The 225,650-nt window shown below is 44.5% G+C and overlaps 3 protein-coding genes across 10 annotated transcripts; 1 reads left to right on the top strand and 2 right to left on the bottom strand.

Moving 5' to 3' along the window:
- Positions 1-50,986: 50,986 nt before the first annotated feature.
- On the bottom strand, positions 50,987-65,250 carry LOC134355840 (zinc finger protein 229-like). Of its 6 annotated transcripts, none has more exons than XM_063066340.1 (3): positions 65,213-65,240; positions 64,804-64,986; positions 50,987-57,552 (listed from the first exon to the last, which is right to left on the bottom strand). In XM_063066340.1, exon 3 carries the CDS (start codon positions 54,021-54,023, stop codon positions 52,728-52,730), a length of 1,296 nt encoding a protein of 431 aa, XP_062922410.1. In that variant the 5' UTR covers positions 54,024-57,552; positions 64,804-64,986; positions 65,213-65,240; the 3' UTR covers positions 50,987-52,727. The 6 variants fall into 6 exon arrangements, with proteins under 6 accessions (XP_062922410.1, XP_062922413.1, XP_062922411.1 ...); XM_063066343.1 differs by having other exon boundaries at positions 50,987-54,317; positions 57,433-57,552; positions 64,804-65,226; XM_063066341.1 differs by having other exon boundaries at positions 50,987-54,317; positions 57,454-57,552; positions 64,804-65,226.
- A 44-nt stretch (positions 65,251-65,294) lies between these two features.
- On the top strand, positions 65,295-115,919 carry ints14 (integrator complex subunit 14). Of its 2 annotated transcripts, XM_063066337.1 has the most exons (14): positions 65,295-65,438; positions 67,954-68,057; positions 72,274-72,420; positions 73,057-73,333; positions 77,435-77,542; positions 78,319-78,474; positions 78,616-78,734; positions 79,305-79,447; positions 88,455-88,547; positions 94,851-94,995; positions 96,124-96,257; positions 96,343-96,461; positions 107,245-107,310; positions 111,670-115,919. In XM_063066337.1, exons 4-14 carry the CDS (start codon positions 73,112-73,114, stop codon positions 111,919-111,921), a joined length of 1,557 nt encoding a protein of 518 aa, XP_062922407.1. In that variant the 5' UTR covers positions 65,295-65,438; positions 67,954-68,057; positions 72,274-72,420; positions 73,057-73,111; the 3' UTR covers positions 111,922-115,919. The 2 variants fall into 2 exon arrangements, with proteins under 2 accessions (XP_062922407.1, XP_062922408.1); XM_063066338.1 differs by lacking the exon at positions 67,954-68,057 and having other exon boundaries at positions 65,306-65,438.
- Positions 115,920-115,959: 40 nt separating this feature from the next.
- hacd3 (3-hydroxyacyl-CoA dehydratase 3) lies at positions 115,960-202,636 on the bottom strand. Of its 2 annotated transcripts, none has more exons than XM_063066346.1 (11): positions 202,405-202,636; positions 199,287-199,329; positions 172,483-172,556; positions 166,617-166,781; positions 166,362-166,416; positions 157,795-157,905; positions 139,639-139,766; positions 137,732-137,844; positions 125,466-125,572; positions 125,170-125,301; positions 115,960-118,208 (listed from the first exon to the last, which is right to left on the bottom strand). In XM_063066346.1, exons 1-11 carry the CDS (start codon positions 202,507-202,509, stop codon positions 118,132-118,134), a joined length of 1,110 nt encoding a protein of 369 aa, XP_062922416.1. In that variant the 5' UTR covers positions 202,510-202,636; the 3' UTR covers positions 115,960-118,131. The 2 variants fall into 2 exon arrangements, with proteins under 2 accessions (XP_062922416.1, XP_062922417.1); XM_063066347.1 differs by lacking the exon at positions 202,405-202,636 and adding an exon at positions 202,147-202,281.
- Between the last annotated feature and the right edge of the window lie 23,014 nt (positions 202,637-225,650).

Genomic DNA, 225,650 nt, shown 5'->3' with positions numbered 1-225,650 from the left:
GCATGAGTTTCCGACCAGGAGTTTCAAGGCATGAGATTCAGGGCAGGAAATTCAGGACAGGAGTTTGAGGGCATGATATTCAGGGCAGGAGATTCAGGGCATGAGTTTCAGGGCATGAGATTCAGGGCATGAGTTTCAGGGCAGGAGATTCAGGGCAGGAGTTTCAGGGCATGAGATTCAGGGCATGAGATTCAGGGCATGAGATTCAGGGCAGGAGTTTCAGGGCATGAGATTCAGGGCAGGAGTTTCAGGGCATGAGATTCAGGGCAGGAGTTTCAGGGCATGAGATTCAGGGCATGAGTTTCAGGGCAGGAGATTCAGGGCAGGAGTTTCAGGGCATGAGTTTCAGGGCATGAGATTCAGGGCATGAGATTCAGGGCAGGAGTTTCAGGGCATGAGATTCAGGGCATGAGTTTCAGGGCTTGAGATTCAGGGCAGGAGTTTCAGGGCATGAGATTCAGGGCAGAAGTTTCAGGGCTTGAGATTATGGGCATGAGATTCAGGGCCGTAGTTTCAGGGCTGGAGATTCAGGGCATGAGTTTCATTGCAAGAGATTCAGGGCATGAGATTCAGGGCATGAGATTCAGGGCATGAGTTTCAGGGCAGGAGATTCAGGGCAGGAGTTTCAGGGTATGAGTTTCAGGGCATGAGATTCAGGGCAGGAGTTTCACTGCATGAGATTCTGGGCAGAAGTTTCAGGGCTTGAGATTCAGGGCAGGAGTTTCAGGGCATGAGATTCAGGGCATGAGTTTCAGGGCATGAGATTCAGGGCAGGAGTTTCAGGGCATGAGATTCAGGGCATGAGATTCAGACCAGGAGATTCAAGGCATGAGATTCAGGGCAGTAGTTTCAGGGCTTGAGATTCAGGGCATGAGTTTCAGGGCATGAGATTCAGGGCATAAAATTCAGGGCCGGAGATTCAGGGCATGAGTTTCAGGCATGAGACTCAGGGCATGAGTTTCAGGGCAGGAGATTCAGGGTAGGAGTTAGCGGGCATGAGATTCAGCGCATGAGTTTTAGGGCAGGAGTTTCAGTGCAGGAGATTCAGGGTATGAGTTTCAGGGCATGAGATTCAGCGCATGAGTTTCAGGGCATGAGATTCAGGGCAGGAGTTTCAGGGCATGAGATTCAGGGCATGAGATTCAGCGCATGAGTTTCAGGGCAGGAGATTCAGGGCAGGAGTTTCAGGGCATGAGTTTCAGGGCATGAGATTCAGGGCATGAGATTCAGGGCAGGAGTTTCACTGCATGAGATTCTGGGCAGCAGTTTCAGGGCTTGAGATTCAGGGCAGGAGTTTCAGGGCATGAGAATCAGGGCATGAGTTTCAGGGCATGAGATTCAGGGCAGAAGTTTCAGGGCATGAGATTCAAGGCATGAGTTTCAGACCAGGAGATTCAAGGCATGAGATTCAGGGCAGTAGTTTCAGGGCTTGAGATTCAGGGCATGAGTTTCAGAGCATGAGATTCAGGGCATGAGATTCAGGGCAGGAGATTCAGACAGCAGTTTCAGGGCAGGAGATTCAGGGCATGAGATTCAGGGCATGAGTTTCCGACCAGGAGTTTCAAGGCATGAAATTCAGGGCATGAAATTCAGGACAGGAGTTTGAGGGCATGATATTCAGGGCAGGAGATTCAGGGCATGAGTTTCAGGGATGAGATTCAGGGCATGATTTTCAGGGCAGGAGATTCAGGGCAGGAGTTTCAGGGCATGAGTTTCAGGGCATGAGATTCAGGGCATGAGATTCAGGGCAGGAGTTTCACTGCATGAGATTCTGGGCAGCAGTTTCAGGGCTTGAGATTCAGGGCAGGAGTTTCAGGGCATGAGAATCAGGGCATGAGTTTCAGGGCATGAGATTCAGGGCAGGAGTTTCAGGGCATGAGTTTCAGGGCATGAGATTCAGGGCATGAGATTCAGGGCAGGAGTTTCACTGCATGAGATTCTGGGCAGCAGTTTCAGGGCTTGAGATTCAGGGCAGGAGTTTCACGGCATGAGATTCAGGGCATGAGTTTCAGGGCATGAGATTCAGAGCAGAAGTTTCAGGGCATGAGATTCAGGGCATGAGATTCAGACCAGGAGATTCAAGGCATGAGATTCAGGGCAGTAGTTTCAGGGCTTGAGATTCAGGGCATGAGTTTCAGGGCATGAGATTCAGGGCATGAGATTCAGGGCAGGAGATTCAGGACATGAGTTTCAGGGCAGGAGATTCAGGGCAGGAGATTCAGGGCATGAGATTCAGGGCATGAGTTTCCGACCAGGAGTTTCAAGGCATGATATTCAGGGCAGGAAATTCAGGGCAGGAGTTTGAGGGCATGATATTCAGGGCTGGAGATTCAGGGCATGAGTTTCAGGGATGAGATTCAGTGCATGATTTTCAGGGCAGGAGATTCAGGGTAGGAGTTTCGGGGCATGAGATTCAGGGCATGAGTTTTAGGGCAGGACTTTCAGTGCAGGAGATTCAGGGCATGAGTTTCAGACCAGGAGTTTCAAGGCATGAGATTCAGGGCATGAGCTTCAGACCAAGAGTTTCATGGCATGAGATTCAGGGCATGAGATTCAGGGCAGGAGTTTCAGGGCAGGAGATTCAGGGCATGAGATTTCAGGGCAGGAGATTCAGGGCAGGAGTTTCAAGGCATGAGATTCAGGGCATGAGTTTCAGACCAGGAGTTTCAAGGCATGAGAATCAGGGCCGTCGTTTCAGGGCTTGAGATTCAGGGCATGAGTTTCAGGGCATGAGATTCAGGGCATGAGATTCAGGGCAGAAGTTACAGGGCAGGAGATTCATGGCATGAGATTCAGGGCATGAGTTTCAGGGCAGGTGTTTCAGAGCAGGAGTTTTAAGGCATGAGATTCAGGGCTGTAGTTTCAGGGCTTGAGATTCAGGGCATGAGATTCAGGGCCGTAGTTTCAGGGCTGGAGATTCAGGGCATGAGTTTCATTGCAAGAGATTCAGGGCATGAGATTCAGGGCATGAGATTCAGGGCATGAGTTTCAGGGCAGGAGATTCAGGGCAGGAGTTTCAGGGTATGAGTTTCAGGGCATGAGATTCAGGGCAGGAGTTTCACTGCATGAGATTCTGGGCAGAAGTTTCAGGGCTTGAGATTCAGGGCAGGAGTTTCAGGGCATGAGATTCAGGGCATGAATTTCAGGGCATGAGATTCAGGGCATGAGATTCAGGGCATGAGATTCAGGGCAGAAGTTTCAGGGCATGAGATTCAGGGCATGAGTTTCAGACCAGGAGTTTCAAGGCATGAGATTCAGGGCAGGAGATTCAGGGCAGGAGTTTCAGGGCATGATATTCAGGGCAGGAGATTCAGGGCATGAGTTTCAGGGATGAGATTCAGGGCATGATTTTCAGGGCAGGAGATTCAGGGCAGGAGTTTCAGGGCATGAGTTTCAGGGCATGAGATTCAGGGCATGAGATTCAGGGCAGGAGTTTCACTGCATGAGATTCTGGGCAGCAGTTTCAGGGCTTGAGATTCAGGGCAGGAGTTTCAGGGCATGAGAATCAGGGCATGAGTTTCAGGGCATGAGATTCAGGGCAGGAGTTTCAGGGCATGAGTTTCAGGGCATGAGATTCAGGGCATGAGATTCAGGGCAGGAGTTTCACTGCATGAGATTCTGGGCAGCAGTTTCAGGGCTTGAGATTCAGGGCAGGAGTTTCACGGCATGAGATTCAGGGCATGAGTTTCAGGGCATGAGATTCAGAGCAGAAGTTTCAGGGCATGAGATTCAGGGCATGAGATTCAGGGCATGAGATTCAGACCAGGAGATTCAAGGCATGAGATTCAGGGCAGTAGTTTCAGGGCTTGAGATTCAGGGCATGAGTTTCAGGGCATGAGATTCAGGGCATGAGATTCAGGGCAGGAGATTCGGACAGCAGTTTCAGGGCAGGAGATGTAGGGCAGGAGATTCAGGGCATGAGATTCAGGGCATGAGTTTCCGACCAGGAGTTTCAAGGCATGATATTCAGGGCAGGAAATTCAGGGCAGGAGTTTGAGGGCATGATATTCAGGGCAGGAGATTCAGGGCATGAGTTTCAGGGATGAGATTCAGTGCATGATTTTCAGGGCAGGAGATTCAGGGTAGGAGTTTCGGGGCATGAGATTCAGGGCATGAGTTTCAGGGCAGGACTTTCAGTGCAGGAGATTCAGGGCATGAGTTTCAGACCAGGAGTTTCAAGGCATGAGATTCAGGGCATGAGCTTCAGACCAAGAGTTTCAAGGCATGAGATTCAGGGCATGAGATTCAGGGCAGGAGTTTCAGGGCATGAGATTCAGGGCATGAGTTTCAGGGCAGGAGATTCAGGGCAGGAGTTTCAGGGCATGAGATTCAGGGCATGAGTTTCAGGGCAGGAGTTTCAGGGCATGAGATTCAGGGCATGAGTTTCAGGGCATGAGATTCAGGGCAGGAGTTTCAGGGCATGAGATTCAGGGCATGAGTTTCAGACCAGGAGTTTCAAGGCATGAGATTCAGGGCAGTAGTTTCAGGGCTTGAGATTCAGGGCATGAGTTTCAGGGCATGAGATTCAGGGCATGAGATTCAGGGCAGAAGTTTCAGGGCATGAGATTCAGGGCATGAGTTTCAGGGCAGGAGTTTCAGAGCAGGAGTTTTAAGGCATGAGATTCAGGGCAGTAGTTTCAGGGCTTGAGATTCAGGGCATGAGATTCAGGGCCGTAGTTTCAGGGCTGGAGATTCAGGGCATGAGTTTCATTGCAAGAGATTCAGGGCATGAGATTCAGGGCATGAGTTTCAGGGCATGAGATTCAGGGCAGAAGTTTCAGGGCATGAGATTCAGGGCATGAGTTTCAGACCAGGAGATTCAAGGCATGAGATTCAGGGCAGTAGTTTCAGGGCTTGAGATTCAGGGCATGAGTTTCAGGGCATGAGATTCAGGGCATAAAATTCAGGGCCGGAGATTCAGGGCATGAGTTTCAGGGCATGAGATTCAGGGCATGAGTTTCAGGGCAGGAGATTCAGGGTAGGAGTTAGCGGGCATGAGATTCAGCGCATGAGTTTTAGGGCAGGAGTTTCAGTGCAGGAGATTCAGGGTATGAGTTTCAGGGCATGAGATTCAGGGCATGAGTTTCAGGGCAGGAGATTCAGGGCAGGAGTTTCAGGGCATGAGTTTCAGGGCATGAGATTCAGGGCATGAGTTTCCGACCAGGAGTTTCAAGGCATGAGATTCAGGGCAGGAGATTCAGGGCAGGAGTTTCAGGGCATGATATTCAGGGCAGGAGATTCAGGGCATGATTTTCAGGGCATGAGATTCAGGGCAGTAGTTTCAGGGCTTGAGATTCAGGGCATGAGTTTCAGGGCATGAGATTCAGGGCATAAAATTCAGGGCCGGAGATTCAGGGCATGAGTTTCAGGCATGAGACTCAGGGCATGAGTTTCAGGGCAGGAGATTCAGGGTAGGAGTTAGCGGGCATGAGATTCAGCGCATGAGTTTTAGGGCAGGAGTTTCAGTGCAGGAGATTCAGGGTATGAGTTTCAGGGCATGAGATTCAGCGCATGAGTTTCAGGGCAGGAGATTCAGGGCAGGAGTTTCAGGGCATGAGTTTCAGGGCATGAGTTTCAGGGCATGAGATTCAGGGCATGAGATTCAGGGCAGGAGTTTCACTGCATGAGATTCTGGGCAGCAGTTTCAGGGCTTGAGATTCAGGGCAGGAGTTTCAGGGCATGAGATTCAGGGCATGAGTTTCAGGGCTTGAGATTCAGGGCATGAGATTCAAGGCCGTAGTTTCAGGGCTGGAGATTCAGGGCAGAGAGTTTCAGGGCATGAGATTCAGGGCATGAGTTTCAGGGCAGGAGATTCAGGGCAGGAGTTTCAGGGTATGAGTTTCAGGGCATGAGATTCAGGGCAGGAGTTTCACTGCATGAGATTCTGGGCAGAAGTTTCAGGGCTTGAGATTCAGGGCAGGAGTTTCAGGGCATGAGATTCAGGGCATGAGTTTCAGGGCATGAGATTCAGGGCAGAAGTTTCAGGGCATGAGATTCAGGGCATGAGTTTCAGACCAGGAGATTCAAGGCATGAGATTCAGGGCAGTAGTTTCAGGGCTTGAGATTCAGGGCATGAGTTTCAGGGCATGAGATTCAGGGCATGAGATTCAGGGCATGAGTTTCCGACCAGGAGTTTCAAGGCATGAGATTCAGGGCAGGAGATTCAGGACAGGAGTTTGAGGGCATGATATTCAGGGCAGGAGATTCAGGGCATGATTTTCAGGGCAGGAGATTCAGGGTAGGAGTTTCAGGGCATGAGATTCAGGGCATGAGATTCAGGGCAGGAGTTTCAGGGCAGGAGATTCAGGGCATGAGTTTCAGGGCATGAGATTCAGGGCATGAGATTCAGGGCATGAGATTCAGGGCATGAGTTTCAGGGCAGGAGATTCAGGGCAGGAGTTTCAGGGCATGAGATTCAGGGCTTGAGTTTCAGGGCATGAGATTCAGGGCATAAAATTCAGGGCCGGAGATTCAGGGCATGAGTTTCAGGCATGAGACTCAGGGCATGAGTTTCAGGGCAGGAGATTCAGGGCAGGAGTTAGGGGGCATGAGATTCAGCGCATGAGTTTCAGGGCATGAGATTCAGCGCATGAGTTTCAGGGCAGGAGATTCAGGGCAGGAGTTTCAGGGCATGAGTTTCAGGGCATGAGATTCAGGGCAGGAGTTTCAGGGCATGAGATTCAGGGCAGGAGTTTCAGGGCATGAGATTCAGGGCATGAGTTTCAGGGCATGAGATTCAGGGCAGGAGTTTCAGGGCATGAGTTTCAGGGCATGAGATTCAGGGCATGAGATTCAGGGTAGGAGCTTCGGGGCATGAGATTCAGGGCATGAGTTTTATGGCAGGACTTTCAGTGCAGGAGATTCAGGGCATGAGTTTCAGGGCATGCGTTTCAGACCAGGAGTTTCAAGGCATGAGATTCAGGGCATGAGCTTCAGACCAGGAGTTTCATGGCATGAGATTCAGGGCATGAGATTCAGGGCAGGAGTTTCAGGGCATGAGATTCAGGGCTGTGGTTTCAGGGCAGGAGATTCAGGGCAGGAGTTTCAGGGCATGAGATTCAGGGCATGAGTTTCAGACACGGAGTTTCAAGGCATGAGATTCAGGGCAGTAGTTTCAGTGCTTGAGATTCAGGGCATGAGTTTCAGGGCATGAGATTCAGGGCATAAAATTCAGGGCATGAGATTCAGGGCATGAGTTTTAGGGCAGGAGTTTCAGTGCAGGAGATTCAGGGTATGAGTTTCAGGGCATGAGATTCAGCGCATGAGTTTCAGGGCAGGAGATTCAGGGCAGGAGTTTCAGGGCATGAGTTTCAGGGCATGAGATTCAGGGCATGAGATTCAGGGCAGGAGTTTCACTGCATGAGATTCTGGGCAGCAGTTTCAGGGCTTGAGATTCAGGGCAGGAGTTTCAGGGCATGAGATTCAGGGCATGAGTTTCAGGGCATGAGATTCAGGGCAGAAGTTTCAGGGCATGAGATTCAGGGCATGAGTTTCAGACCAGGAGATTCAAGGCATGAGATTCAGGGCAGTAGTTTCAGGGCTTGAGATTCAGGGCATGAGTTTCAGAGCATGAGATTCAGGGCATGAGATTCAGGGCAGGAGATTCAGACAGCAGTTTCAGGGCAGGAGATTCAGGGCATGAGATTCAGGGCATGAGTTTCCGACCAGGAGTTTCAAGGCATGATATTCAGGGCAGGAGATTCAGGGCAGGAGTTTCAGGGCATGATATTCAGGGCAGGAGATTCAGGGCATGAGTTTCAGGGCATGAGATTCAGGGCATGAGTTTCAGGGCAGGAGATTCAGGGCAGGAGTTTCAGGGCATGAGTTTCAGGGCATGAGATTCAGGGCAGGAGTTTCACTGCATGAGATTCTGGGCAGCAGTTTCAGGGCTTGAGATTCAGGGCAGGAGTTTCAGGGCATGAGATTCAGGGCATGAGTTTCAGGGCATGAGATTCAGGGCAGAAGTTTCAGGGCATGAGATTCAGGGCATGAGATTCAGGGCATGAGATTCAGACCAGGAGATTCAAGGCATGAGATTCAGGGCAGTAGTTTCAGGGCTTGAGATTCAGGGCATGAGTTTCAGGGCATGAGATTCAGGGCATGAGATTCAGGGCAGGAGATTCAGGGCATGAGTTTCAGGGCATGAGATTCAGGGCAGTAGTTTCAGGGCATGAGATTCAGGGCATGAGTTTCAGACCAGGAGTTTCAAGGCATGAGATTCAGGGCAGGAGATTCAGGGCAGGAGTTTCAGGGCATGAGATTCAGGGCATGAGTTTCAGGGCATGAGATTCAGGGCAGGAGTTTCAGGGCATGAGATTCAGGGCATGAGTTTCAGACCAGGAGTTTCAAGGCATGAGATTCAGGGCAGTAGTTTCAGGGCTTGAGATTCAGGGCATGAGTTTCAGGGCATGAGATTCAGGGCATGAGATTCAGGGCAGAAGTTACAGGGCATGAGATTCAGGGCATGAGTTTCAGGGCAGGTGTTTCAGAGCAGGAGTTTTAAGGCATGAGATTCAGGGCAGTAGTTTCAGGGCTTGAGATTCAGGGCATGAGATTCAGGGCCGTAGTTTCAGGGCTGGAGATTCAGGGCATGAGTTTCATTGCAAGAGATTCAGGGCATGAGATTCAGGGCATGAGTTTCAGGGCATGAGATTCAGGGCATGAGATTCAGGGCATGAGTTTCAGGGCAGGAGATTCAGGGCAGGAGTTTCAGGGTATGAGTTTCAGGGCATGAGATTCAGGGCAGGAGTTTCACTGCATGAGATTCTGGGCAGAAGTTTCAGGGCTTGAGATTCAGGGCAGGAGTTTCAGGGCATGAGATTCAGGGCATGAGTTTCAGGGCATGAGATTCAGGGCAGAAGTTTCAGGGCATGAGATTCAGGGCATGAGTTTCAGACCAGGAGATTCAAGGCATGAGATTCAGGGCAGTAGTTTCAGGGCTTGAGATTCAGGGCATGAGTTTCAGGGCATGAGATTCAGGGCATGAGATTCAGGGCATGAGTTTCCGACCAGGAGTTTCAAGGCATGATATTCAGGGCAGGAGATTCAGGGCATGAGTTTCAGGGATGAGATTCAGGGCATGATTTTCAGGGCAGGAGATTCAGGGTAGGAGTTTCAGGGCATGAGTTTCAGGGCATGAGATTCAGGGCAGGAGTTTCAGGGCATGAGATTCAGGGCATGAGTTTCAGGGCAGGAGTTTCAGGGCAGGAGATTCAGGGCATGAGTTTCAGGGCATGAGTTTCAGGGCAGTACTTTCAGGGCATGAGATTCAGGGCATGAGTTTCAGGGCAGTACTTTCAGGGCATGAGATTCAGGGCATGAGATTCAGGGCATGAGATTCAGCGCATGAGTTTCAGGGCAGGAGATTCAGGGCAGGAGTTTCAGGGCATGAGTTTCAGGGCATGAGATTCAGGGCATGAGATTCAGGGCAGTAGTTTCAGGGCATGAGATTCAGGGCATGAGTTTCAGGGCATGAGATTCAGGGCATGAGTTTCAGGGCATGAGATTCAGGGCATGAGTTTCAGGGCAGGTGTTTCAGAGCAGGAGTTTTAAGGCATGAGATTCAGGGCAGTAGTTTCAGGGCTTGAGATTCAGGGCATGAGATTCAGGGCCGTAGTTTCAGGGCTGGAGATTCAGGGCATGAGTTTCATTGCAAGAGATTCAGGGCATGAGATTCAGGGCATGAGATTCAGGGCATGAGTTTCAGGGCAGGAGATTCAGGGCAGGAGTTTCAGGGTATGAGTTTCACTGCATGAGATTCTGGGCAGAAGTTTCAGTGCTTGAGATTCAGGGCAGGAGTTTCAGGGCATGAGATTCAGGGCATGAGTTTCAGGGCATGAGATTCAGGGCAGGAGATTCAGGGCAGCAGTTTCAGGGCAGGAGATTCAGGGCATGAGATTCAGGGCATGAGTTTCAGACCAGGAGTTTCAAGGCATGAGATTCAGGGCAGGAGATTCAGGGCAGGAGTTTCAGGGCATGATATTCAGGGCAGGAGATTCAGGGCATGAGTTTCAGGGCATGAGATTCAGGGCATGAGATTCAGGGCAGGAGATTCAGGGCAGGAGTTTCAGGGCATGAGTTTCAGGGCATGAGATTCAGGGCATGAGATTCAGGGCAGGAGTTTCAGGGCATGAGATTCAGGGCAGCAGTTTCAGGGCTTGAGATTCAGGGCAGGAGTTTCAGGGCATGAGATTCAGGGCATGAGTTTCAGGGCATGAGATTCAGGGCAGGAGTTTCAGGGCATGAGTTTCAGGGCATGAGATTCAGGGCATGAGATTCAGGGCAGGAGTTTCACTGCATGAGATTCAGGGCAGCAGTTTCAGGGCTTGAGATTCAGGGCAGGAGTTTCAGGGCATGAGATTCAGGGCATGAGTTTCAGGGCATGAGATTCAGGGCAGGAGTTTCAGGGCATGAGATTCAGGGCATGAGATTCAGGGCATGAGATTCAGACCAGGAGTTTCAAGGCATGAGATTCAGGGCAGTAGTTTCAGGGCTTGAGATTCAGGGCATGAGTTTCAGGGCATGAGATTCAGGGCATGAGATTCAGGGCAGGAGATTCAGGGCATGAGTTTCAGGGCATGAGATTCAGGGCAGGAGATTCAGGGCATGAGATTCAGGGCATGAGTTTCCGACCAGGAGTTTCAAGGCATGATATTCAGGGCAGGAAATTCAGGGCAGGAGTTTGAGGGCATGATATTCAGGGCAGGAGATTCAGGGCATGAGTTTCAGGGCATGAGATTCAGGGCATGAGTTTCAGGGCAGGAGATTCAGGGTTGGAGTTTCAGGGCATGAGATTCAGGGCATGAGTTTCAGGGCAGGAGTTTCAGTGCAGGAGATTCAGGGCATGAGTTTCAGGGCAGGAGTTTCAAGGCATGAGATTCAGGGCATGAGTTTCAGGGCAGGAGTTTCAGGGCATGAGATTCAGGGCATGAGATTCAGGGCAGGAGTTTCAGGGCATGAGATTCAGGGCTGTGGTTTCAGGGCAGGAGATTCAGGGCAGGAGTTTCAGGGCATGAGATTCAGGGCATGAGTTTCAGACCAGGAGTTTCAAGGCATGAGATTCAGGGCAGGAGTTTCAGGGCTTGAGATTCAGGGCATGAGTTTCAGGGCATGAGATTCAGGGCAGGAGTTTCAGGGCATGAGATTCAGGGCATGAGTTTCAGGGCATGAGTTTCAGACCAGGAGTTTCAAGGCATGAGATTCAGGGCAGGAGTTTCAGGGCTTGAGATTCAGGGCATGAGATTCAGGGCATGAGTTTCAGGGCATGAGATTCAGGGCATGAGTTTCAGGGCATGAGATTCAGGGCATGAGTTTCAGGGCATGAGATTCAGGGCATGAGTTTCAGGGCATGAGATTCAGGGCAGGAGTTTCAGGGCATGAGATTCAGGGCATGAGTTTCAGGGCAGGAGATTCAGGGCATGAGATTCAGGGCAGGAGTTTCAGGGCATGAGATTCAGGGCATGAGATTCAGGGCAGGAGTTTCACTGCATGAGATTCTGGGCAGGAGTTTCAGGGCTTGAGATTCAGGGCAGGAGTTTCAGGGCATGAGATTCAGGGCATGAGTTTCAGGGCATGAGATTCAGGGCAGGAGTTTCAGGGCATGAGATTCAGGGCATGAGATTCAGGGCATGAGATTCAGACCAGGAGATTCAAGGCATGAGATTCAGGGCAGTAGTTTCAGGGCTTGAGATTCAGGGCATGAGTTTCAGGGCATGAGATTCAGGGCATGAGATTCAGGGCAGGAGATTCAGGGCATGAGTTTCAGGGCATGAGATTCAGGGCAGGAGATTCAGGGCATGAGATTCAGGGCATGAGTTTCCGACCAGGAGTTTCAAGGCATGATATTCAGGGCAGGAAATTCAGGACAGGAGTTTGAGGGCATGATATTCAGGGCAGGAGATTCAGGGCATGAGTTTCAGGGATGAGATTCAGGGCATGATTTTCAGGGCAGGAGATTCAGGGTAGGAGTTTCAGGGCATGAGATTCAGGGCATGAGTTTCAGGGCAGGAGTTTCAGTGCAGGAGATTCAGGGCATGAGTTTCAGGGCAGGAGTTTCAGGGCATGAGATTCAGGGCATGAGTTTCAGGGCAGGAGTTTCAGGGCATGAGATTCAGGGCATGAGATTCAGGGCATGAGATTCAGGGCATGAGTTTCAGGGCATGAGATTCAGGGCAGGAGTTTCAGGGCATGAGATTCAGGGCTGTGGTTTCAGGGCAGGAGATTCAGGGCAGGAGTTTCAGGGCATGAGATTCAGGGCATGAGTTTCAGACCAGGAGTTTCAAGGCATGAGATTCAGGGCAGGAGTTTCAGGGCTTGAGATTCAGGGCATGAGTTTCAGGGCATGAGATTCAGGGCAGAAGTTACAGGGCATGAGATTCAGGGCATGAGTTTCAGGGCAGGTGTTTCAGAGCAGGAGTTTTAAGGCATGAGATTCAGGGCAGTAGTTTCAGGGCTTGAGATTCAGGGCATGAGATTCAGGGCCGTAGTTTCAGGGCTGGAGATTCAGGGCATGAGTTTCATTGCAAGAGATTCAGGGCATGAGATTCAGGGCATGAGATTCAGGGCATGAGTTTCAGGGCAGGAGATTCAGGGCAGGAGTTTCAGGGTATGAGTTTCAGGGCATGAGATTCAGGGCAGGAGTTTCACTGCATGAGATTCTGGGCAGAAGTTTCAGGGCTTGAGATTCAGGGCAGGAGTTTCAGGGCATGAGATTCAGGGCATGAGTTTCAGGGCATGAGATTCAGGGCAGAAGTTTCAGGGCATGAGATTCAGGGCATGAGTTTCAGACCAGGAGATTCAAGGCATGAGATTCAGGGCAGTAGTTTCAGGGCTTGAGATTCAGGGCATGAGTTTCAGGGCATGAGATTCAGGGCATGAGTTTCAGGGCATGAGATTCAGGGCATGAGTTTCAGGGCATGAGATTCAGGGCATGAGTTTCAGGGCAGGAGATTCAGGGCATGAGATTCAGGGCAGGAGTTTCAGGGCATGAGATTCAGGGCATGAGTTTCAGGGCATGAGATTCAGGGCAGGAGTTTCACTGCATGAGATTCAGGGCAGGAGTTTCAGGGCTTGAGATTCAGGGCAGGAGTTTCAGGGCATGAGATTCAGGGCATGAGTTTCAGGGCATGAGATTCAGGGCAGTAGTTTCAGGGCATGAGATTCAGGGCATGAGTTTCAGACCAGGAGATTCAAGGCATGAGATTCAGGGCAGTAGTTTCAGGGCTTGAGATTCAGGGCATGAGTTTCAGGGCATGAGATTCAGGGCATGAGATTCAGGGCATGAGTTTCCGACCAGGAGTTTCAAGGCATGAGATTCAGGGCAGGAGATTCAGGACAGGAGTTTGAGGGCATGATATTCAGGGCAGGAGATTCAGGGCATGATTTTCAGGGCAGGAGATTCAGGGTAGGAGTTTCAGGGCATGAGATTCAGGGCATGAGATTGAAGGCCGTAGTTTCAGGGCTGGAGATTCAGGGCATGAGTTTCAGGGCATGAGATTCAGGGCATGAGATTCAGGGCATGAGATTCAGGGCATGAGTTTCAGGGCATGAGATTCAGGGCAGGAGTTTCAGGGCATGAGATTCAGGGCATGAGTTTCAGGGCATGAGATTCAGGGCAGGAGTTTCAGGGCATGAGATTCAGGGCATGAGTTTCAGGGCAGGAGTTTCAGGGCATGAGATTCAGGGCAGGAGTTTCAGGGCATGAGATTCAGGGCATGAGTTTCAGGGCATGAGATTCAGGGCAGAAGTTTCAGGGCATGAGATTCAGGGCATGAGTTTCAGGGCAGGTGTTTCAGAGCAGGAGTTTTAAGGCATGAGATTCAGGGCAGTAGTTTCAGGGCTTGAGATTCAGGGCATGAGATTCAGGGCCGTAGTTTCAGGGCTGGAGATTCAGGGCATGAGTTTCATTGCAAGAGATTCAGGGCATGAGATTCAGGGCATGAGATTCAGGGCATGAGTTTCAGGGCAGGAGATTCAGGGCAGGAGTTTCAGGGTATGAGTTTCAGGGCATGAGATTCAGGGCAGGAGTTTCACTGCATGAGATTCTGGGCAGAAGTTTCAGGGCTTGAGATTCAGGGCAGGAGTTTCAGGGCATGAGATTCAGGGCATGAGTTTCAGGGCATGAGATTCAGGGCAGGAGTTTCAGGGCATGAGATTCAGGGCATGAGTTTCAGACCAGGAGATTCAAGGCATGAGATTCAGGGCAGTAGTTTCAGGGCTTGAGATTCAGGGCATGAGTTTCAGGGCATGAGATTCAGGGCAGGAGTTTCACTGCATGAGATTCTGGGCAGCAGTTTCAGGGCTTGAGATTCAGGGCAGGAGTTTCAGGGCATGAGATTCAGGGCATGAGTTTCAGGGCATGAGATTCAGGGCAGGAGTTTCAGGGCATGAGATTCAGGGCATGAGTTTCAGACCAGGAGATTCAAGGCATGAGATTCAGGGCAGTAGTTTCAGGGCTTGAGATTCAGGGCATGAGTTTCAGGGCATGAGATTCAGGGCATGAGATTCAGGGCATGAGTTTCCGACCAGGAGTTTCAAGGCATGAGATTCAGGGCAGGAGATTCAGGACAGGAGTTTGAGGGCATGATATTCAGGGCAGGAGATTCAGGGCATGATTTTCAGGGCAGGAGATTCAGGGTAGGAGTTTCAGGGCATGAGATTCAGGGCATGAGATTCAAGGCCGTAGTTTCAGGGCTGGAGATTCAGGGCATGAGTTTCATTGCAAGAGATTCAGGGCATGAGATTCAGGGCATGAGATTCAGGGCATGAGTTTCAGGGCAGGAGATTCAGGGCAGGAGTTTCAGGGCATGAGATTCAGGGCATGAGATTCAGTGCAGGAGATTCAGGGCATGAGTTTCAGGGCATGAGATTCAGGGCATGAGTTTCAGGGCAGGAGATTCAGGGCAGGAGTTTCAGGGCATGAGATTCAGGGCATGAGTTTCAGGGCATGAGATTCAGGGCATGAGTTTCAGGGCAGGAGATTCAGGGCAGGAGTTTCAGGGCATGAGTTTCAGGGCATGAGATTCAGGGCATGAGATTCAGGGCAGGAGTTTCACTGCATGAGATTCTGGGCAGCAGTTTCAGGGCTTGAGATTCAGGGCAGGAGTTTCAGGGCATGAGAATCAGGGCATGAGTTTCAGGGCATGAGATTCAGGGCAGGAGTTTCAGGGCATGAGTTTCAGGGCATGAGATTCAGGGCATGAGATTCAGGGTAGGAGCTTCGGGGCATGAGATTCAGGGCATGAGTTTCAGGGCAGGAGTTTCAGTGCAGGAGATTCAGGGCATGAGTTTCAGGGCATGCGTTTCAGACCAGGAGTTTCAAGGCATGAGATTCAGGGCATGAGCTTCAGACCAGGAGTTTCATGGCATGAGATTCAGGGCATGAGATTCAGGGCAGGAGTTTCAGGGCAGGCGATTCAGGGCTGTGATTTCAGGGCAGGAGATTCAGGGCAGGAGTTTCAGGGCATGAGATTCAGGGCATGAGTTTCAGACCAGGAGTTTCAAGGCATGAGATTCAGGGCAGTAGTTTCAGGGCTTGAGATTCAGGGCATGAGTTTCAGGGCATGAGATTCAGGGCATAAAATTCAGGGCAGGAGATTCAGGGCATGAGTTTCAGGCATGAGACTCAGGGCATGAGTTTCAGGGCAGGAGATTCAGGGTAGGAGTTAGCGGGCATGAGATTCAGCGCATGAGTTTTAGGGCAGGAGTTTCAGTGCAGGAGATTCAGGGTATGAGTTTCAGGGCATGAGATTCAGCGCATGAGTTTCAGGGCAGGAGATTCAGGGCAGGAGTTTCAGGGCATGAGTTTCAGGGCATGAGATTCAGGGCATGAGATTCAGGGCAGGAGTTTCACTGCATGAGATTCTGGGCAGCAGTTTCAGGGCTTGAGATTCAGGGCATGAGATTCAGGGCATGAGTTTCAGGGCATGAGATTCAGGGCAGGAGTTTCAGGGCATGAGTTTCAGGGCATGAGATTCAGGGCATGAGATTCAGGGCAGGAGTTTCACTGCATGAGATTCTGGGCAGCAGTTTCAGGGCTTGAGATTCAGGGCAGGAGTTTCAGGGCATGAGATTCAGGGCATGAGTTTCAGGGCATGAGATTCAGGGCAGAAGTTTCAGGGCATGAGATTCAGGGCATGAGTTTCAGACCAGGAGATTCAAGGCATGAGATTCAGGGCAGTAGTTTCAGGGCTTGAGATTCAGGGCATGAGTTTCAGAGCATGAGATTCAGGGCATGAGATTCAGGGCAGGAGATTCAGACAGGAGTTTCAGGGCATGAGATTCAGGGCATGAGATTCAGGGCATGAGTTTCCGACCAGGAGTTTCAAGGCATGAGATTCATGGCAGGAGATTCAGGACAGGAGTTTCAGGGCATGATATTCAGGGCAGGAGATTCAGGGCATGAGTTTCAGGGCATGAGATTCAGGGCATGAGTTTCAGGGCATGAGATTCAGGGCAGGAGTTTCAGGGCATGAGTTTCAGGGCATGAGATTCAGGGCATGAGATTCAGGGCAGGAGTTTCACTGCATGAGATTCTGGGCAGCAGTTTCAGGGCTTGAGATTCAGGGCAGGAGTTTCAGGGCATGAGATTCAGGGCATGAGTTTCAGGGCATGAGATTCAGGGCAGGAGTTTCAGGGCATGAGATTCAGGGCATGAGATTCAGGGCATGAGATTCAGGGCAGGAGATTCAAGGCATGAGATTCAGGGCAGTAGTTTCAGGGCTTGAGATTCAGGGCATGAGTTTCAGGGCATGAGATTCAGGGCATGAGTTTCAGGGCATGAGATTCAGGGCAGGAGATTCAGGGCATGAGTTTCAGGGCATGAGATTCAGGGCATGAGATTCAGGGCATGAGTTTCCGACCAGGAGTTTCAAGGCATGATATTCAGGGCAGGAAATTCAGGGCAGGAGTTTGAGGGCATGATATTCAGGGCAGGAGATTCAGGGCATGAGTTTCAGGGATGAGATTCAGGGCATGATTTTCAGGGCAGGAGATTCAGGGCAGGAGTTTCAGGGCATGAGTTTCAGGGCATGAGATTCAGGGCATGAGATTCAGGGCAGGAGTTTCACTGCATGAGATTCAGGGCAGCAGTTTCAGGGCTTGAGATTCAGGGCAGGAGTTTCAGGGCATGAGATTCAGGGCATGAGTTTCAGGGCATGAGATTCAGGGCAGGAGTTTCAGGGCATGAGTTTCAGGGCATGAGATTCAGGGCATGAGATTCAGGGCAGGAGTTTCACTGCATGAGATTCAGGGCAGCAGTTTCAGGGCTTGAGATTCAGGGCAGGAGTTTCAGGGCATGAGATTCAGGGCATGAGTTTCAGGGCATGAGATTCAGGGCAGGAGTTTCAGGGCATGAGATTCAGGGCATGAGATTCAGGGCATGAGATTCAGACCAGGAGATTCAAGGCATGAGATTCAGGGCAGTAGTTTCAGGGCTTGAGATTCAGGGCATGAGTTTCAGGGCATGAGATTCAGGGCATGAGATTCATGGCAGGAGATTCAGGACAGGAGTTTCAGGGCATGAGATTCAGGGCAGGAGATTCAGGGCATGAGATTCAGGGCATGAGTTTCCGACCAGGAGTTTCAAGGCATGAGATTCAGGGCAGGAAATTCAGGGCAGGAGTTTGAGGGCATGATATTCAGGGCAGGAGATTCAGGGCATGAGTTTCAGGGATGAGATTCAGGGCATGATTTTCAGGGCAGGAGATTCAGGGTAGGAGTTTCAGGGCATGAGATTCAGGGCATGAGATTCAGGGCAGGACTTTCAGTGCAGGAGATTCAGGGCATGAGTTTCAGACCAGGAGTTTCAAGGCATGAGATTCAGGGCATGAGCTTCAGACCAAGAGTTTCAGGGCATGAGATTCAGGGCATGAGATTCAGGGCAGGAGTTTCAGGGCAGGAGATTCAGGGCATGAGTTTCAGGGCAGGAGATTCAGGGCAGGAGTTTCAGGGCATGAGATTCAGGGCATGAGTTTCAGACCAGGAGTTTCAAGGCATGAGATTCAGGGCAGGAGTTTCAGGGCATGAGTTTCAGGGCATGAGTTTCAGGGCATGAGATTCAGGGCAGAAGTTACAGGGCATGAGATTCAGGTCATGAGTTTCAGGGCAGGTGTTTCAGAGCAGGAGTTTTAAGGCATGAGATTCAGGGCAGTAGTTTCAGGGCTTGAGATTCAGGGCATGAGATTCAGGGCCGTAGTTTCAGGGCTGGAGATTCAGGGCATGAGTTTCATTGCAAGAGATTCAGGGCATGAGATTCAGGGCATGAGATTCAGGGCATGAGTTTCAGGGCAGGAGATTCAGGGCAGGAGTTTCAGGGTATGAGTTTCAGGGCATGAGATTCAGGGCATAGGTTTCACTGCATGAGATTCTGGGCAGAAGTTTCAGGGCTTGAGATTCAGGGCAGGAGTTTCAGGGCATGAGATTCAGGGCATGAGTTTCAGGGCATGAGATTCAGGGCAGAAGTTTCAGGGCATGAGATTCAGGGCATGAGTTTCAGACCAGGAGATTCAAGGCATGAGATTCAGGGCAGTAGTTTCAGGGCTTGAGATTCAGGGCATGAGTTTCAGGGCATGAGATTCAGGGCATAAAATTCAGGGCCGGAGATTCAGGGCATGAGTTTCAGGCATGAGACTCAGGGCATGAGTTTCAGGGCAGGAGATTCAGGGTAGGAGTTAGCGGGCATGAGATTCAGCGCATGAGTTTTAGGGCAGGAGTTTCAGTGCAGGAGATTCAGGGTATGAGTTTCAGGGCATGAGATTCAGGGCATGAGTTTCAGGGCAGGAGATTCAGGGCAGGAGTTTCAGGGCATGAGTTTCAGGGCATGAGATTCAGGGCATGAGATTCAGGGCATGAGTTTCCGACCAGGAGTTTCAAGGCATGAGATTCAGGGCAGGAGATTCAGGACAGGAGTTTGAGGGCATGATATTCAGGGCAGGAGATTCAGGGCATGATTTTCAAGGCATGAGATTCAGGGCAGTAGTTTCAGGGCTTGAGATTCAGGGCATGAGTTTCAGGGCATGAGATTCAGGGCATAAAATTCAGGGCCGGAGATTCAGGGCATGAGTTTCAGGCATGAGACTCAGGGCATGAGTTTCAGGGCAGGAGATTCAGGGTAGAAGTTAGCGGGCATGAGATTCAGCGCATGAGTTTTAGGGCAGGAGTTTCAGTGCAGGAGATTCAGGGTATGAGTTTCAGGGCATGAGATTCAGCGCATGAGTTTCAGGGCAGGAGATTCAGGGCAGGAGTTTCAGGGCATGAGTTTCAGGGCATGAGATTCAGGGCATGAGATTCAGGGCAGGAGTTTCACTGCATGAGATTCTGGGCAGCAGTTTCAGGGCTTGAGATTCAGGGCAGGAGTTTCAGGGCATGAGAATCAGGGCATGAGTTTCAGAGCTTGAGATTCAGGGCATGAGATTCAAGGCCGTAGTTTCAGGGCTGGAGATTCAGGGCATGAGTTTCATTGCAAGAGATTCAGGGCATGAGATTCAGGGCATGAGATTCAGGGCATGAGTTTCAGGGCAGGAGATTCAGGGCAGGAGTTTCAGGGTATGAGTTTCAGGGCATGAGATTCAGGGCAGGAGTTTCACTGCATGAGATTCTGGGCAGAAGTTTCAGGGCTTGAGATTCAGGGCAGGAGTTTCAGGGCATGAGATTCAGGGCATGAGTTTCAGGGCATGAGATTCAGGGCAGAAGTTTCAGGGCATGAGATTCAGGGCATGAGTTTCAGACCAGGAGATTCAAGGCATGAGATTCAGGGCAGTAGTTTCAGGGCTTGAGATTCAGGGCATGAGTTTCAGGGCATGAGATTCAGGGCATGAGATTCAGGGCATGAGTTTCCGACCAGGAGTTTCAAGGCATGAGATTCAGGGCAGGAGATTCAGGACAGGAGTTTGAGGGCATGATATTCAGGGCAGGAGATTCAGGGCATGATTTTCAGGGCAGGAGATTCAGGGTAGGAGTTTCAGGGCATGAGATTCAGGGCATGAGATTGAAGGCCGTAGTTTCAGGGCTGGAGATTCAGGGCATGAGTTTCAGGGCATGAGATTCAGGGCATGAGTTTCAGGGCATGAGATTCAGGGCATGAGTTTCAGGGCAGGAGATTCAGGGCAGGAGTTTCAGGGCATGAGATTCAGGGCATGAGTTTCAGGGCAGGAGATTCAGGGCATGAGTTTCAGGGCATGAGATTCAGGGCATGAGTTTCAGGGCAGGAGATTCAGGGCAGGAGTTTCAGGGCATGAGATTCAGGGCATGAGTTTCAGGGCATGAGATTCAGGGCATGAGTTTCAGGGCAGGAGATTCAGGGCAGGAGTTTCAGGGCATGAGTTTCAGGGCATGAGATTCAGGGCATGAGATTCAGGGCAGGAGTTTCATGGCATGAGATTCAGGGCATGAGTTTCAGGGCTTGAGATTCAGGGCAGGAGTTTCAGGGCATGAGATTCAGGGCATGAGTTTCAGGGCATGAGATTCAGGGCAGAAGTTTCAGGGCATGAGTTTCAGGGCATGAGATTCAGGGCATGAGATTCAGGGTAGGAGTTTCAGGGCATGAGATTCAGGGCATGAGATTCAGGGCAGGAGTTTCAGGGCAGGAGATTCAGGGCATGAGTTTCAGGGCATGAGATTCAGGGCAGGAGTTTCAGGGCATGAGATTCAGGGCATGAGTTTCAGACCAGGAGTTTCAGGGCATGAGATTCAGGGCATGAGATTCAGGGCATGAGTTTCAGGGCATGAGATTCAGGGCATGAGTTTCAGGGCAGGAGATTCAGGGCAGGAGTTTCAGGGCATGAGATTCAGGGCATGAGTTTCAGGGCAGGAGTTTCAAGGCATGAGATTCAGGGCAGTAGTTTCAGGGCTTGAGATTCAGGGCATGAGTTTCAGGGCATGAGATTCAGGGCATAAAATTCAGGGCAGGAGATTCAGGGCATGAGTTTCAGGGCATGAGATTCAGGGCATGAGTTTCAGGGCAGGAGATTCAGGGTAGGAGTTTCAGGGCATGAGATTCAGGGCATGAGTTTCAGGGCAGGAGATTCAGGGCAGGAGTTTCAGGGCATGAGATTCAGGGCATGAGATTCAGGGCATGAGTTTCAGGGCAGGAGATTCAGGGCAGGAGTTTCAGGGCATGAGTTTCAGGGCATGAGATTCAGGGCATGAGATTCAGGGCAGGAGTTTCACTGCATGAGATTCTGGGCAGCAGTTTCAGGGCTTGAGATTCAGGGCAGGAGTTTCAGGGCATGAGAATCAGGGCATGAGTTTCAGGGCATGAGATTCAGGGCAGAAGTTTCAGGGCATGAGATTCAAGGCATGAGTTTCAGACCAGGAGATTCAAGGCATGAGATTCAGGGCAGTAGTTTCAGGGCTTGAGATTCAGGGCATGAGTTTCAGGGCATGAGATTCAGGGCATGAGATTCAGGGCAGGAGATTCAGACAGCAGTTTCAGGGCAGGAGATTCAGGGCATGAGATTCAGGGCATGAGTTTCCGACCAGGAGTTTCAAGGCATGATATTCAGGGCAGGAAATTCAGGGCAGGAGTTTGAGGGCATGATATTCAGGGCAGGAGATTCAGGGCATGAGTTTCAGGGATGAGATTCAGGGCATGATTTTCAGGGCAGGAGATTCAGGGCAGGAGTTTCAGGGCATGAGTTTCAGGGCATGAGATTCAGGGCATGAGATTCAGGGCAGGAGTTTCACTGCATGAGATTCTGGGCAGCAGTTTCAGGGCTTGAGATTCAGGGCAGGAGTTTCAGGGCATGAGAATCAGGGCATGAGTTTCAGGGCATGAGATTCAGGGCAGGAGTTTCAGGGCATGAGATTCAGGGCATGAGATTCAGGGCATGAGATTCAGACCAGGAGATTCAAGGCATGAGATTCAGGGCAGTAGTTTCAGGGCTTGAGATTCAGGGCATGAGTTTCAGGGCATGAGATTCAGGGCATGAGTTTCAGGGCATGAGATTCAGGGCAGGAGATTCAGGGCATGAGTTTCAGGGCATGAGATTCAGGGCATGAGATTCAGGGCATGAGTTTCCGACCAGGAGTTTCAAGGCATGAGATTCAGGGCAGGAAATTCAGGGCAGGAGTTTGAGGGCATGATATTCAGGGCAGGAGATTCAGGGCATGAGTTTCAGGGATGAGATTCAGGGCATGATTTTCAGGGCAGGAGATTCAGGGCAGGAGTTTCAGGGCATGAGTTTCAGGGCATGAGATTCAGGGCATGAGATTCAGGGCAGGAGTTTCACTGCATGAGATTCTGGGCAGCAGTTTCAGGGCTTGAGATTCAGGGCAGGAGTTTCAGGGCATGAGAATCAGGGCATGAGTTTCAGGGCATGAGATTCAGGGCAGGAGTTTCAGGGCATGAGTTTCAGGGCATGAGATTCAGGGCATGAGATTCAGGGCAGGAGTTTCACTGCATGAGATTCTGGGCAGCAGTTTCAGGGCTTGAGATTCAGGGCAGGAGTTTCAGGGCATGAGATTCAGGGCATGAGTTTCAGGGCATGAGATTCAGAGCAGAAGTTTCAGGGCATGAGATTCAGGGCATGAGATTCAGGGCATGAGATTCAGACCAGGAGATTCAAGGCATGAGATTCAGGGCAGTAGTTTCAGGGCTTGAGATTCAGGGCATGAGTTTCAGGGCATGAGATTCAGGGCATGAGATTCAGGGCAGGAGATTCAGGACAGGAGTTTCAGGGCATGATATTCAGGGCAGGAGATTCAGGGCATGAGATTCAGGGCATGAGTTTCCGACCAGGAGTTTCAAGGCATGATATTCAGGGCAGGAAATTCAGGGCAGGAGTTTGAGGGCATGATATTCAGGGCTGGAGATTCAGGGCATGAGTTTCAGGGATGAGATTCAGTGCATGATTTTCAGGGCAGGAGATTCAGGGTAGGAGTTTCGGGGCATGAGATTCAGGGCATGAGTTTAAGGGCAGGACTTTCAGTGCAGGAGATTCAGGGCATGAGTTTCAGACCAGGAGTTTCAAGGCATGAGATTCAGGGCATGAGCTTCAGACCAAGAGTTTCATGGCATGAGATTCAGGGCATGAGATTCAGGGCAGGAGTTTCAGGGCAGGCGATTCAGGGCTGTGATTTCAGGGCAGGAGATTCAGGGCAGGAGTTTCAAGGCATGAGATTCAGGGCATGAGTTTCAGACCAGGAGTTTCAAGGCATGAGAATCAGGGCAGTCGTTTCAGGGCTTGAGATTCAGGGCATGAGTTTCAGGGCATGAGATTCAGGGCATGAGATTCAGGGCAGAAGTTACAGGGCTTGAGATTCAGGTCATGAGTTTCAGGGCAGGTGTTTCAGAGCAGGAGTTTTAAGGCATGAGATTCAGGGCAGTAGTTTCAGGGCTTGAGATTCAGGGCATGAGATTCAGGGCCGTAGTTTCAGGGCTGGAGATTCAGGGCATGAGTTTCATTGCAAGAGATTCAGGGCATGAGATTCAGGGCATGAGATTCAGGGCATGAGTTTCAGGGCAGGAGATTCAGGGCAGGAGTTTCAGGGTATGAGTTTCAGGGCATGAGATTCAGGGCAGGAGTTTCACTGCATGAGATTCTGGGCAGAAGTTTCAGGGCTTGAGATTCAGGGCAGGAGTTTCAGGGCATGAGATTCAGGGCATGAGTTTCAGGGCATGAGATTCAGGGCAGAAGTTTCAGGGCATGAGATTCAGGGCATGAGTTTCAGACCAGGAGATTCAAGGCATGAGATTCAGGGCAGTAGTTTCAGGGCTTGAGATTCAGGGCATGAGTTTCAGGGCATGAGATTCAGGGCATAAAATTCAGGGCCGGAGATTCAGGGCATGAGTTTCAGGGCAGGAGATTCAGGGTAGGAGTTAGCGGGCATGAGATTCAGCGCATGAGTTTTAGGGCAGGAGTTTCAGTGCAGGAGATTCAGGGTATGAGTTTCAGGGCATGAGATTCAGCGCATGAGTTTCAGGGCAGGAGATTCAGGGCAGGAGTTTCAGGGCATGAGTTTCAGGGCATGAGATTCAGGGCATGAGATTCAGGGCATGAGTTTCCGACCAGGAGTTTCAAGGCATGAGATTCAGGGCAGGAGATTCAGGACAGGAGTTTGAGGGCATGATATTCAGGGCAGGAGATTCAGGGCATGATTTTCAAGGCATGAGATTCAGGGCAGTAGTTTCAGGGCTTGAGATTCAGGGCATGAGTTTCAGGGCATGAGATTCAGGGCATAAAATTCAGGGCCGGAGATTCAGGGCATGAGTTTCAGGCATGAGACTCAGGGCATGAGTTTCAGGGCAGGAGATTCAGGGTAGGAGTTAGCGGGCATGAGATTCAGCGCATGAGTTTTAGGGCAGGAGTTTCAGTGCAGGAGATTCAGGGTATGAGTTTCAGGGCATGAGATTCAGCGCATGAGTTTCAGGGCAGGAGATTCAGGGCAGGAGTTTCAGGGCATGAGTTTCAGGGCATGAGATTCAGGGCAGGAGTTTCACTGCATGAGATTCTGGGCAGCAGTTTCAGGGCTTGAGATTCAGGGCAGGAGTTTCAGGGCATGAGAATCAGGGCATGAGTTTCAGAGCTTGAGATTCAGGGCAGGAGATTCAAGGCCGTAGTTTCAGGGCTGGAGATTCAGGGCATGAGTTTCATTGCAAGAGATTCAGGGCATGAGATTCAGGGCATGAGATTCAGGGCATGAGTTTCAGGGCAGGAGATTCAGGGCAGGAGTTTCAGGGTATGAGTTTCAGGGCATGAGATTCAGGGCAGGAGTTTCACTGCATGAGATTCTGGGCAGAAGTTTCAGGGCTTGAGATTCAGGGCAGGAGTTTCAGGGCATCAGATTCAGGGCATGAGTTTCAGGGCATGAGATTCAGGGCAGAAGTTTCAGGGCATGAGATTCAGGGCATGAGTTTCAGACCAGGAGATTCAAGGCATGAGATTCAGGGCAGTAGTTTCAGGGCTTGAGATTCAGGGCATGAGTTTCAGGGCATGAGATTCAGGGCATGAGATTCAGGGCATGAGTTTCCGACCAGGAGTTTCAAGGCATGAGATTCAGGGCAGGAGATTCAGGACAGGAGTTTGAGGGCATGATATTCAGGGCAGGAGATTCAGGGCATGATTTTCAGGGCAGGAGATTCAGGGTAGGAGTTTCAGGGCATGAGATTCAGGGCATGAGATTCAAGGCCGTAGTTTCAGGGCTGGAGATTCAGGGCATGAGTTTCAGGGCATGAGATTCAGGGCATGAGATTCAGGGCATGAGATTCAGGGCATGAGTTTCAGGGCAGGAGATTCAGGGCAGGAGTTTCAGGGCATGAGATTCAGGGCATAAAATTCAGGGCAGGAGATTCAGGGCATGAGTTTCAGGCATGAGACTCAGGGCATGAGTTTCAGGGCAGGAGATTCAGGGTAGGAGTTAGGGGGCATGAGATTCAGCGCATGAGTTTCAGGGCATGAGATTCAGCGCATGAGTTTCAGGGCAGGAGATTCAGGGCAGGAGTTTCAGGGCATGAGTTTCAGGGCATGAGATTCAGGGCATGAGATTCAGGGCAGGAGTTTCACTGCATGAGATTCTGGGCAGCAGTTTCAGGGCTTGAGATTCAGGGCAGGAGTTTCAGGGCATGAGAATCAGGGCATGAGTTTCAGGGCATGAGATTCAGGGCAGGAGTTTCAGGGCATGAGTTTCAGGGCATGAGATTCAGGGCATGAGATTCAGGGTAGGAGCTTCGGGGCATGAGATTCAGGGCATGAGTTTTATGGCAGGACTTTCAGTGCAGGAGATTCAGGGCATGAGTTTCAGGGCATGCGTTTCAGACCAGGAGTTTCAAGGCATGAGATTCAGGGCATGAGCTTCAGACCAGGAGTTTCATGGCATGAGATTCAGGGCATGAGATTCAGGGCAGGAGTTTCAGGGCATGAGATTCAGGGCATGAGTTTCAGGGCAGGAGATTCAGGGCAGGAGTTTCAGGGCATGAGATTCAGGGCATGAGTTTCAGACATGGAGTTTCAAGGCATGAGATTCAGGGCAGTAGTTTCAGGGCTTGAGATTCAGGGCATGAGTTTCAGGGCATGAGATTCAGGGCATAAAATTCAGGGCAGGAGATTCAGGGCATGAGTTTCAGGCATGAGACTCAGGGCATGAGTTTCAGGGCAGGAGATTCAGGGTAGGAGTTTCAGGGCATGAGATTCAGCGCATGAGTTTCAGGGCAGGAGATTCAGGGCAGGAGTTTCAGGGCATGAGTTTCAGGGCATGAGATTCAGGGCATGAGATTCAGGGCAGGAGTTTCACTGCATGAGATTCAGGGCATGAGTTTCAGGGCATGAGATTCAGGGCATGAGATTCAGGGCATGAGTTTCAGGGCAGGAGATTCAGGGCAGGAGTTTCAGGGCATGAGTTTCAGGGCATGAGATTCAGGGCATGAGATTCAGGGCAGGAGTTTCACTGCATGAGATTCTGGGCAGCAGTTTCAGGGCTTGAGATTCAGGGCAGGAGTTTCAGGGCATGAGAATCAGGGCATGAGTTTCAGGGCATGAGATTCAGGGCAGAAGTTTCAGGGCATGAGATTCAGGGCATGAGTTTCAGACCAGGAGATTCAAGGCATGAGATTCAGGGCAGTAGTTTCAGGGCTTGAGATTCAGGGCATGAGTTTCAGGGCATGAGATTCAGGGCATGAGATTCAGGGCAGGAGATTCAGGGCAGCAGTTTCAGGGCATGAGATTCAGGGCAGGAGTTTCCGACCAGGAGTTTCAAGGCATGAGATTCAGGGCAGGAGATTCAGGACAGGAGTTTGAGGGCATGATATTCAGGGCAGGAGATTCAGGGCATGAGTTTCAGGGATGAGATTCAGGGCATGATTTTCAGGGCATGAGATTCAGGGCAGGAGTTTCAGGGCATGAGTTTCAGGGCATGAGATTCAGGGCATGAGATTCAGGGCAGGAGTTTCACTGCATGAGATTCTGGGCAGCAGTTTCAGGGCTTGAGATTCAGGGCAGGAGTTTCACGGCATGAGATTCAGGGCATGAGTTTCAGGGCATGAGATTCAGAGCAGAAGTTTCAGGGCATGAGATTCAGGGCATGAGATTCAGGGCATGAGATTCAGACCAGGAGATTCAAGGCATGAGATTCAGGGCAGTAGTTTCAGGGCTTGAGATTCAGGGCATGAGTTTCAGGGCATGAGATTCAGGGCATGAGATTCAGGGCAGGAGATTCGGACAGCAGTTTCAGGGCAGGAGATGTAGGGCAGGAGATTCAGGGCATGAGATTCAGGGCATGAGTTTCCGACCAGGAGTTTCAAGGCATGATATTCAGGGCAGGAAATTCAGGGCAGGAGTTTGAGGGCATGATATTCAGGGCAGGAGATTCAGGGCATGAGTTTCAGGGATGAGATTCAGTGCATGATTTTCAGGGCAGGAGATTCAGGGTAGGAGTTTCGGGGCATGAGATTCAGGGCATGAGTTTTAGGGCAGGACTTTCAGTGCAGGAGATTCAGGGCATGAGTTTCAGACCAGGAGTTTCAAGGCATGAGATTCAGGGCATGAGTTTCAGACCAGGAGTTTCAAGGCATGAGATTCAGGGCAGTAGTTTCAGGGCTTGAGATTCAGGGCAGGAGTTTCAGGGCATGAGATTCAGGGCATGAGATTCAGGGCAGAAGTTTCAGGGCATGAGATTCAGGGCATGAGAATCAGGGCATGAGTTTCAGACCAGGAGTTTCAAGGCATGAGATTCAGGGCAGTAGTTTCAGGGCTTGAGATTCAGGGCATGAGTTTCAGGGCATGAGATTCAGGGCATGAGTTTCAGGGCAGGAGATTCAGGGCAGGAGTTTCAGGGCATGAGTTTCAGGGCATGAGTTTCAGGGCAGGTTTTTCAGAGCAGGAGTTTCAAGGCATGAGATTCAGGGCAGTAGTTTCAGGGCTTGAGATTCAGGGCATGAGTTTCAGGGCATGAGATTCAGGGCAGGAGTTTCAGGGCATGAGATTCAGGGCATGAGTTTCAGACCAGGAGTTTCAAGGCATGAGAATCAGGGCAGTCGTTTCAGGGCTTGAGATTCAGGGCATGAGTTTCAGGGCATGAGATTCAGGGCATGAGATTCAGGGCAGAAGTTTCAGGGCATGAGATTCAGGGCATGAGTTTCAGGGCAGGTGTTTCAGAGCAGGAGTTTTAAGGCATGAGATTCAGGGCAGTAGTTTCAGGGCTTGAGATTCAGGGCATGAGATTCAGGGCCGTAGTTTCAGGGCTGGAGATTCAGGGCATGAGTTTCATTGCAAGAGATTCAGGGCATGAGATTCAGGGCATGAGTTTCAGGGCAGGAGATTCAGGGCAGGAGTTTCAGGGCATGAGTTTCAGGGCATGAGATTCAGGGCATGAGATTCAGGGCATGAGTTTCCGACCAGGAGTTTCAAGGCATGAGATTCAGGGCAGGAGATTCAGGACAGGAGTTTGAGGGCATGATATTCAGGGCAGGAGATTCAGGGCATGATTTTCAGGGCAGGAGATTCAGGGTAGGAGTTTCAGGGCATGAGATTCAGGGCATGAGATTCAGGGCATGAGATTCAGACCAGGAGATTCAAGGCATGAGATTCAGGGCAGTAGTTTCAGGGCTTGAGATTCAGGGCATGAGTTTCAGGGCATGAGATTCAGGGCAGGAGTTTCAGGGCATGAGATTCAGGGCATGAGTTTCAGGGCATGAGTTTCAGGGCAGGAGTTTCAGGGCATGAGATTCAGGGCAGGAGTTTCAGGGCATGAGATTCAGGGCATGAGTTTCAGGGCATGAGATTCAGGGCAGGAGTTTCAGGGCATGAGATTCAGGGCATGAGTTTCAGGGCAGGAGTTTCAGGGCATGAGATTCAGGGCAGGAGTTTCAGGGCTTGAGATTCAGGGCATGAGTTTCAGGGCATGAGATTCAGGGCATGAGATTCAGGGCAGAAGTTACAGGGCATGAGATTCAGGGCATGAGTTTCAGGGCAGGTGTTTCAGAGCAGGAGTTTTAAGGCATGAGATTCAGGGCAGTAGTTTCAGGGCTTGAGATTCAGGGCATGAGATTCAGGGCCGTAGTTTCAGGGCTGGAGATTCAGGGCATGAGTTTCATTGCAAGAGATTCAGGGCATGAGATTCAGGGCATGAGATTCAGGGCATGAGTTTCAGGGCAGGAGATTCAGGGCAGGAGTTTCAGGGTATGAGTTTCAGGGCATGAGATTCAGGGCATGAGTTTCACTGCATGAGATTCAGGGCAGGAGTTTCAGGGCATGAGTTTCAGGGCATGAGATTCAGGGCAGGAGTTTCAGGGCATGAGATTCAGGGCATGAGTTTCAGGGCATGAGATTCAGGGCTGTGGTTATAGGGCTTGAGTTTCAGGGCAGGAGTTTCAGTGCCGGAGTTTCAGTGTTGGAGATTCTGCACAGGAGATTCCTTTAGTTTAGTGTAGTGCTCCGTGTTGTTTAATTGCCTGTGTGCCTCAAATAGATATTGCTGTTTGTCCATGATCACTATGCTGCTCCCTTTATCTGCTGGTTTGATAACAATATCCATATTTTCCCTCAACTCCTTCAGGGCTGCTCTCTCCTTCCTAGTTAGATTGGGTTTATCCTGTACCTCTCTCTCCCTCTCCATTTTCTCATCCAGTGTGCTCTCAAATTGTAGGACCGCTTCTGACCTGTACCTCCTCTTGGGCATCCAGTCTGAGGGTGGGGTGAAAGGGGTCTTTCTACGTTCTGTCTCCCCAAAAAAGTCAACGAATACCACTCTCCTGGAGAACTTATCCATGTCCCCCTCAATCTGCTCCTTATGGAGTTTTGGAGTCGGTACAAAAGTGAGGCCCCCTTTTGCTGGGTTTCTGTAGGGATGAATGTACGGGAGAGGTTTACGACGGTCTCTCCCAGTCGTGGACCCTGCCTCTCTCGGCTTTGTCTCCACTCTAGTTTAAAGACTGCATCCACCTCTTGACTATGGTCAAAGCTGTGTTTTCTGTCCAATGGATGTGGTCTGTGTCTACCTTAAACTGCCTCGCCGGGATTGCAGGGATATAATTCTTAGTTTTAATAACCTCATTTAGTTGGCCCAGGGTTGCTTGTTCTGCCTCTGTCAAACAATGGTTAAAGTTCAGCTCTGGCACCCAGATACTGGCATTGGGAAATTTTATATGGGCCATACTTAAAAATTGCTGAAGCTGTTTAGTCGCTGTTGCTGCTTGATGTGACCTATTGTTTATTCCAAAGGAAAGGATAACCTTCTTAGTTTCCAGTTGTGGTTCTAACTTTGTCAGGATAGCAGTGGCATGGGTGAATTTGGCTCCCGGAAAGCTGTCCAATTGAACATCCTTATTAGGGCATCTTTTGATCCTGGAAATGTTAGAGTCCCCTAGGTTTAAGGGGCCTTAGTTCCCAAGTTACATTTTTCTGTTTAGAGTGAGGATGCCTCGTTATTTGACCCTCCTGGTTGCTGCAAGTAGGGGTTACCTGTCGTCTTGTTTGTCCCATGTCCTCCGACTCTCAGGCTGTGTGGTTCCCTGGGGTGGAAGACTTGCTCGGTCCTCGTGTACTGGCTCCCCTTGTCTGTGTGCCCATCCGCACTGGTGTGGGGTGGGGTGCTGATTACTCGGAGTCTTGGGTCGGGGAGGCCGTTGGGGCGGCGGGCTGGGGCTCCCCTGCTCCTAGGTTGGATTGCGTCTTCTCCGAGGGGCTCATGGGTGGGGAGGGGCTCACCTGGCGTCTTCTCTGTTCCTGTGGCTGGGGCAGTGGTGCCACATCGGCGTCGAGTGGGTTAACTAGTCCCCAGCGCCCTCCCGTGGACGGTGCCGGAACGCCCACTGTAAGTGTCGGCGCTGGGAGGACTAACTAGCTCCAGCGCCCTCTCGTGGACGGTGCCGGAACTCCCACTGCTTGTGTCGGCGATGGGAGGACTAACTAGCTCCAACGCCCTCTCGTGGACGGTGGCGGAACTCCCACTGCGCGTGTCGGCGCTGGGAGGACTAATTAGCTCCAGCGCCCTCCCGTGGACGGTGCCGGAACTCCCACTGCACGTGTTGTTCTCAGGACCTGTTGGTCTGAGATAGTCCCGCAGCGCAAATACCGGACTCAAGTTCGTTTTACTCGTCGCCGACGGACGGGGTGCAGCCTGGGCGGTCTTTTTCCGGGGGTCGGGTGTGATACGGGTCCGGTCACGGTTGACCCAGAAGCCGTCCCTGGAGGTGGAGGGTCTGTTCCCCTCTCCCTCTTGGGATGCGGTTTCCATTGTCCGAGGGTTCATTGTGGCCGCGTCCGAATTGTGGGGCCCCTCGTGGGCCCGGTCTGCCGCGGCCTGCCGTTCTGGCACAGGTCTTGAGACCAGATCAAAAATATGCTTTTGGACGGCCTCCAATTTGATTTGAAATGTTTCCTTTAAATTTCGTTTGTTCCAGATTACGGCTTTGCTGATTGCTTCTGGTAAGCGATCAGTCAGATCTGATTCAATAAATTTTAGTTCCAATTCTTGCAGGCTGTTTTGGTAATGATCAATTAAAATATGACATATTTGTTTAGCCCAAGCGTCCGCATTGGCAGCAATTTTGCGAAGCGTTTCTTGGGAGGGGTGCGCCGGTTTTATGAATTTGGTCAGTCTGTATGCCTGGGTGGTGATCCCCTTCGGTGGCCTGATCATTTGTTCCAAAACTCTTAGGTGGTGCAAAATCTGGATTATTTTATATATTAATCTAACCGTGGTGGAAAAGGAATCCCTGCGAAACCCGAGGTTTCTGCCGTTACCACGGTAGTCTGACGCGCCATGTGCTGGCAGGCCCCCGGTCCTCTCTCTCCAATTTCTCCTCCACATCGTTAAATTAAGACAATAATCACCAAACTACCGATGAAGTCCGCTTAATTAATGTTCTTACCGCTTGTTCTGCGTCTTGCGTTCAGTGATTTCGACTCCATTGAATTCCCTTAATAAAGCATATTGCCTTTAATATTCTCCAATTTCTCATCCACATCGTTAAAGTAAGACAATAATCAGAAAACTACAGATGAAGTCCAGTTAATTAATGTCCTTAGCGCTTGTTCTTCGTCTTGGCTTCCGTGATTTCGACTCCTGCGTATTGCCTTCCATAAAGCGTATTTCCCGACTGGGAGAGTCACCAGTTTCGCCTGTTCTCTTTGGCTTCCTCATGGGGAATTCTGTAAAGACTGAGGTGGTCTTCCTTTAAAATGTTCCACTCCACCCCCCGCAGCCCCCCCCCCACCACCACCACCCCCCACCCAAAACCGCCCACCTCTCACCTCTGTATTGTTTTACCAAACATGTTTGTCCATTCCTGCTGCAGCGCCTGGCTGTTGCCGGCCCGCCCTATTTGTTAAGACTCTTAAAGGTAAATTATCCACTAATCGCGCTGCTCCTTTATGTTATTCGACCCTCCCCATTCTTTTAGCCCCTGATTTTTTATTTCTATTCCTTTAATACCTAGTTAGAGTTGAGATTAAATTTCATCCTATTTCTCCTTTTAGGATTACGTTGTTTAATTGTGACTTAAGTGTTCAAACTGTGAATTTACTGTTCTGTGGGTAAAATGTGGCGGAAGCTTGTGGCTAATGTATGTTGGGGTTGGGGTTTAACCTCAGTAGTCTGTGCCAGTTTTCCTAGCTTCTTGGATTTACTTTAGCTTTTGAGGACTAGGATGATGAGAGACGTGTCACTTCTGGTTAGGATGCGAGTATGCGGGCAGTGGGCAAAATATCCCTCTAGTGTTTGTGGATCTCGTACTGGAGATGCAGTATCACTTTACCCTGCCACTTTGTTTTTGGCCCACGTCATCATCATCTCGGTCCCCAACTTTCCTTTACTGGGATCTTCCTCCTCTTCAACCTCCATTCTGGAGTTTAAGTTACAATAGTGGAGTTATTGCCTATGGATAGTGTTTTGGATTTGGGGTCTTTTTAATAGGGACTGTGTGCTGTGATCTGGGGGTTGTGCGGTTGCTAATTGAGGGGTGTTGTGGGGCGGGACATGCCCAGGGGTAGAGTTAGGGAATGGAGGTTGAGAATTCACGGCGAAGAGAGGTGGGGTGGGGTGGCAATTGGCATTGCGGGGGTGGGGGTGTCCCCTGCAGTAGGGGGGAGGGCTGAAATAGGAGCCTAGCTGCTGATGATATTGGGCGAGTTTGGCCCCTTGATGGGGTAAGGGCTTGGGTTTATGGGGGTGTGTAGCAGGGTTGGAGATGTTAGGTTTAGGGGTAGGATAAAGGACTGTTATATAAGCCCTTTAGTGTGGTGTGGTTTGGGTTATTTGGGGTGCTGTCCGGTTTAGTTGGGGTGCGCGGTCCATTGGAAATTAGGGTTAGGGTCAGGGTCAGGGCTGGGGTTAGGATGCGAGTATGCGGGCAGTGGGAATTTGGCCCCTTGCTGGGGTGAGGGTTTGGGTTTATGGGGGTGTGTAGCAGGGTTGGAGATGTTAGGTTTAGGGGTAGGATAAAGGACTGTTATATAAGCCCTTTAGTGTGGTGTGGTTTGGGTTATTTGGGGTGCTGTCCGGTTTAGTTGGGGTGCGCAGTCCATTGGAAATTAGGGTTAGGGTCAGGGTCAGGGCTGGGGTTAGGATGCGAGTATGCGGGCAGTGGGAATTTGGCCCCTTGCTGGGGTGAGGGTTTGGGTTTATGGGGGTGTGTAGCAGGGTTGGAGGTGTTAGGTTTAGTGGTAGGGCAAAGGATTATTATATAAGCCATTTAGTGTGGTGTGGTTTGGGTTATTTGGGGTGCTGTCCGGTTTAGTTGGGGTGCGCAGTCCCTTGGAAATTAGGGTTAGGGCCAGGGTCAGGGCTGGGGTTAGGATGCGAGTATGCAGGCAGTGGGAATTTGGCCCCTTGCTGGGGTGAGGGCACCGTCCACGGGAGGGCGCAGGAGCTAATTAGTCCTCCCAGCACCGACACAAGCAGTGGGAGTTCCGCCACCGTCCACGAGAGGGCGCTGGAGCTAGTTAGTCCTCCCAGCGCCGACACTTACAGTGGGCGTTCCGGCACCGTCCACGGGAGGGCGCTGGAACTAGTTAACCCACTCGACGCCGATGTGGCACCACTGCCCCAGCCACAGGAACAGAGAAGACGCCAGGTGAGCCCCTCCCCACCTATGAGCCCCTCGGAGAAGACGCAATCCAACCTAGGAGCAGGGGAGCCCCAGCCCGCCGCCCCAACGGCCTCCCCGACCCAAGACTCCGAGTAATCAGCACCCCACCCCACACCAGTGCGGATGGGCACACAGACAAGGGGAGCCAGTACACGAGGACCGAGCAAGTCTTCCACCCCAGGGAACCACACAGCCTGAGAGTCGGAGGACATGGGACAAACAAGACGACAGGTAACCCCTACTTGCAGCAACCAGGAGGGTCAAATAACGAGGCATCCTCACTCTAAACAGAAAAATGTAACTTGGGAACTAAGGCCCCTTAAACCTAGGGGACTCTAACATTTCCAGGATCAAAAGATGCCCTAATAAGGATGTTCAATTGGACAGCTTTCCGGGAGCCAAATCCACCCATGCCACTGCTATCCTGACAAAGTTAGAACCACAACTGGAAACCAAGAGGGTGATCCTTTCCTTTGGAATAAACAATAGGTCACATCAACCAGCAATAGGGACTAAACAGCTTCAGCAATTATTAAGAATGGCCCATATAAAATTTCCCAATGCCAGTATCTGGGTGCCAGAGCTGAACTTTAGCCACTGTTTGACAGAGGCAGAACAAGCAACCCTGGGCCAACTAAATGAGGTTATTAGAACTAAGAATTATATCCCTGCAATCCCGGCGAGGCAGTTTAAGGTAGACACAGACCACATCCATTGGACAGAGAACACAGCCCTGACCATAGTCAAGAGGTGGATGCAGTCTTTAAACTAGAGTGGAGACAAAGCCGAGAGAGGCAGGGTCCACGACTGGGAGAGACCGTCGTGAACCTCTCCCGTACATTCATCCTTACAGAAACCTAGCACAAGATTCTGAACAGGGGCCTCACTTTTGTACCGACTGCAAAGCTCCATAAGGAGCAGATTGAGGGGGACATGGATAAGTTCTATAGGAGATTGCTACTGGCCGACTTCTTTGGGGAGTCAGAATGTAGCAAGACCCCTTTCACCCCACCCTCAGACTGGATGCCCAAGAGGAGGTACAGGTCAGAAGTGGTCTTACAATTTGAGAGCACACTGGATGAGATAATAGAGAGGAAGAGAGAGGTACAGGATAAACCCAATCTAACTAGGAAGGAGAGAGCAGCCCTGAAAGAACTGAGAGAAAATATGGATATTGTTATCAAACCAGCAGATAAAGGGAGCAGCATAGTTATCATGGACAAACAGCAATACCTATTTGAGGCACACAGACAATTAAACAACACGGAACACTACACTAAACTAAGGGAACCCATATACTGGGAAACACACACAGAGATTAGGAACATTTTGTGAGAACTAGCGAGGACAAGATACCTCGAGAAGAAGCAAGTGGAGTACCTGACAGGGATACAGCCACGAGCAAGAAAGTTCTATATCCTCCCCAAAATACACAAGAGCCCAGACTCATGGACCATTCTGGGAGAAATACCACCCGGCAGGCCCATCGTGTCGGACTGCAGCAGTGAGTCATACGGGATAGCAGAGTACATTGATGCCTTCCTTAACCCACTATCGCAGAAACACTCCAGCTACATCAAGGACACATGCCACTTTGTCCGGATAGTCAATTCCATGTCAGTGCCCCCTGAGGCCATACTCTTCACCATGGACATTGAAAGCCTGTACACCAATATAGAAACCGACAGGGGTATAGAAGCAGTGAGGGATATCCTACAGAAGAACCCCCAGCTAGAGAGACCAGACGAGGCCTTGGTGGAACTCCTTCACCTCAGCCTAACTAAAAATGACTTTGAATTCAATAATGAATTCTACTTACAAGTCAAGGGCACAGCGGTGGGAAAGAAGTTTGCTCCAGCCTATGCCAATATATACATTGCAAAGTGGGAGGAAACAGTTTATCCGAAGTGTCTCTATAAAAACCCATGTGTCTCTATAGATACCTGGATGACAGCTGGGGAGTGTGGACACACTCAGAGGTAGAACTAGAGGAATTTATTCAAATCCTAAACACTCATCATCCATCCATTAAGGTTAAGGCCACAACAAATAGGGAGAAAATTGACTTCCTGGACACTACGGTATTTAAACTAGCACCAGAAAACGGCAGCCAGAAACTAGCCACCAAAGTATTCTTTAAAACCACAGACACACACACCCTCCTACACACCGGGAGCCACCATCCCAAACACACCTTCAGAGGCATTGTCAAAGGACAGCTGACCCGGTTTCACCACATTTGCACCAGGGCAGAGGACTTCCACCAAGCCACTACTATCCTCTTCTCTGCACTTAGACACAGGGGCTACAGCAGACGGAGGCTCAGACACATCAAATCTGACTTTTTTAAAAGTATCACAAATCCCCGACCATGGGACAACACAGCACAGAAACTACCCTTGATAACAGGATACAGTGGGAGGGCAGTGAACATCCATAAGGCAGTCAAAACACAGTTTGAAAATCTAAAGGAGGAAGGGGGGACACTGGGACAGTACACCATAGTTTCAGCCTTCAAAAGGGGTAGAAACTTAAAAGACATACTAGTCAGTACCAAAGTACGAACAGCGCCAAACTGCAAGGTTGGAAACTGCAGGGCGTGCATATACATCAGAATTTCAAAAAGCATACACAACAGAGCTACAGGAAAGTGGGCTGAGATAGAGCAGAGGATAACTTGCAAACAAAAGAATGTAGTATATGCATTCCAGTGTAAACAATGCCATATCATATACATAGGGGAGACAGGCAACAGCCTGAGAACCAGACTCACAGGACACCTCAGTAATATCACAAGAGGAAACCAAAACTGACCAGTTAGTAGGAACGTCCTGGAGCATGGAATGTACTCCTTAGCAATCCTGGGCCTGGGAACCAACATAAACTGGTTAAACCTCCAAAGAAAAAGAGCAGAGAGGAGATGGATTGAAAGACTACAGACGCATTCCCCAAACGGCCTAAACGAGGCCTAAAAAACCAGGCCAGCAACATAAAATGTACTCACTGAAGGGCCAACACTGCACCCCGTAATTTTAAAAAAAAGTTGAGAAAATTAGAGTAGGGAAGAAGGGGAAGATCCCCTTCAGTCACCCACCCTGAAACAAATTAAGACAGGGGACCATTAAATAGGAAAGGTTCATCTTACTTTGGAAATAGAGCCTAACAACTAGGCCCCAGAACAGAACCTAATTCCCCAAGTAGAGAGGAGTAAAATTAGAAATTATAACGCTACAAGAGATAACCACTAGGAAGAACAGACGCGTAACGACTGGTTTAATCCAGACACAGCACTTGCCCCAACTTCCCAGCTTCCCATCCATGGGGAAGAATACATCCCCAGAACATGACCCTGCCCTGAAACCTAACATCTTCACACCCCATAAACACAGATCCTCTTCTCGCCAGGGGGGCAAACTCACCCCACATCACCAGTTATACCTCCCGCCGCCCAGCGGGCCCCCCTCAACCCTACCCTCCCAACCTAATCCTAACATCCGGAGGACCACACACCCCAACTAAACCCTAACCCTAATTTCTAAGGGACCGCGCACCCCAACTAAACCGGACAGCACCCCAAATAACCCAAACCACACCACACCAAAGGGCTTATATAACAGTCCTTTACCCTACCCCTAAACCTAACATCTCCAACCCTGCTACACACCCCCATAAACCCAAGCCCTTACCCCATCAAGGGGCCAAATTCGCCCAATATCACCAGCAGCTAGGCTCCTATTTCAGCCCTCCCCCCTACTGCAGGGGACACCCCCACCCCCGCAATGCCAATTGCCACCCTACCCCACCTCCCTTCGCCGTGAATTCTCAACCCCCATTACCTAACTCTACCCCTGGGCATGTCCCTCCCCACAACACCCCTCAATTAGCTACCGCACAACCCCCAGATCACAGCACACAGTCCCTATAAAAAAGACCCCAAATCCAAAACACTATCCATAGGCAATAACTCCACTACTGTAACTTAAACTCCAGAATGGAGGTTGAAGAGGAGGAAGATCCCAGTAAAGTTGGGGACCGAGATGATGATGACGTGGGCCAAAAACAAAGTGGCAGGGTAAGGTGATACTGCATCTCCAGTACAAGATCCACAAACACTAGAGGAATATTTTGCCCACTGCCCGCATACTCACATCCTAACCCTAACGAAATTTTAAAACATAATCAATCACTTTGACTTGTACTGTCGGGCTGGACCATTGCTCTCTCAGTAAGGTCAGAGGTCCTCTGGGCCTATGACCGAAGACAAGCTCGAATGGGTTGAACCCCAATGACTCCTGAACCGTGTCCCTTACGGCAAATAACAAGAGAGGCAAGGCATCATCCCAGCCTCTAGCGTTCCCTTGACAATAAGTTTTAATCATGGTCTTTAACGTCGCATGGAATCTCTCCAACGCCCCTTGAGACTCCGGGTGGTACGCGGAGGCCAAAATCTGCTTTGCTCCCATCTCATCCAACATCCGTCGGAATGTGTGAGATGTGAAGACACTCCCCTGTTCTGACTGAATTTCCCTTAGCGACCCCACCGTAGTGAAAAAATTCACAAGCGCCTTTACCACTGCCAGAGCCTTGACGCTTGCCAGGAGCACAGCCTCCTGAAACCTGGTGGCGGCGCACATCATAGTCATCACATACTCTCGCCCACTCGCAGTTCTGGGCAGGGGACCAACAAAATCCACAATTATTCGGGAGAAAGGTTCCCCGAAAGCGGGTATCGGTTGAAGGGGCGCCTTAGGTAGGACCTGGTTCGGCTTACCTACCACCTGACAGGTGTGACACCGTCTACAATACTCAATAATATCCCTCCTCATGTTCGGCCAGTAAAACTCTTTCATAATTCTATCGACTGTTTTCCTCACCCCAAGATGTCCACCGAGGGGTATCTTGTGGGCCAGGTTAAAAATCACGTCCCTATAAATTTGCGCACTACCACCTGGTGTACCACCCCCCACTCCTCATCTGCGGGCACGGTACTTGGTCTCCACTTCCTCATCAGTACTCCCTCCTTCATATAATAGCCCACTGGCTCCTTTTTTATTTCTGTTTCAGAGAGAGCTGTCTCCGTCGAAACCATCAGCTCCTCGTCTCGTTCCTGTGCCTGTATAAATTCATTCCTTGCTAATGATAAATCTGCCTCAACTCCCTCACTTCCTTCCACTCCACTATGCTCCTTCTTCTCACTTTCTAACCCCTCCTGGTACAAGGCTGGTAAAAACGTCTCAGCTAAATCTACATTCGCTTCGGCAGCCTTTCTGGACATGCGCCAAGTTACTGGGCAAGTGGGATAAACCTGTGAATCCATGGGCGGGTCCTCAGTCCTCGTCAGCTTTACTGCTGGGTACACATCTCCACCTGCAAGGTTGTTACTGAGTAAGACCTCCACATCTTCCAGCGGTAATTCAGACCTCACCCCTATCGTGACCGGTCCGGAGACCAAGTCACTTTTCAGGTATATCTGGTGCAAAGGTACTGTTTCAGTCCCTTTCCCAATGCCTTTTATCACACTGACCTCCCCAATCTCGGTCTCTGCACTGAATTCTAACACCCTCTTTAAGATCAATGATTGACCCCTCCTTCACTGACACCAATCCGGCCAAAGTAAACTTCTCGCGCTCTTCCTGAACTCTATCAGACCTCTTCTTCCCTAGCGGTTTGTTTGCCGGCTCAATACAGCCAGTCGGAGTTGTCGTTTTTCCCTTCCCCGTCTCCTTCTTTGGGGCAAAACACCTGGACGCAATGTGACCGGCTGTCCCATAATTATAGCATACGAAACCAGGAGACTTCCTACCAAACTGCTTCCCGTCTTCCTTATTCTTCTCACTAGTCCCTGGCTTACTTTTTGGCTTAGCCGGCGGACTTTCTCCGCCCTCTTGACTACCCTTCTGGTAGCTCTTACTCGGGGTATACTTTGCTTTGTGTGTTAACGCGTACTCATCCGCTAACTTAGCAGTTGTGGTTAAGGTTTCTGCCTCCTTCTCATCTAGATAGGGCCTCATACCTTCAGGGACACAACCTTTAAATTGCTCCATCAGTATTAGCTGTAGCAGTTTGTCATAATCCCCAGTGACCCCTTTCGAGGCGCACCAACGCTCATCATACATTTGCATCTCACGGGCAAACTTTAAATACATGTGGCCCCACTGCTTCCTCACAATCCGGAATCTTTGCCGGTATGCCTCCGGGACCAACTCATAAATCATGAGTATAGCCTCTTTTATCACATCATACCTCTGGGCATCTTCTGCTGACAACGCTGACTAAGCTTGCTGAGCCTTCCCCTTAAGCAAACTCTGGAGTAGAACAGCCCACTTATCCCTCGGCCAGTCCTGACTTGCAGCAACTTTTTTGAAATGTAGAAAGTACCGATCAACATCGGCCTCCTCAAATGGGGGAACCAACCTAACCTCCTGGGTCGCCCTGAACCCTCCACCTTGGTCCGGCATTTGGCCCCTCTCTCGCGTTATCTTTAACTTCTCCAGCTCAAACACCCTTTCCTTCTCTCTTTCCTCCCTTTCTAGCTGCTTCTCTCTCTCTTCCCATTCTAGCTGCTTTTCTCTCTCTTCCCTTTCTAGCTGCTTTATTCGGAACTCATGCCCGAGCCTTAATCTTTCCATCTGCAGCTGCACCGCCTCCCCACCAGGTTTGCTCATAGACACCACCTCCAGCTCCCCGTGGGGAAACACATCTTTAGATACATAATACTCAACGATGGCATTTCCTCTCTCCTCATTGTCTGCTTCCCCTTCAAAAGATTCAACCGTTTTGCAACAGTCGCCAATTCTGCTTTCTTGGCATCCTCTAATGCCTCCAAGGTTGGCGCCTTTAGTAATTCCTCAATCTCCATTTCTGCTGTTTGCCCTTTTTTTTATTCGGGAATTTAACCCAATCAATTTAATCAGTCCCAATTTTGGCGTTCAAAATCCCGGGACGAGATCCCCACTTATGTTACGTACCCCGTAAATGGGTTGTCAAACCAGCAGAAATGGAACACACGTTGGAGTCTGTGATTACTAGAAACTAATAAAGTTTTATTAACAAAAATAAGTAATACAGTGCACCAACAGCAAGGATATAAATGTAACAGGTTAGCAATGATAGTATACACATATACACAGAAATAGGGTAACAGGAATCAACCAAGCTCTATCGCAGTCTTGGGGTAAAATGATCAGTCTCAAGGTGAAGCAGAGCTCAGTTCAGTCTAGTGTAGTTCAAAGTAATCACTGTTGTTGTACCGTTGGAGAGAGAGAGAGAGAGAGATACAGTTGAGGTTTCAGGCAAACCTTTCGATGCCTTCTGATCCCTCTGTGGTCACCGACTGTGACCCCTCCGTTCCGGATGCAACCGTTTTTCCGTGGTGAAACTGGTACCCAGGCAAGGGCGGACACACAACAGGTCCCCACCGGTCGTACCTTTACACCCTGTGAGCCTCTGACCGACTCCCACGAATCGGTCCTCCAAACTCCCATCAACTTGTGGGGCACAATGCTCTTTCTAGGGTCTCGTGGTGTGAATGTTGTGCCTTAGCAAACCCACTATTTTTATCCCCCCTGATGGGGTATCACCTGTCCATCAAACTTCACACTTCCTATTGTCTCAGCAGGATTGTTAATGAACAGTTCAGGTTCAAGGCAAACTGTCTGTGGCAGATGCCACATACTGAATTATGTGTGTGTGTGTCTCTCTCTCTCTCTCTCTCTCTCTCTCGTTATCTCTCTCTTCTCTCTTATTAGCATTTTGAATGGCTCTCCGTTGTCTCTCGTTATCTCTCTTATTAACATCATCCCTTCCGCAGCTCTGCTTGGCTTCACACATGAGAACATATACATCCACCAGCCCAACACTCAAACCTAATCCTAACGTCCAAGGGGGCACACACCCCCACAAACCCTAGGCACATCCCGATTAACCCTGGCCACACCCCCAAAACCCTAGGCACATCCCGATTAACCCTGGCCACACCCCCACAAACCCGATGACCTTTGTCAAGAGAGGCAAGATCCAAGAAAGGCAAGTGTTGGACCTGGTTAATGAAGGCGTGGGCCAGATGAAAGTGACAGGGTTGCGTGAAATTGAATCTCACGTGACGAGATCAAAAAGCACAAGAGGGCTGATTTGCCCACTGCCCGAATATTCTCAACCCAACCCTAACCCTCTGTCAAATTAACCCGTGCAACATGAGCATACAGATGCCAGGTAATGATGTTTGAAAATATCATTACCCTCAGAATTACATGCCTCTCATTATCGTGGTTCATGGGAAAAACACAACCCGGGCCTGATCAACCCTGGCTGAGTCACCTTGGGGAGGATGTCTAATGATTAAAGACCCAAATCACCCAACGATCCGAGGATGCATTACTGATGATGTGTCCCAGTGCACACCCGGTTCATTGAACCAAGTGGTGTCGGACCACGATAATGAAAGGCATGGGCCAGATTAACCATTCAATTCCGCAGCCTTACCTCTCCCAGCCACACATATATATCCTCCAGCCCAACGCTCAAACCTAATCCTAAGGTCTGGGGGGGGGGGCACATACCGCCACAAATCTTAGGCACAAGCTGATTACCCCTGGCCACATCCCCACAAACCTATTTACCTTTGTCAGGAGGGGCAAGGTCCAAGAAAGGCTAGCGTTGGACCAGGTTAATGAAGTTGTAGGCCAGATCAAAGTGCAGGGTTGCGTGAAATTGAATCTCACGTGAGGAGATCAAAAAGCACAAGAGGGTTGATTTGCCCACTGCCCGAATACTATCAACCTAACCTTACAGTGACACACTCTTCATTCTCCTGGTCCGCGAAATGCCAATAAAAAAAAGCCCAGATACCCAAAAGGCAAGAGAGAAGAAGTAAGTTAAGCCAAGCTGGGTCCACAGAACACAAAGTCACAACTAAACCCAGGTGGACTGATACTGAATACCCTGTAAACGTTGCCAATTTAACCCATGCAATCCCAGGCATACAGATGCCAGGTAATGATGTTTAAAAATATCATTACCCTCAGAATTACATGCCTCTCATTATCCTGGTTCATGGGAAAATCACAAGCCGGGCCTGATCAACCCATGGCTGGGTCACCTCGGGGAGGATGTCTAATGACTAAAGACATGAAACACCCAATGGTCCGAGGATGCATTACTGATGATGTGTCGCAGTGCACACACGGTTCTTTGAACCAAGTGGTGTCGGACCACGATAATGAAAGGCATGGGCCAGATTAACCTGGCTTTACCACACGAGTCTATCCGCCATAGCACCTGATACCTCACCACTCAAAATTCCACAGCATTACCTCTCCCAGCCACATATATACATCCTCCAGCCCAACACTCAAACCTAATCCTAAACTCCAAGGGGGAACACCTCCCCCCAAACCCTGAGCACATCCCGATTAACCTTGACCACACAACAACAAACCCTAGGCACACTCCGATTACCTCTGGCCACACCCACATAAACCCGATTACCTTTGTCAGGCGGGGCAAGATCCAAGAAAGGCAACTGTTGGACCTGGTTAATGATGGCGTGGGCCAGATCAAAGTGGCAGGGTTGCCTAAAATTGAATCTCAAGTGACAAGATCAAAAAGCACAAGAGGGCTGATTTACCCACTGCCCGAATACTCTCAACCTAACCCTAATGCGAGGGCCAGATTAACCTGGCTTCACCACATGAGCCTATCCGCCATAGCAGCTCATAGCTCACCACTCTAAACTCCGCAGCCTTACCTCTCCCAGCCACACAGATATATCCACCAGCCCAACAATCAAACCTAATCCTAAGGTCCAAAGGGGCACACACCCCCACAAACCCAAGGCACATCCCAATTAACCCTGCCACACCCCCACCAACCCGATGACCTTTCTCAGGAGGCGCAAGATCCAAGAAAGGCAAGTGTTGGACCTGGTTAATAAAAGCGTGGGCCAGATCAAAGTGGCAGGGTTGCCTGAAGCTGGATCTCAAGTGACGAGATCAAAAAGCACAAGAGGGCTGATTTGCCCACTGCCCGAATACTCTCAACCTAACTCTAATGCTCTGGCAAATTAACCCATGCAATCCCAAGCATACAGATGCCAGGTAATGATGTTTGAAAATATCATTACCCTCAAAATTACATGCCTCTCATTACCCTGGTTCAGGGAAAAACACAAGCCGGGCCTGATCAACCTTGGCTGGGTCACCTCGGGGAGGATGTCTAATGATGAAAGACCCAAAACACCCAAGGATCCGAGGATGCATTACTGATGATGTGTCCCAGTGCACACCCTGTTCGTTGAACCAAGTGGTGTCGGACCATGATAATGAAAGGCATGGGCCAGATTAACCATTCAAAACTACGCAGCCTTACCAAATAACTTAAATGCAAACTACAACATATAAATAACCCAAAGTGCAATGATACATTATGATTAATAAAACACAGAAAATACAAAAAAGCTCTCAGAATACTGTACCATCGACCCGATGTTGTGACAGAACCCCACGACCTACGGCCGGCACCTGACGGCCCAGGACTAGGTGGATGCAAACAATGAGATTCTGAAATAAGGTTAGTATCCAAACTATCCCTGGAAGGAACCCAACACCAGTCCTGTGGACCATATCTCTCCCAGTCTACCAGGTATTGTAGTTCTCCCCTTATCTGAGGGCCAACGAACTTAATCTATTCTTTAACAGATTTGACATTGTGACCCCTGCCCATCCCCCATAGGAGCCATCTGTTGTCGGCCCCCAACCAACACATATTCCACTCTCCCCTCCTACCCCTCCTCACAGTCCCCCACCCTGCTCTCGTGTCTATACCCTCCCCCACATGAAACCACCACGGTGGGCTTCACGGCTGAACAGGTGAGAAGACAGCTGAAACATCTCAACCCAAGCAAGGCTGCAGGACCAGATGGTGTCAGTACCAGGGTGCTCAAAGCCTGTGCCCCTCAGCTATGTGGAGTACTTCACCATGTATTCAACATGAGCCTGAGGCTCCGGAGGGTTCCTGTACTGTGGAAGACGTCCTGCCTCATCCCTGTGCCGAAGACGCCATGCCCCAGCGGCCTCAATGACTACAGACTTGTGGCATTGACCTCCCACATCATGAAGACCCTGGAGAGACTTGTTCTGGAGCTGCTCCGGCCTATGGTCAGGCCACACTTAGATCCCCTCCAGTTCACCTACCAGCCCTGCCTAGGAGTTGAGGATGCCATCGTCTATCTGCTGAACGGTGTCTATGCCCACCTGGACAAGCCAGCGAGCTCTGTGAGGGTCATGTTTTTTGTCTTCTCCAATGCATTCAACACCATCCGCCCTGCTCTGCTGGGGGAGAAGCTGACAGCGATGCAGGTGGATGCTTCCCTGGTATCACGGATTCTTGATTACCTGACTGGCAGACCACAGTACGTGTGCTTGCAACACTGTGTGTCCGACAAAGTGATCAGCAGTACTGGGGCTCCACAGGGGACTGTCTTGTCTCCCTTTCTCTTCACCATTTACACCTCGGACTTCAACTACTGCACAGAGTCTTGTCATCTTCAGAAGTTTTCAGATGACTCTGCCATAGTTGGATGCATCAGCAAGGGAGATGAGGTTGAGTACAGGGCTGCGGTAGGAAACTTTATCACATGGTGTGAGTAGAATTATCTGCAGCTTAATGTGAAAAAGACTAAGGAGCTGGTGGTAGACCTGAGGAGAGCTAAGGTACTGATGACCCCTGTTTCCATCCAGGGGGTCAGGGTGGAGATGGTGGAGGATTACAAATACCTGGGGATACGAATTGACAATAAACTGGACTGGTCTAAGAACAGTGAGGCTGTCTACAAGAAGGGTCAGAGCCGTCTCTACTTCCTGAGGAGACTGAGGTCCTTTAACATCTGCCGGACGATGCTGAGGATGTTCTACGAGTCTGTGGTGGCCAGTGCTATCATGTTTGCTGTTGTGTGCTGGGGCAGCAGGCTGAGGGTAGCAGACACCAACAGGATCAACAAACTCATTCATAAGGCCATTGATGTTGTGGGGATGGAACTGGACTCTCTCACGGTGGTGTCTGAAAAGAGGATGCCATCTAAGTTGCATGCCATCTTGGTCAATGTCTCCCATCCACTACATAATGTACTGGGTGGGCACAGGAGTACATTCAGCCAGAGACTCATTCCTCCAAGATGCAGCACAGAGCGTCATAGGAAGTCACTCCTGCCTGTGGCCATCAAACTTTACAACTCCTCCCTTGGAGGGTCAGACACCCTGAGCCAATAGGCTGGTCCTGGACATTTCATAATTTACTGGCATAATTTACATATTACTATGTAACTATTTATTACTATTTTCTATTACTATTCTATTACTATTTATTATTTCTATGACTATTACTATTTACTAATAGTAATATTACTATTACTATTTATTATTTATGGTGCAACTGTAACGAAAACCAATTTCCCCCGGGATCAATAAAGTACGACAATGACTATTTTCCGTAAATTGAACAGTTTACCATTTCTGTAGACAGTTTCACCGTCTATGATCCATGCCGGTGGGTAGGGAATTGGTGGCTTGGGAATCGGGGTCAAGGGGTTACAAAGTAAAGGATCCAATTTGGAATCAAGAAAGGTGGGATGAATTCGCATAGAATGGGGAAGTTGTAAATTGTATTTTAACGGGTTGATTGTCCAAATGGCTTTAAAGGGACCAATTAAACGAGCGACCAGTTTCCGCGATTCTCGCTTGAGTGGAAGATCTTTAGTTGAAAGCCAGCCCCGCTGACCAATATAGAAACGGAGACCGAACCGCATCTGAGAAACGCCGCTGTTGAGCTAAAATTTCGGACAAACCTGTAACCTTGCGAACCCCAAACACCTTTGAATTTGATTAAATTTGAAGTAGGTGGAGGCTGGTCCCGCACTACACGTGTTTTCACAGGGTCCAAAAGATGATTTCCTTTTCGAATTTCACAGACAGGCGATTCTTTAACAGACTCTGAAGAACTGGATTCACAGATGTTGCATGCTCCCCATTAGTGTTCAAAAAAATCAAAATGCCATCGAGGCATACAAACAAGAACTTGTTAAGCATTTCCACCAGAACGTCATTAATAACCGTCTGAAAGACAACTGGAGCATTGACCCGACATAATGACCTGTCGGGATATTAAAAGCTGTCTTCCTCTCATCCTCGTCACGAATACGAATTATAAGCGTTCCTCGGGTCCACTTTTGTGAGAATAGTTGCCCCTTGCAACAATCCAAACGCTGTGTTAATTATGGGCAAGGAGTAGCGATTCATATCTGTTATTTTGTTTAAGTCCCCATAATTTGTGCAAAGTCTCAGACCTGTCCACCACATGGTTACCAAAAAAAAACTTGCTCACGCCAGAGATGTGGAGTGTCTGATAAACCCGAAGGCGAGCGCCTCTTGAATATATTTAGCCATGGCCAGCATTCCAGGTCCTGAGAGGGAAAATAGTCTTTCTCATGGTGGACAGGTCCCTGGCAATAACTAGAGTATTCGTGGTTGTCGCAGCATGACCCCATGACAGATTGGTCTAATGACAGTATCGTGGGCTGAGCTTCCAAAAACTTCCCAAGCCCCACGCCCGTGTTTCCGAGTCCGCCTCTGACATTCCCTATTTTGTGACCTTGGATCTCAAAAAGTCCCCACCCCCAAGTATTCCGACCTCCTTTATATTTTCAGTAAACAGATGGCAAGCACACTACCACCCTGTCGGTGCTATGATTTAATCATGGGGAACAAGGATATGGCAGACCAATTGAATAACTACTTTGGTTCTGTCTTCACTAAGGAGGACATAAATAATCTCCCGGAAATAGTAGGGGACCGAGGGTCTAGTGAGATGGAGGAACTGAGGGAAATACCTGTTAGTAGGGAAGTGGTGTTAGGTAAACTGAAAGGATTAAAGACAGATAAATCCCCAGGGCCAGATGGTCTGCATCCCAGAGTGCTTAAGGAAGTAGCCCAAGAAATAGTGGATGCATTAGTGATAATTTTTCAAAACTCTTTAGATTCTGGATTAGTTCCTGACGACTGGAGGGTGGCTAATGCAAGCCTGCTTTTTAAAAAAGGAGTGAGAGAGAAACCGGGGAATTACAGACCGGTTAGCCTGACATCAGTGGTGGGGAAAATGCTAGAGTCAGTTATCAAAGATGTGATAACAGCACATTTGGAAAGCGGTGAAATCATCGGACAAAGTCAGCATGGATTTGTGAAAGGAAAATCAAGTCTGACGAATTTATAGAATTTTTTGAGGATGTAACTAGTAGAGTGGATAGGGGAGAACCAGTGGATGTGGTATATTTGGATTTTCAAAAGGCTTTTGACAAGGTCCCACACAGGAGATTAGTTTGCAAACTTAAAGCACACGGTATTCGGGGTATGGTATTGCTGTAGATAGAGAATTGGTTGGCAGACAGGAAGCAAAGAGTGGGAATAAACGGGACCTTTTCAGAATGGCAGGCAGTGACTAGTGGGGTACCGCAAGGCTCAGTGCTGGGACCCCAGTTGTTTACAATATATATTAATGACTTAGACGAGGGAATTAAATGCAGCATCTCCAAGTTTGTGGATGACACGAAGGTGGGCGGCAGTGTTAGCAGTGAGGAGGATGCTAAGAGGATGCAGGGTGACTTGGATAGGTTGGGTGAGTGGGCAAATTCATGACAGATGCAATTTAATGAGGACAAATGTGAGGTTGTCCACTTTGGTGGCAAGAACAGGAAAACAGATTATTATCTGAATGGTGGCCGATTAGGAAAAGGGGAGGTGCAACGAGACCTGGGTGTCATTGTACACCAGTCATTGAAAGTGGGCATGCAGGTACAGCAGGCAGTGAAAAAGGCGAATGGTATGCTAGCATTCATAGCAAGAGGATTCAAGTACAGGTGCAGGAAGGTTCTACGCAGTTGTACAAGGCCTTGGTGAGACCACACCTGGAGTATTGTGTGCAGTTTTGGTCCCCTAATCTGAGGAAAGACATTCTTGCCATAGAGGGAGTACAAAGAAGGTTCACCAGATTGATTCCTGCGATGGCAGGACTTTCATATGAAGAAAGACTGGATCAACTAGGCTTATACTCACTGGAATTTAGAAGATTGAGGGGGGATCTTATTGAAATGTATAAACTTCTAAAGAGATTGAATGCAGGAAGATTGCTCCAGATGTTGGGGAAGTCCAGAAGAGGAGTCACAGTTTAAGGATCAAGGGGATGCCTTTTAGGACCGAGATGAGGAAAAACGTCTTCACACAGAGAGCGGTGAATCTATGGAACTCTCTGCCACAGGAAACAGTTGAGGCCAGTTCATTGGCTATATTTAAGAGGGAGTTAGATATGGCCCTTGTGACTAAAGGGATTGGGGGTATGGAGAGAAAGCAGGTACAGGGTTCTAAGTTGGATGATCAGCCATCATACTGAATGGCGGTGCAGGCTCAAAGGGCCGAATGGCCTACTCCTGCACCTATTTTCTATGTTTCTATGGTGTATACCTCCTCTGCACTCTCTCTATAGTATCCACATCCTTTCTGTAATGAAGTGACCATAAATAAACAGTACTCCAAGTGGGGTTTAACTAAGGTCTTAGATAGCTGTAATATTACCTCACGGCTCTTGAACTCAATCCGATGGTTGATGAAGGCCATCGCACCATACGCCTTCCTAACACTGTCAACCTGCGCAGCAGTTTTCAGTGTCCTATGAACATGGACTCCAAGATTTCGCTGATCATCCACACTGAAGAGCCTTACCATTAATATTATATTCTGTCTTCAAATTTGACCTACCAAAATGAACCACTTCAGTTATCTGAGTTGCACTCCATCTGCCAGTTCTCAGCCCAGTTCTGCTTCCAACTGATGTTGCGCTGTAGCCTCTGACAACTCTCAACACTCCCAACTTTTGTGTCATCAGCAAACTTACTAACCCACCCTTCTACTTCCTCATCCAGGTCATTTATGGAAATCACAAAGAGGAGGGATCCCAGAACACCACTGGCCACCGTCCTCCATACAGAATATGAATTATCTACAACCACACTTTGCCTCCTCTGGGCAAGCCAATTCTGGATCTACAAAGCAAGGTCTCCTAGGATCCCATGCCTCCTTACTTTCTGAATGAGCATCGCATGGGGAACCTTATCAAGTGCCTTACTGCAGTGGTCCCCAACCACCGGGCCGTGGACCGGTTACGGGTCTCAAAGCATGTGCTACTGGGCCACAAGGAAACGATATGAGTCAGCTCCATCTTTCCTCATTCCCTGTTGAACTTGAACATAGGGTTGCCAACTGTCCCGTATTTGCTGGGACATCCCATATATTGGGCTAAATTGGCTTGTCCCTTACGGGACCGCTCTTATCCCGTATTTCCCCCGCTAAGGTAGAGTGTTCCTATGATATTGGTTCCCCTCCAGTCCAGGTGTATCCCATCCCACCTGTACAAGTCACCCCTTCCGCAGAAACCAATGATCCAAGAACTTGAAACTCTGTCCCCTGGTGTCTCCTGAACTCTCTCCATTACCATGGGCATCATTGGAGCAGTGGGCGTTGAAGTTTTTTATTCCCTCTTCAAAAGATCAATAGGGAGGCGGGCCATTTCTCCAATCATTCTCACTATTGCATTGTGTTGCCTCATACTAAATCACTCCAATGTACACCACTGTCATCATCAGTCCTCGCACCAAATGCACTTATCACTCTTCTCTGAGCTGAGAGTTGACTTTGCAGCTTTTCAATCTGTTTTAAACACTTGTTGCAATTGGCACTGCCTTCTTATCAGCTACCAATTTCTGCACAACATTCATAGCAGTCCGTAAATCCTGCCCTGACTTTTCCATTTCTGTTGTTCTGTATTCGTCTGTTTACACTACTCCTCAGATTTCTACTTTTCTCTTCTTACGAATTCACACTGAACCTGAAACTATGTGGATCAAATTCGCCTGACCCTGCTCCCTCAGGATTTCATTTTCTTTCCCCCTCTCTCAGACTCTTCCCTACACTGACACTATTCCTCTTCTAATTTCTTTCTCTCTTCACTTAAATTACATCTTCCATCATACATCCCATTAGAACATTTTTTTAGATTATGAGAACACTCAGTCCCCTTTTATTGTCATTTAGAAATGGATACATGCATTAAGAAATGATACAATGTTTCTCCGGAGTGATATCACATTTTTTTTTAATCCCTTGTAATTTCTTTAATTTCTTTTCACTATTTTCTACAATGCATCCCCCAGGGTCTCAGACCCTCAACTCACAACCTTTCCTATCCACCCTCAAAGTTGGGCCACTTCCTCAATATATAACTATGAAAGCAATCTCTCTAATCCTCCAAACCCGCTAGGTTCTTCTTGTCCTTTCCTTTTCCTATTTTAATATCCTAACCTAGTGGGTAGTTCAACTCAAAACTAGGGTGCCAGCCCTCTATTCTTCTTTTCAAATGTACCCCGGAATGGCAAAATATGTTGACCAATCATTAACTCAACTAGTTTTAGAAACTTACTATGCAACCCTTTAATTAATCAAAGGACGCCCTTTATTGTCTCTGCACAATCAAAAATGCAACTATTTTAACCCCAGTCCAACAACATAAAACATGAATTTTATACTCAGTCAGACCACCTCTCCAATTTATAACAACACAACAGGGGATCACCCATTGGTCAAATGATTGATCCTTTCTTCTCCCAGTCCCTGGTATGGTGGTACTTCTTGGAATGGTTAGTCTCTGGAGTTATCACCCCTTTGTATTTGAAGCTCCTAACTTTTTGAACACTTCTGATCAGTTCAAACGACACACCTCATTCATGTTGGCTCCAGGTAATCTGACTGACCGATAATAGATTCCCATTGGGTGAAGTCCAAGTGTTAAACAACTTCATGCTTTAGATGACTTCTTATGTTCTCTTCAACTCTGTTTCAAAACAGTCAAACCAGGTCACTCAAACTCTGGACCAAGATAATGTGATTACTTCTGCAAACCTGCCATTGTACATAACACAGAATGATTTCAGGTTCAGATCAATAGCAGAAACTCCATGTGTCTACATTTAATTGCTCTGATTAGGTTATCCCAGAGCAAGAATCAGTTCATCAAACAGTTCACAAATGGAGGTTACAGAGCAGCTTCATAAAAAGACAGTCTCCATTCCTTCAATCTCATGGCATGAACAAAGACAATTGGTTTGTCTACTTCCACCATCCCTGACCCTTCAAGTTTGATGTTTTCTTCCATATTTGCATGTCTTCTTCTTCAGTCTGCAAAAGTCATGCCGGAAATTCAAAGGAAAACTTCAGCCACAGAATGGTAGCAGTTTGGAACCCATCACCACAGGGAGTGCAATAGGTCAACAGCAAGAATGGATTTAAAAGGACTATCCTGGAACAGAAACACTGGCAGGGAGCAGCTGGGCTGAACTGACTCCCAACTGTACACTGGGTGTTTTATAAATTCACTAAGTATCAAACATTGAGTTTAAAATAGAACTGATTTATTTGTCATAGATCCAAATATTAAAATCTAGTCTTATTAAAGGTGAACATCAGCAGAAGAAAATCCTCCCATGTCCAGTGACCAGGGTGCAGAACTGGTTTGATGAACAGCAGCAATAATTGCAGAGCTCAACACCAATAGTCACTTTTGAACTTAATTCTGCATTCAGCAACCATGAAGGTTAAATATCCAGCATGCATCTTATTTAAACTTTATCCCCAGCGTGAATTCGGTAGTGCACCACAAGGTTCGATGACCGATTGAATCTCTTCCCACATTCAGAGCAGGTGAACGGTCTCTCCCCAGTGTGAACTAACTGGTGTCTCTGTAGGTGGGATGAATAAGCGAATCTCTTCCCACATTCGGAGCAAGTGAACGGTCTCTCCCCAGTGTGAATTCGCTGATGTACCTTTAGTTTAGATGACCGAGGAAACCCTTTCCCACAGTCTGAGCAGGTGTATGGGTTCTCCCCTGTGTGAACTGACTGGTGTGTTAGTAGGTGATATGATTGAGTGAATCCTTTCCCACATTCTGAGCAAGTGAATGGCCTCTCCCCAGTGTGAATTCGCTGATGTACCTTCAGTTTAGATGACCGAGAAAACCCTTTCCCACAGTCTGAGCAGGTGTATGGCTTCTCCCCTGTGTGAACTGACTGGTGTGATAGTAGGTGATATGATTGAGTGAATCCTTTCCCACAGTCTGAGCAGGTGAATGGTCTCTCCCCAGTGTGAATTCGCTGATGTACTTTTAGTTCTGATGACTGAGTAAACCCCTTCCCACAGTCTGAGCAGGTGAATGGCCTCTCCCCAGTGTGAATTCGCAGATGTATCTTCAATTTAGATGACTGAGTAAATCCTTTTCCACATTCTGAGCAGGTGAATGGCCTCTCCCCAGTGTGAATTCGTTGATGTACCTTCAGTTCTGATGACTGAGCAAACCCCTTCCCACACTCTGAGCAGGTGAACGGCCTATCCCCAGTGTGAATTCGTTGATGCACCTTCAGTTCTGATGATTGCGTAAACCTCTTCCCACAGTCTGAGCAGGTGAATGGCTTCTCCCCAGTGTGATTTCGCAGATGTATTTTCAGTTTAGAAGACTGAGTGAATCCCTTCCCACATTCTGAACAGGTGAATGGCCTCTCTCCAGTGTGAACTCGCTGGTGTACCAGGAGGTCATATGACAGAATAAATCCCTTCCCACAGTCTGAGCAGGTGAATGGTCTCTCCCCAGTGTGTATTCGTTGATGTATCTTCAGTTTATGTGACTGAGTGAATCCCTTCCCACATTCTGAACAGGTGAATGGTCTCTCCCCAGTGTGAACTCGCTGGTGTACCAGTCGGTGAGATGATAGAGTAAATCCCTTCCCACAGTCTGAGCAGGTGAACGGCCTTTCCCCAGTGTGAATACGTTGATGTATCTTCAGTTTATATGACTGACTGAATCCCTTGCCACAGTCTGAGCAGGTGAATGGCATCTCCCCAGTATGAACCAACTGCTGCATCTCCCTTCCCACAGTCTGAGCAGGTGAACAGCCTCTCCTCGGTGTGAAATCACTGGTGTGTCTGCTTTTTCACAGTTCTCTATCAATTCTTTGTCAGACGCAGTGAATCCTTCATACAATCAATGCATTTGAAGAACTGATCTCCAGTGAACAAATGCTGGTGTGTTCTCAGCTCCCAGATGCAGTGGATTTCACTGAGTTACAACAGAAAACTTCACTTCAGACACACAGCATGTTTCCAGCTGGGTTGAAATACTTCTTCATCTCCAAGAGTCAACAACTGTTATATTGGTGCTACAAAGGAAATATCTGGTCACTCCTTAAATATCTGAACAGAGAGAGCAAAACTGATGTGTCACTGTGTTTGAGATGCCCATACACAATTTTTTTTTCCGTTTCTAATCTGTAAAAAGACATCAATGGGTGAAGGACAGCATTTCGGGAAGTGTATGGTCATGCACTTTGGTAGAAGAAATAAAAGTGTAGATCATTTTCTAAATGGAGTGTGCTTGGAAGTCCTCATGCAGAATTCCCTTAAGGTTAATTTGCAGGTGAGTCGGTGGTGAGGGAGGCAAACGTGGTGTCAGCATTCATTTTGGGGGGAGTAGAATATAAAAGCAAGGATGTGTTGTTGAGGCTTTATAAAGCATTGGTGTCATTTCATTTAGAGCATTGTGAGCAATTTAACGCCCCTTATCTGAAAAAGGATGTGCTGAGATTGGAAAGGATTTAAAGGAGGTTCACCAGAATTATTTCGGGATTGAAAGGCTTGTCACATGAGGAGAGTTTGATGGCCTTGAGCCCTCTACTCACTGGAATTCAGAAGAATGAGGGGGAACATCATTGAAACCTATCAAATGTTGAAAGGTCTCAATAAAGTGGAAGTGGAGAGAATGTTTCCATTGGTGACATAGTCTAACACCAGAGGACACAAATTCAAAATAGAATGGCGTCCTTTCAGAATGGAGTTGTGGAGGAATTTCTTTAACCAGAGAACGGTGAATCTGTGGAATTCATTGCCACAGGCGGCTGTGGAGGCCAAGTGATTTGGCAAATTTAAGGCAGAGGTTGATGGATTCTTGATTAGTCAAGGCATGAAGGGATATGGGCGGAAACCAGCATATTGGGGCTGAGAAGGATGAAATGATGGAGCAGACTCGATGGGCCAAATGGCCCATTTCTGCTTCTATATAGTTCTGAGTTCATCTCAGATGAAAAGTTTATTATGGTAAACTCTTCATCTGAGATGAACTCAGAACTTTATTTCTGTTTCGAGTTCCTAATCTTTGGATTTAGATAGCCAACCACTGCCATTCCCTTAGCCTGTGCTTCCATACACACCCAATGTACTGGCAGGGGAAGCACTGGACATGTAACCCATAGCTACCACTGTAAATCCCCCACAAAGGAATATAGAACATAGTACAGCAAGAAACGGGCCATTTGGTCCACAGTGTTTTGCCAAACCAGCTAAAAAGTAAATCAAAAACAGCCAAACACTAATCCCTCCAACCTACACAATGTTCATATCCTTCCCATCTTCCTTATCTCTTCAAAGCCTCTAATATATTTGCATCTACCACAATACCAGGCAGTACTTTCTAGGAATCCAGGACTCTCACATGCCCCTTGAACATATCCCCTTTCATCTTCAATGCATGCCCTCTGGTATTAGACATTTCAACCCTGGGAAACAGATCCTCTCTGCCCATTCTGTCTATGTCTCTCATAATCTTATAAACCTCTATCAGATCTCCCCTCAGCCTCCGACTCTCCAGAGAAAACAATCAAAGTTTATCCAGTCTCTCATGATAGCACATGCCCTCTAGATCAGGTAGCATCCTGGTGAACCTCTCCTGCATCCTCTCCCAAGCCTCAACATCCTTCCTACAGTGGGATGACCAGAACTTTACAAAGTTGAAACATAATATCCTGACTTTTGAACTCAATGTCTTGACTAATAAAAGCAAGCATTCCATCAGCCTTTGAAACCACCTTATCCAACTGTGTAGTCACTTTCAAGGACTTATGAACCTGGATCCCAACATCTCTCTGCTCAGCAACACTGTTAACAACCTTTCCCTTAACAGTGTACCTTCTCCTTGTATTTGCCCTATCATCTGGGTTAACGTCCATCAGTTATTTCTCATCCTATATCAGCACCTCATATATCCCGTGCTGTATTCTTTGCCAGTTTTCTACTCTATGCATAATTCCACCTATGTTTGTATCATCCACAAATTTACTAACCCAGCTATCTATATTTTCATCCAGCTCATTTATATACTTTGCAAACAGCAGTGGTTCCAGCACAGATCCCTGCAGAACTCCACTAATTCCAGACCTCTAGCCTCCCATGATAACACATGCCCTGTTAACCAGGGGAATGAGACAGGGCAATTGCTAAAAGTTTTTGCAGGAGAAGACTTTGTAACTAGTGACCATATGCCATTAGTTTCAAAGTAAATATGCAAAAAAATAGGTTGGTCCACGGGTTGAGATTCTAGACTGGAGACAGGCCAGTTCTAATGGTTTCAACAATGATTTGGCAAGTGTGTATTGGGACAGGCTGTTTTCTGGCAAAGGTGTACTTGAAAAATGAGAGACCTTCAAAAGTGAAATTTTGAGAGCCTGTCACAATAAAATCTAAAGATAACAAGTGCAGGGAACCTTGGTTTTCAAGAGATATTGAGGCCCTGGTTAAAAGAGAAAAAGGAGGTGCCTCGCAGGTAAAGGCCTACAGGAACAAATGAGGTACTTATGGAGTATAAGAAATACAAGAGAACACTTAAAGAAGAAATCAGGAAGGCTAAAAGAAGGCATGAAGTTACTCTGGCAGACAAGGTAAAGGAGAATCCTCAGGAATTCTACAGGTATGTTAAGAGCAAAACAAATGCAAGGGACAAAATTGGTCCTCTGGAAGACCAGAATGGCAATCCATGACTGGAGCCAAAATATCTGTATTTACTCAGGAGGCAGACATAGAGTCTATAGAAGTGAGGCAAAGTGACATCAACTTCATAGACCCTGTACAGATTACGAAGGAGGTGCTTGCTACCCCAACGCAACTCTAGGTGGATAAATCCCCAGAAGCTGACAAGATGTTCCCTCAGACCCTATGGGAGACAAATGCAAAAATTGCCGGGGTGCTAGCAGAGGTATTTATATCATCCTTTGTGATAGGAGAGTTACCAGAGGATTGGAGCATGGCCAATGCTGTTCTGCTGCTTAAGAAGGGCTCTAAATATAAACCAGGAAGGTACAGGCTGGTGAGTCTGACATCAGCTGTGGAAAAGTTATTGGAAGGTATATTAAGGGACTGGATATATAAGTATTTGGATAAATATGGACTAATTAAAGATAGTCAGCATGGCTTCATGCATGGTAGGTCATGTCTATCCAATCTTACAGTGTTTTTTGAGGAAGTTACCAGGAAAGTGGATGAAGGCAAGGTAGTGGATGTCATCTGGACAGACTTCGGACTTTCACAGGGTCCCGCATGGAAGGCTGATCAAGAAGCTTCTGTCACCTGGCATTCAAGAGAAGGTAGTAAATTGGATTAGACATTTGTTTTGTGGGAGAAGTCGGAGAGTGGTAGTAGATAGTTCCCCCTCTGACTGGAGTCTTGTGACTGGTGATGTGCCACAGGGATCGGTGGTGGGTCCTTTGTTGCTTGTCATCTATGATAATCTGGTTAACTGGATCAACAAATTTGTGGATGACATCAAGATTGAGGATGTAGTGCACAGCGAAGAATATCACGGCTTGCAGAGGGATTTTCATCAGTTGGAAAAATGGCAGATGGAATTTAATGCAGACAAGTGTGAGGTTTCAGTAGGACCAGCCAGGGTAGGTCTTACACAGTGAACAGTAGGGTGCTGAGGAGTGTAAAACAAAGGGATAGAAACATAGAAAACCTACAGCACAATACAGGCCCTTCGGCCCACAAAGCTGTGAAAAACATGTCCCTACCTTAGAAATTACTAGGGTTACCCATAGCCCTCTATTTTTCTAAGCTCCATGTACCTATCCAAAAGTCTCTTAAAAGACCCTATCGTATCCGCCTCCACCACCGTTGCCGGCAGCTCATTCCATGCACTGACCACTCTCTGTGTAAAAAACATACCCCTGACATCTCCTCTGTACCTACTCCCAAGCATCTTAAACCTGTGCTCTCTTGTGGCAGCCATTTCAGCCCTGGGAAAAAGCCTCTTTCATGATAAATGCCTCTCATTATCTTATACACCTCTATCAGGTCACCTCTCACCCTCCGTCACTCCAAGGAGAAAAGTCTGAGTTCACTCAACCTGTTTTCATAAGGCATGCTCCCCAATCCAGGCAACATCCTTGTAAATCTCCTCTGCACCCTTTCTATGGTTTCCACATCCTTCCTGTTGTGAGGCAACCAGAACTGAGAACAGTACTCCAAGTGAGGTCCGACCAGGGTCCTATATAGCTGCAACATTACCTCTCGGCTCCTAAATTCAATTCCACGATTGATCAATGCCAATACACCGTATGCCTTCTTAAACACATAATCAACCTGCGCAGCTGCTTTGAGCATTGTATGGACTCCGACCCCAAGTTTCCTCTGATCTTCCACACTACCAAGAGTCTTACCACTAATACTATATTATGCCATCATATTTGTCCTACCAGAATGAACCGCTCCACACTTATCTGGGTTGAACTCCATCTGCCACTTCTCAGCCCAGTTTTGCATCCTATCAATGACCCGCTGCAACCTCTGACAGCCCTCTACACTATCCACAACACCCCCAACCTTTGTGTCATCAGCAAACTTAATAACCCATCCCTCCACTTCCTCAACCAGGTCATTTATAAAAATCACGAAGAGTAAGGGTCCCAGAACAGATCCGAGGCACATCACTGGTCACCGACCTCCATGCAGAATATGACCCGTCTACAACCATTCTGCCTCCTGTGGGCAAGCCAGTTCTAGATCCACAAAGCAATGTTCCTCTGGATCCCATGCCTCCATGCTTTCTCAATAAGCCTTGCATGGGGTACCTTATCAAATGCCTTGTTGAATTCCATATACACTACATCCACTGCTCTTCCTTCATCAATGTGTTTAGTCACATCCTCAAAAAATTCAATCAGGCTCATAAGGCACAACCTGCCCTTGACAAAGCCATGCTGACTATTCCTAATCATATTATGCCTCTCCAAATGTTTATAAATCCTGCCTCTCAGGATCTTCTCCATCAACTTACCAACCACTGAAGTAAGACTCAATGGTCTATAATTTCCTGGGCTATCTCTACTCCCCTTCTTGAATAAGGGAACAACATCCGCAACCCTCCAGTACTCCGAACCTCTCCCACCCCCATTGATGATGCAAAGATCATCGCCAGAGGCTCAGCAATCTCTTTCCTCACCTTGCACAGTAGCCTGGGGTACACCTCATCTGGTCCCAGAGACTTATCCAACTTAATGCTTTCCAAAAGCTCCAGCACACCCTCTTTCTTAATATCTACATGCTCAAGCTTTTCAATCCGCTATAAGTCATCACTACAATCACCAAGATCCTTTTCCATAGTGAATACTGAAGTAAAGTATTAATTAAGTACCTCTGCCATCTCCTCTGGTTCCATACACACTGTCCCACTGTCACACTTGATAGGTCCTATTCCCGCACGTCTTATCCTCTTGCTCTTCACATACTTGTAGAATGCCTTGGGGTTTTCCTTAATCCTACCCGCCAAGGCCTTCTCATGGCCCCTTCTGGCTCTCCTAATTTCCTTCTTAAGCTCCTTCTTGTTAGCGTTATAATCTTCTAAATCTCTAATATTACCTAGCTTTCTGAACCTTTCATAGTAAGTTTTTCTTTTGTTCTTGAATAGATTTACTACAGCCTTTGTACACCACGGTTCCTGTACCCTACGATAAATTCCCTGTCTCAGTGGAATGTACCTATGCAGAACTCCACACAAATATCCCCTGAACATTTGCCACATTTCTTCTGTACCTTTCCCTGAGAACAGATGTTCCCAATTTAAGCTTCCAAGTTCCTGCCTGATAGCCTCATAATTCCCCTTCCTCCAATTAACCGCTTTTCTAACTTGTCTGTTCCTATCTCTCTCCAAAGCTATTGTAAAGGAGATAGAATTATGATCACTATCTCCAAAATGCTCTCCCACTGAGAGATCTGACACCTGACCAGGTACAGCCTCCCCTCTTGTAGGCTTATCTACATATTGTGTCAAGAAACCTTCCTGAACACACCTAACAAACTCCACCCCATCTAAACCCCTTGCTCTATGGAGATGTCAATTGATATTTGGGAAATTAAAATCTCCCACAACAACTCTGTTATTATCACATTTTTCCAGGATCTGTTTCCCTATCTGCTCCTCGATATCCCTTTTACTATTGGGCGGTCTATAAAAAACACCCAGTAGAGTTATTGACCCCTTCCTGTTCCTAACCTCCACCCACAGAGACTCCATAGACAATCCCTCCATGACGTCAACCTTTTCTGCAGCCGTGACACTATCTCTGATCAACAGTGCCATGCCCCCAACTGTTTTGCCTCCCTCTGTCTTTTCTGAAACATCTAAAATCCGGCACTTGAAGTAACCATTCCTGTCCCTGAGCCATCCAAGTGGTAGTACAGGTCCATAGTTCATTGAAAGTGGCATCACAAGTAGATAGGGTCATAAGGGAAGCTTTTGGAACATTGGTCTTCATAAATCAAAGTACTGAATATCGGAAAAGGGATGTTATTTAGAGGTTGTTTAAGATGTTGGTGAGGTCTAATTTGGAGTATTATTTTGCTCACCTACCCACAGGAAAGGTGTAAACAATGTTGAAAGAGTACAGAGAAAATTTACGAGGTTGTTGCCGGGTCAGGAGGACTTGAGTTATAGGGAAAGATTGAATAGGTTAAGACTGTATCGCTTAAAATGTAGAAGATTGAGGGGAGATTTGATAGAGGCATACAAAATTATGAAGGGTATAGATACGTAGGGTAAATGTAAGCAAGCTTTTTCCACTGAGGTCGTATTAATCAGAGGTCATGGATTAAGGGTGAAAGGTGAAATGTTTAAAGGGAACATGAAGGGAGCATTCTTCACTCGAAGGGTTATTAGAGTATGGAATGAGCAGCCAGCACAAATGGTGCACGTGAACTCAACTTCAATGATCAAGATTTGAAGGGATATGCAAGGCTATGGTCTTGGTGCAGGTCAATGGGAATAGGCGATTCAAATGGTCGGCATGGACTAGATGGGCCGATGGGCCTCTGCGCTGTACTTCTCTAAGAATGTGAATAAGCTCCTTCAACCACTACCCTCTGTCTGCTATGTCCAAGCCAGTTCTGATTCCAAACAGCTAATTCGGCACAGACCCCATGGTTCTTAATCTTCTGGATTCACCTCCTATGAGGGAATTTGTCAAATTCCTTACTAAAATCCGTGTAGACAACATCCGCTACCCTACCTTAATCAATCTCTCTCATCACCTTGTCAAAAAACTCAATCAAGCTTTTAAGGCACAACCTGCCACGTACAAAGCCATGCTGGGTTTCCCCAATTAGGCCATGGGTTTCTAAATGCCCATATATCCAATGGCTCAGAATTTTCTCCAGCAATTTACCTACAACTGAGATGAGATACACTGGTCTATGGTTCCCAGGATTTTCACTTGTTCCCTTCTTAAATAGAGGGACAACATTAGCCACTTGCCACTGCTTCGGGTCCTCACCTGTGGCTAGAGAGAACATTAAGATCCTGGTCAAGGACCCAGCAATCTCATCTCTTGTCTCCTTCAATAATCTGGGGTATATCCCATCAGGCCCTGAGGACATCCACCTTAATACTCGTTAACAGGCCTAACTTTTCCTCCTCCTTGATCTCTAAATGCCCTAATGTATTTATACATTCAGCACTGATCTTCCATATCCTTTTCCTCAGTAAATGCTGAAGCAAAGTACTCATAAAGAGCCTCATGACATTATCGTCACACAAGCAAATGCTCCCCCTTTATCCTTGATGGTCCCACTCTCGCCCTAGTTATCCTCTTACTTTGGATGCATGTATAGAATGCCTTAGGATTCACTCTAACCTTACTTGCCATGGACTTTTCCTGGCTTTCTTAATTCCCTTCTTTCATTCTTTACTGGCTTCTTTATACTCCTCATATGTATTGTTTGATCCTGACTTCCAAAGCTTTACATACTTTTCCTTATTCATCTCGATTAAATTCAGCATCTCTGGACATCCAAGGTTCTCTTGTCTTTCCTTCCCTGTCCTTCCTTGTAACAGGAACACACCTTTCCCGTGTTCTGTGTAATCTGTTTTTAAACACATTCCATGTGTCTGATGTGGACTTGTCAGACAAAAGGTGTTCCCAATTAACCCTTCTTAGGTTCTGCCTAATGTCCTCATAATTTGCCATACTCTAATTTAAAACTCTCTGACAAGAACCGTAATCTATAGCTATCTCAAAAGATAAAAAGCTGTAGTCATTGTTCCCTAACTGTTCATCCACTAAAAGGTCAGTCACCTAACCAGGTTCATTACCAAACACCAGGTCCAGTATGGCCCTCCTCTTGTTGGACCATCCACATACTGATTTAAGAAACCTTCCTGGATACCCCTTACATTAAGAAGATCCCAGTTCATATTTTGGGAAGCTAAAATCCCTGATGAAAATAATTCTATCATTTTTATTCATTTCTCTAATCTGATTAGATATCTGTTCCTCAATGTCCCAGTGGCTATTGGGGGTTCTGTAGTACAATCCCAGCAGTGTAATTGCACCCTTCCTAATCCTGAGTAGAACCCAAATGGATTTGGTGTTTGACCCCTCCATTATGTCTCCTCTGAATGTAATATTTTTCCTGATTGGTGGTGCAACTCCACCCCCCCCCCCGGCCGCCTTTTACCACTCCCTCTATCTTTTCTAAAACTTCAAAAACCTAGTATGTTAATCACCCATTCCTGCCCCTCTCTTAACCAAGTTTCAGTAATGGACACAAAATCCATGCTCTAAGTTCATCACCCTTACCTACAATATTTCTAGCATTAAAATATAACAAACGTCCTAGAGAAATTGTGGAAATCAAAATGCAAACCATCATCATATTTTCTGAGAATGCCCCGTTATCAAAGACTATTGGAGTGGGATACATAATGCCCTACATCTTTAAATGTGAAATACCCTTAGAGAGTAAGACCATATATTTTGGGTACAGTATATACCTCAAGAATGGTTGAAAAGAGATAAATATTTAATGAATATATTGCTGGTGGCTGGTAAAAAGACCCTTACCAGGAAATGGTTATCACAGGACAGCCCTACTTTAAATGCATGGATGGAAATTATAATGGACATTTACAAAATTGAGAAGATAACAGCATCTGTTAATCATAAGTTGGAACAATTTGATTCATACTGGGGAAAAATGGTTTAACTACATAACACCTCATAGGCCTAATTTTATTCTCACAAGTCAATGAATATGTTGTAAAAAAAAATCACTCCCTACTTTGTACATAGTTTTCTTCTTTCGATTGTTCTTTCTTTCCTCTCCTTTCTATAAGTGTATACCTCAGATAATTATGTGGAGATTTGTGACAAATATGATTATACAATATATGTACAGTATCTGAAATACATCTTATGGAAATGTTTGTTTGATGATGAACTTCCAACAAAAAATAAAAATAAATAAAATATAACAAACTTCAAACTATCTGACCCTGACGAAGGGTCTGGGCCCAAAACGTCGATTGTACCTCTTCCTATAGATGCTGCCTGGCCTGCTGCGTTCATCAGCATTTTTTGTGTGTGTTGCTTGAAATTCCAGCATCTGCAGATTTCCTCATGTTGACCCATCATACCTGTTATTTCAATTTGGCCTTTCACTAATTTTCCTGACATCTACCTTCCAGTCCAATCATTTCCTTACTGACCTGGGGCTCCAGTTCCCAGCTCCCCGCAAAACTAGTTTAAACTCTGCCAAGTAGCATCAGCAAACCTCCTGGCCAGGATACTGGTTCCCCTCCAGCTCAGGTGCAACCCATTTCTCTTGTACAGGTCACCCCTTCCCCAGAAAAAGTTCCAATGACCCAAGAACTTGAAACCCTGTCCCCTGCACCAACTCCACAACCACTCATTAATCTGTGCTCTCACCCCATTCCTACCTGCACTAACCCGTGGAATAATGAGTAATCTGGAGATTGCACCTATCTGTTACTTCTCACTGGGTCCCTCCTCCTTCCCTCTCTCCTCTCCTATCAGATTGGTCCTTCTCTTCAGCCTCTCTCCTAACTCTACATACTCATTGCAAATGACCTCTTCCCCTTTTCTACCTATGTCATTGGTGCCAATATGCACCACAAACTACAGCTGTTCCCCTTGAAAATATTCTGCAGCCGCTCCGACACATCATGGACTCTAGATTCAGGGAGGCAACACACCATCCTGATGTCTCTTTTGCTGCCAAAGAATCTCCTTTCTGTCCCCCTAACTATACAACTACCACAAGGCTTGACTATCCCTCCCTGTCAAGGCTCAGAGCCAGCTACGATGCCACCAGCCTGGCTGCTGCTGCCGCCGTAATCTGATAGCTCATTCCCCCCCCCCCCCAACACGCCCCAGCAGCATCCAAAGGAGTATACCTGTTGCTGAGAGAAATAGCACAGGGGAACCCTGCAGTGACTTCCTAATCCCCTTACCTCTCCCCCGGTAGTCACCCAGATACTGTCTAAAGTCTGTATTCTGAATGTGACCACCTCTTCAAAAGTCTCACCTATAATATCTTCAGCCTCCCGAATGATCCGGAGTCCATAAAACTCCAACTCCAACTCCTTGACCCGGTCCAGCAAGCGCTGAAGTTGGGTGCACTTCCCGCAGATGTAGTCATCAGGGAAACCGTCAAGTATCGTGAATTCCACATCAGACAGGATGAGCACTCCGGCCACCCCCCGACTACCTACACCAAAAAAGAAAATGGTTTGTCTCTTCGGCACCGCGCCGCGAGAGATCCGTCTATCCGTCACGGTCTCTGCGACCCTGGGGCCCTGATACGGATCATGGGGCTGACAAAGAGGGAAAGAGCCGGGACTGTGCCGGGGTGCGGAGCTACGGTGTGTCCGAAGCCTGACGGTAATTGTCCCTCAGTTTCGGTTTGGATGCCAGTGCCGACCGCCCGCTCCTACCTGCCGCCGGTTCACCACGAGCTTTTCGTCCATTGAGCGCACGCGCGATTTTCGGGTCCATACGCATGCGCATTTCATCGCCTAGTCACTGAACGAACTTTAGAAAGACTGCATAATCTGGAAATCCAAAGCAACTCACTCAGAATGCTGGAGGAACTCAGCAGCTCAGGCATCATCTACGGAAAAGAATAAACAATCGACGTTTCGGGCCGAGACCCTTCTTCAGGTTGGAGAAGGAAGGGGGAAGATGCTAGAATAAAAAGGTTGGCGGGGGGGGAGTAAAGAAGCCCAGGTGGGTGGGGAAAATCAGGGGCTGGAGAAGGAAAAATCTGATAGGAGAGGAGAGAGGGAAGGAGGACGGACCCAGTGAGAAGTAACAAATAGGTGAAAAGCACTGTAAAATCAGAGCGGGAGATAGAGGAAGTGTGTTTTTTCACCAGAAGGAGACATCGTTACTCATGCTATAGGGCTGGAAGATACCCAGAGGAATATAAGGTGTTTTTCCTCCACCCTGAGGGTGGCCTCATCAGTTGGGTTTACTGCTTTGTTGAGCACATCCGTACCATCTGCCACAGGCTGGACTTCCTGGTGGCCAAACATTTTAATTTTGATTCCCATTCCCATTCCAACATCTTGATACATTGTCATGCTGACAGACCCTAGCAACTGGGAGGCAACATACTACTGGGGAATCTTGTTCTCTCCACAAAAACTCTGAGCGACTGAACCTTCTTGACCAACCTCCATGCAGGATCTTGTAAAATGCTTTGCCAAGGTCCATGTAGACAACACCTACAGCCTTGCATTCATCCACTTTCAGAATCGGAATCAAGTTTAATATCACCAGCATATGTTGTGAAATTTGTTAACTTTATGGCAACAGTACAATGAAATACATGATAAATACAGAGGAAAAAAACCTAAATTACAGTATATAGTTGTTAAAACAAGTAGTGCAAAAACAAGAAATAAAAAATAGTGAGGTAGCATTCATGGGTTCAATGTCCATTTAGGAATCTGATGGCAGAGGGGGAGAAGATGCTCCTGAGTCACTGAGTTTGTGTCTTCAGGCTTATGTACCTCCTTCCCGACGGTAACATTGAGAAGATGGCACATCCTAGGAGGTAGGGATCCTTAATGATGATGCCGCCTTCCTTAGGCACCACTACTTGAAGATGTCTTGGACACTACAGAGGCTTGTAACCATGATGAAGCCGACTAATTTTAGAAAATTCTGTAACTTACTTCAGTCTTGTGCAGTAGCCCCCACAGACAAGAGGGTGAAGCAGCCAGTCAAAATGCCATCCATGGTACATTTGCCAAGGTTTTCAAGTGCTTTAGTTGACAAACCAAATCTCCTCAACTCTTAATGAAATATAACCACTGTTTTGACTCCTTTATAGCTTCATCAATATGTTGTGTCCATTTTAGGTCTTCAGAGATATTGACACCCAGGAACTTGAAATTGCTCACTCTCTTCACTCTGATCCCTCAATGAGGATTGGTTTGTGTTCCCTCACCTTACCCTTCCTGAAGTCAACAATCAACTCTTTGGTCTTGCTGACATTGAGTGCAAGGTTGTTGCTATGACTCCAATCAACTAGCTGTTATATCTCGCTCCTGTATGCCCTTCATCACCATCTGAAATTCTGTCAATAATGGTGTACCATCAGCAAATTTATAAATGGCATTTGGGCTATGCCTAGCTACACAGTCATAGGTGTAGAGAGAATAGAGAAGTGGTTTAAGCACACATCCCAGTGGAGCACCAGTGCTAATTGTCATTAAGAGGGAAATTTATTATGGTCTTCTGGTTAGGAAGTCAAGGATCCAGTGCAGAGATCCAGACATCGAGATCACGTCTTCTGTAGACCTATTGTGGTGATAGGCAAATTGCAGAGGGTCCAGGTCCTTCCAGAGAGAGGTGTTGATTCTTGCCAAGATCAAAGCATTTCATCACCATAGATGTGAGTGCTACTGAGCGATAGTCATTAAGACAGCTAACGATGCTCTTCTTAGGCACTGGTATAATTGTTGCCCTTTTGAAGCAAATGAGAACTTCCAACTGTAGCATTGAGACATTGAAGATGTCTTTGAATACTCTGGCCAGTTGATTGGTACAAGTTTTTAGAGCCTTACCAGGCACTCCATCAGGCCCTGCTGCCTTGTGAGGGTTGATCCTCTTGAAAAACAGGCTTACATCATCTTCCAAGACAGAGGTCACAGGACCACCTGATGCTGCACAGATCCCCATAGCTGTGGTTTTATTGTCCCTTTCAAAGTGAGCCTAAAAGGCATTGAGTTTGTCTGGTAGTGAAGTACGCTGCCATTCATGATGTTGGGTTTTGTTTTGTAGGAAGTAATGGCCTGAAAACCCTGCCAGAGTTGAGGCACATTCTATGTCACCCCCAACCTCACTCAGAATTGTTTCTTTGCTCTTGAAGTAGCCCTCCAAAAATCATACCTGGTTGTCTTATACAGACCTGGGTCGCCAGACTTAAATGCCACAGATCTGAGAAGCTGGCGCAAGGGGAACGGCTTCAGGTTCTTGGATCATTGGGATCTCTCCTGGGGGAGGTATGACCTGTACAAAAGTGATTTCTTGCACCTGAACCCAAGGGGGGTGGGAACAATATTCTCACCGGCAGGTTGGCTAGAGTTGTACAGTACTAGTATTAGTGTTATATCTCAATGCACAGAGTATAAGCAATAAGTTGGATGATCCTGTTGCCCTTTTACAGATTGCCAGGTACATATTGTGGGCATCACTGAATCGCGGCTGAAGGATGGTTGTAATTGGGAGCTGAATATCCAAGGTTACACATTGTATCGGAGGGATAGGAAGGTAAGTAGAGGGGGTGGCATGGCTCTGCTAGTAAAGAATGGCATCAAATCAATAGAAAGGTGTGACATCAGATGGGAAGATGTTGAGTTCTTGTGAGTTGAGTTAAGAAAATGCAAGGGTAAAAGGACCCTGATGGCAGTTAAATACAGGCCTCCAAACAGTAGCTCGGATGTGGACCACAGATTACAATGGGAAATAGAAAAGGCATGTCAAAAGGGCAATGTTATGATAGTCATCTGAGATTTTAACATGCAGGTAAGTTGGGAAAATCAAATTGATAATGGATCTCAAGAGAGTGAATTCATTGAATGCCTATGAGATGTCTTTTTAGAACAGTTTGTTGTTGAGCCTACTAGGCAATCACCTATACTGGATAGGGTATTATGCAAAGAACCGGAAGCGATTAGGGAGCTTAAGGTAAAGGAACCCCTAGGAAGCAGTGATCACAATGTGATTGAGTTCAACTTGAAATTTAATAGGGAGAAAGTAAAGTCTGACATAGCAGTATTTCAGTGGAGTAAAGGAAATTACAGTGGTATGAGAGAGGAGTTGGCCAAGGTAAATTGGAAAGAGATGCTGGCAGGGATGTCACCAGAACAGCAATGGCCTGAGTTTCTGGGGAAAATGAAGAATATGCAGAATATGTGTATTCTGAAATAGTACAATTGTGGCTGATAGGGGAAGTCAAAATTAATGTGAAAGTGAAAGAGGGCACACAAAGGCAAAAATCAGCAGGAACATAGAGGATGTGGAGACTTGTAAAAACCTACAGAAAACAACTAACAAAATCATTAAGAAGGAAAAGATGAAATATGAAAGCAAGCTAGCAAACAACATCAATGTTGATAGAAAAAGAAATGAGAGTGGATATAGAACCACTAGAAAATGATGTCAGAGAAATAATAACAGGGCCAAGGAGATGGCAGATGAACTAAATGAGTATTTTGCATCAGTCTTCCCTGTGGAAGACACAAGCAGTGTGCAAGGCATTGAAGGGCGTGAGGAAGAGATATGAGTGCAGTTACTATTACAAGGGAGAAGGTGCTCAAAAAGCTGAAAGACCTAAAGGTGCATAAGTCACTGGGACCAGATGAACTGCACCCTAGGGTTCTGAGAAAAGGTAGCAGTAGAGATTGTGGAGGTATTAGTAATGATCTTTCAAGAATCATTGGACTCTGGCATGATTCCGGAGGACTGGAAAATCGCAAATGTTTTTCAACTCTTTAAGAAAGGAGGAAGGCAGCAGAAAGGAAATTATAGTTCAGTGAGCCTGACCTCAGTGGTTGGGAAGATGTTAGAGTAAATTGTTAAGGATGAGGTGATAGAGTACTTGGTGACACAGGACAAGGTAGGACAAAGTTAGCATGGTTTCCTTCAGGGAAAATATTGCCTGACGAACCTGTTTGAATTCTTTGAGAAGATTACAAGTAGGAAAGATAAAGGGGATGCAGTGGATGTTGTGTATTTTGATTTTCAGAAGGCCTTTGACAAGGTGATGCACATGAAGCTGCTTACCAAATTAAGAGTCCATGGTATTACAGAAAAGTTACTCGTATGGTTAGGGCATCAGCTAATTGGTAGGATCAGCAAGTGGGAATACAAGGATCCCTGTCTGGTTGGTTGCCAGTGACTAGTGGTGATCCGCAGGGGTCGGTGTTGGGACCACTTCTTTTTATGCTGTATATCAATGATTTAGATGATGGAATAGATGGCTTTGCAGATGATACGAAGATCGGTGGAGGGGCAGGTAGTGTTGCGGAAACAGGTAGGCTGCAGAAGGATTTCGATAGATTAGGACAGTGGGCAAGAAAGTGGCAAATGAAATACAATGTTGGAAAATCATAGTCATGCACTTTGGTAGAAGAAATAAATGTGCAGGCTATTTTCTAAATGGGGAGAATATCCAAAAATCTGAGATGCAAAGGGACTTGGGAGTCCTTGTGCAGAACACCCTAAAGGTTAACTTGCAAGTTGAGTTAGTGGTGAGGAAGGCTAAAGCAATGCTAACATTCATTTCAAGAGGTCTTGAGGACAGTAGAAGAGATGTGATGCTGAGGCTTTATAAGGCACTGGTGAGCCTTCACCTTGAGTATTGTGAACAGTTTTGGGCTGCTTATCCTAGAAGAGATCTTAGAAACCTTTCGAATGTTGAAAGGCCTAGATAAGAGTAGATGTGGAAAGGATGTTTCACATGGTGTGGGAGTCTAGAACAAGAGAGTGCAGCCTCAGGATTGAGGGGCATCCTTTCGAAACAGAGAAGTGGAGAAATTTCTTTAGTCAGAGGGTGGTGAATTTGTGGAATTTGTTGCCACGTATAGCTCTGAAGGCCAGGCAGTTGGGTATATTTAAGGCAGAGATTGTTAGATTCTTCATTGGACATGGCATCAAAGGTTACGGGGAGAAGGTCGGGAAATGGGATTGAGGAGGAGAAAAAAAAGGATCAGCTATGATTGAATGGCAGAGCATACTCAATGGGCCAAATGGCCTAATTCTGTTCCTATGTTTTATGTTCCTATGAGTATACTTGTTGCTGAGGGTAATGGCCACAGGGGAAATCTGCACTGACTTCCTAATCCTCTTACCTCTCCTGGTGCTCACCCACCTCCTGTCTGAAACCTGTATTCTGAGTGTGACCACCTCTTCAAAGGTCTCTTCTGTAACATCGTCAGCCTCCCAAATGATCCTGAGTCCTTACAAGTCCAGCACCAACTCCCTGATCTGTTCAGACAGGAGCTGAAGTTGGGTGCACTCCCGCAGATGTATTCATCAGGGTAATCCGTCAGGAGTGACAAGTTCCGACATGTTACTGGAGGTGAATTCATCCTGACTACTCTGTACTAAAATACACCACGGACTGCAGTTCTTCGGCCACCAAATCTCTGGGCTGAGGAAGAATGACTTTGATAGTTGGGCCCATACTTCCTGCTTATGGGTCATTTTCACTGCTTCTAAAGGGCTCTGTGTCATACTGCTGGGTTGTTAGAATATACCACTGTTGGAAGTATTCATCAAAGAAAACATCAAACTTGAATGGGTCAAGGATGGGGGAAATTGACAAACCAATTGTCTTTGTTCTTGTCATGAGGTGGAAGGACACCTCACCTCACCTTCATGAAGCTGCTCTCTAATCTCCATTTTGTGAACTGTTTGATGAACTGATTCTTGCTCCGGGATAACCTAATCAGAGCAATTGAATGTAGACACAAGGAATTTCTGGTATTGACCTTCTGAACCTAAAATCATTCTCAGATAAGCTGTGTATTATGTATTATTGCAGAAGTAATAATACGTTATACATAATAATGTATTATTGCAGAAGTAATCTCATTAACTCAGTCCAGTGTCTCAGTGATCCAATTTGAGTTGAAGAAAACAGAAGAAGTCATCTGAGGCATGAAGTTGTGAGACCCTTGGACTACATCCAGTGGGAATCTGTTATAGATCAGTCAGATTACTGTACCTTGAAACAACAAGTATGAAGTGAGGTCAACCTAGTTACGCTGTTGTTTGTGCAGAGATAATACTGTGAGTTTTGATTAATTAAAAGTTGCGTAGTGAGTTTCCTAATCTAGTTCAGTTGATGAATTGTCAACATATTTTGACATCCAGGGTGCGCAGGCAAAAAGGAATAGAGATCTGAGACACCAGTTTCAAGCAGAGCCACCCATTAGGTTAGGATGGACAAAGGAGAACATTTACTTGGATTTTCAGAATGCATTTGATAAGGTGCCACACATAAGGCAGCTAAACAAGATACGGGTAGAAGGCTGGTTGGGGCTGAGAGGCAAAGTGGATCAGCCATTATGAAATGGCGAGCAGACTCGATGGGTCAATTGGTCTAATTCTGTTCCTCTAACTTATTGTCTTATGGTTAATGATTCAGGAACAGCTTTTTCCCCCTCCACAGTCAGATTTCTGAATGAAAAATGAATCTATGTACACTACCTCAATATGTTCTCTCTCTTTTTACACTCCTTATTTAATTTTAAATGAACTTTGAACTATGAACTTTTTACGATTCATAGTTTATATTTTAATAGATTGCAATGTACCGCTGCGGCAAACCAATAAAATTCACGACATATGCCGGGGCTTTAAACGGCAAACCCATTAAATTCGTTAAATGGGGTTAAAGAGATGGGGTGAGCAGCAGTAAATTTTACAATGTACTGGCATTTTAGATAGTAAGATTCAACCTGCTGTTATTTAATTGAAGGAAAAGAGGGAGACCGGAACGGACGTTGTCAGTGAGCAGACGAAGCCGGAGCGGAGCTGCGCCGGACTTGGAGGACCGAGCGCGGGGTGGCGCCGGAGGACCTCGGATCGCAATTTACAGTCGAAGGCAGCACTGCCTCGGACTCGGGTAGGTACAGAGCGCGGATTCAAAAATGCAGAATCTTGTCCTCCAGTCATTACATTTGGGAGCTCAGCCACCGTCCTCCACTTCCTCATCCTTTATCAGTAATCTCCTAACTCTTTCCCCTTCCCTTCTTCACTCCCCCGTCCCTTCTACGCTCCTTCCTCCTCCTCCTCCCCACCACTCCTTCCATTCTTTGCTCCTTCCCCCACCACACCCTCCTCCTTCCCCCCGCTGCCCCCTCCTCCTCCCCACCACCCGTTCCTCCCCTTCCCTTCTTCACTCCTTCCCCTCTTCCCCACCTCCTTTGCTCCTTCCCCCCACCACACCCTCCTCCTCCCCACCACCCATTCCTTCCACTTCCCCCTTCTAAAGCTCCTTCCTCCTCCTTCCCCCCCTCGCCGTCCCCCCGCTCCCTTCCCTCCCCAGCGCTGCCCTTCCTCCTACCCCCATCCCACCTCTTTTCCTCCTACCCCCATCTCAGCGCCCCCTCCTCCTTCCCCATCTCACCACCCCTTCCTCCTTCCCCCCCCCGCTGCCCCCTCTGCATCACCCCTGCCCATTCTTCCCCCTTGCCTGTCCTGCTGTTCTTTTACAAAATATTAGCTGTTGCTGAATGCTGTATTTGTCTCTTGTTTGTAGGCAGTCTGTGCCGTGCCTTGTTGAGGTGGAGGAGCGAGCGCTGTGTTCTGAAGCCATGCCGACGGTGGTGCTGTTAGATGTTTCTCTCTCCATGACTCGCCCGGTCTCTCTGGAAGGCACCGAGGAATACCAGCGCAAACATTTGGCTGCTCATGGACTCAGTATGCTGTTTGAACATATGGCGACCAGTTACAAACTGGAGTTCACTTGTCTTGTGGCTTTCTCTTCTCTCTGGGAACTCATGGTTCCCTTCACCAGAGATTATAATGCTCTTCAGGTGCGACTCGACGTGTTTCAGTTGTCCACCCTGATTCCTGGCCAGGTTATTTGTGTGAAATAATCCTGTCTCTAGTTGGCAGGAAATGCTAACTAGTTTTCCCTCATGCCAGACAAAGTTTGGTACAGCACAGTGTCAGGCCCTCCAGCCCATTACTGTAATTACCATTCCTGTTCTGACATGTCAGTTCATGGCCACCTCTGGTGACACACTGAGGCCACCCTCAGGGTGGAGGAGTAAAACGTTGTATTTACTCTGGGTAGCTCCAACCTGATGGCATGAATATTGATTTCTCCTAGTTAAAATAAAATCTGGGGGTACATGTCCACAGATCCCTGAAAGTTGCCTCACAGGTGGATAGGGTAGTTAAGAAAGCTTATGGGGTGTTAGCTTTCAAAAGTCGAGGGATAGGGTTTAAGAGTCGCGACGTAATGATGCAGCTCTATAAAACTCTGGTTAGGCCACACTTGGAGTACTGTGTCCAGTTCTGGTCACCTCACTATAGGAAGGATGTGGAAGCATTGGAAAGGGAACAGAGGAGATTTAACAGAATGCTGCCTGGTTTAGAGAGTATGCATTATGATCAGAGATTAAGGGAGCTAGGACTTTACTCTTTAGAGAGAAGGAGGATGAGAGGAGATATGATAGAGGTGTACAAGATAATAAGAGGAATAGATAGAGTGGATAGCCAGCCATTCTTCCCCTGGGCACCACTGCTCAATACAAGAAGACATGGCTTTAAGGTAAGGGGTGGGAAGTTCAAGGGGGATATTAGAGGAAGGTTTTTTACTCAGAGAGTAGTTGGTGCGTGGAATGCACTGCCTGAGTCAGTGGTGGAGGCAGATACACTAATGAAGTTTAAGAGACTACTAGACAGGTATATGGAGGAATTTAAGGTGGGAGCTTATATGGGAGGCAGGGTTTGAGGGTCGGCACAACATTGTGGGCCGAAGGGCCTGTACTGTGCTGCACTATTCTGTGTTCTATATTCTTTACCTTTCCCATCCATCTGGCTTCACCTATCACCTTCTAGCTAGTCTTCCTTCCCCTCCCCCCACTGTTTTATTCTGGTGTCTTCCCCCTTCCTTTCCAGTAATGAATGAAGGGTCTCAGCCTGAAATGTCAACTGTTTACTTATTTCCATAGATTTTGCCCGACCTGCTGAGTTCCTCCAGAATTTAGTGCGTGTCGCTTCAGCCCATCATGTCTGTGCTGAGCATGATTCCCATTTCAACTGAACATGGTCCAGAGCAACACACACAAAATGCTGGAGGAAATCAGCATGTATGGTAATGAAAAACAGTCAACATTTCGGACCGAGACCCTTCTTCAGGACTAAGATGGAAGGGGTGAGACACCTGAATAGAAAGGTCAGAGTAGGGAATAGAGGTGGGGAGGGAAAGGGAGGGCAGGAAGGAGAAATTGATATTCATGCCTTCAGGTTGGATGGTACCCTGACAGAATATGTGTCCCTCCTCTCCCCTGATGGTGGGCTCATCTTGGCACAAGACGAGGCCGTGGATCAACATGTCAGAATGGGAATTGGAATTAAATGTTTGGCCACTGGGAAGTCCTGCATGTGGCAGATGGTGCAGAGGTGCTCAATGAAGCCGTCCCTCAATTTCCAACAGCTCTCACCAATGTAGAGGAGGACACATCAGGAGCATCATACGTAATAGACGCAAATGTTGGAGGTTATTACGGGACATTGATTGGATGCAGAACTGGGCTGGGAAGTGGCAGATGGAGTTCAACCCAGATAAATGTGAAGCAGTTTATTTTGGTAGGTCAAATTTTAAGACAGAATATGCTCTTGGAAGTGTGGAGGATCAGAGAGATCTTGAGGTCCATGTCGATCGTACCCTCAAAGGTGCTGTGTGTTTTAACAGTGTTGTTAAGAAGGTGTATGATGTGTTGGCCTTCATCAACCATGGGATTAAGTTTAAGAGCCGTAAGGTAACGTTAAAACAATATAAGATCTTAGTTAAACCCACTTGGAGTACTGTGTTCAGTTCTGGTACTATAGAGAGAGTGTAGAGGAATTTACAAGGATGTTGCCTGGATTGGGGAGCATGCCTTATGAAAATAGGTTGAGTGAACTTGGCCTTTTCTCCTTGGAGCAATGGAGGATGAGAGGTGACCTGATAGAGGTGTATGAGATGATGAGAGGCATTGATTGTGTGGATACCCAGAGGCTTTTTTCCACGGCTGAAATGGCTAACATGAGGGGACATAGTTTTAAGGTGCTTAGAAGTAGGTATAGAGGGGATGTCAGGGGTAAGTTTTTCACACCCACAGTAGTGGGTGTGTGGAATGCACTGCCAGCAACGGTGGTAGAGGTGGATATAATAGGGTCTTTTAAGAGACATCTTGGATAGGTACATAGAGCTTAGAAAATAGTGCTATGCAGTGGGGAAATTCTGTGCAGTTTCTAGAGTAGATTACATGGTCGGCACAGCATTGTGGGCCGAAGGGCCTGTAATGTGCTGTAGATTTTCATGTACCATACCCGACCTGTTCATGGTCCATATCTGCTGAAATCTGCTTTTACTACCTCCTCTTCCCCACCCCCCACCCCCCAGCTGCATGTTCCTGGTACCTACCACTCTGCGTAAAAATTAAATGATTTGCTCAGAAATCCCCTATAAACTTCCCCACTCTAATCTATATGGTATAGTTTTTGACAATTTTATCTTGGTGAAATAGACTGTCTATGCCTCTCATAATTGTGTGTATATATATTTATATACTTTTTGATACTCCAGAGAAAACAATCCAAGGTTCTCCAATCTCTCCTTATTGTTAATGCTCTTTAATCCAGGGAAAATCACAGTGTCCATCTTCTGTGCCTTCTGCAAAGCCTTCTCATACTCCTTGCAATGAAGTGACAGAGCACTCCAAATTTTTATATAAGTACTACATGATTTACAAATATCAAGCAGTAGTAAATCAAGGCATCTGGACTTGCTGTGTTGTTTAGAAGACATTTCATCACTCATCCAAGAGGCATCATCAGTTCTAATTCATTGTGAATAGTTTTCCAGCTTATAAACTCTGAGAGTTCTTTAAAAGGGGAGCAATCATATGAGGGTCTTTAGGAGTCAGAGGTTATGGAAGGGTTATTAGTCTTTGCGTGAATGGAGATGTGGACTGTTGTGGAGACGCTGGGATAGAGATGTTTGGACTGCATTGTAAGTAGCTGATAGGTCGAGTCATACCCCACCCCCTCTGTTCAGGGATGGGTCTTCCAGTTTGACAAAGATGGCTTCTTTAGCCCCTCTTTCAAACCACCTGTCCTTCCTGTCCAAAATGTGCACATTGTTGTCATCAAAGGAGTATCCCTTGTCCTTTAGGTGTAGGTATACATCCGAGTCTTGACCTGAGGTGTTAGCCCTCCTATGTTGGGCCATCCCTTTGTGAAGTGGTTGTTTTGTCTCGCCGATATACAGATCTGTGCAGTTCTCATTATATTGGATAGCAAATATAATATTGCTCTGTTTATGTTTGCATTTTCAACAAACAGCAAATCCCTGTTTTTCAAACCTGGAAACATACTCACACTCGTCCAGCTCAAGGATCCCACACCCAAACCATTTCCAATTTCTGACCTTTAACCGGAATTGGGAAGTGTGTAAATGCACCTTTGAACACAGATGAAATGTGGTAGATCCAGCAGTATATGGACCCTGGATTTCATACTCATGTCCAAGGAGTAACTTATCACTTATTGGAAGCATTTACAATTTTAGTGATCTATAGACAACTCTAGTCAAGTCAGGTACATCAATGTTACATTACTTCCAAATGCAACCACTTTGAAATTCTCTATTTTATCAGATCTCTCCATTAGTTTGCCATTTGTAATCTGCTCCAGCCTGTAACCGTCTACCATCTCACTGCTTCAGTTTTGCCCTCTTGATTACTCTCAGTTCTAATGGCTGCAGTGTTCAAGACCTTTACCCCTCTGTCCTTTTTCTCCTTTCATGAGAGGTCATTAAATATTGTTCATGCGTTCTTTTAGCTCAGTGTCTTTCAAACTTCCATGAAGTATCTTTGACAGTTAAAATGTTCAATTTTCTCACCACACTGGATCTCTTACAGGAAGCTCTGACCACCATGGATGACTATGACAAGACCTGCCTGGAGTCTGCTCTTGTGGGGGTCAGTAATATTGTGCAGGATGAGTGGGGTGCCTGCATTCCCTGTCAGGTAACTGCACGTCCACTTCTGAGTTTGACTGTCTACCTGATCCTGAGTTTCTGTCTTGTACATTTGCTGATATGTTTCAGAAGAAGTTTTGACATTGGATGTTCTTGCTGCTGGTAAAGCTATGGAGCCTCTTACTCTCAGATTATGTTGGGAAAAGAGGATTCTGAGGAATGACTTTTCCTGCTATAGCAGTTTCAGGTAGTCCATATTTAGAATGTGTGAATTTGCGGACAGTGTATGCTTGTTTTCTGAAAGTTTATAGAGACCTTCAGTACCCACTCTAAGGTTGATTGCATCTTTTAATGAAATGACTGGTTACCAGAATGTGTTTCATAACAATTCCTGGTTCACTATGAAAATTTCGCCTCTTTGATTTCAACTCATGGTGAGTATTAATTGTGATCTCTGTGGCCTGAGATATGTGAGTGTAATTGACAATCTCTGAGACTATCTTTAAGCCGTTCCTGATTTTGAAATGTATAATTATTCAATAAAACAGAGAAGTTGGATTGTTTCCTCATCATCTGGTCCAGCCTGTTCTAGACGAAATATGCTGTTCAACTGTTCTTGTCTCTGCTGTCCTATGATGACACTGAAGCTAATAGGTTAGAAGCATTTCTAATGGTTGGAGAATGTGGAAAACTAATATGTAACAAAATATTTTATCCTGTAATTAAAAACTGAAATCATTTACATTTTCCTGATTCAGCTCCTTCTCTTACTGAAGCAATTTTCTGATGAAGTATCTGATTGTAAGTTTGTTTTATCTATCTCAGGTGATCCTTGTAACAGATGGGAGCCTGGGAATAGGTCGAGGATCCCTGCGTCATTCACTCTCCATCCTTCATCAGCGTTCCGAGGAGAACAAGTTCCCTCTTCCCTTCCCATTTCCATCAAAACTATATATTATGTGCATTGCCAACTTAGAGGAGGTATGGCATATCTGAGGGGAAATTGGACACTTCAGTAACAAAGTCCTAAAGAAAAGAATGTGTCTGGGATTAATTTGAGATGGTTATTTGATGTGACCCTGTATTCTGTGTACTTCACGAACATCAACTTTGTTTTTCTAGCTTCAGGCCACAGACACACTGGATGTTCTGGAACGTCTGATAGATTTAAACAACAGTGAGGGGCAGATCTTCACTATTGATGGCCCTCTTTGCCTGAAAAATGTACAGTCTATGTTTGGGTATGTTGATTGCTTATGAATCTGATACATGACAAGATAGTGTGGATGTGGCAAGATGTATATTGGCTGAGTCTAAGACCAGAGGGCATAGCCTCAATAGAGGGATGTCCATTTAGAACAAAGATCAGGAGGTATTTACTTTAGTCAGAGGGTGCTGAATTGATTGCTACAGATGGCTGTGGAGGCCAAGTCATTTGGGTATATTTAAAGTGGAGGTTGATAGATTCTTGATTGATCAGGACATAAAAATGTTACGGGGCGAAGGTAAGAGAATGAGTTTGTGAGAGAGAGAGAGATAATAACTCAGCCTTGAGGGAATGGTGGAGCAGACTCCATGAGCTGAATGGCCTAATTCTGCTCCTATGTCTTGTGGTCTTCTGAATATGGATTGATGCTGTGATCTGAGTGACTGCTTTGGCATGAAGTGGGATGGGCTATATTCTGATAATGGGTTGTTTCAGTTATAATTCAAGAGTATTGTTTGTTCCTCTGTAGATTACATATCAGTCCCACTGCTGGTACTTTTTCTGGATTTTGGATCATAATGATGTCTCTCTTTTTGCACTGCAGCAAACTGATTGACCAAGCATACTCTCCTTTCCACGCTGTGCTGAAATGTGGGCATCTCGTTTCTGACATGCAGATGTTTCCAAGACCAGAACCTGTTGTCATTGATGAAGAACTGGAGCCCATTCCAAAAACTATCAACACAGGTAAGATTTAGAGTCTTAGAGCTGTACTGTACAGTATTTCAGCCTAACTTGTCCACACTGATCACGATGCGTAGCTATGTTAATCCCATTTGCTTACACTAGGCCCGTATTTCTCTAATTCTTTCCTATCCAACTACTTCTCCAAATGCCTGTTCTGTACATATATATTTGGCTCAACTGCTTCCTGACCTTTCAGATCTCTTTTAAACTTTTCCTCTCTCGCTTTAAACCGGTGCCCTATAGTTTTAGATTTCCTCACTCTTAGGGAAAAGTCTCCGACTATCTTATTAATCATGATTTTATAAACCTCAGTGAGGTCTCCTCTAAGACTGCTGTGGTCCAGAGAGATAAACCTAATCTATCCAATTATTATGTCCTTATAAGTACAACTCTCCAATTCCCTGATTGGCTGTTTCTACTAGCCATACTGACAGTGAGTTTCAGATTATTCGAATTCTTTGCATTAAAGCAATTCCTCACGCTGCTTATAGATGTTGCCCACCACTTTGAATCTGTGGCATGGTCTTTGAAATATCTTCCCACTGGGTCATCTTCAGTAATAAGTCCAAACCTTCAGCATGATGGATTAATTTCCTCTTAGTTTTCTTTGCTTCAAGGAAAACATCCGTACATTCCCTGGGCCGTTTCATCCGTCCACATTAATCTAATTCTGCAACATGATTCAGAAAATTGATGGAGTCGTGGATAGTGTTGAAGAATTCAGCAGGATATACACCAGTTGATGAAATGGCAGATGGAGGTTAATTGATGCATGTACAAAGAATTACACTTTCAGAGGAAAGTGGAAGAGTATTAGCATATAGTACAAAGCAGGACCCTTAGCGCTAAAACAATGGACTCAGTCCTTTGAGTCATGGCATATTCTTCATGAATATTTTCTACACTCTCTTCATCTTAATTGTGTTTTTCTGACAGCAGGGTGACCAAAACAACACAATGTTCTAAGTGTGGCCTCACTAACATCTTGCACAGGCAGCAGTCCAGAGATTACTACCCTGAAGGTCCTGTTTTTCAGCTTTCTACATAGCTCCCTAAAATTTCTGTTCAGGACCTTTTCACCTGTACCAAGACTTCTGGTTGTTCACCTTCCCCCTTTAGAATGCCGTGGACTTGATCCAAGAAATTCCCAACTTTGGCAGCTGGGAGGCAACATATCATCTGGGTGTCTCCATCACATCCACAGAATTTCGTCTCTGTTCCTTTGACTGTGGAATCCCCTCTCAGCACTGGAGTCCTCTTCACCTCTCCTCTATTCTGAGCCACAGAGCCAGAGACCTGGTCCCCCTCAACAATATCCAAGGTGGTATACTTATTATTGAGGGGAGCGGTCACAGGAGTACTCTGCACTGGCTGCCTACTTCCCTTCTTTCTCTTGACAGTCACCCAGTTACCTGCCTCTTGCAACCTGGGGTTGACTACCTCCCTGTAGCTCCTTCCTCAGTCTCCTGTATGAGCTGAAAGTCATCGAGCAGCAGCTCCAGTTCCTTTAACACGTTCTGTGAGGAGCTGCAGCTTGGTGCACCATAAGACATAGGAGCAGAATTAGGCCATTTGGCCCATCAAGTCTATTCTGCCATTCAATCATGGCTGAGTCTTTTTTCCCCGCCGCAGCCCAGTCTCCCAGAATTCCCATATCTCTCACACAGAACAAGCCACAGCCCCTGGAGCCATTCTCACTGCACTACCTGTAGCCTAACAGCCAAGGAATGAAGAATGAAAAAGAAACTTGCCACATACTTGCCTCACACAAGCCTGATAAGCCAGAGTCACTCCAACACTGGCCCACTCACATAATGACTGCTCCTTTGCCCCTGCCTTATTTTTATTTGTCCTTTCTGATGAATCCTGGTCACTGATCAAGTGCAGTGCAACTCCAAAAATCTGCCGCGAAGTGCTGCCTTTTTTAATCTTCAGCCATGGACCTAAATGAAATCGCCGCTTCTTCTTGTGCTCCAGCTCACTGACTGGGTGCAGTCCAATTCCCAAGCAAGCAATTTAAGAATTTAGAACATTGAACATAAAACAGCGCAGCAAAGGAACAGGCTCTTCAGCTCAGTGTCCATGTTTATCATGACGCCATTGTAAACTAATACCCTCTGCCAGTATGTGGATAGCCGCCACTCCTGACCAGTTTGTGGCCTGTCTAAATGCTTGTTAAATGTTGCTATCACAGTTTCTTTTATGACTTCCACTGGTGGCATGTTCCAGGCATTTATCACTCTCTGTGCAAATAGACTTTACACATAAATATCTGTTAAATTTTCCTTCTTTCACCTTAGAGGTATGTCCTCTGGTATTTGACATTTTTATCCTGGGAAAAAGATGAAAGCTTTCTTCACCACCCTATCCACATTAGATTCCACCTTAAGGGAACTATGCACCATTATTCCTAGATCCCTGTGTTTTTCTGCATTCTTCAGTGCCCTACCATTTACCATGTATGTCCTATTTTGATTAGTCCTACCAAAATGTAGCACCTCACACTTATCAGCATTAAATTCCATTTGCCATCTTTCAGCCCACTCTTCCAACTGGCCTAAATCTCTCTGCAAGCTTTGAAAACCTACTTCATTATCCACAACTCCACCTATCTTAGTATCATCTGCATACTTACTAATCCAATTTACCACCCCATCATCCAGATCATTAATGTACATGACAAACGACACTGGACCCAGTACAGATCCCTGAGGCACACCACTAGTCACCGGCACCATCCCCGTTTCTAATGACATTTGAAATATTTCTGTCAGAGCCCCTGCTATTTCTACACTAACCTCCCTCAGGGTCCTAGGGAATATCCTGTCAGGACCCGGAGACTTATCCACTTTTATATTCCTTAAAAGCACCAATACTTCCTCTTCTTTAATCACCATAGTTTCCATAACTTCCCTACCTGTTTCCCTTACCTTACACAATTCAATATCCTTCTCCTTAGAGAATACCGAAGAAAAGAAATTATTCAAAATCTCCCCTATCTCTTTTGGTTCCACAAATAGCTGTCCACTCTGATTCTCTAAGGGACCAATTTTATCCCGCACTGTCCTTTTGCTATTAATATAACTGTAGAAACCTTTTGGATTTGTTGGTTGCCCCTTTGACACTCCAGACAAAACAATTCAAGTTGGACCAATTTTTCCTTGTAGCTAAAACTCTATACTACAGGCAACGTCATGGTGAATGTTTTCTGCACCCTCTTCAAATCTCCACACTCTTCCTGTAACGAAGCAACCAGGAATAAACGTACTACTTCAGATGAGGCCTGCCCAAAGTTTTATCCAGCTTCAACTGGCTTGCCAACTTTTATACTCAGTACTCAAACTGATAAAGGCAAGTATACCAAATGCTTTCTTTTTTTTCCTTTCTAGTTGAGTTGCCACTTTCAGGGAATTATGAACTTGAACCCCAAGATCCATCTTTACATCAATGCTCCCTAGCATCCTGCCATTACTGTATACTTTCCTCTCACTCTTGACCTCCCAAAGTGCAATAGTTCACACTTGTCTGGATTAAACTCCATCTGCTACATCTCCAATGACATTTCCAACAGGTGTTTATCTTTCTGAATCCCTTAGCATAAGACCATGAGATATAGGAGCAGAATTAGGCCATTTGGCTAATTGAGTCTGCTCTGCCACTTCATCTTGGCTGATCCATTTTTCCTTTTCAGCCCCTATCTACTTACTTGTCCCCCCACCCCCCCATATCCCTTCATGCCTTCCTGACCAATCCAGAATCTATCAACCTCTATAAAGACAGCCTCCACAGCTGCCTGTGGCAAAGAATTCCACAGATTTACCACCCTCTAGCTAAAGAAATTTCTCCTCATCTCCATTCTATTCCTAGGCTTGTCCTTTGGTCTTAGACACTCCCACTATAAGAAATATCCTCTCCACATCCACTCTGTCAAGGCCTTTCACCACTCGATTGGTTTTACTTAGGTCTACCCTCATCCTTCTGAATTCCAGTAAAAACAGGCCCGGAGCCATCAGACACTCTTCATGTTACAAGTTGTTCAATCCTGGAATCATTTTCGTGAACCTCTTTTGAACCCTCTTCAGTTTCAGCACATCCTTTCTAAGATAAGGGGCCCAAAACTGCTCATAATACTCCCAAGTGCAGCCTTACCGGTGCTTTATAAAGTCTCAACATTACATCCTTGCATTTATATTCTTGTCCTCTTGAAATGAATGCTAACATTGCATTTGTCTTCCTCACCACTGACTCAACCTGCAAATTAACCTTTTAGGGAATCCTGCACAAGGACTCCCTTTGTGCCTCAGATTTTTGAATTTTCTTTCCATTTAGAAAACAGTCAACCCTTTCATCTACCAAAGTGCATGACCATACACTTCCTGACACAGTGTTCCATTTGCCACTTCTTTGCCTATTCTCCAAAACCAAAGTCCTTCTGTAGCCTCTCCACTTCCCCAAAACTATCTGCCTCTTCACCTATCTTCAAAATTGTCTATTCAAAAAGCCATCAATTCCATCATCCAAATCATTGACATATAATGTAAAAAGAAGCAGCCCCAACACAGACCCCTGTGAAATAACATTAGCCACTAGCAGCCAACCAGAAAAGGCTCCCTTTATTCCCACTCTTTGACTCCTGCCAAACAACTGCTGCTTCATCTGTGCAAGAATCTTTCCTGTAATACCATGGACTCGTAGCTTGTTAAGCAGCCTCATGTGTGGCACCTTGTCAAAGGGTTTTGTAACTCCAAGTACACATCAGCTGCTTTCCCCTTTGTCTATCCTGGTGACCAGTTCTTCAAAGAATTCCAACAGATTTGTCAGGCAAGATTTTCTCTTAATAAAGTGATGCTGACTATGGCCTGTTTTATCACGTGCCTGTAACTACCCTGAAACCAGATCCTTAACAATTGACTCCAACACCTTCCCAACCACTGAGAGCAGACTAACTGGCCTATAATTTCCTTTTTTTTTTCTGCCTCTCTCCCTTTTTGAAGAATGGAATAACATTTGGAATTTTCTAGTCTTCCAGAACAATTCCTGATTCTAGAAAGATTTTAGAAAATTCTGGAAACGTAGGAGATAGCAGAGGTACTTAATGAATACTTCAGTATTCACTATGGAAAAGGATCTTGGTGATAGTAGGGATGACTTGCAGTGGACTGAAAAGCTTCAGCATGTAGATATTAAGGAAGATGATGTGCTGGAGCTTTTGGAAAGCATCAAGTTGAATAAGTCATCATGACCAGACGGGGTGTACCCCAGGCTACTGTGGAAAACGAGGCAGGAGATTGCTGAGCCTCTGACAATGATCTTTGCATCATCAGTGAGGATGGGAGAGGTTCCGGAGGATTGGAGGGTTGCGGATGTTGCGGACGCACAAAACAGCTGTGCAGGTTGACTCTCTGGTTAAGAAGGCATATGGTGTATTGGCCTTTATTAATCGTGGAATTGAATTTAGGAACGAAGAGGAAATGTTGCAGCTATATAGGACCCTGGTCAGACCCCACTTGGAGTACTGTGCTCAGTTCTGGTTGCCTCACTATTACAGGAAGGATGTGGAAGCCATAGAAAGGGTGCAGAGGAGATTTACAAGGATGTTGATTGGCGAGCATGCCCTGTGAGAATAGGTTGAGTGAACTCAGCCTTTTTACCTTGGAGCGACGGAGGATGAGAAGTGACCTGATAGAAGTGTACAAGATAATGGGAGGCATTGATCGTGTGGATAGTCAGAGGCTTTTCCCCAGGGCTGAAATGGCTAGCACGAGAGGGTTAGTTTTAAGGTGCTTGGAAATACGTACAGAGGAGATGTCTGGGGTAAGTTTTTTATGCAGAATGGTGAGTGCGTGGAATGGGCTGCCGGCAGCGGTGGTGGAGGCGGATACGATAGGGTCTTTTAAGAGACTCCTGGATAGGTACATGGAGCTTAGAAAAATAGAGGGCTATGGGTGAGCCTAGGTAGTTCTCAGGTAAGGACATGTTCGGCACAGCTTTGTGGGCCAAAGGGCCTGTATTGTGCTGTAGGTTTTCCATGTTTCTATCATTACTAATGCCTCCACAATCTCTTCAACCACCTTTTTCAGAACCCTGGGGTAGTTAAGTCCAAGTGAGTTATCTACCATCGGATCTTTCAGTTTCTCAAGAACCATCTCCTTATTGGTAGCGATATGGACCATGACATTGGGCTGCTCACCTTCCCACTTAAGAATGCCACGGACTTGATCCGAGATGTCCCTGACCTTGGTACCCGGGAGGCAACAAACCATATGGGAATCTTGTTCTCATCCACAGAACTTCCTTTCATTTCCCCTCACCAAAGAACCCCCTATCAGTACAGATCATCTCTTCTCCCCCATTCCCTTCTGACCCACAGATCCAGGCTCAGTGCCAGAGACCTGGTCACTATGGCTTCTTCCTCGTACATTGTCTACACTCCTCCCACCCCAGACATGACCTAGAGTGGTGTACTTATTATTGAGGGAACAGCCACAGTTGTACTCTGCACTAGCTGCCTATTCCCTTTTGTTTTCCTGGCAGTCACCCAGGTACCTGACTCCTACAACTTAAAGAGATGAGGATCTCCCTGTAGCTCCTATCTGAAGCTTCCTTATTCCCCTGTATGAACTGGAGGTCATTGAGCTGCAGCTCCAGTTCCTTAACACAGTCTGTAAGGGAGCTGCAGGTCTGCGCTCTTTGCACAAGAGTAATTGACAGGGAGACTGGAGGTCTCTCAAAGTTCCCACATCTGTCACAAAGAACATAGCGCTAATTCTGGACCCATTGTCAACATATTAGCTATGTACTAACAGAAAATAAAATACTGAAAGTTTACTTAGAGCCTGCAACTGTGCTTGTCTAAGCCTGTTGAGCCGAAGCTGGACCACTTTAACTGGTCCTGTCACACAACTATGTTCTATATAAATTGTGTTTGGAAACATGTTAGAGTTATGATTATGTTTTATCAGAACTACTTGTAAAGGATAATCTGTGTCTCCTTTTAGCCCTTTATATTCCTCAGAGACCCTGCTCAATTTCAAAGATTTATCAAAATCTAGAATTGTAATTGCAGTAATTGTGAAAGGGCTGTTGTCCACAACTATTCCTTACTCTGTCTGATTCCATACAGCAATGGATGAATACAGTAAGAGGATAAAGTTGCAGGACTGTGGAAATAAGCACAGCAATAAGGAGTAACACACATACTGGAGGAACTTAGCAGGTCCGGCAGCATCTATGGAGAGGAATAAAAATTAATGTTTCATCCTGAGTTTCTCCAGGATCTTGTATCCAGCATCTGCAGAATCTCTTGTGTTTGCAATAAGAAGGAACATGTGCGATGGCTTCCTGTGTCCCTGATGATACGGAATTTGAAATGGGGGCATAAATCAAGTACCGAGGAGTATATTGGTACTGTTTGTACTCCCTCAATAGGAGGGATACAAAAAGTACAGTCAGTCGTGCCTTACGAGCCTGATTGAATTTTTTGAAGATGTGACTAAACACATTAATGAAGGAAGAGCAGTAGATGTAGTGTATATGGATTTCAGCAAGACATTTGATAAGGTATTCCATGCAAGGCTTATTGAGAAAGTAAGGAGGTATGGGATCCAAGGGGACATTGCTTTGTGGATCTAGAACTGGCTTGCCCACAGAAGGCGAAGAGTGGTTGCAGACGGGTCATATTCTGCATGGAGGCTGGTGATCAGTGGTGTGCCTCAGGGATCTGTTCTGGGACCCCTAATCTTTGTGATTTTTATAAATGACCTGGATGAGGAAGTGGAGGGATGGGTTAGTAAATTTTCTGATGGCACCAAGGTTGGGGGTGTTGTGGATAGTGTGGAGGGCTGTCAGAGGTTACAATGGGACATTGATAGGATGCAAAACTGGGCTGAGAAGTGGCAGATGACGTTCAACCCAGATAAGTGTGAGGCAGTTATTTTTGTAGGTCAAATATGATGGCAGAATATAGCATTAGTGGTAAGACTCTTGGCAGAGTGGAGGATCAGAGGGATCTTGGGGTCCGAGTCCGTAGGACACTCAAAGCTGCTACGCAGGTTGACTGTGTGGTTAAGAAGGCATACGGTGCATTGGCCTTCATCAACTGTGGGATTGAGTTTAAGAGCCGAGAGGTAATGTTGCAGCTATATAGGACCCTGGTCAGACCCCACTTGGAGTACTGTGCTCAATTCTGGTTGCCTCACTTTAGGAAGGACATGGAAACCATGGAAAGGGTGCAGAGGAGATTTACAAGGATGTTCCTAGATTGGGGAGCATCCCCAATCCAGGCAACTCAGCCTTTTCTCCTTGAAGCGACAGAGCATGAGAGGTGACCTGATGGAGGTGTACAAGATAACGAGAGGCACTGATCGTGTGGATAGTTGGAGGCTTTTCCGCAGGGCTGAAATGGCTAGCACGAGAGGGCATAGTTTTAAGGTGCTTGGAAGTAGCTACAGAGGAGATGTCAGGGGTAAGTTTTTTACCCAGAGAGTGTTGAGTGTGTAGTACTGGCGGCGGAAACGATAGAGTCTTTTAAGAGACTCCTGGATGGCTACATGGAGCTTAGAAAAATAGAGGGCTATTGGTAAAGCCTAGGTAGTTCTAAGGTAGGAACGTGTTTGGCACAGCTTTGTGGGCCGAAGGGCCTGTATTGTGCTGTATGTTTTCTATGTTTCTGTGTTTTTGTCGGGAATCAGGCCTCTCAGACCTGCTTTGCCATTCATCAGGATCAACTCTGCCCTTTTACCTTAGTTCCATTCTCCAGCACAAAAATCAATCGACCTCCAGTTCAAATTGCCTCGGTTACTGAGCATCCACAGCCCTCTCGTAATGGCTAGAGACAGGCACTGTCCTGAGTACATCCATTGTAACTCTCAATCTGTACTTTGAACAGTTCAAATATCCTGCAGGAGTTGCTCCTTAGTCACCTCTGGTCAGTCTAAATTCTAGGATTGTATGGAGAGGGGAAAATCTGTTTCTTTTTTTATTTTAAACACTTATTTTTCTTTTCTAGAGTTGGATATAGTGGGATTTATAAAGATTGCTGATATCGCCAGTCCCCCTGTTCTCTCTCGGCATTTGGTCTTACCTGTAGCTCTGAATAAAGGTGAGTTCTCGCACTGAGTTTTGATGGAGACTCCTGTCATTGACTGAGTAGAAAAACAGAAGATGCCAGAAACATTCAGTATTCATGATGAGATGAGCAAAGTGCATGTTTTAGATTGAAGTTCCTTCATTGGAACCGGAAATATGAGAAAACAATTCACACAATTTGCCCAAAGGTTGGGGAAGGATGGGGGCAAAGGGGAATAATTGAGACATGACATCAGAGTTGCCAGGTGATTCCAGTGCTTAATAAGCCATCTAGCCAGTAGGTTAATGAGTGCATTTGGAGAGAAAATAAATGAAGGGATGTGTAAAGGCTGTTAAATGCATATCAGAGTTGATACTGACACTGAACCAAAAGGAGAATTTTAGAAATACCCGCATATTAGCAGTACCTGTGGCATGAGGAAAGTTTTAACCTTCTCTACAAGTAGAAACAGAAACTTAAGATCCTGCAAATGTGAAATAGTTGCCTACCAGGGATGCTGCAGAACATTACTACACTACACAGGGCAGACTCTTGTCCAACCTTGTTGGTTAATTCATACAGAAAACTATGATTCACTATCCTCATGAGCCATTTTTTTCTGGAATGGTTTTTGGCCAATTTGTGAATAGAGTAGTGTGAACCAGAATTTCTTGTTTGGAGATGGCATGATGCCTCCTCCAAACAAAAACAGTCCATATTGACACATCCCAAATAATACTTGGGGATTTTTCACTACAGAAAAGGATCTTGGCAATTGTAGGGATGACTTACAGCGGATTGAAAAGCTTGAGTATATAGACGTTAAGAAAGAGGATGTGCTGAAGCTTTTGGAAAGCATCAAGTTGGATAAGTTTCTGGGACCAGATGAGATGTACCCCAGGCTACTGTGGGAGGTGAGGGAGGAGATTGCTGAGCCTCTGGCGATGGTCTTTGCATCATCAATGGGGACAGAAGAGGTTCTGGAGGATTGAAGGGTTGCAGATGTTATTCCCTTATTCAAGAAAGGGAGTAGAGATAGCCCAGGAAAGCATAGACCAGTGAGTCTTACTTCAGTGGTTAGTAAGTTGATGGAAAAGATCCTGAGAGGCAGGATCTATGAACACTTGGAGAAGCATAATATGATCAGGAATAGTCAGCGCGGCTTTGTCAAAGGCAGCTTGTGCCTTACGAGCCTGATTGAATTTTTTGAGGATGTGACTAAACACATTGATGAAGGTAGAGTAGTAGATGTAGTGTATATGGATTTCAGCAAGGCATTTGATAAGGTACCCCATGCAAGGCTTATTGAGAAATTAAGGAGGCATGGGATCCAAGGGGATCTTGTTTTGTGGATCCAGAATTGTGTTGCTCACAGAAGGCAAAGAGTAGTTGTAGACGGGTCATATTCTGCATGGAAGTCGGTGACCAGTGGTGTGCCTCAGTGATCTGTTCTGGGACCCCTACTCTTCGTGATTTTTATAAATGACTTGGATGAGGAAGTGGAGGGACGGGTTAGTAAATTTGCAAATTTGCTGATGATACAAAGGTTGGGGGTGCTGTGGATAGTGTGGAGAGCTGTCAGAGGTTACAGCAGGACATTGATAGGATGCAGAACTGGGCTGAGGAATGGCAGATGGAGTTCAACCCAGATAAGTATAAGGTGGTTCATTTTGGTAGGTCAAATATGATGGCAAAATATAGTATTAGTAGTAAGACTCTTGGCAGTGTGGAGGATCAGAGGGATCTTGGGGTCCGAGTCCATAGGACACTCAGAGCTGCTGCGCAGGTTGACTGTGTGGTTTAGAAGGCATACGGTGCATTGGCCTTCATCAATCGTGGGATAGAGTTTAAGAGCTGAGAGGTAATGTTGCAGCTATATAGGACCCTGGTCAGACCCCATTTGGAGTACTGTGCCCAGTTCTGGTCACTTCACTACAGGAGGATGTGGAAACTAAAGAAAGGATGCAGAGGAGATTTACAAGGATGTTGACTGGATTGGGGAGCATGCCTTATGAGAATAGGTTGAGTGAACTCTGCCTTTTATCCTTGGAACGGCGGAGGATGAGAGGTGACCTGATAGAGGTGTACAAGATGATGAGTGGCATTTATCGTGTGGATAGTCAGAGGCTTTTTCCCAGGGCTGAAAAGGCTAACACAAGAAGGCACAGTTTTAAGGTGCTTGGAAGTAGGTACAGAGATGTCAAGGGTAAGTTTTTTTTATGTAGAGAGCGGTGAGTGTGTGAAATGGGCTGCTGGCAACGGTGGTGGAGGTGGATACGATAGGGTCTTTTAAGAGACTCCTGGATAGGTACATGGAGCTTAGAAAAATAGAGGGCTATGGGTAACCCTAGGTAATTTCTAAGTAAGTACATGTTTGGCACAGCATTGTAGGCTGAAGGGCCTGTATTGTGCTGTAGGTTTTCTAAGTTTCTATGACTCCAGCCAGGTTCCTTTGAATAAATTCCTGTTCAATTACCATCAGCGTGTAACCTGTAGTACCAGACGTCCCAACACACTCGACCAGTTAAACTAAGATGAGGGATGTGTACCATTCTATGCCCAGACCACATTTCAGGAAATCTGATCACTCAGCTGTCCTTCAGCCTGCGTACGGGCAGAGGTTAAAGAGCAAGGCTTCAGAGGTAAGACAACAAAGAGGTGGTCATGGGAAGCGGGGGAACGGCTACGGGATTCCTTCGAGTCAGTTGACTGGTCCATGTTGAAGGGATTATCTGTGGATCTGAATTAATACACAATGGTTGTTATGGACCTGTAGATGAGTGCGTCCCCACAAAATCATTCAGTCTTACCCAACCAGAAGCCCAGAATGAACCATGAGAACTGCAATCTTGTGAAGATTAGAGGCATTCAAGTTTGGTGACCAAGAAAGTTAAGAGGTCCAGAAAGCCATCTCACAAGCAAAGTGGCAATTCTGGATGAAACTTGAATTGACAGAGGATGCTGGACAATTGTGGCAGGGCTTGAATACTATCACCTCTTATAAAGTAAAATCCAGCGATGTGCGATAACAGTGCTTCGCTTCCAGATGACCTCAATGTCTTCTATGTTTGCTTTGACCGTCAAAACACAAAGGAACCATCATGAGCTCCCACAGCCCCTGATGATATTATGATTTTGGTCTTTGAGGCCAACGTACAAGCAACCTTCAGGAGGGTAAACCCATGCAAAGCATCTGGCCCGGATGGGGTTCCTGGCCAACTACTAAAGACCTGTGCTGATCATCTGGCTGGAGCGTTCACTAAGATTTTTAATTTCTTGCATCAACCCACCTGCTTCAAGCAGACTTCACTTATACTGGTGCCCAAGAAGAATGTGTAACCTACCTCAATGACTATTGTCCAGTAGCACTTGCATCCACAATGATGAAGTGTTTTAGACCGTAAGACATAGGAGCAGAATTAGGCCATCTGACCCTTTGAATCTGCAACGCCATTCAATCATGGCTGATCCTTTTTTTTAACCTCATCCTCAAGCTCCATTCCCGGCCTTCTCACCATAACCTTTGATGCCATGTCCACTCAAGAAGCTATCAATCTCTGTCTTAAATACACCCAACGACCTGGCCTCCACAGCTGCATGTGGCAACAAATTCCACAAATTCACCACCCTTTCGCTGAAGAAATTTCTCTGTATCTCTGTTCTGAAGGGGCGCCCTTTTATCCTGAGGCTGTGCCCTCTTGTCCTAGACGCTCCCACCATGGGAAATATCCTTTCCACATCTACTCTGTCTAATTTTGAGAGGTTTCAATGAGATCCCCCCTCGTCCTTCTGAATTCCAGCGAGTACAGACCCAGAGCCATCAAATCTTCCTCGTATGATAACCCTTTCATTCCTGGAATCATCCTTGTGAACCTCCTCTGGAGCCTCTCTAATGCCAGCACATCTTTTCTAAGATGAGGGGCCGAAAACTGTTCACAGTATTCAAGGTGAGGTCTCACCAGTGCCTGAAAAGCCTTAGCAATACATCCTTGCTCTTGTATTCTAGACCTCTTGAAATGAATGCTAACATGGCATTGCCTTCCTCACTACCGACTCAACCTGCAAGTTAACCTTCAGGGTGTTCTGCACAAGGACTCCCAACTGCCTCTGCTTCTCAGATTCCTGGATTTGCTCCCCGTTTAGAAAATAGTCCACACATTTATTTCTACTGCCAAAGTGCATGACCATACATTTTCCAACATTGTATTTCATTTGCCACTTTCTTAGACTTTCTGTCGAAGTCCTTCTGCATCCTACCTGCCCCTTCATCACTCTGTATCGTCTGCAAACTTGGCAACAAAGCCATGTATTCCATCATCTAAATCATTTATATACAGCATAAAAAGAAGTGGTCGTAACACCAACCCCTGCGGAATACCATTAGTCACTGGCAGCCTCCTACCAATCAGCCAATGCTCTAACCATGTTAGTAACTTTCCTGTAATTCTGTGGACTCTTAACTTGGTGGCACCTGGTCAAAGGCCTTCTGGAAGTCCAAATATACAACATCCACTGCATCCCCTTTATCTATCCTATTTGTAATCTTCTCAAAGAATTCCAACAGGTTCGTCAGGCAGGATTTTCCCTGAAGGAAACCATACTGACTTTCTCCTATCTTGTCCTGTCTCACCAAGTACTCCACCTCATCCTTAACAATTGACTCCAACATCTTCCCAACCACTGAGGTCAGGCTAACTGGTCTGTAATTTCCTTTCTGCTGCCTTCCTCCTTTCGTAAAGAGTGGAGTGACATTTGCAATTTTCTAGTCCTCTGGCACCATGCCAGAGTCCAGAGTTTTGAGAGGTTGGTGATGAAACGTATTAATTCCTGCCTGAGAAGCAACTGAATCCATTCCAATTTGCCTGTCAGTGTAACAGCTCCACAATAGATGCCATTTCATTGGTTCTTCACTAAACCCTGGGACATCTGGACAGCAAAGATGCATAATTCAGGATGCTCTGTATCGACCACAGCTTGGCATTCAATACCATCGTCCACAAAGTGAATCAATAACCTTGGTCTCAATACTACCTTGTGCAATTGGATCCTCAATTTCCTCACTTGCAGACCCCTGTCAATTCAGATTGGCAACAACATCCCCTCCACAATCTCCGTCAAAACAGGTGTACCACAAGGCTGTGTGCTTTATTCACTTTATTCTTATGACTGCACAGCTCCAATATTGTTTGCTGATGACACCACTGTTGCTTGCCTAACCAAATCAGCATATAGGAGGGAGACTGGAAATCTGGCTGAGTGGTGCCACGGCACCAACCTCTCACTCAATGTCAGCAAGACCAAGGAGCTGATTATTGACTTCAGGATGAGAGAACCAGAGGCCCATGAGCCAGTCCTCTTTGGGGGATCAGGTGGAGAGTGTCAGTAATTTTAAATTGCTCAGCATTATCATTTCAGAGGACCTGTCCTGAGCCCAGCACATAAGTGCAATTACTTGTACTTCCTTAGAAGTTTACGAAGAGTTGGCTTGACATCTGAAACTATGACACCTTCTGTAGATGTGTGGTGGAGATGTTGACGGTCTGATATGGAAACCCCAATAGCCTTCATTGGAAAATTCTACAAAAAGTAGTGGATACAGCCCAGTGCATCGTTGGTAAAGCTCTCCCCACCATTGAGAACATTTACATGGAGCATTGTAGCAGGAGAGCAGCATCCATCAGCAGGGATCCCCACCACCCAGGACATGCTCTGTTCTTGCTGCTGACATTGGGAAGGAGGTATAGGCACCTCAGGACTTGCACTACCAGGTTCGGGAAAAGTTAATACCCCTCCATCATAAGGCTTTTAAACCAAAGGGGATAACTTCACTCAACGTCACTTGTCCCATCACCGAAATGTTCCCACAACCAATGGACTCACTTTCAAGGACTCTTCATCTCATGTTCTTTATATTTATTGCTTATTTATTTATTATTATTTCTTCATTTTGTATTTCAGTTTGTTGTTTTTTGTACTCTGTTTGAAAGCCCAGTTGGTGTGGTCTGTCTTTGATTCTATTATAGTTATTCTATTATAGATTTATTGGGTGTGCCTATAAGAAAATGAATGTCAGAGTTGTATATGGTGACATATATGTACTTGGATAATAAATTTGTTCTGAACTGTTTTGGGAATGAAACCAGAGAGTTCTGTGGAAAACATGCCTAACAGGTTCGGGGAATGAACAGAAAATACTGGGACATCCATTAGGTCAGCTAGCAACTGTGGAAATGAAATGAACAATTTTTGCTTGAAGAATTGTGTTGCTTTGTTAATGGGTTGGTGTTTCTGCTGGCAAATAGGTAACTGAGTATTTGTTTTTACCTTGTTTGGTAGAAGGTGACGAGTTGGGGAGTGGATTACCTGAAGAAACTGAAGATGAGAATTCTGCTTCTCAAATAGCTGGGAAGATGCCTTCGTTTTGTGTCTTGCTGCATGGCAGTCTGAAAGTAGAGGGGATGGTGGCTATTGTGCTGCTTGGGTGAGGAACTGTATGCCTGTGAAGTTACTCATTGCTTAAATAAAAATGACTAATGAGCAGATCTTATTCAATATCATGGAAAGATGTTATAATTTTTTGTTTGCAACAACAGATGGAATGGTTGGGATGTGAATGGGGACCTCATGGCGTTCTTTAATAAACTATATTAGACCAATGCTCACCTTTTCAGGAATGTGAGGGAAGCAGAGGAAAGTTAATTGCCTGTGGAGAAACCTGAATTTTAGCTTTATGCATTGGTTCTGTGTGGGAGAAGGATTTCTTCTATCCTCTCCAGTTCTGCTCCATGCTGTTTACTGATCATGTCATTTCTACAAAGCTTGTTTATTTTGTACGTTTTCCAGAACAAGCATTCTTAAGTTATAATTATTCATCTCAGTTTTGGCTTTCTACGTCATTCACTTTTGAGAAGGCGACTGACTGCCTATAATGACTCATTTCTAGGTAACCATTATTAAGACATTATAATATGATATTTGGAAGACTTTGTACTCTTTCTTTCCCCACCCCATACCATTTTTGCCTCAATTTCCACCTCTAATGGTTCATTCATTCCCTCTTGGCCATCAGTCCTGCTGCTCCTCACTGCAATATGATGAATTGTACTTCATAAATATACTATGTATTATACAGTATGTTTTGTGGGTAAACGATGGTCTGGAGGAATATTGTTTCATTGGATTGCATGATGTACAATTAGGTGACAGTAAATTTGAACTTTGGACTTGATGGATGTACTTGGTTAATCAAGCTCTTGAAGTTTTGGGATAATTTCACTCACTCCAACAATGAACTGCTTCTTCTACCTATGGACTCATTTCCAAGGAAGGACTCCTCATCTCGCGTTCTTAATATTTATAGTTCATTTATTTATTACTATTTGTTTGTGTTTTTTTCTCTTGTATTTGCAGTTTGTTGTCTTCTGCACATTGGTTGTTTGTCCAACCTTTTGTATGTTGTTTTCATTGGCTCTGTTGTATTCTTCGTAGTTCCTGTAAATGCCCACAAGAAAATGAATCTCATGGTCGTATATCGTGACATATATGTACTCATAATAACTTTACCTTTAACTTTGTCTAATAGTGATGTATTTGTTTCTCATTTTCCCAGGCCTGATTGGTATGGGATGTTATACTCTCAGGCTGACAGTAAAAAGAAATCCAATCTGATGATGTCCTTGTTTGAGCCTGGTCCAGAGCCTCTTCCTTGGCTTGGGAAGATGACACAGCTGGGGCCCATTTTAGGTGAGTGTGAAGTAGGAATGTCTAAATGGCCTTCTCCGTACTTGATTCATCATTTCATTAAAATCATTATTTTGATTTGTTTTAGATGCTGAAGAAAACCCTTATGGTGAAGATGACAGCAAGAGCCCATTTCCCCTTCAGCCACGGACAAAGCGTAGTTATGCACAGAATGTAACAGTGTGGATTAAACCTAGTGGACTGCAGGTCAGCATTATAACCATATAACAATTACAGCACGGAAACAGGCCATCTCGGCCCTTCTAGTCCGTGCCGAATGCTTACTCTCACCTAGTCCCACCAACCTGCACTCAGCCCATAACCTTCCATTCCTTTCCTGTCCATATAGCTATTCAATTTTACTTTAAATGACAACATCGAACCTGCCTCAACCACTTCTGCTGGAAGCTCATTCCACACAGCTACCACTCTCTGAGTAAAGAAGTTCCCCCTCGTGTTACCCCTAAACTTTTGCTTCCTAACTCTCAACTCATGTCCTCTTGTTTGAATCTCCCCTGCTCTCAATGAAAAAGCGTGTCTACGTCAACTCTATCTATCCCCCTCATAATTTTAAATACCTCTATCAAGTCCCCCCTCAACCTTCTATGCTCCAAAGAATAAAGACCTAACTTGTTCAACCTTTCTCTGTAACTTAGGTGCTGAAACCCAGGTAACATTCCAGTAAATCTCCTCTGTACTCTCTCAATTTTATTGACATCTTTCTTATAATTCGGTGACCAGAACTGTACACAATACTCCAAATTAGGCCTTACCAATGCCTTGTACAATTTTAACATTACATCCCAACTCCTATATTCAATGCTCTGATTTATAAAGGCCAGCATACCAAAAGCTTTCTTCACCACCCTATCCACATGAGATTCCACCTTCAGGGAACTATGCACCATTATTCCTAGATCCCTCTGTTCTACTGCATTCTTCCATGCCCTACCACTTACCATGTATGTCCTATTTTGATTAGTCCTACCAAAATGTAGCACTTCACATTTATCAACATTAAATTCCATTTGCCATCTTTCAGCCCACCCTTCTAACCGGCCTAAATCTCTCTTTAAGCTTTGAAAGCCTACTCATTATCCACAACGCCACCTATCTTAGTATCATCTGCATACTTACTAATCCAATTTACTACCCCATCATCCAAATCATTAACGTATATGACAAACAACATTAGACCCAGTACAGATCCCTGAGGCACACCACTAGTCACCGGCCTCCAACCTGACAAACAGTTATCCACCACTACTCTCTGGCGTCTCCCATCCAGCCACTGTTGAATCCATTTTGCTACTTCAATATTAATACCTAACGATTGACCTTCCTAACTAACGCTCTGTGTGGAACCTTGTCAAAGGCCTTACTGAAGTCCATATAGACAACATCCACTGCTTTACCCTCGTCAACTTTCCTAGTAACCTCTTCAAAATATTCAATCAGATTTGTCAAACATGACCTTCCATGCACAAATCCATGTTGACTGTTCCTAATCAGACCCTGTCTATCCAGATAATTATATATAGCATCTCTAAGAATACTTTCCATTAATTTAACCACCACTGACATCAAACTCACAGGCCGATAATTGCTAGGTTTACTCTTAGAACCCTTTTTAAACAATGGAACAACATGAGCAATATGCCAATCCTCCGGCACCATCCCCCTTTCTAATGACATTTGAAATATTTCTGTCAGAGCCCCTGCTATTTCTATACTAACTTCCCTCAAGGTCCTAGGGAATATCCTGTCAGAACCCAGAGACTTATCCACTTTTATATTCCTTAAAAGCACCAATACTTCCTCTTCTTTAATCATCATAGTTTCCATAACTTCCCTACCTGTTTTCCTTACCTTACACAATTCAATATCCTTCTCCTTAGAGAATAACGAAGAAAAGAAATTGTTCAAAATCTCCCCCATCTCTTTTGGTTCCACACATAGCTGTCCACTCTGATTCTCTAAGGAACCAATTTTATCCTGCACTATCCTTTTGCTATTAATATAACTGTAGAGACCCTTTGGATTTATTTTCACCTTACGTGCCAAAGCAACCTCGTATCTTCTTTTAGCTTTTCTAATTTCCTTCTTAAGATTCTTTTTACATTCTTTATATACCTCGAGCACCTCATTTACTCCATGCTGCCTATATTTATTGTAGCTATCTCTCTTTTTCAGAACCAAGTTTCCAATATCCCTTGAAAACCATGGCTCTCTCAAACTTTTAACCTTTCCTTTCAACCTAACAGGAACATAAAGATTCTGTATCCTCAAAATTTCACCTTTAAATTGCTTCAATTTCTCTATTACATCCTTCCCATAAAACAATTTGTCCCAATCCACTCCTCCTAAATCCTTTTGCATCTCCTTAAAGTTAGCCTTTCTCCAAACAAAAATCTCAACCCTGGGTCCTGACCTATCCTTCTCCATAATTATATTGAAACTAATGGCATTGTGATCACTGGACCCGAAGTGCTCCCCAACACATACCTTCGTCACCTGAAGTATCTCATTCCCTGACAGGAGATCCAACACTGCCCCTTCTCTAGTTGGTACCTCTATGTATTGCTGCAAAAAACTATCCTGCACACATTTTACAAACTCCAAACCATCCAGCCTTTTTACAGTATGGGCTTCCCAGTCTATGTGTGGAAAATTAAAATCTCCCACAATGACAACCTTGTGCTGACTACAAATATCTGCTATCTCCTTACAAATTTGCTCCTCCAATTCTCGCTCCCCATTAGGTGGTCTATAATACACCCCTATAAGTGTTACTACACCTTTCCCATTCCTCAATTCCACCCAAATAGCCTTCTTAGACGAGCCCTCTAATCTATCCTGCCAGAGCACCGCTGTAATATTTTCTCTGACAAGCAATACAACACCTCCCCCTCTTGTCCCTCCGATTCTATCACACCTGAAGCAATGAAATCCAGGAATATTTAATTGCCAATCACACCCCTCCTGCAACCACGTTTCACTAGTAACTACAACATCATACTTCCAGTTATCAATCCATGCTCTAAGTTCATCCACCTTTCTTACAATGTTCCTAGCATTAAAATAGATGCATTTAAGAAATTTTCCACCTCTTACTCTCTGTTTACCACTAACGGTGCAAACAACTTTACTAACTTCTTTTTCTTCATTCTCCCCTACATCTGTTCCTACACTCTGGTTCCCCTCCCCCCTTGTATCTAGTTTAAATCCACTGGAGCCTGTCTAGCAAACCTACCTGCAAGAATATTTGTCCCCCTCCATTTCAGATCTAAACCGTCCCACTGAAACATGTCCCACCTTCCCCGGAAAACTGCTCAATTATCTATAAGTCTGAAGCCCTCCTTCCTGCACCATGCCTTCAGCCACGTGTTGATCTGCGCTATCTTACTATTTCTAAACCCGCCTGCACATGGCACTGGTGGCAATCCTGAGATTGCTATCCTGGAGGTCCTGTCCTTTAACTTGGCGCCTAACTCCCTAAACTCGCCTCTCAGGACCTCCACACTCTTCCTACCCATGTCATTGGTCCCTACATGGACCACGACATTCGGCTGCTCACCCTCCCTCTTGAGAATACCGAGAACTCGATCCGAGATATCGCAGACCTTGGCAACAGGGAGACAACAGACCATGCGGGATTCTCGATTCCTTCCACAGAACCTCTTATCTGTCCCCGTAACTATCGAATCCCCTGTCACTACTGCTCTCCTCTTTTCCCTCCTTCCCTTCTGAGTTGAGGGTCCCATTTCGATGCCAGAGATGTAACCACTGCAACTTGTCCCTGCTAGGTCGTCCCCATCAACAGTATCCAAAACGATGTACTTATTATTGGTGGGAACGGCCACAGGGGTGCTCTGCTCATTCTATCTCTTCCCCTTCCCTCTCCTGACAGTCACCCAGCTTCTCTCTATTTCTGCCTCTGCCTCCCGAATGATCCGAAGTTCATCCAGCTCCAGCTCCAGTTCCCTAACTTGGTTTGTCAGGAGCTGCAGCTGGATGCACCTTTTACAGGTATAGTCGTCAGGGGCAATTGTGCTTGCCCTGACTTCCCACATACTGCAAATGGAGCACTCAACTGCCCTAACTGCTGCCTCCATTACCTACTGTTAAGGTAATTAAATTAATTATGGGTTGTTGTGATACTGGACTGCAGGTTCATGAGTTCCCAATAGTCATTGCACTAGCTAATGGGTACATAGATCTTAAAATTAATAATAAAAGAATAGGATAACTCAGGAAAAGTAAGTCCCCTCAAGGACCAAAGGTGTAATATATATTTTTTTTAATTTTAGAGATCTAGCCCAATTAGACCCGTGTGACCAATTAACCTACTAACCCTTGGCCTTTGGAAACTGGGAGAGAAATTGAAGATTCTGAGGGGCCAGATTTATGATCACTGGGAAAGTCAGGAACTTATTAGTCACAGACTCTTTTGAGCACAGAAGCAGGCCCTTTGGCCTATATTGTCCATGATGGTTATCTGATTTTCTGCCTAGTCTCATCCACCTGCACCTGGACTTTATCCCTCCAAACCACACTTAATAATGTACCTATCCAAACTGAGTGCAGATAGATGGGACTAGGCAGAAAACCAAGCTGTTGCTGTCTAGATGGGCAGAAGGGCCTGTTTCTGTGCTGTAGTGCTCAATGAGTCTATGACAACCATTCCTCTTGCTGCCCTTCCAGTCTGGCTCCCTCTCTACTATAGATCTACAGTTATGTGCAAAAGTCAGCCTCGATTTTTCGTAAGGTTTCAGATGGTATGGCCTTCACAGAGGTCATGGAAATTGTCTGTGATTACTTCGAGAGACAAAAGCAAGCAAGACCAGCCAAAGTCTGCAGAACTATGTCAAGTTCTCCAAGATACTTGGAACAACCTACCAGCTGATTTTCTTAGAGTATACCAAAGAGAATTGATGCAGTTTTAAAGAGTGGTCACACCAAATATTGACTTGATTTATTTTGTTACTAAGTACTGCTCTTTATGGTAAATTTTCTGATATTTACTGTGTAAATACATCTATTGATGCTTCTGGACACATCTTCAGTGATGTTCCTGGAATCATCGGGTGTTTCGGGTCTTTCAACATCATACAGGCTCCTCCAGGTGACCCAGCCGGGGCTGGGTGATATTCTAAATGATATTTAGAAACTTTTCACTATTTTTGAAAGCATCTTTGCTTTTACAGAATTTTTTACATGTCTTAAGACTTTTGCACAGTACTGTAGATCTGAAAATGCACCAGGTCCAGCTCCGGGAATTTATCCACCTTAATGCACTTCAAGGCTTCAAAAACTCCTCCCTGCTAATTTGTATGTGGTTCAAGGTAATATCGTCCATTTCTGCCATTTACTTGGCCTCCATCATTTCCTCCACAGTTAAAATTGAAGGAAAATAATTGTTGAAACTCTGTCTCATTTTCTTTGGTTCTGTGCAACGATAGCCATACTGATCTTTAAGGGGACCTATTCTCTCTCTGTCCACCCTTTTACTATTAATATACCATTAGAATCTCTTGGAATTTGCCTTATTCATCTGCTAAATTCATCTCATATCCACTCTTAGTCATCCACACTCCTCTCTTAAGTATAGTCACTAGTTTCTAATAGTTTATGCACAGAGTAAGCATCACTCTTTCTTAACCAGAGCATCAATATCTCTTATCAGTTAAGTTTCCCAAGCCTTGCACTTCACACTAACAGGAACGTGCGGGTGCTGAACTTTTGACATCACACATTTGAACGTCTCCCTTTAAAGGAGCAGACACAAACAATCTTGCCCAATCAACCACTGCAAGATCCCAACTAATGGCTCTAGAATTTGCTCTGTTCTAGTTCAGGACTTTAACCTTTGAACCGGTTATATCCTCCATAATTTTTAAAAAACTAATAGAATCATGATCACTAGACCCGAACTGCTCTCTGACAGACACTTCCACCACTTGCCCCAACTATTATTCCAGGAGAAAGTCCAGTATTGCATCCTCTCCAGTAGGTCCATCTTTATGTTGATAAGGGAAGCTTCCTTAGACACATTTCACAAATTTCACTCTCTCTGAGCTTTTTATACTATAGTTGGCCCAGTCTATATTAGGAATGTTAAAATCTCTCAGTAATATAATAAATACCATAAGACATAGGAGCAGAATTAAAATCCTTTCTTAGCTGCACCTCTGTCACACCTGTAGCATCTGTATCCAGTCCTGCCATTCCCTTGGCCATACTTCTGTTATGGTGTGATATTCCAGTAGCCAGGGACAATCCACACCCTGAGTTCATCCACCTTGCCTGTCAAGCCTCTGGCAATGAAATAAATGCAGTTTAACTAATGATCTTTTCTCTACTGAGCTTCTGTATGTCCTAACGACTACAAGCTCTCATTAGCTACAGAATTATCCAGATTTCTTTTGAGCCACTCCACTTCTCAGGATCCTGCCACCATGCCACTCTAGTTTAAATCCCAAGTAGCCCTGATTAGGATTCAGATCATGAGTCACTAATTTAATTGAGTTTATTTTGTGGAGGTACCCAAGAAAGAAATGATGAAAGAGTGCTATATGTGGTTTACATGGTTCGTAGTCAAGCTTATGCTAAGTTGATTAGTAACTTTGCAGATTTCTAAAATAAGTACATGTTTGGCATAGCATCGTGGGCCAAAGAGCCTGTATTGTGCTGTAGGTTTTCTACATTTCTATAACACAAAAAGTTGTAGGAATTGAAGTTGTCAAAGAATACAGTGGGATATAGATTAGTCACAGATGTGGACAGAGAAATAGCAGATGGAGTTTAATGTAGACAAGTGTGGGGTATTGCTCTTTGGGAATTAAAATATAAGGTGAAAGTATACAGTAAATGTCAGGACTGTTGAGAGCATTGATATTCTGAAGGATAAGCTCCTTGATGGAGACAACACAAGTAAATAGGTTGGTAAGAAGCAATGCTTGCCTTCATCAGTCAAGAAATTGAGTATGACAGGTAGGAAGTCATGTTGCATCTGTATAAAACGTTACTTTGAACCATTTTTGGAGTATTGTGTGCAGTTCTGGTTGCCATTCCACAGGCTTTGGAGAGAGTGCAGAAGAGATTCACCAGGTTATTAACTGAATTAGAGAGTATTGCCAGTAAAGGGAGTTTGGACAATCATGGATCGTTTCTTCTGGAGAGCCAGAGGCTGAGGGGAGATTAGATAGGATTTTATAAAATTATGAGAGACTTAGATAGGATAGTCATAGATAGGATGGCCTTATCTTAAACAATAACAAGGTGGCCTACAGGGAAGAAGTCATCTCTCTGACACAGTGGTGTCAAGAAAAAAACCTCTCCCTCAATGTCGCAAAATCAAAGGAGTTGGTTGTGGATTATAAGAGGAATGGAGATGGGCTAACCCTATTGACACCAGTGGATCTGGGGCTTTGAGTTGCTTGGCTTCCACATTACCGAAGACCTCACGTGGTCTGTACGCACCAGCTGTGTGGTGAAAAAGGCACAACAGTGCCTCTTTCACCTCAGACGGTTGAAGAAGTTTGGTATGGGCCCCCAAATCCTAAGAACTTTCTACAGGGGCACAATTGAGTCCATCCTGACTGGCTGCATCACTGCCTGGTATGGGAACTGTACCTCCCGTAATCACGGGACTCTGCAGAGAGTGGTGCAGACAGCCCAGCGTATCTAGTTGTGAACTTCCCATGATTCAGGACATTTACAAGGACAGATGGGTAAAAAGGGCCCGTAGGATCATTGGGGACCCGAGTCACCCCAACCATAATCTATTCCAGCTGCTACCATCCTGAAAACGGTACCGCAGCATAAAAGCCAGGACCAACAGGCTCTGGGACAGCTTCTTCCACCAGGCCATCAGACTGATTAACTCATGCTGATTTGTGTATACTCTATATTACATTGACTGTTTTATTTATTATAAATTACTATGATTGCATATTGCACATTAAGACGGAGATGTAACATAGATTTTTAGTCGTCATGTATGTGAGGGATGTAAGAAATAGAGTCAATTCAATTCAGTTTTCCCCAGGGTGGTAACGTCAGATATTAGATGTTATAGTTTAAGAGAGGAAAATATTTAAAAATGTGCAGGGCAAGCTATTTTACACAGAGAGGGGACTGCCATTGTAAGGGTGAGTGGGGTCAGGGTGGAAGCAAATAATGCAATGTTTAAGAGTCATTTAGACAGGCAAATGTACAAGCAAAGAATAGAGGGATCTGGATCATGTGCAGGTAGAAGGATTAGTTTAAACTGGCATCATGGTCAGTACAGACATCGTGGGCTAAAGGGTCTGTTCCTGTGCTGTATCTCCCACCTGGTAGACTGGTCCAGGTTATGGCACAAGGACCTAATGTGATATCAGATTGGATCCAAAATTGGTTTGGTGATAGTAGGGAGCTGTAGTGGTAGTTCTGACTAGACGTCTGTATTAATTGGTGTACTGGGACCTTTGTTGTTAAAATGTGTATAAATGACTTGCAGAGAACATAAGTTTGCTGATAAAAAGCTGGTGTATAAGTAGACAACAAAAGACGTCAGCTGAAGAGGGACAGAGTGTTGGTTGATGGAATTTAATCTGGGGAACCCTAATTCTGGTAGGACGAATAAACAGTAGGGACCTTAAAAGTGATAATGTACCGAGGGACCTTGGGATGCAAGCCCGTTGCTCTCAGAAAATGTTGACTCTTGTGGATGGGATAATGAAGAAGGCATTTAGTATACTTGCATTCATAGGCCAAGGCGTGATTGGGATGTCATGTTACATAAAACAATGTTAGATTGTATTTAGTGTTCCGGTCACCACGGTGCAGGAATAATATGGTGTTATTGGAGAGAGAGTGGAAGATTTACTGGGAGGTTGCCTCAACTGGAGGGCTGTACTTTTAAGACCATAAGACATAGGAGCAGAATTAGCCCATTCAGCCATTCATCGTTTTTAAAGAAAGAAAGGGGCTTCCCTTCCTCCACCATCAACTCTGCTCTCGAACGCATCTCTCCCATTTCACGCACATCTGCTCTCACCGCATACTCCCGCCACCCCACTAGGAATAGAGTTCCCCTTGTCCTCACCTACCAGCCCACCAGCATCCGGGTCCAACATATAATTCTCAGTAACTTCCGCCACCTCCAACGGGATCCCACCACTAAGCACATCTTTCCCTCCACCCCCCCTGCTTTCCGCAGGGATCGCTCCCTACACGACTCCCTTGTCCGTTCGTCCCCCCCATCCCTCCCCACCGATCTCCCTCCCGGCACTTATCCTTGTAAGCAAAACAAGTGCTACACATGCCCTTACACTTCCTCCCTCACTACCATTCAGGGCCCCAGACAGTCCTTCCAGGTGAGGTGACACTTCACCTGTGAGTCCGCTGGAGTGATATACTGCGTCCGGTGCTCCCGATGTGGCCTTCTATATATTGGCGAGACCCGACGCAGACTGGGAGACTTTTTCGCTGAACACCTACGCACTGTCTGCCAGAGAAAGCAGGATCTCCCAATGGCCACACATTTTAATTCCACGTCCCATTCCCATTCTGATATGTCTATCCACAGCCTCCTCTACTGTCAAGATGAAGCCACACTCAGGTTGGAGGAACAACTCCTTATATTCCATCTGGGTAGCCTCCAACCTCATGACATGAACATTGACTTCTCTAACTTCTGTTAATGCCCCAGCTCCCCTTCATATCCCATCTGTTATTTATTTATTATATTTATATATATTTTCTTTTTTCCTCTCTCTCCTTTTTCTCCCTCTCACTATACTCTTTGCCCATCCTCTGGGCTTCCCCCCCTCCCCCTTTCTTTCTCCCTAGGCCTCCCGTCCTATGATTCCCTCATATGCCTTTTGCAATCAACTGTCCAGCTCTTGGCTCCATCCCTCCACCTCCTGTCTTCTCAATTCATTTTGGATCTCCCCCTCCCCTTTCAAATCTCTTACTATTTCTTCTTTCAATTAGTCCTGACGAAGGGTCTCGGCCCGATATGTCGACTGTTCCTCTTCTGACAGAGGCTGCCTGGCCTGCTGCGCTCACCGGCAACTTTTATGTGTGTCAACCTACTGAGTCTGCTTTGCCATTCCATCATGGTTGATCCCAGATCCCACTCAACCCCATACATCTGCCTTATTGCCATACCCTTTGATCCCCTGACCAATTAGGAAACTATCAACTTCTGCTTTAAATATACCCATGGACTTGGCCTCCACCCCAGTCTGTGGCAGAGTATTCCACAAATCCACTACTCTGGCTAAAAAAGTTCCTCCTTACCTCTGTTCTAAATGGCCCACAAGACTAACTTCTACAGTCTCTTGTGGCCTATTCTGTGCTGTAGAGTCAATCACTGTAAATGATGCAGGCTGTTTGGTGACTTTTCTCAGTTTCTGAAGTATGCTGGTTAATTCAGAACTTGTATAAATCCAAATGCAGTTGGTTATGAAACTTGGGTTAAGCCACCTTAGAGCATTGTCACCCTGTTACAGGTAGGATATGGAGGGTTTGGTGAAGCTCCTGAAGTAGTTTAGATATGGATTTAATTTTGGTGTACATAGTTATAGATATGGAAGGCATAAATAGAATCTTTCTCCCAGGGTAGAAATGTTAAATACTAGAGGATGTGCATTTAAAGTGAGAGGAGAAATTTACAGAAATTGTGTGGAGTAAGTTTTTATTTTACACACCCACGCCTACCCACTGACCGGGGCAGATTCGTTAGTTGTGTTTAAGAGGTTGTTAGATAGACACATGAATACACAGGGAACAAAGAAATGTGGATCATGTACTGGAAGAAGATAATTTCATTTTGTCGTTTTCATAGCTTTATGCACAGTATATAGAGCATTGAACCACCTGTATAATCTTTGCAGGGATTCACAGCATCAATAGATATCTTTAGAAACTGAAGCATGTATTAACATGTTGTGAAGGGAACATTGCTGGTCTGTTGATCACATTTTTCTCCTGTTTTCAGACTGATGTTCAGAAGATTTTAAGAAACGCCCGAAAGCTTCCAGAAAAGACACAGACATTCTACAAGGTAACTGGCTGATCTTTGGAAAATTTGCATTAGCTATGTTCAGGCATTCAAATCTAAAGGATATGATGATAAGAAACTGGGAGGGGATAGGTGGAAGAGGTAAAATGCTGAAGAGGGAATCTGATAAGAGAGGACAGTGAACCATAGAAACATAGAAAATAGGTGCAGGAATAGGCCATTCGGCTCTTCGAGCCTGCACCGCCATTCAGTATGATCATGGCTGATCATCCAACTCAGAACCGTGTACCAGCTTCCCTCCATACCCCTGATCCCTTTAGCCACAAGGGCCATATCGAACTCCCTCTTAAATATAGCCAATGAACTGGCCTCAACTGTTTCCTGTGGCAGAGAATTCCACAGATTCACCACTCTCTGTGAAGAAGTTTCTCCTAATCTCGGTCCTAAAAGGCTTCCCCTTTATCCTCAAACTGTGACCCCTCGTTCTGGACTTCCCCAACATCGGGAATAATCTTCCTGCATCTAGCCTGTCCAATCCCTTTAGGATTTTATACGTTTCAATCAGATCCCCCCTCAATCTTCTAAATTCCAACGAGTATAAGCCTAGTTCATCCAGTCTTTCATCATATGAAAGTCCTGCCATCCCAGGAATCAATCTGGTGAACCTTCTTTGTACTCCCTCTATGGCAAGGATGTCTTTCCTCAGATTAGGGGACCAAAACTGCACACAATACTCCAGGTGTGGTCTCCCCAAGGCCTTGTACAACTGCAGTAGTACCTCCCTGCTCCTGTACTCGAATCCTCTTGCTATAAATGCCAGCATACCATTCGCCTTTTTCACTGCCTGCTGTACCTGCATGCCCACTTTCAATGACTGGTGTATAATGACACCCAGGTCTCGTTGACCCTCCCCTTTTCCTAATGGGCCACCATTCAGATAATAATCTGTTTTCCTGTTTTTGCCACCAAAGTGGATAACTTCACATTTATCCACATTAAATTGCATCTGCCATGAATTTGCCCACTCACCTAACCTATCCAAGTCACCCTGCATCCTCTTGGCATCCTCCTCACAGCTAACACTGCCGCCCAGCTTCGTGTCATCCGCAAACTTGGAGATGCTGCGTTTAATTCCTTCATCCAAGTCATTAATATATATTGTAAACAACTGGGGTCCCAGCACTGAGCCTTGCGGTACCCCACTAGTCGCTTGCTGCCTGCCATTCTGAAAAGGTCCTGTTTATTGCCACTCTTTGCTTCCTGTCTGTCAACCAATTCTCTATCCACATCAATACCTTACCCCCAATACCGTGTGCTTTAAGTTTGCACACTAATCTCCTGTGTGGGACCTTGTCAAAAGCCTTTTGAAAATCCAAATATACCACATCCACTGGTTCTCCCCTATCCACTCTGCTAGTTACATCCTCAAAAAATTCTATAAATTCGTCAGACTTGATTTTCCTTTCACAAATCCATGCTGACTTTGTCCGATGATTTCACCACTTTCCAAATGTGCTGTTATCACATCTTTGATAACTGACTCTAGCATTTTCCCCACCACTGATGTCAGGCTAACCGGTCTATAATTCCCCGGTTTCTCTCTCACTCCTTTTTTAAAAAGCGGGCTTGCATTAGCCACCCTCCAGTCGTCAGGAACTAGTCCAGAATCTAAAGAGTTTTGAAAAATTATCACTAATGCATCCACTATTTCTTGGGCTACTTCCTTAAGCACTCTGGGATGCATACCATCTGGCCCTGGGGATTTATCTGCCTTTAATCCCTTCAATTTAACTAACACCACTTCCCTACTAACATGTATTTCCCTCAGTTCCTCCATCTCACTGGACCCTCTGTCCCCTACTATTTCTGGAAGATTATTTATGTCCTCCTTAGTGAAGACAGAACCAAAGTAATTATTCAATCGGTCTGCCATGTCCTTGCTCCCCATAATCAATTCACCTGTTTCTGTCTGTAGGGGACCTACATTTGTCTTAACCAATCTTTTTCTTTTCACATATCTATAAAAGCTTTTACAGTCAGTTTTTATGTTCCCTGCCAGTTTTCTCTCATAATCTTTTTTTCCCTTCCTAATTAAACGCAGCATGTCCTCCTCTGCTGGACTCTGGATTTCTCCCAGTCCTCAGATGAGCCGCTTTTTCTGGCTAATTTGTATGCTCCTTCTTTGGAATTGATACTATCCCTAATTTCCCTTGTCAGCCACGGGTGCACTACCTTCCTTGATTTATTCTTTTGCCAAACTGGGATGAACAATTGTTGTAGTTCATCCATGCGATCTTTAAATGCTTGCCATTGCATATCCACCGTCAACCCTTTAAGTGTCATTTGCCAGTCTATCTTAGCTAATTCACGTCTCATACCTTCAAAGTTTACTCTTCTTTAAGTTCAGAACCTTTGTTTCTGAATTAACTATGTCACTCTCCATCTTAATGAAGAATTCCACCATATTATGGTCACTCTTACCTAAGGGGCCGCTCACGACAAGATTGCTAATTAACTCTTCCTCATTGCTTAATACTCAGTCTAGAAAAGCCTGCTCTCTAGTTGGTTCCTCGACATGTTGGTTCAAAAAACCATCCCGCATACATTCCAAGAAATCCTCTTCCTCAGCACCCTTACCAGTTTGGTTCACCCAATCTACATGTAGATTGAAGTCATCCATTATAACTGCTGTTCCTTTATTGCACACATTTCTAATTGCTTGTTTAATACCATCCCCAACCTCACTATTACTGTTAGGTGGCCTGTACACAACTCTCACCAGCGTTTTCTGCCCCTTAGTGTTATGCAGCTCTGTGCCGGAGGCACGGCCACTGTCGCTTCCCACAGGTAAGCTGTTCCCCCCAACAGTACTCAAACAGGAGTACCTATTGTCAAGGGGCACAGCCACAGGGGTACTCTCTATTACCTGACTCTTCCCCTTCCCCCTCCTAACCGTGACCCACTGGTCTGCCTCCCGTGGCCCTGGTGTGACCACCTGCCTTTAACTCCTCTCTATCAACTCCTCACTCTCCCTGACCAGACGAAGGTCATCGAGCTGGCGCAGATGTGGACGTCCAGGAGGCTTGGAGACTCCAGGGCCTCCCACATCCGGCACAAGAACAACAAACTGCCCTCACACTCATACTGCCCCTTTCCTCAAATAACAAAAAAAAAATGAATACCAAACCTTCCTCGCCTTGCCCGTTTCCGCCTAATCCCAGTGAGCTGAAGCCCTTAAGCCTTCACTCTGCTCCCGGCTCACTCCGCAGCCCGCAAACTACGCTGCCCACTGTATGAGGCTCTGTTCCTTTTAAGTCTTCCACGCTTCACTGCCCGACATCACACGCCTGCGCAGTCTCGCCTCTCTGGACGCCGATGGAAAAAAAACCCGAAAAATTCAAAAATGTCTTCCTCCACACTCCCGCTCCAATTCTCAGACTTCCTTGAGATGGGGAAGAAGAAGGGGCACCAGAGGGAGGTAATGGGCAGGTGAGAAGAGAAAGGCTGAGGAGACAGAATGGGGAAGGGAAGAAATTACCAGGTCAGAGAAATCTACATTCATGCCATCAGTTTGGAAGCTACCCAAACAGAATATGAGATATTGCTCCTCCAACCTGAGAATGGCTTCTTTGTGAGAGTAGGGAAGGCCATGGTCCAACATGTCAGAATGTGAATGGGATGTCAAATTGAAATGAATGACACTGGGAAACTGCACCTTTTGTGGTGGTCTGAGTGAACTGCTCAACAAAGTGGTCCCCCCATCTCCATTGAGTCTCACCAATGTAGAGGAGGCTGCTCTGGATATAGTAGATGGAAAAATTTTCCCCCGATGGAAAATTTCTATCTCAGCAAGGTGTTTTGCATTTTGGCTTTTTTTCTAAGAACAGTACTGGTTAAATACTTTTGCTTGGAATTGGATTGTGGAATCATGAAAGTGCATGAGCTTTCAAACATTCACCTCTTTATCCTGCCTTTCAAGGCAAAGTATTTCTCGGATTATCTCTCGGCCTCTTTCATGTTAGAAATTCTAACGTAGATCATGAACAGATATTTTTTCATTCTAAAATCATTGATTTCTTGGGGCAGGGAATCCATTTTGGGTCCCAGTTGATCTTGTTTACCAATTGAATCCCAACTTCATAGCCCCTTGTACATCTATTCCCATCCCTTGATGGTAACTGGGGTACCAAATCCAGTCTAGACTTGCTGCAATTAACATAGATGATGATAATGGCTGAACAGTTTGAAAGCTGAGGTGAAGCTCATAGTGGGGTGCAGATGCACGTTAGGAAAGAGTATGTATATCAAAGCTGGATAATCTGCTCCTTAGCATCAAATCCTTTACTGAGTAAACACTATTTTAAAAGCATCCAGTCCATTAATCTGTGCTTCCTTCTACAGGAATTGAATCGACTGAGAAAGGCAGCCCTTGCATTTGGATTTTTGGACCTTCTGAAAGGCGTGGCAGATATGTTGGACCGTGAGTGCACACTCCTCCCAGACACTGCTCATCCTGATGCTGCATTTCAGCTCTCTCATGCTGCCCAGCAGCTCAAGTTAGCTGGTACTGGGAACTCTGAGTATGCAGCTTATGAACACAATATCACTCCACTGCAGACAGATTTTTCCAGCAGCAGCACTGACAGAATTTGAGTGGTCTATGTGGTATTTTTGGTTCACTTTTGAGGACCTTTTTTGATGCTCTAGTGCTGTGCACAAGGATACAGCAACAGACATGGGACTACAAGAAAAAATGTTGCCTGATTTCTCTGGGATCTTAGTATACCACCAGAAAGTCTTTATTTTTAAATAAATTTCAGTTTTTGATATTGCTAAAGATGATTAAGATCTTCAAAATGTAATGGCACTCTGTTTATTTCCTCTACAATGCTACGGGTACATGGCCTCTGGAACAAAACTGAATTGCCCAGAGATCTAACACTGATGTGTTTTGTTCTAGCGACACGTGTACTGTACGACATTGGTAGTCACTAACCTAAAACTTCATTGCCCACTGAGATCCAACACTTCACCTTTCCCATCCATCACCTTCTAACTAGATCTCCTTCCTTTCCCCCCACCCCACCCTGAAGAAAGGTTTATTCATTTCCATAGATGCTGCATGACCTGCTGAGTTCCTCCACAATTTTTGTGTGGTGTTTGAGATTTAACACTGATGGGACATTGTTCTAACAACAAGTGTACTGCATTGGTACAGGCCCCCAGCTCAGCAATTATTTGACGAAATAAAATTCAGATGAAGGCAAGCTGCTACCCTTCTGCAGTTTAGCTTTTGTGAATCCAAACTTAAATATTTCAGTGTGAGATTGTGCTAAACAGAAGAAAATTAGACTACATGGATTAAACATAGGTTTGAACACAGCAAATTGTTCCAGTCCAAGAGTCCTCTAGAACTATTTCAGGTGGTTCCTGGGGTCTTAAGAGATATCACTAACTTACACTCTCTCTTTCCTTAATAAGATCCTCTGACTCCAATCATCCTATGTGAATTCCATCCTTCAGTTTGGAACTATTCTGGATCAGGATCAGAAACAGAATCAGATTTAATATCATCAGCGTGTTTAATATCATCATGGATGTGTTCAAGCTACCCAAACCCTATTTGTACAATGAACTCAGATTTTCTTTCTGCTACACTCTGCTATAACTTGCATTACATTTTGATTTGTCTCTTATTGCCCTCATTAATTTACTGATCGAAGAGTTTAATAAATGTTAGGATCATTCAGTAAATTTCCTTTTGAATTCTACCCATTATTACTAATATTTGGGGGTGATAAGATAGCCATCGCTAATCTTTTCTGATCCTTGCTCTTATCTACATTTCACACCATGATTTTCCTAATATTCTTACTCACCATCAGACCGATTCCCTGCTTTACCAACACTTCCTAACTCCAAATGTTCAACTGTAGGATCTGCTTTTATTAAAAGTTATACTGTTGATAAGACAACCAGCTGTTTACCCACTCACTGATGGTCTTGGCTGGATCACTGTGCTGTGTTTTACCCTATGGAGATGTACATTACTTAAACTATGTATCCATTATTTAACAATCAGCCCTTGTTTTACTCTCATACATTTTAAATAGTTTCCCAGCCTACTGAAGCCAACTCATATCATGTCTTTATTTGTATTTTAACACCCTAGATTCAAATTAACCTAAATCACTTAGTGTTAATATAACATTCTATAAGGCATCTCCCAACAAGGAATGACACAAAGATCTTTGTACAAGACTGGTAACAATACCAGGGTGGCCATTTGGTTTATGTGAAACCTAGTTGCCTTTAATTAACCACTATGGTTTAACAGTGGCTTTGTTAATGAGAATATTCAGTATCAAATCCAAAGTCAGTCATAGAATACTACAGTGCAGAAACATGCCCTTCAGCCCACCTAGTCCAGGTGATACTGTCATTCTGCTCAGTCCCATCTACCCTCACTTGGACCTTAGCAGTCTATACCCCTCCCAGCCATGTACTTGAAACGTAAGCAAATTCTGTATCTCTTACAAAGAATGTTGCAGCAAAATAGGAAATGCATCTCATCCTTGCAAGATTATTTTCATAACATTTACATTTTTCATATCTTCATGCAAAGTACAGACAAATATTTCAGCTTACCAAAACATCTGCTGCCTTATCCTCACTAATTCACCCATTGTTCCCTTGCATGCTGATTCACAATTAACAGAGAATCAGATTTCTCTGAGAATTCCACTAATCACGTTTTCAAAGGCCTGCAATGCCTTGTCCATATTCACCTCGAACCTACATAAATATAAGAAATAGGAGCAGGAGTAGGCCATCCGGCCCATTGATCCTGCCCCACCATTCAATAAAATCATGGCTGATCTGTCTGTAAACTCAGCTCCATCTACCTGCCTTTCCCATAACCCTTAATTCCCTAACTATGTAAAAACCTATCTAACTGTATCTTAAATATATTTAGTGAAGAAGCCTCAACTGCTTCCCTGGGCAGAGAATTCCACAGATTCACCACTCTCTGGGAAAAAGTGTTTCTCCCCATCTCCATCCTAAATCTTCTCCCATGAATCTCGAGGTAATGTCCCCTAGTTTTATTCTCACTTACCAACAAAAACAACTTTCCTACTTCTATCTTATCTATCCCTTTCAAAATTTTGTATGTTACTATAAGATCCCCTCTCATTCTTCTGAATACCAGAGAGTATAGTCCCAGGCAATACAATCTTCTCTCATAGTTTAACCCCTTCATCCCTGGAATCAACCTGGTGAACCTCTTCTGCACTGCCTCCAAAGCAAATATATTCTTCCTCAAGTATGGAGACCAGAACTGCACACAGTATTCCAGCTGCGACCTCACCAGTACCCTGTATAGTTGCAGCATGACCTCCCTGCTCTTGAATTCAATCCCTCTAGCAATGAAGGCCAACATTCTGTTTGCCTTAATAATCTGTTGTACCTGCAAGCCAACTTTTTGCGATTCATGAACAAGCACTCCCAAGTCCCTCTGCACAACAGCATGCTGCAATATTTCACCATTTAAATAATAATCTGCTCTTCTATTATTCCTTGCAAAGTGAATGATTTCGCATTTACCAACATTGTATTCCATCTGCCAGAACTTGGCCCACTCACTTAACCTATCTATATCCCTCTGCAGACTCTCCACATCCTCAGTACAATTTGCTTTTCCACTCAGTTTAGTGTCATCAGCAAATTTTGCTACGCTACACTCAGTCCCCTCTTCCAAATCATCAATGTAAATGGTAAACAGCTGCGGGCCCAGCACCAACCCCTGCAGCACCCCACTCACCACTGACTGCCAACCAGAGTAACACCCATTTATACCAACTCTGCCTTCTATTGGTTAACCAATCCACTATCCATGCCAATACACTTCCTCTGACTCCATGCATGAATCTGTATCTTATTTATAAGTCCCTTGTGCTGCACCTTATCGAACGCCTTCTGGAAATCCAAGTATACAACATCCACCTGTTCCCCTCTATCCACTGCACTCATTACATCCTCAAAAAACTCCAGTAAGTTTGTCAAACAGGACCTGCCCTTTCTGAATCCATGCTGCGTCTGTCTAATGGAACCACTCCTTTCTAAATGTTTTGCTATTTCTTCTTAATGACAGCTTCAAGCATTTTCCCAACTACAGATGTTAAGCTAACTGGCCTATCTATAGTTGCCTGTCTTTTGCCTACATCCTTTTTTAAAAAGTGGCGTGACATTTGCTGTCTTCCAGTCCGCTGGGACCTGCCCAGAGTCTAGAGAGTTTTGATAAATGATTACCAACATGTCTACTATAACTCTGCCAATTCCTTCAGCACCCTGGGATGCATCCCATCAGGACCAGGGGACTTATCTACCTTCAGGCCCTCTAGTTTGCTCATCATTAGTGACAGTGATTTTATTGAGGTCCTCACCTCCCATTTTGTCCATAACATCCTTCTTTGGCATCATTCGCATAGCACTCCAAAAACAGTGTTTCTTCATTTCAACATCTGGCGCATCTTTCATCCTCTGTCTCTCCACTACTTAAGAGTCCCAAAATCAAAGCTGCCTTCTCAAGCCTCTTATCTTTGCCTAAAGATTTTTTCAAAGTCTATATTAACCAGTCTTTTAGTCATCATTGTAATTTTTCAGCTGATTTTGCTCTTCTGCCTCGGGAAGAGTCATACAAAAGTGCTGGTTACACTGGTTGGGTAGAGGCTTTTCTGAAGCACAACACTGGCAAAGCCTAAATGTGCTGACTTTTTTTAAGTTTAGAGCTAGAAAGTTTTGTGCAGTAAATGTTATTTTATAAATTCCTTTTTTTATAGATGTCACCCTTAAAGTTTATATCATTATTATTCTGCTACTAGCGATTTCACCTAAGAAATGTTCCTTTTTAAGTGTCATTTACCTTGATCACTTCCCTCCAATTCAATCATAAATGTACACGTGCTGCCCACTTAGTAAAAATCACTAGCAGGAGGGAATGCACAGTCATTAACTCTAGGGTTCAGTGACACTGCAGAAATGTTAACTTTTTGGCCACCTCAGTAACCAATAACAATATTTTAATGTATAAAATAGATTTCAGTGCAGGTCAAATAATGTTATACACAGTTCAATTCACGTGATTGAATGACAGAAACAAAGCATATATATATATAACTTACATTAAATCTGAAGCAGATAGGTTATCTAGGCTGCTATAACACTTGCTTATGTTTAAGACCTGGATTAAAAGTTAGGTGTGTGTCTATACGAGAGACAGAATTTTTTTTAAAGCTGCCAAATTCTGCAGTGATACATGGCCATGGTAATCAAAAGAGCAGAGACTAAACTATATGTAACAAGGCACTTAATGCTCAATATGGAGTTGATGGGCCAAAGCAATTATATCTGCATTGCACGTCCAAAACACAGTAGGAAGTCACAGCCTATCAGTAGTATAGTAATGACACAGTGGTGTCATTACAACAACTTCTCACTAACTATCAGCAAGACTAAGGAACTGATTATAGACTTCAGGAGAAGGAAACCAGGGGTCCATGAGCTAGTCCTCATTGGAGGTAAGAGAGGGTTAGTAACTTTAAATTCCTGGGTGTTAGTATTTCGGAGGATCTGTCCTGGACCCAGCACGCAAGTGCAATTGTGAAGAAAGCACAGCAACACCTTTACTTCCTTGGGAGTCTGCGGAAATGCAGCATGACATCTAAAACGTTGACAAACTTCTATAGATGTGTAGTGGGGAGTGTATTGACTGGCTGCATCATTGACCAGTATGGAAACACCAGTGGCCTTGAATGGAAAATCCTATGCAAGTTAGTGGATTTGGCCCAGCACATCATGGATAAAGAGCCCAACCACTGAGCACATTTACATGAAACAGTGCTGTAGGAAAGCATCATCATCATCATCCACAACCAAGAGGGATCTCACTGCTGCCATCAGGTAGAAGATACAAGAGCCTCAGGACTCCCACCAACAGGTTCAAGAACAGTTACTACCCCTTAACCGTCAGGCTCTTGAACAAAAGAAAATAAGTACACTCACTTGCCCATCTACTGAGATGTTCCCACAACCAATGATCTCACTTGAAGGACTCTATCTCATGTTCTCATTATTTATTGCTATTTATTATATTTGCATTTGCAGTTTGTTGTCTTCTGCACTCTGGTTGATCTTTCATTGATCCTGTTATAGTTACTATTCTATAGATTTGCTGAGTATGTCCACAGGGAAATGAATCTCAGGGTTGTATAGTGACATAATAAAATTTACCTTGAATTTTGAGAAATATTCTAAAGCACGAATCTCAGGTAGCACAGCAGTAGGGTAATTTTGTACCTTTACACTCATTTCAGTGTACAACCTGTAATGGATTTCTTGTTTAAACGATGTAATGAAGATTAAAACCACATACTCAAAATTAATTATTCCAGAAAGAGTGAAGATTAATTTATCTAATAATGCCCACCTAATTATTGGGATACCAGAATTCACACCTTCATTTAAGTCCATCAGCCAGTTAACAAAGTGAAATACAAAAACAAATTGAAAAATTGCAATTTTTTCTAAGTGTAAAATGATAGTCACAAATCAATTTTCCTCACACAAGATATGGATTTCTTCAAACATGTATACAAGGAAAATAATAAAGCTGGAATGAGGTATGAAGGAATGGGTTTGGTTACATTCGCAGCAAAACAACAATGAGGTGAGTGCCTGCACCTGAGGGTGGCAGCCAAAGAGAACATGGTTACTGTGACTTTCTTCATTTTCTACAAAATGATATTTTTAATAGAAAGGGAAGATACACTGAATTGATTGAAGTGTTTCTTTGAGTCAAGCCTTCTAATACATCTTGTACTTCTTTGGTCGGAGACGCTTATAACGTTGTTTGTACAGGTGTCGGCAATTAACAAGTAAACCTGGAAAACAGAAGAATTGGATCATAATGAATACAGCTGCCTGATAAGCAAGTTGCCATATCCAAGCTTGTGCAATTTCATGAAATTCCTTTCAGTACCTAAACTACCTACTGCCTGTTGCCCACACTTCAAAAAGTCCCTTTGAAACATCCTCTGGTGGTCAAGGATATTATACAAGTGCCATGTTTTTAAAAATTTTCCATTTGAAGTAAACAAATTAACTATAAAACACTTAAACAAAGAGCATAAAACAGTACTCATATCCTTTAACCTGCTCCAACATCAATCTAACCTTTTCCACATAGCCCTCCATTTCTTTATCAGCCATGTGCCTATCTAGGAGTTTCTTAAATGTCCCTAACGTATCTGCCTCTATCACCACCCCAGCAACACATTGTATGAACCTGCCACTCAGTTAAAAAAAAAACCTACCTCTGACATACCCCTTATACTTTTCTCCAATCACCTTCAAATTGTGCCCTCTTGTATTAACTACTCTGCGGGAAAAAGTCACTCGCTGTCCACTTTAGATCAAGTCACAGAGCACAGAAACCTGCCCTTCGGCCCAAATAGTCAACATCAAACTTATTCTGCCATCCAAATAACCTGCACCTGGACCATGGCCCTCCATACCCTTCCCATCCATACATATACCTATCCAAATTGTTCTTATATATTGAAATCAAACCTGCATTCACCACTTTTCTATACTTCTATTAAATCTTCCCCCATTCTCTTACATTCCAGGGAATAAATGCACCTTTCCCTATAACTCAGGTCCTTAAGTCCTGACAACATCCTTGTAAATTTTTTCTGCACTCTTTCAATCTTATTGATAGTTTTCCTGTTATGTGATCAGAACTGCGCACAATACTCCAGATTAGGTCTCACAAACGTCTTATACAATTTCAACATAACATCCCACTCCTTTACTCTATATCACCACTTTCAAGGAATTATGGATCTGTATTCCCAGATTTCTCTGTTCTGCACTCCATAGTGCTCTACCACTCACCATGTATGTCCTACCCTGGTTTGTTCTCCCAAAGTGACCTCACACCTGTCTACCATTTTTCCAGCTGGTCCAGTTCCTGCTGCAAGCTTTGATAGATGTACTCACAGTTCACTACATTCCCAATCTTGGTGTCACATGCAAATTTGCTGATCTTTGCCTCATATCATCTTGTACACTTCTATCAAGTCACTTCTCATTATCTTCTGCTCCAAAGAGAAAACTTAGCTCGTTCAACCTATCTTCATAAGACATGGTATCTTATCCAGGCAGCATCCTGGTAAATCTCTACATCTTCTCTAAAGCCTCCCATCAGAATCAGGTTTGATATCATCAGCATATATCGTCAAATTTGTTAACTAAGAGGCAGCAATACAGTGCAATGCATGATAATATGGGGGGGGGGGAGGAATTATATATTTATTAAATAGTTAAGTTAAAAATAGTGCAAAAACAGAAATAATCAATGAGGTAGTGTTCATGGGTTCAATGTCCATATAGAAATCGGATGATAGAGGGGAAGAAACTGTTCCCGAATCGCTGAGTGTGTACCTTCAGACTTCTGTACCTCCTTCCTGACAGTAACAATGAGAAGGGGGTATGTCCTGGGTAATGGGGGGGGCGGGGGTGTCCTTAACAATGGATGCTACCTTTCTGAGGCACTGCTCCTTGAAGATGTCTTGGATACTACACAGGCTGGTACCCAAGATGGAGCTAATTTTACAACTGTCTGTAGCTTCTTTTGATCATAAGACAAAGGAGCAGAAGTAGGCCATTCGGCCCATCGAGTCTGCTCCGCCATTTTATCATGAGCTGATCCATTTTCTCCTATTTAGTCCCACTCCCCTGCCTTCTCACCATAACCTTTGATGCCCTGGCTACTCAGATACCTATCAATCTCTGCCTTAAATACACCCAATGACTTGGCCTCCACTGCTGCCCGTGGCAACAAATTCCATAGATTCACCACCCTCTGACTAAAAAAATGCACTGATCCCGTGCAGTAGCCCTCTCCTATACCAGACAGTGATGCAGCCTCTCAGAATGCTCCCCACAGTACATCTGTAGAGGTTTTCAAGGGTTTTAGGTGACAAACTAAATCTCAAGCTCCTAATGAAATATACATAAGAACATAAGAATATAAAAAATAAGAGGAGTAGGCCATCCGGCCCCTCGAGTCTGCCCCGCCATTCAATAAGATCATGGCTGATCTGTCTGTAAACTCATCTCATCTCTATCTACTTGCCTTTTCCCCATAACTCTTAATTCCCTTACGATGTAAAAACTTATCTAACCGTATCTTAAATATATTTAGTGAGGAAGCCTCAACTGCTTCCCTGGGCAGAGAATTCCACAGATTCACCACTCTCTGGGAAAAACAGTTTCTCCTTATCTCTGTCCCAAATCTTCTCCCCTGAATCTTGAGGCAATGTCCCCAGTTCTAGTCTCACCTACCAATGGAAACAACTTTCCTACTTCTATCTTATCTATCCCTTTCAAAATTTTGTATGTTTCTATAAGATCCCCTCTCATTCTTCTGAATTCCAGAGAGTATAGTCCCAGGCGACTCGATCTCTCCTCATAGGTTAACCCCTTCATCCCTGGAATCAACCTGGTGAACCTCTTCTGCACTGTCTCCAAAGCCAGTATATCCTTCCTCAAGTATGGAGACCAGAACAACACACAGTACTCCAGCTGCGGCCTCACCAGTACCCTGTATAGTTGCCACATGACCTCCCTGCTCTTGAATTCAATCCCTCTAGCAATGAAGGTCAACATTACATTTGCCTTCTTAATAACCTGTTGTACCTGCAAGCTACCTTTGTGCGATTCATGAACAAGCACTCCCAAGTCCCTCTGCACAACAGCATGCTGCAATCTTTCACCATTTAAATAATAAATCTGCTCTTCTATTATTACTTCCAAAGTGGATGATTTCGCATTTACCAACGTTGTATTCCATCTGCCAGACCTTGGCCCACTCACTTAACCTATCTATATCCCTCTGCAGACGCTCCACATCCTCTCTACAATTTGCTTTTCCACTCAGCCACAAATGAGAAATTCTGCAGAATCTGGAAATCCAAGCAACACACAAAATGCTGGAAGAACCCAGCAGGCCAGGCAGCATCTATGGAAAACAGTACAGTCAACATTTCAGCCTGAGACCCTTCAGAAGAATGCTGTCTTGCCTTCTTTATTGCTGCATCGATATGATGGGACCAGGTTAGATCCTCAGAGATCTTGACACCCAGGAGGGAGGTACAGAGGCCCAGGTTCTGTAGCTTACTTGACATTGGTGCCTATAATGAGGTGACCAGAAATGGACACAATATAGAGTTGCAACATTACCTTGTGGCTCTTGAACTCAACCTCCTCTGACTAAGGCAGGCTAATGACTGTTTGTTCCTTTCCATATATGCTGCCTGACCTACTGCATTCCTCCAGCATATTGTATGTGTTACTCTGGATTTCCAGCATCTACAGAATCTCGTGTTTACAATATACCATACACCTTCTTAACAACCATATCAACCTAACAGTACTGTTCAAAAGTCATAGGCATATATATATATATATATATAGCCAAGGTGCTACGACTGTTGCACAGTATTGTAGTAATTTTATTTATTCCACTGCACTGCTGCCGCAAAAAAAATTCATGACATATGTGAGTGATGATAAAACCAATACTGATATGGGTCTCTAATGTGGACTGAGAGTGGCAAAGGAGCAAGGAGAGGGGAATCATGGTTGGGAAAAGGGGAAGGAGAGGGAAGTACTACAGAGATATTCTGTAACAATGAATAAACCAATTGTTTGGAATCAAATGACCTTGCCTGGGGTTTCAGGGCCAGGTAACTCTCTGCCATTCAATCATGGCAGATCCTCTTTTTTTGTATCTCCTCCTCAACTACCATTTCTAGCCTTCTCCCCATAACCTTGAATGCCATGTCAAATCAAGAACTTACCAATCTCTGCCTTAAGTATACCCAATGACCTGGCCTCCACCACTGAATAAATTCCACAAATTCACCACCCTTTGGCTGAAGAAATTTCTCTGCATCTCTATTTTGAAAGGGCACCCTTCTAACCTGAGACTGTGCCCTCTTGTCCTATACTCTCCCACCAGGGGAAACACCCTTTCCACATCTACTCTGTCTAGGCCTTTCAACATTTGAAAGGTTTCAATGAGATCCACTGTCATCCTTCTGAATTCCAGTGAGTACAGACCCAGAGCCATCAAACGTTCCTCGTATGATAACCCTTTCATTCCTGGAATCATCCTTGTGAACCTCCCCTGGACCCTCTCCAATGTCAGCACATCTTTTCTATGATCAGGGGCCCAAAACTGTTCATAATACTCAAGGTGAGGCCTCACCAGTGCCTTATAAAGCCTCAGCAATACATCCTTGCTCTTGCATTCTAGACCTCTTGAAATGAATACTAACATGGCATTTGCCTTTTTACCATACTCAACCTGTAAATTAATCTTCTGTGGGACTCCCAAGTCCCTCTGCACCTCCGATGTTTGAACCTACTCCCCATTTAGATAATAGTACACACTATAGTTCTTTTTACCAAAATGCATTATCATATGTTTTCCAACTCTGTATTACATCTGCCACTTTTTTTTACCCACTCATCCATTTTGTCTGTGGCCTGTTGCAATTGCATTGCTTCCTCAGCGCTACCTACACCTCCACCTATTGTCGTATGATCTGCAAACTTTGCCACAAAGCCATCAATTCCATTATCCAAATCACTGACAAACAATGTGAAAAGTAGTGATTCCAATACTGACCCCCTGAGGAACACCACTAGTCACCAACAGCAAATCTGAAAAGGCCCCTTTTATTCCCACTCACTGCCTCCTGCCTGTCAGCCATTCCTCTATCGATGCCAGTATCTTTCCCACACAATTTTATCTTATTAAGCAGCCTCACGTGTGGCACCTTATCAAATGCCTTCTGAAAATCCAAGTAAATGACATCCACTGCCTCTCCTTCGTCCACCCTGCTTGTTACTTCCTCAAAGAACTCTTAACAGATTTGTCAGGCAAGACTTCCCTTTACATAAACCATGCTGACTTTGACTTATTTTATCATTCGTCTCCAAGTACCCTGAAACTTCATCATTAACCCTGGTCACAGACTGCCAGGCAGAATACACCCCATCTACTACCTGGTCTTCTATGGCCAAGCCAATTCTGTATCTACATACCCAAGTCCCTGGGCCCCATATCTCCTGACTTTCTGAATGAGCCTACCATGGGGAGGCCTTGTCAAACACTTTACTAAAAAAATTTGAATATGCCACATCCACTGCTCTACCTTCAACAATGTCATTTCCTTAAAGAATTCAATCAGGCTCGTGAGGCATGACCTGGCTCTCACAGAGTCTTGCTAGCCATCCCTCATCAGACTATGCTTCTCCAACTGCTCGTAAATCCCATCTCTAAGAACCCTCTCCAATAGTTTGTCCACCATTGATGAAAGACTCACTGGTCTGTAATTCTCAGGAATATCCCTATTACCTTCCCTTCATGGGACAAACATAAGAATAGTGTGCCAAATTGGACAAATATAGCTAGGACAAAGATGGGAAGTACTGCAGTACGTCTAAAAATCACTTTTTTCATAAGTTATTAATATAATTTTCATGCATAGCCACAAAACTGTTGATTGTCACTCATGTTTCTAATAATATAGCCTTACTCTACACAAAAAGAGTCAATAGGAATGATTTCAAAGTATGAACTGATTTGATTCTCAGTGCATTGCAGTCAATGTCTGGTTTTTAGCCATTCCCTACAATACGGATACTGAGTTTCTGTATCTACTTTATATCATAGGGAATGACAAAAAAACAAATGGCATTTCTGCCTAGAAAGCATTGCTGGGAAAGAGGAAGCAGATATAATGGTGGCATTTAATAGGCACATGGCCAGAGACCACAGGGAAATAGACCACACGTAGGTAGATGTTCCACTGAAATTGGCATAAAAATTTGGTCAGCAGAGACAGGATAGGCCAAAAGGCCTCTTCATGTGCTGTAATGTTCTATTTTCTTATCTGTAATTATTCTTAAGATGTCTTACTCAAACCATTTATTGACTGTAGGTATTGTGTATATTATTTTTCTGTATTTTATTATTAGTTACGTCTGCATACTGCTAGGTATGTTTTTAAAACGCTGCTGCTGTAGCAAAAGAATTTCCCACTCAGGATCAATAAAGTACTTATTATTATTAGGTGGAGAGAAGAAAGGTATAAAAAGTCACTGGACCTCATCTCCCATATGTAGAGACCCCATTTACACTTACATCCCAAACTGATTTAGCATTCTATGCATCAACTGCTTGACAACTGAAATACAATCAGTGGTCACTTTATTAGGTACAGTTGCCCGTTAATGCAAATACCTAATCAGCCAATCACTCAGCAGTAACCCAATGCATGTAGACATGGTCAAGAGGTTCAGTTGTTGTTCAGCCAGAACATCATAATGGGGAAGAAATGTGTTCTAAGTGACTTTGATCGTGGAATAATTGTTGATGCCAGGTAGAGTGGTTTGAGTATCTCAGAAACTGTTGATCTCCTGCGATTTTCATACACGTCTCTAGAGTTTACAGAGAATAGTGCAAAAAAACCAAAAGAACATCAAATGAGCAGCAGTTCTGTAGGCAAAAACACCTTGTTAATGAAAGAGGTCAGAGGAGAATGGCCAGACTGGTTCAAGCTGACAGGAAGGTGACAGTAACTCAAATATCCACACATTACAACAGTGGTGTGCAGAGGAGTATCTCTGAACACACAACACACTGAATCTTAAAGTGGATGAGTTACAGCACCAGAAGACCACACCATGTTTCAACTCTTGTACCTAATACTGTGGCCACTGATTGTAATCAAACGTACAAAAATTTCACTAGAAATTGGTACTTACCCAAGAACATCATAATAAGGTAACCTCGTAGGAAATATGAAAAACTGAATGAGATGTTGAGTGGGTTGGGCAGCTGGATAGTAAATCTTCCAGTTTCTTCAAAGTATGGAATAGATTGAACCACACAAACCGCTGTGGAAGAAGTAAACGAAATGCAAGTGAATGTTAACAAGCACAAACCAGCAATTATGTGCAGATTCCAAAAGGAAGAGACAGTCGCCAGGAGCTCATACTCCACTCAGAGCAAGTTATTTCAGAAGTCAGTAATGAGAACATTAAAAAAATTAACAACCAACCTTCTGAAATTACTCCCAGTGGATAAAGAGGGATCCAGATGGTGTATCGGATCCAGGTCAGGATTTTCCATTCTGTTCCTATACATGATAACATGTAGTGGGGATACCTGTTGCATTAAAAGAATGATTCATGTACATAGCCTTGTCTCAGTAGCATACAAAACCTGCACAGAAGGCAGATGTGGCTTTACCTCGATAAGTGTACCTTCTCAGTACAGTTAAGTGTCCATTTGGTAATGTACTGCACCACCAAATCCAGGTAATTTGTAAATAAGCCTGCCGGTTAAGTTAAATTTCACCAACTGTGCACAAAAAGAACATGAGAGATGCTTTCTCCTCTCCCTCATATATGCCTCATAGATAAAAGGCTGCACAATAGCTATCATGCACTGGATCGTCCTAGGCTGTGCTTCTGTGATTGTTAATTAAACAAGTGTGGTGCAACAACAAAGGTGGTAAATGAGTTGCCATTTTCTTGACATTGCTAATGACCCTGTCATTATTCCCTTTGAAGTAAGACTCACTCCCTAACCAAACTACACAGTCCAACTTCACAGAAAATTGACTCAACAAAAACAGTCTGTACCCGAAGCATTCCAGGATGTGCAATATTTAGATTATTGATACAACACAAACATCACCCTCACTTCCTTGTACATGTTCCCAGGATGGGAAGGAACATTGAAGGAATGCTCCCGAACTTACAAATGCCCAACTTGTGTACAAGCAGTACATATGAACAAGCATTTGGGAGACCAGAATGGATATGCTTCTGCTGTATGACTACACGCATCTTATGCGACTTGGGAACTTAGTGCAAAGCTGTATTTCCCACTTTTCACCTTCACCCTCTCCGCTTCTAGCACCATCTTTTCTAATCCGAGAGTCATCTGCTGCTTCAGTTTCTAAACATAGCCTCCCTTCAGCTCATCATAGAAACATAAAAAATAGGTGCAGGAGTAGGCCATTCAGCCCTTCGAGCCTGCACCACCATTCAGTATGATTATGGCTGATCATCCAACTCAGAACCCTGTATCAGCCTTCCCTCCATACCCCCTGATCCCTTTAGCCACAAGGGCCGTATCTACCTCCCTCATCCTACCACTTCCTCAGTGCACCAGTCACCTCTGGCTCCTACCTCACTACTCTCCCCATAGAGTGAGAGTCACGCAGCACGAGATCATTCAGCCTCACCTGTTTATGCCGGCCAAGAAGCCTATCTCAGCTGGACCCATCTGCCTGCATTTGGCCCATAACTTTCTAAACTTTTCCTATCCATGTACCTGTCCAAGCATCTTTTAAATGTTGTTAATGTACCTGACTCAACCACTTCCTCTGGCAGCTCATTCCATATATGCATCACCCTGTCAGCAGAAAATTTGCCCTTCAGGTTCCTATTAAATCTCTCCACTTCCATCGAATTCTTGATGGGAGAAAGACTGTGTACACTGATCCCATCAATAGCCCTCATGATTTAATGCAACTGTACAAGATCACCTTGCAGTCTCCTATGCTCCAATGAATAAAGTCCTAGCCTGCTCAACCACTCTCTATACATTCAAGCAACATACTTTTAAATATTTTCTGTTTTCTTTCCAGCTTGATGCCATTTTTACAACAGCAGGGTGACCAAAACTGAACACAATACTCAAAGTGAGAATACAATAAACCAACCTCTTGTACAACTTCAACTTAACTTCTCAATTTCTATACTCAAGAGTGCTAAGTGATGAAAACCAACGTGCCAAAAGCCATCTTCACTACCCTGTTTACCTGTGACACCACTATCAGGGGAGCACGTACTTGTACTCTGTTTTATAACAATCCCCAGGGCTCTACCATCCACAGTCCTACCCTCATTTGTCTTCCCAAAATGCAACACATCACACTTACTTGAGTTAAACTCCACTTGCCTTTCCTCGGCCACTTACCCAGCTGATCAATATCACTCGATAATTCTTGATAACCATCTTCACTGTACTTAACAGCTGCAATTCTAGTATTATTTGCAAACTTACTAACCATGTCTTGGCGCATCCTCATTCAACTCATTGATACAGACGACGAACAAAAAGCCTCATCTTCAAAGCCCACCAGCATGAAAACAGCCTTCTCTCACACTCTGCTTACTGCCATCAAGCCCGTTGTGGATCCAACTAGCCATTCTCTGCAACCTAACTTTCCATTAGGTGACCTTCAAAAAGAACTCAATCAAATTCATGAAACCATGATCTCCCACAAATTGAACTAGGCTGACTAACCTTAATCAAGTACATCTTATCCCTCAGAATCCCCTCCAGTTTGTTCCACATACCCATTTACACCCCTTCCCACATGTAGGTTTATAAAAATTTTCCTTCAGGTCTCTTTTCAATCTTTCCCATCCGTTCCACTAATTTTCCCACCATTGATGTTAGGCTGATCAGCCTGCAGTTCCCTGACGACCTATGAAATCACGGCATACTAACCATCTTTCAGCCTCTCCTACTTCACCCATGTTAATATTTCTGCCACAGTTCCAGCACCTTGTTTCCCAGCTTCCACAACGTGCTGATTGGAAAGAGAAAAAGAACAAAACAAATGGGCAATGGCAGCTGTGTTTGTTGGGGGAGGGGGGGTCTTGAATCACACAACAGAAGGCCAAATAACTTCAAGTTCCTCGATGTGGTTATCTCAGAGGACCTATCCTGGGTACAACACACTGATGCAATCATGACAAAGACACGCCAGTGTCTCTACTTCATTCGGAGTTTGAGGGGATTTGGAATATCGACAAAGACTCTGACAAATTTCTGCTAATGTACGGCGGAGAACATTCTGCCTGGTGTGGAGTCTCCAATGAGCAGAATCACAAGAGGTTGCAGAGTATTCTAAACTCAGCCAGCTCTCTCAAAGGCACAAATAAGAGAAAATCTGTAGATGCTGGACTCAGCAGGCCAGGCAGCATCTGTGGAAACAAGTAGTTGATGTTTTGGACCGAGACCTTTCAGCAGGTCCAGAGAAAAAATGATGAGTACATTTAAAAGATGGGGGAGGGGAGAGAGAAACACAAGGTGATGGGTGAAAGCTGGAGAAGAGGTACAGTAGTCCAATAGGAGAGAACAGAAGGCAATGGAAGAAAGAAAAGGAGGGGTGAAAGCACCTGAGGGAGGTGATGGGCAGGCAAGGAAATAAGGTGAGAGAGGGAAAACAGGATGGGGAATGGTGACCGGGGATGGGGGGGGGGGGTGTGGATGAGGGGGAGGGTCATTACCGGAAGCTCGAGAAATCAATGTTCACGCCATCAGGTTGGAGGCTACCCAAACGGAATACAAAGTGTCGTTCTTCCAACCTGAGTGTGGCCTCATCACGAAAGTAGAGGAGGCCACGTATTGACATATCATATAACAATTACAGCACGGAAACGGGCCATCTTGGCCCTTCTAGTCCATGCCGAACTCTTACTCTCACCTAGTCCCACCGACCTGCACTCAGCCCATAACCCTCCATTCCTTCCCTGTCCATATAGCTGTCCAGTTTAACTTTAAACGACAACATCGAACCTGCCTCAACCACTTCTGCTGGAAGCTCGTTCCACACAGCTACCACTCTCTGAGTAAAGAAGTTCCCCCTCATGTTACCCCTAAACTTTTGCCCTTTAACTCTCAACTCATGTCCTTTTGTTTGAATCTCCCCCACTCTCAACGGAAAAAGCCTATCCATATCAACTCTATCTATCCCTCTCATAATTTTAAATACCTCTATCAAGACCCCCTCAACCTTCTACGTTCCAAAGAATAAAGACCCAACTTGTTCAACCCTTTCTCTGTAACTTAGGTGATGAAACCCAGGTAACATTCTAGTAAACCTTCTGTGTATTCGCTCTATTTTGTTGACATCTTTCCTATAATTTGGTGACCAAAACTGTACACAATACTCCAAATTTGGCCTCACCAATGCCTTGTACAATTTCAATATTACATCCCAACTCCTATACTCAATGCTCTGGTTTATAAAGGCCAGCATACCAAAAGCCTTCTTCACCACCCTATCCACATGAGATTCCACCTTCAAGGATCTATGCACCATTATTCCTAGATCCCTCTGTTCTACTGCATTCTTCAATGCCCTACCATTTACCATGTATGTCCTATTTTGATTAGTCCTACCGAAGTGTAGCACCTCACATTTATCAGCATTAAACTCCATCTGCCATCTTTCAGCCCACTCTTCTAACTGGCCCAAATCTCTTTGCAAGCTTTGAAAACCTACTTCATTATCCACAACTCCACCTATCTTAGTATCATCTGCATACTTACTCATCCAATTTACCACCCCAACATCCAGATCATTAATGTTTATGACAAATAACATTGGACCCAGTACAGATCCTTGAGGCACACCACTAGTCACTGGCCTCCAATCTGACAAACAGTTTTCTACCACCACTCTCTGGCGTCTCCCATCCAGCCACTGCTGAATCCATTTCACTACTTCAATATTAAAACCCAACGATTGAACCTTCCTAACCAACCTTCTGTGTGGGACCTTGTCAAAGGCCTTACTGAAGTCCATATAGACAACATCCACCGCTTTACCCTCGTCAACATTCCTTAACATGACCTTCCACGCACAAATCTATGTTGACTGTTCCTAATCAGACCCTGTCTATCCAGATAATTATATATACCATCTCTAAGAATACTTTCCATCAATTTAACCACCACTGACGTCAAACTCACAGGCCGATAATTGCTGGTATACTCTTAGAAGCCTTTTTAAACAATGGAACAACATGAGCAATACGCCGATCCTCTGGCACCATCCCTGTTTCTAATGACGTTTGAAATATTTCTGTCAGAGCCCCTGCTATTTCCACAATAACTTCCCTCAATGTCCCAGGGAATATCCTGTCAGGACCCGGAGACTTATCCCTTTTATATTCCTTAAAAGCTCCAGTACTACTACTTCTTTAATCATCATAGTTTCCATAACTTCCCTACCCGTTTCCCTTATCTTACACAATTCAATATCCTTCTCCTTAGTGAATACCGAAGCAAAGAAATTGTTAATAATCTCCCCCATATCTGTTTTGGCTCCACACATAGCCGTCCACTCTGATTCTCTAAGGGACCAATTTTATCCCTCACTATCCTTCTGCTATTTATATAACGTTAGAAACCCTTGGGATTTATTTTCACCTTACTTGCCAAAGCAACCTCATATCTTCTTTTAGCTTTTCTAATTTCTTTCTTAAGATTCTTTTTACATTCTTTATATTCCTTGAGCACCTCATTTACTGCATGCTGTCTATATTTATTGTAGATCTCTCCCTTTTTCCGAACCAAGTTTCCAATATCCCTTGAAAACCATGGCTCTCTCAAACTTTTAACCTTTAAACCTAACAGGAACATATAGATTCTGTACTGTCAAAATTTCACCTTTAAATGACCTCCATTTCTCTATTACATTCTTCCCATAAAACAAATTGTCCCAATCCACTCCTCCTAAATCCTTTCACATCTCCTCAAAGTTTGCCTTTTTCCAATCAAAAATCTAAACCCTGGGTCCAGATCTATCCTTCTCCATAACTACATTGAAACTAATAGCATTGTGATCACTGGACCCGAAGTGCTCCCCAACAAAAACCTTCGTCACCTGACCTATCTCATTCCCTAACAGGAGATCCAACACTGCCCCTTCTCTCGTTGGTACCTCTATGTATTGCTGCAAAAAACTATCCTGCACACATTTTACAAACTCCAAACCATCCAGCCTTTTTACAGTATGGGCTTCCCAGTCTATGTGTGGAAAATTAAAATCTCCCACAATGACAACCTTATGCTTACTACAAATATCTGCTATCTCCTTACAAATTTGCTCCTCCAATTCTCGCTCCCCATTAGGTGGTCTATAATACACCCCTATAAGTGTTACTACATCTTTCCCATTCCTCAATTCCACCCAAATAGCCTCCTTAGACGAGCCCTCTAATCTATCCTGCCAGCGCACCGCTGTAATATTTTCTCTGACAAGCAATACAACACCTCCCCCTCTTGTCCCTCCGATTCTATCACACCTGAAGCAACGAAATCCAGGAATATTTAGTTGCCAATCACACCCCTCCTGCAACCATGTTTCACTAGTAACTACAACATCATACTTCCAGTTATCAATCCATGCTCTAAGTTCATCCACCTTTCTTACAATGTTCCTTAGCATTAAAATAGATGCATTTAAGAAATTTTCTACCTCTTACTCTCTGTTTACCACTAACGGTGCAAACAACTTTACTAACTTCTTTTTCTTCATTCTCCCCTACATCTGTTCCTACACTCTGGTTCCCCTCCCCCCTTGTATCTAGTTTAAATCCACTGGACCCTGTCTAGCAAACCTACCCACAAGAATATTTGTCCCCCTCCAGTTCAGATGTAGACCGTCCTGCCGGAACAGGTCCCACCTTCCCTGGAACTGCCCAATTATCTATAAATCTGAAGACCTCCTTCCTGCACCATGCCTTCAGCCGCGTGTTGATCTGCGCTATCTTACTATTTCTAAACCCGCCTGCACGTGATACTGGTAGCTATCCTGAGATTGCTATCCTGGAGGTCCTGTCCTTTAACTTGGCGCCTAACTCCCTAAACTCACCTTTCAGGACCTCCACACTCTTCCTACCCACGTCATTGGTCCCTACATGGAGCACGACATCCGGCTGTTCACCCCTCCTCTTGAGAATACTGAGAAATCGATCCGAGATATTGCGGACCTTGGCACCAGCGAGCCAACAGACCATCCGGGATTCTCGATCTCTTCCACAGAACCTCTTATCTGTCCCCCTAACTATCAAATCCCCTATCACTACTGCTCTCCTCTTTTCCCTCCTTCCCTTCTGAGTTGAGGGTCCCATCTCGGTGCCAGAGACGCAACCACTGCAACTTGTCCCTGCTAAGTCGTCCCCATCAACAGTATCCAAAACGATGTACTTATTATTGGTGGGAACGGCCACAGGGGTGCTCTTCTCATTCTGTCTCTTCCCCTTCCTTCTCCTGACAGTCACCTGTCTCCTGGCTGTTAGGGGTGACTATCTGCCTGTAACTCCTCTTTATTTCTGCCTCTGCCTCCCGAATGATCCGAAGTTCATCCAGCTCCAGTTCCCTAACTCGGTTTGTCAGGAGCTGCAGCTGGATGCACCTTTTGCAGGTGTAGTAATCAGGGACGATTATGCTTACCCTGACTTCCCACATCCTGCAAATGGAAATCAAAATGGGAATGGGAAGTGGAATTAAAATGGGTGGCCACGATGAGATCCTGCTTCTTATGGTGGACAGAGCATAGTTGCTCAGTGAAATGGTCTCCCAATCTACGTCGGTTCTCACTGATATACAGGAGGCCACACCGGGAGCATCGGACACAGTATATGACCCCAACAGACTCACCGGTGAAACTGGAAGGACTGTTTGATGCCCTGAATACTAGTGCGGGAGGAGGTGTCAGGACAGATGTACCACTTGTTCCGCTTGCAAGGATAAGTGCTAGGAGGGAGATCAGTGGGGAGGGATGAATGAACAAGGGAGTCATGTAGATCCCTGTGAAAAGCAGAAAGCTGGTGGGGGGAGGGAAAGATGTGCTTGGTGGTGGGACCCAGTTGGAGATGACAGAAGTTCCGGGGAGTTATGTGCTAGATGCAGAGGCTGATGGGGTGGTAGGGGAGGTCAAGAGGAACCCTATCTCTGGTAGGGTGGCTGGAGGATGAGGTAAGAGCAGACATGTGTGAAATGGAAGAGATGCAGTTGAGGGCAGCATTGATGGTGGAGGAAGAGAAGCCCCTTTCTTTGAAAAAGGAGGACATTTCCTTTGTTCTAGAATAAAAAGCCTCATCCTGAGAGCAGATGGAGGAATTGAAAGAAAAAGATGGCATTTTTACAAGTAACAGGGTGATAAGAAGTATAGTCCAGGTAGCTGTGAGAGTCCGTAGGCTTATAATAGACATCAGTAGATAAGCTGTCTCCAGAGACAGAGACAGTGAGATCGAGAAAGGGGAGGGAGGTGTTGGAAATAGACCAGGTAAATTCGAGGGCAAGGTGGAAGTTGGAGGCAAAGTTGATGAAGTCGACGAGCTCGGCATGGGTGCAGGAAGCAGCCCCACTGCAGTCATTGACGTAGCATAGGAAAAGTGGGGGACGGACACCAGTGTAGCTTGGAACATAAGACTGTTCCACATGGCCAACAAACAGGCAGGCATAGTTTGGACGCATGTGAGCGTCAATAGCTACACCTTTTGTTTGAACGAAGTGGGAGTAGCCAAAGGAGAAATTATTAAGAATGAAGACAAGTTCCGCTAGACAGAGGAGAGTGGTGGTGGAGAGGAACTGGTTGGGTCTGGTGTCCAGAAAGAAACAGAGCTTTGAGGCCTTCCTGGTGGTGGGGGGAGGGGGGAAGGTGTATAGGGACTGGACATCCATAGTGAAAATAAAATGATGGGGGCCAGGGAACTTGAAATCATTGAAAAGATCCAGAGCATGTGAAGTATCACGGATGTAGGTAGGAAGGGACTAAACTCGGGGATAAGACAGTCGAGGTATACAGATATGAGTTCAGTAGGGCAAGATCAAGCTGAAACAATGAGTCTACCTGGACAAGTGGGTTTGTGGATCTTGGGTAGGAGGCAGAAACTGGAGGTGCAGGGTGTGGGAACTATGAGGTCTGCATCAGTGAATGGGAGATGCCCAGAGCTAATAAGATCAGCGATGGTATGGGAGACAATGGCCTGGTTCTCCTTAGTGGGATCCTGTTCAAGGTGATGTAAGAGGAGGTGTCTGAGAATTGTTGCAGAGCCTCAGCAAGGTAGAGGTTAGTCCAGCAGACTACTACAGCACCTTTATCTGCAGGTTTGATGGTGAGGTTGGAATTGGAGAAAAGTGTGTTGAAGTTCAGACGGTTGATGTCCTGTCGGCAGTTGGCAATGAAAAGGTCCAGAGCAGGCAGAAGACCAGGTCGGGGTGTCCAGGAAGAGAGGAACAAGGTCATTGGTGAAGAGTCCTGGCCAAAGAAGTAGGCTCGGAAATGGAGGTGGTGTAAGAATAGCTCAGCATCATGGTGGGCGCGGAACTCGCTGAGGTGTGGGCGCAGGGGGTCAAAGGTGAAGGTCTTACTGAGGACAGAACATTCTGCCTCAGAATGGTGAAGATCCGGTACAAATGCAAGGGCATAACCCCTCCCCACCATTGAGGACATCTTCAAGAGGTAACACCTCAAGAAGGCAGCATCCATTATTAAGCACCCTCACCAGAACAAGTGTTCTTCTTATTTCAAGCATCAGAGAGCAGGTACAGGAGCCCAAACACTGACCCACACTCAATTCTTTAGGAACAGTTTCTTCCCTTCTGCCATGATTCATGAAGACTAACTTCATACTCTTACTTTTGCACTTTATTTTTATTGTAACATAGTAATTTGTTAACCCTGCACTGGACTGCTACCACAAATCCACACATTTCACAACACTAAACCTGCTCCGATTTGTCTGCCTCTTAAAAGCATTGTCGGAACTACCAGCACCAATCAATCTGCTGTAGTAAATCAGTGGCAGGAAAGGAATTGCCAACATTTCCACTCAAAACTCTGCATCAGAACTGAAAGGGGCCTGTATAAAAATGGAAGGGAAGTAGCGAGATAGGCATTCAAGGTGACCGATAAGACTCACAATGCACTGGAGGAACTCAGCAGGTCAGTCAGCATCAGTAGAAAAGATTAGTCGACGGTTCCGGCCGAAATCGGGACTGAAGGAAGAACTTTGGGGAGGGTTTGAAGAATGCTGGTAGTTGAAAAAAAGTAATTTTAAAGACAAAGGGGTGGGAGAGGGGAAGCAGGGAGGTGATTGGCAGGAGAACAATGTGCAGTAGTAGAAGGAGGAGGAACTATGAGAGAGGTGATGTGAAATAGGGACAGAGGGGGAGGGAATTACCGGAAGTTGGAGAATTCTATGTTCATACCAAGGGGCTGGAGACTACCTAGATGGTATATGAGGTGTTGCTCCTCCAACCTGAATTTAGCCTCATCATGGCAGTAGAGGAGGCCATGTATGAACATATCTGAATGGGAATGGGAAGCAGAGTTGAAGTGGGTGGCTACCAGGAGATCCTGTCTGTTGTGGCGGACGGAGTGGAGGTGCCCGACGAAGCAGTCCCCCAATCTGCGTCCGGTTTCACCGATGTAGAGGAGGCTGCACCAGGAGCACCGGATGCAATAGATGACCCCAACAGATTCGCAAGTGAAGTGTTGCCTCACCTGGAAGGACTGTTTGGGGCCCTGAATGGTGGCAAGAGAGGAGGTGTAGGGACAGGTGTAGCACTTACGCCTACAGGGATAAGTGCCGGGTGGGAGATATGTGGGGATGGATATGCGGATAAGTGAGTCGCGGAGGGATCGATCCCTGAGGAAAGCAGAGAGGGGTGGAGAGGGAAAGATGTGCTTAGTGGTGGGGTCCTGTTGAAGGTGGCGGAAGTTGCGGAAGATAATGTGCTAGATCCGGAGGCTGGTGGGGTGGTAGGTGAGGACAAGGGGAACTCTGTCCCGGTTGTGGTGGCGGGAAGATGGGGTGAGGGCCGAAGTGCGGGAAATGGAGGAGATGCAGGTGAGGGCATCATTGATCACCGTAGAACGGAAACCACGATCCTTAAAGAAAGAGGACATTTGAGATATCCTAGAACGGAAAGCCTCATCCTGCGAGCAGATGCGGCGGAGACGGAGGAACTGGGAATAGAGAATGGCATTTCTGCATTTGGCAGGGTGGGAAGAGGTATAGTCGAGGTAGTTATGAGAGGCAGTGGGCTTGTAGAAGATGTCAGTGGACAGTCTGTCTCCAGTGATGGAGACCGAGACATCGAGAAAGGGGAGAGAAGTGTCAGAGATAGACCAAGTGAATTTGAGGGCTGGGTGGAAGTTTGAAGTAAAGTCGATGAAATTGACGAGCTCAGCATGGGTGCAGGAAGCAGCACCAATGTAGTCATCAATGTATCGAAGGAAAAGATGGGGAGCAGTACCATAATAGGTTTGGAGCACAGACTGTTCCACATAACCAACGAAGAGGCAGGCGTAGCTGGGTCCCATGCGAGTTCCCATAGCTACACCCTTAGTCTGAAGAAAAAAATTACCTCCCTGCTTCCCCTCCCCCACCCCTTTGTCTTTTTTTCAACTACCAGCATTCTTCAAACCCTCCCCAAAGTTCTTCCTTCAGTCCTGATGAAGGGTTTCGGCCCAAATCGTCGACTAATTTTTTCAACTGATGCTGACTAACCTGCTGAGTTCCTCCAGCGCATTGTGAGTGTTCCTTTGACAACAGCATCTGCAGATTATTTTGTGTTGACTGATAAGACTCAAAAGGAGTGTAAGGTGACAAACAGGTTGTACCAGATATGGGAGGGCAAGTACGTGAACTTGGAGTTAGGGGATGGTGGCAGCTGAATGATACATGAAAGCAGATTTAGAGGCAGGTGCCTGGGGTGACAGATAGTTTGTGCCGGCTGTATAATCTACAACTCATTCCCCCCTCTCCCAATGCCCTCTGCTGATCATTCCATTTTCATCTCCATTTACTTAAATCAACAGCAGACCCAACTACCCATCTTCGCCTTCTGGTTCTATACCCATCACTACAAGCCAACCAACACACCCGCCAACCACACACCGATAATACTCACTGCACACACCGACCATCGTGCCAACAATACCCACCAGACACACCGACTGCCCCAACAAGGCACCACACACACCAACCGCCGCGCTGACAATACCCACTGCCCCCCCCAAACTGTGACTGACGTGGATTCCATCTGCCATTCACCTCTTCCCGAATGGTTCCCATTCTCATCTCCTTTACCGATTGGAGTCCAGTACTGGGAGCTGTGTTCCTGCTGATCCTTCTCCATCAGCCATCTTCAACCTGCACACTCCTCTCCCCACCTTGCCCAGTCTCTCAATTTTTCTCTCTGTCTCTCCCTGCCTCCATCTATCATTCACCTACCACGATCCCCAACTGCATTCCCACTCCCCTCCCTTATCTGGCAGAACCTGCCTTTCATCTTACACCCATCCTCAGCCCCGGTAATCACGTTGAGCTCCTTTTTCATCACTTCCTTTCCCCTCTTTATAGAGGCCATCTTCCCTTACTACTGAAAGTCGAGAGGCTAATCCTTGACCTGCTGAGATCCGCCAGAAGATCGTTGTTGCTCCACAGTCTTTTGACAATCAGGTGAATCTGAGATAAAGAAAATGAGTGAAATACAAACCGGAACATTTCAATGATGCTCCAGAGGTAAAAGACGGCAAAAACTGCTGCTTTATTCTGCATTTCCGCCTGATTCCCTATCACCACAAACAGAATCATGATCCTTCCCATTACCTGTTAAAACAATTGAAGCAAAGATTACATTGTTAAATGTCTCAACTATAAAAACAGGACTTACACCTCAAAGGATGAAAATGCTTTGAAGGTTTTAAATACTTATCGCTTTATTTATATTTCTGCTCCTCTTTGGTTTGTACATAATGGCACTTAAAAATAAACTCACTCCGTAACCAAATTGCTGGTTTACGTTTATTTCAGTGAGTCAAGTTGACTTACAGAAAACAATCTACATGTGAAGTGAACATTCAGCTTACAAAATGAGAACAACACTGGACTTCACTCAGTTCCTCACTGCAGGTTACAAGTCTTACAAACTTAATTGATTTTTCATTGAGGTGACAAAAGTGATGAATGAAAGTAAAGCATTGAATGTTGAATAGATGGATTTTAGTGATACATTTATCAAGATTCGTCATGGTAGACTCAACCAAAAGATTAAGATGCATGAGATTCAGGGCAATTAAGGGTTATGGGGAAAATGCAGGGTACGTGGAGATGAGTCCATGGTTAGATCAGCCATGACCTATTGAAGAGTGGAGCAGGCTTGATGGGCCAGATGGCCTAGTCCTGCTCCTATTTCTTATGTTCTTATGGTAATTTGGCCATTTCGGTTCAGAATTGGGATAGAGAGTAGTAGTTGACACATCTTATTGTGGCTGGAGGTTTGTGACTACTGGTGTTCCACAGGGTCCTCTGCTGTGTGTGATATATATAATCATCTGAATGAAAATATGGATGTATAGGACAGCAAGTGGATAGTGTAGAAGATTGCTAAAGGATAAAATGATACATAGATCAGTTGCAGATATGGGCAGATGGTCTTCAATCAGGCAAGTGTAAGGTGTTGCACTTTGGAAGATCAGATATAGAGGGAAAGTATACAGCTAATGTCAGGACCCTTAACAGCGCAGTGCAATGGGACCCTAGGGTCCAGGTCTGTAGCTCCGTGAAAGTGGCTGCACAGGCTGATAGGATAGTAAAGGCGGCATATGCATGCTTCCCTTTATTAATCAAGGCATTGATTTTAGGAGTCAGTAAGTTATGTTGTAACTTTATAAAACCCTATGTCAGGCCCCATCTGGAGTACGAGTACTGCATTCAGTTCTGGTTACCATATTGTAAGAAGTTGTAGACACTTTGGGGAGGGTGCAGAGTAGTTTACCAGGAAGCTGCATGTATTACAGGGCATGTGGTTTAAGATGATGGACAGACAAGGGTTCTTTTCTCTGGAGAGTGGAGGTTGAGGGGAGATCTGATAGAAGTTCATAAAATTATGAGAGGCATAGATAGACTGTCCGTATCATTTTCCCCAAGGTCAAAATGTCTAATAGTAGAGGTGAATGGAAGAAAATTCAAAGATGATGTGCATGGCAAGGCAAGTTGTTTTTTTATTAAAACAGAGTGTGATGAGTCTCTGGAGTGTATTGCAAGGACGGTGGTGAGTGAGGAATTTAAGAGGTTCTTATATATGTAAGCACATGAACGTGTAGAGGATGAAGGGATATAGACTACGTACAGGCAGAAGGGACTAGGTGTCATAAGCTGAATTAGCTCAGCACACATGGTGGTATGAAGAGTCTTTTCCTGTGCTCTACTGTTCAATGTTCTATGCAAGCACATCCTGGAACACAGGCTTCACTGGCAGCTGTACACACACTATCTCAACAAGAAGCAAAGTGTGTATTTCTATGATTTTCACCAAAACATTTTCCCATGAGGAAAGGAGTAGTAATTTGCCTTTACCTTGGTTTCTTTCTACCCACTGTCCCATCCAATACCTATTCATACCTGGATTATTGCAGGTACCAATGCTGTTCTCACTAATCCCAACAGCGGGTTTATAACCTCCATTATTGCAAGTATCTGACAAATGTTCATCATGTCACCTACTGCATGGAATGTATCAAATAAAGAATCTGCAGACAAACACAAGTAAAATAATTAGCACTTTACATGGCTACATCAATTAAACATAATGCAGGCAACCCCCTCTGCTCTCCCAACAGGATTTCTGTTTCTCTAGCCTCTGGATTTCCCTTCTCATCTTTGTTAAGCTGTTAGTCAAAACCCATTTCCATAGCCACATCCTCTTTCCTTAGCAAATGTCTCCATCTCCTTTACTCTTATTTTAATAGTAAAAGGGTGACCAGGGAATGAGTGAGCCACAGGAAATGAGTGAGTATTTCTCATCAGTTTTTACTGATAATTGAGAAGATCACAAAGGCAAAGGAATTAACGCAAATGAGCTGTGACGTCTTGGACCACAAATTGCCAAAGTGGAAGTATTGGTGGTCTTACAGTACATTAGGTGGATAAATGTGTAAGTTTTATGCTGGTTAGCCCTCCCAAAGTGCAACACCACACACCTGGGGGCATTGAAGTCCATCTGCCATTTGCTGACACATTTTCTAACTAAGCCAGATCCCGCTGGATGCTTTGATAGTCTTCTTCACAGTCTATTCACACCCCGGATCTTGGATCATCTGCAGATTTGCTGATTCAGTTTACCACACTATCATCCGGATCATTGATATAGATGACAAACAACAATGGACCCAGTACTGATTCTGGCCGTACACCATTATTCACAGGGCCTCCAGTCAGAGAAGCAACCATCTACAACCACTCTCTGGCTTCTTCTGCAAAGCCGAAGTCTAATCCAATTTATTATGTCTAATCCACAACTGTACTGCCACACACAGCTCCAATCAGCTGATCAAATTCGCAGATGACATGACTTTCATTAGCCTTATTTCAAGCAGTAATGAGAAAGCCTAGAGGAGAGGTTGACACCCTGACACAGTGGTGCCAGGATAACAATCTCTCAATGTCCAAAAAACAAACGAGCTGATTGTGGATTACAGGGGAAACGGAGACAGGCTTGACCCCATCAACATCAATGGGTCTGCAGTTGAGAGGGTGAATAGTTTTCAAGTTCCTCGGTATACACATCATCGATGATCTCACCTGGACTGTACACACCGGCTTTGTGGCAAAAAAAAGCACAACAGCGTCTCTTCCACTTCAGGCAACTGAAGAAGTTTGGCATAGGGCCCCAAATCCTCAAGACCTTCTACTGGGGCACCATTGAGAGCATACTAACTGGCTGTATCACTGACTGGTACGAGAACTGCACCAACCTTGATTGCTGGGCACTGCAGAGTGGTACGGACAGCCCAGCACATCTGTAGATGTGAACTTTTCTCCACTGAGGACATATATAGCAGCAGGTGCGGGAAGAAGCCCCGGAAAATCATCGTGGACACAGTCACCTCAACCATAAACTGTTTCAGCTGCTTCCATCTGGCAAACGCTACCGCAGCATTAAAACCAGGAACAACAGGCTACAGGACAGCTTCTTCCTACAAGCCATTACTTTTAAATTCACATGTCTGTACATTGCGACGGAGTCATAATGCAAAGATTTTTACTCCCTCACGTTGTGGGATGGATGCAAGATTTAAATAAGTTCTAATACTTCATCTTGAATATGAAGGTACTGAACTTTCTTGACCAACCTCCATATGGGACCTTGTCAAAGGCCTTGACAACATCTACTCCACTGCCTTCATCAACCTCCCTGGTAACTTCCTCAAAAAACTCTTTAAGATTTTTTTAGACACGTCTTACCATGCACAAAGCCATTTTGACTACCCCTAATCAGTTGTTATCTTGGCACCACTGTGTCAGGGTGTCAGCCTACAGAGGAGAGGTTTTCTCATTATCGCTAGAAATAAGTGTCTATCCAAACACTTAAATGTTCGGATCTTAAGATACCTTCCAATAACTTTCCCACTACAGGCCAACAATTTCCTGGCCTATTCTTAAAGCTTTTCTTAAACAATGGAACAACATCACCCATCCACCAATCCTCGAACACCTCACCCGTGTCTACGGATGTTTGAAATATCTCTGCTGGGGCCCCTGCAATTTCTGTACTAGCCTCCCACAATGTCCAAGGGAACACCCTGTCAGACCCTGGTGATTTATCCACCCTTATATGCCTCAAGACAGCAAACACCTCCTCCTCTGTAATCTGTATATGGTCCATGACCTTACTGCTGCATTGTCTCATAACTCCCAAGTAAATACAGCTGCAAAATATCCATTTAAGATCTCCCCTATTTCTTTTGGCTCCATGCATAGATGACCACATTGATCTTCAGGAGGATCAATTTTGACTGTTGCTATCCTTTTGCTCTTAATATCTGTAGAAGCCCCCAGGAGCTACCTCATGCTTTCTTTTAGCCTTCCTGATTTCTTCAGGTGTTCTATTGCATTTATTATACTCCTCATGTACCTAATTTGTTTCCCTCTATACCTGCTAGGCACCTCCTTTTTTTTTAAAACCAGGACATCAAAATCTCACAAAAACCAAAGTTCCCTAAAATTGTTATTCTTGCTCTTATTCTGCAGGAACAAACAAACCCTCTACTCTCAATATTTCACTTTTGAAGGCCTCCCATTTACCAAGAACATCTTTGCCAGAAAACGTGTCCCAATCCACACTTGTTAGATCTTTTTAAGAATCTCAACCCAAGGACCAGACCTACCCTTTTCCATAATTACCTTGAAACTAATGGCATTATAAGACCATACGATATAGGAGCAGAATTAGGCCATTCGGACCATCGAGTCTGCTCCACCGAGTCTGCTCCACCATTTCATCATGGCTGATGCATATGGATTAGATTAGATTAGATTCAACTTTATTGTCTTTGTGCCAAGTACAGGTACAAAGCCAATGAAATGCAGTTAGCATCTAACCAGAAATGCAAAGAATAGCGCTATTTACAAAATAACTGCGAATAAAAAGTGCTACAGCACAAAAATATAAAATTACTGAGACAGTACAATATGGGTGCAATACTGCTTAGCGCTGTGATGTGAGGTTCAACAGGGTCACAGCCGCAGGGAAGAAGCTCTTCCTGTGCCTGCTGGTGTGGGAGTGGAAGCTCCTGTAGCGCCTACCGGATAGGAGGAGAGAAAAAGTCCATGGTTAGGGTGAGATGCATTTCGTCCTGCCCAAGCAGCGTTTATGGTAGATATTCTCAATGGTGGGCAATTGGGTGCCGATAATCCGCTGGGCAGTTTACACCATACGCTGGAGTGCTTTGTGGTCCGATACGGGACAATTGCCATACCACACTGAGATGCAGTTGGTGAGTATGCTCTCAATGGGGTACAGCAGTAAAACTCTGTCAGTATCCTGGGACAGAGGTGAGTTTTCTTGATGCTCTGCAGGAAATAAAGGCGCTGTTGCACCTTTTTGATCAGGATGGAGGAGTTCAGGGACCAGGTGAGATCCTTGGAAATGTGGACAAAAAAGAATTTGAAGGTTGATACACCCTCCACTACAGCTCCATTGATGTAGATGGGGCCGTGAGTGTGGCTCCTAGCGTGCCTGAATTCCACAATGATCTCCTTGGTCTTCTGGGTGTTAAGGGCCAGGTTGTTGTTGGCACACCACGTGGCCAGGTGCTGAACCTCGTCCCTGTAGGCTGTCCCTCCGTATCCCTTCATGCCCTGACTAATCAAGAATCTATCAACCTCTGCCTTAAATATACTCAATGACTTGGACTTCACAGCTGCCTGTGGCAAAAAAAATTCCATACTCACCACACTCTGGCCAAAGAAATTCCTCACCTGTTCTAAATTGATATCCTTCTATTCTGAGACTGTGTCCTCTGGTCTTAGACTCCCCCACCATAGGAAACCTCCTCTCCATAACCACTTTATCGAGGCCTTCAACATTCAATAGGTTTCAATGAGATCTCCCCCGCCCCCCCCCGCCTTCTGAACTCCAGTGAGTACAGGCGCGGGGCCATCAAACTCTCTTCATATGATAAATCTTTCAATCTCAGAATAATTTCTATGAACATCTTTTGAACCCTCTCCAACGCCAGCATCCTTTCTTAGATAAGAAACACAGAAGCATAGAAAACCTACAGCACAATACAGGCCCTTCGGCCCACAAAGTTGTGCCAAACATGTCCCTACCTTAGAAATTACCTAGGCTTACCCACAGCCCTCTATTTTTCTAAGCTCCATGTACCTATCCAAAAGTCTCTCAAAAAAAAACCCTGTTGTATCCGCCTCCACCACCATTGCCAGCAGCCCATTCCACACACTCACCACTCTCTGCGTAAAAAACTTATCCCTGACATCTCTCCTGTACCTGCTCCCGAGCACCTTAAACCTGTGCCCTCTTGTGGCAACCATTTCAGCCCTAAGAAAAAGCCTCTAACTATCCACACGATCAATGCTTCTCATCATCTTATACACCTCTATCAGGTCATCTCTCATCCTCCGTCGCTCCGAGGAGAAAAGGCCAAGTTCACTCAACCTGTTTTCACAAGGCATGCTCCCCAATCCAGGCAACATCCTTGTAAATCTCCTCTGCATCCTTTCTATGGCTTCCACATCCTTCCTGTAGTGAGGCGACCAGAACTGAGCACAGTACTCCAAGTGGGGTCTGACCAGGGTTCTATATACCTGCAACATTACCTCTCGGCTCCTAAATTCAATTCCACGATTAATGAAGGCCAGTAACACCATATGCCTTCTTAACCACAGAGTCAACCCGCGCAGCTGCTTTGAGCATCCTATGGACTCAGACCCCAAGATCCCTCTGATCCTCCACACTGCCAAGAGTCTTACCATTAATACTATATCCTGCCATCATATTTGATCTACCAAAATAAACCACCTCACACTTAACTGGGTTGAACTCCATCTGCCACTTCTGAGCTCAGTTTTGCAACCTATTAATGTCCCATTGTAACCTCTGACAGCCTTCCACACTATCCACAACACCTCCAACCTTTGTGTCATCAGCAAACTTACTAACCCATCCCTCAACTTCCTCATCCAGGTCATTTATAAAAATCATGAAGAGAAGGGGTCCCAGAACAGATCCCTGAGGCACACCACTGGCCATCGACTTCCATGCAGAATATGACCTGTCTACAACCACTCTTTGCCTTCTGTGAACAAGCCAATTCTGAATCCACAAAGTAATGTCTCCTTGGATCCCATGCCTCCTTACTTTCTCAATAAGCCTTGCATGGGGTACCTTATCAAATGCCTTGCTAAAATCCACATACACTACAGCTACTGCTCTTCCTTCATCAATGTGTTTAGTCACATCCTCAAAAAATTCAATCAGGCTCGTAAGGCACGACCTGCCCTTGACAAAGCCATGCTGACTATTCCTAATCATATTATACCTCACCAAATGTTCATAAATCCTGCCTCTCAGGATCTTCTCCATCAACTTACCAACCACTGAAGTAAGACTCACTGGTCTATAATTTCCTGGGCTATCTCTACTCCCTTTCTTGAATAAAGGAACAACATCCACAACCCTCCAATGCTCCGGAACCTCTCCCGTCCCCAATAAGGGGCCCAAAATTGCTCACAATACCCTAAGTGAGGCCTCACCAATGTGTTATAGAGCCCCAACATTGTATCCTTGCTTTTATACTTTTAGCTTCTCGAAATGAATGCTAACATTGCATTTGCCTTCCAATCTGCAAATTTACAACTCAGATTTTTGAATTTTCTCTCGTTAGAAAATAGTCTACCCTTTTATTTCTTCTACCAAAGTTTATGGTAACAAAGTTTATGGTACCAAAGTACACTTCCCAACACTGTATCGCATTTGCCACTTCTTTGCCCATACTCCTGATTTGTCCAAGTCCTTCTGTAGCCTCTCTGTGTCCTCAGAATTATCTACCCCTCCACCTACCTTCATATTGTACTCAAAATTGGCCACAAATCCATCAATTCCATCATCCAAATCACTGACATATAACGTAAAAAGAAGCGGTCCCAACACAAACCCCCTGTGGAACATCACTAGTCACCGACAGCCAACCAGAAATGCCCCCATTTATTCCCACTCTTTGCCTCTTGCCAATCAGCCAATGTTCGATCTATGCTCGTATCCTTCCTGTAAAACCATGGGATCTTAACTTGTTAAGCAGCCTTATGTGTGGCACCTTGTCAAGGCCTTCTGAAAATACAAATACACATTTATGATCACTAGATGTAGAGTGTTCCCCTACACAAAGTTCTGTCACCTGTCCTCTCTCATTCCCTAATAGGAGATCTAGTACTACACTCTCTAGCTGGTTAAAGCTGATTGAAGAAACTTTCCTGAATACATTTGACAAATTCTAATCCATCTATTACAGTATGGGAGACCCAGTCAATACGTGGAAAGTTAAAGTCACTTATTATCACAATCTTGTTTCTTGCAACAGTCTGCAATCTCTCTACAAATTTGCTCCTCTAAATCCCATGGACCGTTGGGTGGTCTATAATATAATCTTATTAACATGCTCATACGTTTCTTATTCCTCAGTTCTACCCATAAAGCCTTAGTAGATGAACTTTCCAGTCTGTCCTGGCAAAGTACTGCTGAGATATTTTCCCTGACCAGTAATGCTACCGCTCCTGCTCTATCACGTCTGAAACAAAGGAACCCCTGAATATGGAACTGCCAGTCCTAACCTGCCCTTCCTGCAATCAAGTCTCACGGCTACAATATCATAATTCCATGTGTTGATCCATGCTCTAAGCTCATCCGCCTTTCCTACAATGCCTACTGCAGTGAAATATACACAACTTAGAACATTGGGCTCACCGTGCTAGGCCATTTGATTCCTGACCATGTATGTGGACTTAACAACATCTTTCCTCACTAACACTTCACTATCTGCTCTAGCATTCTGGTTCCCAGCCCCCTACAACTCCCTCTTAAACCCCTGGCCCCACCCCTGTGCAGCACTAGCAAACCTTCCTGCTTGGATAAAGAATTGTAAAACTGCATATTGATTTCCCAAATCTTGAACTCAATGCCTTGATGAACACACCTTCACCTGGTCAATCTCTTACATTCTTTCTTGAATCTCTTTCTCCATTTCAGGACATGGGACAGCTACTAACATCCATTTCCAGCTTACCCACTCCCACAGCAATCTCAACTACTCTTCATCCCACCCCGCTTCCTGCAAGGACTCTATTCTATTATTCTCATTCCTTTGTCATTGTCATATTTGTCCCAGTGATGATTCTCCCCACATGAATATCACTGGCATCCCTTTCTGAACCCCGTTACCATTTCTAACAAAACCCTTAAGAGCCATAGCACAGAAATAGGCCCTTCAGCCCACACCAAACAATTTAAACAGTCTATTCCTATCGACCTGCACCAGGACCATACCCTCCAGTCCCCTACCGTTCATGTACCTATCCAAACTTCTCTTATATTTTTTGATCGTGTCCACAATATCTTGAAGTGGGAAGGAGAACAGCCAGAGGTCGTGGTACATATTGATACCAACAACATAGGTAGGAAAAGGGAGGAGGTCCTGAAAACAGACTACAGGGAGTAAGGAAAGAAGTTGAGAAGCAGGACCTCAAAGGTAGTAATCTCAGGATTACTGCCTGTGCCGCGTGACAGTGAGTATAGGAATAAAATGAGGTGGAGGATAAATGCGTGGCTGAGGGATTGGAGCAGGGGGCAGGGATTCAGATTTCTGGATCATTGGGACCTCTTCTGGGGCAGGTGTGACCTGTACAAAAAGGACAGGTTGCACTTGAATCCAAGGGGGACCAATATCCCGGTGAGAAAGTTTGTTGTTGGGGAGGGTTTAAACTAGAATTGCTGAGGGGTGAGAACTGAACTGAACTGAAGTGATGGAGGAAAGGGAGATTAGCTCACAAATAGAGAAAGCTTGGAGACAGTGCGAAAGGGAAGATAGGCAGGTGATAGAGAAGGGACTCGCTCAGACGAGGAGTATTATGAATAAAGCAGATGAGCTTAAGAGCGTGCATCAGCACTTGGAGCTATTATGTTGTGGCCATTACAGAGACTTGGATGGCTCAGGGGCAGGAATGGTTACTTCAAGTGCCAGGCTTTAGATGTTAGAGAAAGGATAGGGAGGGAGGCAAAAGAGTTGGGAGCGTGGCACTGCTGATCAGAGATAGTGTCACGGCTGCAGAAAAGGAGGAAGTCATGGAGGGGTTGTCTACGCAGTCTCTGTGGGTGGAAGTTAGGAATAGGAAAACTCCACTGGGTGCTTTTTTAATAGACCACCCAATAATAAAAGAGACATCGAGGAGCAGATAGGGAGACAGATTCTGGAAAGACTAATAATAACAGGGTCATTGTGGTGGGAGATTTTAATTTCCCAACTATTGATTGGCATCTCCCTAGAATGAGGGGTTTAGATGGGATAGAGTTTGGTAGATGTGTTCATGAAGGTTTCTTGACGCAAAATGTAGATAACCTACAAGAGGAGAGGCTGTACTTGATTTGGTAGTGGGAAATGAACCTGGTCAGGTGTCAGGTCTCTTAGTAGGAGAGCACTTTGGAGACAATGATCACAATTCTATCTCCTTTACCATAGCACTGGAGAGGGATAAGCACAGACAAGTTAGGGAAACATTTAATTGGAGTAAGGGGAAATATGAGGCTATCAGGCAAGAACTTGGAAGCATAATTGGAAACAGATGTTCTCAGAGAAATGTATGGAAGAAATGTGGCAAATGTTCTGGGGGTATTTGCATGGGGTTCTGAGTAGGTACGTTCCAATGAGACACGGAAAGGATGGTAGGGTACAAGATCCAAGGTGTACAAAGGCTGTTGTAAATCTAGTCAAGAAGCAAAGAAGAGCTTACGAAAGGTTCAAAGAACTAGGTAATGATAGAGATCTAGAAGATTATAAGACTAGCAGGAAGGAGCTTAAGAATAAAATTAGGAGAGCCAGAAGGGGCCATGAGAAGGCCTTTGGCAGACAGGATTAAGGAAAGTCCCAAGGCATTTACAAGTATGTGAAGAGCAAGAGGATAAGACATGACAGAATAGGACCAATCAAGTGTGACAGTGGAAAAGTGTGTATGGAACCGGAGGAAATAGCGGCGGTACTTAATGAATACTTTGCTTCAGTATTCACTACGGAAACGGATCTTGGCAATTGTAGGGATGACTTGCAATGGACTGAAAAGCTTGAGCATGTAGATATTAAGGAATAGGATGTGCTGGAGCTTTTGGAAAGCATCAAGTTGGATAAGTCACTGGGACCGGATGGGATGTACCCCAGGCTACTGTGGGAAGCGAGGAAGGAGATGGCTGAGCCTCCGGCAATGATCTTTGCATCATCAGTGAGGACAGGAAAGGTTCTGGAGGATTGGAGGGTTGCAGATGTTGTTCCCTTATTCAAGAAAGAGAGTAGAAATAGCCCAGGAAATTAGAGGCCAGTGAGTCTTACATCAGTGGTTGGTAAGTTGATAGAAAAGATCCTGAGAGGCAGGATTTATCAACATTTGGAGAGGCATAATATGATTTGGAATAGTCAGCATGACTTTGTCAAAAGCAGATCATGCCTTACGAGCCTGATTGAATATTTTGAGGATGTGACTAAACACGTTGATGACGGTAGAGCCATAGATGTAGTGTATGTGGATTTTAGCAAGGCATTTGATAAGGTACCCCATGCAAGGCTTATTGAGAAAGTAAGGAGGCATGGGTTCCAAGGGGACATTGCTTTGTGGATCCAGAACTGACTTGCCCACAGAAGGCAAAGTGTGGTTGTAAACAGGTCATCTTCTGCATGGAGGCCAGTGACCAGTGGTGTGCCTCAGGGATCTGTTCTGGGACCCCTAATCTTTGTGATTTTTATAAATGACCTGGATGAGGAAGTGGAGGGATGGGTTAGTAAATTTGCTGATGACACAAATGTTGAGGGTGTTGTGGATAGTGTGGAGGGCTGTCAGAGGTTACAATGGGACATTGATAGGATGCGAAACTGGGCTGAGAAGTGGCAGATGGAGTTCAGCCCAGATAAGTGTGAGGTGGTTCATTTTGGTAGGTCGAATATGATGGCAAAATACAGCATTAATGGTAAGACTCTTGGCAGTGTGGAGGATCAGAGGGATCTTGGGGTCTGGGTCCATAGGACACTCAAAGCTGCTACACAGGTTGACTCTGTGGTTAAGAAGGCATACGGTGCATTGGCCTTCATCAACTGTGGGACTGAGTTTAAGAGTCGGGAGGTAATGTTGCAGCTATATAGGACCCTGGTCAGACCCCACTTGGAGTACTGTGCTCAATTCTGGTTGCCTCACTACAGGAAGGACGTGGAAACCATGGTGCGTGCAGAGGAGATTTACAAGGATGTTCCCTGGATTGGGGAGCATGCCTTATGAGAATAGGTTGAGTGAACTTGGCCTTTTCTCCTTGGAGCGACGGAGGATGAGAGGTGACCTGATAGAGGTGTATAAGATGATGAGAGGCATTGATCGTGTGGATAGTCAGAGGATTTTCCCCAGGGCTGAAATGGCTAGCATGAGAGGGCATAGTTTTAAGGTGCTTGGAAGTAGGTACAGAGGAGCTGTCAGGGGTAAGTTTTTTTATGAAGAGAGTGGTGAGTGCGTGGAATGGGCTGCTGGCAGCGGAAACGATAGGGAACTACCTAGGTAGTTCTAAGATAGGGATATGTTCAGCACAGCTTTGTGAGCCGAAGGGCCTGTATTGTGCTGTAAGTTTTCTATGCTTCTATGCTTTTAAACATTGAAATCGAGCTCGCATGCACCACTTGACTGGCAGCTTGTTCCACACTCTCATGACCCTGAGTGAGGTATCACCTCATGTTCCCCTCAAAACTTTTCACCTTTAGCCCATGACCTTAATGGAAAAATCTTGCTTGCGTTTACCTTATCTATACACCTCGTAACTGTATACATCTATCAAATCTCCCCTCGGTCTTCTATGTTCAAGGGAATAAAGCCCAAACCTATTCAATCTTTCCTTACAACTCGGGTCCTCGACCTGGCAACATCCTTGTAAGTTTTCTCTGGACTCTTTCTGTAGGTAGATGACCAAAATTTGACTACACCACATCCATTTGCTGCATTCAATTCTTTCCTTCAGGACAGAACAAGGATGGAGGCCCCTAGTCCTCATCTTCCAACCTATCAACCTCCACAATTAGTCTCATGAGACCATGGTTTCCAGGGCGCAGGCCTGGGCAAGGTTGTATGGAAGACCGGCAGTTGCCCATGCTGCAAGTCTCCCCTCTCCACGCCACCAATGTTGTCCAAGGGAAGGGCACTAGGGCCGATACAGCTTGGCACCAGTGTCGTCGCAGAGCAATGTATGGTTAAGTGCCTTGCTCAAAGACACAACACTCTGCCTCAGCTGAGGCTTGAACTAGCGACCTTCAGATCACTAGACCAATGCCTTAACCACCTGACCATGCGCCTACTTGTATGTATTCAGCCCATATCTCTCTAAGCTTTCCCTATCCTCTTCAAGACTGTCTCGACCCACTTGATTCACCCAATGTGTAAGTTAAGGTCCCCCACAAAAACTGCTGTGTTCCATTCTTACGTGCCTCAGATATTTCTTGGCTTAAGCCTGTGCCACTGTAACATTGATATTCAGTGGCCTATAGACAACTCTCACCAGTGATTTTTTCCCTTTACTATTCCTAATCCCTACCCAAATGGATTCGACATTCTGCTCCTTAGATCTTATATCATCTCTCACAAACAGCTTGATCTCATCCTTAATTAAGAGCGCTACCCTAGCTCCCTTACCTTCCCACCTATTCCGTATTACCTGATATCCTTGGATATTTAATTCCCAATCCTGTCCACCCTGCAACCGTGTCTCTGTAATGGCCTCTAAGTCATACCCTTTTGTACTGATTTATGCCAAAAGTTCAGACCTTGTTACGAATACCAAGGCCATTCAAATAAAGTGCCCTTACACTCATTGTGCCTTTAAAATCTAGTAATCTTTGTCTCTCTTGCACTTGACTTTTCTGCATTCCACCCTTACTTTTCTCTTTTTTTAAAGTTTTATCCTTACTTCATCTTTATTCACACTTTTCTCTTTTATTTCATCCATATTTCTCCAATCTGTTGAACCTGTCCCCCTGCTATTTAGAGTAAAGCCCTATCCACAACCCTAGTTATACAATTTGCCAGGATCCAGGTCCCATCATGGTTCAGGTGGTGCCTGTCCCAATGGAACAGCTCCCTCCTTCCCCAATACTGGTGCCAGTTTCTCATGAATTCAAACCCACTTCTCCCACACCAATCCTTGAGCTATGATTTAGCTTCTAATCTTAACTAGAGCTCTATGAAGAGGTATTTCTCGCAGGTCGGCAGTGGTTATTTAAAAAGAGAGCTTCACAGGCGTTTGTCCATTGTACAGGGCCTATCAGTGGCGTCAACAGAGCTCTATGAACAAAATAAAAGTACAGAGGGATAAGCAGAGCAGCCATTGTCAGGAATAGGCCAGTGGCGAGTTAAGTGATAGGATTTGCTTAAAAAAAGCTTCGGCTCTGTGTAAAGCACCTATTAAGGTTTCCTTTTTGGTTTTATTTCCTCTCTTACTGTACCATTTAAATGGCTGTGGTGTGTTCTCCGTGCTGGATGTTGGAGAACTGGGAGATCCAGAGTCTCCCGGGGAACTGCATCTGTGTGAAGTGCATCCAGCTGCAGCTCCTTGAAGACCATGTTAGGGATCTGGAGCAGCAACTGGATGACCTTCGGCTTGTACGGGAGAGTGAGGAGATAATTGATCAAAGTTACAGAGAGGTAGTCACCCCGAAGTTGTGGGTGGCGAGTAGCTGGGTGACTGTCAGAAGAAATGGAAATAAGCAGTTAGAGCAGAGCACCCCTGTGGCCATTCCCCTCAAAAATAGGTACACCGCTGGGCCAGCTGGTGGCGCAATGACATCGGTGCCAGACCCGGGAGTGGAGGTTCCTGGGTTCGAAACCAGTCGGGTCCACTCCCAAGTATGTTTTCCATCCGTGCTGGGTTGAGTGTCGAGATAGCAACTCGACCTCATAAAATAAAGGGAAAATACTGCGAAAATGTCTGTGTGGGGAGTGGCGTGCCACACAGTCTCTCTCTCATTCTGCGCCGTCTAAAAAGCCATGAAAAAGACATCACCACGGATGCAAGCACACGCACAGACTCGCACGCAAGCACGTGCCAAAAAAAAAACAAAAAAAAAAAGTACACTGCTTTGGATACTTCTGTGGGGAATGACCTCCTGGGAGAATGCTGCGGCAACTGGGTTACAGGCACTGACCGTGGGTCCGTGGTGCTGAAGGGAAAGAGGGAGAAGGGAGCAGTAGTGATAGGGGACTCAATAGTCAGGGGAACAGACAGGAGATTTTGTGGACGTGAACGGGATACTCGAATGGTATGTTGCCTCCCAGGTGCCAGGATCAGTGATGTCTCAGATCATATCCACAGAGGAGAGGGAGGGGGAGCAGCCAAATGTCTTGGTACATATTGGTACCAGTGACATAGGAAGGAAAAGCAATGAGGTCCTGAAAAGAGAATTTCGAGAGCTGGGTAGAAAACTGAGAAGCAGGACTTCCAGGGTAGTAATTTCTGGATTGCTGCCTGTGCCACACACCAGTGAGGGTAGAAACAGGATGATCTGGTAGATAAATGCGTGGCTGAGAAGCTGGTGCACGGGCAGGGCTTCAGGTTCTTGGATCTCTTCTGGGGGAGGTATGACCTGTTCAAAAGTGACGGGTTGCACATGAACCTGAGGGAGACCAATATTCTCGAAGGCAGGTTTGTTAAGGTTTGAGGAGGGTTTAAACTAATTTGGCTGGGGGGGGGGGGGCGTGTAGGAACCGGAGTGAAGGGACTCTAGGATAGGGCAAAATTAAAGATAGCGTGCAGTCAGACTGTCAAGAAGGGCAGGCAGGTGATGGGACTTAGTTGCAGCCAACTGGCTGAGTATCAAATTATTAGGGATGCAGAATCAGAAAGGATATGGTACTCAAGGTGTTGTATCTAAATGTGCATAGTGTAAGAAATAAGGTGGATGATCTTATTGTAATATTACAGATTGCCAGGTATGATGTTGTGGCCATCACTGAATCGTGGCTGAAGGATGGCTGTAGTTGGGAGCTGAATGTCCAAGGTTACACATTAAATCGGAGGGATAGGAAGGTAGGCAGAGGGGGCAGTGTGGCTCTACTGGTAAAGAATGGCATCAAATCAGTAGAAAGATGTGACATAGGATCGGAAGATGTTGAATGCTTGTGGGTTGAGTTAAGAAACTGTAAGGGTAAAAGGATGTTGATGACAGTTATATACAGGCCTCCCAACAGTGGCTGGGAGGTGGACCACAGGTTACAACAGGAAATAGAAAAGGCGAGTCAAAAGGGCAATGTTATGGTAGTCATGGGAGATTTTAACGTGTAGGTTGATTGGGAAAATCAGATTGGTAATGGATCTCAAGAGAGTAAGATTGTTGAATGCCTAAGAGACAGCTTTTTAGAGCAGTTTGTTGTTGAGCCTACTAGGGGATCAGCTATATTGGATTGGGTGTTATGTAATGAACCAGTGGCGATCAAGGATCTTAAGGTAAAAGAATCCTTAGGAACCAGTGATCACAATATGACTGAGTTCAACTTGAAATATGATAGGGAGGAAGTAAAGTCTGATGCAGCAGTATTTCAGTGAGTAAGGGAAATTACAGTGCTATGAGAGAGGGGTTGGCCAAAGTAAATCGGAAGGAGCTGCTGGCAGAGATGTCAGCAGAGCAGCAAAAGCGTGCGTTTCTGGGGAAAATGACGAAGGTGCAGATGTTTTCTAAAAATGAAGAAATACTCAAATGGTAAAATAGTACAACCATGGCTGACAAGGGAAGTCAAAGCCATTGTAAAAGCAAAAGAAAGGGCATACGACAAAGCAAAAATTAGTGAGAAAGTAAGAGGATTGGAAAGTTTTTATAAACTTACAGAGAGCAACTAAAAAAATCATTAGAAGGGAGAAAATAAAATATGAAACAAGCTAGCAAATAATATCAAAGTGGATAGTAAAAGTTTTTTCAAGTATGTTAAGAATAAAAGAGAAATAAGCGTTGATATAAGACCGCTAGAAAATGAGGCCAGAGAAATAATAACAGGTGAGAAGGAGTCGGCTGATGAACTAAATAAGTATTTTGCATCAGTCTTCACTGTGGAAGACACTAGCAGTATGCCTGATGTTGTAGTGTGTGAAGGAAGAGAAGTAGGTACAGTTACTATTACAAGAGAGAAGGTGCTCAAAAAGCTGAAAGACCTAAAGATACATAAGTCACTCCGACCAGATGAATTGCATCCCAGGCTCTGAAAGAGGTAGCGTTAGAGATGGTGGCGGCATTAGAAATGATCTTTCAAAAATCATTGGACCCTGGCATGGTGCCAGAGGACTGGAAAATTGCAAATGTCACTCCCCTCTTTAAGAAAGGTGGAAGGCAGCAGAAGGGAAATTATAGACCAGTTAGCCTGGCCTCAGTGGTTGAGAAGATGTTAGAGTCAATTGTTATGGATGAGGTGATGGAGTACCTGATGAGACAGGACAAGACAGGACAAAGTCAGTATGGTTTCCTTCAGGGAAAATCCTGCCTGACATACCTGTTGGAATTCTTTGAGGAGATTACAAGTAGGATAGATAAAAGGGCTGCAGTGGATGTTGTATATTTGGACTTTCAGAAGGCCTTAGACAAGGTGCCAAACATGAGGCTGCTTACCAAGTTAAAAACTCATGGTATTACAGGAAAATTACTGGCATAGTTAGAGCATTGGCTGAATGGTAGGAGGCAGCATATGGGAATAAAAGCATCCTTTTCTGGTTGGCTGCCAGTGACTAGAGGTGTTCCGCAGGGGTCGGTGTTGGGACCACTTCTTTTTATACTATATATAAATTATTTAGATGATGGAATAGGTGGCTTTGTTGCTAAGTTTGCAGATGATACAAATGATGGAGGGGCAGCTAGTGTTGAGGAAACAGGAAGGATGCAGAAGGACTTAGAAATATTAGGAGAATGGGCAAGGAAGTGGCAAATGAAATACAATGTTGGAAAGTGCATGGTCATGCGCTTTGGTAGTAGAAATAAATGTGCGGACTATTTTCTAAATGGGGAGAAAATCCAGGAATCTGAGATGCAGAGAGGTTTGGGAGTCCTTGTGCAGAACACCCTGAAGGTTAACTTGCAGGTTGAGTCGGTGGTGAGGAAGGCTAACATGGTTTCAAGAGGTCTAGAATACATGAGCAGGGATGTGATGCTGAGGCTTTCAGGCACTGTTATGGTCTCACCTTGAGTATTGTGAATAGTTTTCGGCCCCTCCTCTTAGAAGAGATGTGCTGGCATTGGAGAGGGTCCAGATGAGGCTCACAAGGATGATTCCAGGAATGAAAGGGTTATCATACGAGGAACGTTTGATGGCTCTGGGTCAGTACTTGCTAGAATTCTGAAGGATGAGGGGGGATCGCATTGAAACCTTTCAAATGTTGAAAGACCTAGACAGAGTAGGTGTGGAAAGGATGTTTCCCATTGTGGATGAGTCTAGGACAAGAGGGTACAGCCTCAGGATAGAGGGGCACCTTTTCAAAACAGAGATGCAGAGAAATTTCTTTAGCCAAAGGCTGGTGAATTTATGGAATCTGTTGCCACGTACAGCTGTGGAGGCCAAGACGTTGGATATATTTGAGGCAGAGATTAAAAGGTTCTTGATTGGACATGGCATCAAAGGTTTTGGGGAGACGGCCGAGAACTGGGGTTGAGGAGGAGTAAAAAAAAGGATCAGCCATGATTGAATGGCGGAGCAGATTCGATGGGCTAGATGGCCTAATTCTGCTCCTATGGCTTATGGTCTTAACTCTGTGCCAATTTTCATGTGGCTCTGTTAGGAATCCAGAGATTATCACCTTTTTGGTTCTGATTTTTAATTTAGTCCTTAGCTGCTCAAATTCCCTCAGCAGAACCTCTTTCCTCATTCTACCTATGTAATTGATACCCACATGGACCATGACTGTCTCTTGGATCCCACTACCCTCCTCACTCACAGTCACACCCTCTTGTCCCTGACCACAGACCGAATTTGGGGCAGCTAATCAGATCGGTATTCCTTGAAACAAAGAAGTGATCTTATCAAGATGCATAAAATCATGAGGCATGTCAGCAGTGTCAATGCACACAGTCTTTTCCACTAGGGAAGGAGAACAAAAAACTAGAGGACCCAGGTTTAAGGTGAGAGGTGAAAGATTCACAAGAGACCTGACAAGACAACTTCTTCACACAAAGGGTGGAAAACACTGCCAGAGAAAGTGGTTGTGGCAGATAGAATGACAACAGTTAAAAGATATTTGGATAAGTATATGGATAAAAGGGGTTTAGAAGGTTCACCAGATTGATTCCTGGGATGGCAGGACTTTCATATGAAGAAAGACTGGATGAACTGGGCTTGTACTCGTTGGAATTTAGAAGATTGAGGGGGGATCTGATTGAAACGTATAAAATCCTAAAGGGATTGGACAGGCTAGATGCAGGAAGATTGTTCCCGATGTTGGGGAAGTCCAGAACGAGGGGTCACAGTTTGAGGATAAGGGGGAAGCCTTTTAGGACTGAGATTAGGAAAAACTTCTTCACACAGAGAGTGGTGAATCTGTGGAATTCTCTGCCACAGGAAACAGTTGAGGCCAGTTCATTGGCTATATTTAAGAGGGAGTTAGATATGGCCCTTGTGGCTACGGGGATCAGGGGGTATGGAGGGAAGGCTGGTGCAGGGTTCTGAGTTGGATGATCAGCCATGATCATAATAAATGGCGGTGCAGGCTCGAAGGGCCGAATGGCCTACTCCTGCACCTATTTTCTATGTTTCTATAGATGGATAAGAGAGGATTTAGGGGATAACAGCCAAACATGGGTGCCTTGATCAGCATGGATAAGTTAGGCTGGAAGGCCTGCATCCATGCTGTATTGATCTACAAACTCTGACACTAGCGAAAGTTTCATATCAAGACTTAAAATTAAAAATCCACTGACTTCCAACACCGAATTAACTTGAATAACAGGATTTCACAGCGAGGCAAGGTAGGAACTCTGGATTACCAATAATGAAATCACTTACCCTGGCCGAAGACAAAGAGTCTCACTGTCATATTGATAAAAATCCAAGAGAAGCCCAGAAACTGCACCAGGTTATACATAAAGAGGTAACCAGTCCTCAACGTGACAAAGGCTGTTGGGAAGCAAATTAAAAACCCTCAGCATTTTAAACATCATAACTACTAAAGTTAGTTCCTGTCCTGCTTGACTGAATTCATCACCTTTGTCAACCTGCAAGGTTCCTTTAACTTGCTATCTTTGTCCATTCTTCTTACCAGAACATACCTGCACTGTATTTTGTAGTGTTGCACTTTACACGCCCTTCACATCAAATGTGGACTTGCCTGAAATCAGCTGTGCTCAAATAACTCTCCTTAGATCATGACAAATAGTCTCTTAATTTGGCCTGCTCAAACTTGATACTCACTCTCATGATCAATATTTATCCTTACCTATAATTATCTTAAAATCTCAGGAGTTGTGATCACCATCACCTAATTGTCCTGCCACTGAAAGGTTGGTCATTTGACCAGGCTCATTCCCCAACACCAGGTTCAACATCTTGTTGGATTATCTACATATTGATTTAAGAAATCCTCCTGGATATACCTAACAAATTCTGCCCAGCCTAAATCTCTTGCACTAAGGAGATCCCAGTCTGTATTAGTGAAGTTGAAGTCATCCCTGTTTTTCACACTATTACCTAATCTGCCTGCATGTCTGTTCCTCAATTTCCTAGGACTGTAGTATAGATCTGTAGTATAATCACATCAGAGTGATTGTACCTTTCTTATTTTTGAGTTCTACCCATATAAACAAAACCCACTGAGTGAATGAGATATGGCGGGGCCCATTGTACAATTTTGTGAATAAAACATGTGTGAATTGTTTAATATGCTTAACAAAAGCCATAGCCCTTTACTTCCATTATGAACAAACCCCAAAAGCAATAACCTTACACTGATGTCATTACCATAAGATATAGGAGCAGAATTAGGCCAGGTAGCCCATCGGGTTAGCTCCTACATTTCATTATGGCTAATCCACTTTCCCTTTCAGCTCCAATCTCCTGCCTTCTCCCAGTATTTATTTATGCCCTGACCAATCAATAATCCATCAACCTCTGCCTTAAATATACATAAAGACTTAGTCTCCACAGCTGCCTGTAGCAACAAATTCCAGAGTCACCACTCTCATCATCTCCGTTCTAAAAGGTCGCCCATCTATTATGAGGCTGTATCCTCTGGTCCTGCAGCCAACCAGAAAAGGCTCCCTTTATACCCACTCTTTGCCTCTTGCCAATCAGCCACTACTTTATCTCTGCTAGTACCTTTCTTGTAATACCACAGGCTCTTAACTTGTTAAGCAGCCTCATGTGTGGCACCTTGTCTAAGGCCTCCTGTAAATCCAAATACACAACATCAACCGATTCTCCTTTATCTTGCTTGTTATTTCTTCAAAGAATTCCAACAGATTTGTCAGGCAAAATTTTCCCTTGAGGAAACTATGCTGGCCACTGCCTATTTTATCATGTGCCTCCAAGTACCCCAAAACCACATCCTTAACAATCAACTCCAACATCTTCCCAACCATTGAGGTCAGACTAACTGGCCTACAATTTCCTTTCTTTTGCCTCTCTCCCTTTTCAGAGTGGAGAGACATTTGCAGTTTTCCAGTCTTCCAGAACCATCCCAGAATCTAGTGATTCTTGAAAGTTCATTACCAATGCCTCCACAATTTCTCCAGCCACCTCTTTCAGAAGTCTGGGGTGTACACCATCTGGTGCAGGTGACTTCAGACCTTTCAGTTTCCCAAGAATCTTCTTCCTATTAATGGCAACTTCATACATTTCTGACTCGACACACTGGAACTTCCACCATGTTGCTAGTATCTTCCACAGCGAAATCTGATGCAAAATACTTACTCAATTCATCTGCATTTTGTTGTATCCCTTTTCTACCTCTCCAGCATCATTTTCCAGCAGTCCGATATCCACTCCTGCCTCTCTTTTACACTCAATGTATCTGAAGAAACTTTTTGGTATCTTCATTATTGCTGGCTAGCTTACTTTAATATTCCATCTCTTCCTTTTAATGACTTTTTTAAGTTACCTTCTTTTGTTTTTTTTTAAAGCTTCTTAATCCTCTAACTTCCCATTAATATTTGCTCTATTATATGCCCTCTCTTTGGTTTTTATGTTGGCTTTGACTTCTCTTGTTAGCCATGGTTGTGTCATCTTTCCTTTGGGATACTACTTCATCTTTGGGTTGTATATATCTTGTGCCTTCTGAATTGCTTCCAGAAATTCCAGTCATTGTTGCTCTGTTATTTTCCAATCAATTCTGGCCAATTCCACTCTCATGCCCTTGTAATTCCCTTTACTCAACTGTAATACTGATACATCTGACTTTTGCTCCTGCTTCTCAAATTTCAGGGTGATTTTGACCATATTATGATCACTTCCCCCAAGGATTCTTTCATGTTAAGCTCTCTAATCAATTCCAATTCAGTGCATAACACCCAATCCAGATTAGCTGATCCCCTAGTGGGCTCAACCACGAGCTGCCCTAAAAAGCCATCTCATAGGCATTCTAGAAATTTCCTCTCTACCTGCATACTGAAATCCCCCATGACTATTGTAACATTGCACTTTACGTCAGAAGCCATCTCTTAAAGTGAACACAATAACTCATTGACCAGTGGTGTGCTGACATACACATGACCCTTAAGAAGGGTCTTGGCCTAAAATGTCAACTATTTATTCATTTCCATAGTTGCTGCCTGACCTGCTGAGTTCCTCTAGCATTGTGTGTGTGTTGCTTTGGATTTTCAGCAACTGCAAAATTTCTCCTGTTTACAACTCAATGACGGGATTTGTGAATTATGTAGAACAGTTTCTATCATGGTTATTTGTCACCCATTACATTACCCTACACAGATGCCCCCCAGCCCAGAATTCACCAAAACAGGTACACAAAAAGAAAATCCAAGTCATCTAACACAGAACCCACTAACTGCTGAAAAGTCCATGCTGTATTTTTCAGCCAAAATGGCATGAGCAGAAACTCAAAGAGGCCAAATGGGGTTATAATTGCAGTTTTGAGAATGTCCTCAGCACACACAGGCACCTGATGGAAGCCCCTGACTAAGTCCAATATAGAAAAAAATATCTTTCCAGCTAAACATGCTGAAAGGTCTTGAATATGTGGGACTGGGTAATGACCAGGGGGTGGTGTCCTCGTTAAGGCAGCGGTAATCGTCATATGGACAGCAACCACCATCAGGCTTAGGGGTCATGTGGAGGGGTGAAGCTCATGGGCTACTCAAGCTGTATACAATACCAAGCATTACTAAAGAAACACACACAAAATGCTGGGGGAACTCAGCAGGTCAGGCATTTATGGAAATGAATAAACAGTTGACATTTCAGGCAGAGCCCCTTCTTCAGAACTGAGAAGGAAGGGGAAAGTCATCTGAAGCTTGTACAAACCACCCAACTTGGAGTAACAGTAGGTGCCTCTGGCTCGTCTGAGGCGTGCTGACATACACATGGTCATGTCGTGCTGCAGGGGGCATGGTAGTGGAACCATTGAAGTCTCTGTGGGCTGGTTTAAGATGATCTAAAGAAACACATTCTGCTACCTACAATAAATGTTGGAGGTAAACTAAGGCAGGATCTTCCAGACCCACGGCCACTACCATCTAGAAGGACGAGAACAGCAGATACCTGGGAACACCACCACTTGGAAATTCCCCCTCCAAGTCACTCACCATCCTGACTTGGAAACATATCGCTGTTCCTTCATTGTCGCTGGGTCAAAATCATGGAATTCCCTCCCTAACAGCACTGTGGGTGTACCTACACCTCAGGGACTGCAACGGTTCAAGAAGGCAGCTCACCATCACCTTCTCAAGGGCAACTAGGGACGGGCAATAAATGCTGGCTTAGCTGGCAATGCCCACATCCCGTAAACAAATAAATTTTTAAAAGCGTCTTTTCACCCCATTCCAAAACGTGGAACGGGTCATAGTAAGGGGGCTTAAGAGGGCATTAATGTACATCTTCCCCCTTCTTTCTCAGTTCTGGAGATGGTTCTTGGCCTGAAATGTCAACTGTTTCCTCATTTCCATTTATGCTGCCTGACCTGCTGATTTCCAGCATCTGCAGACTTCCTCATGTTAACCAAGCATTTCCATGTTAGCAAACTCAGCCTTCTCCTTGACCAGTTTTTCTATGTCTACTCTACACACACGGGGGTGGACTGGTGAGCCAGTTCTGCAAATGTGATGTTCAACCTCATGCTTTGTGACTTTAGTGGAAAATGTGGGCTTGGTGAGATTTGGGAATTTGCCCAGCAAGTGAATGTATTCATATGTGGTGGTACATGTACTAGACAGAGTCTTCATGGGAAACTTACTGAGAGTACAGGGTTAACAACCCAAAGTCCTTTGTATCTACAAGCTGGCAGTTCTTAAGATCTACTAACAAGTCTTTTGGCGCACAGGAAATCTGCACCGAGCAGAAGTCTAGCAACTTTAACCAAGACAATGTCTATATGTAATGTTGTCCACTGAGGCAGAGTGTCATGTGCCACGTCCCACAAGTCTGGATCCTGTTGAAGTTAGCAACCTCCAGTCAGGGTCCATCGCTCTCTGCCTTATAATCAATGGATGATGCAGGCAGCACACTCATTTGAGCGCCTGTATCATACAGGAAACATCGCCCTGATAGGGTGTCCATAATGAACAACAGACAATCCTGACAGCTGGAACCCATGGTGTTCAGACCTCCAATGTCATAATGTGCTGGCACTGTTGAAGCTCCATGGTGGTTGGAGTTGGAGCTCTCCCTGCCCTCCCTGAGTCGTTCTTGGAGTTCATGCTAAAAACATAGACCTAGTGTTGGGGGTGTGAGTCTGCTGAAGGCTTATTGAAACAGGGAAAGGAGGAAGAACAATGCACCTCTGCCTGGCTGAGCGTAGGTTAATCAGCCATTTTAGCAAGCTCCCTATAGTCTTTCATGGGTGTATTAGCAAGGGCTGTGTGAACTTGATCAGGCATTTGTTGCATACAGACTGTGTACAAGAAGGGCCAGAGTTGCCTCTACTTCCTAAGGAGACTGAGGTCCTTTGGATTATACAAGCCTTTCCTTCACATGTTCCACCAGTTTGTTGTTACCAGTGCAATCTTCTATGTGCTGGTGTGCTAGGGCAATGGCACAAACACAGATGATGTCAACAGGCTCAGTAAACTGATTAGAAAGGCTGGTTTTGTTATAGAGCCAAACTGGACACACTGCAGACTGTGGTAGAACAAAAGACCCCATGGAAACTCCTGGTAATTCTGGACAATGTTTCTCACCCTCTGCATGCCACCTTTGCTGAACAGAGGAGCACTTTTAATAATAGACTAAGACACCAAAAAGTACTATACAAGGTCATTCTTACCCTCACCCATTAGCCTCTATAAAGTGTTAATCCATAGCTGAAGAAGTGATGGCCCCTTCCTGTTAGACTACTTGAGGTAACTTATTTTTTGCTCTTTCTTATTTTTCCTTCTAATATCTGTATAATTCTGTATCTGTGCACTTGTAATGCTATAGTGACATTGTAATTTCCTTTGGGATCAATAAAGTATCTATCTAAAAATAAAACAATGATGGTGAATGCCCAGGAGAGATAGCATGTTGTCTATTAGTTCTGAAAGCCTGGCGTCACCAAGGCAGGGCAGGGAAAGCAAATGTTTGGCATGCTCAGACTCAGACAGTCCAAGTCTGTAATAAGTGAGTTTGCAGGGTGACATACAGTGGTGCTAGAAAGCTTGTAAACCTTGTAGCATTTTCTCTATTTCTGCTTAAGTATGTCCTAAAATGTGATCAGATCTTCCTAAAACTAGATAAAGAGAACCCAATTAATTAAATAATACAAAAAACATTATACTTGCTCATTTATTTATTGAGAAAAATGATCCAATATTACATGTATTTGTGGGGAAAAGTATGTGAAGCTCTGAGGTAATGCCTTTTACAAAAGTTATTTGGAGTCAGGTGCTCCAATCTATAAGATGAGATTGGACGTGTGGGTTGTAGAGGTGCCCTGCCGTATAAAAAGACACACAAAGTCCGGTTACTGACAGAGCCTGCTCTTCTCAATAAAGATCTGCTTATGTGCAGCATGTCTCAATCAAAACAACTTTCAGAAGACCTTAGAAGATGAAATGTAGAGATGCATGAAGCTGGGAAAGGCTACAAAAACATTTCTAAAGGCCTGAGTGTTCATCAGTGCACAGTAAGAGAAACTGTCTACAAATGGAGGAAACCCAATACTGTTGCTACTCAGTACTTTGTAGGAGTGGGCATCCTGCAAAGATCACTCCAAGAGCACAAGGTGCAATGCTGAAGGAGGTGTAAAAGAACTCAAGGGTAACACCAAAAGACCTGCAGAAATCTCTAAAACTTGCTAAAGTCTCTGTACACATGTCCATTATAAGAAAAACACTGAACAAGAATAGCTTTCATGGAAGGACACCACAGAGGAAACCACTGGTCTCCAAAAAAAAAAACATTGCTACACGTGTCAAGTTTGCAAAAGACCACCTCAATGTTCCACAACACTTCTGAGACAATATTCTGGGGATAGATGGGACAAAAGTTGAATTTTTTGGCAGAAATGCACATTGCTATGTTTGGAGGAAAGAAGAGCACTGAACAGCAATGCTAAAACCTCATCCCGACAGTGAAGCATGGTGAAAGGAGCATCATGGTTTGGAGCTGCTTTGCTGCCTCAGGACCTGGACAGCTTGCAATCATTGAGGGAACAATGAATTCAAAACTGTATCAAGACACTTACAGAAGAATGTCATGGTAGGAGCCCATCACCTAGAAGCTAATAAAAGTTGGATAAAGCAATAAGACAATGATCTGAAAGACAAGAGTAAATCAACAACTGAATGGTTAAAAAGAATAAAAATTGTGTTTTGGAATGGCCGAGTCAAAGTCCTGACCTTAATCCTATAAAAATGTGGAACAAGCTGAAGCAAGCAGTTCATGCAAAAAGAGCCCAACATCGAGAGCTGAAGCAGTTTTGTAAGGAGGAAAGGCCTAAAATTCCTCCAAGCCAAAGTGTAGGACTGATCAACAGTTACCGGAAACATTTGGTCGAAGTTATTGCTGTACAACAGTGACTGAAAGCAAAGGTTCACGTACTTTTTCCACAAATACATGTAACATTAGATCTTTTTTCTCAATAAACATATGAACAAGTATGTTTTCTGTGTTATTTATTTAATTGAATTCTTTTTATCTAGTTTTAGGACACGTGAAGATCTGATCACATTTTTTATCATATTTATACAGAAATAGAGAAAATTCTACATGGTTCACAAACTTTCTAGCACCACTGTATTTATCACATGCAGACAGGTCTTTTCGTAGACTCGCCACTCTGGCTGCAGTGGAACTACTTAGCGATTCTATGACATAGTAAAATTTGGTATTGTTCATGGTGATTTCTTGGTGTAAAGTAGCCTTCCATCTGTACAAACCACACGGTACTGTGCTGCCTCCATAACGCCGGCAACTTTTAAGTCACTGCATTGGTCAACATGTCATTCAGTAACTCTGAAATCGTCCTAGAGTGTCAAGGGTCACCAATGTAGGATTTTGTGAGTAAAACATGTGAATCTTTTAAAGTGCTTAACAAAAGACGCAGCCCTTTACGCAGCCCAAATTCTCCATTGCGAATAAACCTTAAAAGCCGTCGCCTTACACTGATGTCATTACGTCAGACCGTCTTTCAAAGTGAACACAACAAAGCTCAATGATGGTGTTTGCAAATTATGTAGAACAGTTTCTATTATGAACAATCTGTGTCATTTGTCATCCAATATATTACCCTACACCATAACTACAGAGTTTCCCATCACTGTTGTTCTGTCTGACTTTACTCTTCCCTGCTGAGCCCCAGAGCTACTGTCCTGGGTGCTGCTGCTGCTATGTCAGTTACAACATTTACCCCCAGAAATATTCAAAAGGGATCTTTGTTACAGAAAGGAATCCTGCACTAAGCGTACTTCACCTGGAGGTCTCACATCTAAATGAAGCCTGTACTTTGGCTTCATATGCAGACACTTTAACCTCAGTAGAAGTCTCATCTATGAAGCCTTCAGCTTCTCAGATGTTCCCGAGTACCTCCATGAAGATGAAGCCATTTCTTCTGATATTTTGAATCTTTAGCATTCTGTACCTCCGCAAATGCAGATGCTCAGACATTAAGCGCATTTTCCCCACCTCTCCCCGTAGCCCTTACTTCCCTTATTGATTAAAATCTATCCATCTCAGCTTTAAATAAATTCCAGGGTTTATCTCTCTGGTGAAAAGGACACCAAAGACTCATGACATTGAGCAAAGAAATTCTTCTTCAGCTCACTCTTAAATACTGCTAGCCTGAGATAGATTCTTGAACCACTGAATCTAAGATGATGGACTGGGCAGGAAATTGGAATCAGATACCTATCAACTCATGCATATTGAATAGTGGAATAGGTTCAAGACGATCTGTAGCCACTCTTGCTCCAATTTCTTATACTTACAGTTCTTTCGAACCCTTGACTCCACACTCATTCTATTAACCTCTTCCGCTTCCTCCTATAAAAGTAAAATAGAACAGATGATAAAGTTGTATGTAAATATCATCCAGATGATAATATAACCCTTTAAGCGTTAAACAGAGGAAAATCTGAAAACAGATCTGCAAAGAGCAAAGTCTTCACTGTCTGTTTGTCAAGTAAAAGAACAGAAAGGAAAACTTTCTAATACAATGCACAGATCTTTCTCAATGAATTTACCTTTGCCTTAAGTTCCATTTCAGCATCAGATTCATCCAGCCAGCGGTCAAAATCAGGAGCCAAGAATATTGGTTTCTTTTCTTGTTTAGTCAGTCTGTCCCACCATTTGCTCTTCATTTTCTTCACTGTTATATTTACTTGTCTTTCTGTGGTTTTGAACAGCAGCTATCATGACAATTTTTAAAGTAAATTTCCTATCAAGAGACTTAGTGAACAAAGTCTGCAAATTTTTTTTTTTTTAAAATCAATAGTCATGTATTCATACAGAAACAACATAACTGCATAGATAAATAGCATTGGAGAAGTTTAATATCCCTGATACAAAAGATTCTCATAAATCAAATCAGATTTAAAAATCTTCAGAATCATAACACAACTTTTTTTTTATATAGCAACACACACAAATTCAGTTTCAGAATGTGGACATTTCTGGCAAAGCTATCATTCACAGTGCCTTAAAAAAAGGTATTCATCCCCCATCCCTTTATTCATATACATGAGTATTACAACTAGTGAATCACATGCTCCTTTTTCACAGTAGAGCCCCAAAATGGAAAATTGTAAAACATGAAAAACTAAAAATTCGAAAACTGAAACATCAGCACTTCAAAAGTACTTATCTCCCTTTGCAGAGTACTGTACTGAGATGAGCCACCTCTCACAGCTATTTCAGCCAGTAATCTTTTTAAGACAAGTCTCTATTATCTTTGCACAACGTGATGAGGGAAGATTTGCTATTCCTCCTTGCAAAATTGTTCAAGCTGTGCCAGGTTAGCTGGGAAGTGGCGGTGAACAGCAATCCTGAGATCTTGCTAGAAATGTTCGATCAGGTTAAGGTGAAGACTTTGACTGGGCCACTCAAGGACATAAATTTTCTTCATTTGAAGCCACTCCATGGTTGCTCTGGCAGTGTGCTTTGGGTCACTGTCCTGCTGAATTTCCTCCCAAGTTCATGCTTTCTGGCAGAGGCTAGCAGGTTTTTATCCAGGATATCTCTGTATTTAGCAACATTAATCTTCCCATCAATCCAGAGCCTGCTGCTGAAAAGTGTCCTCACAGCATGCTGCTACCTCCACTATACTTTACAGTAGCGATGGTGCTACCTGGCTGATGTGGAGTATTAGATTTATAACACACATACCGCTTAGTGTTGAGGCCAAGAAGTTCCACTTTAGTCTCATCTAACCACAAGACCTTCTTCTACACCTTTACAGTATCTTCTAAGTGATGCTTTGCAGTTTTTACTATCAAGGATATGCTTTTTTTTTCTTTTTTAGCCAGGGTTTTTTCCTTGCCATTCTTCCATAAATACCCTTTATGTAACAGGTCTTAGAGATTGTGGAGCCATGAACATCATCTCCAATTGCAGGTACTGACTTCTATGCCATTTTTCTCCAGTGACTAAGTTTAGAGGGGTGCTGTAACCTAGGCAGTGTGGCTGTCGTTTCATATATTTTCCACTTTTTCACAATGGACTACACTAGCTCCGAGGTAAGTTCAATATCTTTAGAGATGGTCTTGTACCCTTCACTAGATTTGTGCTTCTCTATTATCATTTCCTCGACTTGTCTTGAATGCTCTTTTATCTTCATTTTAGTTTGGTCTGTTGAAAATCTACCATTCTGTTGGACCTTACAGAGAGGGAGGGTATTTATTCTTATGAATTCATTGAAAACAGGTGACCCTCCAATTTTCTACATCAACAAATTGGACGAGTTGGTATGGTAATATATTGCACTTGAGGAAAGTTATCATAGTAATTACAAACGGGATGAACACTGCTTCAGCCTCAATATATTTTAAGTTAGAAAATGATACAGTAAAATGTGAAAATAGTTGTGGGGCTGAATACTTTTTCAAAGCACTATGTCCCATCTTTAAATTACTTTAAGGCAGCAATGCTGAGCTACCTTGGACCATAAGACATGAGCAGAATAAGACCATTCAACCCATCGAGTCTGATCCACCATTCCATCATGGCTGACCCTGGAACCCACTCAACCCCATACACCTGCTTTCTCGCCATATCCTTTGACACCCTGACCTATCAGAAAATGATCAACTTCTGTCTTAAATTTACACATGGACTTGGCCTCCACCACAGCCTGTGGCAGAGCTTTCCACAGATTCACTACTCTCTGGCTAAAAAAATCCTCCATATCCCTGTTCTAAATGGTTGCTCCTCACTTAGAGGTTGTGCCCTCTAGTTCTGGATACCCTCACCATAGGAAACATCCTCTCCATATCCACCCTATCTAGTCCTTTCAACATTTGGTAGGTTTCAATGAGGTATCCCAGCATTCTTCTAAATTCCAGTGAGTACAGGCCCAAAGCTGCCAAACGCTCCTCATATGTTAACCCCTTCATTCCCAGAATCATCCTCGTGAACCTCTTCTGGACTTTCTCCAATGACAATAGATTCTTTCTGACATATGGGCCCAAAACTGTTGACTATACTAATGCGACTATACTCCAAGTGAGGCCTGAGTAGTATCTTATAAAAGCTCAGCAATATCTCTTTGCTCTTATATTCTATTCCCCTTGAAATAAGTTCTTGAATTACTGTCATGAGTAGTGCCAGATTAAGCAAGCAGGCCCTGTGGAACTTTCTGTGGAGTTTGAGATCAATTGGGTTGTTAACAATTGGGAAGAACCAATAAAAAGTTCAGAATCAGACTTATTATCACCAACATGTGTCGTGGAATTTGTTAACAGCAGCAGCAGTTCAATGCAATACATAATACAAAAAAAAGTAAATCAATTACACTATATGTATATCGAATAGATTAAAAATCGTGCAAAAAACAGAAATGATATACATTTAAAAAGTGAGGTGGTGTTCAAGGGTTCAATGTCCATTTAGGAATCGGATGGCAGAGGGGAAGAAGCTGTTCCTGATTCACTGAGTGTGTGCCTTCAGGCTTCTGTACCTCCTTCCTGATGGTAACAGTGAGAAAAGGGCATGCCTTGAGTTCTGCAGGTCCTAATAATGGACGCTGCCTTTCTGAGACACCACTCCTTGAAGATGTCCTCGGTACTTTGTAGGCTAGTACCCAAGATGGAGCCAACTAAATCTATAACCCTCTGCAGCTTCTTTCGGTCCTGTGCAGTAGCCCCCCGCCCCCACATACCAGACAGTGATGAAGCTTGTCAGAATGTTCTCCATGGTACAACTATATAAGTTTTTGAGTGTATTTATTGAAATACCAAATTTCTTCACACTCCTAATGAAGTATAGTCGCTGTCTTGTCTTCTGTACAACTGCATTGATATGCTGGGATCAGGATAGGTCCTCAGAGATCTTGATACCCATGAACCCTAACCCTAACTGCTCACTCTCTCCACTTCTGATCCCTCTATGAGGATTGGTATCTGTTCCTTCATCTTACCCTTCCTGAAGTCCACTATCAGCTCTTTCTTCTTACTGATGTTGAGTGCCAGGTCATTGCTGCGACACCACTCCACTAGTTGGCATATCTCGCTCCTGTGTGCCCTCTCATCACCATCTGAGATTCTATCAACAATGGTTTTACCATCAGCGAATTTATAGATGGTATTTGAGCTATGCCTAGCCACATAGTCATGGGTACAGAGAGAGTAGAGCAGTGGGCTAAGCACACACCCGAGATGAACCACAAGGATGTCCCTTTAGAACAGAAATGAGAAGGAATTCTTTAGCCACAGTGGTGTATTTGTGGAATTCATTGCCACAGGTGGCTGTGGAGGCCAAGTCATTGGGTATATTTAAAGCAAGGTTGATAGGTTTTTGATTAGCAAGGGTGTCAAAGGTTACGGGAAGAAGGCAGGAGAACATGGTTGAGAGGGGTAATAAATCAGCCATGATGTAATGATGGAGCAGCCTCAATGGGCTGAATGGCCTCATTCTGTTCCTATGTGTTATGGTCTTACTGCAGTGAAGGTGCACCCCAGTGTAGATGGGGAATTCCAGGATTTGGACTCAGCAACAACTGATCAGAATCAGGTTTAATACCACCGGCATATATCGTAAAATTTGTTGTCTTTGCGGCAGCGGTCAATGCAATACATAATAGGAAAAAAAGTGAATTACAGTAAGTATGTATATTAAATAGCTAAATTAAATAAGCTGTGCAAAAATAGAAATAAAAAGTAGTGAGAGTGAGGTAGTGTTTGCGTGTTCAATGTCCATTCAGAAATCAGAGGGGAAGAAGCTGTTTCTGAATTACTGAGTGTGTGCCTTCAGGCTTTTGGCCCTCCTTCCTGATGGGCACAATGAGAACAAGGCATCACGTGGGGGTTGGGGGTCTTTAATGACAGGCATTACGATTCGTTTGAGGCTTATATGAGGCTTCGTTCCTTGAAGATGTCCTGGATACTATGGAGGCTACTGCCCACGATGGAAATGACTGAGTTTATTAACTCTGCAGCTTATTCAATCCTGTGCAGTGGCCCCTCCATACCAAACAGTGATGCAGCCAGTTAAAATGTTTTCCATGGTATGTCCTAGAAATTTGCAAGTGTCTTTGGTGACATACCAAATCTCCTCAAACTCCTAATGAAATATAGCCACTGTTGTGCATCTTTGTAGCTGCATCAATACGTTAGGTCCAGGATAGATCCTCAGAGAAGTTGACAGCCAGGAACTTGAAATTGCTCACTCTTTCTACTTCTCTGAGGACTGGTGTGCGTCCCTCATCTTACCCTTTCTGAAATCCACAATCAGTTTTCATACAGGCAATATATTCTAAGTCAGGATGTTACAAGACTGGGAGAGGAATCAGCTATATTCCCACGTGGCTTCGACCTTTGCTCTTTGTGGCGGTGGAGGTTGTAGATTTGGGTGCTGCTGTCATGACTGGCTGTAGTGCACTTTACAGATGCCAACTACTGACAAGATGCTCCAGTGGTGGAAAGAATATATATTTAGGGTGGTCGAAGGGGTTCCAGTCAAGCAGGTTGCTTTGTTACTGTAGGGTTTCTTGAGGGTTGTTGATTCTCATCAACATAATCAGGTAAGTAGATCATATTCTACAATAACTTGTCCCTTGTATGTCTTGAAAAAGCTTTGTTGTCTCTCATTGTGGGGTACGAACCTCTAACTTCCTCTTGTAGGCCACAGTATCTGATCCAATTGCTGGTTAACTGTGACCGCAGGATATTGATGATAGGGATTGTGAGAGTAACAACATTGAACAGCAAGGATAGGTGGTTAGGCTGCCGTTGGAAATAGTTATTTCCTGGCACTTTTGTGGTGTGAATGTTACATCATGTCTAATTTAACATGACGATCTTTCACACCTCTGATCCTTTATCAAGGACACCCAGAATAAATAAATAAGATGTTTGACTAATTTCTTTAAGGGACAGTTCTGGCAACTACATGCGATTTGACGCCATTTGACACTATGATTCAGTTGCGTTATCACCAAGTCACTCAATGATGATCATTCCAGAATCGTGCACAGCTTGTGAGGAAAATAATCCAGTCTTAAAATTATCACATTTTAAAATTGCTACTTTAACAGCCTAAGCACCATTTTTGGTGCTCTTTACATTTATTAGCCTCTATAGACCTATACTCTAATCAGCTTAGCCTTCAAACATATGCTGGAAACCAACCATTCTGAAGGATGTTATGGTATCAGCAAGGTTATCTTACAGATTCATTAGAATAACTGGTTATCCTGCTGGTGTACCGCCTCAGAAATTAGCAACAAATCAATCTTCATCACTGAAATTCACTGGAGTGTGCAGAAACATTTTGGAAACTCAAGGACTAAAATTGGAATAGTTCCCTGCAAAATTACACAAGCAGTAAAAAGAACTTTTCATTATGTTTGTTGCTGAATTGCAATCACAGTCAAGCTTTAAACCATCAATGACATACCTCAGGACTCACAGCTTCTAGGAATGCCAAGCAGAATTCATAGGCATTGTCTCCTTTTGCCCCATGGCCATGTGCTGGAAGTGTACAAGAAAAGTGTTATTATATACTTGACATTATGCAACAAACGATTACACCCAAACTCCTTTCACAAGCAAGGCTACAGTTGGGAATGGAAGAAAACAGAAGCAGGAGTAGGCCATCAAACCCTAGATCCTGCCACACCATTAGGCCTCAACTACTCTTCATACCTTTCATCCATTCATTCCTTGGCTATTAAATAATTATCTACCTCCAATTTATATGTTTCTAATGACACAACTTCCACCACTGCCAGGGTAGAGAATTCCAGAAATTCATCACCCTCTGCAAAAAGAAATTTACAAACCTCAGTTTCAAACAACCAGCCTCATTACTTGTAGTCATGTCCTCTTATTCAAAACTCTTCCAGCTCGTGAAAACATCCCAACTTCTACTTTGTCAAGCACCTGAGGATCATGTATATTTGAAAGCAAGATCACCTTGCATTCTTCTAAACTCCAATGGATATAGGCCCAAACTATTTTACCTCTATCCCAGGAATTAAGAGTGGTGATCTCTCCATCTTCCTCCTTGGTAAATACCATACAAAGTACTTATTTAGGACACACACAAAATGCTGGAAGAACTCAGCAAGTCATGCAGCATCTATAGAAATGAATGAACAGTCGTCATTTCGGGCCGAGGCCCTTCCTTACAACTGGAAAGTAAGGGGGAAGATATCAGAATAAAAAGGTAGGAGGGGAAACAGGCTAGTTGGAAGGTGATAGGTGAAGCCAGGTGAGTGGGAAATACAAAGGGCTGAAGAGAAAGGAATCTGATAAGAAAGGAGAGAGAACCATAGAAGAAAGGGAAAGAGGAGGAGATCCAGAAGCGATAGGTAGGTGAGAAGAGGCAAGAGGCCAGAGTGGGGAATAGAAAAGGGGTGGGAAGGAAAAGAATTTTTTTTAAAAACCAGTATGAGAAATCAATATTCATGCCATCAAGTTGGAGGGTACCTAGACGGAATAAAAGACCATAATATATAGGAGCAGAATTGGGCTATTTGGCTCAAGTCTGCTCTGCCATTTCACCATGGCTGATCAAATTTTCCTCAGTCCCCATCTCCTGCCTTCTCCCCTGTATCCCTTCATGCCCTGACCAAACAAGAATCTATAAGGTGTTGCTCCTCCTCCCTGAAGGTGGCCTCTTCCTGGCACAAGAGGAGGCCATGAATCAACATATCCGAACAGGAATCGAAATTAAAATGTTTGGCCATTGGAAAGTTTCACTTTTGGTGGATGAAACAGAGGTGCTCAACAAAACAGTCCCCAAACTTACAAAAGGTCTCACTAATGTAGGAGAGGCCACATTGCGAGCACCAGATACAATAGATGTTCCCAGCAGATTCACAAGTGAAGTGTTGCCTCACCTGGACAAACTGTTTGGGATCCTGAATGGAGGCAAGGGGAGACAAATGGGTAAGTGTGGCATTTTGGCCACTTGCAGGGATAAGAGCCTGGAGGGAAATTAGTAGGGATGGATGAATGAATGGATAAAGGAATCACAGAGGGAACAATCCCTGCAGAAAGTGGAGGGGCAAACAACAGGAATTCTGCAGATGCTGGAAATTCAAGCAACACACATCAAAGTTGCTGGTGAACGCAGCAGGCCAGGCAGGATCTCTAGGAAGGGGTACAGTCGACGTTTCATCGACTGTACCTCTTTCTAGAGATGCTGCCTGGCCTGCTGCGTTCACCAGCAAGAAAGTGGAGGGGAGGAGGTTTGGTAGCAGAATCCCTTTGGATATGGCAGATGTTGCTGAGGATGATGCGCTGGAGGTGGTAGGTAAGGACAAAAGGAATTATGACTGTTAAGGTGGCAGGAAAATGGGATGAGTACAGATGTTCAGGAAATAGAAGAGATGGAGGCCAGGGTGGCATCTACGGTGGAGGAAGGGAAACCCCGATCTTTGAAGGAGGACACCTCTGATGCCCTGGAAAGGAAAGCCACATCCTAGGAACAGCTGTGGCACAGATGGAGAAAAGGGAGACATTTTCACAGGAAATGGGGTGGGAAGAAGTAGAATCAAGATAACTGGGAATCTGTAGTACCTTGCCCACGTACTCTGCCTCCAAGTACATGTTCCCTTCTTTATCCTTGAATAGTCTTACCCTCCCACTTGTTATTCTCTTACTCTTGGTATATGAATACAATGTCTTAGGATTTTTAAACGCAAACAACAGGAATTCTGCAGATGCTGGAAATTCAAGCAACACACATCAAAGTTGCTGGTGAATGCAGCAGGCCAAGCAGCATCTGTAGGAAGTGGTGCAGTCGACGTTTCAGGCCGAGACCCTTCGGGAAGGCGAAGGGTCTCGGCCTGAAACGTCGACTGCACCTCTTCCTACAGATGCTGCTTGGCCTGCTGCGTTCACCAGCAACTTTGATGTGTGTTGCTTGTCTTAGGATTTTCTTTGCCAAGGACTTTTCCTGGCTTTCCCAATTCCTTTTCTAGTTAATTTGTAGATTCTAAACCTTAAACAAGTTTCCTTTTCCTTGTTAATTAAATTTGCCATCTCCCTCGTAATCCAAGATTCCCTTAACTTGCAATCTTTGTCCTTCCTTCTAACTGGGGCATATTCATCCTGTATTCCGTTGGTCTTTAAAGACTCTCCATGACAGCTGTGGACTTGCAAAAAACTGCTGTTCTAATTAATTCTCCCTACTTTCTGTATAATGATCTGGTAATTTTCCCTGACCCAATTTAATACTTTCATCCATGGTACATCCTTTTCCATTGCCATCTTAAAACTTGAATTGTGATGACTGTTTCCAAAATGCTCCCCCACTAAAAGGTCAGTCACCTGGTCATGCTCATTTCTCAAAACCAGGTCCATTATGGCCATTCTCTAGTTGGCCTATCTACAAAATGACTAACTACTCTGGATGCAATAAGTAAATTTTACTCTCTAACCCATTTGTACTAAAGAAATCCCAGTGTACATCAGAGAAGCTGAAGTCACCCACAACAATTTCATATCAGGCCTTGCCAATTCACTGTACGCAATAGAATTTCTCTATTTTTAAAAACTCCAACCCTTTGCACTGAAGGCTAAAATGTTACTTGTCTTCCTAAATACTTGTTGAAACTGCCTTTTGCAATTCATGCACTTGAAAGAGGTAGTTTAAGAGCTTATGGAAATATTAGTAATCCCAGAGGACTCAAAAATCGCAAATGTCGCTCCACTCTAAAAAAAGGAGGCAGAAGACAAGAAAATTATAGGCCAAAAAACCTGACTTCAATGGTTGGGAAGATGTTAGAGTCAATTATCAAGGACGAGGGTTCAGGGTACTGGGAGGCACATGATAAAATAGGCAAATTCCGCTTTGTTTCCTTAAGGGAAAATCTTCCCTGACAAAACTGTTGGAATTTTTTGAGGAAATATCATGCAGGATAGACAAAGGGGAGTCAGTGGATATTATTTTCTTGTAAAAGATCTTCTGAAAATTCAAGGAGTCACAAATGAGGCTTCGTTTGTAGTATATTCCCATAGTATAACAGGGAATATATGAGCATGGAGAGAGGATTGGCTGACTAGCTGAAGGCACAGAGTGGGAAAAGTGGGGGAGGTACTGCTGGTGACTATTGGTGTTTCACAGGGGTCAGCGTTAGGTACATTAATTTTCAAATAGTAGATTTAGATAGCTTTGTGGCAGTTTTTATACTGGCATTTACCTCCTTCCAGTCTGAATAGGACTTTAGCAGCTAGGCTCTAGGAGGACAAGCTACTGGCTGGGATAAGATATCAGAAACCACAGAACAAAGAAGCCTGCTGCGTTCACCAGCAACTTTTATGTGTGTTGCTTGAAATTCCAGCTCTGCAGATTTCCTTGTGATTGACACCTAGTGAGTACAGCTGAACTAAAGATCCCACTGTGAGATATCCAGAGGACAGAACAAGCAAAGAGGAACGTTTTGGAAATAACATCTTGTGGAAAGGATAGAACCATAGAAACTACAGCACAGAAACAGGCCTTTTGGCCCTTCTTGGCTGTGCCAAACCATTTTCTGCCTAGTCCCACTGACCTGCACACGGACCATATCCCTCCATACACCACCCATCCATGTATCTGTCCAATTTATTCTTAAATGTTAAAAAAGAACCCGCATTTACCACCTCGTCTGGCAGCTCATTCCATACTCCCACAACTCTCTGTGTGAAGAAGCCCCCCCCCCCAATGTTCCCTTTAAACTTTTTCCCCCCTCACCCTTAACCTATGTCCTCTGGTTTTTTTCTCCCCTTGCCTCAGTGGAAAAAGCCTGCTTGCATTCACTCTATCTATACCCATCATAATTTTATATACCTCTATCAAATCTCCCCTCATTCTTCTACGTTCCAGGGAATAAAGTCCTAACCTATTCAGCCTTTCTCTGTAACTGAGTTTCTCAAGTCCTAGCAACATCCTTGTAAACCTTCTCTGCACTCTTTCAACCTTATTTATATCCTTCCTGTAATTTGGTGACCAAAACTGAACACAATACTCCAGATTCGGCCTCACCAATGCCTTATACAACCTCATCATAACATTCCAGTTCTTATACTCAATACTTTGATTAATAAAGGCCAATGTACCAAAAGCTCTCTTTACGACCCTATCTACCTGTGACGCCACTTTTAGGGAATTTTGTATCTGTATTCCCAGATCCCTCTGTTCTACTGCACTCCTCAGTGCCTTACCATTAACCCTGTATGTTCTACCTTGGTTTATCCTTCCAACGTGCAATACCTCACACTTGTCTGTATTAAACTCCATCTGCCATTTTTCAGCCCATTTTTCCAGCTGGTCCAAGTCCCTCTGCAAGCTCTGAAAACCTTCCTCACTGTCTACTACACCTCCAATCTTTGTATCATCAGCAAATTTGCTGACCCAATTCACCACATTATCATCCAGATCATTGATATAGATGACAAATAACAATGGACCCAGCACTGATCCCTGTGGCACACCACTAGTCACAGGCCTCCACTCAAGAGAAGCAATTCTCTACTACCACTCTTTGGCTTCTTCCATTGAGCCAATGTCTAATCCAATTTACCACCTCTCCATGTATACCTAGCGACTGAATTTTCCTAACTAACTTCCCATGCGGGACCTTGTCAAAGGCCTTACTGAAATCCATGTACACAATATCCACCGCCTTCCCTTCATCCACTTTCCTGGTAACCTCCTCAAAAATCTCCAATAGATTGGTCAAACATAACCTACCACGCACAAAGCTATGTTGACTCTCCCTAAGAGCTAAGGGCTAAGAGAGTTGTAAAAGAGTGCCTGAAGGCTTTATGTGTCAATGCAAGGAGCATTTGTAATAAGGTGGATGAACTGAAAGTGCAGATTGTTATTAATGATTATGATATAGTTGGGATCACAGAGACATGGCTCCAGGGTGACCAGGGATGGGAGCTCAACGTTCAGGGATATTCAATATTCAGGAGGGATAGACATGAAGGAAGGGGAGGTGGGGTGGCGTTGCTGGTTAAAGAAGAGATTAATGCAATAGAAAGGAAGGACATAAGCCAGGAAGATGTGGAATCGATATGGGTAGAGCTGCGTAACACTAAGGGGCAGAAGACGCTGGTGGGAGTTGTGTACAGGCCACCTAACAGTAGTAGTGAGGTCAGAGATGGTATTAAACAGGAAATTAGAAATGTGTGCAATAAAGGAACAGCAGTTATAATGGGTGACTTCAATCTACATGTAGATTGGGTGAACCAAATTGGTAAAGGTGCTGAGGAAGAGGATTTCTTGGAATGTATGCGGGATGGTTTTTTGAACCAACATGTTGAGGAACCAACTAGAGAGCAGGCTATTCTGGACTGGGTTTTGAGCAATGAGGAAGGGTTAATTAGCAATCTTGTCGTGAGAGGCCCCTTGGGTAAGAGTGACCATAATATGGTGGAATTCTTCATTAAGATGGAGAGTGACACAGTTAATTCAGAAACAAAGGTTCTGAACTTAAAGAGGGGTAACTTTGAAGGTATGAGACGTGAATTAGCTAAGATAGACTGGCAAATGACACTTAAAGGATTGACAGTGGATATGCAATGGCAAGCATTTAAAGGTTGCATGGATGAACTACAACAATTGTTCATCCCAGTTTGGCAAAAGAATAAATCAAGGAAGGTAGTGCACCCGTGGCTGACAAGAGAAATTAGGGATAGTATCAATTCCAAAGAAGAAGCATACAAATTAGCCAGAGAAAGTGGCTCACCTGAGGACTGGGAGAAATTCAGAGTTCAGCAGAGGAGGACAAAGGGCTTAATTAGGAAGGGGAAAAAAGATTATGAGAGAAAACTGGCAGGGAACATAAAAACGGACTGTAAAAGCTTTTATAGATATGTAAAAAGGAAAAGACTGGTAAAGACAAATGTAGGTCCCCTGCAGACAGAAACAGGTGAATTGATTATGGGGAGCAAGGACATGGCAGACCAATTGAATAATTACTTTGGTTCTGTCTTCACTAAGGAGGACATAAATAATTTTCCAGAAATAGTAGGGGACAGAGGGTCCAGTGAGATGGAGGAACTGAGCGAAATACATGTTAGTAGGGAAGTGGTGTTAGGTAAATTGAAGGGATTGAAGGCAGATAAATCCCCAGGGCCAGATGGTCTGCATCCTAGAGTGCTTAAGGAAGTAGCCCAAGAAGTAGTGGATGCATTAGTGATAATTTTTCAAAACTCGTTAGATTCTGGACTAGTTCCTGAGGATTGGAGGGTGGCTAATGTAACTCCACTTTTTAAAAAAGGAGGGAGAGAGAAACCGGGGAATTATAGACCGGTTAGCCTAACGTCGGTGGTGGGGAAACCGCTGGAGTCAGTTATCAAGGATGTGATAACAGTACATTTGGAAAGCGGTGAAATTATCGGACAAAGTCAGCATGGATTTGTGAAAGGAAAATCATGTCTGACGAATCTCATAGAATTTTTTGAGGATGTAACTAGTAGAGTGGATAGGGGAGAACCAGTGGATGTGGTATATTTGGATATTCAAAAGGCTTTTGACAAGGTCCCACACAGGAGATTAGTGTGCAAACTTAAAGCACACGGTATTGGGGGTAAGGTATTGGTGTGGGTGGAGAATTGGTTAGCAGACAGGAAGCAAAGAGTGGGGATAAACGGGACCTTTTCAGAATGGCAGGCAGTGACTAGTGGGGTACCGCAAGGCTCAGTGCTGGGACCCCAGTTGTTTACAATATATATTAATGACTTGAATGAGGGAATTAAATGCAGCATCTCCAAGTTTGCGGATGACACGAAGCTGGGTGGCAGTGTTAGCTGTGAGGAGGATGCTAAGAGGATGCAGGGTGACTTGGATAGGTTGGGTGAGTGGGCAAATTCATGGCAGATGCAATTTAATGTGGATAAATGTGAAGTTATCCACATTGGTGGCAAAAATAGGAAAACAGATTATTATCTGAACAGTGGCCGATTAGGAAAAGGGGAGGTGCAACGATACCTGGGTGTTATTATACACCAGTCATTGAAAGTGGGTATGCAGGTACAGCAGGCGGTGAAAAAGGCGAATGGTATGCTGGCATTTATAGCGAGAGGATTCGAGTACAGGAGCAGGGAGGTACTACTGCAGTTGTACAAGGCCTTGGTGAGACCACACCTGGAGTATTGTGTGCAGTTTTGGTCCCCTAATCTGAGGAAAGACATCCTTGCCATAGAGGGAGTACAAAGAAGGTTCACCAGATTGATTCCTGGGATGGCAGGACTTTCATATGAAGAAAGACTGGATGAACTGGGTTTGTACTCGTTGGAATTTAGAAGATTGAGGGGGGATCTGATTGAAACGTATAAGATCCTAAAGGGATTGGACAGGCTAGATGCAGGAAGATTGTTCCCGATGTTGGGGAAGTCCAGAACGAGGGGCCACAGTTTGAGGATAGAGGGGAAGCCTTTTAGGACCGAGATTAGGAAAAACTTCTTCACACAGAGAGTGGTGAATCTGTGGAATTCTCTGCCACAGGAAACAGTTGAGGCCAGTTCATTGGCTATATTTAAGAGGGAGTTAGATATGGCCCTTGTGGCTACGGGGGTCAGGGGGTATGGAGGGAAGGCTGGGGCGGGGTTCTGAATTGGAGGATCAGCCATGATCATGATAAATGGCGGTGCAGGTTCGAAGGGCCGAATGGCCTACTCCTGCACCTATTTTCTATGTTTCTATAAGTCCCTGTCTATCCAAATGCTTGTAGATTCTGTCTCTTAGTACTCCCTCCAATAATTTATCTACTACCGACGTTAAACTTACCGGCCTATAATTTCCCAGATCACTTTTCGATCCTTTTTTAAACAACGGAACAACAGGAGCCACTCTGCAATCCTCCGGCACCTCACCCGTAGACAGTGACATTTTAAATATTTCTGCCAGGGTCCCCGCAATTTCAACACTAGTCTCCTTCAAGGTCCGAGGGAACACCCTGTCAGGTCCCGGGGATTTATCCACTTTAATTTTCCTCAAGACAGCAAGCACCTCCTCCTTTTCAATCTGTACAGTTTCCATGATCTCACTACTTGATTCCCTTAATTTCATAGAATTCATGTCAGTTTCCTTAGTAAATATAGAGGCAAAAAACCTATTTAAGATCTCCCCCATTTCCTTTGGTTCCGCACATAGCTGACCACTCTGATCTTCAAGAGGACCAATTTTATCCCTTACAATCCTTTTGCTCTTAATATACCTGTAAAAGCTCTTTGGAAATTGGAAATCTAAATTAAACTCTATCTACAGTTCCCTTAATGAACTCTCTCTAGTTACGTCCTCAAAGAATCCGAGCAAATTTACCTTCAATAAAACCACGCTGGCTAGGTTTAATGATATTCAACTTCCCTAAATATTAGTTTTTTTTCCAGCCAAACAGTTGTTAAACTAACTGGCCTCAGCACTTTCAATAGGACTGGTAATGTGGGCTAATATAATATCCTACAAACACTTAAACATTCACAAGTCAGTGCTCAAGCTTTGAAAACATTATCAGGCATTTTAATGTTTATTGGGAGGCTATTTTGGTGAACAGGAGAGGGCCAAGGTTTTGTCTGTGCCCTTATCCCTTAAATTTAACAATTGTTGGTAAAGCATTCCGTGGGCGCCCTCCCAAGACTATGGTCAACACAGTCCTAGAAGACAGTGGCGCAGCTAATGTAGATGAACTGAACACACTGATGAGGGAGAGGGAGAGGGAGAAGTGGAGAGTCCCTTGGCCTGAGTCAACATAGTAGTAGTGGTAAAGCAACCTTCTGCTTTTATGGAGATAGAGCCATAAACATTTCTATTTATTGCAGCTTAGCAGTCATATTTTCTTCTGTCTCCATTTACAACCCATTGTTTTATATTCTAATTGCATTTCTATTGTAAATTAATACATATTTATGTTTTTTCTTATAAATTATGCTAGTATGATGCTATATGGCTGCGATGCTGCTGGAAGTTTTTCACTGTGCATATGTGGACTTGTACATACGCCAACACACTCAGCTCTGACTTTCTATTTTGAACCAGGTACCAAGACACACAAAAATGTTCATTGAAAAGCGCATCCATATTGCAAAGCTTACAGATGAAACACAAATATAATGATGATTAGCTGGATGCTGAGAATGTACTCCCTGCTACAATTCCACTTTATGGTCTTAAAATTTCAACTAACACACTATTTAGCATGCAGAATTAAACAACTTTCTTTGAGCTGTGGCATTAAATCAGGTTACGTTTCTTCATCCACCAAATTCAGCAATCTTAAATGAAATGAGAGATATTAATGCCATGTCATTGGTCCAGACCTGAGGTAAATCGAACAGCAATTGGTCTTGGCATGGATAATTATACCCAAATATTGCTCAACTGCCTTCACAAATCAGAACATTTACATAAAGTGTTCCTTCAGAAGATAAACCGATTTCACAAAGCTGTCCTTCAAATATACTATTCAATGGAACTAGGCAGAATAATGATTCAGCATGGACTAGATGGGCCAAAGGGTCTGTTTCTGTGCTGTAGTCTTGTAGTGTTCTGTGGATCCCAAATCCGCCACTATAGCCTCCCAGCCTCCCAAGGACCCACAAACATACAACCTCCTTAGGAGAACATTTCAAAGTACATTTATTTATCAGAGTATGTATACTACAGGTCAAACTTCACTAATCCGACTACCTGTACTCCGGTTCCTTCGATAATCCAGCACTGATTATGCTTAATGTGATCCTTCTGTAATTCTGCATTTTCACTAATCCGGCACTCTCCTCATGTCCCAATGGTGCCAGATTAGTGAAGGTCGACCTGTATATACAACCTTGATATTCATCTCACAAAACAAAGAAACCCAATAGAACCCATTAAAAAAAGATGGTCAAAAACCCAATGTTCAGAAAATAAAACCATATTGTGCAAGCAATAAAAGTAAGTAACATTCAGAACTGAAGTTCATGAAAGTGGGTCCACAGTTATGAAGCCAGTCATCACTGCAGCCAACCCAGGAGCCCGTTAGTTGCATGCCACAGCCTCAGTTCAGTGCAGAGACAAATCAACCTCGTGGATCTGTGAACTGAACACTGGCCCATCCCTCTCTTTCGACCCTAACACTCTGATTTTTTCAATCTGGCCAGACACTTAAATCGGCCAAACCTTGGGACTTCTGTTCACACTGCAAAAATGCAAGGTCATATAGAGGGTTCAAAAGCTCAACAGTGAAAGGGAAGTTACAGGCTATTGATTGCAGAGATAGTTTCTAAGAAAAAGTGTGATTAACGCAATAATTTTTACTCATCTTACTCAATTTGAGTGACCTTAGTCAGCTTGATTAATTGCATTACTACTAGAGATCTATGACTCTAAACACTTAAGACAGAATGAAAGAGTTTATAACACACTCCAAAGCAATTTTGAGGTGAGGGAGCCAACTACCAGTTTGTCTAGATTAGTGGTTCCCAAACCTTTCTGAGTTACCGCCCACTTGGCTCCTAGACCACATCCCTAGTGCCCCACTCCCTTTCTAGCCATTATATAAAATCTATGAAGAATTTTGATTTATGATACACAGTGAAAGAAAGTAGGAACTGCAAATTCAAAGCAGGGGCAAATAATTGCAAAAGTTATTCAAATCTATCTAATACAACAAATAAAGCTATTGCTTTAATTACAGTAAAAACAATTTTCATCAACAATTTTAGAGCATACATTGGCAGTCCACCTATTCATTACTTCATTGCTTTTTCACCTTTCAAAAAGATGCATTGAGGTTAATGCATGGTTTGGTCCGGTGATATCAGCTTCTCAACATCAGGCTGAATGTCACGCAGATGGAGTCTCAAGTCCCCACATTCAATAATTTGCAGTCAGTTTTGTTGCTTTGAAAGAAGTTAGGTGACCACAGTGAAACTGCTCTCCACTAAATATGATATTGGAAAGGCAATAAAGAACATCTTGACCTTTTTCACAGTGCAGGATAGTGCTCAGAGATTTCTTTCTGCAGCCAAAAGTCTTGATATGACGTCAGTTTCAGTTCACTCATTTTGTTGTGAGATCAGTTCTTCCTCCATCCTTCCTGTTAATTCCTTATTACAAGTGTTCAGGAATGTATTTATTATCCAATCTGCAATTTGGATCAAGAGAAGATCCTGAAAACTCTTTGACTTGTCTTTATGCAGCTCACCCAGGTGAGCAAAGCACAGGTGTCCCCGCTTTTCGAACGTTCGCTTTACAAAATCTCGCTGTTACGAAAGACCTGCATTAGTACCTGTTTTCGCTAACAGAAGGTGTTTTCACTGTTATGAAAAAAGGCAGTGCGTGCCCCGAGCAGCCAAGCTCCTCCCCCAGAACTGCATTCTAGCTGGCATTGCTTAAACACATGCCTGTGAGCATCTGTGCTTTATCTCGATTTATTTTAAGCATCCATTAGCAAGATGAGTTCTAGGGTATCGGAAAAGCCTAAAAGAATTCATAAGGGTGTTACACTTAGCGTAAAACTAGACATAATGAAGCATTTCGATCGTGGTGAACGAAGTAAGGACAAAGTGAGTTTGGCTCGTGGAAGATGACGAAGATGATGTTGAAGAGGTTTTGGCATCCCATGACCAAAAACTGATAGATGAAGAGCTGATGCAATTGGAAGAGGAAAGGCTAACCATTGAAACCGAATGCAGTACCGAACGGACTGAAAATGAAGTCGTCCAGAAACTGAACGTGAAGCAACTGTGTGAGATTTTTGCTGCAATGATTGCAGAAAAGTACGACTTTAATTTTGAAAGGGTATGTAGGTTTAGGGCATATCTGCAGGATGGTTTGAGTGCTTACAAAGAACTGTATGATAGAAAAATGCGCGAGGCTAAGCAGTCAAGCATACTGTCGTTTTTCAAGCCTACGACGTCAGCCACAGCAGACGACGAACCTTGACCTTCGACATCGAGGCAGGTAGACATAGAAGATGACAACCTGCCTGCCCTGATGGAAACAGACGACAATGAGATGACACCCCAGTGTCCTACCACCCCAACCTCTGGGCCGCAAACCGATACCGATCCGCGAAGAATGCAGCGGGGCAGCGGTAGCCAGGACACACCCAGCACATCTTCAAGAAAAAAGCCAAAATAAACAAGCTAATTAATTAGGTGCCACCTGGCACGTAAATGTCGGCCCAGGTCAGAGGCAATTGCCGATTGTGTCGCCTCTGATCTGGGCCGACATTTACATGCCAGGCAGCATCTAATTAATTAGCTTGTTTATTTCCGCTTTTTTCTTAAAGATGTGCTGGGTGCGTCCCAGCTATCACTGCATGCCTCGTGGATTGGTATTGGTCCGCGGCCTGGAGGTTGGGGACCACTGCACCACCCCAACCTCCAACAACTCAGCCTAGCACACCATCATCAGTGTGCTCGGCGCTGTCTTCCTGATTCCGGTAAGTGATACTACACTGTACATAGATTATTTCTACTTTATATAGGCTGTGTATTTTTATACGTTATTTGGTATGATTTGGCAGCTTCATAGCTTAAAGGTTACTGGAGAGAGTGTTTCTGCCGAGAGCGCTTGCGCGAGATTTTTGCTACAGTGGACAGTGCGGCAATGATTGTAGAAAAGTATTTCTACTTTATATAGGCTGTGTATTTATCACATCATTCCTGCTTTTACTATATGTTACTGTTATTTTAGGTTTTGTGTGTTATTTGGCGTGATTTGGTAGGTTATTTTTTGGGTCTGCAAACACTCACAAATTTTTCCCATAAAATAAATGGTAATTGCTTCTTCACTTCACAACAGTCCGGCTTACGAACCATTTCATAGGAATGATCTACCTTCGGATGGTGAGGGAAACCTATAGTTGATAGAGGCTCGAAAATTGGAAAAGAGCAACCACCAATGTTGCACTTAAATAGGGTTAACTTGGACTGAAATGTGGAGACAACTGATTTGCTGTTGATAAGATTCACATTTCCTTGCAAGTGAAGTTTTATTTCATTAAACTTCGTGAATAATTCATACAAATAAGCAATGGAATGCCTAATATTCTTGAATTAATTACTAAATTGAAGCACTCACATCTTCTCAGTTTCAAAAGGCACATAAAAGCATGTCAGGCAGTTTCCTTTTGAGAGCTATCTTATTTCTGTGTGCAACAGCAAATGTTCAAACTTAACCTTTCTCAATACAGAGCTCTCAAAATAGTCGAGAATTAAAAGCATGGAATTTGATTTATTTACCATTGTGATAACACCATCTGACGATTTATGCAGCCAATCACTTAGGTTTTTTGCGACAAGATATTGTCTGTGAATTACACAGTAAATGGTAAATATGTTCAATTACTCCACAATGGTGACCTGTCATTGATGGTGCCCAATCTGTTGCACAAGCAAGAAGGGTGGCAAGCAGGATGTTCTTCTCTTTGAAAAATTGCTCTCAACAACCAAAAATATTGACTCACCATTTGCATATGTTTCTAATCCCCTTGCAAATAACAACTCTTGAACTACGCTTTCATTTTTTATGAAGCGAACATAACCAAGAAGGAAAGATTTGTTGCCTGGCAAAGTTGATTCATCCAACTGCAGATCAAATTCAAAGTTCAAAAGTTCAAAGTATGTATACTATATATAACTTGAGATTCATCTCCTGACAGGCAGGTGCAGGCACGAAACAAAGAAACCCAATCAAACCCAATAATAAAAGACCATCAAACATCCAATGCACAGGAAAAAAAAATAAATTGTGTAAGCAATAAAATTAAGCAACTAACATTCAGAACTTAAGTTCACGAAAGTAAGTCCAAAAATACGAAGCCAGTCACAGTCGGTCCAGGAGCACGTTAGTTGCAGGTCACAGCCTCAGTTTAGTGCAAAGATGATTAAACCTCATGAGCAGCAAGCTGAACACCATGCCTCTCCTCTCCTCTGGCAATGACACCTTAACCTTTTCAATTCGGCCCGGCACTTAACTCGGCCAAACAGGGGGTCACTCCTCACTCTTGGACCAGGGCCCTGCCACTTCGATACATTCTCAGGTCTGGGCTCCACCCCTTCAACTCTGCTTCCCCTTAGATCTACCACTTAGAATCAGCTCCAATTCCGCTCCAGCAATGGCCATACATTGGCAGATTCCTTGCTCTAGGATTCAGAAGAATGAGGGGTGACCAAATTGTAACCTATTGAATGGTGAAAGACCTTGATAGAGTGGATATGGAGAAAATGTTTCCTGTGGTGAGAGAGTCTAAGACAAAAGGGCACCGCCTCAGAATACAGGAGTGTCCTTTTAGAACAGAGATGAGGAGGAATTTCTTTAGCCAGAGAATGGTGAATCTGTGGAATTTGTTACCACAGACAGCTGTGGAGGCCAGGTCATGATGTATATTTGAAGCAAAGGTTGACAGATTCTTGATTGGCCAGGGCAGGATGGGATACAGGGAAAAAGCAGAAGATTGGGGCTGAGAGGAAAGCTAGATCAACCATGATGAAATGGTGGAGCGGACTTGATGGGCCAAATGGCCCAATTCTGCTGCTGTATCTAATGGTCTTATGGACTGAAAATAAGCAAACTCTTGTTTGCTTTATCAGAGTATATTCTCTTCAAATGTTCAAGGAGCCTGGATAGTTTTATTGCCTCAATGGAAAAAAAACAATTTCACACAACAGACACATTGGCTGCTTAGTGCTGGTATAAATCCAATTCCAGATACTCGACACTATACAGTCTAATCTTCTTTTTCATCTGTTGTGGGTATCATTGAGTCATGGCTGAAAGAAGGCCATTCTTGGGAGCTTTATAACAAAGGATATACTTTGTATCCATAGGATAGGCAGGAAGGCACAGGCAGTGGTGTGGCTCTGTTGGTAAGAGATGGAATTACATCTTTAGAAAAAGATGACATAGGATCAGAGAATGTTGAATCTTTGTGGGTGGAGTCAAGAAATTGCAAGAGTAAAAAAACCATTGTGGGAATCATATATAGACCTCCAAATAGTAGCCTAGATGTGGGGTTGAGATTGCAAAGGGAGCTGGAAAAGGCATGTAATAAGGGTAATGACAAGATTGTAATTGGGGACTTCAATAAGCAAGGGGATGGGGAAAATCAGTTGTTGTCAGATCGCAAGACAGAGAATTTGTTGAATGCCTATGCGATGGCTTTTTAGAGCAGCTTGTGCTTAAGCCTACTCGGGGAAATCTTAGATTGGGTGTTGTGTCATAACCCAGACCTTATTAGGGAACTTAATGTAAAGGAACCTATAGGAGGCAGTGATCATAATATGAGTGAATTCATATTGCAATTGGAGAGAGAGAAGCTCAAGTCACAAGTATTGGTATCACAAAAGAATAAAGGGAATTACAGACGCATGGGAGAGGAGCTTGCCCTGGTATATTGGAGGAGAATACTGGCGGGGATGATGGCAGAGCAGAGATGGTTGAAGTTTCTGGAAATAGTTCACAAGGCACAGGATAGATATGTCCCACAGAGGAAGAAGTTCTCAAATGACAGGGATAGGCAGCCGTGGCTGACAAAGGAAGTTAAGGACTGCATAAAAGCCAAGGAAAGGGCACATAAGGTAGCAAAAGCGAGTGGGAAGTTGGATAATCAGAAAGCTTTTAAAATCCAACAAACGGCTATGAGGGCAAACTAACCAGTAATATATCAGGATACCAGAAGTTTTTTTTCCAATTATATAAAAGTAAAAGGGAGGTGAGAGTTGATTTTGGACCACTGAATAATAATGCTGGCGAGGTAATAATGGGGGACAAAGAAATGGCAGATGAAAAAGGTATTTTGCATATGCCTTCACCATGGAATGACACTAGCAGTGTGCCAGAGGTCCATGATTGTCAGTGAGCAGGTGTGAGTGCCATTGCTCTTATGAAGGAAAAAATGCTAGGCAAACTCAAAGATCTTAAGGCGGATAAATCACCTGGACCAGATGACAACATACCAGAGGCCTGAGAGAGGTTGCTGAAGACATAACAAATGCATTGGTCACGATCCTTCAAGAATGACTTGATTCTGGGATGGTCCCGGAGGACTGGAAGATTGCAAACCTCACTACACTCTTCAAGAAGGGAGGAAGGCAAAAGAGAGGACATTATAGGCCAGTTAGCCTATCTCAGTGGTTCGGAAATTGTTGGAGTCAATTATTAAGGATGAGGTTTTGGGGTACTTAGACACTCATGACAAAATAATGATAAAACAAATCAAAGTCAAAGTCAGCGTGGTTTCTGTAAAAGGAAATCTTGCCTGACAAATCTGTTAAGAGTTCATCACGGAAGTAACAAGCAGGGTGGACAAAGGTGAAGCATTGAATGTCACTTACTTGGATTTTCAGACAACATTTGATAAGGTGCCACCCATGAAGCTGCTGAACAAGATAAAATCCTATGGCACTTAGGAAAGATACTGGCATGGATACAGGAATGGCTGACAGGCAGGAGGCAGCAAATGGGAATAAAAGGGGCCTTTTCTGGTTGGCTGCCAGTGACTAGTAGAGTTCCTCAGGAGTCAGCTTTGGGACCGTTACTTTTCACATTGTTTGTCAATAATTTGGATAATGGAATTGATGGCTTTGTGACAAAGTTTGCAGATGAGATGAAGATAGGTGGAGGGGAAGGTAGTGCTGAGGAAGCAATCTGATTGCAGCAGGACTTTGACAAAATGGAAGAATGGGCAAAAAAGTGGCAGATGGAATACCATGTTGAGAAACGTATGATAATGCATTTTGGTAAAACATAGAAACATAGAAGATAGAGGCAGGAGTAGGCCATTCGGCCCTTCGAGCCTGCACCGCCATTCAGTATGATCATGGCTGATCATCCAACTCAGAACCCTGTACCAGCCTTCCCCCTATACCCCCGATCCCTTTAGCCACAAGGGCCATATCTAACTCCCTCTTAAATATAGCCAATGAACTGGCCTCAACTGTTTCCTGTGGCAGAGAATTCCACAGATTCACCACTCTCTGTGTGAAGAAGTTTTTCCTAATCTCAGTCCTAAAAGGCTTCCCCTTTATCCTTAAACTGTGACCCCTCCTTCTGGACTTCCCCAACATCGGGAACAATCTTCCTGCATCTAGCCTGTCCAATCCCTTTAGGATTTTATATGTTTCAATAAGATCCCCCCCCTCAATCTTCTAAATTCCAACGAGTATAAGCCTAGTCAATCCAGTCTTTCTTCATATGAAAGTCCTGCCATCCCAGGAATCAATCTGGTGAACCTTCTTTGTACTCCCTCTGTGGCAAGGATGTCTTTCCTCAGATTAGGGGAGCAAAACTGCACACAATACTCCAGGTGTGGTCTCACCAAGGCCTTGTACAACTGCAGTAGTACCTCCCTGCTCCTGTACTTGAATCCTCTTGCTATGAATGCCAGCATACCATTCGCCTTTTTCACTGCCTGCTGTACCTGCATGCCCACTTTCAATGACTGGTGTATAATGACACCCAGGTCTCGTTGCACCTCCCCTTTTCCTAATCGGCCACCATTCAGATAATAATCTGTTTTCCTGTTTTTGCCACCAAAGTAGATAACCTCACATCTATCCACATTAAATTGCATCTGTCATGAATTTACCCACTCACCTAACCTATCCAAGTCGCCCTGCATCCTCTTAGCATCCTCCTCACAGCTAACACTGCCGCCCAGCTTCCTGTCACCCGCAAACTTGGAGATGCTGCATTTAATTCCCTCATCTAAGTCATTAATATATATTGTAAACAACTGGGGTCCCAGCACTGAGCCTTGCGGTACCCCACTAGTCACTGCCTGCCATTCTGAAAAGGTCCCGTTTATCCCCACTCTTTGCTTCCTGTCTGCCAACCAATTCTCTATCCACATCAATACCATACCCCCAATACTGTGTGCTTTAAGTTTGCACACTAATCTCCTGTGTGGGACCTTGTCAAAAGCCTTTTGAAAATCCAAATATATCACCTCCACTGGTACTCCCCATCCACTCTAATAGTTACATCCTCAAAAAATTCTACGAGATTCGTCAAACATGATTTTCCTTTCACAAATCCATGCTGACTTTGTTCGATGATTTCACCGCTTTCCAAATGTGCTGTTATCACATCTTTGATAACTGACTCTAGCATTTTCCCCACCACCGATGTCAGGCTAACCGGTCTATAATTCCCCGGTTTCTCTCTCCCTCCTTTTTTAAAAAGTGGGATTACATTAGCCACCCTCCAATCCTCAGGAACTAGTCCAGAAAGGAACAATAGTGCAGACTATTATCTAAATGGGGAGAAGGTTCAGACATCAGAGGTGCAGAGGGACCTGGGAGTCCTCGTGCAAGGCTCCCAGGTGGTTAATTTACAGGTTGAGAGTGATAAAGGCGGCAAATGCAATGTTGGCATTTATTTCAAGGGGAATAGAATATAAAAACAAAGAAATAATACTGAGCCTTTATAAGATACTAATCAGGCTGCACAGAGTATCGTCAACAGTTTTGGGCCCCATATCTATGAAAGGATGTGTTGTCATTGAAGAGGACAGAGGAGGTTCACAGATGATTCTGGAAATGAAGGGGTTAACATATGAGGACCCTGGTCAGACCCCACTTGGAGTACTGTGCTCAGTTCTGGTCACCTCACTACAGGAAGGATTTGGAAGCCATAGAAAGGGTGCAGAGGAGATTTACAAGGACATTGTCTGGATTGGGGAGCATGCCTTATGAAAATAGGCTGAGTGAACTCGGCCTTTTCTCCTTGGAGCAATGGAAGATGAGAGGTGGCCTGTTAGAAGTGTATAAGATGATGAGAGGCATTGATCATGTGGATAGTCAGAGGCTTTTTCCCAGGGCTGAAATGGCTAGCACAAGAGGGCACAGGTTTAAGGTGCTGGGGTGCAGGTACAGAGGAGATGTCAGGGGTAAGTTTTTTTTTTTTTTTTTTTTTACACAGAGAGTGGTGAGTGCATGGAATGGGCTGCCTGCAACGGTGGTGGAGGCAGATACGATAGGGTCTTTTAAGAGACTTTTGGATAGGTACATGGAGCTTAGAAAAATAGAGGGCTATGAGTAAGCCTAGTAATTTCTAAGATAGGGATATGTTCGGCACAACTTTGTGGGCCAAAGGGCCTGTATTGTGCCTCGTGGGGGTATCCAGAACTAGAGGGCACAGCCTGAAAATTGAGGGGTGACCTTTTAGAACAGAGACAAGAAGAAATTTTATTTAGCTGGATGGTAGTAAACCTGTGGAATGACTGCCACAGACAGTGGTGGTGGCCAAGTCTGTGGGTATATTTAAAGCAGATGTTGATCATTTCCTGATCGGTCAGGGCATCAAAGAATATGGCAAGAAAGCAGATGTATGGGGTTGAGTGGGATCCAGGATCAGCCATGATGGAATGGCAGAGAAGACTTGATGGGCTGAATGGCTTAATTCTGCTCTTATGTCTTATGATTATATCTGGTCTGCTTCTGCCATTTTCATTATGGATTAATAACCATGGTCAATTGTCTTTTGTTTTAGTCTAACCTCAAGCGCTGCAATCAAAGGAGAAAGTCATGATGTCACCATAGCTCCGACAATACCTGACTCTCTGCCTGAAAGAACATAAAGTGGGCCAATATCTTAGTTGGGCTGTGGGCTAGATAAGACAAGATCATTTGAAAGGTCAAATTATGAACTTAAACCCATTGAATGTCTTAGAAATATAGAAAACCTACAGCACAATACAGGCCCTTCAGCCTACAATGCTGTGCCAAACATGTACTTACTTACACATAGCCCTCTATTTTTCTAAGCTCCATGTACCTATCCAGGAATCTCTAAAAAGACCCTATCGTATCTGCCTCCACCACCGTCGCCAGCAGCTCATTCCACGTACTCACCGCTCTCCGCGTAAAAAATTTACCCGACATCTCCTCTGTACCTACTTCCAAGCACCTTAAAACTGCGCCCTCTCATGATAGCCATTTTAGCCCTGGGAAAAAGCCTCTGACTATTCAATGCCTCTCATCATCCTATACACCGCTATCAGGCCACCTCTCATCCTCTGCCGCTCCCAGGAGAAAAGGCCGAGTTCACTCAACCTATTCTCATAAGGCATGCTCCCCAATCCAGGCAACATCCTTGTAAATCTCCTCTGTACCCTATCTATAGTTTCCACATCCTTCCTGTAGTGAGGTGACCAGAACAGAGCACAGTACAGGTTTCCCCCACCATCCGAAGGTACAGCGTTCCTATGAAACGGTTCATAAGCCGGAATGCCGTAAAGCGAAGAAGCAATTACCATTTATTTATGTGGGAAAAAGTTGTGAGTGTTCGCAGCCCCAAAAATAACCTACCAAATCATGCCAAATAACACATAAAACCTAACATAACATATAGTAAAAGCAGGAATGATATGATAAATACACAGCCTATATAAAGTAGAAATACTTCTCCACAATCATTGCCTGCACTGTTCTCCGTAGCGAAAATCTCACGCAAGCACTCTCGGCAGACAATCTCATGCAAGCACTGTTGGCAAAAACACTCTCTCCAGCAACCTTTAAGCTATGAAGCTGCCAAATCATACCAAATAATGCATAAAAATACACAGCCTATATAAAGTAGAAATAATGTATGTACAGTGCAGTATCACTTACCGGAATTGGGAATTCAGCGCAGAGCACACTGATGATGGTGTGTAAGGCTGAGTCGTCGGAGGCTGGGGTGGTGCAGTGGCCTCCACCCTCCGGGCCGCCGACCGATACCAATCCGCGAAGCAAGCAGAGGTACAGCGGTAGCCGGAACACACCCAGCACATCTTTAAGAAAAAAGCTGAAATAAACATGCTATTTAATTAGGTGCCGCCCGGCTCATAATTGTTGGCCCAGATCAGAGGCAACGCATGTTTATTTTGGCTTTTTTTCTTAAAGATGTGCTGTGTGCCTCCTGGCTACTGCTGCATTCTCCGCGAATCGGTATCTGTCTACGGCCCGGGGGTTGGGGTGGTGGGACACTGGGACACTGGGGTGTCATCTCATCATTGATCAGGGCAGGCAGGTCATCTTCTCCTATGACTGCCTGCCTCGATGGCAAAGGTCAAGGTTCATCGTCTGCTGTGGCTGATGTGGAAGGCTTGCTCGACTGCTAGCCTCGCGCATTTTTCTATCCTACAGTTCATTGTAAGCACTCAAACCATCTTGCAAATATGCCCTAAACCTCCGTACCCGTTCAAAATTAAAGTCGTACTTTATCATTGTAGCGAAAATCTCACACATTTGCTTCATGTTCAGTTCCTGGACGACTTCACTTTCAGTCCATTCGCTACTCCATTCAATTTCGATCGTTATCCTTTCCTCTTCCAATTGCATCAGCTCTTCATCCATCAGTTATTGGTCATGGGATGCCAAAACCTCTTTAACACCATCTTCATCAACTTCCACAAGCCAAACTCACTTTTCCTTACTTCGTTCACCATGATCGAAACGCTTAATTATGTCTAGTTTTACGCTAAGTGTAACACCCTTACGAGCTCTTTTAGGCTTTTCCAATACCTTAGAACTCATCTTGCTAACGGCTGCTCACAGGCACGTGTTTAGGCAATGCCGGCGAGAATGCAGTTCCGAATCCGGGGGAGGAGCAGCTGCTCGGGGTGCGCGCTGCTTCTTTTTCGCACGCTGCCTTTTTTCGTAACAATGAAAACACCTTCTGTTAGCGAAAACAGGTAATTAATGTAGGTCTTTCATAACAGTGAGGTTTCGTAAAGCGAACGTTCGAAAAGCAGGGGACACCTGTGGACCCAAGGCCCACTTGGGGGCCTGATTATATATAACATTACCTCTCGGCTCTTAAACTCAATCCCACAGTTCATGAAGACCAATGCACCATATGCCTTCTTAACCACAGTCAACCTGCGCGACAGCTTTGAGCGTCCTATGGACTCGGACCCCAAGATCCCTCTGATCCTCCACACTGCCAAGAGTCTTACCTTTAATACTATATTCTGCCATCATACTTGACCTACAAAAATGAACCACCTCACACTTATCTGGGTTGAACTCCATCTGTCACTTCTCAGCCCAGTTTTGCATCTTATCAATATCCCACCGTAACCTCTGACAGCCCTCCACACAATCCACAACACCCCCAACCTTTGTGTCATCAGCAAATTTACAAACCCTTCCCTCCACTTCTTCATCCAAGTCATTTATAAAAATCACTGAGAAAAGGGGTCCCAGAACAGATCCCTGAAGCACACTACTAGTCACCGACCTCCATGCAGAATATGACCCGTCTACAGCTACTCTTTGCCTACTGTGAGCAAGCCTAATTCTGGATCCACAAAGCAAGGTCCCCTTGGATCCCATGCCTCCTTACATTCTCAATAAGCCTTGCATGGGATATCTTATCAAATGCCTTGCTGAAATCCATATACACTACATCTACTGCTCTACCTTCATCAATGTGTTTAGTCACATCTCAAAAAAATCAATCAGGCTCGTAAGGCACGACCTGCCTTTGATAAAGCCATGCTGACTATTCCTAATCATAATATGTCTCTCCAAATGTTCATAAATCCTGCTTCTCAGGATCTTTTCTATCAACTTACCAACCACTGAAATAAGACTCACTGGTCTATAATTTCCTGGGCTATCTCTACACCCTTTCTTGAATAAGGGAACATCTGCAACCCCTCAATTCTCCGGAACCTCTCCCATCCCCATTGATGATACAAAGATCATTGCCAGAGGCTCAGCAATCTCCTCCCTCGCCTCCCACAGTAGCCTGGGGTACATCTCATCCGGTCTTGAGAGACTTATCCAACTTGATGCTTTCCAAGAGCTCCAGCACATCCTCTTTCTTAATGTCTGTATACTCAATCTTTTCAATCCGCTGTAAGTCATCCCTACAATCGCCAAGATCCTTTTCTGTAGTGAATACTGAAGCAAAGTATTCATTAAGTATCTCTGCAATCTCCTCTGGTTCTATACACACTTTTCCACTGTAACACTTGATTGGTCCTATTCTCTCACATCTTACCCTCTTGCTCTTCACATACTTGTAGAATGCCTTGGAGTTTTCCTTAATCCTGCTCACCAAGGCCTTCTCATGGCCCCTTCTGGTTCTCCTAATTTCATTCTTAAGCACTTCCTGCTAGCCTTATAACCTTCTAGATCTCTATCATTACCTAGTTTTTTGAACCAATTCATACCCCAATTCACAGGGGAACTACGTCACTGCATAATCAAAGTATGGGAATTGTACTAGCTAACACTGTACTACAGTAGTGAATGGCAATAATGCGTGGGCCAGGCCCGGAAATAATACTTCTTCAATCCAGATTTCTCATGATATGCCAAATAAAGAAATGTCACATTGCTTTTCAAAAACTATAACATGCTTCGAGTAAAGTCTAAGAGAATGGAGGGTTAGCAAGAGATGAGATAATTACGTGATCATTGTAATCAATTATGAGGCACTGAGGATCAAATGCTTATAAGTCATTCATTTCTTAAAGTAAGCCTGTAATCTCTCAGCACCTGTCCTTTCTACTGAGCACCCCCCAATCCCCTTTATCGCCCCCTTAGAAACTCCCACTGAACCCAGGGGTTGATATCATCCACTCTGGGAACCTCTGATCTAGGTGGACAACCCAATAGGAACTGAAAGGCTTTATACATTCACTTCAATCCAATTCCTGGAATTCACAAGTTAATTTCATAAGACCATAAGGTTCAAAGTAAATACATTATATGTACTTCGATATGTCTCCATATACAACTCTGAAATTCATTTTCTTCCAGGTATTCTCAGTAAATCGAAGAAACATAATAGAATTGTTGAAGACCACAGCCACCAAGATGGACAATCAATGTGCAAGTCACAACAAATTGTGTAAATACAAAATAAATAAACAAACAAGCAAGCAATAAATATTCAGAATATGAGATGAAGAGTCCTTGAAAGTGATTGTGGGAACAGTTCAGTGATGGGGTGAGTGAAATTGAATGATGTTATCCCCACTGATTCAAGAGCTAGATGTATGAAGGGTAATAACTGTTCCTGAAGCTGGTGGTGTGGATCCTGAGGCCCCTGTATCTTCTTCCTGATGGCAGCAACGAGAAAACAGCATGGCCTGTGTGATGGGGGTCCTTAATGATGGATGCTATTTTCTTACAACAGCGCTCTGTGTAGATGTGTTCAATGATGGGGAGGGCTTTAGTTGTAATGGACACTGCTGTATCCACCACTTTCTGTAGGATTTTCCATTCAAGAGCATTGGTGTTTCTATACCAGCCTGTGATACAACCAGTCAATGTGCTCTCCACCACAACTATAGAAGTTTGTCAAAGTTTTAGATGTCTTTCGCAAACTGGGCCTGGGATAGAGCCTCTGAAATTATAACACCAAGGAATTTAAAGTTGCTGACTCTCCCCACCTCTGCTCACCAATAAGGACCGGCTCATGGACCTCTAGTTCTGTCCTCCTGAAATTAATAATCAGCTCCTTGATCTTGATGACATCAAGTGAGAGGTTGTTGCTGTGGTACTACTCAGCCAGATTTTCAATCTCCCTCCTATATGTCACCATCTTTGTTTCAGCCAATAACAGTAGTTTCATCAGCAAAATTAAATATGGCATTGGTTTGCTGAAGGCATAGGCGCAGAATTAAGCTATTTGACCCATCAAATCTGTTCCACTATTCCATCATGGCTGATTATCTCTCCTACCTTCTCCCCATTAACAGTTGTTGCCCTGACCAACCACAGGACAAAGCCACCCACGATCTCTAAACAGCTGGTGAAAAGGGTGCCAGCAAACAACGCTACCTTGGGCAACATCTTCCAGATAGTCCACAAAACTGTTTTGTTCACTTCTTCTATGTCTTCTTTTTATTTTAAATGCATTTCTGGTACTGTTAGATCCTGTGGTCCACAGTTTGAAGATTGAACGACTGACCTGGTGCTTCACTGTCTCAAAGAAGATTCCAGGAGGCAAGCAGTCACGAGGCCTGGAAGCTTAGAATCAAGGCACAAGCCCATGACCGACACCATTTCTCGCCAATTAAAGCGTTGAGGAAAATCAATTAAAACATCGAGGCAAATGTCAGCGCGTATTCAGTGCCTCTCTCCTTCTCTCCTTCTCCCCCTCTCTCCACCCCGCCCTCCCATGCTGTCAGAAGATGATACCAAACCTCCGGGTCTGCAATTTGTGAATTAGTTTGTAGTTCTCTTGGACTTTTTCAGTTTAATGTTTTGTATTCTGTGTTTTTGCTTGTTGCCATTTGCACAATTTGTTTGATATTTGTGAAGGGATTTGGGGTTTGACGTTCTTGTTGCCATTTGCACAATTTCTTGGTTTTTGCACTTGGGGGGGGGGTTGATGTTTTCCTTTGAATGGCCTCCATGGTTTTCTTTGATTTGTGGCTGTCTAGAGAAGACGAATCTCAGAGTTGTATATTGTATACATACTTTGATAATAAATGTACTTTGAACTTAAAGAAGTGCAAACTTGAACAGACTGTTGCTTCACCAAAGATAATTACTGGACTTTTGCCAAAAACTGTTGAAATGTTCCAGCTAAGATAATGAAACCTTACTTTTCATAAATCTATACTAAAAATGTTACAATTGCATGGATTGTCCTAAAATAAACTCTTATTACATGCAATTTCCAGCAAATTCTTCCAATTATAAATTCCTATCAACATTTATCAGAAATTACTGTTAAAACAAGGACTTTATAAAGCTGTCACTGCCATGTCTCCTGTTTCTCAAGTTGTACTGAATAGATCCAACTACCTCTGCTTACCAACTTGTACTATGTTCGCTTTTTAAGAATATCATTAAATGATCTGCATAGAAATGATGATGTACAAACCTATTTGGCATGGGTACTGAATCATAACAGCGGCCCACTCAACTGCATTGCCAGACTCTGTCTCACCTAAAGAGTTATGCTAGGCCTATTTTAGGACAAGGAATTTTATAGTAACAGGAATTTTAGTTATGATGACCTTAACAGTAAAAACAGTTTTATTATGTGTATTTGTATTTTAAATCACATGCATTAAGTTTTAGTATTTATTATCAATCGTGGGTATTTTATATTGTGTTTAACTCTATGTAGTGTGGTGCTGTGTAACTTCAGCTTTGTGATGGTCTTACCACTGCACAAATGAAGTTCCTCACAGAAAATAAAGTGAATTGAATTGAATTGATTTTGTCTTCTAGTAACAGAAAAGGAAATGTGTTTGCAGATGCCTTATCATGGAATTGTTCACAGCACAGAAAAAGCCCATTTAGAGGTTAAAATCTTACCTCTAAAGAAAAGAGTATTTTCAATGATCTTGATGTCAGGTTTCTGTTGATAGAGAAAACAATTAAAAGGGATAGTATTGATTAAGGTTTACTATTTCTCGCAATTTTATAGAAAAAGCAAATGGTGCTACAATATTCTCTCTCACTAATGAATATTGAAGCAAAATATTAAGGGTCCCCCCTACCTCTTCCAATTCCAGGCACGTTTCCTCTTCGATCCCTGATCAGTCCTACCCTCATTCGTCATCCTCCTGTTCTTCACTTACGTGTACAATGCCTCGGGGTTTTCCTTAATGCTATTCATCAAGGCCTTTCCATGCACAATTCGAGCTCTCTGGAGTCCCTTCATCAGCTTTTTCCTGGCTACCTTGCAACTCTCCGGACCCCTGTCTGATCCTTGCTTTCTAAACCTTCCTTAAGTAAGCTTCTTTCTTCCTATCCTTTGCACTAAAGAGTTGCCAATAACATCAGGGAAGTGGAAGCCCCCCATGACAACCCTGCTATTTTTGCATCTCTCCAAAATTCACCTCTTGATCTGTTCCTCAGCATTTCTGTTGTCATTGGGCGTCTACAGAATACTCTCAATAGAGTGATTACTCCCTTCCTATTTCTAACTTCCACACACACTGACTCAAAAGACAATCCAATCATGAGCCCTCCCATTGTGCAGCTGTGCTACTCTCCAACCTCTTATCTCCCTCCCTGTCCACTTTGAAACATCTAAACCCTAGAATATTCTGCAGCCATTCCTGCCCTTGTGACAGCCAAGTATCCGTAATAACAACAAGATCATACATCAATGTACTGACCCATGTTCTAAGTTCATAACTCTTGTTCCTCAAACTTCTTGCATTAAAATAGGGACACTTCAACCCATTCCACTATTGCAATTTTTCCCTATCAACTACCTATCGTTCCTCACAGACTCTCTATATGCTGTACCTACCTGTACACCAACTGCCCCATCCTCTATCACTCAGGTTCCCACCCCCTGCAAAACTAGTCTAAACACTCATTTGATGCATTTCATAATTCTGGTTTTGTAAAAACAATATATATAAAATGCCAGTTTGTTCACTTAACCAAAAATCATACATATAAAGTTAATACTGTATAAAATATTCACAAAATGAGACTAACCAGCATTTTATTATTAAAATGTGCAACTTGGAAGCAGGCAACTAAGCCAAAAAACTCCATATTAGTGATCATGTCTACACAAGCATTGGTTGTAATCTCTAGCACTTATTCCTATTCCTCTATCCAACATGTTTTTACTTCCAAATTAGCAATTTTCAGCCATGCTTTACACACCATTTCAAAACAATCCTTCACAATACGTCAACATCATTTTGAGACTAAGAGACTGCAGATCTGAGTTGTGGAGCATCACCTAAAAACCTACAGGAACTCAGCAGGTCAGGCAGCACCTATGGAGGGAAGTGGACAGTTGACTTCTTTGGTGCCTGACCTGCAGAGATGCTGCAGCTTTTTATGTGCTGCTCAACTTTATTTTGAGGTCACACAAATGTAACTAGAAGAACACAGTGACACAGACAACCATTAAGTGTAATATCATCACATCAGAGATAAACAAGATCAGAACATAGTTTAGATATGTAGTAAAATGGCTTATGACAGAGCTTCTAAATAATGGTTTCAAACTGACTAGATACTTCCAGCAATCATTCAATATATTGGTAAATTGGTTTCATGATTGTATATGCAGTGAAAAACTTTGTTTTGCATGCCATCCATAAAGATCATTTCATCACATCAATACATTGAGCTAGAAGAGAAAAGCAGTAACAGAATGTAGAATAAAATGTTACAGTTGCAGAGAAAGTTCAATGTAGGCATATAGCAAGGTGGAAGGCTATGAAGAGGTCAATTGTGATGTTAAGAGTCTATCTTATTGTCCTAGGGAACCATTTAACTGTGGGACAGAAGCTGTTCTGTGCATTCAGGATTTATATCTTCTGCCCAATGGGTGGGGCATATGGATACAGAATGCCCAAGGTGGTTGGGGTCTTTGATTATGCTGGCTTCTTTACAGACGCAGCACAAGTGTAGAGAGGGTCTATATAGAGGGGAGATCAATTTCTGTGATGTTCTGAACTGTGTCCACAACTCTCTACAGTTCCTTGTGGCCTCAAAAAGAGTAGTTGCCACACCAAGCTGTAATGCATCCAAATAGGATGCTTTCTATAGTGCATCTATAAAAAATTGGTGAGGGACAATGGGAACATGGTGAATTTCTTTAGCCTCCTGGGGAAGAAGGGTGCTGATGCACTTTCTTACCCACGATTGGACCATGACAGGCTACCAGTGATGTTCACTCCCAGGAACTTGAAGCTCTCAACCCTTCTCTCATCCTGAACTTTAATTCACCCTTCTATCAATTTATATTCAACACCTGCCAAAAAATATGACCTTACCAATACCAATTTGTCTAAAATATAATTGTGCACAAAGTAACTTTCCAGAACGTTCTCTGTCACTAGTGTCATCAAACAGAATATATTATTTATACATCATTATGGGTGAGTGTGCAGCTGACATTGTAGTTTTATCTCATGTTGCAAGCATAGGGTTACAGCAATGTACTAGGTGTTCTGGCTCATTCACCCACGAAATGCAAGCAGTTCTTGGTGCAACAACCGTTACATTATCTGCCCACAGGGCTCTGACTCACCTCCACCTTCCTGTCCACCCCAACCACTCCATCTACCTCAATCAGAATGTCCATCCTGTCCTACCTCTACCTTCCCATCCACCCCTCCCACTCCACCTAGCTCAATCAGAATGTCCATCCTGACCCACCCCAACCACCTCAATCAGAATGCCCATCATGTCTCACCTTCACCGTCCCGTCCGTCTCATCCACGCTATCCACCCCACACACCGACCCACGTCTGCCTTCCCATTTACCTCGATCAGAACGACCACCTCCCCACACCATCCTTCCCGCCACCTCACCCGGTGCCAGTCATCCCCAAGTTAATCATCACCGGACCCTTTCCCCGCCGACCCCCACCTCTTCCGCGCGCGCTCGCACACCACGGCCGTACACCGTGCGCGCGCGCCGATAACCCCTCCCCCAGCCCGCTCGCTTCACCTGCACATCACTCAGGTCCACCCTGAGGAACAGCTCGCCGTGCCTCTGCGCCCAATAGACGTGCGGAGTCAGGCTCTGGCCGTGGCCGTGACCCTGGCCCGGCATCTCGCACCACAGCGCTAGCGCACGGTGACCAACAGGGATCCGTGTCCGATTGCTCAGCGTCCTCGCCGCGCCGCTGCTATTTTACTGGAACAATCGGAACGACTGACGTGCGCGCGCGCTCCAGGACGCTGCAGTAAGTTCCTTCCGGGGGGAAAAGCTTTCGTTTTAGTGCATGTTGAAACGGAACAAAATAGCAACCAATCTGTGCATAGCAAGCTGGCAGCGGTAATGAACAGATAATCTACTTATAGTGACACAGGCCATGGGATGAATATTAGCCGGTCAACAAACATTAGATCAGATCAAAATCAAGTTTCTTATCATTGGCATATGTCGTGGAATTTGTTGTTTTGCAGCAGCAGTACTTTGGAATGCATGCTATTCTTACATATAATTCACAATAAGAGCTATATACAAAATTCAATTGTATGTAAAAAGAGAGAAAAAAAAAGAAATACTTAGGTAGAGTTCATGGGTCTATTGTTAATTAAGAAATCTGATGGCCAGGGGAAGAAGCTGTTCCTGAAACATTGAGTGTGTGTCTTCAGGGTCCTGTATCTCCTCCTTGATGGTAACAATGAGAAGAGGGTATATCCTGGGTGATGGGAGTCCTTAATGATGGATGCCAACTTTTTGGCTAGTGCCTCTGATGGAGCTGGCTGAGTTTACAACTTCCTGCTGCTTTTTCCAATCCAGTGCATTGGCCCCTCCATACTAGATGGTGATGCAACTGACAGAGATTAAATTATCTCCACAGTACATCTAAAAATTTACAAGTCTTTGGTGACAAACCAAATATCCTCAAACCCCTGATGAAATATGTTGTACCTTTTTTGTAGTCAGAGTCATAGTCATAGTCATACTTTATTGATCCTGGGAGAAATTGGTTTTTGTTACAGTTGCACCATAATTAATAAATAGTAATAGAACCATAAATTGTTAAATAGTAATATGTAAAATATGCCAGTAAATTATGAAATAAGTCCAGGACCAGCCTATCGGCTCAGGGTGTCTGACCCTCCAAGGGAGGAGTTGTAAAGTTTGATGGCCACAGGCAGGAGTGACTTCCTATGACGCTCTGTGCTGCATCTTGGAGGAATGAGTCTCTGGCTGAATGTACTCCTGTGCCCACCCAGTACATTATGTAGTGGATGGGAGACATTGACCAAGATGGCATGCAACTTTGACAGCATACTCTTTTCAGACACCACCATGAGAGAGTCCAGTTCCATCCCCACAACATCATTGGCCTTATGGATGTAATTGTTGGGCTCAGGATAGATCTTCATCCGAGATGTTGACACCCAAGAACTTGAAACTGCTCATCCTTTCCACTGTTGATACCTCGATGAGGATTAGTGTGTGTTCCCATGACTTCTGAAGTCCACAATCTATTCCTTGGTCATATTGACGTTGAGTGCAAGATTGTTATTGCGACACCACTCAACCAGCTGATCTCATAAGAGGAATAGATAGTGGATAGCCAGCACCTCTTCCCCAGGGCACCACTGCTCAGTACAAGAGGACATGGCTTTAAGGTAAGGGGTGGGAAGTTCAAGGGGGATATTAGAGGAAGGTTTTTTACTCAGAGAGTGGTTGGTGCGTGGAATGCACTGCCTGAGTCAGTGGTGGAGGCAGATACACTAATGAAGTTTAAGAGACTACTAGACAGGTATGTGGAGGAATTTAAGGTGGGGGCTTATATGGGAGGCAGGGTTTGAGGGTCGGCACAACATTGTGGGCCGAAGGGCCTGTACTGTGCTGTACTATTCTATGTTCTATGTCTCACTCCTGTACTCCTCCTTGTCACCATCTGAAATTCTGCCAACATTAGTTGTGTCATCAGCAAATTTATAAATGACATTTTAGCTGCGCCTAGCCATACATTCGTGGGTGTAGAGAGAGTTTAGCAGTGGGCTAAGCACGCATGCTTGAGGTGCCCCAGTGTTGATTGTCAGCTAGGAGTTAATGTTACATCTCATCAGCATTGACTGTGGTCTCCCAGTGAGTAAATTAAGGATCTATTTGCAGAGGGAGGTACAGAGGCCCAGACTTTGGAGTTTGTTGATTACAACTGCGAGTATGATTATGTTGAACGCTGAGCTGTTACATCATATCTACCAGGGTGCAATGAAATTCCTTTCTCACTTGAACCTCACAGACTAAACAGTACATATCACGATAATAAACAACAGAATGGTGTGTAATACAGCACATTGGTGCAAATATGATCTTATTTAAGTCTAAATAATCTTTAGTGCAAAAAGAAATGTTGAAGAGCAGACAATGGAAAAACCAAAATACAATAGAATTAAAAGAGCCAGAATATGACAGCGTCACCACGAAGGATAATGTGAAACAGATGATTGGCTTAGAAGCCTGATAGCAGAGAGGAAATGGGATTGGAGTTAGTTCATTATTTTCTCATGCACAGGGATAAAGTGAAAAGCTTATCTTGAATACAGTTCATACAGGTCAAGAAACTGTTCTTGAGGCTGGCTATTCACAAACAAGAGAAAATCTGTAGATGCTGGAAATCCGAGCAACACACACAAAATGCTGGAGGAACTCAGCAGGCCAGGCAGCATCTATGGGAAAAAATACAGTAGACACTTTGGACTGAAATGTCAACTGTACTTTTTTTCCCATAGATGCTCCCTGACCTGCTGAGTTCCTCCAGCATTTTGTGTGTGTGTGTGTTGTGTGTGAGACTGGCTGTCCAGGCTTTCAAGCTGCTGCATCTTCTCTCAGAAGGTAGAAGACAGAAAGGGGAATGGCCAGGGTGGTAGGCATCTTTGCTAATACCATCAGCTTTCCTGAAGCAATGCATGTGAAGATAGACTGGAGGAAAGGATGTGATAAGCCTGTGATGAACTGGGCAGTGTTTACCTCTTTCTGTAGCTTCCACTGGTCCAGAACAGAGCAAGAGACATGAGAGTCATAGACTGGGCTGAGCCAGCTGTCAAAGATTCCCATCTAAGCTAGTCCCATTTACCCACATTTGGCCCATATCCCTCTAATCTTTCCTATCCTAGAACCTCTTCAAGTACTTTTTAAATGTTGTTAATATACCTGCTTCAAACACTTGCATTAGCAGCTCATCCCATATCCATCACTGTCTAAGTGAAAAAGATACTTCTCGACTTCCTATTAAATTGGAGGAAGAGGAATTATGAGGCTATCAGGCAGGAACTTGGAAGCTTAAATTGGGAACAGATGTTCTCAGGGAAAGGTATGGAAGAAATGTGGCAAATGATCAGGGGATATTTGTGTGGAGCTCTGTATAGGTACGTTCCAATGAGACAGGGAAGTTATGGGAGGGTACAGGAATCGTGGTGTACAAAGGCTGTAGTAAATCTAGTCAAGAAGAAAAAAAAAGCTTATGAAAGGTTCAGAGAGCTAGGTTATTTTAGAGATCTAGAAGATTATAAGGCTAACAGAAAGGAGCTTAAGAAGAAAATTAGGAGAGCCAGAAGGGGCCATGAGAAGGCCTTGGTGGGCAGGATTAAGGAAAACCCCAAGGCATTCTACAAGTATGTGAAGAGCAAGATAATAAGACGTGAAAGAATAGGACCTATCAAGTGTGACAGTGGGAAAGTGTGTATGGAACCGGAGGAAATAGCAGAGGTACTTGAATACTTTTAATTCAGTATTCACTATGGAAAAGGATCTTGGTGATTGTAGTGATGACTTGCAGCAGACTGAAAAACTTGAGCATGTAGATATTAAGAAAGAGGATCTGCTGGAGCTTTGGGAAAGCATCAAGTTGGATAAGTCACCGGGACTGGATGAGATGTACCCCAGGCTACTGTGGGAGACGAGGGGGGAGATTGCTGAGCCTCTGGCGATGATCTTTGCAACATCAATGGGGACGGGAGAGGTTCCGGAGGATTGGAGGGTTGCAGATGTTGTTTCATTATTCAGGAAAGGGAGTAGAGATAGCCCAGGAAATTATAGACCAGTCATTCTTACTTCAGTGGTTGGTAAGTTGATGGAGAAGATCCTGAGAAGCAGGATTTATGAACATTTGGAGAAGTATAATATGATTAGGAATAGCCAGCATGGCTTTGTCAAGGGCAGGTCATGCTTTACGAGCCTGATTGAATTTTTTGAGGATATGACTAAACACATTGATGAAGGAAGAGCGGTAGAAGTAGTGTACAGTATATGGATTTCAGCAAGGCAATTGATAAGGTATCCCATGCAAGGCTTATTGAGAAAGTAAGGTGGCATGGGATCCAAGGGGACATTGCTTTGTGGATTCAGAACTGGCTTGCCCACAGAAGGCAAAGAGTGGTGTAGACGGGTCATACTCTGCATGGAGGTCGGTGACCAGTGGTGTGCTTCAGGGATCTGTTCTGGGACCGTTACTCTTCGTGATTTTTATAAAGGACCTGGATGAGGAAGTGGAGGGATGGTAAGTTTGCTGATGACACTGTCACGTACCCCGTGATGGGTTAAAGAACCAGCAGAAATGGAAAACACCTTGGAGTCCAGTACTGCTAGTAACTAATGGTATTTATTAGTAACTACGCAATACAGTAATATAAATGCAGATGCATCAAACAGGTTAGCAATGAATATATATATATGTGTGTGTGTGTGTGTGTAAATAGAGAAATCAAGCTTCTTCAAGCGTAGGGGTAAATGGATACAGTCTGAAGGCTGATTACGGAGGACTGGAAGATTGCAAATGTCACTCCGCTATTTAAGAAGGGGGCAAGGAAGCAAAAAGTAAATTATAGACCTGTTAGCTTGACATCAGTGGTTGGGAAGTTGTTGGAGTCAATTGTCAAGAATGAGGTTACGGAGTACCTGGAGGCATATGACAAGATAGGCAGAACTCAGCATGGTTTCCTTAAAGGAAAATCCTGCCTGACAAACCTATTAGAATTTTTTGAAGAAATTACAAGTAGGCTAGACAAGGGAGATGCAGTGGATGTTGTATATTTGGATTTTCAGGAGGCCTTTGACAAGGTGCCACACATGAGCCTACTTAACAAGATAAGAGCCCATGGAATTACGGGAAAGTTACATATGTGGATAGAGGGTTGGCTGATTGGCAGGAAACAGAGAGTGGGAATAAAGGGATCCTACTCTGGTTGGCTGCTGGTTACCAGTGGTGTTCCACAGGGGTCCGTGTTGGGGCTGCTTCTTTTTACGTTGTACATCAACGATTTGGATTATGGATTAGATGGCTTTGTGGCTAAGTTTGCTGATGATATGAAGATAGGTGGAGAGGCCGGTAGTGCTGAGGAAACAGAGAGCCTGCAGAGAGACTTGGATGGATTGGAAGAATGGGCAAGGAAGTGGCAAATGAAATACAATGTTGGAAAGTGTATGGTTATGCACTTTGGCAGAAGAAATAAATGGGCAGACTATTATTCAAATAGGGAGAGAATTCAAAGTTCTGAGATGCAACGAGACTTTGGAGTCTTCGTACAGGATACCCTTAAGGTTAACCTCCAGGTTGAGTCAGTGGTGAAGAAGGCGAATGCAATGTTGGCATTCATTTCCAGAGGAATAGAGTATAGGAGCAGGGATGTGATGTTGAGGCTCTGTATGGCACTGGTGAGACCTCACTTGGAGTACTGTGGGCAGTTTTGGTCTCCTTATTTAAGGAAGGACGTGCTGACGTTGGAGAGGGTACAGAGAAGATTCAGTAGAATGATTCCGGGAATGAGAGGGTTAACATATCAGGAACGTTTGTCTGCTCTTGGACTGTATTCCTTGGAGTTTAGAAGAATGAGGGGAGACCTCATAGAAACATTTTGAATGTTGAAAGGCATGGACAGAGTGGATGTGGCAAAGTTGTTTCCCGTGATGGGGGAATCTAGTACGAGAGGGCATGACTTAAGGATTGAAGGGCGCCCATTCAGAACAGAGATGCGAAGAAATTTTTTTAGCCAGAGGGTGGTGAATCTATGGAATTTGTTGCCACAGGCGGCAGTGGAGGCCAAGTCATTGGGTGTATTTAAGGCAGAGGTTGATAGGTATCTGAGTAGCCAGGGCATCAAAGGTTATAGTGAGAAGGTGGGGGAGTGGGACTAAGTGGGAGAATGGATCAGCTCTCATGATAAGACGGCGGAGCAGACTCGATGGGCCGAATGGCCGGCTTCTGCTCCTTTGTCTTATTCTTTATACTTGTGCGTCAAGCTTGCACTGTAGCCCACACAAGTGAGCAACGCCGTTGTGAGCATTTATACTTGTGCGTTGGTATGTCTGCGTCGCTCTGCAATTCACACACGTCACGCATGCGCACACACGTGCCCGTGCAAGGCTTCATGGTCATGGTAGTCTTTCTCGGGGTAAACAAGTTTAAAGCGAGCTTCTTTTTTCGTAAAAGCGAAATGTGTCAGCCAGAGTTGCTTCCTTGCCCTACAGTCGCCCAATGGGAAGCTATTGCAGCATAGGAGGAAATGAGTTGCTACCAAGCGGGCCAATCACAGTTGTTGCGGTCTGCATTGCAGTGATGCCTAGTTACATTTTGGGAGAGGTGCGCGTCAGGCTACGGCGTAGGGATCCGTGTAGGCACTGCGCCGTACCTATGGCATCGATTTGATGCACAAGTATAAATCAGCCTTGACAGTGATGAGTAAAGTTCAGTTCAGTTCGTGGTATTAAGTTGAGTAGTGATGGAGAGAGAGAGGTGCTTGGTTCTTCAGGTGAGCTGATGCCGTTGATCTTCCCGTTGTCCTCCGAAACTTCCAAGTTAGCCAAACTTGACCAACTTAAGAGCACCGTCTTTGAGTGATAGTCTACCAATCCAGGCGAGGGTTAGACACACTAGTAGACTCCACAAGGTCGCTCTTTCATGCACCACCAATCACAGATCGATACCTTGTAATTGATCCACAGTCCCACACTTGTGGGCACCTAAAAAGAATAGTGGTAACTTCACCTTAGTGTGTCTGTGTGTCCTCCAAAACAAGTAATTATTCTGGTTTAAATACTGTTGTGCTGAACACCAGCTGTCCATCAAGTAGCTCCTCCCTTCTCTCTCTGTAAGAACTTAGAAGCTGCCAGTGTCCTTGCAGAAGTGCAAACATGCTGCAGAGAAACCATAACACCATCTCCAAACAGTCTTTTCCTCTCTCTCTTTCTCTTAATAACAAGGTGTCTGTGTTGGACACCTCTCTCTCTCTCTCTCTCTCTCTCTCTTCAAAAGCACAGTTCATAGGGATAATTCAGGATCCCGTCACAACACAAAGGTTGGGGGTGTTGTGGATAGTTTGAAGGGCTTTCAGAGGTTACAGCGGGACATTGATAGGATGCAAAACTGGGCAGAGAAGTAGCAGATGGGGTTCAACCCAGGTAAGTGTGAGGTGGTTCATTTTGGTACGTCAAATATGTTGGCAGAATATAGTATTAATGGTAAGACTCTTGGCAGTGTGGAGGATCAGAGGGATCTTGGGGTCCGAGTCCATAGGACGCTCAAAGCAGCTGCGCAGGTTGACTATGGTTAAGAAGGCATACGGTGTATTGGCCTTCATCAATCATGGAATTGAATTTAGGAGCTGAGAGGTAATGTTGCAACTATATAGGACACTGGTCAGACCCCACTTGGAGTACTGAGCTCAGTTCTGATCGCCTCACTACCGGAAGGATGTGGAAACCATAGAAAGGGTGCAGAGGAGATTTACAAGGATGTTGCCTGGATTGCGGAGCATGCCTTATGAAAACAGGTTGAGTGAACTCAGCCTTTTCTCCTTGGAGTGACGGATGATGAGATGTGACCTGATAGAGGTGTATAAGATGATGAGAGGCATTGATTATGTGGAAAGTCAAAGGCTTTTTCCCAGGGCTGAAATGGCTGCCACAAAAGGGCACAGGTTTAAGGTGCTTGGGAGTAGGTACAGAGGAGATGTCAGGGGTAAGTTTTCTACGTAGAGAGTGGTGAGTGCGTGGAATGGGCTGCCGGCAACGGTGGTGGAGGCAGATACAATAGGGTCTTTTAAGAGACTTTTGCAATAGGTACATGGAGCTTAGATAAATAGAGGGCTATGGGTAAGCCTAGTAATTTCTGAGGTAGGGACATGTTCGGCACAACTTTGTGGGCCGAAGGGCCTGTATTGTGCTGTAGGTTTTCTATGTTTCTATGTTTCTAAATCTCTCTCCTCTTACCTTAAACCTGTCACAACTATGGATTTGGCAGCGCAGCAGATACGGCAACTGCACTCGTGAATATGTACGTGTCAACTAATTATTATTTCATTTTGACAGTATTTAACGCCATTTGTTCTGTCATAGTACTTGTCGAGACTTGGACACAGCAACGCTTCGCTGCCTCTTGCATTCCACCTTGCATGAGAAATTGGACTGTCGAGTCAACTGACTCTGAAGACTAGCAGTATTCATTTATTCTTAGTTGTTCCTTACAGCCACAGTGTAGGCTGCACTTTCCATTTGAGAGTTTTAGTTAACAACCCTGTTTGGCCTAGTGTTTACTGTTTTCTTTTCCCTTTAACATTGTTCATTTATTCAATGGATTAAATTACTTTATCTATCTCCTTCTGCTCAGGTTCTTACTAATTTTCAAAATTCCGAACCATTTAAACTTCACTGCGGTACTGGACAAGGTTGTCCGTTGAGTGCTCTTTGATTTAGCTTTAGAACCCCTAGCCTTTGCTTTTCGAGAATCTAATGATATCTGTGTTATTTTAAGGAGAAGTATTACTCACAAGATCTCACTTTACGCTGATGAGATATTGCTTTTTATAGAAACTAAAACTAGAAACTACAGCACAGAAACAGGCCCTAATGTTGAGACCTTGTTACCTTGTGTACTTTCTTTACTCTCCCATTTTAGCCAGTTTTCAGGATATAAATTGAACCTACATAAGAGTGAATTATTTTCTTTAAATAATTTGGTATCAATTAATAATAACCTCCCTTTTAAAATTGCAAGGAATTAATTTACTTATTTGGGTGTAACAATCACTAAGAATTACAAACACCTGTTTAAAGAAAACTTTCTTACTTTATTGAACCATGTAAAAAAGGATTGGTCACTTCTTTCAATATCGTTGATTGGACAAATTAATTCTATTAAAGTGAATATTCTACCTAAATTTATATATCTTTTTCAGGCTTTACCCATGTTTATTCCTAAATCCTTTTTTGACTCTCTTGATTCTATTTTGTCTTCTCATATATGGAAAAATAAAGGTCCTCGATTAAATAAAGTTCACCTTCAAAAATCTAAAAAGTCTTGAGGTTTAGCCTTACCTAATTTTAGGTTTTATTACCGGGCAGTTGATGTACGATATCTTAGGTTTTGGCTATTTTATATTAGTTTAGGACAATTTCTCTCTTAGATGTGGAATGTAAGATTTTCTTTTCTGTACTTGCAAGAAGGCTGACTTCTTACATGACGCAGAACCTCTATATCAACACATCCATTCAGAAAGGTGGTATTCCAGGTTTTTCGGGGTGTCCGGAACACACCTCAATGATTAGCCATTTGATCCGTGAGGCCAAGCAGAAAAAAGGCGACCTAACAGTTGTCTGGTTAGACCTCGCGGACGCCTACCAGTCTATTCCACATGATCTCATCCCAGAAGGACTCATCCACTACTACATCCCAGTGGCTATTCGAGACATGATCACCAGCTACCTAGGAGGATTCATACTCAGATTTACATCAGCCCATTTCACAACTAGGTGGCAGGACCTCCAGAAGGGGATTCCAACAGGGTGCACCATCTCCCCCACCCTATTTATTATGGGAATGAACCTCCTATTATCAGCAGCGGATGATATAACCCGCGGCCTGATGCTGGAGTCGGGTATTGTTCAGCTGGCTCTACGAGGGTTCATGGACGAGATCACTATAACGACTGTGTCACATGTCCAAGCAAGATGGGTATTGGAAACCCTGGACAATGTAGCCACTTGGGCGAAGATGTCCTTCAAGGCCAAGAAGTCCAGGTGCATGGTGATCAGAAAGGGCAAAGTTACTAGCAAGTTTAGCCTCAAAGTTCAGGGTGAGGCCATCCGTTCCATCAAAGATAACCCGATAAAAATGCTTTGGGGAAGTGGTTTAATGTGTCACTGACAGAGGGGACCAATGTCACCAAGCTGTGAAGCAGACAGATGAATGTCTGAAGAAGATTGACAAATCCAGACTTCCCGGTAAATTCAAGACCTGGCTGTACCAATACGACCTTCTGCCCAGGCTTCTCTGGCTCTTCACACTTTGAGTTCCCCATGACCGCCGTAGAGGGCATCGAGAGGAAAACCAACAAGCACCTGCTGAGGTGGTTGGGAGTTCCCCCAAGCTTCTCTTCAGTGGGCCTCTATATTCGATCGGGGCAACTGCAGCTTCCCCTGTCATCTGTTGTGGAGGAATTCAAGGTAGCAAAATGCAGAGCCTTATTAAGCTTGAGAGATTCCAATAACATCTTGGCAAAGCAAGCAGGCATTACAACCAGATCTGGGCAGCCAATGCAGCTGTGAAGCAGGCAGTGTGTTCTCTTAACCTGCGAGATATCATCGGCAATCCCTGCGTCGTGCAGCAAGGCCTCGGCTCAGTTCACTTTCAGCAGTGGGGAAACGCAAGCATAAGGAACAGGCAAGGCATGGTACAGGCAGAAGTATGGATCCGTGAGGAAGAGAAGCGGATGTCAAAGGCAGTGGAACAAGGGTCCCAGGGTGCTTAGACAAAATGGGATCTGCCTAAGTGCAAGATCTCATGGGCACAGTTATGGAGACTGGAGCCGTTCCATATTTCCTTTCTCTTGCGATCTGTGTATGACACCCTTCCTTTGCCATTACATCTGTGCACATGGGGGATGAGAGAGGACCTGGACTGTAAACTCTGTGGTCAGAAGGGGACACTGGCTCTTATACTTCCAGGTGCAAAACAGCTCTAACTTAAGGACGGTATAGGTGGCACCATGATAAGGTGCTTCTGGCTCTTGCTGACACACTAGAGCGGGAGAGATGCAAGAAGAGGACGGCTGGCACAGATTTGAGGAAGGCCACCATCTTCATCAAAGAGGGAGCCAGGCCTTTCATAACCAAACAACCAAAGCCCAATCTGCTGCTAACAGCCAGGTCCTGGGAGATGAGGGTCGATGTGGGAAGGAGGCTGCAGTTCCCGGATGTGGTGCACACAACCTTATGCCCGGACTTTGTACTGTGATCAGCTGAAGACAGGAAAATAATTCTGGTTGAGCTGGCTATGCCGTGGGAGGAGGGATGGGAAGAGGCCCATGAGAGAAAGGCCTTGAAGTACCAGCCCTTAGTGCAGGAGTGTAAAGACAAGGGAAGGCAGGCATGGCTGTTCCCTTTGAAGATCGGCTGCAGAGGTTTCTCGGTCAAATCAGCATGATGGTTATTGTCAGCTCTGGGCCTGGATGAAAGGAGCAAAAAACAAGCAGCTCGTAGGATGGGGGAAGAGGCAGAACGAGCCTCTTGTTGGATTTGGAGTAGGTGAGAGGAGGGAAGCTGGAAGCCAGGAGCAGATGGGAAGTGATTTGGCCACCACTGCCGGCCCACCGTCTGGAGAGTGTCGTGGTTAAGGGTTGAAACACTCTGTGAAGGTTGGGAACCACCTGATGACATCTGCTTCTGGTTGAAGGCTACGGTTACCTAAAAATGTATCTGGAGAATGCACCCTAACAGGTGTATGTAACAAGTAATCGTGTAGACTGTCCAGTATGGGTTTCTTTAGAAGCTAACTCTGTTCATTAATTTTCTATTATTTCTCTTCTTGGATCCTCACTTCCTTTATCTGTAAGTAAACTAACTGATAATTTAATAGTTAAACATACTCTGAGGATCTGGATACAATTTAGAAAACAATTTGGTTTATTGAGATTTTCCCTTTCAAGTCCCACTTATTCTAACCTTTTTTTAAAACCCTTCATGGCTGATTTAGTTGTTAAAGAATGGGACAGGTTGGGTATTAAATATTTTTGGGATCTGTTTATTGGAGGAAATCTCTTTTCATTTGAGCAATTGTCAGCTAAATATAGCTGACCCAAACTCACTGTTTTAGATACTTACAAATCAGAGACTGTCTAAGATTTCAATTTGCACATTTCCTATAAGCTCGGATAAGAACTTACTAGATGTAATTTTCAATTTGACACCTTTTCATAATGGTTCAATATCTGATAGTTATGGCATGTTACTGGAGACGAAGAATGTTCCTTTAGACAAAATTAAGAATCTCTGGGAACAAGATTTAAAGACATCAATATGTGAGGAAACTTGGAATGAAATTTTTAAACTGGTTCATCATTATGTGCTGGCCATTCTCTCATACAATTTAAGGTGGTACATAGAGCTCATATGACTAAGGATAAGCTATCTCATTTTTATTCTGATATGTCTCCCTACTGTGACATGTAATAATGGAGAAGCATCATTAATTCATATGTTTTGGACTTGTCCAAGTCTTGAAAAATATTAGAAGGAAGTTTTTCAAACTTTTTCTTTACTTTTCAAAGTCAATTTTAAGCCTAATCCTCTGACAGCCCTATTGGGTATTGTTACAGGACAAGGTATCAAGCTGAAGACATCTGATTTACATATTTTGGCCTTTAGCTCTCTTATAGCTAGGAGGGTGCTTTTGTTTAAATGGTAAGGTGTTTTTCCTCCTACTCATGCTCAATGGTTATATGACATTATGTCATGCTTAGATTTAGAGAAGATTCCTTGTACAATTTCTGAATCTCATCAAGACTTTCAAACATTGTGGGGACCCTTTCTGAATTATTTTCAAAACCTTCAATTCGTTGTTTAAATTCAGATGTTGGCTATTATTATTTTTTATCATACGAGAAGGTATTTTACCTTTTTTCTCCTTAATAAACAGCTTTGGTTTTGGTAGGGGTTAGATTCTTTTTTTTTGTAATAAATTAGGAAATTTCAATATAACTATTGATTAACTTACATGAATACGGGGTAATGAGACTGTTATTATGAATAGATATAATGTAATCGGAAGTTTTTAAAAATCTTCTTTGACCTTTTATATATACTTTCTTGTACTCTGTATTCTTCTATATAGAAACAAGTAAAAATATTGGAAAGAAAACATTGTCGGCAATAAAGTCTGTGAACTATCGGCCTGCTTCAGTGTCACTCCACACTTGGGCCATATCCGAATATGGTGACAGCACCTCTATATAACTTCTAGTTCTTAGTACCCCACCCCAAGGAAAAAGTCTGCGCATTCACTCTGTTTATGCCTCTCATATTTTTATACACCTGTATAAGATCACCCCTCATTTTCCCACTCTGAAAAAATATCCCAAAATGCTCAACCTCTCTCCATTCTTGAGTCCTTCAATATCCTTTTAAAACTCCCAAGGACCCCCACAATTCAGGCCATGCTCTCTTCTGGCTGCTGCCATTGGGTAGGAGGTACAGGAGCCATAGGTTCCACACCATCAGGGCCAGGAACTGTTATTACCCTTCAACCATCAAAGTTTAAGTAAAATTTATTATCAGAGTATATACATGTCACCACAAACAGCCTTCTTCCTGCGAGCATACTTACCAAATCTATAGAATGGTAACAGTAAATGGGATCAACGAAAGAGCGAAAAGCATAGAAGACAACAAACGGTGCAAATGCAAATTTAAATAAATAGCAATAAATAACGAGAGTATGAAATAACAAAACAAAGAGTGAGATCATAGGTTATGGAAACATCTCAACAGATGAGTGTGGTTATCCACTTTTGTTCAAAAGCCTGATGATTGAGGGGTAGTAACTATTCTTGAACCTGGTGGTGCAAGTCCTGAGGTACTTGTATCTTCTACCTGATGGCAGCAGTGAGAATGAGCATGGCCTGGGTGGTGAGAATCTTTGATGATGGATGCTGCTTTCCTACGGCAGTGTTTCATGCAGATGTATTCAATGGTTGGTAGGGTTTACCCGTGAAACACTGGGCCGATTCCACTGCATCCAGCTCCTGAGTGTGTGAAGTTATCCAGTCGTGGATAATAACTTCACATACTCGAACACAAAACTGATTCCACAACCTTCCAAGACTCTACAACTCATGTTCTCAGTATTATGTATTTACTTATTTATCATTATTTGTTCTTTGCATTTTACAATTTGTCTTCTTTTGCTTGTCAGCCTTTATGTAATTTTTCATTGATTCTATTGTATTTCTTTGTCCTATTGTGAATGCCTGCGAGAAAATGAATCTCAGGATAGTATACGGTCACATATAGCATACTTACTTCGATAACAAATTTACTTTGAACTTTGAACTTTCAATAGTATATTGGTAGAAGTTCAAGGGAATCCCCATGGACAAGCTGAATTTTGTCAGTTGCCGAAGGAAGTCATAGAGTACTAAAGGCCATCCAATCTATGATGACCCAATCTTCAAGTCATTCAACTTTATATATAAACTAAAAGATAATAAAATATGTTCCATAGCGAAATATATTCTGCATAGTTCCTGCATCTTGGTCATCTCTGAGGCTGAAGTACACAGGTGCTTCCAATGTGTGGACAGTCGCAAGGCTGCAGGTCTGGACAGCATCCCAGGGTGGGTACTCAGGATGTGTGCACACAACTGGCTGGTGTGTTTGCAGACACTCTTAATTTCTCCCTCTCCCAGTGTAGAGTGCCCTCCTGCTTCAAAATATCCACCATTGTCCCTGTAGCTACAAAGACCAAGGTAACAAGTCTGAACGACTGGCATCCTGTCACACTCACCTCATAATAAGCAAATGCTTTGAGGGGCTGGTCAAGGATTACATCTGCAGCATGCTACCACCCACAATGGATCCCCTACAATTTGCCTACCAACACAACCGATTGACAGATGACACAGTAGCCACAGCTCTACACACCGTCCTTACACATCTGGGGAAGAAGGATGCTTATGTGAGAATGTTGTTCTTGGACTACAGTTCAGCATTCAACCCGATAATTCCCTCCAGGCTCGACAAGAAGCTCAGAGACCTTGGCCTTCACCCTGCCTTGTGCAGCTGGATCCTGGACTTCCTGTCAGATCGTCGGCAAGTGATAAGAGTGGGCTCCCTCACCTCTGCCCCTCTGACTGTCAATACAGGTGCCCCTCAGGGCTGTGTCCCAAGCCCCCTCCTTTACTCTCTGTATACCCATGACTGTGTCATAGAAAATAGGTGCAGGAGTAGGCCAATCGGCCCTTCAAGCCTGCACCGCCATTCAGTATGATCATGGCTGATCATCCAACTCAGAACCCTGTACCAGCCTTCCCTCCATACCCCCTGATCCCTTTAGCCACAAGGGCCATATCTAACTCCCTCTTAAATATAGCCAATGAACTGGCCTCAACTGTTTCCTGTGGCAGAGAATTCCACAGATTCACCACTCTCTGTGTGAAGAAGTTTTTCCTAATCTCGGTCCTAAAAGGCTTCCCCTTTATCCTTAAACTGTGACCCCTCCTTCTGGACTTCCCCAACATTGGGAACAATCTTCCTGCATCTAGCCTGTCCAATTCCTTTAGGATTTTATACGTTTCAATAAGATCCCCCCTCAATCTTCTAAATTCCAATGAGTATAAGCCTAGTTCATCCAGTCTTTCATCATATGAAAGTCCTGCCATCCCACCCACATCTCCAATCTGTTAATTAAATTTGCTGATGATACGACATTAATTGGCCTAATCTCATATAATAGCAAGGCAGCCTACAGAGAAGAAGTCTTCACCCTGACACAGTGCTGTCAAGAAAACAACCTCTCCCTCAATGTCGCAAAACAAAGCAGCTGGTTCTAGACTACAGGAGGAATGGAAACAGGCTAACCCCTATTGACATTAATGGATCTGGGGTTGAGAGGGTGAACAGCTTTAAGTTCCTCAGCATACATATCACCGAGGATTTCATGTGAGCTGTACATACCGGCTGTGTGGTGAGAAAAGCACAACAGCGCCTCTTTCACCTCAGACAGTTGAAGAAGTTTGGTATGAGCCCCCAAATCCTAAGAACTTTCTACAGGGTCACAATTGAGAGCATCCTGACTGGCTGCATCACTGCTTGGTATGGGAACTGTACCTCCCTTAATCAGAGGACTCTGCAGAAAGTGGTGCGGACAGCCCACTACTCAGGACATTTACAAAGACAGGTGTGCAAAAAGGGCCTGAAGGATCATTGGGGACCTAAGTCACCCCAACCACCATCTGTTCCAGCTACTTCCATCCAGGAAACGGTACCGCAGTATAAAGGCCAGGACCAACAGGCTCTGGGACAGCTTCTTCCACCAGGCCATCAGACTGATTAACTCACGTTGATACAATTGTATTTCTATACTATATTGACTGTCCTGTTGTACATACTATTTATTACAAAATACTATAAATTGCACATTGCACATTTAGATGGAGAGGTAATGTAAATATTTTTACTCCTCATGTATGTGAAGGATGTAAGTAATAAAGTCAATTCAATAGTTCCATCTACCTGGATTCAGAAGTAGATAATATATAGATTGATGTGCTTTCTTGATTACCACATCATTATGGAGTGACCAGGTGAGGATGCTGACAATATGGATGGCAAGGAACTTAAAGCTGTCGACCACCTCTACAGCAGCTTCGTTGATGAGGACAGAGTTGTGTTCAACCCTCTCCTCCCCCCACCCCACCCACCAGGCCTGCATCCAGTTCTTTCATTTTGCTGAGATTAAGGTTGTTGTTCTGACATTATGACACAATATTTGCTATTTCTTCCCTGTATTTTGTTTTATGATTGGTCTTGATCCAAGCTGCCAAGTTGCAAAATTTCACAACTTTTCAGAAATACACCACATCTAACAGTATAAAACCCTCAAAACACCTGCTGGTTATGCTCATATTTTTTAGTGCACAAGTTTCTAGAATGACAGTAGAGTTGGAGATGAAATTGACACTCACTGAAAGAGGAGGCCTTCATTCATCTTAATGGTAATTGGTTTATTATTATCATATGTACCGAGACACAGTGAAAAAATTTGCTTTGCAGCCATCCATACAGATTATTACAAAACATGAATACATCCAGGTAATCCAAAGGGAAAGACAATAACAAAATACATAATACCATAGCAAAATACAACACAATGGACAATAACAAAAAAAAATTACCTTTACAGAGAAAGGGCATTGGAGGTGGACAAATAAAGAGCAAGGACCATTATAAGGTGATTAAGAAATGAAAACTTAATCTTTTTCATACAAGAGGGCCTTTTAGGACTTTATAACAGATGGATAGAAACTGTCCTAGAGTTTTCAAGTGTTTTTTTTTTAAATCTAGAGGGCTAAAATATAAATTGTGGAACCTCAGAAGTCTTTTGTTTATGCGGCTCACCATATTCCTAATCCCTTATCTTCCCTACCAAATGTTCATAAAACAATTATTTATTTTATATTTTATTGGATTTAATTCAAGATTAAGCAGGCTTTTTACAACATTACGACCACTCTTTTGCACGGTACAATTTTTCCTCACTATCTTTTAATGAAGAAAGTCAGTATTTATTGTTTTGTTCATAGTCATACCTTTACATTGAGTTACTTCGAACTCAATGGCTGTGAAGGCGGATGAAGGCTGCAACAAATCCATCAGCTCCAATCGTCGTGGTTTCCATGCCATTGGAATCAGTTGGTTGATTTGTGAAGTATCGTGTGCTTCTTGGAGTGCAACATCATGTACATGTTAAACAAATACACGCACAGGTGTCTTCACTCTGTGGGCCACTTCTTTAGAACAAAGACCATCATCCTCAACCTCGAGGGATAGCCACAACGATGACAACATTAAGAACATTAGAGCAAACTCCGGGAGAGAGCGCAGGGTTCCGTGCGAATCTCAGCAGGCCAAGCAGCATCTATCAAAAAGAGTACTGTCGACGTTTCGGGCCAAGATCTACTCCTCAGAATTTTCTCTCCAGTCCTGCCGAAGGGTTTCGGCCTGAAACGTCGACTGTACTTTTTTGCATAGATGCTGTCTGGCCTGCTGAGTTACTCCAGCATTTTGTGTGTGTGTTGCTTGGATTTCCAACATCCATAGATCTTTTTTTCGTTCCATGTGAATCTAGTGGCTTTGGTGCGGTTTTAAAATTTTTTATTTAGAGGTCTGGGAAGATTCTTGATTGACTGCCAGTAACGTGGCATTGAAGGCCTGGGCTCAGCAAGACCTCGATGCCGCCACACTGTAACTGTAGACGGGAGCGCACTGTTTTCATATTCATGGTGAAGGACCGCTGGGCCCAGCGCCTCCGCTTTGGGCTCGCTGTCGGCCACGTTATGTAAACGGCATCAGGGCCAGTAGCCCTGTCGAGGTGGAGTCCACTGCCTTCCCGATACTGCCCTGATGAGTGTCGGGGCGGGACCCAGCGCTTGGGCTTGACAATCGGTAATGCTGCTGTGATTGTTGCTCAAATCATTTATTTTTATTGACAGCACATATAGGCTTCAAACCCGTCATGTGTTCTACCCCAGTGTAGGTACTGTGAATAGCTTTCTCCGGCGTGAGGCGGCGCTCAAACCCTGAGCCTACATGGGAGATGTTTGTTCTGTTTCCCCATGGATAAAGAGGGAAAGCACAGTGTTTGGAAAAAAATATGCTGTTTAAAAATTGAGCAGGAAGGTGGATGTGAACAGGCTCACAAGGACTTTCTCATTGGTTTAAATATCAAAACTGGTTGTGTGCCAAATGTCATGAATCCCAGCCTAAGACCAGCATCTGCAGAATATTTTGAGTTTAAGACCATAAGATATAGGAGCAGAATTAGGCCATTTGGCCTATCGAGTCTGCTCCGCCATTCAATCATGGCTGATCCTTCTTCTGCTTCCTCAGCCCCACTCCCCAGCCTTCTCCCCGTAACCTTTGATGCTGTGTCCAATCAAAGCTCTGCCTTAAATTCACCCAAGGACCGGACCTCCACAGCTGCCTATAGTAATAAATTCCACAAATTCACCATCCTCTGGCTAAAGAAATTTCTCCGCATCTGTTTTAAATGGGCACCCCTCTATCCTGAGGCTGTGCCCTCTTCTCCTAGAGTCTCCCACATGCTTTCTACATCTACTCTGTCTAGGCCTTTCAACATTCAAAAGATTTCAGTGAGATTCCTGTCATCCTTCTAAATTCTAGCGAGTACAGGCCCAGAGCTATCAAACATTCCTTGTATAATACCCTTTCATTCCTGGAATCATCCTTTGAACCCTCTCCAATACCAACACATCTTTTCTAGGATGAGGAGCCCAAAACTATTCACAATACTCAAGGTGAGGCCTCACCAGTACCTTATAAAGCCTTGTGTTATAAAACACAAGAACAATTTAAAAATATCAACACAAACATCTCAAGTATAGAAATATTGCTTTAATTTATGATTCAGTTGTCAGTAACAAAATGTATACAATATACCATTTATGGGTACTTAACAATTTAAACAAAACAGCAGAATAAATGGCAGACAGGCCTTCCTCTAAAGGATTCACTCATTTAACATAGAGCTTGATGAATCTCTAGGAATCTGATGGGATATATCCTAGACTGTTGTGGGAGGGAAGGAAAGAGATGAGATTTAAAAGAACAAAGTAAATTTATAATCAAAGTACATATATGTCACCATATATAAATGTTGACAATACAGCCATTGTTGACAGAATCACAGATAGTGACGAGTGGGCATACAGGAGTGAGATATACCAGCAATTTGAGAGGTGTTGCAGCAATTAAGCAACCTTGCACTCATAAGTAAGACCAAAGAATTAATTGTGGACTTCAGAAAGGGTAAGATGAGGGAACACACAACAGTCCTCATAAAGGAATCAGAGGTGGAGAGGGTGAGCAATTTCAAGTTCCTGGGTGTCAACATCTCTGAAGACCTAACCTCGACCCAGTTTCAGCATGTCTGGGCAGGTCCCGGTGAATTGGAAGACGATGAATGTCACGCCACTGTTCAAAACAGGATATAGTCAAAAGGCAGGCAACTATAGGCCAATTAGTTTAACATCTGTAATTGGGAAAATGCTTGAAGCTATCATTAAAGAAGAAATAGTGAGGCATCTCGAAAGAAATGGACCTATTGGGCAGCATGGATTCAGCAAAGGCAGGTTCTGTTTGACAAATTTACTGGAGTTCTTTGAGGATATAACAAGCGCCGTGCATAGAGGGGAACAGATGGACGTTATTTACTTGGATTTCCAGAAGGCTTTTGTTAATAGACAATAGACAATAGGTGCAGGAGTAGGCCATTCGGCCCTTCAAGCCAGCACCGCCATTCGCTATGATCATGGCTGATCATCCACAATCAGTACTCTGTTCCTGCCTTCTCTCCATATCCCTTGACTCTGCTATCTTTAAGAGCTCTATCTAACTCTTTCTTGAAAGAATCCAGCGAATTGGCCTCCACTGCCTTCTTAGGCAGAGCATTCCACAGATCCACAACCCTCTGTGTGAAAAAGTTTTTCCTCAACTCTGTTCTAAATAGTCTACCCCTTATTCTTAAACTGTGGCCTCTGGTTCTGGACTCCCCCAACATCGGGAACATGTTTCCTGCCTCTAGCGTGTCCAATCCCCTAATAATCTTATATGTTTCAATCAGATCCCCTCTCATCCTTCTAAATTCCAGTGTATACAAGCTCAGTCACTCCAATCTTTCAACATATGACATTCCCGCCATCCCTGGAATTAACCCAGTAAACCTACGCTGCACTCTCTCCATAGCAAGAATGCCCTTCCTCAAATTTGGAGACCAAAACTGCACACAATACTCCAGGTGGGGTCTCACCAGGGCCTTGTACAACTGCAGAAGGACCTCCTTGCTCCTATACTCAACTCCCCTTGTTATGAAGGCCAACATGCCATTAGCTTTCTTCACTGCCTGCTGTACCTGTATGTTTACTTTCAGAGACTAATGAACAAGGACACCCAGAGAAGGTGCCACATAAAAGACTTATCCATAAGATAAGGATGCATAGAGTTGGGGGTGATGTATTAGCATGGATAGAGGATTGGTTAACTAATAGATAGCAGAGATTTGGGATTCATTGGTGTCACTCTGGTTGGCAATCAGTGGTGAGCAGTGTGCCGCAGGGGTTAGTCCTGGGCCCGCAACTGTTCACAATATACATTAATGTCTGGAAGAGGGGACCAAGTGTAATGTATCTTAAGTTTGCTGATGATAACTAATTTGAGTGGAAAAGCAAATTGTATAGAAGATACGGAGAGTCTGCAGGGAGATATAGATAGGTTAAGTGAGTGGGCAAGGGTCTGGCAAATGGAGTACAATATTGGTAAATGCAAGGTCATCCACTTTGGAAGGGAAAATGGAAGAGCAGATTATACTTTACATTTTATTGTCGCCAAACAATTGATACTAGAGCATACAATCATCACAGCGATATTTGATTCTGCTCTTCGTGCTCCCTGGAGTACAAATCAATAGTAAACATTAAAATTTTAAATTATAAATCATAAATAGAAAAGGGAAAGTAAGGTAGTGCAAAAAACACGAGAAGCAGGTCCGGATATTTGGAGGGTATGGCCCAGATCCAAATAGATCCAAAAGATTATTATTTAAATGGTAAAAATTTGCAGCATGCTGCCGTGCAGAGGAACCTGGGAGTACTTGTGCATGAATCACAAAAGGTTAGTTTGCAAGTGCAGCAGGCTATCAAGCAGGCAAATGAGATGTTGACCTTCATTGCAAGAGGGATTGAATTTTAAGAGCAGGTAGGTTATGCTGCAACTGTACAGGGTACTGGTGAGGCCGCACCTGGAGTACTGCATGCAGTTCTGGTCTTCTTACTTGAGGAAGGATATACTGACTTTGAGGTGGTGCAGAAGAGCTTCACCACGTTGATTCCAGAGATGAGGGGAATAGACTTTGAGGAGAGATTGCGTCGTCTGGGACTGTGCTCACTGTAATTCGGAAGAATAAGAGGAGAACTTATAGAACATATAAAATTATGAAAGAGATAGATAAGATAGAGGCAGGAAAGTTGTTTCCACAGATAGGTGAGGGGATATAGCTTCAAGATTCAGCGGAGTAGATCTAGGACGGAGATGAGGAGGAACTACTTTTCCCAGAGAGTGGTGAATCTGTGGAATTCTCTGCCCAATGAAGCAGTGGAGGCTACCGCAGTAAATATATTTAAGACAAGGTTGGATAGATGTTTGCATAGTAGGGGAATTGAGGGTTTTGGGGAAAAGGCAGGTAGGTGGAGATGAGTCCATGGCCAGATCAGTCATGATTTTATTGAATGGCAGAGCAGGCTCGACAGGCCAGATGGCCGACTCCTGCTCATATTTCTTATGTTTTTGGGCCCCTTATCTTAGAAAGAATGTGCTGAAACTAGAGAGGGTTCAAGAAGGTTCACAAAAATGATTCCAGGATTGAACAGCTTGCCATATGAAGTGTGTTTGATGGCTCTGGGCCTATATTCACTAGGATCCAGAAGAATGAGGGGTGAGGTGATTGAAACCTATCAAATGGTAAAAGCTTTGATAGAGTGGATGTAGAGTGGATGTGGAGAGAATGTTTCCTGTGGTGGGAGTCTAAGACCAGGGGACACAGCCTTAGAATAGAGGGGCGTCCTTTTAGAACAGTGATGAGGAGGCATTTCTGTAGCCATTCGTGAATTTGTGGAATTTGTTGCCACAGACAGCTGTGGAGGACAGGTCTTTATGTATATGTACAATAATGCTCTGGTGTAGGTGTTTACTGCTATGCTGTCAGTATTTCACTTCAGCAGTTTTGTGTTCTGCTGTTAGAATGTTTTGGTTCCAGTTAAAGATAAAGGGCTATGATGTTCAACTTAGGAATGTTATGTTTGCCAATCAGGATGGTGGAATTAAGAAAAAGTTCAAGAGAGCAGTGCAGAGAGAGCGATTTGTAACGGACAGTATGGTTTGCAGGTTTTTTTTGGTGGGAGCTGCGGAGAGGACAGGAGGAAAGATGGTTGAGGATGCCATGAGAAGGAGCGTCCCTGTTGCACAAAATGCTTTGTACAGATGAATGGTTCCAAGGAGGAAGAGACAAAACTCCCAATGAGAGCACCCCTTTGTTCGAGATGGATTTCGAGTGACATTTGGAATGCAATGTATGTTTTCACACTGACCATGGGTACAGCACATGAGTAAAAAGATAACATCAAGATGAGCTCCAACTTTATGTGCACATTTGGACTAGGTTA

This window comes from Mobula hypostoma, chromosome 13 (assembly GCF_963921235.1).
Source record: "Mobula hypostoma chromosome 13, sMobHyp1.1, whole genome shotgun sequence".
Lineage (NCBI taxonomy): Eukaryota > Metazoa > Chordata > Chondrichthyes > Myliobatiformes > Myliobatidae > Mobula > Mobula hypostoma.
The sequence above is the reverse complement of the archived record's forward strand: the minus strand, read 5'-3'. Positions and strand labels throughout refer to the sequence as shown.

Excerpts from the sequence above, each read along its gene's own strand:
- LOC134355840 (XM_063066345.1), bottom strand. The coding sequence starts at position 54,023 with ATGCAGCAGTTGGTTCATACTGGGGAGATGCCATTCACCTGCTCAGAC.
- ints14 (XM_063066337.1), top strand. The coding sequence starts at position 73,112 with ATGCCGACGGTGGTGCTGTTAGATGTTTCTCTCTCCATGACTCGCCCG. Across the intron at positions 77,543-78,318 it reads GTGCCTGCATTCCCTGTCAG|GTGATCCTTGTAACAGATGG; the intron begins GTAACTGCACGT and ends TATCTATCTCAG. Across the intron at positions 79,448-88,454 it reads TCCAAAAACTATCAACACAG|AGTTGGATATAGTGGGATTT; the intron begins GTAAGATTTAGA and ends TTTCTTTTCTAG.
- hacd3 (XM_063066346.1), bottom strand. The coding sequence starts at position 202,509 with ATGCCGGGCCAGGGTCACGGCCACGGCCAGAGCCTGACTCCGCACGTC. Across the intron at positions 199,330-202,404 it reads TGGACCTGAGTGATGTGCAG|AAACCTGACATCAAGATCAT; the intron begins GTGAAGCGAGCG and ends CTCTATCAACAG. Across the intron at positions 137,845-139,638 it reads TGGTACCTGCAATAATCCAG|GTAATGGGAAGGATCATGAT; the intron begins GTATGAATAGGT and ends TTGTTTTAACAG.